Raw genomic sequence first — 221031 nt, 5'->3', positions numbered from 1 at the left:
AAGCTACAGAAGTTAGAAGGGTTTGCAGGAATGTCTATCACCCAACTAATGGAGGTAGCAAATAAAGTATACGTGAATAGGGAAACAGAGACAAAGAAAGAGGAAGAGCGCAAGATGCGTAGAAAGGCAGATATGCTAGCAGTAGCGATCGCAGGCGTAGATAGACGGGGCCCAGATAGAGGCGATAGTAAGTGGAATGAGGAACCTCTGAGTAGAAATCAGTGCGCATACTGTAGAGAAGAAGGGCATTGGAGAAATGAGTGTCCGCGAAGAGAACAGTATGAGAGAGACCGACCTAGGACAGGTTATGGAAACTTTAGAGGCAGAGCGAGAGGTAGAGGAGGCCCTGGAGGGAGTAATGGTAATAGAGGGAGCAATGGGAACAGAGGAAGTGTTAGGGAAGATAGGTATTTTCCAGCCGCGCAAAGGTCCCGCGATAGAGAAGGTAGGGACTTTGTAGGATTGGCTGACACGGTCATGGAGGACTATTGATACCGACCGGGCTCCATCCCCCTTGGTCGAGCGGAGCCTATGGTCGATGTATCAATAGGGGGAAAAAGGAGTGCGTTCATGATCGACACTGGTGCTGAACATTCGGTGGTGACTGACCTAGTTGCTCCTCCATCTGGAAGAACTATTACTGTAATAGGAGCAACTGGAAGAAGTGCTGAAAAACCGGTTCTTAAAAGTCGACTCTGTACATTGGGAGGCCACGTAGTAAAACATCAATTCCTTTATATGCCTGAATGTCCAGTCCAATTGCTGGGACGTGATATGCTATCTAAATTACAAGCGCAGATTACGTTCCTACCAAATGGAACAACATCCTTAAAGTTTAATGGACCTTCAGGTATTATGACATTATCCGTACCAAAGGAAGAAGAGTGGCGACTTTATACAGCGTTGACTAGCCAAAACCCTAGGAGTGATGAGTCCTTATTCAACATACCAGGAGTTTGGGCAGAGAACAACCCACCAGGACTGGCCCGCAATATTCCACCTATTAAAATCGAACTAAAACTTGGGGTTTATCCAGTGAGCCTAAGACAATATCACATCCCGCAGAAGGCTAAGAAGAACATCCAATCTTATCTGGATAAGTTCATACGGTATGGTATCCTAAAATTCTGTACTTCCCCCTGGAACACCCCATTGCTGCCTGTTCAAAAGCCCGGTACAGATGAGTATCGACCTGTGCAGGACTTGAGAGCAGTCAATGATGCGGTTGTTAGTATACATCCAGTTGTACCCAATCCATATAACCTGCTTGCTTTAATTCCGGGCGGGGCTACCTATTTTACAGTCTTAGACCTCAAAGATGCCTTCTTTTGCCTCCGAATTGCCGCAGAAAGTCAATGTATCTTCGCTTTCCAATGGGAAAACGCTGTAACGGGCTCAAAACGCCAAATGACCTGGACAAGACTGCCCCAAGGGTTTAAAAATTCACCTACCCTATTTGGTTCAGCTCTAAGTCAAGATCTACTGGATTTCGAGTCCATCCCAGGAGAGTGTGTATTGTTACAGTATGTAGATGACTTGTTGATAGCAGCAGTTACAAAGGAAATATGTCAGCAAGCAACGCACAATCTACTACACATTCTCTGAAGGCAGGATACAAGGTGTCTAGAAGGAAGGCTCAGTTGTGTTTGCCAACTGTCAAATATCTGGGATTCCATATCTCTGAAGGTCAAAGAATTATGGGGCCAGAGAGAAAAGAAGCTGTGTGCCAAATACCGATACCCAAGAATAGAAGACAAGTGCGAGAATTCTTGGGGGCAGCAGGCTTCTGTAGGATATGGATTCCCAGCTACGCGATACTGGCAAAACCTCTGTATGCAGCTATCAAAGGTACAGAGCACGACCCCTTCTTATGGACTCAAGAACAGCAAACGGCATTTGAAGATGTGAAGAAGGCTTTGATGAGTGCCCCAGCATTAGGTCTACCTGATCACACACGACCATTCTACCTGTATGTACATGAGCAAAGAAGAATGGCTGTGGGAGTATTGACACAGTACTTGGGATCATGGCAAAGACCTGTTGCCTATATGTCTAAGCAACTGGATGCAGTGGCCAGCGGACTTCCACCTTGTCTAAGAGCAGTAGCTGCAGCCGCCCTGCTAGTAGCTGAAGCCGATAAACTCACTCTGGGTCAAGAACTTTATGTACGAGTCCCACATGCAGTACAGACGTTGTTGGATTACAAAGGAAATCATTGGTTCAGTAATAGCCGTATGACCAAGTATCAAGCAATGTTGTGTGAAAACCCAAGAGTGCATTTAGAGACTGTAAACACCTTAAATCCAGCTACCCTTTTGCCACAACCTACTGAAAGTCAACATGATTGTTTGGAAGTAATGGATGAAGTATTTTCAAGTAGACCCGATCTTCGTGATTTTCCCATCCAGAACCCCGATGTTCAATATTACACCGACGGCAGTAGTTATGTGAAAGAAGGGATCCGCTATGCAGGATATGCAGTAACAACGATAGACAAGGTGATAGAAGCTCGGCCACTGGCAAAAGGAACATCAGCACAAAAGGCAGAATTGATAGCACTGACACAAGCGTTACAATTGGCTGAAGGTTTAAGAGTGAACATCTACACGGACTCCAAGTATGCGTTTTTAACCACTCATGCCCACGGAGCTTTGTATAAAGAAAGAGGACTATTGAATTCAGAAGGCAAAGAAATCAAGTATGCAGCGGAAATCCTACAACTATTGGAAGCAGTGTGGGAGCCGAAAGAAGTCGGTATCATACATTGTCGAGCGCATCTGAGAGGAGATGGTGATGTAACCAAAGGAAATCGGATGGCAGATAGTGCAGCTAAGCGTGCCGCTGAATCGGGAAGACAGGAGTATGTGGGGCATATAGCTGCTCTTATACCAACTCCACTGTCTCAATGGACTCCAGTTTATACAGCTCAAGAAGAGGAGTGGTTTAAGACTGAACCTGGAAAGTATTTGGAGAACAAATGGTATCAGTTAGAAGATGGAAGAATAGTCATTCCAGCATCACTAGCGGTAGAAATTGTCCAAAACTATCACAACGGGACACATTCTGGGAGAGACAGCACAGAAGAATCTCTCAGAAAACATTTCTACATACCAAGATTGTCCAACTTGACTCAGGCCATTGTACGAAGATGTGTAACGTGTGCTAAAAATAATGCAAGGCAAGGACCAGTAAAGCCACCAGGAGTCCAGTTTATGGGGGGACTCCCCATGTCCGATTTACAAATTGACTATACAGTGATGCCTAAATCGGGTGGACATCGTTACCTGCTGGTAATTGTGTGCACCTATTCAGGCTGGGTAGAAGCATGTCCTACTCGTACAGAGAAAGCAGGAGAAGTTGTGAGATTCCTGCTACGAGAAATAATACCCCGATATGGACTACCCTGCTCTATAGGATCGGACAATGGTCCAGCTTTTGTTAATCAGTGCCTACAACAACTGACTCATATGCTTGGTATAAAGTGGAGGCTTCATACGGCATATAGACCCCAGAGTTCTGGTAAGGTAGAGAGAATGAATAGAACTATTAAGAATCAGTTGGCTAAAATGTGTCAGGAAACCCAACTTAAGTGGAACGTTCTCTTGCCCATAGCTCTATTGCGAATCCGCAGTACACCTACCAGAAGGATGGGCCTCTCTCCTTTTGAAATCATGTATGGGCGACCACCTCCCGTACTTGGTAACTTAAGGGGGGACTTGAGTCAGTTGGGAGAAGGAATTACCCGGCAGCAGGTTGTAGAGTTGGGTAAGACTATGGAGGAGGTACAGAAATGGGTACAAGATAGATTACCTGTGAATATTTATCCCCCAGTTCATAGTTACCACCCAGGAGACCAAGTGTGGATTAAAGAGTGGAATAATGTACCGTTAGGGCCCAAGTGGAGAGGTCCTTATGTTGTTCTTTTGTCTACCCCTACAGCAATAAAAGTAGCCGAAGTGACTCCGTGGATACATCACTCCAGGGTTAAACCAGCAGCAGTCGATTCTTGGCAAGTTACAGCAGATCCAGAGAATCCCTGCAAGATCCGGTTAAAGCGCATGACTCAGTCGGAGTGACGAGGAACTTTGTGGATTACAAAATTTTATTGTTTCAGAGATTTGGTAAGTGAGTGAGAGGGCCATAATAAAGCCTGTCCGCTCACCGACGTATAGTATATAAGCCAGGAAAAGTCTCGAAGGGACTCCTGTGAAGACGAGCAGAACTCCATTCCCTGCAGCCCTTACAGCCTGGAAGCTGAGGTGCCTTCGCACGGACGAAGACTGAGGATGACGACGAAAGATGTGTTTATGATAATGTTTATTTATGTGTATTTTTATATTCAGGAAGGTAGAGGTACCGACACTCCTAGCTGTGAGGTATGCATTAAGACTACAAGAACAGGTAACCATATTTCCCAAACCCTAATTTGGCATTCACAATACGAGTGTAAAGGAGATGTATCAAGATGTAGATACCTAAATATAGAATATAGTGTGTGCCATTTAGGAGTAGGAGAACCTAAGTGCTTCAGTCCGGAGTATCAACCTCGTACAATTTGGTTGACTCTCAGGAATGGAGATCCTCAGGGGACCCTAATTAATAAGACGGTATTAGAATCCGTACATTCTTCGGGTGTTCTGCTATTTGATGCATGTAAGGCGATATCAAGTGGTAGAAAGCCGTGGAATGTATGTGGGGATCTTAGATGGGAGAGGACGTATGGGTCTAACGATAAATATATTTGTCCCAGTAGTAAAAATAAATATGTGAGTCCTAGATGCCCAAATAGAGATTATAACTTTTGCCCATATTGGTCTTGTGTGGGGTGGGCAACTTGGGGACAGACAGTAGACAAGGACATGATTGTGACTAAGTTGCCTACCAGCCCATATTGTAAGTCTATGGAATGCAATCCAGTCCATATACTTATAAATAACCCCGACAAGTTCTTAGATACATATGGTAATTTATTTGGGTTTCAAATATATGGGACGGGTTTAGATCCTGGAACAATATTGTTTATAGGGATAGAGACTGATACGGTATCCTCCCAAACTCATCAAGTATACCATTCCTTTTATGAAGAGATGAGCATAGATAATAAGATCCCCCATAATGCTAAAAACCCGTTTATTGATTTAGCCGAAAGTATTGCCGGTAGTCTTAATGTTACCAACTGCTATGTGTGTGGAGGTACTAACATGGGAGACCAATGGCCTTGGGAAGCAAAGGAGGTAATGTCCGGTTCTGAGGCAGTTGACCAATTAATATCTACACAAGCCGATTATCATATGAGTGTTAGAGGTAAATCTGAGTGGAGATTAAAGACCTCCATCATAGGTTATGTTTGCATAGCAAGGAAAGGAATGATGTATAATACTTCTGTAGGAGAATTAACTTGTCTAGGGCAAAAAGCTTATGATGATGATACAAAGAATACAACTTGGTGGTCGGCTTCAAATGTCTCAGAACCATCTAACCCGTTTGCTAGATACGCCAATTTAAAGGATGTGTGGTTTGATCTATCCATCACATCTAACTGGAGAGCCCCAGCAAATTTGTACTGGATCTGTGGTAAGAAAGCCTATTCGGAGTTGCCACAGGACTGGGAAGGGGCATGTGTGTTGGGTATGCTCAAACCATCCTTCTTCTTGTTACCTATTGAAACAGGTGAGACTTTAGGTGTTAAAGTGTATGATGTGAATCATAGGAAGAAAAGGGGACCCATAGAGATAGGCGCCTGGGAAGATAATGAATGGCCTCCCCAGCGTATTATAGATTACTATGGGCCAGCCACGTGGGCAGAGGATGGTACCTTTGGTTATAGAACCCCTATTTATATGCTCAACCGTATTATAAGATTACAGGCGGTGGTTGAGATCATTACTAACGAGACATCACAAGCGCTCAATCTTCTAGCGAAGCACAATACCAGGATGAGGACAGCAGTATACCAAAATAGATTAGCCTTGGATTACCTTTTGGCAGTAGAGGGAGGTGTATGTGGGAAGTTTAACCTGAGTAATTGCTGTCTTCAAATAGATGACGAAGGGCAAGCAATAGCTGAGCTTACTAGCCATATGGTTAAACTAGCGCATGTGCCTACTCAGGTATGGAAAGGGTATAATCCAAGCAGTTGGTTTGGTAGCTGGTATGAGTGGTTTGGAGGGCTTAAGGCAGTGGTAGGTGGAGTCCTACTGATTTTAATGTTGTGTCTACTCCTGCCGTGTCTTATACCCTTAGTAGTTAGGTCTGTGCAAAGCCTGATAGAAAATATAGCAGAGAGGAAGGCTGCTGCACAGATAATGGCAATTTATAAATATAAGGCTCTAGATCAGGGAGAACCAATGCAGGAAGATGAGTGTTGAAGATTCACATCATAAGATAAGTCTGGTCTGGTTCAAGGTAACTTGCGGTGTATGCAAACTAAGGTTAAGTGATGCCTCAAGTAATTGTGAAATATCAAGAGGCATCAAAGGGGGGAATGTGGTGGAATCTCGGTAAAAATAAATTTAGTAGGCCGAGATTACCACGTGGCATGTGTACGTGCATATGCTGACGTATCGATCAGTTGGTTGCACGAGGCAAGATACGATCAGTAGTGTACGGAGCATGTGCAAGAATACAGGATGTAGTATTCCCCTCCTCCATTGTGCTGGACAAGCCATGCGGTCAAGCAGGAAGTTAATTCTTATTTGTATTGATTGGTCAAGAGAATGTGCGGGTGGAGCTTAATATGGGAGGAGTTATGTGCCTATATAAGGAGCCTGCACTATTGTCCGGGGCTCAGAACTTGCTGTATTTTGGTGACATTAGTCCCTCTGAGTCCCGATCGGTGATCCAATAAAGAATCTCTTCCTTCCTGAAGAAACCTGTGTCCATCTCTCTGTGCTTGGCTTCCGTCAGTTTCTCCGGTATCACCAGGGCTGTGTTTGAATCATGCTGGCTCTGCCCCTGATCTGCCGTTTTGTCAGTCTCAGCCCATGCTATGGGGAAGCACTGTGATTGGAGCAGGCTACCACTTCTGATGATGTCAGCAGACTGCTTGTTTTTTTGAGGCAAACAGCATGCAGATCTACAGCTTATGGCTTGAATACAGTAAGATTTTGATATATTTATGGAGGCATGAGGGGCCCAGGGGGGCTAGATGGTGGTTTTAACACTATAGGGTCCTAAATACATGCTCGTGTTCCTGACCCTATAGTGATCCTTTACATAATATTTCATATATAAATATTTGATATGAAATGAAGATGGGGCGGAGCTAGCGGAGCAACAAGGTGGTCACCATTTACAACCGCTCTGACAAACCAGCGCATAAACCAGCGAAATTTACCGGAGAATCCTCACCACCGATTAAGCAGAGCCACAGGTATCAACCCCGGACACTTGGCGGCACCCGCAGATGCCTTTCTTTCAAACATCGGGCATGAAACGCCGCACCAAAGGATCTGGGGCCTACCGCACACGCGACCAGTATCAGACAAGAGAGCTGTCGTCGTGGCTCGGAGCAACCTCTCAATACACTGAGGACGATTTTTACACCTCAGAAGACATGGGACGGAGATCCCTCAAACAGACCGCAAGTGCCCCCAAACCGCACCGGGACATAGGCAGCCTGCTACAATCTCCCCCTCTGGCGCGGACTCGGGCCGCTGAGGCGGTTTCACCTGAGAGGTCAGAAGCAGGGGATTCTACGCATAGCATGGCCGCGGCAGGCACCAACGCCGCACCCACACAATCCACTATTGAATTGCAACCGGCAACTAAGCAGGACATACAGCAAATGCTGGCCGGACTACAACAGAATCTACAACAGATTTGGCAAGCTGACCTGCAGGGGCTAGCAGCGGAGGTACAAGTGGTGTTGGCCCGTACCCAAACCGCAGAAAAGGAGGTGAAAGAACTGCGCCAAGAACTAAATGCCCTTAAAACCACGGTTACCCAACTGCACACGACGCAGGCCAACACCAGCAGACAAATCTCCATACTTGATGACAGGGGCAGGAGAAAAAACATTAAGATCAGAGGAATTGCAGAAGCGGTGCCGTTGGACGAATTGCCCCATTTCATCAGGCGGTTGGTGGCCTCACTCCTCCCAAACAAACAGGCGAAATATTTTGCGTTCAACGGGGTATACCGCATAGCCAAACCCCAGCAAGCGCCAAAGGCAGCCCCCCGTGACACCATCTTGAAATGCCAAACCTTAACGGATAAAATTGCCCTAATGATGGCCGTCAAAGGACATTCACCATATGACTTCGAAACGCATAAACGTACCTTTTTCCAGGACTTAAGCAGAGACACTCTCCTGTGGCGCAAGAGCCTACAACCCCTTACCACCACCCTGCAATCAGCGGGCATCACGTACAGGTGGGCAACCCCCAGAACACTGTGGGTGACCAAGAACGACCAACACTTCAAGATCTCCACTTTGAAAGAAGGCCCAGCCTTACTGACCACGCTGGGAATACCCACGGATGCCACGGTGCCAGCCACTGCCCACCCGGGGCCCACGCCTTGACACTCGCACGGACTGTACCACTAGCTTAACAATAATGTTGTTACTATTGTTTATGTTGTTTAATTTCATTTGTTTCTGACCAAGTTACGTTACTCGAGACCATAAGGAACCTAGTCCCGATCCAACGCGGTTGGAAATAGTCACATAACGAACGGAAATTTGCATATAGACCACCACACAGGCCTCTCATCCCTCCCCCCCCCCCCCCCTTAATGCCTGAGGTTAAACGGCATGGCATGCTAAGGAGCTCTTGCGTACAATAAACCACTGAGCCTTGCAACCAGAAGGGTCTACAACCCAACCAAAACTCGTACGCTTCAGCTCCGCATCATATATTCATATATAAGCGACACATAGACGCCCAGCCCATTAATCGCTAATATACCTAATATAACTTCAAGTGAGCATGGGGCAAGGCATTACAAGAACCCTCACCCTGTACCAAGATCCCAACATTGCTTAAAAATCCCATTGGGACAAACCTGTGTCACACGCCACGGGTACAGTAAGATGACTCATTGGAACCACAGTCCTATTTTTTAAAAATAATTTTAAAAAATTTTTGTTCAAAATTGAACACGGCTCTACACACATGACAACTAAACTGTGAATGTATCAAAAGCATACGCTGTTGTGGCGTCATTATCTATATCTGTAATATTGCAAAAGCACCAAAAATAAAGATTTACAAAAAAAAAATATTTGATATGAAATTAAAGCCCTATTTGTCCTGAATAAAATGATATATAGTAAGTGTGGGTGGATTTAATTTGAAAGAGGTGAATTATGGTTGAACAGAGATGTAGCACAAATGCCAGGTTTTGTTTTGATTTGATTATTTGATTTGATTTATTAATTGCCTCCGTACTTAAGTTGTTAAAACCCACAGACGTTGTACTGGCTGTTTACATATATTCATTGATGGCTAAACATTGGCAGCTGTTATAGGAACTAGTTTCTCATGTTAGTGAGTTGTTGAAATGGGAATTTAATATGGTTCATGAAATGTTGCTTTAAATTCGATGCTTCATAGGCCACTTATAGTTTAGCCTTGTCATTGCTTATTGAAGATGATAACTTTAACATGTCCCTTGTCACGAGTCTTGTAGCCACCTGTATCTGTCACATCACTGCAATCACTCTTAAGTGAGTCAATAGCAAAATAGTGGTGTTATATTGCCACCTAGTGGCGAGCGCAGGTTTTACTAATCAACAGGGAACAAGTGTCCACCCCCCCCTCATCCCCCTCCTTTTTTTTTTTTGTTTGAATGTGATAAGAATTATAATTTTACGTCTAAAATGTTAGCAAAGAAATTAGGACAAGGGTGGCAGAGCCTGACAGCTGCGCTGAACTGTCGCACATCTTGTGGGCTTTGGGCAAACAGCTCTAAAATAGCCGAAATTGCCAGATTCAAGGTTTACTTTTCATTGCCATTCTACCTCGGTGGCAGGAGAAGATCAAGGCGGTGAACTTACTTTTGCTCCAGACCATGGTCGGCGGCAGTTTTTGGGAGCAGGCAAGCAGCCTATTCACAATGCTCACGAGGGAGTCGCCGATGCCGGCCTCCACGTTTTGCTACGTAATACTTCTGCAGTCTCTCCTATCTCTCCTCCCTCCTCCCCCCCCCTGCCGGTGAGCGATATCCCAGCACCTTCAACTTGTACTGGGGTGAGGGGTCACCAGTGGTGTACCCCCTGAAGCAACCAGCCTGCCGAGACCAGCAACAGTACCCCTATAATGGCAGACACCACGTGCCACATCGATCTTGGAAGCTGACTGGAGCTTTATCGAAGCTGGATAGCCTCTTTTAAACATTTTGGAAAAAAGATATGGAATAGCCTTCCAACTAAAGTGGTAGAGGTTAACACAGTAAAGGAGTTTAAGCATGCGTGGGATAGGCATAAGGCTATCCTAACTATAAGATAAGGCCAGGGACTAATGAAAGTATAGAAAACTGGGCAGACTAGATGGGCCGAATGGTTCTTATCTGCCGTCACATTCTATGTTTCTATATTTTTATTGCGTTATCTTGCTAAGCACTTTGTATAAAATGACTGTATTTGTTAGATTGTTAGCCCACAGGCCGGGTATTCTGTTCCTTTTGTATCAGTACGTGTTCATTATTTGTCTTTATTCCCTGTATTGTACATCGCTGTGGAATATGTTGCCGCTATATCAATACCACATAATAATAATAATATCAATTACCAGTTCCCAATCTGTAGCTCGTGCCTTTAATGGGGAACCGTCACTTTTCTAGAATTTACACAATTGAATAAAACGTTGAAAATCACCTATAACTCTTTTTTAGAATTTTTTATTTAATATTTACAGGGTTATTTACTAAAATGAGAATTCAAATCAAATTCTAAATTTAAGGCCAGAACAGCAAAACTGTAAGTACAGCTGACTTAGAGAATGTTCCGGTCTGGCTATTTTGACCTTGATTTGTCCTTTGATTGTAAACCCTGTTAGCAAATGCCATCATAATTCAGATACAATTAGGTCAAATCACTCAGGTAGCACCCCATGTGCAAACTTTGGTAACAGGACATGTTGTCGCTGGGAGGGAGGGATTGGAAAAGTTCTTAAAGGGACACTCCAGGCACCCAGACCACTTCTGCCCATTGGAGTGGTCTGGGTGCCAACTCCCACTACTCTTAACCCTGCAAGTGTAATTATTGCAGTTTTTTATAAACTGCAATAATTACCTTGCGGGGTTAACTCCTCCTCTAGTGGCTGTCTACTAGACAGCCACTAGAGGGAACTTCCTGCTCTATAGCACAGATTATCTGTGCTAGAGCGTCGCTGGACGTCCTCACGCTGTGTGAGGACCTCCAGTGTCGCTCAAATCCGCATAGGAAAGCATTGAAATTAGTTTTAAATGCTTTCCTATGGGGAGCACTAATGCGCATGCGCGGCATTGACGCGCATGCGCATTAGGTCTCCTCGGCCGGTGGGCGGGATCAGTCTTGCCAACCGGCCGACGGAGTAAGAAGGAGGAGCGGCGCGGAGGAGGAGGCAGCGACGAGGGACATCATCGCTGCCTCAGGTAAGTGACTGAAGGGGTTTTCACCCCTTCAGTAACCGGGGATTGGGGGGTGGGAGGGAGAGGGTACCTTCAGATCGTTTTCCTGGCACTGGAGATTCCCTTTAATGTTTGGTGAAGTTGCCTTTTCATCTCCTCCTCCTGAAGGACTACCCATGACAAAATATATAAAGTTAAAGACACAAGCACCCCATTCATTGCAGAAGCCACGGTCCTTCACCTCTCTCCAAAGCTGTGAGCTCAACATAAAAAACACTAGCAAATCTTCTTTCAAATGCAGCCACGTTTCTAGTCCCTTCTCTCCGAAAGACATCGGTTGTTCTCACCCTCCAGCCAGGGCTGCCATCAGAAATTTTAGGGCCCCTGACACAGCTCAAGATCTGGGCCCCCGGGGCCAGCCCTGAGTCCGCCCACAAGGATGAAGTGTGTGTGTGTATAGTGGATGCGGTATGTGTGTCATGGATGCAGTGTGTATAGTGGATGCAGATTGTACGGTTTGTGTAATGTATGTAATGTTTGTATGCATGCATTAGATGCAGAGTGTGTGTGTAGTGAATGTAGGTGTGTGTATAGTGAATGCAGAGTGTGTGTTTTTGTAGTGGGTGTAGTGTGTATAATGAATGTAGTGTGTTTGTAGTGAGTGCAAAGTGTGTTTAGTGAATGTAGTGTGTGTGTGTGTGTAGTGCCGTGCGTGTTTAGTAAATGTAGTGTGTAGTGAGTGAAACGTGTGTATAGTGAATGTAGTGTGTGTGTGTGTGTAGTGCAAAGTGTGTTTAGTGAATGTGGTGTGTGTGTAGTGCAGAGTGTGTTTAGTGAATGTAGTGTTTGTAGTGAGTGCAGAGAGTGTATAGTTAATGTAGTGTATGTGTAGTGCAGAGTGTGTTTAGTGAATGTAGTGTATGTGTAGTGCAGAGGGTGTTTAGTGAATGTAGTGTATGTGTAGTGCAGAGTGTGTTTAGTGAATGTAGTGTATGTGTAGTGCAGAGTGTGTTTAGTGAATGTAGTGCAGAGTGTGTTTAGTGAGCGTAGTGTGTGTGTGTAGTGCAGAGTGTGTTTAGTGAATGTAGTGTGTGTGTAGTGAATGTAGTGTGTGTGTGTGTAGTGCAGAGTGTGCTTGTAAGGATTCAGTGTGTGTGTAAAATAGGGTGGAGGGGAGTATTATTTTTTTTATTATTTTGTGTATATTTCAATTTTATTCCCCCCTCCCTGGTTCTTACCGTGCCAGGGAGGGGGGGGAGCTCGCATTTCCTGTTGATCCAGTGGCTGGAAAGGAGGACAGAGTGTGCTGCTGGGCCCCCTCTTCATTGTACAGGTAGCAGGGGCCCTCTGTGCACACATATATATAGAGAAAATCGATATATATATATATATATATATATACACACACATTATGAATGTGGGGCTCGGGGCCCCCCCAACCGTTATGGTTGTCATGCCCTGATGGCGGCTCTGCTTCCAGCCAAGGATCACCAAAGTTGATCAATTTGATGGAATCTCTTACCGCCACCCTTCAGGGCCATTTGGCTTAGCCGGGAATAATTTGGTTTCCCTGAACTGAGTTTTTCTAACATTCCTCCTCCATCTGACCTTTGCTCTCTTCATTTTTTTCTTGGCCCCATGGTTGCCTGGCATGGGCTGAGCTATGTGTGAAAATAAGTGAACCTCTGTATTTAATCTTTCAATATTCCTTTCTTTCAGGAATTGTTCTGGATGTTTGGAGGAAGGCGGATATGGTTCCTAAATTAAAAAAGGGTTCAAAATATTTCCCCGATAAACTATAGACTTTTTGATTTGGTTAATCACAATAGATCAGTGTTCAAACTAAAAGAAATTGGTCTAGATGAATATTCTTGTTATTGGGTAAAACATTGGCTTAACCCCTTAAGGACCAAACTTCTGGAATAAAAGGGAATCATGACATGTCAGACACGTCATGTGTCCTTAAGGGGTTAAAGGACCACTATAGGCACCCAGACCACTTCAGCTTAATGAAGTGGTCTGGGTGCCAGGTCCATCTAGGGTTAACCCTGCAGCTGTAAACATAGCAGTTTCAGAGAAACTGCTATGTTTACATATGGGTTAATCCAACCTCTAGTGACTGTCTCATTGACATCCGCTAGAGGCACTTCCGCGCTTCTCACTGTGATTTTCACAGTGAGAAGACGCCAGCGTCCATAGGAAAGGATTGAGAATGCTTTCCTATGGACTGGCTGAATGCGTGCGGCTCTTGCCGCGCATGCGCATTCAGACGATGGCCGCGAAAGGGAGGAGGAGAGTTCCCCGCGCCGAGGGAGCCCAGCGAGGGAAAACAGGTAAGATTTAACCCGTTCCTCACCCTAGAGCCCGGCGGGAGTAGGGCCCTGAGGGTGGGGGGAACCCAAGGACCCTATTGTGCCAGGAAAACGAGTATGTTTTCCTGGTACTATAGTGGTCCTTTAACCCCTTAAGGACCAAACTTCTGGAATAAAAGGGTATCATGACATGTCACACATGTCATGTGTCCTTAAGGGGTTAAAGACAGAGTACAGATAGTTGTCATTAATGGTACATTAAGTGGTAATTGGTGTCCCTCAGGGACCATTTCTATTTCTTCATTTCATTTTATTTTTCACACCTGTCAAGCACATATTTATTAAAAAAGGGATAATTAAATATAATATGAAAATCATGAGAAGTGATAGTGCCCTGTTACTCTTCGGAGTCTACCTCCTGCATAGCTGGGATGACTTGGAACGTCACAGGGAGGACTCCTTCTAGAGGCTGGAGGCTGAGCTGTGTGTGCAGAGAAACGGCTGGTTCCTTGTTGTAAAGGAACACTTTTGCATTAGGAGTACAAACATGAAAGGTGTTCCTAACAGTAGAGTTTTTTTACTTGCTGGTTAGATTCAGGTGCCTCCCCCCAATAATAAAAAAACTGTTTAACTTCCCCGGCGTACCAGTCTCAACGCAGCTGCCACTCCTCCGCTGGCTGAGATTAATACTGTTGAGCTTAGCTAATTAGTTGTTTACCCTGAGGGACGCATTGAGGGGCACATGTGTGCCAATCACTGTGCTGCACCCACCAACCAGCCTCTCTTAGACATACATTAACTTAATGCACGTTATTGGGGAGCAGTCGGTGACAACATGCAGGGCAGACTCACAAACAGCCTACCCATGCACCCCAAAATATACACACAGACACTGCACCCCATTATATACACAAACACTGCACCCCATTATATACATACACACTACACCCCAATATACACACAGACACTACACCCCAATATATACACAGACACTGCACCCCATTATATAGATACACACTACACCCCAAATATATACACAGACACTGCACCCCATTATATACATACACACTACACCCCAATATACACACAGACACTGCACCCCATTATATACATACACACTACCCCCCAATATACACACAGACACTGCACCCCATTATATACATACACACAGTGTTTGCAGATGACACAAAACTTTGTAAAATAATACAATGTGAGCAAGATATTACTTTGCTGCAGAAGGATTTAGATAGACTGGAGGACTGGGCACTCAAATGGCAGATGAAATTTAATGTTGAAAAATGCAAAGTTATGCACTTCGGCGTAAAGAATACACAAGCAACGTATACCCTTAATGGAAGCGAATTAGGGATAACAACACACGAAAAGGACTTGGGAATTGTTATAGACAACAAACTATGCAACAATGTGCAATGTCAATCAGCAGTGGCCAAGGCCAGTAAGGTATTGTCATGCATGAAAAAGGGCATTCATTCTCGGGACGAGAATATCATTTTGCCTCTCTATAAATCACTGGTAAGACCACATATTGAATATGCTGTGCAATTTTGGGCACCTGTTCTAAAGAAGGATATCATGGCACTAGAAAAAGTGCAGAGGCGGGCTACAAAATTAATAAAAGGAATGGAACATATCAGCTATGAAGAAAGGTTAACAAATTTAAACCTATTTAGTTTAGAAAAACGTCGCCTGAGAGGGGATATGATAACATTATACAAATATATTCGGGGCCAATACAAACCATTGTGTGGAAATCTATTCACAAACCGGACTTTACATAGGACACGAGGCCATGCGTTTAGACTGGAAGAAAGAAGATTTCGTCTAAGGCAAAGGAAAGGTTTTTTTACTGTAAGAACAATCAGGATGTGGAATTCTCTGCCTGAAGAAGTGGTTTTATCAGAGTCCATACAGATGTTCAAACAGCTACTAGATGCATACTTGCAAAGGCAGAATATTCAAGGATATAATCTTTCAATGTAGGGTAATAACTGCTTGATTCAAGGATAAATCTGACTGCCATTGTGGGGTCAAGAAGGAATTTTTTGTCCTAGCTTGTTGCAAAATTGTGCTTCAAACTGGGGTTTTTTTTTTTTTGGTTTTTTTTTTTTTTGCCTTTTGGATCAACAGCAAAAAACAGGTGTGAGGAAGGCTGAACTTGATGGACGCAAGTCTCTTTTCAGCTATCTAACTATGTAACTATGTAACTATGTAACTACACCCCAATATATACACAGATACTGCACCCCATTATATACATACACACTATTATTATTATTATTGCCATTTATATAGCGCCAACAGATTCCGTAGCGCTTTACAATATTATGAGAGGGGATTTAACTATAAATAGGACAATTACAAATAAACTTACAGGAACAATAGGTTGAAGAGGACCCTGCTCAATCACTACACCCCAATATATACACAGACACTGCACCCCATTATATACATACACACTACACCCCAAATATATACACAGACACTGCACCCCATTATATACATACACACTACACCCCAATATATACACAGACACTGCACTTCAATATATACACACTGACACTACACCCTATTATATACATACACACTACACCCCATTATATACACAGATACTGCACCCCATTATATACATACACACTACACCCCAATATACACACAGACATTGCACCCTATTATATACATGCACACTAAACTCCAATATATAAACACAGACACTGCTCCCCATTATACACACACGCACACTACACCCCAATATACACACACTTCACACCAATATATACACAGAGACACAGGATTTTTAGCTACACAGGCGAGCATGCATTTTGCCGCCCCCCTGCCCCCCACACCTCCATAAAAAAAAGAATCTTCACCAGTGTGTCTTGTTGTAACCCCCCTTTGAATGTCTTTCCCCTTTTGTGTTCTAGTGTATTTTAATTCCCCTTTAGTGTGTCTTACAACCCCCTTTGTATGTATCTTACTTCCACCCAGCCCCTTTGTGTGTCTCTTCCCTCCAGCCCCTTTCTGTGTTTCCTTCTAACCCTAGCCCTTTCTGTGTCTCTTTCTTACCCAGCCCCTTTCTTTGTCTCCTTCTCCACCACAGTCCCTCTGTGTCGCTCTTTTTCCCCTCAGTCCGTTTTGTGTGTCCCTCCCCTCCAGATCCCTTTGTGTGTCTTTCCTTCCAAGCCACAGGCACACATGCATTGTTTTCAGGCACACAATCAAAGTCATACAAACACAGACATAATCATACAGAAACATACATACACAGAGACATACATTCAGAGACATACAGACATACAGGCAGAGACATGCAGGCATACAGAGACATGCATGCATACAGAGGCATACATACATGCATACAGAGACATACTAACTTATATACATGCATGCAGAGACATACATACATTCATACAGAGACATACATACAGACAGAGACATACATACATTCATAAAGAGATATACATGCATACAGAGACTTAAATACATACATACATACAGAGACATACATACATGCATAGAGACATATATACATACATGCATAAAGATACATACATACATTCATACAGAGATACTGTATACATGCATACAGAGACATACTGTCATACAGACACATACATACAGTGACATACATACATGCATACAGATACATATATACATACATGCATAAAGAGACATACATACATTAATTCATACAGACACATACATACATACATACATACATACAGGCAAACAGAAGCATACATACAGAGACATAAAGGTATACAGAGGCATTCCGTCATACAGACACATACATACATACAGAGACATAGATACATACATTCATACAGAGACATACATACATACAGAGCCATATATACATACATACATACAGAGACATTCACAATTACATATTTACATTTGTATAATCTGGTCCTTAGGGTGCATGTTGTCTGGCTCTATGGAGTCCTGTCCTGCAGTTCAGCCTCATCACAGGGCGCCAGCCGAGCTGTATGGTACACAGGGAGCAGGGATATGATGTCATTCACATGATGTCATTTCCCACCCCACAGTGCGCTTCTCTCCTGCCGGACAGCCTGACATTGCGCCCTCCAGGGCCGGTGCGCCCTAAGGCGGCCGCCTGATGGTAGCGCCGGCCCTGCACAGACACTGCACCCCATTATATACACAGACACTAAACCCCAATATATAAACACACTTCACCCTAATATATCCACACAGACACTGCACCCCTTTAAATACACACACACTACACCCCAATATACACACATACACGGTATCCCCTTATATACATACACGCTACACCCCAATATATACACACACTTCACCCCAATATATACACACAGACACTGCTCCCCATTATATCCTTTCACACTACACCCCAATAAATACACACAGACACTGCTCCCCATTACATACATTCACACTACACCCCAATATACACATACAGACACTACACCCCATTATATACATACACACTACACCCCAATATACATATACTGCACCCCATTATCTATATTCACACTACACCCCAATATATACACAGACACTGCTCCCTATTTTATACATTCCGACTACACCCCAATATACACATACAGACACTTCACCCTATTATATACATACACACTACACCCCAATATATACACAGACACTGCACCCCTTTATATATTAACACTTCACCCCAATATACACATACAGACACTACACCCCATTATATACATACACACTACACCCCAATATATCCACACACACTGCACCCCTTTATATATTAACACTTCACCCCAATATACACATACAGACACTACACCCCATTATATACATACACACTACACCCAATATATAAACACAGACACTGTTCCCTATTATATATATTCACACTACACCCCAATATACACATACAGACACTACACCCCATTATATACATACACACTACACCCCAATATATACACAGACACTGCACCCCTTTATATATTAACACTTCACCCCAATATACACATACAGACACTACACCCCATTATATACATACACACTACACCCCAATATATACACAGACACTGCACCCCTTTATATATTAACACTTCACCCCAATATACACATACAGACACTACACCCCATTATATACATACACACTACACCCAATATATAAACACAGACACTGTTCCCTATTATATATATTCACACTACACCCCAATATACACATACAGACACTACACCCCATTATATATATTCACACTACACCCCAGTATATAAACACAGACACTGCTCCCTATTATATACATACACACTACACCCCATTATATATATTCACACTACACCCCATTATATATATTCACACTACACCCCAATATATAAACACAGTCACTGCATCCCAATATATAAACACAGACTATACCCAGCATTAAGACTTTCAACACTTTGAGCTACAGTAGATCTTGTGTGTGATCGGAGCAGACGTACTAACCTTCGCTCCCCACATGCATTAATGATCCTTGGATACCCATGGCCCCGATGCCGGTTCACCAGTTATTAACTTCACTTGTCAGTGGTTTTAATGTTCTGGCTGGTCAGTATATTTCCTATTGTCGACATTAACCTGTACTTTGATGTCCTCTAGTGGCTGTGATATGGTACTGCCACCATAATCTACACGTGAATTGAGAATAGGCTTTTTTTTTTTGTCAATCTTTGTTTTATTGAAGCATTATGGGAACGTTACAGAAAGGAAGAAAGGGAGATATATATCTGTAAATATGCACATGAATACAGTAAACAACAACATCGATATATTCTCACATGAGTGTCTGCTTCTTTTTATGTTTTAAGTAATATTGCGTTCTCTGGTTAGCTAGGCATTTACAATCATTATATATTAACATGCAAGCTGTTTAATATAGGCTAGGGCTAACTTTTAAGTGAGAGTAAGTAACGCTTACACAATCTGAGCTTTTTGCGTGCAGTATGTTAGAAGGTAGACATACTAAGCAAGATGTGGGTTACGCGCCTCCAAAGTGCTATGTTTAATGATAAAGCTTAACAAATAATTGTGACCTGAAGGTAACTAAAGATTATATAAACTCCGCTTAGCATATGAAGAGAAAAATAAACAATAAGTAAGCAAGCTTGCCAAACCCTAGACTGCACTCTGTTCCGATTTAAAACATACAGTGTCCATGAAGTGCTATCCAAGATGTGCTAAGTTCGTGGGTTTCGAGGCATAAAGAGGGAGTCCAGTCACCGCGTGGTTCATCCGACAGGTTCCAGTCTCGTGGTCTCTCCTATCCGATCCCCTCCGGACGCCTAGTGCGGCCTCCTTGAGCCTCCATCTCCTGCTGTATCCAAGCCGTAGATGTGTACTGGAGCCAGGCATCAGGCTGTTGGTGGTAGGAGTGTGCGTTTTGGAGGGGTCCGTGGTTCTCATGTGGGGTGATTGCTACTGGACCTGTCTGAGAGCGTGGTGGTTTAAAGTGGAGGTGGGTGCTGGGCAGAGAGCAGGCTCTTTGTTGCCGCTTGTGTTGCCTGTTTCGCCGTCGGTGCCGTTTGGGGGAGCCGCTGGCCGTTATTACTCTTCGTTTGAGTTTAGGTTTAAAGGCTGCCGGAGATGCACTTACAGGGGAGGTCTGTTTAGCTAGTGCGGAGTGCAGCTTCCTCTCTGCTATCCGAGCCCAGAAGGCGGCAAAGAGTTCGTCGAGCTTGGTCATAATTCGAGTCGCTGGATCTCCATTGATCCCCACGCTTGTCGACCGGCCCTCGGCATCCGCCATTTTGGAGTCAGAGGTCTGCGGGTGAGCAGTCTTTGGGGCGTACGTTGTCTGCAGCAAGTGAGTTGTTAGTGCCGGGATATCCCTCACCGGCAGGGGGGGGGGAGAGAAAGGCCTCTGCATCATTAGGGTCAGTTTCCAGGGAGTCTCGGGCTGGGTGGTCGGCCGCCTCACCCTCGCCTTTGTCTCTACCCAGACCGCAGGATTGTGCTTCGCAGTAGGCCCCAGCTCTATTTGAGAATAGGCTTTTATCCCATAATCTGTTCTACGATTTATTGGACAATGACAGTTATTCACATAAAGAGAGAATTGTCAGGAATTCAAAGTGAATTTCACATTTAAGGTCAAACTAGCTGAACTAAATGCACAGCTGACAGTAAGAATGTATCCAGTTTAGCTATTGAGGCCTTAAAGGAACACTCTAGAAGTGTGTCCTTTTTTCATTTTACAAAAATAAAAATTAATAAAACAGAATTCACTACAAATTGACATTTTTATATATTAATCTGGATACACCAAAACCTTACAATTGCAAGAAAAAGTATGTGAACCCTTTGGAATGATATGGATTTCTGCACAAATTGGTCATAAAATGTGATCTGATCATCATCTAAGTCACAACAATAGACAATCACAGTCTGCTTAAACTAATAACACACAAAGAATGAAATGTTGCCATGTTTCTATTGAACACACCATGTAAACATTCACAGTGCAGGTGTAAAAAGTATGTGAACCCTTGGATTTAATAACTGGTTGAACCTCCTTTGGCATCAATAACTTCAACCAAACATTTCCTGTAGTTGCAGATCAGACGTGCACAACGGTCAGGAGTAATTCTTGAACATTCCTCTTTACAGAACTGTTTCAGTTCAGCAATATTCTTGGGATGTCTGGTGTGAATCGCTTTCTTGAGGTCATGCCACATCATCTCAATCGGGTTGAGGTCAGGACTCTGACTGGGCCACTTCAGAAGGCGTATTTTCTACTGTTTAAGCCATTCTGTTGTTGATTTACTTCTATGCTTTGGGTCATTGTCCTGTTCCAACACCCATCTTCTGTTGAGCTTCAGCTGGTAGACAGATGGCCTTAAGTTCTCCTGCAAAATGTCTTGATAAACTTGGGAATAAATTTTTCCTTCGATGATAGCAATCTGTCCAGGCCCTGACGCAGCAAAGCAGCCCCAAACCATGATGCCCACACCACCATACTTCACAGTTGGGATGAGGTTTTGATGTTGGTGTGCTGTGTCTCTTTTTCGCCACATATAGTGTTGTGTGTTTCTTCCAAACAACTCAACTTTGGTTTCATCTGTCCACAGAATATTTTGCCAGTACTGCTGTGGAAGATCCAGGTGCTCTTGTGCAAACTGTAAACGTGCAGCAATGTTTTGTTTGGACAGCAGTGGCTTCCTCTGTGGTATCCTCCCATGAAATCCATTCTTGTTTAGTGTTTTACGTATTGTAGATTCGCTAACAGGGATGTAAGCATTTGCCAGTGACTTTTGTAAGTCTTTAGCTGACACTCTAGGATTCTTCTTCACCTCATTGAGCAGTCTGCGCTGTGCTCTTGCAGTCATCTTTACAGGACGGCCACTCCTAGGGAGAGTAGCAGCAGTGCTGAACTTTCTCCATTTATAGACAATTTGTCTTACCGTGGACTGATGAACAGCAAGGCTTTTGGAGATACTTTTATAACCCTTTCCAGCTTTATGCAAGTCAACAATTCTTAATCGTAGGTCTTCTGAGAGCTCTTTTGTGTGAGGCATCATTCACATCAGGCAATGCTTCTTGTGAAAAACAAACCCAGAACTGGTGTGTGTTTTTTATAGGGCAGGGCAGCTGTAACCAACACCTCCAATCTCATCTCAATCTCATCTCACTCCAATTAGCTCTTGGAGATGTCATTAGTCTAGGGGTTCACATACTTTTCCCACCTGCACTGTGAATGTTTACATGGTGTGTTCAATAAAAACATGGCAACATTTCATTCTTTGTGTGTTATTAGTTTAAGCAGACTGTGGTTGTCTATTGTTGTGACTTAGATGATGATCAGATCACATTTTATGACCAATTTGTGCAGAAATCCATATCATTCCAAAGGGTTCACATACTTTTTCTTGCAACTGTATAGCTGCAGTTATAATACACTGTGTGCGGGGAGACAGGGGACCTCCTTGCACCATAATCCTATAGCTGCAGTTGTAATACACAGTGTGTGGGGAGACAGGGGACCTCCTAGCACCATAACCTTATAGCTGCAGTTATAATACACTGTGTGCGGGGAGACAGGGGACCTCCTTGCACCATAACCTTATAGCTGCAGTTACAATACACTGTGTGCGGGGAGACAGGGGACCTCCTAGCACCATAAGCTTATAGCTGCAGCTATAATACACTGTGTGCGGGGAGACAGGGGACCTCCTTACACTATAACCTTATAGCGTCAGTTATAATACACCGTGTGTGGGGAGACAGGGGACCTCCTTTCACCATAACCTTATAGCTACAGTTATAATACACTGTGTGCGAGGAGACCGGGGACCTCCTTACACCATAACCTTATAGCTGCAGTTATAAAATACTGTGTGTGTAGAGACAGGGGACCTCCTTACACCATAACCTTATAGCTGCAGTTATAATACACTGTGTGCAGGGAAACATGGGACCTCCTTACACCATAACCTTATAGCTGCAGTTATATAACACTGTGTGCAGGGAGACAGGGGACCTCCTTACACCATAACCTTATAGCTGCAGTTATATAATACTGTGTGCAGGGAGACAGGGGACCTCCTTACACCATAACCTTATAGCTGCAGTTATAATACACTGTGTGCGGGTAGACAGGGGATCTCCTTACACCATAACCTTATAGCTGCAGTTATAATACACTGTGTTGGGAGACAGGGGATCTCCTTACACCATATCCTTATAGCTGCAGTTATAATACACTGTGTGAGGGGAGACAGGGGACCTCCTTGCACCATAACCTTATAGTTGCAGTTATAATACACAATGTGCGGGGAGACAGGGGACCTCCTTGCACCATAACCTTATAGCTGCAGCTATAATACACTGTGTGCGGGGAGACAGGGGACCTCCTTACACTATAACCTTATAGCGTCAGTTATAATACACCGTGTGTGGGGAGACAGGGGACCTCCTTTCACCATAACCTTATAGCTACAGTTATAATACACTGTGTGCGGGGAGACAGGGGACCTCCTTACACCATAACCTTATAGCTGCAGTTCTAAAATACTGTGTGCGTAGAGACAGGGGACCTCCTTACACCATAACCTTATAGCTGCAGTTAAAATACACTGTGTGCCGAGAGACAGGGAACCTCCTTACACCATAACCTTATAGCTTCAGTTATAATACACTGTGTGCGGAGAGACAGGGGCCTCCTTACACCATAACCTTATAACTGCAGTTATAATACATTCATAGGCGTGCGCAGCCTATTGCATTAGGGTGTGCACCCTAAAGCACAAACACACGCCGCATATATATATATATATATATATATATATATACATACATACACACACATACATATACTGCTGTTTGTGTGTGCTGCTGGTGCGCTGTGTGTGTGTGGGTGTTCGTAGTGTGCTATGTGTGTGAGGGTGCTGTTTGTGTGCTGTGTGTGAGGGTGCTGGTAGTGTGCTGTGTGTGAGGGTGTTTGTGTATGTGTGTTTGGGGCCTGTTAGTGTGCTGTGTGTGTGAGGGTGCTGTTTGTGTGATATGTGTGTGTGAGGGTGCTGTTTGTGTCGTGTATTTGTGAGGGTGCTGTTATTGTGCTGTGTGTGAGTGTGCTGTTTGTGTGAGGGAGCTGTGTGTGTTTGTGAGGGTGCTGTTAGTGTGCTGTGTGTGTGAGGGTGCGGTTTGTGTGCTGTGTATGTGAGGGTGCCGTGTGTGCGCGCTGTTTGTGTTAGGGTGCTGTATGTGTGTAGGTGCTGTGTGTGTGTGTGTGCTGTATGCTTGGAGGGATTGTGAAGGTGGGGGCAGATTAGTAAATAACCCCCTCCCTTCTTACCTTATGTAGGAAGGGGGGATCCTTGCTGTCCAAGGGAGAGTGAACTCTAGCCTGCGGGGCTAGAGTTCACTCTCGCGAGATCTGAGCATTGCCGCGGCAACGCTCAGATCTCGCGAGAGGAACCTGGCGGAGCTTCTGTCTAGAGCTCCCCGGGTCCTCTCCTGCCTCCCTCCATGCTGCTGGTGAGGTAGGTCTTTGATCTCCCCGCCGGCCCATGGAGGCTAAGAGCAGAGCCGGCGCTTAGATAGCGCCAGCTCTGCATGAGCCGACAGGGGAGATCCGGAGATCTCCCCTGCCGGCAGGGGTCAAGTCCTGGGGAATAAAGTGTGGGATCTCTCCCAAGATTCCCACCCCCCCAAAAAAAATATACACTCGTGTGTGTGTGTGTATATATGTATATATATATATATATATATATACACGCGTACACACACTCACACACACATATATTCACAGACACACAACATACATTCACAGACACACACACACACACACACACACACACACACTTACAGGCACACACACACTTACAGGCACACACACACACTTACAGGCACACACACATACACACACACTCACTTACAGACACATACACACACTTACAGGCACACACACATACATTCACAGACACACACTCACTTACAGACACATACACTCCCAGACACACACATACATTCACAGACACACACACTTACAGACACACACACTTACAGACACAGACACACACACACACACATACATTCACAGACACACACTCACTTACAGACACATACACTCACAGACACACATACACACACACTTACAGACACATACACTCACAGACACACACACAAACACTCACAGACACACACACATACATTCACATACACACTTACAGGCACACAGACACACACATACACACTTACAAACACATACACTCACAGACACACACACTTACAGACACTCACACATACATACATTCACAGACACACACACTCACACACATTGACAATTTTTTTTTTACAAAAATTGGCCACCCAGCCTCCCTACCTGGAGAGCTGGCGTGGTCTTGTCCCTGGGGTCCAGTGGGTCGGGCGGCTCTCTCCATACAACAAGCGGCGAGGGAGCCGTGTGCTCTCTGCTCCCTCTCACCGCGCGGGCTGTCTGCTGTAGCTGGGAGCCGGAATATGACGTCATATTCCGGCTCCCATTATCAGCAAACGGCGCGCGGCGAGAGGGAGCAGAGAACACACAGCTCCCTCGCCGCTTGTTGTATGGAGAAGCCGCCCGACAGGGGGGGGGGGGTCCGGGTGTCCATCACCTCTTGCTCCCCCCCGGAGGAAAGCATTTGGGGGCGGCAGAGTACCTGCGGGAACAGCGTTCCTGCAGGACTCACAGGCGTGCCGCGGGGATTAGGGTGTGCCCAGGCACACCCGGCACACCCCGTGCGCACGCCTATGAATACATTGTGTGCAGGGAGACAGGGTACCCCCTTCACCATAAATTATAGCTGCAGTTATAATACTCTGTATGAGGGGAGACAGGGGACCTCCTTACACCATAACCTTATAGCTGCAGTTATAATACACTGTGTGCGGGGAGACAGGGGACCTCCTTACACCATAACCTTATAGCTGCAGTTATAATACACTGTGTGCGGGGAGACAGGGGACCTCCTTACACCATAACCTTATAGCTGCAGTTATAATACACTGTGTGCGGGGAGACAGGGGACCTCCTTACACCATAACCTTATAGCTGCAGTTAAAATACACTGTGTGCGGGGAGACAGGGAGATAACCCGTACAATGAATATCATTTGTTATGAAGTACTCATAATTCTGCGGACTCTGTTGTACATTTAGAAAGCACATGTCCTAGCATGCACCGGGGCAGATTAATAACACTTTGTTTTCTTATCATTTCGGAAGTTCGTATATACTGTTACTTTTTCTGCTTTTCCCTCTAGTTGTTATCACACCATTGCTATCCTGTCTCTCTCTCTCTGTGAATCTCCCCCTCTCTCTCTGTATCTCCCCCTCTCTCTCTGTATCTCCCCCTCTCTCTGTATCTCCCTCTCTCTCTGTATCTCTCTCTCTCTCTGTATCTCTCTCTCTTTGTATCTCCCTCTCTCTCTGTATCTCTCTCTCTCTTTGTATCTCCCTCTCTCTCTGTATCTCCCCCTCTCTCTCTGTATCTCCCTCTCTCTCTGTATCTCCCTCTCTCTGTATCTCTCTCTCTGTATCTCTCTCTCTCTCTGTATCTCTCTCTCTGTATCTCCCTCTCTCTCTCTCTGTATCTCCCTCTATCTCTGTACCTCCCTCTCTCTGTATCTTTCTCTCTCTCTCTGTATCTCCCTCTCTCTCTCTGTATCTCCCCCTCTCTCTGTATCTCTCTCTCTCTCTGTATCTCCCTCTCTCTCTGTATCTCCCTCTCTCTCTGTATCTCCCTCTTTCTCTGTATCTCCCTCTCTCTCTGTGTATCTCCCTCTCTCTCTGTATCTCCCTCCATCTCTCTCTGTCTCTCTCTCTCTGTATTTCTATCTCTCTCTGTATCTCCCCCCTCTCTCTCTCTGTATCTCCATCTCTCTCTCTGTCTTTCCCTCTCTCCCTCTCTGTATCTCCCTCTCTCTCTGTCTCTCCCCCTCTCTCTCTGTATCTCCCTCTCTCTTTCTGTATCTCCCTCTCTCTCTGTCTCTCCCCCTCTCTCTCTGTATCTCCCGCTCCCTCTCTGTATCTCCCTCTCTCTGTCTCTCCCTCTCTCTCTCTCTATCTCCCTCTCTCTCTGTATCTCCATCTCTCTCTCTCTCTCTCTCTCTTTCCCTCTCTCTCTGTATCTCCCTCTCTATCTCCCTCTCTCTCTCTGTATCTCCCTCTGTCTCTCTGTATCTCTCTCTCTGTATCTCCCTCTCTCTCTTTCTCTGTATCTCCATCTCTCTCTGTGTCTCTCCCTCTCTCTCTGTATCTCTCTCTCTCTGTATCTCTCTCTCTCTGTATCTCCCTCTCTCTCTCTCTCTCTGTATCTCTCTCTCTCTATCTGTACCTCTCTCTCTCTGTATCTCCCCCCTCTCTGTATCTCTCCCTCTCTGTATCTCTCTCTCTGTATCTACATCTCTCTCTCTGTCTTTCCCTCTCTCCCTCTCTGTATCTCCCTCTCTCTGTGTCTCTCCCCCTCCCTCTCTATCTCCCTCCCTCTCTATCTCCCTCTCTCTCTGTATCTCCCTCTCTCTCTCTGCATCTCCATCTGTCTCTCTGTATATCTCTCTCTCTCTCTCTCTGTATCTCTCTCCCTCTCTCTGTATCTCTCTCTCTCTGTATCTCTCTCTCTCTCTGTATCTCCCCCTCTCTCTCTCTGTATCTCCCCCTCTCTCTCTGTATCTCCCCCTCTCTCTCTCTGTATCTCCCCCTCTCTCTATCTGTATCTCTCTCTCTCTGTATCTCCCCCCCTCTCTGTATCTCCCCCCATCTGTATCTCTCTCCCTCTCTGTATCTCTCTCTCTGTATCTACATCTCTCTCTCTGTCTTTCCCTCTCTCCCTCTCTGTATCTCCCTCTCTCTCTGTCTCTCCCCTCCCTCTCTATCTCCCTCCCTCTCTATCTCCCTCTCTCTCTGTATCTCCCTCTCTCTCTCTGCATCTCCATCTGTCTCTCTGTATATCTCCCTCTCTCTGTATCTCTCTCTCTGTATCTCTCTCCCTCTCTCTGTATCTCTCTCTCTCTGTATCTCTCTCTCTCTCTCTGTATCTCTCTCTCTGTATCTCTCTCTCTCTCTGTATCTCCCCCTCTCTCTGTATCTCTCTCTCTCTGTATCTCTCTCTCTCTCTCTGTATCTCCCCCTCTCTCTGTATCTCTCTCTCTCTGTATCTCCCCCTCTCTCTACCTGTATCGCCCTCTCCCTCTTTCCCTCTCTGTATCTCTCTCTCTCTGTATCTCCCCCTCTCTGTATCTCTCTCTCTCTCTGTATCTCTTTCTCTCCCTCTCTGTATCTGTATCTCCCTCTCTCTGTATCTCTCTCTCTCTCTGTATCTCCCTCTCCCCCTCTCTGTATCTCTCTGTATCTGTATCTCCCTCTCTCCCTCTCTGTATCTGTATCTCCCTCTCTCTGTATCTCTCTCTCTCTCTCTGTATCTCTCTCTCTCCCTCTCTCTGTATCTCTCTCCCTCTCTGTATCTATCTCTCTCTCTCTCTCTCTCTCTCTCTCTCTCTCTCTCTGTATCTCCCTCTCTCTGTATCTCTCTCCCTCTCTGTATCTCCCTCTCCCCCTCTCTGTATCTCTCTCTCTCTGTATCTCTCTCTCTCCCTCTCTCTGTATCTCTCTCCCTCTCTGTATCTATCTCTCTCTCTCTGTATCTCTCTCTCCCTCTCTCTGTATCTCTCTCCCTCTCTGTATCTATCTCTCTCTCTCTGTATCTCTCTCTCCCTCTCTCTCTCTCTCTCTCCCTCTCTGTATCTCCCTCTCTCTGTATCTCTCTCCCTCTCTGTATCTCCCTCTCTCTCTGTGTATCTCTCTCTATCTCTCTCTCTGTATCTCCCTCTCTTTGACATAGTTTCCCTCTCATGTCCCTCTCCTTTCACATCAATCAGGATTTTCACTAAGGTGCCAATTACGGGCAATTCACATTGAAATCAAAGAAAATAGTTGAATTGGAAAAATTCGCAGAGTCAGCTGTATTATCAGTTCAACTAATTCAACTGTTTCTGGTCTAAAATGAATTCTGAATTCGCTGTGATTTGTTGATACATCACACGTTAGTAAATAACTCTGTTTGTGTTCTGACTCTGGGCGCCCAGCCTACAGAGCCTAACAGACGCCTTTGTCTTGGGGCTGTTATGGTAATCCCTCCCATGATGATTTGTGTTGATGCAGTTTATCAATTGTACTCATATTAACCTTTTCAGCGCCGCATTGCTCAGCCCCACATTGAGTCTGGATAACACAGTATAAAACAGACAAATGCATTGAATGCATGTTAAAAAAAATACTTTAATAAAAAAAATACATTTACAGATATGCTGAGAAAATGCACTAAGGCATGGAACATATTCAACCGGTGTAATATCTTCTGTATCTCCACTCCAACCACACGTGTGTAATAACAGCCATGCAGTATTTGTTTAATGTTTGATGGTAAGTTGGTAACCTTGTAACAGTGTGTATTGCTCGTGGTAACGATTGTGGTGGAATCTCGGTAAAAATAAATTTAGTAGGCCGAGATTACCACGTGGCATGTGTACGTGCATATGCTGACGTATCGATCAGTTGGTTGCACGAGGCAAGATACGATCAGTAGTGTACGGAGCATGTGCAAGAATACAGGATATAGTATTCCCCTCCCCCATTGTGCTGGACAAGCCATGCGGTCAAACAGGAAGTTAATTCTTATTTGTGTTGATTGGTTAAGAGAATGTGCGGGTGGAGCTTAATATGGGAGGAGTTATATGCCTATATAAGGAGCCTGCACTATTGTCCGGGGCTCAGAACTTGTGGTATTTTGGTGACGCTAGTCCCTCTGAGTCCCGATCGGTGATCCAATAAAGAATCTCTTCCTTCCTGAAGAAACCTGTGTCCATCTCTCTGTGCTTGGCTTCCGTCAGTTTCTCCGGTATCATTTGGTGCATTGGCCGGGAAGCTCATCGTTCAACGGTAGCTGAGAGGCAGAGGCGTGAGACGGTCTATCTTTGCCCACGTTCTCTACGGCTGCACCCCTGAACTTCTGCGTGGACCTCCCTTCGTCTCGGCGCCACTGGGCCGTTGTCCAGGAGATCATCGGCCTCTACGTGAGAAGTGCTGGGGTGTCCCCGTCGATGAGTGTGAACTCAGGTTCAGGAACGAGGAGGTAAGACAACTGCTGTTTTAGACGGCAGGACCCACTAGGGGTATACCGATTGTGCGGTAGGCCCAAAGGGGTTTTGAATCTGTGTATCTGCCCCCTCTGTCGGAGGGAAGGAGCGAAGGCGCACCGCTCGATTGAACGCTCTTTAGTCAGACCGTTTGATTCTGTTAGTCAGGCGGGGCTCTGGTGTAAATAGCCCTAGCCGGACACCGGTGTCTTGTCTAGACTAGCGTTCTAGGGTGTACATTTTGTTCGCTAGGTCGGAGAGACCGGGAGACTAAGCGGCGTCTGTGTAAATTCGGTTCGCTAGTTCTCATCCTATCTGGGCTAAGTGGGAAGGCGTGTAAATTTGGAACCCACTAGACTTTTGATAGTGCGACTAAGAGGCGTCTGTGTAAATTCGGTCCTCTAGCTCGCTATATATGTGGTGATTGGGCAGTGTGGCTAACCAAAACGTATGTAGATTGTTTTTAGGTAGTCCATTCAAGGTACTGGCCAATAGTTTAGTTGGGAATTGTAAATGTGTTAACGATTGTTTAGTAAAGTGTATATCTTGTTAGATAGCGCGAGCTCAGCCGTCTAGCGAGAGTGTTAATAGTGTGTTGCTGTATCATAGTGCACGGTACCATAACCCTGTATATTTACTGACACTGTATATAAGTACTAATCATTGTCGTCAATTGCATGTTTTAACACCATAACCACTAATAATTGTATTGTGACCTTAACTTGTGCTTTGACCTATGCTAACCGTACTGTAACCGCTATTTGTAAAAGACGATGTTACTGGGGTGTGTTATAGACGGGTAATTCGTATATAGAGAATTATAGCGTGGGTGATTGTATAGTTACGCCAAAGGGCATAATATTGATTATATAGTGACTGGTGTAACAGCTGTGTGTGTACGGGAATTCCCTGAGTGTTTATTGTTATTGTGTACGTTTCACTTGGTAACTGTACCACGTGGTGCTGTTGCCAGAGGAAACGGGTGTGACTGTTGAATAGTACGCGTGTATAGTATTCGTTGTCGACGACGTTCCATTGTTAAGTATGGGTGCGTCGCAGTCAACGATTCCGGATCCCTTAGGTTGTATGGTGAAGAATTTTAAAAAGGGATTCAAAACTTGTGATTTGGGGGTTAAGATGTCTCCTGTACGTTTGGTTACTTTGTGCACTAGGGAGTGGCCTACTTTGGTTGCGGCATGGCCGCCACGTGGCAGTTTGGATCCAATTCTGGTACAGCGCTTACACGTGGCTGTATCAGGTAGGCCTGAACTTTACGGCCAGTTTCCTTATATTGATTGTTGGAGACAGGCCGTAAATGACTCGCCAAAATGGCTCCAGACATGCCACGAGGAGCAGTGTCGCCTCATGGTAGCTAGGACTTGTTCGTCCACTAGGACTGGTGTTAGGCCCATTTTGGACACGCCCCCTGAGTCCGAGATCCCTTTGCCGCCCCCTTACTTTCCGTTAAGAGGAAGTGACGCAAACGCAGGAAGTCCTGCACCCCTCCCCTCATTATCCTCATCCACTTCCGCTTCCTCCTCCAGTACAGGATCCACCCCCCCTCGTACTAAATCTCCCCTTCCGGAACCAGAACCCACCCCCATTAGAAACGAATATCCTGATTTGGCGCCACTTCAGACTTCCGGTCAAGCTTCATCTAGCTCGACTCGAAGTGTTTTATTTACAACCTTCTCCCAAAACCAACCTTCCACATCCCCATACCCTATCTCTCCCCGACCGGAACCCATGACTGACGCCCCTCTACGTAGCCCCATCCAAACCCGACAGTTGACTGGTGCCCAACAATTGAAGCACTATCAGATGCCTCTTCGCCTAAATCCCGGGTCAGCTTATATCGATGCCGCAGGTCAAATGGCACACGCTGACCCAGTCTTCGTATATGTCCCATTTACCACAACCGATCTTTTAAACTGGAAGACCCATAATTCCTCGTATACTGAGAAACCACAAGCCATGACTGATCTGTTCACCTCAATAATACAGACGCATAATCCGACATGGGCTGATTGCCAGCAGTTATTAATGACTTTATTTAACAATGAGGAAAGGACAAGAATAAATCAAGCAGCCATTAAAGCATTAGAAGATAGAGCCCGTGCTTTGAACCAAGCAAATCCAGCAGCATGGGCCGCAACACATTATCCCAACACTGATCCCGATTGGAACGTAAATGGTGCTGACATGGTTCAACTTAGAGCCTATAGAGACGCTATAATTGCTGGCATGAAAGCAGGAGGAAAGAAAGCCATTAACATGTCGAAGACAGTTGAGGTGATTCAGAAAAGCGATGAAGCGCCCAGTGTCTTTTATGACCGATTATTGGAGGCATACCGCTTGTATACCCCCTTTAATCCGGAAGACGCAGATAATTCCCGAATGGTTAACTCCGCCTTTGTCAGCCAAGCTTATGGAGATATTAAGCGCAAGCTACAAAAGTTAGAAGGGTTTGCAGGTATGTCCATCACCCAACTAATGGAGGTAGCAAATAAGGTTTATATGAACAGGGATACAGAAAGTAAGAAAGAGGAAGAGCGCAAGATGCGTAAAAAGGCTGATATGCTAGCGGTAGCGATCGCAGGCGTAGATAGACGGGGCCCGGATAGAGGCGATAGTAGATGGAATGAGGAACCTCTAAGTAGAAATCAGTGCGCTTACTGTAGGGAAGAAGGGCATTGGAGAAATGAGTGTCCGCGAAGAGAACAGTCTGAGAGAGACAGACCTAGGTCAGGTTACGGAAACGTTAGAGGCAGAGCGAGAGGTAGAGGAGGCCCCGGAGGGAGTAATGGTTATAGAGGGAGTAATGGGAACAGAGGAAGTGTTAGGGAAGACAGGTATATTCCAGCAGCGCAAAGGTCCCGCGATAGAGAAGGTAGGGACTTTGTAGGATTGGCTGACACGGTCATGGAGGACTATTGATACCGACCGGGCTCCATCCCCCTTGGTCGAGCGGAGCCTATGGTCGATGTATCAATAGGGGGAAAAAGGAGTGCGTTCATGATCGACACTGGTGCTGAACATTCAGTGGTGACTAATCTAGTTGCTCCTCCATCTGGAAGGACTATTACTGTGATAGGAGCGACTGGAAGAAGTGCTGAAAAACCGGTTCTTAAAAGTCGACTCTGTACATTGGGAGGCCACGTAGTAAAACACCAATTCCTTTATATGCCTGAATGTCCAGTCCAATTGCTGGGACGTGATATGCTATCAAAATTACAAGCGCAGATTACGTTCCTACCAAATGGAACAACATCCTTAAAGTTTAATGGACCTTCAGGTATTATGACTTTATCCGTACCAAAGGAAGAAGAGTGGCGACTTTATACAGTGTTGACTAGCCAAAACCCTAGGAGTGATGAGACATTATTCAACATACCAGGAGTTTGGGCAGAGAACAACCCACCAGGACTGGCCCGCAATATTCCACCTATAAAAATTGAACTAAAACTTGGGGTTTATCCAGTAAGCCTACGACAATACCACATCCCGCAGAAGGCTAAGAAGAACATTCAATCTTATCTGGATAAGTTCATACGGTATGGTATCCTAAAATTCTGTACTTCCCCCTGGAACACCCCATTGCTGCCTGTTCAAAAGCCCGGTACAGATGAGTATCGACCTGTGCAGGACTTAAGAGCAGTCAATGATGCGGTTGTTAGTATACATCCAGTCGTACCCAATCCATATAACCTGCTTGCTTTAATTCCGGGCGGGGCTACTTACTTCACAGTCTTAGATCTCAAAGATGCCTTCTTTTGCCTCCGAATTGCCGCAGAAAGTCAATGTATTTTCGCTTTCCAATGGGAGAACGCTGTAACGGGCTCAAAACGCCAGATGACTTGGACAAGACTGCCCCAAGGGTTTAAAAATTCACCTACCCTATTTGGTTCAGCTCTAAGTCAAGATCTACTGGATTTCGAGTCCATCCCAGGAGAGTGTGTATTGTTACAATATGTAGATGACTTGTTGATAGCAGCAGTTACAAAAGAAAAATGTCAGCAAGCAACGCACGATCTACTACACATTCTCTGGAAGGCAGGATACAAGGTGTCTAGAAAGAAGGCTCAGTTGTGTTTGCCAACCGTCAAGTATCTGGGATTCCATATCTCTGAAGGTCAAAGAATTATGGGGCCAGAGAGAAAAGAAGCTGTCTGCCAAATACCAATACCCAAGAATAGAAGACAAGTGCGAGAATTCTTGGGGGCAGCAGGCTTCTGTAGGATATGGATTCCCAGCTATGCGATACTGGCAAAACCTCTGTATGCAGCCATCAAAGGTACAGAGCACGACCCCTTCTTATGGACTCAAGAACAGCAAACGGCTTTTGAAGATGTGAAGAAGGCTTTGATGAGTGCCCCAGCATTAGGTCTACCTGATCACACACGACCATTCTACCTGTATGTACATGAGCAAAGAAGAATGGCTGTGGGAGTACTGACACAGTACTTGGGATCATGGCAAAGACCTGTTGCCTACATGTCTAAGCAACTGGATGCAGTGGCCAGCGGACTTCCACCTTGTCTAAGAGCCGTAGCTGCAGCCGCCCTGCTAGTAGCTGAAGCCGATAAACTCACTCTGGGCCAAGAACTTTATGTACGAGTCCCACATGCAGTACAGACGTTGTTGGATTACAAAGGAAATCATTGGTTTAGTAACAGCCGTATGACCAAGTATCAAGCAATGTTGTGTGAAAACCCAAGAGTGCATTTAGAGACTGTAAACACCTTAAATCCAGCTACCCTTTTGCCACAACCTACTGAAAGTCAACATGATTGTTTGGAAGTAATGGATGAAGTATTCTCAAGTAGACCAGATCTTTGTGATTTTCCCATCCAGAACCCCGATGTTCAATATTACACCGACGGCAGTAGTTATGTGAAAGAAGGGATCCGCTATGCAGGATATGCAGTAACAACAATAGACAAGGTGATAGAAGCTCGGCCACTGGCGAAAGGAACATCAGCACAAAAGGCAGAATTGATAGCACTGACACGAGCGTTACAATTGGCTGAAGGTTTAAGAGTAAATATCTATACGGACTCTAAGTATGCGTTTTTAACCACTCATGCCCACGGAGCTTTGTATAAAGAAAGAGGACTACTGAATTCAGAAGGCAAAGAAATCAAGTACGCAGCTGAAATCCTACAACTATTGGAAGCAGTGTGGGAGCCGAAAGAAGTCGGTATTATACATTGTCGAGCGCATCTGAGAGGAGATGGTGATGTAACCAAAGGAAATCGGATGGCAGATAGTGCAGCTAAGCGTGCTGCTGAATCAGGAAGACAGGAGTATGTGGGGCATATAGCTGCTCTAATACCAACCCCACTGTCTCAATGGACTCCAGTTTATACAGCTCAAGAAGAGGAGTGGTTAAAGACTGAACCGGGAAAGTATTTGGAGAACAAGTGGTATCAGCTAGAAGATGGAAGAATAGTCATACCAGCATCACTAGCGGTAGAAATTGTCCAAAATTATCACAACGGGACACATTCTGGGAGAGACAGTACTGAAGAATCTCTCAGGAAACATTTCTACATACCAAGATTGTCCAACTTGACTCAGGCCATTGTACGTAGATGTGTAACGTGTGCTAAAAATAATGCAAGACAAGGACCAGTAAAGCCACCAGGAGTCCAGTTTATGGGGGGACTCCCCATGTCCGATCTACAAATAGACTTTACAGTGATGCCTAAATCGGGTGGACATCGTTACCTGCTGGTAATTGTGTGCACCTATTCAGGCTGGATAGAAGCATGTCCTACTCGTACAGAGAAAGCAGGAGAAGTTGTGAGATTCCTGCTACGAGAAATAATACCCCGATATGGACTACCCTGTTCTATAGGATCGGACAATGGTCCAGCTTTTGTTCACCAGTGCCTACAACAACTGACTCATATGCTTGGTATAAAGTGGAGGCTTCATACCGCATATAGACCCCAGAGTTCTGGTAAGGTAGAGAGAATGAATAGAACTATTAAGAACCAGTTGGCTAAAATGTGTCAGGAAACCCAACTTAAGTGGAACGTTCTCTTACCCATAGCTCTATTGCGAATCCGCAGTACCCCTACCAGAAGGATGGGCCTCTCTCCTTTTGAAATTATGTATGGGCGACCACCTCCCGTACTTGGTAACTTAAGGGGGGATTTGAGTCAGTTGGGAGAAGGAATTACCCGGCAGCAGGTTGTAGAGTTGGGTAAGACTATGGAGGAGGTACAGAAATGGGTACAAGATAGATTACCTGTGAATATTTATCCCCCTGTTCATAGTTATCATCCAGGAGACCAAGTGTGGATTAAAGAGTGGAATAATGTACCGTTAGGGCCCAAGTGGAGAGGTCCTTATGTTGTTCTTTTGTCTACCCCTACAGCGATTAAAGTGGCCGAAGTGACTCCGTGGATACATCACTCCAGGGTTAAACCAGCAGCAGTTGATTCTTGGCAAGTTACAGCAGACCCAGAGAATCCCTGCAAGATCCGGTTGAAACGCACTACTCAGTCGGAGTAACGAGGAATTATTGTGGATTATAAATTTTATTGTTACAGGTGTGAGTGAGAAGGCCATAATAAAGCCTGTCCGCTTACCAACACATAGTGTATAAGCCAGGAAAGTCTCGAAGGGACACCTGTGAAGACGAGCAGAACTCCATTCCCTGCAGCCCTCACATCCTGGAAGCTGAGGCGCCTTCGCACGGACGAAGACTGAGGATGACGGCGAAAGATGTGCTTTTGATTGTGTTTATTTGTGTGTGTTTTTATATTCAGGAAGGTAGAGGTACCGACACTCCTAGCTGTGAGGTATGCATTAAGACTACGAGAACAGGTAACCATATTTCCCAAACCCTAATTTGGCATTCACAATACGAATGTAAAGGAGAGGTATCGAGATGTAGATACCTAAATATAGAATATGGTGTGTGCCATTTAGGAGTAGGAGAACCTAAGTGCTTTAGTCCAGAGTATCAACCTCGTACAATTTGGTTGACTCTCAGGAATGGAGATCCTCAGGGGACCCTAATTAATAAGACGGTGTTAGAATCCGTATATTCTTCGGGTGTTCTGCTATTTGATGCATGTAAGGCGATATCAAGTGGTAGAAAGCCGTGGAATGTATGTGGGGATCTTAGATGGGAGAGGACGTATGGATCTAACGATAAATATATTTGTCCCAGTAGTAAAAATAAATATGTGAGTCCTAGATGCCCAAATAAAGACTATAACTTTTGCCCATATTGGTCTTGTGTGGGGTGGGCGACTTGGGGACAGACAGTAGATAAAGACATGATAGTGACTAAGTTACCGACTAGCCCATATTGTAAGTCTATGGAATGCAACCCAGTCCATATACTTATTAATAACCCCGACAAGTTCCTAGATAAGTATGGAAATTTATTTGGGTTTCAGATATACGGGACGGGTTTAGATCCTGGGACATTATTGTTTATAGGGATAGAGACTGATACGGTATCCTCCCAGACTCATCAAGTATACCATTCCTTTTATGAAGAGATGAGTATAGATAATAAGATCCCCCATAACGCTAAAAACCTGTTCATAGATTTAGCCGAAAGTATTGCCGGTAGTCTTAATGTTACCAACTGCTATGTGTGTGGAGGTACTAACATGGGAGACCAATGGCCTTGGGAAGCAAAGGAGGTAATGTCCGGTTCTGAGGCAGTTGACCAACTAATATCTGCACAAGCCGATTATCATTTGAGTGTTAGAGGTAAATCTGAGTGGAGATTAAAGACCTCCATCATAGGTTATGTTTGCATAGCAAGGAAAGGAATAATGTATAATACTTCTGTATGAGAATTAACTTGTCTAGGGCAAAAAGCTTATGATGATGATACTAAAAATACAACTTGGTGGTCGGCTTCAAATGTCTCAGAACCATCTAACCCGTTTGCTAGATATGCCAGTTTAAAGGATGTGTGGTTTGATCTATCTATCACATCTACCTGGAGAGCCCCAGCAAATTTGTACTGGATCTGTGGTAAGAAAGCCTATTCGGAGCTGCCACAGGACTGGGAAGGGGCATGTGTGTTGGGTATGCTCAAACCATCCTTCTTCTTGTTACCTATTGAAACAGGTGAGACTTTAGGTGTTAAAGTGTATGATGTGAATCATAGGAAGAAAAGGGGACCCCTAGAGATAGGCACCTGGGAAGATAATGAATGGCCTCCCCAGCGTATCATAGATTATTATGGGCCAGCCACGTGGGCAGAAGATGGTACCTTTGGTTATAGAACCCCTATTTATATGCTCAACCGCATTATAAGATTACAGGCGGTGGTTGAGATTATCACTAACGAAACATCACAAGCGCTCAATCTCCTAGTGAAACATAATACCAGGATGAGGATAGCAGTATACCAGAATAGATTAGCCTTGGATTACCTTTTGGCAGTAGAGGGAGGTGTATGTGGGAAGTTTAACCTAAGCAATTGCTGTCTTCAAATAGATGACGAAGGGCAAGCAATAGCTGAGCTTACTAGCCATATGGTTAAACTAGCGCATGTGCCTACTCAGGTATGGAAAGGGTACAATCCAAGTAGTTGGTTTGGTAGCTGGTATGAGTGGTTTGGAGGGCTTAAGGCAGTGGTAGGTGGAGTCCTACTGATTTTACTGTTGTGTCTACTCCTACCGTGTCTTATACCCTTAGTAGTTAGGTCTGTGCAAAGCCTGATAGCAAATATAGCAGAGAGGAAGGCTGCTGCACAGATAATGGCGATATATAAGTATAGGGCTCTAGATCAAGGAGAACCAATGCAGGAAGATGAATGTTGAAGATTCACATCATAAGATAAGTCTGATCTGGTTCAAGGTAACTTGCGGTGTAAGCAAAACTAAGGTTATGTGATGCCTCAAGTAATTGTAAAATATCAAGAGGCATCAAAGGGGGGAATGTGGTGGAATCTCGGTAAAAATAAATTTAGTAGGCCGAGATTACCACGTGGCATGTGTACGTGCATATGGTGACGTATCGATCAGTTGGTTGCACGAGGCAAGATACGATCAGTAGTGTACGGAGCATGTGCAAGAATACAGGATATAGTATTCCCCTCCCCCATTGTGCTGGACAAGCCATGCGGTCAAACAGGAAGTTAATTCTTATTTGTGTTGATTGGTTAAGAGAATGTGCGGGTGGAGCTTAATATGGGAGGAGTTATATGCCTATATAAGGAGCCTGCACTATTGTCCGGGGCTCAGAACTTGTGGTATTTTGGTGACGCTAGTCCCTCTGAGTCCCGATCGGTGATCCAATAAAGAATCTCTTCCTTCCTGAAGAAACCTGTGTCCATCTCTCTGTGCTTGGCTTCCGTCAGTTTCTCCGGTATCACGATGACACTAGGATCCACTAAACATATAGCTGTAGTAAATTGAAAAATGAAAATGTAAACTAACAGGTTAAGTAATGAAAGTGAGGATTGAAAGTGAATTTCCCATTGAAGGTTATAATAGCTGAGCTGTCAGCAATCCATCCAGTTTGGCTACTTTGGCCTTAAATTTGAAATTCACTTTGAATTCGTACGTTAGTGAATAACCCCGTAAAATATCTAAAATATTCAGGCTGTGATTATAGCCATGTTGAAGTTTTCTTTATTTTGTTTTTAAACATTAACCAGTCTGAATTTGTAAACTCCAGATTGTAAGCTCATGGGGTGCCTGGCATAGTATGTTGTGGAAGGTTGAAGTCACCGGTAGAATTAAGAGCAGTTATTGCTGAGCTCATTGTGAGATCACAACCTACAGAAATGTTCCCCAATCCCCATACTCTTACACTGCCTGCTTTGTGCATAGAGATCTGTACCCAGAACACCTGTGAACAGTACCCAAAGCTAAGCATGACACCTAAAGGGTACTCATAAAGGGTATTCGATCCCAAACCAAAAGTTACCAAAATCCATCTTCCAAACCTCACTGGGGGTACCACCTGATGTAACTAGGCTGTACAAAACACCAAACTCAAACCAGGGAGGGTGCTGTACCTTAACTAGAAGGTGTGTACCCCTTTATTCCTTACCAGGGGATCGGTAGCATTCCCAACCATTGTGGGCTAAATGTCTATCACTAAGCTGAGTTTTAGGGCACCCTTTATTGTAAGCAGTAAAAAACCAAAAAACCAAACAAAAAAATACACACACACACACTCTCTCTCTAATATATATTAAATATGTATATATTATATAACAGGTGGAGTACATTATATGTATATTTATAATGTGTATATTATTATATGTTAAGTAGATATACCCTCATTGAAAGCATGCATTTATTATACTTTTTTTTTTCCCCCCATTGGGGGGTATATCTAAAAACAGCTTGCAAAACCTGCAGTTATTAGGCAGGTCCCCATAGACTGATAATTCTTTTTTTTCTTGTTTTTTTTATTTAGCCATAACGTGTTAATCTCAAAACATCTCCCTCCTCAGTTCCCTCTCTCCCCCTAGTGTTTCCCTCCATGTCTCCCTTCATCCTGTGTCTCTCCACCCCAGGGGTCACATTGTATCATTGTCACCAGACTGGTTGCTAGGTAACTATTCAGTTGGGGACTTTCCTCCCCCCTGGTTTCTGTTGGGAGGGAGGGAGTGTGTCTAGGAGACAGGAGGTGTGAGCTCCCCTCCTCCTCCTCCTGTTACTAAGGACGCTAAACTCACTGATCATATAAAGAGCAGACACAGAGAGGATAGCAGAATTCCCAAAACCGACCCCATAACTCATCGGAATCAGGAGAAACCAACTACAACCAAAACATCACCATGGTAAGTACCTACCTGGAGCTCACTGTCAGTCTGTACTGTCCTATGTATTCTCTGTGTACCTGGAGCTCACTGTCAGCCTGTACTGTCCTGTGTATTCTCTGTGTACCTGGATCTCACTGTCAGTCTGTACTGTCCTGTGTATTCTCTGTGTACCTGGAGCTCACTGTCAGTCTGTACTGTCCTGTGTATTCTCTGTGTACCTGGAGCTCACTGTCAGCCTGTATTGTCCTATGTATTCTCTGTGTACCTGGAGCTTACTGTCAGTCTGTACTGTCCTGTGTATTCTCTGTGTACCTGGAGCTCACTGTCAGTCTGTACTGCCCTATGTATTCTCTGTGTACCTGGAGCACACTGTCAGTATGTACTGTCCTATGTATTCCCTGTGTACCTGGAGCTCACTGTCAGTCTGTACTGTCCTGTGTATTCTCTGTGTACCTGGAGCTCACTGTCAGCCTGTACTGCCCTGTGTATTCTCTGTATACCTGGAGCTCATTGTCAGTCTGTACTGCCCTATGTATTCTCTGTGTACCTGGAGCTCACGGTCAGTCTGTACTGCCCTATGTATTCTCTGTGTACCTGGAGCTCACTGTCAGTCTGTACTGCTCTGTGTACCTGGAGCTCACTGTCAGTCTGTACTGCCCTATGTATTCTCTGTGTACCTAGAGCTCACTGTCAGTCTATACTGTCCTATGTATTCTCTGTGTACCTAGAGCTCACTGTCAGTCTGTACTGTCCTATGTATTCTCTGTGTACCTGGAGCTCACTGTCAGTCTGTACTGTCCTGTGTATTCTCTGAGTACCTGGAGCTCACTGTCAGCCTGTACTGTCCTATGTATTCTCTGTGTACCTGGAGCTCACTGTCAGCCTGTACTGTCCTATGTATTCTCTGTGTACCTGGAGCTCACTGTCAGCCTGTACTGCCCTATGTATTCTCTGTGTACCTGGAGCTCACGGTCAGTCTGTACTGCCCTATGTATTCTCTGTGTACCTGGAGCTCACTGTCAGTCTGTACTGTCCTATGTTTTCTCTGTGTACCTGGAGCTCACTGTCAGCCTGTACTGCCCTGTGTATTCTCTGTATACCTGGAGCTCATTGTCAGTTTGTACTGCCCTATGTATTCTCTGTGTACCTAGAGGTAGAGCTCACTGTCAGTCTGTACTGTCCTGTGTATTCTCTGTGTACCTGGAGCTCACTGTCAGTCTGTACTGCCCTGTGTATTCTCTGTGTACCTGGAGCTCACTGTCAGTCTGTAGTGTCCTATGTATTCTCTATATACCTCTAGCTCACTGTCAGTCTGTACTGTCCTCTGTATTCTCTGTGTACCTGGAGCTCACTGTCAGTCTGTACTGCCCTGTGTATTCTCTGTGTACCTGGAGCTCATTGTCAGCCTGTACTGTCCCATGTATTCTCTGTGTACCTGGAGCTCACTGTCAGCCTGTACTGTCCTATGTATTCTCTGTGTACCTAGAGCTCACTGTCAGTCTGTACTGTCCTATGTATTCTCTGTGTACCTAGAGCTCACTGTCAGTCTGTACTGTCCTATGTATTCTCTGTGTACCTGGAGCTCACTGTCAGTCTGTACTGTCCTATGTATTCTCTGTGTACCTAGAGCTCACTGTCAGTCTGTACTGTTCTATGTTTTCTCTGTGTACCTAGAGCTCACTGTCAGTCTGTACTGTTCTATGTATTCTCTGTGTACCTAGAGGTAGAGCTAACTGTCAGTCTGTACTGTCCTGTGTATTCTCTGTGTACCTGGAGCTCACTGTCAGTCTGTACTGCCCTGTGTATTCTCTGTGTACCTGGAGCTCACTGTCAGTCTGTAGTGTCCTATGTATTCTCTATATACCTCTAGCTCACTGTCAGTCTGTACTGTCCTATGTATTCTCTGTGTACCTGGAGCTCACTGTTAGTCTGTACTGTCCTATGTATTCTCTGTGTACCTGGAGCTCACTGTCAGTCTGTACTGTCCTATGTATTCTCTGTGTACCTGGAGCTCACTGTCAGTCTGTACTGTCCTCTGTATTCTCTCGGTACCTGGAGTTTACTGTCAGCCTATACTGTACCATGTCTGTATTCTCTTGGTATATGGAGGTCACAAACAGCCTGCGGCATCTCAGATGTGTTAGTAATTGGATATTTTTACCTATTAGGATGGGAAAAGTGTATCTCATGCATCACAGCATTTTATTTTTAATGAACCTGTGTTTACAAGTTACCTCTATCCACTAGGAAACAGTATGACTAGTTTACTCTTTTACCCACTGGCAATAGGCTTTTAATTTTTTTTTTTTTTGTGACAATCAATTATTTGGTGGGCGCTATGGATGAGCCACCCCTGGATCGGGAGAGTTAAACATTTAGGTGATTGAGATTATGATAATGTGCACAAAATCTGCTTTAATACCTACAATTCCTGGACATTTCATATACCTGTAAAATCAGTCTAATCTAGTGAACGTTAATTCTCTGACATAAAAATGGTTTCTCCTGTGGGGTATTCACTAAACAACAAATTGTGGTAAAAAAAAAAAAAAAAAAATCAGTAACATTTAGACACGGTGAGACAACATTGCGGAGACTATAGCTGCTCTTTTTTCTAAAGTTGTTTTTTATTTTACTTCAATTCACTGTTTAGAGATTAACCCCCTTTATCTTGTCCTGTCTCTGAGGAACATTTAATGGTATTTACTGGCTAACTTTCAAGACACCATCTCCCTAATCTGATATCCAGACTCACTCTCCATTCTTCTTTCTTCAGAGGGAATGTATCTCAGTGCACGTTGGACAGGCTGGAGTGCAGATTGGCAATGCATGCTGGGAGTTGTACTGTCTGGAGCATGGAATCCAGCCGGACGGACAGATGCCCAGTGATAAGACCATTGGTGGAGGAGATGATTCCTTCAACACCTTCTTCAGTGAGACTGGGGCTGGGAAACACGTCCCCCGTGCTGTGTTCGTTGACCTGGAGCCCACCGTCATTGGTGAGTGTGAGAGGGTCCCTGGATAGTGTTTGGTGGGTAATAAACCATCTTTACGGTAATAACAGACCTGGAGATATTCTAGTATCCAAGTGCCATGAGATAGAATCCCCCAAACCAAGAAACTAAGTAACTCATCAAATCCGTCAGTTAGTGCAGCGAACAATCACCACCAAAGAATGGCGACATTTCAATCCACCAGAAACCACTCTCAACGTATGAGTTCAGATTTCACCAGATTCCAACATTTTTGCCGTTCCATTTGAGATGGCCAGATAATCCCTTCAATCTGATACCAACCAATAATCCCCTTACAGTAACAGACCAAACACTATAAACAGGTTTCTTGTATAGGGGTTAGAGAAAGATTCTACATTGCCCCAATCTCCCCGCATTCTGTTATAATAATAATAGTATATAATACAGAATAATAATAGCTGCAGCAATGTACAGAGATATAAGCCTGCACCCAGATCACAGTGGACACAACATATCCCACAAATGTGTTTTTTTCTACTAAAACAAAATCATGCTCACTGCAGTATAGGTTCTAATTATGTTTCAAGTACTTTATGACTCTTACAATTCCATTAGCCAGGGGCGTACCTAGAGCATTTGGCACCCGGGGCGGGTCCTATTTTTGGCACCCCCCTGCCCCCCCCCCCAAATTTAAATATAAAAACAACCAATTTTTTTATGTATTTAGCACTAAGCAGTGTTTGTGTGTTTGAATGTATGCATGTTTTTGTATGGAGTATATGTGAGTGAATGTAGCGGTGTGTTTGTATGTAGTGTTGGCGTTTGAATGCAAGCATGCATTTGTGTGTTGTGTGGTATTTGAATGCAGTGGTATGGTTATATATAATGGTGGGGTGTGTATGTAGTGTTGACATTGAAATTCATGAGTGTATTTGTGTGTAGTGTTGGCGAGATTGTTAGATGTCTGCACATATACACATACACGGACATACACACATGCAGATACATATACACAAAACACAGTCACACACAGATACACATTGACACACATGCAGACATCGTGGCGACTCTAGGAACAATATATATGGGGGGGGCACATAAGATACCACAGTCAAAACAGGAGGGGGAGGGGGAGCAGTAAAACTTCTCACTAGGGGATGGGGTAATATGCTGCCATTGGCTGTCTGATGCCAGCATGCTGTGTTCTGCATGCTGGCATCTGACTACACATTTGCATATTATTCACATTAGCCACCCAGATTTCTTGTTGTGGGCTGGCTGACAACTCTTAATTGCAATCTTTGTTTAGCAGATAACTCCTCTATTTGCTATCCTTTGTGGGATTGCCATATTTAAGGACACCAAATAAGGTGCTATCTGCTAAACAGCACCCTCATTTGGTATCTTTAAATATGGAAATCTCACATACGGGCACCAATTCAGGGAATGATCTACTAAACAGATAAAGGATAAAAAAATGCCCTTTTCTTATTTTCAGTTGTTTAGCAGATAAATCCCTTATTTGTTATCCTTATGTGGGATTGCAATATTTAAGGACAGGAAATAAGGGAGCTATCTACTAAACACATACGCAGAGATACACACAATCACACATAAGCACAGATTTACACAAACACAATCACTGACCCACAATCACATACACACACACAAATATTACATACATACACACATTTAATCATTAAGAGGTCCATCCTGCCTCCCTACCTTGCTCTAGAAGGGCTGGAGTGGATCCTCAGTCCCTGGTGGTCAGTGGTTGCTGCTGGGATCTCTGTGCTCTTTCTGCACAGGTCCATCGCACGCCCTGTAATGATGCCGAGGCCGCGATGACATCATATCCTGGCTGCCGGCTCACTGCAGGGCGAAGACCGTCAGACACAGTCACTCACACACAGTTACAGGCACAGTCAAACACGCAGGCAATCACACAGGCAGACAGTCACACATACACACACAGATTCACAGACAGTCACACCCACAATCACAGGCAGACAGTCACACATACACACAACACAGTCACAGGCAGTCACTCACACACACACACAGTCACAGACAGTCACTCACACACACACACACAGTCACAGACAGTCACTCACACACACACGCACGCACACACACACACAATCACAGGCTGACAGTCACACACAGTCACACAGACAATCACAGTCAGACAGTCACACACACAGTGGCACACACACACACACACAGTCACAGACAGTCACACACACAATCAGAGGCAGACAGTCACACATACACACAACATAATCACAGACAGTCACACACACACAATCAAAGACGGTCACAATTAGGGATCGACCGATATTGATTTTTTAGAGCCGATACCGATACCGATAAGCTGTGAACTTTCATGCCGATAGCCGATAGCCGATATTCTGTACATTTACCATTTTGAAAAAATAAACTCTTTCTAACGGTAAATGCACAAAATATACATGCCACATGTAGTGGATGAAGTGTATTTAGACAGGGGAGCTGTGTGTGTAGTGGATGCAGTGTGTATTTGTGTAGTGTGTATATATAGTGTATGCAGAGTGTATAGTGAATGCAGTGAGTGTTTGTGTAGTGTGTGTATATATATATATATATATATATATATATAGTGAATGCAGAGTGTGTATAGTGAATGCAGAGTGTGTGTTTGTGTAGTGTGTGTATAGTGAATGCAGAGTGTGTGTTTGTGTAGTGTGTGTATAGTGAATGCAGAGTGTGTGTTTGTGTAGTGTGTGTATAGTGAATGCAGAGTGTGTGTTTGTGTAGTGTGTGTATAGTGAATGCAGAGTGTGTGTTTGTGAAGTGTGTATGTATGTAATGCAGTGTGTGTGTATGTATGTAATGCAGTTTGTGTGTGTGTAGTTTGTGTATGTAATGCAGTGTGTGTGTGTAGTTTGTGTATGTAATGCAGTGTGTGTGTTTGTGTAGTGTGTATGTATGTAATGCAGTTTGTGTGTGTTTGTGTAGTGTGTATGTATGTTATGCAGTGTGTGTGTGTTTGTGTAGTGTGTATGTATGTCATGCAGTGAGAGTGTGTGTGTGTGTGTGTGTAGTGATGTAATTTGTGTAAAATGGAGGGGGGATTTTTTATGTTTATTATAATTTTTTTTTATATTTAAATTGTATTGTTTTTGTTTCTTTTAGTCCGCCCCCCCCCCACCTGCTTCTTACCAGGGAGGGGGGGATATAGTATTCCCTGGTGGTCCGGTGGCTTGTTAAGTACTGTGGGGCGGCTGCTCCCTCCCAGCAGCTCCTCCAGCTCCCCAGTGTAAATCTCGCGTCCCTTAGTGCCGCGCGGAGCGTTGCCATGGTAACCCGTGGCAACGCTCTGCAGACGCGGGTCTCGCGAGATTTAGACATGGAGCTGCAGGAGCTGCTGGGAGGGTAAGTCAGCGCTTGCCGCCGGCCCCCCCAGGATCGCCGGGCTTGTAATGAGCCTGGCGGTCCTAGGAGGTATTATCGGCAATATCGGTAGCTATATTGGCCGATACCGATATTTCCGAAAATAACGAATATCGGCCGATTATATCGGTAAAACCGATAATCGGTCGATCCCTAGTCACAATCACAGTTACACACTCACACACAGTCAAAGACAGTCACAATCACAATTACACACTCACACACAGTCAAAGACAGTCACAATCACAGTTACACACAGCACACACAGTCAAAGACAGTCACAATCACAGTTACACACAGCACACACAGTCAAAGACAGTCACAATCACAGTTACACACAGCACACACAGTCAAAGACAGTCACAATCACAGTTACACACTCACACACAGTCAAAGACAGTCACAATCACAATTACACACTCACATACAGTCAAAGACAGTCACAATCACAGTTACACACAGCACACACAGTCAAAGACAGTCACAATCACAGTTACACACAGCACACACAGTCAAAGACAGTCACAATCACAGTTACACACAGCACACACAGTCACAATCACAGTTACACACTCACACACAGTCAGTCACAATCACAGTTACACACAGCACACAGTCAGACAGTCACAATCACAGTTACACACTCACACACAGTCAGTCACAATCACAGTTACACACAGCACACAGTCAGACAGTCACAATCACAGTTACACACTCACACACAGTCAGACAGTCACAATCACAGTTACACACAGCACACACAGTCAAAGACAGTCACAATCACAGTTACACACAGCACACACAGTCAGACAGTCACAATCACAGTTACACACAGCACACACTCTCTCTCTCTCTCACTTACAGTAAGCTTGGGCTGGAGTAGGAGTGGATCCAGTCCCTCCTGTGCTGTAGTTGGGGAAGCAGGGACTCCTTCCTGCTTCCCCTCTCTCTGTGTGCAGCAGTATGAGGCTGCATTTAGCTCCGCCCCCGCATCCGGCTTGGCTCCGCCCCCACGGCCGTTTTAGCTCCGCCCCCAAATCTCCGTGCAGGTTTCCTGCTTCCAGCCCCTGCTTGTGAGCTGTGTCGGCTGCCCAGCGCCCAGCTGCTACGGCACCCGGTGCAGCCACACAGCTCACAGAATAGCAAGCCTGGCCAGCCCTGGTGGCACCCCCCTGCCTGATGGTACCCGGGGCGGACCGCCCCCCCCGCCCCCCCCTTAGTACGCCACTGTAGCTACCAACATATTACAAAGTGAGGTCAACTGCAGCCTGGAAAATGATTTCACATAGTTTGATTGCAACTTATCACCTTAATCCTTACTCTACAGACGAGGTGAGGACAGGAACCTACAGACAGCTTTTCCATCCAGAACAACTGATCACAGGCAAGGAAGACGCAGCAAATAACTACGCCCGTGGTCATTACACTATTGGCAAGGAGATCATCGACCTGGTGCTGGACAGAATCCGCAAGCTGGTAAGTCATGTCCAGTCTTAAAAAAACACAAGTTGCTATGTTTTTTTTCTAAATGTTGGATCAAAAATATATCATAAACTGTATATTTGGCAAAATGTTGTCTTGTGATCTCCAATGCAAAGCTTAATGTAGACTGTCACCAATAACTGTATTAATTCTCGGGTTAAAAACTGCCCATGTTATGTCTAATATCTTTGTGTGTCTCTCTTTAGGCCGATCAATGCACAGGACTCCAGGGCTTCCTTATCTTCCACAGTTTTGGAGGTGGCACCGGTTCTGGCTTCACCTCCTTGCTGATGGAACGTCTCTCTGTTGACTACGGCAAGAAGTCCAAACTGGAATTCTCCATCTACCCAGCTCCTCAGATCTCCACAGCTGTGGTTGAACCATACAACGCCATCCTGACCACCCACACCACACTTGAGCACTCTGACTGTGCTTTCATGGTGGATAATGAGGCCATTTATGATATCTGCCGCAGGAACCTGGATATTGAACGTCCAACCTATACTAACCTGAACCGTCTGATTGGCCAGATTGTGTCATCAATCACAGCCTCCCTTAGATTTGATGGAGCTCTAAATGTGGACCTGACAGAGTTCCAGACCAACCTGGTGCCCTATCCCCGTATCCACTTCCCATTGGCCACTTACGCCCCTGTTATCTCTGCAGAGAAGGCTTATCATGAGCAGCTTTCTGTATCTGAGATAACCAATGCTTGCTTTGAGCCAGCCAACCAGATGGTGAAATGTGACCCCCGTCATGGCAAATACATGGCTTGCTGCTTGCTCTACAGAGGTGATGTGGTGCCCAAGGATGTCAATGCAGCTATTGCCACCATCAAGACCAAGCGTACCATCCAGTTTGTGGACTGGTGCCCAACAGGTTTCAAAGTTGGTATCAACTACCAGCCTCCCACTGTGGTACCCGGTGGAGATCTGGCCAAGGTACAGCGTGCCGTGTGCATGTTGAGTAACACAACAGCCATCGCAGAGGCCTGGGCTCGTCTGGACCACAAGTTTGACCTGATGTATGCCAAGCGTGCCTTTGTGCACTGGTATGTGGGAGAGGGAATGGAGGAAGGAGAATTCTCTGAGGCCCGAGAGGACATGGCTGCTCTGGAGAAGGATTATGAAGAAGTTGGCACTGACAGCGTGGATGGAGGAGAAGAGGGAGAGGAGGGAGAAGAATATTAAACTGATGAACAAAAATGCCAATTACAAAACATCCTAACATTGAGATGTAGTTTTAATAAAAATATATTTTATATTATACTTTCTGTGTTGAACTTATGCTGCACCAGAGACAACAATATTTATACAATTCCCCCCCCCAAAAAATGACCTAATTAGCAGTGATAAGATTACAAAACCCATGAAATCTTAATTACCCTTTCACCGTGCAAATGGTAAATATAACAAATGATTCCTCTTTGTCCACAAAACAATGTGCTTAAGATTTGTGCAATATCAATGAGGCATTTTTGACCAATTATGTTCCCACCTTCTTATATTGTCCACTCATCATTCCATCCCGTGTGTAATGCTGGACACTCCCCTCCTCCTTTTCTCTCTCTCTTTTTTTTCTGCTTCTTTCTTTCTTATTCCCACTTCTTTTTTTATTTTTTTTGAAGTGCAGATAATTACACACTATCTCGTCATGCCCCAACAGCATGCGACAAGGGAAACAAGTTACACAGCTTGTAAGCATCAAGGCATTGGTAAAAAAAACATGCACATTTTTTTTTTTTTTTTTTTTTAACAGTATAACGACAGGATTAGGAACAAGAGTAGTTGTACTTTCCCAGAGCTTTATTATAACGTAGGTTCGTTTTGTATAGGAAAATAAACAAGATCATATCGTGAGCTTCACTAGAACAAGAGGAAAACAGTAGCTTAGGTTCACCGATTGGTATCACACTTTTAGGTAAAATAGGGAGATAGGTCATGCTATAACATTGCCTTTTGTGATTAGGTTGAGCGCACTTGGCTTAGTGCCTGGCTGTACCTGCTTTTGTGAGCAATGTGGTGAGACAAGGAAACATATGGTGATATTGCTCATATTCTGCTTATTTACAGTACCAAAGGGAAATAATAAAACAAGAACACTAATCTATTGTTGTACATTAAGGAGGTGTTTAAGACATTTGTGTGGTGTCATATTTGGAGTGCGTATCTACAAGGGCCTGCGTAGCCACAGGAGCAGGTGCTAGCCCATTTATATCTCCAACATTTATACTTCTATATTTTTGTGTGCAGAAGGTAACAGGCATTTGTATATCGCCACAACAGCGTTTGCAATCATCACATCGGTATATAGGTTCAGACTGTAGTTTGGCAATTGTGAGTACTGCACACCTTTTTTTTTTCTGGATACATTGAGTCACTCTTAATAAACCTGCTTATGAGAAACTAAAATAACAGGGGAACGTTAACATAAAGACATATCTCGTTTTGAACATGTAGTCCTCTGTATTGTAACAGTCGGGTGCTTATGTTGCCTTCCGTGAGCCGGGGGGGCATAGAAGGTAACCCACAGAGGTTTTGAGCCCTGCTTTGCCCGTGCTTCAGCCTACTCCTTGTGTGGTCATCTCCCAGGCTTGTATTGTGCTGGTCAGCTTGCGCAGTCTCCCAGATGTAAGGGAGTGTGGAGCCCCGGAGTCGCATGTATGTATAATGGTCGGTGAGTGTGAGGACCTTCACATTGTAAAGAGCTACGGAATCTGTTGGCGCTATATAAATGGCAATAATAATAATAATTGTGGTCCGAGCTGAGTTCACCTGTCTCGGGTTGGGGTAGCTCCATGGTCGCCTACCCGGTGTGGACGTCACTCTAGGTCGTGCGCCTCGTTGTGTCGCTTGTTTGGTTCGGTCGTATTCCCACTTCTAATCGGTCTAATCCCCATAACTCTCCCTTATAATCAGGTCTCTTCTTCTTTATCATAGTCTTCATCACTTATTCACTCTTGTAAATAAATCCCAAGTTACTTTAACAACCTTTCCACAATGCCCCTCCCCATATTCCTCAACTTTCTAATCATATACAACAATAAGTAGGGTCCTTCTTCATGCGTCGAGACTCTCCATATTAAATTCTCGATAGATACTGAAACATCTTAGACCTCAATCAGAATGGAATATACACTTCCCTTGGGTAATGACTGACCCCATCCTGTATACATATAGTATGTCCATCCCATCAGTCAGACAGTCAGCACTGTTTAACGGTAGCCATCCAGACTACATGGAAAGACTAGATATGACTACATAAGATATGACTACATTAGACAGAGGAACATAAATATAGGGCACTGAAATCAGGACCAGACATGGGTGGAATTTTTCAAGACAAGACAAGTGCTAGTCTGGGTGCAAAATGCCAAATGTTGAGAGAGATTCTGTTGGTTCCATGGTGATTACTCCATATGCAGCACTTTGCCCCAGAATAGCAGCCGTTTTTGTCTTGGCAAATCTAACCCATGATGACATATTGTGTTCTCCTCCTTGTACATCTCAGACCTGTCCTCTGCTGAATAAGGTCTGTCCTCTTCTGAATGAGGCCTATCTTCTGCTGAATGCGGTCTGTCCTCTTCTGAATTAGGCCTATCTTCTGCTGAATGCGGTCTGTACTCTTCTGCATGAGGCCTATCTTCTGCTGAATGAAGTCTGTCCTCTTCTGAATGAGGCCTACCTTAATAAAAAAAAACCACAAATAATATGCAACAGGCAATGAAACGGAAGAATGATCCATCTTTATCTGCAGCTATTTAATAAACAATTACCATAATTCTCTGCCAGCCACAGGCTTATGGGAAATGTAGTCACAAGACAGAAGGGGCCATTGTGAAAAATAACAATCTCACTACAATAATCAGCTGGTTATAGTAGTGAAACATTTTAGGAACAAATCTACCTACCCATATTCTATAAGACGAACTATGCTGTTTACGTTAGAGATTAGCCTTATTCTTTAGGTGACATTTACGCTAGAATTATTGTAGATTTGACAATGGAACCATTGTATTGGGTCTGGGATTTGCTGCCCACTTTGAATTGTTCCTTCTGTGGGTGGTAAATATGAAATATTTTCATAATTTGTTTAATCTAACCTCTGGGACGTTAGCCAAAGTAAAAAGTTAAAGAGGAACACTTGCTTTACATATCTAATAATAAACAGAAAGGATTGACGTTCCATTGTCACTTTTTTGTTGGTGATGTTTTGTTCCGTTTCACTCAACTTAATTACTTTGTGGAGGTCCACAGTGAAATTCACAAACTTTTTTCTAGGTTATATGTGCAGCAATTTTTCAAGGTAACCTTAAATACATACAACCATCAAAGGCATCCTTTCCCTGTGTGTACATACACATTCATGAGTAAAGCACAAAGAATACTGGGATATATACTTTTGCATCAAATGCCAGACAGTGCCAATTCACCTAGTTTATTTTTATCTCACTTGCAGAAAAAGCTTTTATATTGAAAACACAGTGTAGACATTTAAACAAATTCTAGTAACAAACCCCAGGGGAAGCAAGACCCCAAACTTGCCTGATCAAGGATGCTGAGGGAAGCTTCCAGCCAGGGGCAAGTAATCTGACTCGAAGAAGGGAGTGAGGGCTACTCCTGCACCGGAGCCTCCAGGGGAGACAGGTGTTGTGTGCATTTTTTAAAAGCTTGGAAAGACAGGTCAGATCAAACTAATTTTAGCAAATTCGTGAACATTCTAGATTTTACTGACTGTGATACGGAATCTGTATCATATAATTAAGGTTAGATGGAAGGACCTTTCAGTGAATTTGACGAGAACCAAACATGTATTCCTATTGTCTCCTTACTATTTAGATAAGAGGATCCCACAAACGTTAAATCTAAAAATAAAAGGAAAAAAAGCTTTATATTTATCTTTTTTAAAGAGCCGAGACACGTTGCCTTCGCTCACTTCTCCCCCTGTGATGTCATCAGGCAGGTGTTGCAGCATTGGCTTCTGGTCCGCTTTAATGGTTTTCATAGGGAAGCATTGCATTCAGTGTTTCTATATAGAGACAGCATTTGATGATGTTCAATGTCTTCAAGCACTGAGTGAGGAAGTCAAATGTCACATAACCGAGTAAAACTGTCAAGAAGACAGCCACTAATTATAGGTGTGCTTAACCCTCTCTATGATAATTTTATGGATTGCCGGACTAAAACGACAGGGTTACTGCCCCAAGACTACTTCAATGAGACAAAGTGATCTGGGTGCCTCTAGTGTCCCTTTTAGCTGAAAACAGCCATTTGAACTGTTCGTAAAGAACTCACCTGTTGTCACATTGGCAAGTAGTAAATATTTTTTTAGCCTCACGAAATAATATACATTTGCACATACTAGTAAGATATCCTGGGGGCATTTTATTTTTAAATGGGTAGTCTAAATATAAAAAACACTCAACCTACCACTTCCTCCCAAAAATGGACAAATTGCATATCGCATATTAATAATAAGGCGAGCAGAGGTTTGATTGTGGGTGCCGAAGGGACCCCTAGCTTTAGTCAAATTGGATCATATTTGCCTGTAGTACAATGGAATGCTCTTGCTAATTCCCCTTCCTTTAGAATGTTGACCCAGAATTCCATTTAATGCCTGGTTGCCATAGTGTTCTAAAGGTAAATTAAATTTAAAGTATAACGGTCACTTATCTATATTTTAGATATTTAGATATTTTTTTACAAACTAAATGCATTTCTCAAAAGACAGCTGTAGGTTTCCATTTTTTTTTTTTTATAGAATATGCGAGGGTCGTGCACTGCAGCCAGTGCCTACAATGAGATTTTCTTGGTGCTGTGAACACATTTATTTTACTTCGGCTACAATAGTTAGAAAAAGTTGAGGTGAGGGACTATAATTCAGCAGGAGAGGAGCGGGCAGGAAGTGATGTAGCTTCCTCTTCCCCTCACACAGAGCACCACATGGGGAGAACATGGAGGAGATCTGGAATGAAGACAAGGACTGCCGTCAGGACTCACTAAGAAGGTGTGGGGGGGAATCATATACTGCGATAGGTTGCAGGGAAAACTATTGTTGGGACAAGTGTGGATTACTGGCTTTCTGGCTGGGAAAATCTCTGATCTCCCTGGCCACCACATGGCTGTACATTCGGGACCTCTTCCACCCAACCATCCTGCAGTGGTTATAACTCTGGAGACGTTCTCTATTGTAAAGCAGTGATCATAGATTTTCCAACACACATTGGTCGAGACTGAATGTAGGAGCTAGAATGATCTTTATTGCACACAGCACATTTATTTATACAGAGAAGTGTTGCCTCTCCTTGTAAGGGGTCCTCCATACAATACTATGCACAGTACTATTGTCCCTCCCTGACGCCACTCTGTCTGGGGACGTAATTAAGTTAGACCCAGGGAAAACAATAGATTTTCTGCTGTGCACTCAGAGTCCTAGAGGCACAACATACAATATGTCCCCAGAGCCGCCTTTCCCAGGACAGCACCCCCACACATTATATATCCCTGGATGGTTCACCACCGAGAATAGGCCCAAATAGCACCCTAATCAGAGAATCCATGCCTGAGCTACAGTTCGTTAAAGTTTTACCAGGTTTAGGCTATTCTCAGATCCGGTGAGAAGTTCCAAGCTTGCAGTGGTTTAGTCCTGGTTTCACAAAAGGGGTTCCTGGGGCTCTTGGGAGGGGAGCACTCCAATGCATTATCGCCTCCCCTCTATATAGTGCTCTGTTTGGTGGTAGGAGGACAGAGTGATACCTGAATAAAGATTCACCTGATCACAGCACAGTCCCGATCCGGTGAACCGTTCCAGGGCGAATCAGGATATCTCCCGGTCAGGCGTTTAATGGGTAGGACAAGTCCATTCGATCCCCAGAGGTACCCAGTTCCGAATGGGAAGCAAAAAAGTGTCCAGGGCACCTATACCCCTCCCCACAGTGACAATATGGACCCATAATCCGTGGTCAGGAGACTGGCCTCCAAACCTCTACCAGAGTCCGTGAGCTTCCGTCACAAAAAGTTACAGTGTTTTGAAGTAGTCATGGTGATTGGAGTCTGAATGTGCAGCATTTTGCTATGAAACGCGGCACATAAATAGTTTAACTCCTCTACCACTGGAGGTGTACCTCCACCTCCATCAGCATCATTGGGGTGTCATTAACTAGCGCACAACAACAGTTAATTCTGTGCATATTGGACTAGCGACAGGACCCAATGGCAGCATGCCCTCCTCCCCATGCCATAGCCTGCCCTTTCTGGCATCCGTCACACTCCAGAATAACGTCAGCGGAGGAGGTTGGAGCTGCCAGGAAAACTTGGCCACGGGGGAGGAATGGAGGTAAGTTTTATTTTAATTTTATTTTTTTTAATTGGGGGATTGTAACTGTATCAGGACTATTCAATAAACACTGACATTTAGGTAATTATATCTAAATGGCAAAATTATTGGCACAAAAATGTAATACAGACCATTGAATTCTCCAGCTCAGCTCCAGTCACTGCTTGGCTGTTACAGGCCCAGTTTGTATTCATTATTCTCTGTTTAGTGAATAACCCTGTTTGTGTCAGTGGTGATGGTATGTTGATAATAATCTGATACTTTGTAACAAGTCGCACAGTGCCCCCTGCAGGAAAACTACAGACAGAACTTTCATGTTAGCTTCCAGCGTCAGCCAATCAGAAACTCACTTTCGCATTGGGGCGGGGCTTCTGTCAAAGTGTTTTTTTCCATCTCGGATGAAATGGGCGTGGCCAAGATTCTGATTGGCTGAAATATTAACAGACTCGCCTGGCAGTTTCTGGACGTTTCTGATCAGCTGATTCTGACGTCACTTTGAGGCAGATTAATAAACAGAGAGAGGGGAGAGACAGAGACAGTCAGTCAGTCACTGAGAGACAGACACACAGACAGTCAGTCACTGAGAGACAGAGACAGTCACGGAGAGAGTCACTGAGAGAGACAGACAGACAGACAGAGAGAGAGAGAGTCATTCAGTCAGTCACTGAGAGACAGACACGCAGACAGTCACTGAGAGACAGACAGAGACAGTCACTGAGAGACAGACACAGTGATACTGAGAGAGACAGGCTGATACATTGAGAGAGAGACTGTTACACTGGAATACCTGCTGATACACAGACAGACTGCAAGAAATACACAGACAGACCCATTTAGACATCACCGAGAGACAGCAAGTGAGGCTGGTATCCTGAGAGACAGCAAGTGAGACTGTCTCCCTAAAAGACAGCAAGAGAGTCTGGCAGACTGAGAGACAGCAAGAGAGTCTGGCACACTGAGAGACAGCAAGAGAGTCTGGCACACTGAGAGACAGCAAGGGAGGCTGGTATCCTGAGAGACAGCAAGTGGGACTGTCACCCTGAGAGACAGCAAGAAAGTCTGGCACACTGAGAGACAGCAAGATAGACTGGTATCCTGAGAGACAGCAAGAAAGTCTGGGACACTGAGAGACATCAGGGGTGAGTGCACCTAACAAGAATAGGGTCACAGAGAGAAGGGGTCATTGCTAGCTATTGGATGGTAATTGTTATATCAGTTTATTTAACTAGAAGCATCTGCCCAATGAAATCCGATCTTACATTAGAAGCATTGATATCTAGAGCCCCCCTTCATATCTAGAGCCCCCACACTGCATTCAATATATAGGGAGCTGAGTGGAAGGAAGTTTTCTACAGAGAATATTGAGCTGCCTCCATAGTTTCTGCAAACATTGATACATCCAATCAATCCACTGACAGGAGATACACAGTAACAGCCTGGAAGGGTAGAAGGGAGGGGAGATGCCCAGTAACTGCCTGGAAGGGTAGAAGGGAGGGGAGATGCCCAGTAACTGCCTGGAAGGGTAGAAGGGAGGGGAGATGCCCAGTAACTGCCTGGAAGGGTAGAAGGGAGGGGAGATGCCCAGTAACTGCCTGGAAGGGTAGAAGGGAGGGGAGATGCCCAGTAACTGCCTGGAAGGGTAGAAGGGAGGGGAGATGCCCAGTAACTGCCTGGAAGGGTAGAAGGGAGGGGAGATGCCCAGTAACTGCCTGGAAGGGTAGAAGGGAGGGGAGATGCCCAGTAACTGCCTGGAAGGGTAGAAGGGAGGGGAGATGCCCAGTAACTGCCTGGAAGGGTAGAAGGGAGGGGAGATGCCCAGTAACTGCCTGGAAGGGTAGAAGGGAGGGGAGATGCCCAGTAACTGCCTGGAAGGGTAGAAGGGAGGGGAGATGCCCAGTAACTGCCTGGAAGGGTAGAAGGGAGGGGAGATGCCCAGTAACTGCCTGGAAGGGTAGAAGGGAGGGGAGATGCCCAGTAACTGCCTGGAAGGGTAGAAGGGAGGGGAGATGCCCAGTAACTGCCTGGAAGGGTAGAAGGGAGGGGAGATGCCCAGTAACTGCCTGGAAGGGTAGAAGGGAGGGGAGATGCCCAGTAACTGCCTGGAAGGGTAGAAGGGAGGGGAGATGCCCAGTAACTGCCTGGAAGGGTAGAAGGGAGGGGAGATGCCCAGTAACTGCCTGGAAGGGTAGAAGGGAGGGGAGATGCCCAGTAACTGCCTGGAAGGGTAGAAGGGAGGGGAGATGCCCAGTAACTGCCTGGAAGGGTAGAAGGGAGGGGAGATGCCCAGTAACTGCCTGGAAGGGTAGAAGGGAGGGGAGATGCCCAGTAACTGCCTGGAAGGGTAGAAGGGAGGGGAGATGCCCAGTAACTGCCTGGAAGGGTAGAAGGGAGGGGAGATGCCCAGTAACTGCCTGGAAGGGTAGAAGGGAGGGGAGATGCCCAGTAACTGCCTGGAAGGGTAGAAGGGAGGGGAGATGCCCAGTAACTGCCTGGAAGGGTAGAAGGGAGGGGAGATGCCCAGTAACTGCCTGGAAGGGTAGAAGGGAGGGGAGATGCCCAGTAACTGCCTGGAAGGGTAGAAGGGAGGGGAGATGCCCAGTAACTGCCTGGAAGGGTAGAAGGGAGGGGAGATGCCCAGTAACTGCCTGGAAGGGTAGAAGGGAGGGGAGATGCCCAGTAACTGCCTGGAAGGGTAGAAGGGAGGGGAGATGCCCAGTAACTGCCTGGAAGGGTAGAAGGGAGGGGAGATGCCCAGTAACTGCCTGGAAGGGTAGAAGGGAGGGGAGATGCCCAGTAACTGCCTGGAAGGGTAGAAGGGAGGGGAGATGCCCAGTAACTGCCTGGAAGGGTAGAAGGGAGGGAAGATGCCCAGTAACTGCCTGGAAGGGTAGAAGGGAGGGAAGATGCCCAGTAACTGCCTGGAAGGGTTGAAGGGAGGGAAGATGCCCAGTAACTGCCTGGAAGGGTAGAAGGGAGGGAAGATGCCCAGTAACTGCCTGGAAGGGTAGAAGGGAGGGAAGATGCCCAGTAACTGCCTGGAAGGGTAGAAGGGAGGGGAGATGCCCAGTAACTGCCTGGAAGGGTAGAAGGGAGGGGAGATGCCCAGTAACTGCCTGGAAGGGTAGAAGGGAGGGAAGATGCCCAGTAACTGCCTGGAAGGGTAGAAGGGAGGGAAGATGCCCAGTAACTGCCTGGAAGGGTAGAAGGGAGGGAAGATGCCCAGTAACTGCCTGGAAGGGTAGAAGGGAGGGAAGATGCCCAGTAACTGCCTGGAAGGGTAGAAGGGAGGGAAGATGTCCAGTAACTGCCTGGAAGGGTAGAAGGGAGATGCCCAGTAACTGCCTGGAAGGGTAGAATGGGGGAGATCAGTCTTGCCAGGGGGAGAGGGATGGACTCCACACACTGCTATTCTACAAGGAATTAAATGACTGCAGCAGAGAGATAATCTAAATGGGAGATTAGACGGTAGGTCTGGGTATACTGTCAGGGTAGTGTGTGGAAGGCTGATATTCTGTGTGTGTTTGTGGGTGATATTATACAGTGTCTAACATTTAATCCCATATCTCTTTCAGACGCTGGCACATGTAAGAGCTGACACCCTGCTGGATTATGGCCTAGGACGGTCAAGGCTGGCTACATCACTTCAATCTTTCTGGAGTGGATCTGAGCACAGTGCTGTCACTTGTCCCAGAATTAATATTGAAAACCAAATTAGCTAATCTGTTTACAATTATTATTAAACTCCATTAAAAGGGTAGGTAATTTTTATGAATCTTCTTGACAAACAGTTGTTTATCTGAAGTCTATACCTGCGCAGAATCATTTTTCGTGTGTGTGTGTGTGTGTGTGTGTGTATTTACATACTCTGTAGCTCCCAATGGCTTATAGCTTTCAGAGCATTATGGGAGATGTAGTCCATGGCAGAGCTGTGGGGCTCCCTGCTATAACATATCTGTCTGACTGTAATGACCGTGCAATCGCAGCTTTATATTCACCTTACCAGATCTAGTCATTGAGGGGCCAGTTAATTCACATGTCTCATTCTGTTGTATGGCTTTGGGGAATCTAATGAAATTGATTTGAGTGGGTTTATGGCTTTGTTCTCAGTTGTGAAAATTGTCCATTCCAGGAATGACGTGAAGGACTTGGTATTTTTTTAAATTAATGCTTAGAGGGAACGATAACAAAGTGATTTGATTCAAACCAAATTGCAGAAAATAAAAATTCTAAAGGCACGATTGAGGCCTAAATCTGTGAATTGTGCCTTTTTGTTTTTTAATTTGCTACAATTTGGAGTTAGCCACTGATGTTATTCACTTGAACATGAGACTATGCAGCGGAACAGGATATTAATGTCAATAATATATGTACCAGCACTGGATCCTGGTGTCACCAAGCTGGTGTGGTCTAATGACGTCCAAACATCTTTCATCCTGCGTTATTATGAGCTGGGCTGACTGCATAGCAGAGTCAATTATTTGTTCTAAGTTTTGTTTAATAAACACAAACACGATGCATAATGTTAGGAAATTATTCTGAAGAGTGAGACTTGTTTTGGAAGGTCACAATAAGGACTAGCCCCAACTTCCACCTCTGTCCTCGGACGGTGTAACCATTGCATAAATAACACCCTCTGTCAGTCCCATACAGCACAGATATGACGGCAGGAGACAGCTGGGAACTTTACTGTTTAATCAAGGTATTTAACCCCAGTCTTTCTCAGAGATATTGGGTAGATTATCTAAATCTTGATGAATATAATATTTGTACCCTGTCTTCACTTGATGTGTCTGTACTTTTAACATTAAATCAAGAACCATGGGGATTCGACAGGGGACTTGCAAATGTTGGCCACAATGGCTGCTCAGTTTGTCTATTTTGGGTGTGCAATTTGCAGTTCTTGTTCCTATTACTTGTCTGTAATTTCCCTGTTTGATGAAAAATACCCAATAGATTTTTTTTGTATAATTAAATCCTCTGCCATGAACTTGTCTTTGGGGTAGTATTTTACCCCAAACTTTCCTATGTATGCAGCCCTGTAGTATACACCCTCTGTGAATGCTTACTCTAACCTACAATAGATAGACTAGCTGAGGTCATTACTACACTACATGTTTTCCTAATGCTATAATGTCCGACTAGCTAATTCATAAATGTGTCCCCCCACTGTGTGACCAAAAAAATGCAGATTTACTTGCATTTCATCCTGCGTTGAGCTGCTTTCTCTGTGTTCACCCCGCTTTCCTGGCTGAGATCACCAATCTTGCTGCTCTCGGCCAATCCAATGTTTCCACATAGGGAACAATTGGGAGCCATGCCCGGCAAATCATCCCTCCTGTACCAATCAGCATCACCTCATAGAGATGCATTGAATCAATGCATCTCTACGGGGAGCGTTCATTGTCTCCATGCAGAATGTGGAGACACTAAATGTCGGTCCTGCAAAGATTGCACAACCTGGTTCAGCAAGTCTTTTTGGTGGCTCTGAAATGACAGCCACTAGAGTTGGACTTAAGCAGCATAATAAATGCTGCCTTTTCTTTGAAAGGGCAGCATTTACAATTCTTAGCCTGCATGGACAGGCTATATGGCCCACAAACACTGCATTAAGCTGCCTATAGTGTCCCTTTAAATGATGCGTGTTGTTGAACTGTTTAAACTTTGTGCATGCTGTACCAGTGGGTTGAGCCACATGTTGCTGTGCAATGTTACCTGCTCTCTGGCATTGGGCTCTAGGCAAAAATAGAGATGGACATTCTCTGAGAATCTTAGTATTGGGAGACATGTTTCTATTTTATTCGTTATGAAAGCTGATATTTTTTTAGAGGCACCTGTCATAACATAATTATGTATATAGTCTCCAGACAAGCTAGAATAGCATATCACATGTGGTCTAGTTTAGGAATGATACATAGTTATCCAAATGGGGCTTTCTTAACCAGAGCACATACTAGTGTGACTCAGTTTGTAGACATGCTTCCGAAAATATACCGTGCTGGGTGTGGATCCTGGCACAGTAGCAAACAGCATTCTGGGATTAGAATGTCGTGAAAGCGGTGAGTCTTTATATAGCTCAATGTATAGCTTCATATATCGCAGTAAAAGTAGCCCAGTTTTCCTTGTTAAATTTAAATTTTTTTCTTTTCTTTTCTCATCTTTTTTTATTAGCATGTTTCAACTTGCAATAGAAAATGCACAAATTAATTGCCTGTTTCAGTTTTGTTGTTGAGTTTGTAAACATTACATAACAAGACTTCAAGTCACTCCAAAACGGTCCCTAATATTGTCACATGAACCTGTTGATCAAGGTTTCATGCCACTGGCATGGCTAGGGTGCCAACAGTGCACATGGTACCATGCTTACCAACTTGGGGATTACCAAATGTCCAATATCTTGGTGAAAGATTCACAGCTGCTAGACAAGGGACAGGGATGTGAGGCTAAGAACAAATTTACCCCCCTTCAAAAAAAACAATGACTTCTGAAAAGTATATTGTACTGCTCCCGTTCAGGGTACAACAGATCTTTGCTTGTGCTTTCTGTTTGATCTCTTGAAAATGTCATTGTTCTCACGCAAGCTTTTAGAAAACAGGAGATGTCCTCGGATTGCAAAAAAATTTAAAAAGATACATTTGTCTTTTTCCCCCCCACCCCCCCTTCTATATATTGCTGGAATGGTCGAGTAGACGGCTCGGCTGATGCAAAATTTATGCTTTTTTTTTTATCCTCTCGGTTGGTAGTCCATCATGCTGGTTGCAGTTCTACAAGAGATGGGGATGCCTGCCTTTTTGTTCCTACCCCTAATGCATATATTTTCTGTCCATGAACTCCTCAAATAAATGAAAATCAGTTCACTAGGCCATTTTCGTGCTTACCTCTTTAATCTTTCCTTCCAGAGAGTTTGCTGAAAATCAAATCATGGGAGATTATTATGAAATCCTCGGGGTGTCTCGAAACGCCAACCAGGACGACATTAAACGAGCGTACGTTAATATCGTTATGAAGTTATAATGGTAGCTGTACAGTTAGGAATTATGGAGGGCACTATGTGAATTTCTTCTTGTTGTTGGACAGAACTGTTATTAGAAGGCAGGGCAATGTGTTTAAATGTTCCTGTCTGAGTTGCAAACTGAGGTTTGTTCTTTAAACCATTATTTGATGAATGAGTTGCAAAAATAGCACGGATGGACAACTGCCAGTTCACCCAGTTGTTTGGACTAAATTTGATCAAGGCTGAAATGGCATGAGGGGGGAGAACATTATATACATGACCCCCCCCTCCCCTCCTATAATTGAATAAATGGCGCCCTCTGTTTGTAATACAGAGATTGCTGGAAATGGTGTAGGGTAATATGTATCCCTGAAGGAATTTACTGCATAATTAAATACTCCCCACCAAGGAATGTACTGGGGAGTTTGAGAGACGAAGTACTTGGCATTTAACATATAAAGTTATGTTCGCTGCGTCGTGTTCAAAACCTGTCATTCGTTATCCTTGTCACAGGTATCGGAAGCAAGCTTTGAAGTGGCATCCTGATAAAAACCCAGACAATAAGGAGTATGCAGAGCAAAAATTTAAAGATATAGCTGAGGCCTATGAAGTTCTGTCTGATGGTAAGTGGTTGGGATTCCTTCAACCTCCCCTTCCCAAAGGCTGAAAAGACTAATCTCAATCACTCTCTCTGTATCTCCAAATCACCTGTCAACTCTTTCCTTACAATTACAACTAAAGTACCAGATCCAGTACAAAAACCAGGGGGGGGGGACAGGCACCAATACTCTCCCCATACTTGCGCGAGTGGGAGACACGACATACCGTGTATGGCGAGTGGGAGACACGACATACCGTGTATGGCGAGTGGGAGACACGACATACCGTGTATGGCGAGTGGGAGACACGACATACCGTGTATGGCGAGTGGGAGACACGACATACCGTGTATGGCGAGTGGGAGACACGACATACCGTGTATGGCGAGTGGGAGACACGACATACCGTGTATGGCGAGTGGGAGACACGACATACCGTGTATGGCGAGTGGGAGACACGACATACCGTGTATGGCGAGTGGGAGACACGACATACCGTGTATGGCGAGTGGGAGACACGACATACCGTGTATGGCGAGTGGGAGACACGACATACCGTGTATGGCGAGTGGGAGACACGACATACCGTGTATGGCGAGTGGGAGACACGACATACCGTGTATGGCGAGTGGGAGACACGACATACCGTGTATGGCGAGTGGGAGACACGACATACCGTGTATGGCGAGTGGGAGACACGACATACCGTGTATGGCGAGTGGGAGACACGACATACCGTGTATGGCCAGTGGGAGACACGACATACCGTGTATGGCCAGTGGGAGACACGACATACCGTGTATGGCCAGTGGGAGACACGACATACCGTGTATGGCCAGTGGGAGACACGACATACCGTGTATGGCCAGTGGGAGACACGACATACCGTGTATGGCCAGTGGGAGACACGACAGGATATACCGTGTATGGCCAGTGGGAGACACGACAGGATATACCGTGTATGGCCAGTGGGAGACACGACAGGATATACCGTGTATGGCCAGTGGGAGACACGACAGGATATACCGTGTATGGCCAGTGGGAGACACGACAGGATATACCGTGTATGGCCAGTGGGAGACACGACAGGATATACCGTGTATGGCCAGTGGGAGACACGACAGGATATACCGTGTATGGCCAGTGGGAGACACGACAGGATATACCGTGTATGGCCAGTGGGAGACACGACAGGATATACCGTGTATGGCCAGTGGGAGACACGACAGGATATACCGTGTATGGCCAGTGGGAGACACGACAGGATATACCGTGTATGGCCAGTGGGAGACACGACAGGATATACCGTGTATGGCCAGTGGGAGACACGACAGGATATACCGTGTATGGCCAGTGGGAGACACGACAGGATATACCGTGTATGGCCAGTGGGAGACACGACAGGATATACCGTGTATGGCCAGTGGGAGACACGACAGGATATACCGTGTATGGCCAGTGGGAGACACGACAGGATATACCGTGTATGGCCAGTGGGAGACACGACAGGATATACCGTGTATGGCCAGTGGGAGACACGACAGGATATACCGTGTATGGCCAGTGGGAGACACGACAGGATATACCGTGTATGGCCAGTGGGAGACACGACAGGATATACCGTGTATGGCCAGTGGGAGACACGACAGGATATACCGTGTATGGCCAGTGGGAGACACGACAGGATATACCGTGTATGGCCAGTGGGAGACACGACAGGATATACCGTGTATGGCCAGTGGGAGAAGGGATAGGATATACCGTGTATGGCCAGTGGGAGAAGGGATAGGATATACCGTGTATGGCCAGTGGGAGAAGGGATAGGATATACCGTGTATGGCCAGTGGGAGAAGGGATAGGATATACCGTGTATGGCCAGTGGGAGAAGGGATAGGATATACCGTGTATGGCCAGTGGGAGAAGGGATAGGATATACCGTGTATGGCCAGTGGGAGAAGGGATAGGATATACCGTGTATGGCCAGTGGGAGAAGGGATAGGATATACCGTGTATGGCCAGTGGGAGAAGGGATAGGATATACCGTGTATGGCCAGTGGGAGAAGGGATAGGATATACCGTGTATGGCCAGTGGGAGAAGGGATAGGATATACCGTGTATGGCCAGTGGGAGAAGGGATAGGATATACCGTGTATGGCCAGTGGGAGAAGGGATAGGATATACCGTGTATGGCCAGTGGGAAAGTGACTTGACAATGTCATGGCTGTAGTAGTAATCGGTTACATCACCTCCTGTTTAGACCCTCTTACATAGTTATCCTTTCTTTCCGCAGTACACAAACGAGAAGCATATGACCGTTACGGTAAATCTGGAATCTCTGGAGCAGGTGAGTTTATTTCCTGTGTGTTTATATCTCTGACCATATCTCCTGAGCATTGTGTTCCTCCTGTCTGCCTTCCGATTTTTTTTTTTCAGATATTTTCCTGCCTCTCATTAGGTGGCCAGATTTACCCCCTATCCTCTCTCTGTATTAACCTTTCTGAGGTTTATATTCCTCTGTTATCGCAGTATCCATTTTCATTCTCCTTACTTTACACACTTCCTGTAGGATAAGAAACTGATCTTTTTTTTTTCTCCCAATCCTCCATTATCTCTAGGTTCTGCCCAATCCTCTTCTGACCATGCATTTTCTGGATTTGAATTCACATTCCGCAGCCCGGAGGAAGTGTTTCGGGAATTCTTTGGAGGGAGAGATCCCTTCTCTGATTTATTTGGTAAGGTTCTCAATGGCTAATCCAACCAGACAGGACATTAAATATACTCTGTATCACATTGTCCTCCTGGCTACAATGTTTGTTTTCCTATGAGTGTGTATGAAGCCATAGAGGGTCACACTTGTGCCCCAAATATATGTGGTTGTACAAAATGATGTCCATAGAATTGTTAATTTATATAATGTCCTGGGTGGAGACAAGGGTGCTAGTGTTGACTATAATGTGAATAGAAGGGCTAAGCCATTTGTAAATTCTAGTTTCCCTTATCTAACCCTGTAGTTTGGCTATTTGGTGTTTTTCACCTCATTTAGTGATTCCCATCACCTTTGTAATACAATGATATAAGCAATTTGACAAACAGTAATTGTCTCAGTAAGGAATCATAGTACATTGAGATTTGATCAGATATCTTCTTAAAGGGTTACTTCAAACACCATAACTACTGCTCCCTACTGTAGTAGTTATGATGGTAGGAGGATCCTTGCACCATTTCCCATTAAGTATCTAGATAACAATCCTTCCAGCGATAATAATTGCCTAATGGCATCCTCTTTAAACCAAATCACAGAAACTGGAATGAATGCTTTCAAAAGGTTCACGTTTGTACTATGTCTTGTCTTGTCTTTTTTCTGTTTACCGTTATTCTTGTTAATCACCATTTACAATATCTTCCTCCTCTGTTTCTTTCCGTCTGCTAGATGACTTTGGTTTATTCTCCAATCTGCGCAATGATGGCGCTCAGCGTTCCCTTTTCTCGCACTCCTTTCCATCTGACTCAGGTAATCTGATTCACTCTTTCAAGGGGCAAATTCCTTAAGCTGGAATCTGACAATCACTGTCAAACACTGGGGCCAAAGCAAATGAATTGGGGGGGGGGGGGGGATCAGTTTAGATTAGCTGAAAATGTTCTCCAGTTTTGATCTAAGTTTTTGAAGAAACGTAATTGTAATTAAACTGCTATTAATTTCCCCTTGCTCTTCAGTGTCCTCTAACCCTCAGTCTGTCCCATTCACAGCATTCACCTCCTTTTCATCATTCGGAAATCACAGTCTGGGGAGTTCTGGACAATTTTGCTCTGTGTCTACCAGCACAAAGATTGTTAATGGCAAACGGTTAACAACCAAAAGGTAGGAACAATGAAATGTGTGATGGTGAAGGCTTGCATTTATTGAAACTGCATTTGGTATTACTATCTTGTATTTACAAAACTTTTCATTTATTTATTTGTGAAATATACTGACCTTCACGTTGCCAAGGTTGGCAAACCTGATTCTACCTGTACAATGCTTGACATAAATGTGTGAAAGCCATTCTAATGTTTAAATGGTCCTTTTCACAGCAGGTAAATCCAAAAATGTGAAACTTTTCTAGGTAACGACTTCAATGTCTCAAAATACAAGCCTTGCCAACCGTCGGCAAATAACGCTCTCTCTTTCTCTGGTATTTTACCAAATAGAGAAAAGAATTGTAACCACAATGTAAAAACAAAATCTATTGCCAGGAAAGTATAGAAGGTTTTTTTGAATTTTCCTTTGGTCTCCTTTCTAAATATTCTCCTTTTTATGACATGTTTGAGCTCTGTTTTCTCCCTTTTACTCCCTTGTGTTTGCCATGTGCTATTGGGATATATATTTATCTTTAATGCTCACTTTGCTATGTGTTCATGACTGTCTGCTTTTCCTCCAAAGGACGGTGAAGGACGGTGTTGAGCACCTGGAGGTGGAAGAAGACGGACAACTGAAGTCCATCTGGGTAAATGGTAAGAAGCAGTCATTGCCAAGGAACCATAAGAAAAGCAGGATTGAGGGAGAATAGGAGGATCATGCTAGAGAAGACTAGCTCTCGTAACCGTGTGATAAAGAAAACATTTTCCTCCTTAATGGATCTCAATAAAGTGTATAAATACCACACTGTTAATGTAACAAAGCTTGTCTTATACTAAATATCATAGGCTTCAGGCTGGATTTGCTGTTACTTTTTGTTTCCTATCTCTTGGCAAGAAAAGCATATTCAAGATTATTTATAAAGAACGACTGTAGGGCAAAGTTCCAAAGGTGTTACCAATCATCAGGAGGATTCTGTTTCTACGGCGACTACTCCACCTTAGAACACAGCCCCAGACTACAGTCTTCCAGGGAGCCGTAATCTGTGATGTTCCAGGTGTTTGAGTACAAACTAAAAATTTCCCTGCTAGCCTATTGACAGTAATTCAACACAACTGCTCCATCGCACACCTGCCTTCCAATAACATCTATCTGTCCAACAACACCAATATTTCAGGGCTTTATGTCAGAATTGCACCAGTCTTTTTAAGGCACCAGAGAGAAAAGAAGGCAGGGAATTGAGCTACATTTCGGTGAGTGAGGGCTGGAATGGTTTTCCAGAAAGGAGAGAGAGTGATTTTAGGAGTCAGCAATGGTTAAGAACCCTATGGTTTTGTATAGTGATCTCAGCAGAAGAAAAAGCTCATATCGTAATTTTACATTTTTGTTTTCTCTTGATGGCAGATGGTGTGAACATGGTTTTATACGATATGATTACCCTCTGTCCTCTTCTCTTTATTTTCTCTCTTCTCAGGTGTAGAAGACGAGCTGGCTCTGGCACTGGAGATGAGCAAACGGGAGCACAGCCAGATGCCAACTTCTAGCACTGCTCAAAGGAGTTCCCCTCCCAGCGTACAGAGGTCTCAGAGTTCTGCTCCTGCGTATTATGTGATGGATAGTGATGATGAAGATGAAGATCTGCAGCTCGCGATGGCTTACAGCCTTTCAGAAATGGAGGCAGCGGGGCAGCACCAAGCAGGTGTGGAATGTAGAAGTAAAGCAGGTCCAGGAAAGGAAATGGGTGCAGGGGAGAAGCAGGCAGCAGAGCAACACAGACAGCACAATGTTGGCACCCAGAGAGATGAGCAACGGGCGGGACTGCCACAGGAACACCAGCCAACAGGGGTGGGAAGCAGGGGCACAGAGGTGCTGTCTGATGGAGAGACTGGGGACAAGAGTAATGATACCAAGAGTAGATGTTACATCTGTTAATGGTTTAACCTTAATCTATAACTATAGACATGCACACGCCAAAGGCATTACATAGAATTACCTGAGTGCATGCCACCTGCCTACAGTACTCCATAGTGCTTTGTAAATGGAAGATTTTGGGTGTAAATTAGTGAAACCTGTTTGTCCATTAATCTCCGACAGCTCTGTAAATGTGCTGCTTTGGAACCCAGTGTCTCACTAAGAGAATTCCTGGAGACTTAAGGCAGCTTGGGACCTTCAGGCTGAAAAGCTTGAGATGCCCTGGCCATTTCCTGCTCATAAATTTTTTTTTATAATCCAGGTGGCTCAATGCTGCCAAACCAGTCTCTGGTTAGGTAAAGGATGCTGCCATGAACTACATTGCCCACAATGCTTTGCCAGTCACGGCTCTACTTTTTCTGTTATAGTAGCGGCTAAAAAGCCTGTTGGGCACATCTGGTCGATGAACGAATGCCTGTCACCTGCCTGCTCCCTCACACATTGTCCTGCAGCATTGTTCTACGTTTTTCCCTGCTTGCAGGAGGATGGCAAATCCCATGATGCTTTGCCAGGCTTGGGCATTAAAATTAAAATGCCCAAGGCTATTGAATACCTTACAGTATTGTTCTCTGCACCCTCCTTTCCCACCCTCCCCCTTACAATATTGTATTGTCTTATGCTCTGCCTGTGCTTGCTTGAAGAGACACGGCCTCATTAATCATTGTTTTGCTTTTTTAGGTGTGTTCTGAGCATGGATTCACATCCCACCCACCCATATACCTACCATCGCTGAGCTGAGGGACAGTGGGTGGAGCACAAACTCTCTCAGTACCCACTGCATCTTGTCCTTGCAAACATTTGGCATGTGATGGCTTTTTGCATCCCCAAAATTTCTGACTTTCACCCTTCTTGCACTGGAATTTTTTTTCTAGGACTCTAAATAATATGGGAGATATATATATGGGGAGGGAATTAGTTATCGGGATTTCCAATGGGCTGGACCCACCATGCAGGAGTTGGATAGATATGGACGATGTAGCGAGGTGGTTATTAAATGTAAATATATGTTCAGTTTTTGCAGCCTTGGTGTACGTTTACTGAAGGACTGACATATGATCATTTATATCTTCTGCAGTGCGTTGCTAGGCGTGAAAAAGACCGTATTACCCATTGAGTGGGTAGGTGTACATATTAATATGGATTTACTACATTAAACTAAAACACTCCAACACCCTCTCTACTTGCTTTGAATCTATATACTGAATACTTTGTGCTTGAATGTCAAGGTTCTGAACTGGATCCGGAAGCAACAAAACTGATATATTGTCCATCACTTAGTGCACATGAGTAATGTATGTAGAACAATTTTGGTCTTATCGCAAAAGAACAAGTGAAATCTGTATCAATAATACAAATGTGTCTTAAGGGTTACAGAATTGGACCCAAAAGTGAACCATTTTACCACTTTATTTCCCTACGACTCCCTTCTTCCCTGTATCTGCTATAATCAGGGCTGGTGCAAGGATTTTTGCCTCCCTAGGCAAACACAAATTTGCCCCCCCCCTTATTCTCTGCCCACCATGTGACATCACAATGCCTCACCCATATGATCTGCCATATGGGCCAACGCTAGTGCTGCACACAGTGTCTTTTCTTTGAAAAGGCAGTGTGTCTACATTAAAAAGCCTGCAGGGACAGGCTATAGACACCAGAACTACTTCATTAAGCTGTAGTGGTTCTGGTGACTGGTTTCCCTTTAATGTGAGGTAAATTAGAGATCAGTGCCACTAATAATATACTGGATTGCCTACCTACCACCAGATGAGGACATGAGGATGATGGGCTCAGGCTGCAGTCTGGTTCCACTGGTCTGGTGTTAAAACAGGCTCTCTGGAGGCTGTTTGTCACAGTTCTCGCAAAAAGCAACGAACAGGAAGCAGCTTCATTTTTTGGAGCCCCTTACACAGCTCAATGTCTGGGCCCCCAGGGCCTGACCGTTAGTATGCCTAGAATGGCCGCCCATAAATCCACCTACATGGCCCACCCAGAGTTCGCTCACAGGGAGTGAAGTGTATGTGTGTGTAGGGGATGTGTTTGTGTAACTGTAGAGGATGTAATGTGTATGTGTGTGTTTTTATGAAATGTAGTGTATAGGGATACCAATTTTTGTAAGTCATGTAGGGGATGCAGTGTGTATGTGTGTAGTGTGAAAGAGAGGGTTTGTTGGGTAGGATATGGGCTGAGAGAGGAGCAGCTCTTTATTTTTATTATTATATTTATTTTGGTATATTTTTTTCTTTAAGTTTTCTGTCTTACACCCCCTCTTTGTATGTCTTACTCCCCTAGGCCCCTTTGAGTGTCTCATTTCCCCCCCAGGCTCTTCTGTGCGTCTCTCTCCTGAGCCCCTCTGCATGTCTGTCTCCCCTACCAGCCCCTCTGTGCTTCACTTTTACCCCTTCCTCTGCCTCTCTGTTTGTCTTACACCCCTGTGCCTTAATGATCTCTTTCACTCCCCCGTCCCTTAGTGGTCTCATCTCCTCTCCTTCCCCTCTGCCTTAGTGCTCTCCCCTCCTGTCCATTAGTGATCTCCCCTCCTGTCCATTAGTGATCTCCCCTCCCTATCCTTTTAGTGGTCCCCCCTACCCCCTCTTAGTGGCCCTGTCTTTCACCCCCCCCTCCCCTTGAGTTGTCCTGTCTCTCCCCCCCCACCTTTAGTGGTCCTGACTCTCTCTCCCTCCTCCCCTTTAGTGGTCCTGACTGTCTCTCTCAACCCCCCCCCCTCCCCTTTGGTGGTCCTGTCTCTCTCAACCCCCTCCCCTTCAGTGGTCCTGTCTCTCCCCCCTCCTCCCTCTTATTGATGTCCCCCCCCCCTTCTTGGTGGTCATCTCCCTCCCCCCTGCTTTTATTCAGTGTTGGAAAAAGCATTATTTGTGCATTTTCTCATTGTTCTGCTATAAGGATAACTTCCTGAAAGTGGGGTCTGCATTTTACCCTTCCCTGATACACTGAAATACACACCAATAAACCACAGCGAAGGTGAGTGATTTCCAAGAAGTTTTTTTTTTGGTGCTTACAGTATCCCTTTAATAACATTTCATGACAGACCAGGATTCCTTCATCAGTTATGGTTTGCTTTCAGTTTTTTTTTTGATTGTGCAGTTTTAATGCTTTTGCCATATTTTTCTAAAACAGACGGTTGCTTATTACTGCTGAAGCAATGTTGATATGGCCAAGGATCTACCCTCTCCTAAGTGAGTACTTGATTAAAAGAGCATAAAATTCAAGACACAAGACATTTTGTTTGCAGTTGCACAACCCAACACAGATACTTTATTCACATCAAGATACAAAATTAAAGTCTATTATATTTTCTAGAAATGATTCTCTTGGTTTTGGCGATGATAGTGTTTATACAATGCAGTATGAAGAAGGAAAAAAAGAGGCTAAAAAAATAAAATAAGATACTCATACTTTCGGCCCCCTGTGACCCTCTAAAAGAGAATGCAGCATTGTTTAGAAAGGAGATACAGTTGATGTTTTATGGGGGTGGGGGTTAGGAAGGCCATCATAACAGACAGATAATACAATTTGTACACAGGAATAAATATGCAGCTTTATTTCAGTAAGATTTGGAATCAGAATGAAATATGTCCCATGAGTCGACCTCTGTGTTAAGGTTAATGTGTTTTGAGTATTTCCCGTCACTAAGAACAAGAAATAAAGTGAAAGCTGATCTAAGTCACAATACATGGGACCATCATACCTTGTGCAGCGTGGATCGGGCTGGCTCGGAGTAAGAACAGTAGCAGCAAAATGATGTCGGATTCCACAAAGGGGAACTCCATGCAAATAGCCTTATCAAAAAATAGAATTTCTAAAATCCTTAATTTCACAGGAAAAAAATGGCACTTTTTTCAGGGCTGGATAGTATAATGGGCATGGATAGTCCAAGCCGGGTTGCACAGTTGTTGGTGGACTACATCTCCTATGAACCGTAGTTGTATATTTGTCTCTCAGAGGTATATGGGAATTGTCCTCTAACAGCTTACAATCCCTGTAATGCTGCTTCATGTCATAGAGGAGCAGGGAAAAATTGACAATATCACTGCTTAGTTTAGCAACATTTTCATGTGACCACTGAAGTCATGGGAATTGTGGTCCACAACAGCTACTGCGTTGAAGGTTAGCTAAAATGCTCCCTGGGAACCAAGATTTATTTTTAACAGAACAGTTTTTGAGAAACTGCAATAATTACATTGCAGGACTAAGACTGCCGCTAGTGGTTGTCAATCAGACAGCCACTAGAGGCACTTCCTGGTTGCCAACGGACATTTTGGTCGCCTGACACTGGACGTCCTCACACTCTGCATGAGGACATCCACGGTCAATAAAAATGTGCATTGCCTCCCCTCCCCCACATCAGATGACGTCGGAGGAGGTTGAGCGCTGATGTAGCAATGAGGGAAATTGGCACTGAAATATCGTAAATGACTAAAGGTTGTTTATTTTTTAACTCTTTAGCTGCTGGGGGGCAGAGGGCTTTATAGTGTTAAGAATACAACATTGTATTCCTAACACTATAGAATCCCTTTAATGTTGTAGTTATATGTGTTGCACAACAGATTCGTATCCAAAGGATCCCTCATCAAGAGTTGAATCAGCATTCCTACGCATTTCACTGCCTGAGAAGAAACTGATTAATGTAATATTTACTGATTATCTTTCCTAAATTTTAATAATCCACATATTACATATAAAAGGTGCAATTTACTCCTGCATACACAGAAAACGTTCTGTAATTCCAATCAGAGAAAGTGTTATTGTATCAGTGCATGTGAAGCAGACGTTCAGAGACACAGAACCACTTTGCTACTAAAAACATATAGGAGATATTTACTAAGGAGTAAAAAGGTGAAGAGGTGGTATTTTGATGAAAACCTTTTATTTTACGCTGACATGACATGCTACTGAAACTCTCAATATATTTGCCTGTGCATTTCACTATTTAGTACACCTCCCTCTCTAACTAGCGTCCGCCCACTGCGAGCATCCAAGGTATGAGGTAGCACAGATAATGGGATGGGTGCAGGTGGTTCCAGGGGGCAAAAGCTTAGAGCGGTCAAGGCATAAGATTTGGTCATGTATGAATTGTCCCTTGCACAAGGAGCAGAGAGTACACTAAATGGGTTATTTCAGGGCGGGTGAAGCTGCCATCCCTGTACGACAGGCGCAATATCACAACACCAAATGGGACAGCGGGATGGTGGCACCTCCTTCTTATTGTGGTAGAGCTTTAAGAATAGCATTGACCTCTTCTGCCACCGCTGTGAGAGCAAATTCAAACTGGTCCTGTGAGCAGAGAGAGGACAATGTCAGAAACAGATTTAACACTAGATAGTTGTGAGTCAGACAGCAGGAGATGCACGAGCAGTAGGAATGTAGGAAATTATTAATTTACATCTGATTCTAATATGAACACCTGCCAGTAGTCCCGAGATTCACAGTTTAGTCCCAAGTTTTACATACTTCTTTCTCGAGTAGAACTTAGCATGGAATGCTAAACAGATAACATATTTTCTATCCACAATCTGTATGATTAAAAGTGGTAAAAGGTAAAGGTAAAAAATATTTTCTTTTTTTGTTTATTAAAAGTAGGATTATGTAATAAAATTCCTGATTAGCATGTCAGATATTAGGAGTTATAGTTCGGCAGCAGATTGAGAGCTGCCAGTGGCTACAGATCCATTAATTATAACACAGGGCAGATAAATTCACCTGTCATTTAGTAACTAATTCCCTGTATGGAACACCAAGCAGTACCCTGAAAATATTACGGAGGATTTCAATAACAGGGTTAAGTTTTAAAAGTAAAACGCAGTTATTATAGAATAACTCCTGCAAAAAAGATTCCAGCCTTCAGACTACTATTGGGCTAAATGGATCTACCTTCTGCCCGTTTCTAATCAATAGATTTTATAGAAGCTGGTCAGCGAGTAGACCTGATTTAGGTAGACCTGTTCAGAGTAATAGTTATGGTATAAAAATGCAAATACATCACAGTTCTGTACCTTGGTTCGGACCATTCCAGGTCTCTGGTCACGGACGTGTTCTAGGGATGCAGCAATATCGATCTCCTTTACACCTGTAAACATAGCATTCAGTAACCATGGAGACAGCACTATGTACATATCAATCAGGATTCCTGCTGGGCCTAGTCCTAAACTATGAAAAATGAATGAAGATACTGTCGATAATTTCATTCAGTGATAATTCAGGCATTGTGGCCAAGTTCAGTAACTAGTTTCCCCAGACACAATGATGGCATTTGAAAAGTCAGTTTGTTCAGCCAAACTCACTTAAGTGCAAAGGTTTCAATCTTTTTGGGTCTTTATCAAGAAACATTTGCTAATCCTTTCTAACAGTATGGACACATTGGAACCATCGGATTTGCTCTAACTCTCTGGGTGCGTGCTATTTCTCACGGTCACTGGTTAGGACCTGGCCTTGGGACGGGCCAGCCATACATGGGATTAAGCTGACAGTATGACACCTGAACTGATATGCCATCTAGCCAGCCATGCTAATAATGTCTGTCTGTGCTCTCTGCACTCCAACAGCAGTTCCTGTTGTTTACTTGCTGATGTAGCCACAGAGCAAAGAATCTAGTTGTTCATGCAACTTGTGTCACGTAATACGGGTAGGTACCATGTTCTGTTTCTCTGGGCTTTGTACCAGAAAGGTTCTAGTTCTATGTCATGACATAGCTCATTAAATTGAAGGACCATTAGCCAATTCTCTCTGAAATAAGCAAACTGTAACAGGGGCAGGGTTGAATAATTTTTCCATATCAGCTATTTGGATTTTAACTCACTACAATTTGAGTTTAGCGAATAAACCTGATAACATATTGTTCCGTTATAAATGGTTCACTCTAGAAAATGTGAGACGCACTGTTTAGTGAGCTAGTGAAATAATGTATTAAGAACCCCTGGTTACTGTAATACGGTCAATAGTTTTTTTTTATAAGGCAGCAAAATGATTCCCAGGCATTCAAAGTGTGAAAGCCGCAGGCAGATTTCTAGCTTGAAAAAGACCTCTCAGTAGGTTGAAACGTTGCTGTCTTTTTTGTTTCAATAAATCTGTCTGCGGCTTTCACACTTTGAGTGCCTGGGAATCTTTTTGCTGCCTTAACGTGTTGGGATCGCTGGTCCTGTTCCAGAGCACCGGTGGCTGCTGGGATTGAGTGCGGTTCCTATGATCACTTTTGCTATATAGTTTTTTTACAAGTCTAAAGTTGTAATATTACAGTAACCAGAAACACTGTTTCTATACATGTAGAGCCATACGCTCTGCATGTCACGATGGGCTATCCCACACAGAATGATACATGAACTCGCTCCATTCTCACCTTTAGCCATACGGTTGAGTACCATGTCTATGAGAATGTATGTTCCTGTCCTTCCAGCTCCGTCACTAAAACAGAAAATCAATAAGTTCCATAAACCCGTTTACTGGTGAATGAAGACAGGTACATCAGTGTCAATAATACATTGACTCCTTCTCAAAGAACAGAATGGCAGAAATTGTCATTGAGAAAACAGAACTCTGCAAGGGGAGTGACAAAGGACTGTGTAGGTAGTACCTACAGCATCAACAATAACTAGTACATGCCATTATAAAGCTAGGAGTGAGCACTCAGCACTGTGTGAAGCTAGGAGTGAGCACTCAGCACTGTGTGAAGCTAGGAGTGAGCAATCAGCACTGTGTGAAGCTAGGTGTGAGCACTCAGTGCTGTGTGAAGCTAGGTGTGAGCCCACAGCACTGTGTGAGGCAAGGAGTGAGCACTCAGCGCTGTGTGAAGCTAGGAGTGAGCACTCAGCATTGTGTGAAGCTAGGAGTGAGCACTCAGCGCTGTGTGAAGCTAGGAGTGAGCACTCAGCACTGTGTGAAGCTAGGAGTGAGCACTCAGCACAGTGTGAAGCTAGGAGTGAGCACTCAGCACTGTGTGAAACTAGGAGTGCGCACTCAGCGCTGTGTGAAGCTAGGAGTGAGCACTCAGCGCTGTGTGAAGCTAGGAGTGAGCACTCAGCACTGTGTGAAGCTAGGAGTGAGCACTCAGCACAATGTGAAGCTAGGAGTGAGCACTCAGCACTGTGTGAAGCTAGGAGTGAGCACTCAGCACTGTGTGAAGCTAGGAGTGAGCACTCAGCACTGTGTGAAACTAGGAGTGCGCACTCAGCGCTGTGTGAGGCAAGGAGTGAGCACTCAGCACTGTGTGAAGCTAGGAGTGCGCACTCAGCACTGTGTGAGGCAAGGAGTGAGCACTCAGCACTGTGTGAAGCTAGGAGTGAGCATTCAGCACTGTGTGAAGCTAGGAGTGAGCACTCAGCACTGTGTGAAGCTAGGAGTGAGCACTCAGCACTGTGTGAAGCTAGGAGTGAGCACTCAGCACTGTGTGAAGCTAGGAGTGAGCACCCAGCACTGTGTGAAGCTAGGAGTGAGCACTCAGCACTGTGTGAAGCTAGGAGTGAGCACTCAGCACTGTGTGAAGCTAGGAGTGAGCATTCAGCACTGTGTGAAGCTAGGAGTGAGCACTCAGCATTGTGTGAAGCTAGATGTGAGCACTCAGCACTGTGTGAAGCTAGGTGTGAGCACTCAGCACTTTGTGAAGCTAGGAGTGATCACTCAGCACTGTGTGAAGCTAGGAGTGAGCACTCAGCATTATGTGAAGCTAGGAGTGAGCACTCAGCACTGTGTGAAGCTAGGTGTGAGCACTCAGCACTGTGTGAAGCTAGGAGTGAGCACTCAGCACTGTGTGAAGCTAGGAGTGAGCACTCAGCACTGTGTGAAGCTAGGTGTGAGCACTCAGCACTGTGTAACGCTGGGTGTGAGCACTCAGCACAGTGTAACGCTGGGTGTGAGCACTCAGCACTGTGTAACGCTGGGTGTGAGCACTCAGCACTGTGTAACGCTGGGTGTGAGCACTCAGCACTGTGTAACGCTGGGTGTGAGCACTCAGCATTGTGTGAAGCTAGGTGTGAAATTTAAGAACTTGCAATTACTACAAAAAAAAGGAGGGAGTAGAAAGGACTGTGAGTGATGAAACAGAGTATGTGGCAATCAAATTAAGATAATGGTCTAATCTAGATGACAATCATTGTAAAAAGGGCCACTAAGCAAGTCTCACCTCGATAACCAGGAGAACAGCATTTGTTAATGTGTAAGACCATTTCTTACACATTTATACTTTGGAATCTTTATACATAACAGACTCCAGATCAGCTGACATTGGGGGCACCATAACACCTTAACTTACCTGCAGTGCGCAATAATGGGGCATGAACGACCTCGGAAAGACTTGTTCACTTTCCTGTTGAAAGAAAGGTCACGAATCACAAGTGGTGCATTGATGCTCTGCTTATACAGAAATAAAGGGAAGTCTCTATGTAGCAAGTGGTGTCTGCACAATTCTCATCCTTCTGTGTCATATACTCATTAACTTCCCGTATGTCATACATGGATTGATTGCATTAAATGTATGTCTTGATTATCTATTGTACAGCGCTGTGGAGAAGGTTTCTACTATATAAATAATCGTAATTGTTTGTGAATACCATATTGAGTTTACATTTCGTCCAACCATGAAACTGAAAGAGAGTTTTAAACAATGTCTTAATTTGCATGCAAGGTGTGATTTTATCTATTTTACAAAAAGGCTTAATTTAATATAATGGCTGGGATAATACTATTACCCTCAGACAGCAGCTGAATAAACAAGGTAGGAGTTACACCTAACAAGCCAAAAGAACCAGACTGCAAGATGACAGACTGTCATAGACCTTTAAGGGGTTAAAGCAATGTAAGATGACGGTAACATGATCAATACCTGTACTGGTTACTGATAATTTCAGTTTTTTTGCACGACTCAGCTAACTGCTCTCTAAGGCATTAAAACAGACTATGTTCATGTCTAGATTGTAAGATCACAGAAGTCCTCATCATCTCTTTCCTAAATACTTACATTTGTTTGTTAAAATACAATTTGTTTATATTGTGTTTACCAGTTGTACAGTGTCCCAGAGTATGTTGTGCTCTTTTATTAATAATAATAATAATAATAATAAATGAATATAACAATTACATCCAGACCAGGAAATGATTGTCTCATCCGCCCATGATCACTTTTGTGACTATGCAACTGAGAACAAAAATACAAGCTGCAAATCACAAAAATGACAAGGGCAGCCATGAGCTCAGAGTCAGGAGAAGACCTTGGAGACGAGAGAGGAAAAGGTAATTAGAAATAGAGAGATGGGCAGACTTCACACCCAACAACTCCTCTCCCCGCCATGCGATCTTACTGGAAAGAAAGACAGACTCCACACAATTTATACTAAAATCTACATTTAGATTGTATGTGATGCAGTGCTAAAAATGAAAGGCATTGATCTGAGCTGTGTACATGCATTTATACAGATGAAAAGAAGAAAAAACCAAAACAAAACGAAATGCTATTTAGATCTGTGCTGGATCTCTTGTCCTTTGTACAGTCATTTTAAAGAATAATGAACCATTAAACTGTTTGTACTGCCCAATTCCATTGCCACAAAATCCCTCTTTATAGCAGAGTCCCAAAATTGTACTGCATGTTGCAGGTTCGAAAGATTTATATAGTGGTAACAGAACATTTTTAAAGACAAAACTTTGATGGGTTTGGCAACTGTCAAGTCTTTCATGGTTAACAAAATAGTTAACAGTCCCATTTATTATATATATTGCATTGAAAATCAAAACAGCAAACTCAAACCTACGATAGAAAGGATACCACACAAATTGGGGATCTGCAATGAGGGGCTATTAAACTGAGCGTGTGACAATACAATACGCCAAAATAGTGATGATATAAAATGATACGGCGGAATCTCCAGGGAACGTATTCCTGAATCTCAGAAAGAAAAATGGCCCAGCCAAGCAATCTCCAGCAACTAGTTTTCCATGCATTTTACAGGAAGCAATCTCTAATCTCAAAAGCTCACGTTACCTGCGAAAGTCGAGAAGGGGGCGAGTGCTGCTTGGGATGCCCTCTGCTGGCCAGCTCAGGAAGTGAAACTGTGTCAAGGTGCGGGTCTCTTGGGACTGGACATTTTTCAGGTAAAAGCTGCGAACCAGGAAATCTTCACACCATATGTGCTCGGAGACCAGGTTGACCTGCGAATACATGAGATCATAGCATGAGGGCATGGGGGCAATAGATAATAGATCAGAGAGTAACACTGCACTTCAGGGTCTTATTTAGCAAATACCACTTTATTACAAACATTAAGTTGTTTAAATGTTTCTTTGCTAATCTTTAGATTTTTTTTAAAGTTTGCAAAGCAAGCCATCGCAAGAGAGCAGCAACTGATTGAAATACTTGGGGCTACTCCCCGTGCTTGCCACAATTATTTAGAAACAAGTCAGTAATAACTAAAACAGCAGTCACAGTTGTCGGCCATTACTGTCAGTTTTTGATGCTACAAATTTTAATGTTTAACGGCTGCTAATTAACGGCTGTGGAATGTTTTAATATCTCCCTTAGAGATTAATAGGAGATGCTAAATAACACCTGGCTTACAAGCTAGATGGTAGAAATTACCACCTGTCGCTATCTGACTATAAATTATACCTGCCTCATCTAAGTGTAAAGACAAAGACAAGATAATGACTGCAAGTTCCAAAAGCATTCGATGTAGATCTTATATTTACTATATCCAACACTATATTCATTAGGGCACTTTTATATCTGATGCAACAAGGCGATCTGCTGAAAGAACTAAAATATCAAACCTGCCACTAGTCACAAATCCCTCAAAACCATCTACACCCATCTATCTTCAATCAAAAAGCAACTGCACTCACTGTTCATTTAGAACTGCAATGTATATGTCCATTGTATGTGTAACAGTGTATCCCAAAACATGTCTCGTAATTTAACCTCGATTTAATATTTTTGGATAAGCTTTGCAAATGATTTCATATTTTGAAAATATTTCAATATTTTGATATACTGATTTAGTTTAAATGTGCGATAAAGTTGTTGAAATTTTTATATTCTGAAAAAAAATATTTTAAACTTTTAGCCTAAAAAATTAAATCTCTGTATATATGTCTAAAAATGTATTTGTATGTGCTCCCCAAGATCTATTTGAAAGGGAGAGAAACATCAATATATTATTTTTGTTAAAACATTTTATCAATAAATAAACATAAAAACCCTTTATAATAAATAAAATATATATGCACATACATTGCTGGTTTAAAGTCTATTTATGAGTAATAATCATGATGTATGTAGTTTTTTTCAGTAAATGTTCTCATAGGTGACTCACTATAGGCGACGTGTAGGAGTGATCACTTTATAGTATTCTGCTGGAGTTGCTATAGCAATTAATTGGAAAATGTGTTTTTTAATTGGAAAACGTGTTTAAAGCGATGGCGTTAGTGCAGGCGGATGTGAGTAGCATGTCGACGTAAAATGCAAATATAGGCCAATGACGTTGGTAGTTTGTAGCCGCTAAGACCTACCAGCTGTATTTTACCGACGAGCTCACTCACAAGCCTCTGGTTATTGAGTTTTTTAGTGCGTACAAGAGATATTTGTGGTTGGTTATGCTTTATATATTCTTTGACTTGTTATTTCTTGTTGTGAGAGCTAGTGACTTATGTCTTAAATGACATACTGAAGAAAGGGTAGTTGAGGTTGGTACCCTCGATACAAACCTCGTAGATATGGTACAGAGATGACCCTTCATCGGGCCAGTATCGATCGCACTGTTTCACTCCATCTTCCACCAAAGGACTAAGCATGACAATCACCGTGCAGCCATTTTCCCACACCATCTGCAGAATGATACCAGTATACAGTCAATACCTCGTCACCAGGCAACAGTATGTAATAACATCACAAAAAGTATTAATGTGCGATGTGTGAGAACAGACACGAATTGAAGAATTGTTACAATGTAATGAAGGGTAAATAGAAATAGAAATGCGTCACCTGCCAGAAGTCAGCGATGGTATGAGACAGAGGCCCCTGGGTGGCGATGTATGCTGGCATGCGAGGATCATGTTCAATCTATTTCAAAGACATAAAGAGAACAACGTGTCGCTGAATCTAGAGTGTTAAAGTAGCGCACCAGTAGTAAGAGTTAATCAATTTCACAGAAATTGTGATGAGTAAAATATCTGTAATTCTCACAGCATCCACGTACATCTGTGTCTGAACATGCACATCAAGTCTGCAATTTACACAAATATTCCAAGCTAAGAAAATGATACAATTCATATATTTATAGAGATAATGAAATATAGACTTTCACTTTGTACAATAATCTTTTTTATGTGGTCTAATGACATAGTTACACAGGTGGAAAAGAGACTTGTGTCCATCAAGTTCTGTCTTCCTCACATTTGTTTTTTGCTGTTGATCCAAAAGAAGGCAAAAACCCAGTTTGAAGAACTTCCAATTTTGCAACAAACTAGGAAAAAATTCCTTCTTGACCCCAAAATAGCAGTCAGATGTCTCCTTGGATCAAGCAGCTATTACCCCACTAATTAGAAATTATATCCCTTAGTATTATGTTTTTGCAAGTATTTATCCAATTGCTGTTTAAACATCTGTATGGACTCTGATATTTCACCATTTCTGTATTTAATTCAATATGGTGTTAAAATACAATGAACTGCCCCAAGAGTAAATATTTATATGGATAGCAAAGTAGCTTTCTGAGTTTGTAACAAAACTATGGTGTGCTGTGATGTAATCGTGGTCTGCCATCATGAAGTTTAAAAATGAAATGATGCGATTTCGCTTTGGTTTGCGAGTGGAGCCAGGCTTTCACAAAATACATTTTTGGGTGTCTACAGAACCTGCCAAATCCTCTCACTGTGGGATCACTGAGAATACAGCAAGAATACAAAGAAATACACTGTGATCCCTCACTTACAGCCTTTGCACACGCAGAGTGGAAACGCACAGATATTAAATTTGTCTATAATCCTTTGTGCTTTACAATGAGCTGGATTGGGCTCCGGATCACGTTGTTCCTTGTATTTTCTCATTTACACATACCTCCTGACTTCAATTAACGTATCATTTTATTGCTATTACCATGTAAATGCCCCAAGTCAGGACAGCTGTATTGTTTGAGATAATAATGCCTAGTGGGCAATTTCCAAGCAGTGCAAAAGGAAAGGGTAATGAATTGTGAGCTCCTTGAAACACAGGGCTTTGTAACAGATTGCAACTTTTGTGTTAGGACTCTATTTGGATTGCTGACGGCAACATTGATAAACACAAGCAGGGAGAATGGTGGGAAACAGATTAGGTCTCTTTAATGCAGCTGCACCTGGGATCATTGCCCTTTTTTAACATACTGAAAATAAGACTTTATCACAGCTCTTTAATTGTCAGCCAGGGATGTGAGATACAATTTTAATTACAGTATTCCGGGGGAAGGGAGCAGTGACACTGATGTCAGTATGTCTCAGAAGTACTTACAATAGGGCTGGCATTGATATAATCACTGTGGGAAGTGTTATTTTCACTCTTCAGCTTAATACGAGCATGATCATCTGCGGAAAACATAGAAACCCAAGTTACACCTCTATGTTTGTGCCTGCGGCTCACTTACACGTATTTGGTACAGGAAACCAGGTCTATGCAAACAGAACCATCGAAAGAGATAGAAGCATGAAGGACTCTCTGAAGGTTTTCAGCGTTAAATGCTTTGTCACAAGAGTTCACTTTTCGCCAATAGAGGCTTTATCACAAGTGAACACTGTGATAAACTCATCTTGAGCCACCACATTTGGTTGGTGGTCTCCTGGTTTGAGAACCACAGCACAGAAGCACTTTAAAACAATAGAAGAGACCGAATATCCCTAGGCCAGGCTTGTACTGCCAAAACGTATCTAAATAGAGCTATTGTAGAAGTGCTTTTTCACTTATTGTTTTGGCATTGTATGCAGGACATACCACACAGTACTTTCTGCCTCCACATATTTTACAACCTCTGAGAAAGTATCTATCTCAGAAACATAATCAGGCACTACTCCCTCCTCTTGTTCTACGTACCTTTCACTGGGCCGGAACGGAGAGACTCTGGGTGTTTGAGCTGCCTACCCTTTTTTATCTGTATGTGCTAAAAACCTGATTTGTAATTATTTTAACATGTATACGAACTTACAGGGCACAAAATCTGGATTGCGATTCTTTTTCAGGTTGGCTTCGGTCTTAGCGATGGAGCAAGAGTTGGGCTCAGCCTGATATGCGCAGAGAGCCTGCCATTCCTTGGCAAGACGATCACGGTTTCTCATGTGATCTTCCATGTAGGCCTAGTAAAACATAGAATAAAAACTGTTAGAATAATTACAACAAAAATAAAGATTCCTCTATTATATATGGCTAAAGGGGGCGGAAACTACCGAGCCGCTACACTGCTGTTTCTTTGCCCAGTGCAATCAATGACAATGAAAGGAAATGATCAGTACACTTGGTTAGATAACTGGACGCCAGGGTTTCAAAATGTCAAGTATGAGGACATCATATTTTAATAACGTTTGAGCATTAGTAAGCATCAACATTCAATTTTACAAGAATTTCTGTCACTACAGATTTATAGTAATGCAGACTCCCTCACACACTAACATATAATTAAGGTTTTGGGTATTTAATATTTTATTTAGAGGGCATTTAATGCCATAGTGATCAGACATTTGTTGTCACTGTATTCTGGATGTGGGGGTGGGATCTGCACATTTACAATATCAGGGATTCATACATTCCCCAGCAACGAACTTTTTGGATCAATAACTATCTGAAAGCCCACAGCAAGTGCATGGGAGAGGTGTACGAGTCTTTTGGTATCCCAGTCAACATTCTTATCAATTTAATGTCTACCCAAGGCATTTGGGGAGAGCATGGGCCTGCAGAATTCCGTTGTTTCCTGCTTCTCTATCAGTATGACCTGCTTAGCATGAGGGACGATTCACAGCAATAAAACTGACTCTGATTCCTGCACCTCCACTGACACACACATCTAATCTCACAGCCTCTTGCAAACACCTCAATGTCAGACATACCATAGCAGCCTAGCTGCCTGGTGAGCCTCCAAATTACTGTAGTATCCTGAGAAAAATCCCAGTGGGTCAACCTTACCCAGACCTGGAGAGTAATGAGCTTAACGTCCACTAGTCCAAACACAGACCCACACAGGGCTGGGTTAGCAAAGTCCCTGCATAATTCCTGCCTGCTGCCTCAATCATGCAGGACTCTGCAAACAGGTATCCCAACATGTCCAGTGTCTTAAATCAGCAGAGAAAGGGTGCTTGGAGGCTACCACCTACACATAAAGACTAGTTGCCCCCTGCCTCCAGTGTCAGTTATTCCATGCTCCCTCTTTATTATATTTCCATTATTCCCCCACTCCATTAGGTTAAGAAGAAGAAAATCTGAGATGAAGGCTCTCTTCAGGTATAGTCAGGGCCTTCGCAACTTGTGTATGAAAAGGGGAGAACAATCTAGCCTCTCTTCCCATGATTAAGGGTTCCCAAGGATCTCTGTAAATGTATTTTAATTTATTTAAGGAGTTCTTTTCCTGTAGGGTTGGAAACTGCATGACATTGCCTGAGCAGTTCATGTGCTAGCCATCCACATTTGGTGGTCATTTTTCATTTTTAAATAAAAAAAAACCCCATAGAATTCAGGCTGAAAATAATAATAAAAAAAAAAAAAAACAATAAGACACTCATACATCGGCTGTCTTACCAGGATCATGTGGCCAGTTGAGATATCCATGTTTGACTGGACTGGCTCCTCGCACCAGGATGGAGTGCTGCTGTGAGAGCTGGGGCTGGGCTGAGGAACATCGCTGAACTGGGATGAGACGCTACTAACACGAGAGTTCTCTGCTGCGCCGGTAGTCTCAGTGCGACTAAAGAGAGTCTTGCCCGCCATGTGTTGTCTGCACAGATCCTGCACTCAACAATAGACAGAGTGTAAGGGAACTAGTATTCTGCTTTTCAGATATACAAAGACAAATATTATCTATATCTGGAATGTTTTGTAAATGGGATACTTTGTATCTACTCTCCTGCTGACTATTAGTGGTTTGGTCCATGTGATAATAACTTTCCCAGTTCATAAGATGTTCTAGGTGTGAAAATATATAGATTGGCAACAGGGCAAGCTGTTTAAATGTGCTGAGGAACGCCTTATGGAGCCAATATAATTTACATCGAATGTACAGTTGGCATGCAGACATATAATATAGATAACATCCTGTGCACTGATGAAGTTCATGGCATAATAAAATTTACAGTCAGGGGCGGAATGACAGTGTCCTGGGGCCCCGGGCAAAATTAAGACCTGGACCCCCTGCAGATATAGATATACCAGGCAACTCCGCACGGCTGAACTTTTGACACATTATGTCAATTCCTATATAAGGAGCCACACAGAGCTGCCTGATAAGGCTTACAGACAGCTCTCCTAATGTGTTTATCTTTCAGGCACACTGAGAGGCAGCCTAGTGGGTCTTTGGGAAGGCCCCATTAGCTTTCTTTCAGTGTGCCCTGCTGGGGCTGTGTGGCAGAACAAGGGGAGAGGGGCCGAAAAAGAAGATAAGTATTTTGTAGCAGGGGCCCGCGGATTGTCGTGCGGGCCCCTCACTGACTGCAGGCTGGCTGGGGAGATTGTTTAACTCCCTAGACAGCTGTTCCTTTCCTGCACAGCGGGCGGACCCCTAAGGGCCTTGGGCCCTCGGTCCATGACCGATTTGCCCAGGGGCTCACTTCGCCCCTGTTTACAGTCAGTTACAGTTATCCTGCTTTATATTAGAAGCTTTACCTGGTATTCAAATGTGGAGTCGCCGCTACCTTCAGGTCCGAGGCCAGCAAGTCGCTCCTTCTCCCGCTGCTTGGCATGTTGGCGAATACAGAAAATGACGGCTGATGCAATAACAATACCAGCAATGCAAGCCAAGGCGATAAAGATGAGCAAAACGAAGCGCAAATTGTCTCCAAAGTGACTGGTGTGTGGAAACACAGTGCCATTTCCAACCTGTGGGAAGAAGAAAACACTTTAATGTAAAACAGTAAAAAAATAAAATGTAAAAAATGGCTAGAGGGGTTATCTGCCCATCAATGCAACAAACACATAGTTTGCCTATAATGCTAAACAGAGGTTACATGGCCATCAGTGCAAAAGTGCTATTACCTATGCATTAGTGAAACAGGGAGCTTACCTGTCCAACAGTACCTGAGAGCAGTAACTGGACCACTAATACAACCAACTGTTCACCTGCACATCAACAAGAGACCGATTACCTGTTCTGTGCAACAAAAGGAGTTATCTGGCCTCCAGTGCAATGTAAATATTTCCTATGCATTAATGCAACAGAGAGGGTATATATGCATCAGTGTAAGTATCAGCGCCCATCTGTGCAACAGAGATCTCCTGCTCAGCAATACATTCTAAAACCAGGTGTGGGTGTGTAAACACACGGTAAGGTCACAATTATAGGCAGGTAATCTCACAGGGGAAAGAGCAATAATTAGCATCTGTTCCAATTAAACTCAAAAAAAATATTGTGTAATTAATTTAGTTTTGGCATATACCGCATCTTTATCTCAATTACACCCACGAAATGTAATAAACTAACATAAAATTTCTTACTAGCGTCTCATACTCTTAAACACACCCCAACATTAGTTTCTTTATTTGGGCATTTCAATGTTGGGAGGTTCCAACATATCTGAGGAATATGTACTAACTGAATGCAATTGCAAAATAAGGAAAAAAATATTTAGGGAGAAGAGTGCTTGGAAAATGATATGTAAATCTAACCCGGGGCGTTCAACCGCTTTACTTACAAATATATCTTTTAAATTTAAATTGAGAATAGAATATTCACAACTACCGTTTGTCATCAGCCTAAATATTTGTGAACTGTCCATATACAAATATACACACACACACACACACACACACACTACACTGAGCAGAGTATTTATAGGCTTATTTATATTTTTATATTTATAGGTTTGGATATTAAACTGGAACTACAAAATGAGGCATAATGCTAATTTTATAATTAAAAAAAAACCCTATCCTTTATCATAAAAAAACCCTAACCTTTATCATAAAAAAACCCTAACCTTTACATGGATAAAAAATTTATAAAATGCATACCTGCAACAAATATAAAGAATATCTAATTTTTAACAAAATGACATAGGTAAAATTAAAATAAATATATATATTTTAGAAATCTCTGTGAAGTTGGTAAGGTAAAATGAAGGTATATGGTATTCTGTGATTTATATTAATCATAAGATCGTGGTCAGAAAGCCTTTTAAAGGAGCCCTGTGAAAGTCAGCATGTAACACATTCTGACAAAAAGCAAAATAAATGCATTTTATCTGAGGCACCCTCTGTGATTATACGTGGGACTGCAGGATAAAGCTGTCACTGGGAGCTTCAATATTTCACACAGTAGCAGATCAAAGGGCATTTGCCTTCATATCCTTCTAGCAAGCTAGCTTATACAAGTAATACAAAGATTGTTTTTTTATATTTTTACTGCAATCTAAATTTCAGTAATCATTACACGTCTAGCCGTTATGTACTAAGTATCTTGAGAGACTCAATCAGGCATTTCTCCTCGATGGAGAAAATACTATTTTTATAAAAATATAAATTTGACCTTTTTTTCTTTAACTGCAAAAAAACGGCTAGCATAAACAAGGAAAGGAAAAAATCCAATTGAAATTAATAAAGAAACGGAATTCCTACGGTCGTCAAATCTTTAAAAAATATTTACCTAGATATCTTTTTTTTCTTTTTGAGATTTTTAAAGGAAGATGGGAGGAAACATCCCTCATTAATCATATTAAGTACTGTATCAGGGGAGATTTTGAGCATTCATAACGTCTATATATGTGTTGGGTTTCCAACAAGCCAAACAGCAACTCACAATTAAATAATGGGTGTAAAAAAATCTGAATAGATAAATCAATTATCTGTAAAATATGTCAAATAATAGCATGGCCTAAAGCACTGCTTAACTACCCCAGACTTTAAAACACACCAGCCATCCAAATTTTGTCAGCCTCCCCATTGAAAAAAACAGAGATCCCTGAATCCTGCGCTGTTGCTGTGCCAACTCAACAAAAGCAGGTGATACGTCATTCAGAGATCCAAAAAACAGGAGGTATCTTTTCCAGAAATCTCCATCTGTACACAGGACATATCTTGATTATTCATCATATACAGGAGACATCTAGATAACTTATCTTATATACAGAAGATGCGGTGGGCAGATAGTCAACACACATTGAAGAGATAAGTCAATCACACAGCACAACATATACAAGAGATAATTCTGCACAACACACACAAAGGACATATCGCTACCAAACATCTCAATACGTATGGTAGACAATTCCACCATACATATCAGAATAACTCAACCATATGGTTTGACATATTGAGGCGATATCTTGACAACTCATCATAGAAGGTAGATAACCAGACTGCTCACAATATATGTACAAGATGCATCCTTAACTCATATAGAATAAAGATATATCTTGAACAGACACCTCACCTTGTTCACAGATCTCTATCAGATATCAACCCTGGGAAAGTTTATCATATTCAGGATATAAAAATATGACTTCTACAACACAAGATACAATATAGATAAGTCGTTCTAAATATGGGAAATGTGTATTTTGTCACAGACATGAAAATAATCAATTTTTTACAGCCACACATTCTCTGACATTAACATTTAATTCAACAAGTGCCACAAACGCCATGATAGGTGTGCGCTTCACATTGTATTAGCTTTTGTTTTGGGGGATAAAAAAAAAAAAAAAGACTATTTCTTGAAAAATCAACCTTCAAAAAAAACGTAATTTCGATTTGTCAAATGAACTAAAACATAGCTAGTAATTTTTTGGTTTGTTAAATAATTTAGCAATGGGAGACTTTATAACACATATTTTGAAAAAGAAACAAAATAACATTTTTGATCTAGCGATAAACATCATGTACGAAGATAAATGACAATGTTATTCTTCAACCAGATAAGATTTCAGATTAAAGGGCAAGTGCTGATAGGAACCTAAATAGGGCCTGGTGGACAATTAGTCCATGCATGAGGATGAGCCTGGCTGGCCACGCCAAAAAAACGCCAGCATTTTTCATCATATAACAACTAACCATCTCCACAGTCCTCTCTGGTTCTATCATTAGTGCTCTATAGGTTACAAATGTTCTTGAAAAAATTGAATATACGAAATATCTGTTCAATAATGTTTGCATCTGTACCTGATCATATATATATTATGCTTTCCAATAAAACAAACTTACTTTGTCTTCTTCCCTAGCGCTCTCTGTCAAAAGTAGAAGACCATTCAAACATCTCGACACACTGTCCTCAATATGGGCAAAGATTTATATATGATGCACACCAACACTTGGCTTTTCTAACATTCAACTCAAACATGGGCATTAGAGAGGTCTACTCAACAAATTAGGACATCAGGCAAGGACGTATCTTATTGGCACAAGGCTAGTGTACAAACATTGTGACTTGTCCGCTACCTGAGGCCTAAACATTTTGTTAAGATGGAAATCATTTTCACATGCCTAAAATTAACAATTTAAAATGTATTTTAGATTAACCCCAGGTTTTCAGACTTCTAGGAGGTTTCTGCCGCAAAGTGTACGGGGTCATATTTGTCATTGGAAAAAAAATGCAGCAATTCTGGGGTAGCGATATAAAAAGTGGAGATCAGCTCTCTTTGATGATTCCTTAAGTTCCATAAAATTGCTCCAAAATGTATCTGATACATATTAAACCCCTACCTAATTTTCTCCATGTATACTCTAAATATTGCTTTAAAGCCATCAAAAATATGGTGTAACAACTATTTTAATTTTGCCTGTCAATATAATAAAATTCTCCATGATGATCAACTGCTCTCAGATACAGTAACTTCCCAGTGGTTTTGTGGGTAGGTAGGCAATACACCCTATCAATCTACAGTATTGTGGTCTTTAAGGTTTATGACCCATATCCATAGAGTATTGTAAGACATAAAGATTTATTCACTGAACACAATAGTAGTGAACTGAAAACAGAATTGCAGAATTCAAGGTTTTACAAATAAACCCTTAATACTTCTTGGATTATTTTTTTTTACACTTTGTTGCCTAACATACACAATACCTTCTGGTTTTATCGTAAGTACATTCATTCATAGTTACCATTGAAAGTGCTAACAGATCGCCTTGTAAGCCCAAGTATAGTATTTGGCTTTTTTTCACTCTGGAAGTCTTTCATCCTCCATTTTGTCTCCAGTCTCTCGTTCATTGTAGCTTGCCTTTTAATCATGGAGTTGGATTTTATCTGACCAGAGTGCACTCTGCTCCTTTCTGAACATCTTCCTGTGTGAGTGGCAATGTACTGTGTACTTTGTAATTCCATTGTGCTTCTCATTAATTCTGCTATAGAGGGCAGGCCTTCATTAGTATTAAGTGGCACCATACCTTTGTCAAAAAGGCTAGCAATCTAACTGAAAGTTGGAGGTTAAAGCAGGACTTCAAGGTCACATGTGGCCGGAAGAATCACTGTTACCTGTTTTAACTCTTATTCTGCTAGAACACCAATACATATTTAATTATTCCTACAATTAGTTTTCTGCCTAAAACATACTGTATCAACCCTACTAAGATCAGAAAAGGATTAGAAAATAGCTTTTTACAAAGGATTACTGGCGGCCAAATGCCTGAAACGTAGCCCCCCCCCCCCCCCCCTCCCAATTTTTTTAACAAACAGGGTTCTTCTGTTAGAACGAGTATTCTCCTACACCGTAGCATAGGAGGGGAATTAAAAAAAAGACATATTGTTTCCATCCAACTTACCTAATGTGAATTTTGTCTCTGCAGGTCAGCCTGTGCTATCCACTTACATAGCTCTCCGGGGGGAGGAGGGGGGACAGGACAATACTGTGATCGCAGGCTCTCTACCTTATCCCTTTCTCACACACACACAATGATCAGACCAGAGCTTTGTGCCGGACAGGGGACACAGACCCGGGAACAGGAGGGGTGGTGGGGGGTGAGGGGGGGGGGAGGGGGGGGGAGAGAGAGAGGCATAGGAAACACAGGACAGTAGGAAAGAAAAAAATGAACAAGAGCCTTGCTTGTGGGTGAATAGAATAAAATAAAATAAAATTAGCTGGAGCTATACAGGGAGGATGATTACAGAAAAAAGAGGATGCAGTGGGTGTAACAGAGAAGGGAGGAAAGGAGAACCAGGCTATGGAGGGAAGGATGGAGAAAATCACAAAAGACAGGACAGTGAGAATCAGATTGAAAGAGGAATGGAGAGACTAGGGAGCATGAATACCAAGCCCAGACGGAGAGAGAGAAGCAATGATGGAGGACCATGGAGAGATGAGACAGCAAGAGCTGGGAGCGGCAGGCAGGCAGGGTGTGTGTGGGATGGGGTCTCTGATACCCTTATTCTGCCTCCCAAAGCTCCCTATAATATCAGCATCCCCGTCACAATCAAAGCACTTGTCACATCAAAAGAGGTTGCTATGACAACTGCTCCATGTTACTGGGGGGAGGCGGTCCCTCTTCATAAGCGTCCTCCCTCCCCTCACCCAAAGACAGAAGGACACCTCCCATGTTCATCCAGCCCTCAGCCCCCCTTCCTGCAGCTGGACGACACCTCCCCCACACCCTTTCTGAAAACCCATCCCCCACACATTAACCTGTAATCAATAAGATAAGAGAAAAGGACCATAAAACAAAAAAATATGTTAAGATAAAACAGACACACTGGATCCACCACTCCCTGACAGATACACAGTATCCATCCCTCCCTGACAGACACACAGTATCTCTCCCTCCCTGACAGACACACAGTATCCATCCCTCCCTGACAGACACACAGTATCCATCCCTCCCTGACAGATACACAGTATCCATCCCTCCCTGACAGACACACAGTATCTCTCCCTCCCTGACAGACATACAGTATCCATCCCTCCCTGACAGACACACAGTATCTCTCCCTCCCTGACAGACACACAGTATCTCTCCCTCCCTGACAGACACACAGTATCCATCCCTCCCTGACGGACACACAGTATCTCTCCCTCTCTGACAGACACACAGTATCCATCCCTCCCTGACAGACACACAGTATCCATCCCTCCCTGACAGACACACAGTATCCATCCCTCCCTGACAGACACACAGTATCCATCCCTCCCTGACAGACACACAGTATCCATCCCTCCCTGACAGACACACAGTATCCATCCCTCCCTGACAGACACACAGTATCCATCCCTCCCTGACAGACACACAGTATCCATCCCTCTCTGACAGACACACAGTATCCATCCCTCCCTGACAGATACACAGTATCCATCCCTCCCTGACAGACACACAGTATCTCTCCCTCCCTGACAGACACACAGTATCTCTCCCTCCCTGACAGACAGACAGTATCCATCCCTCTCTGACAGACACACAGTATCCATCCCTCCCTGACAGATACACAGTATCCATCCCTCCCTGACAGACACACAGTATCTCTCCCTCCCTGACAGACAGACAGTATCCATCCCTCCCTGACGGACACACATTATCTCTCCCTCCCTGACAGACAGACAGCATTCATCCCTCCCTGACAGACAAACAGCATCCATCCCTCCCTGACAGACACACAGTATCCATCCCTCCCGGACAGACATACAGTATCTTTCCCTTCCTGACAGACACACAGTATCTCTCCCTCCCTGACAGACAGACAGCATCCATCCCTCCCTGACACACACACAGTATCCATCCATCCCTCCCTGACAGACACACAGTATCTCTCTCTCCCTGACAGACACACAGTATCCATCCATCCCTCCCTGACAGACACACATTATCTCTCCCTCCCTGACAGACACACAGTATCTCTCCCTCCCTGTCAGACACACAGTATCTCTCCCTCCCTGTCAGACACACAGTATCCATCCCTCGATGACACACACAGTATCCATCCCTCCTTGACAGACACACAGTATTTCTCGCTCCCTGACAGACACACAGTATCCATCCCTCCCTGACAGACACACAGTAGCCATCCCTCCCTGACAGACACACAGTAGCCATCCCTCCCTGACAGACACACAGTATCTCTCCCTTCGCTGACAGACACACAGTATCTCTCCCTCCCTGACAGACAGACAGCATTCATCCCTCCCTGACAGACAGACAGTATCCATCCCTCCCGGACAGACATACAGTATCTTTCCCTTCCTGACAGACACACAGTATCTCTCCCTCCCTGACAGACAGACAGCATCCATCCCTCCCTGACACACACACAGTATCCATCCATCCCTCCCTGACAGACACACAGTATCTCTCTCTCCCTGACAGACACACAGTATCCATCCATCCCTCCCTGACAGACACACATTATCTCTCCATCCCTCCCTGACAGACACACAGTATCTCTCCCTCCCTGTCAGACACACAGTATCCATCCCTCGATGACACACACAGTATCCATCCCTCCTTGACAGACACACAGTATTTCTCGCTCCCTGACAGACACACAGTATCCATCCCTCCCTGACAGACACACAGTAGCCATCCCTCCCTGACAGACACACAGTATCCATCCCTCCCTGACAGACACACAGTATCTCTCCCTCCCTGACAGACACACAGTATCCATCCCTCGCTGACAGACACAGTATCCATCCCTTGCTGACAGACACAAAGTATCCATCCATCGCTGACAGACACAGTATCCATCCCTTGCTGACAGACACAAAGTATCCATCCATCGCTGACAGACACACAGTATATCTCCATCCCTGACAGACACACAGTATATCTCTCCCGTCCTGACAGACACACAGTATATATCCCACGCTGACAGACACACACACAGTATCCATTCCACCCTGACAGACACACAGTATATCTCCCTCCCTGACAGACACACAGTATACATCCCTCCCTGACAGATACACAGTATACATCCCTCCCTGACAGATACACAGTATCTATCCCAACCTGACAGACACACAGTATCACTCCCTTCGCTGACAGACACACAGTATCCATCCATCCCTCCCTGACAGACAAACAGTATCTCTCCCTTTGCTGACAGACACACAGTATCTCTCCCTCCCTGACAGACACATAGTTGCTCCCTCCCTAACAGACACACAGTATCCATGACTCGCTAACACACACAGTATCCATCCCTCGCTGACACACACAGTATCCATCCCTCGCTGACACACACAGTATCCATCCTTCGCTGACAGACACACAGTATCCATCCATTCCTGACAGACACACAGTATCTCTCCCTCTCTGACAGACACACAGTATCTCTACCTCCCTGACATACACACAGTATCTCTCCCTCCCTGACAGACACAGAGTATCTCTCCCTCCCTGACAGACACACAGTATCCATCCCTCGCTGACAGACACAGTATCCATCCCTCGCTGACAGACACACAGTATATATCCCACGCTGACAGACAGACACACACACACAGTATCCATTCCACCCTGACAGACACACAGTATAGCTCCCTCCCTGACAGACACACAGTATACATCCCTCCCTGACAGATACACAGTATCTATCCCACCCTGACAGACACACAGTATCTCTCCCTTCGCTGACAGACACACAGTATCTCTCCCTCCCTGACAGACACACAGCATCTCTCCCTCCCTGACAGACACACAGCATCTCTCCCTCCCTAACAGACACACAGTATCCATGACTCGCTGACACACACAGTATCCATCTCGCGCTGACAGACACACAGTATCCATCCATTATTATTTATAAAATATTTTATTTATAAAATATTTTACCAGGAAAGATACATTGAGATTTCTCTCGTTTTCAAGTATGTCCTGGGTGACAGACACACAATATCCATCCCTCGCTGACAGACACAGTATCCATCCCTCGCTAACAGACACACAGTATCCATCCCTCGCTGACAGACACACAGTATATATCCCTCCCTGACAGACACACTGTATCCATCCCTCCCTGACAGACACACAGTATCCATCCCTCCCTGTCAGAAACACAGTATCCATCCCACCCTGACAGACAGACAGTATTTATCCCTGACAGACATACAGTATCCATCATTCCCTGACAGACTTACAGTATACCTACTTCCCTGACAGACACACACACACACACACACACACACACAGTATATATCCCTCCCTGACAGACACACAGTATCTATCCCCTCTGGCAGACACACAGAATTCATCTCTCCCTGACAAACAGACATTACCCATCCCACCCTGACAGACACACAGTATCTATCCATCCCTCCCTGATCGACACACAGTATCTATCCATCCCTCCCTGACAGACACACGGTATCTATCTATTTCTCCCTGACAGACATACACACACAGTATTGCACCCTTCCTGACAGACACACAGTATCCTACCCTAACAGACATACAGTATCCATCCCTCCCTGACAGAAACACAGTTTCTTTCCCTCGCTAGCAGACATAAAGTGTATACTAGCATTGCATCGTCTCTATTATGAAATGTTAATTGTAACAGACATTTACTGAATCCTCAGAAGAAAACTGTTTAAAGGGAACGGTCACTTCTCTAGAATTTCACCACTGAGTAAAACATTGAAATGTGTTTATAATTTGTGGCAAAGCCAAAGCAAACATTGCAAACGAGAGAGGAGAAATGGAAACATTGGGAGTTATGTTTAAAATTGTTGCATTTGCTTTAATGTTTTGTGCACATGCACCAATTTCCATTATAAAATTGTTATTCTATCTTTATACATGCGTGAGTTTCTTTTACATGTTATATAATTCATCAAAATATTGTCTTTCCACCACATTTTATCCCCCCTTCGCATTTGTTGCAGGTTCTCCCTGACTATTCTCCTATTGATTACATTCACAAAATAAGACAAATGAGTGATATATCCAGGAAATAACATGCTTATTGCATTCTTAATTTGAAGTATTTATTATATTATTCCTAAAACACAAAGGAAGCTCCTTACTTGTTTCAGGAAAATAACCACTCCAACAGTTGTGAAAAAAAATGTCTAAAAAAGGTTCATATTCATATACATGTCTATACATCAATAAGGCCACTAATTATATTTGATTAAAATGACAAAATAGAAGTGAAGGACATAACTGTCAGGAAAGGGACAAAAAGAAAAAATGTCGCACAGATGGAGGAAAAGATTGGCACAAATTGAAAATGAGACAAACGTTTGGCGTTAAGACTGTTGGACCACATTTTATACATTACTCCAATTGCTTCATTTCTCCCCTTCCCTGTCTGCTCTCTCTATGCTCACAGCCAGGAGCAAAGGACAGAGTTTATAACAATGATTGACAGGGAGCTAAGATGGAGGCACATAGGTGCAAGATAAGAAGTGTGGATTTCTACAATTTATTTTCATTTTCACCTCACAATACTTAAATATAAGGATAAGCAAACATAATATATAAAAAATATTCGTAAGTGACAGTTTCCCTTTAACATATTGCAGGGCCGCCCAAAACATTGTACTGCCTGGGTCCAAGGATGAAATGCTGCCCCCCCGCACCAAAAGCACGTCAACTTCCAATATGTTATGAAGTGTGTGTATTGTATGCAGTGTGTCTTGTGAATGCATTGTGTGTGGTGGACGCAGTGTATGTGTGGCATTAATGATGTCTGTCTTTGTGCCGTGAATGAAGTGTGTATTGCATGCAGTGTGTGTTGACATTGTCTGTGTGTGTGGAAGTGGATGCAGTGTGTATAGTGCATGCAGTGTTTGTGTGGTGGATGGAGTGTCTTTGTAGCGGATGTAGTGTCTGTGTAGTATCAATATTTTGTGTGGCCACCATTATTTTCCAGCACTGCCTTAACCCTCATGGGCATGGAGTTCACCAGAGCTTTACAGGTTGCCAATGGAGTCCTCTTCCACTCCTTCATGACGACATCATGGAGCTGGTGGATGTTAGAGACCTTGCGCTCCCCCACCTTCCATTTGAGGATGCCCCACAGATGCTCAATAGGGTTTAGGTCTGGAGACATGCTTGGCCAGTCCATCACCTTTACCTTCAGCTTCTTTAGCAAGGCAGTGGTCGTCTTGGAGGTGTGTTTGTCATCATTATCATGTTGGAAAACTGCCCTGCGGCCCAGTTTCCGAAGGGAGGGGATCATGCTCTGCTTCAGTATGTCACAGTACATGTTGGCATTCATGGTTTCCTCAAAGAACTGTAGGTCTCCAGTGCCGGCAGCACTCATGCAGGCCCAGACCATGACACTCCCACCACAATGCTTGACTGTAGGCAAGACACACTTGTCTTTGTACTCCTCACCTGGTTTCCCCCACACACGCTTGACACCATCTGAACCAAATACAGTTATCTTGGTCTCACCAGACCACAGGACATGGTTCCAGTGATCCATGTCCTTAGTCAGCTTATCTCCAGCAAACTGTTTGCGGGCTTTTTTGTGCATCATCTTTAGAACAGGCTTCCATCTGGGATGACAGCCATGCAGACCAATTTGATGCAGTGCGCGGCGTATGGTCTGAGCACTGACAGCCTGACCCCCCACCCCTTTAATCTCTGCAGCAATGCTGGCAGCACTCATACGTCTATTTCCCAAAGACAACCTCTGGATATGACGCTGAGCACTTGCACTCAACTTCTTTGGTCGACCATGGCGAGGCTTATACTTAGTGGAACCTGTCCTGTGAAACCCCTGTATGGTCTTGCCCACCGTGCTGTAGCTCAGTTTCAGGGTCTTGGCAATCTTCTTATAGCCTAGGCCATCTTTATGTAGAGCAACAATTCTTGTATTTCAGATCCTCAAAGAGTTCTTTGCCATGAGGTGCCATGTTGAACTTCCAGTGACCAGTATGAGAGAGTGTGAGAGTGATAACACCATATTTAACACACCTGCTCCCCATTCACACCTGAGACCTTGTAACACGAACGAGTCACATGACACCGGGGAGGGAAAATGGAACTTTGACTCCCATCCACCTGAGCCACCATTGGACCCCAGGGAAAGTCACCCTCCTGCACATAAAAGGTAGGAAACAGGAGGGTGACTAAAATATTTTGTGTGTTTGTTTGTGTGTATGTGTCTTTGTATGTATGTCTTGTGTGTGTGTGTGTGTGTCTTTGTATGTATGTCTTGTGTGTCTGTATGTATGTGTCTGTATGTGTGTGTGTGTATCTGTCTGTATGTATGTATGTATGTGTTGTGTGTGTATGTGTCTTTGTATGTATGTGTATTTGTATGTATGTGTGTCTTGTGTCTGTCTGTCTGTGTGTCTGTCTGTTTGTATGTATGTGTCTTGTGTTTGTGTATGTGTGCATGTCTGATTGTGTGTGTGTGCCTGTCTGTTTGTATGTATGTGGCTTTGTATGTGTGTATGTGTGTCCTGTGTATGTGTCTGTATGTATGTGTGCCTGTCTGTTATAGTGGGCTATAGTAAGTAATAGTAAGTGGGCTACCTAGCTCAGCCTTCCTACTGGGCATTGCTATAAGTAAGGTTAAAAAATAGAAAAAGGGGAAAAAAAGGTGGGGAGGGGAATTGAGGAGGGAGAGGAGGGGAGCTGACGCACAGATGAGAAATCATATTATGCGCAAACAGAGAAGTCGTCTGAATATCACCGAAAGAGGAGACCTTTGTTTGTTCCTTACGAAAATCGAACCAGATATCAAATATTTAGTCTCGCAGCATCAACCTCAAGGATCTCATTAATCACTAGTAATGGTAATTTCAATTTACTTTATTGTTTTCTCATTAAACTTTATAAAGTTAAAAACATTATAAACATGCATAAAGTAGAAATAAAAAGATAAATGTACGTACATTTATTTATTTTTTTTAAAACACCCTCCTTTCTGAAAAATATTCTGCACTTGCGCGAAAACTGGTGGGCGGTAAGGACATTTTTCCATCAAGAAAGATGCATTAGTGGGCGGTAGGTAGAAAAAGGTTGACTACCACTGGTTTAGACATTAATGGCTGTGTGTTGAGTTATTTTGAGGGGACATTACATTTACAGGCTGTCCACTTACTCCTTTACATTGTAGCAGAGTGTAATTTCTTCAGTGTTGTCACATGAAAATATATAATAAAATATTTACAAAAATGTGAGGGGTGTACTCACTTTTGTGAGATACTGTATATGGCCAGTGTGCTCGCATTTTCACTTTTATGCTCATGGTCTACATGATCACGTCTTATGATTATGTACTCACATTTTGCACTTTATATGGTCTATTTGTCCATATTTTGTACTCTAGGCACATGGTTGCAGCTTGATTCTGCGCGTATGATGGATGTGACTAGTTGAATTGTGAGCTAATTCTCTCCTGATAAAGGCATGTTGTTGAGATTAAGTACTTTATTTGCACCAGTTTGTGTTAATCGTACGGTAGCTTGGTACACTTTACTTGCACGAGGTATGGTGGTTTCTATGGGATTTTTATTTGGACTGGGGGCTACAGGTTATATTGTTGAATTTGTATAAGAATGGTGGCACTATATGTATTCTTAGGTGGTCAAAAAAGAAGAAGGGATTGTATTTCTTAGGTACTAGATATACTACGGCGTTAGGTAAGGACTGCTAGACTTTACACAATAGAGTACAATTTTCTAAATACGGTATATAATATATATATATATATATATACACGGTACATACATATATATTTATATAGTGTAATCACTACTGTATTTCTGATCAAAGACCAACTGTGTTTCACTGTACAGTAATACTAAAGTGGAATCTGGTAAAATACGAAACGGTGACAGTTGAAGAATTTTACTACATATTAAGAATCAAACCCTTCGGGAAGAATAGCCTACCCTTGGTCCTGTACTAATTAAATAATTCAAATACAGCAATATGAAGAACACAATCTAAAGCAAATGCAACAGGATAAAAGATCAGAGGAGAGAAGGATGGGAAACAGAATACACCTTCGGACGGACATTGAAAACAAAGCCACTGATTCCCATACAGAGTAGCTATTGGTCAGTAAAATTACGGCCACATGGGATATAAAAGAGTTTCTGTACTAGTAGGACACAAGCCATTAGATGGCATGTGTTAGTACACAAGACACCAGCAGGTGGCGGTACTGTTTTCAGTCATGACAAACAAGACATTTACAATTTGGAAACAATTAGTAACACAGATTGCAATCAAATATCCAGTCTTTAGTGTAATAAGACACTTATAACTACATAATAGCACACCACGATTGGTATTTCCAACTGTAAACAGCTTTTGCCTGATTGTCTTCTACCACCATCTCGAACCAGTGATATCTGTTTGATTCGTTGGGTCAGTTCGTAGTGGACAGGGCGAGGACTGTTTCCTTTGCTGGGTGTCTCGGTCAATGTAAAGCCAATTTTTAACCTCAGCCTTGAGGGTTTACAGTAGTTTAATTAAGGATTTTAGGCCTAAGACCCCAGCCTATAGAAGTACAAGAACAGGGTGTTCTTGACTGGATCAAGACACTAAACTGGGAATTATCAGGAATTTTAAGTTTTAGGCCATAATAGCCAAATTTGACAAATTCTCAAACTCTGGCTCAGCTGTATTGCTTTATAATTTGAAATTTTCCGATAAAGCCTGATGGATTCCTAGAATTCCCTATGTTCCTGGGGATGTATATAATGTTCATTGTTAATAAGTGGGCCATGGACACTCCAATCCAGTAACAATACTTTACTTATAAGGAGAAGATAGGGCAGACGGCACTGATGTGAAAATAAGAACAAATCGAGTGAGAAAGAAGAAGATTGGCATGATGGGAGAAGAGGCACCTGACAGAAGGTGGTTGATTTTGTGGTAGAAAGGGATGGGTGTGGAAGTTAGAAAAAGAGGGTATAAAGAAAATACTGAAATAGAATGTTTAGAGATTTAGAAGGGGAAATTAAATTGTGTCTTGTATGAATGGTAAAGACAGTTTGCATCAGGAAGGGAAGGTGTGCTAAAATGAAAAGAGGGTGGAACGTACGCAAATAGAACAGGGGAACTTTTATAAGAAAGGGTATTATGGTATGAGAGAAAGAAAAAAAAAGCTATTACGCAGCAAGAAAAGAAGGAAAACAAACGTTGGGAACGTTCACAGAGTGAGCAGTGAAACAGAGAACGGATAACGTTAACTGTGATGTAACTGGTATAAAAACGTTTGGTTCTATTACTTGATTTCTGAAGAAAATGTGACACTGGTTCAAAAATGCTCACCATCAATTTCCTAGTTAAACAAATGAACCACTTCACTACCTAAAATTGAGTATATATATATATATATATATATATATATATATATATATACACACACACATATATATATATATATATATATATATATATATATATATATGTTTTATTTTCATGTATTTTGCAGAATTTAGTTCATGGAGCCTCACTTACTCTCTTCTCTCTTTCATACTCTAGTTATGATTACCAGCCTGCAGAGGGACACATTTCACTGTCAGATGCTACAAGTTACCCATATAACTTTGCTAAAGATATTATACATTTGCTAAAAATATAATTTCACCCCCTGCTTTCAAACAGTAAATGATATTTTAATGGGTCATATCATTCCTACAATCAGGAAGAGGGGAGGAGTGAAGGAGTGGTATACTCTACCATTTCACTATTAGCATTACCTTAGCATTCCAGAGATTTATAAAGATTGCTATAGCGGTTTTAAATAACTAAAAACCAGTAAATACTAAAGAGTATGTTCAGTTAATATAAAATAGGATGTATATTAACTAGGCAGCCACTCCTATTAAATAAGCAGATATGTATAAAACACAAAAACATGAAAAGGTGGGCACTAATAATTTATAATAAGGATTAAAATTATACGTTTCAAGGGACATTATAGACATACAGATCACTTAAAGGACCACTCTAGTGCCAGGAAAGCATACTCGTTTTCCTGGCACTAGAGTGCCCTGAGGGTGCCCCCACCCTCAGGGACCCCCTCCCGCCCGGCTCTGGAAAGGGGAAAAGTGTTAAAACGTACCTTTTTCCAGCGCTGGGCGGGGAGCTCTCCTCCTCCTCTCCGCCTCCGTTCCTCCCCGTCGGCTGAATGTGCACGCGCGGCAAGAGCTGCGCGCGCATTCAGCCGGTTGCATAGGAAAGCATTCATAATGCTTTCCTATGGACGCTGGCGTGCTCTCACTGTGATTTTCACAGTGAGAATCACGCAAGCGCCTCTAGCGGCTGTCAGTGAGACAGCCACTAGAGGAAAAAGGGGAAGGCTTAACTAATTGATAAACATAGCAGTTTCTCTGAAACTGCTATGTTTATAAAAAAATTAGTTAACCCTAGCTGGACCTGGCACCCATACCACTTCATTAAGCTGAAGTGGTCTGGGTGCCTAGAGTGGTCCTTTAAGCTTATTGAAGTGATCTGGGTGCAGTGTCTCAGGTCCCTTAACCCTGCAAATGTAATTATTGCAGTTTTTAATAAACTGCAATAATTACTGTTGAGGGTTACCTTCACCTCTAGTGGCTGTTTATAGACAGCCACTAGAGTGACATCCAGTGTCACCCAAGGGGGGCACTATAGGGAGCTATAGTCCCAAGAAAACAATTGTTTTTCTGGCACTGTAGTTTGCCTTTAAATTGTAGGGCTCACGACTATCCTAACAGTCCTAATTTTGGGGTCCTATTTTGCTCACCATCAATTTCCTAGTTAAATAAATGAACCACTTCACTACCTAAAATTGAGTATATATATATATATCTATATGTATGTTTTATTTTCATGTATTTTGCAGAATTTAGTTCATGGAGCCTCACTTACTCTCTTCTCTCTTTCATACTCTAGTTATGATTACCAGCCTGCAGAGGGACACATTTCACTGTCAGATGCTACAAGTTACCCATATAACTTTGCTAAAGATATACATTTGCTAAAAATATAATTTCACCCCCTGCTTTCAAACAGTACATGATATTTTAATGGGTCATATCATTCCTACAATCAGGAAGAGGGGAGGAGTGAAGGAGTGGTATACTCTACCATTTCACTATTAGCATTACCTTAGCATTCCAGAGATTTATAAAGATTGCTATAGCGGTTTTAAATAACTAAAAACCAGTAATACTAAAGAGTATGTTCAGTTAATATAAAATAGGATGTATATTAACTAGGCAGCCACTCCTATTAAATAAGCAGATATGTATAAAACACAAAAACATGAAAAGGTGGGCACTAATAATTTATATTAAGGATTCAAATTATACGTTTCAAGGGACATTATAGACATACAGATCACTTAAGCTTATTGAAGTGATCTGGGTGCAGTGTCTCAGGTCCCTTAACCCTGCAAATGTAATTATTGCAGTTTTTAATAAACTGCAATAATTACTGTTGAGGGTTACCTTCACCTCTAGTGGCTGTTTATAGACAGTCACTAGAGTGACATCCAGTGTCACCCAAGGGGGGCACTATAGGGAGCTATAGTCCCAAGAAAACAATTGTTTTTCTGGCACTATAGTTTGCCTTTAAATTGTAGGGCTCACAACTATCCTAACAGTCCTAATTTTGGGGTCCTATTTTGCTGATCCAATTTAATCTCCTGTTGTCTCACATCTGGGGACACTAGAGGACTGTCCCCAGGCAGCACAGTGCTCTCTGCACAATACTGTAGTGGGGCCAGTTGTCAGCCTTGTGTGCTTGACACCAGGCTCACATGCCTCTTCAATAGGCGAGTATGCCCATTTCCTGAGCATACCTACCCATTATGGGTGTCACCAGTGACATAAGTTGTGTCACAGGCGAGGCCCACTTAAAGGTCTGTCCAATGCATGAGATACCTTTATTTTAGAATTATATAATTCAACTGTATTTACTGTATATGGGCTTTATGCTCAAATGCAGACATTCTTTATACATTCTGTTACCATTTTTAGTAAGCTATACTGCTATTAATGCCTCCACGGTCCTTATAAATACCTTGCTGATTTTTATTTATCGATTACTGTCCCACTACTGCAGGTGCAATAAACAGCACTTTTGTGTTTATACTAACATTTCAGTCCCTATGTGAAATATTACATGATAAAGGACATGTATACTGTATAAAGCTTTTCACTTCCCAAATAGCTTGATAAAGGCAGATCAAATAATAAAAAATAAACTGACAGCAATAAACACACACAATTATTGTGGTATGATAGGCTTATAAGCTAGCTATGTATCACTTGCTTCAAATAAATGTAATACTAATAATATTTTTTTAATCAAAAATTGCTCCATAGCTAGAGGGTTAAGGTATGTTTAATAATAATAATTGAAACCATACAAAGATACTTAAAACAACTATATTTAGCTATAAATCCTACTTAAAGGACCACTATAGGCACCCAGACCACTTCAGCTAAATTAAGTGGTCTGGGTCCAGGTCCAACTAGGGTTAACCCTGCAGCTGTAAACATAGCAGTTTCAGAGAAACTGCTATGTTTAAATTTTTTTTTTTTTGTAAATCTTTCTTTTATTGAAACAATGTGATTTGCAATACAGCATTTCAACAAGAATAAAAGGAATTGGTGCATATGATACAATAGGAAACGTATTCGGTAGCTAAATTCCTGGTGTTCTGTCTCATTTCTGTAATATATTAAACATGCTAATCAAGCTAGGAACAATTTGCTATGCTATATAACAATGTGTATTTAGGTAGAGTGGCTACAACATGCTAGACACAGATACAAGTTAGTGTGGGTGTATGAGCTAGTAGTAGTATGCGTGTGGTGTTTACAGACTGCTGATCCAAAATGTGTTATATTCACGTATTAGAGCCACTGAGAATAATCCTCAGACTTTTCGTGAGGCTATGTGGGCTATTGACATCGGGCTGAAAAGTGCTAAACATTTGTGGCTGTGTGTAGGCAGGCTAGCTAAACATAAAGTCATGCAGGCAGTAGAAACAGGATACCACTGGTTACAGGCCCAGGCGCATCAAATTGCGAGACCTGTTGGGTCAAAAATTATAGGCAACGGACCGAACAAAGCTGAGCTAGAATGTCCTCAGAAAAAAAATAAATAAAAATAAAAATAAAAATGTCTCTTATCTGGCAAGTCCCTTCGCTCGGTGTCTTCAGTGAGGTACCAGAAGCTCTGGGTGAGGTTTCAGGCGCCCAGTCATCCGATCCCCAGCAGTGGCAGGGGCGATACATGTGTATGGGAGTCCCATTGATTATCTGCCGTGGTGTGCCGTTTCATGGCTTTCTTCCTGTTCCGGATCTGCAGATGGGTAAGTGTCGTTGTTCGATCGTCCCCGGTGTTCATGCTGGTCAGGTCTGTCCCCTGCTGTGGTTGCATGGGGGGTTGTAGGGGACCGCGGTCATGACGGGCGTCATTCCGCTTGCTTGGCTGTTGCAGAGAGACTGAGCCTCGGGGTGTTTTCAGCTTGGGAGAGTGAGCAGTTTGACGGATTGTTAGCTGCAGATAGTGGTCATCAGGTACAACCGGAGAGCAACGGGTGCGGGGGACTATCCTCCAGCCCCAGGATGTTGTGGTAGCCGACACCTTCTGGCCACGGACTCGGTACCTGAGTGCGGCCCGGTCCCGGCCCCTTAAGGGGCAGGTAGAGAATCGCGGTGACATCCGCCGCCTGCGGCGTGCGTTCTTCTCCCTGTGTGGTCGATGTCTCGAGGCCAGGCCTCTGTTGGCTATCAGCCCGGGCGGGCGGTCACTGGTGCGATGAGGCGTTATGCGGAGTGTGTTGCCCGGAGGGGAATCACCCGCTTCCCGCTCTGCACACCGGCTGGGTTGGTCGGCAGTGGCACGGGTCTGCAGTTTGTCCCAAAATGCCTGGAATAAAGCGTCCAGTCTGGCTTCAAGAGTGTCTGGGGACAGCTCACATGCCTGTGTGGGAGTGTGCCGTGACTGTGGTATGGCCTCCGCCATTTTGTGAGGTTAGAGTGCCTCGTGTCGCTCGCTGTGTTCAGACAGATGGGGTGATGATTAATGCCACAGTCTGTTCCCCCAGTGGGGACCGGGATAACCCCCACCGGTCCAGAGGGGGGAAGGGGGGGGGTAGCAGCCCTGTAGAGACGCTTGGTGTGTCTGGCGTCGGGTTGAGCGGCCGTCTCTCCCCGGCTCCAACTTTAGTAGGCCGCACTCGGCGTTTCGTTTTCCCGGCCCCGGCGGGTTTCAGAGGGGTGTCCTTCGGTTCCGTGGTGCATTCCCAGCATGGGCAGCACAACCCGGTGAGTCTGCGGTCCGTGTAGCCGTTGATTTTGACCCAAATTCGGCCCGTCAGGCGGGAGCTCGTGTTGCCCACGTCTGTATTGCTTAGCGGTCAGGCTCCGCCCCCTGCTATGTTTAAATTAGGGTTAATCCAGCTTCTAGTGGCTCTCTCATTGACAGCCGCTAGAGGCACTTCCGCGCTTCTCACTGTGATTTTCACAGTGAGAAGACGCTGCCGTCCATCGGAAAGCATTGAGAAATGCTTTCCTATAGACTGATTGAATGCGCGCGCGGCTCTTGCCGCTTTCGGCGCATGATGTTGGAAGAGGGAGGAGAGTCCCCAGCGCTGAGGGAGCCCAGCGCTGGAGAAAGGTAAAAGTTTAACCACCTAACCCCTCTTGAGCCCGGCGGGAGGGGGGCCATGAGGGTGGGGGGCACCCAAATACCCTATAGAGCCAGGAAAACAAGTTTATTTTCCTGGCACTATAGTGGTCCTTTAAAGGGACACTATAGTCACCAGAACAACTACAGCTTATTGTATTTGTTCTGGTGAGTATTATCATTCCCTTCAGGCTTTTTGCAGTAAGCACTGTCTTTTCAGAGAAAAGGCAGTGTTTACATTACAGCCTAGTGATAACTCCACTGGCCACTCCTCAGATGGCTACTAGAGGTGTTTCCTGGTGCAGTGCTGTACACTGTGCAGCACTGCCATTCAGTGTCTCCATCCTCTGCATGGAGACCCTAAACTTTCCTCATAGAGATGCATTGATTCAATGCATCTCTATGATGAGATGCTGATTTTCCAGAGCTGTGTTTGACTTGTGCTGGCTCTTCCCCCAGATCTGCCTCCTTGACAGTCTCAGCCAATCCTATGGGGAAGCATTGTGATTGGTTCAGACCACCAATTACAATATTGTCAACAGAGCAGGCAGATCAGGGGCAGATGCAGCAGCTGCAGACATAAAAACAAGTAAGATTTCACTATATTTAGGGAGGCAAGGGGGGGAGGCTAGATGGTGGTTTTAACACTATATGGTCAGGAAAACATGTTTGTGTTTCTAACCCTAAAGCGTTCCTTTACTGCTATAGATCACCCAATCACAGCACAGAAATGTTTATTTTTAAATTAATATCATATTTCACTTACACTTACCTTAAGAAGAGTTATTTTTGCCACACTGACAGTCTGCACAAACTAGCAATAACCATCCTTGAATTGGGTTGAGAGACTGTTCAATCAACGAGTACTAAGAACAGTTCTGCACCTCTAGGTTTTTTACATACTAGACTTAAAGGTGCAATGTTAAAATAACAATAAATAAAGCAGTATAAAGTGACTGTAAAACCATATTTAGCCGGGACACAGATACCCAACAATTAGTAATTTGTTATACCACAAATCCCATGATACCTTGCACCTATTTACTAACCCTAAAGTTTGCTAACTTCACATGGAGACCTGTTTTTACAACATGTGATGGAAATTAATTTTAATAGTCCCATTCATTGGTTTCTTTAGAGTTTGGTTAATTAGAAACATAGAAACATAGAAACATAGACTGTGACGGCAGATAAGAACCATTCGGCCCATCTAGTCTGCCCAATTTTCTAAATACTTTCATTAGTCCCTGGCATTATCTTATAGTTAGGATAGCCTTATGCCTATCCCACGCATGCTTAAACTCCTTTACTGTGTTAACCTCTACCACTTCAGCTGGAAGGCTATTCCATGCATCCACTACCCTCTCAGTAAAGTAATACTTCCTGATATTATTTTTAAACCTTTGTCCCTCTAATTTAAGACTATGTCCTCTTGTTGTGGTAGTTTTTCTTCTTTTAAATATAGTCTCCTCCTTTACTGTGTTGATTCCCTTTATGTATTTAAATGTTTCTATCATATCCCCCCTGTCTCGTCTTTCCTCCATGCTATACATGTTAAGATCCTTTAACCTTTCCTGGTAAGTTTTATCCTGCAATCCATGAACCAGTTTAGTAGCCCTTCTTTGCAGGTGGGCAGTTCTAAGTTTTAAAGGAGAATGTATTTCAATCCTATTCTGTATAATAAATCTCACCTTTCCAACTCCTGTCTGAACAATCTTCATGCCCGTCTCGGATTCCAAATCTGACTGCAAGGCTTCTGAAAGCAAAAAGAGAGACATTTAGAGAAGAATGGTTTAAGCACTATGCTCTCAGAAAAGTTAAAATACTTCCTTGAGAATGTTTATCCATTCAGTAATTTCTCCTGTGGGATTTTTGGTAGTCTGTCAAAATTTCACCTCTGGGGACCATAAAAATAACATCTCTGATATGTGCCATTTGTGAGTGTAGTCTCTTCTATGGGATCCTGGTGTCTTTTTCACATAAAAAGAGTATATTTGACATGCATTGTGGGTAACGGAAGCATGTGGTCTCTGAAGTCATACATGGATGGAAACTGACAAACATTATTCTAGAACACATTGAATGTATCAAAATGGACAATAGACTGTGTTTTCATATAAAGGCATGGAGATCTAGCAATCCTTCTGAGTAATCTATTTATCCAGGTAATAACAAGGTCTCATAGAGTAAGTTCTAGGTCAGTGAGTCACTAAAAACAAGTGGTTAACTAAATGTTCGACTACTGAAAAAGCAGCCTCATCTAGATGACCTCTTATTGGTGTATGTTTGGCCAGTGATAGGCACCATACAACAGTCCCAGATGATCCAGCCACCAGAAACCCTGTCTCTGCAAAAAGAGACTCAGGATCTACACACTGGGTAAGGTTCATCAAACATTGACCTAAGGTCCTAATCCAGGTATAGGCAACCTTTGGAACTTTCTAAATGTTGTGGACTACATCTCCCATAATGCTCTTACAGCCATAGGGGAGTCGTTGTCCACAACATCTGGAGTGCCGAAGGTTGCCTACTCCTGCCCTACATTCATAGATCCTGCATATTACTGACCAAGGTACTGGGCACGCAATCGAAAGATTCCACACATTCAGGATTATTTACTAAACTGGGAATCGTTGAGAATTGATAAGGGAATTTACCATTTTTAAACCAAAACTGCTGGATGTTTCCAATTTAGCTATTTTGACCAAAAATTTGAAATTCATGGGTGAATCCACCACAAATCCATCGTGACAAATCCCGACCTACAGGCACAAGGTTCTACGTCTGTGGCTATTAATTTAACTATCACTTGTCCAAAATCCCTGTTTTAATTTAAAAAAAAAAGACCAGTAGTGACCCAGGTCTTGGACACATAGCATGTTCATACAGATGGACAGCGTATGAAAAGTGCCACCCAGTATAGTTCTTTGCCATTCCTCCTTGTTTACTGCGGAGATTTCCTTGCTGCATCCTATGAAATGTATATACAGCAGGACAGCTCTTTTCATACACTGCCAATCAAAACAGAGGATTTGGTAACTCCATATATAAGCTATCTGGCAAATATACTGCTAGGCTCCTGTCATAATGATAATTTTATTTATGTCTAATTCCGGTGTGTAAGGGTCTCTTTTTGCAAAGCCCTAATGTTAAGTAATTAGCTACGTACCTGCGCGGTTTGTGACATCCGACAGCGATAGATTTTGGTGGTTCTGTTTAATTTGGAAGGTGAGGGCAGGTCCAACAACACTACGCAGAGGGGGGAAAAACAAGACTGACTTACAATTTTATATCAACGGAATAGAAAACAAACAGCAAACAAACGGCAAAAGTGATCTCATCTCCATTTAGTCAGGGACATTAATATAATTCAGAATTGCAGGGCATATGTAAAAGCATTATTTTTCCAGCATATTCTAAACTTCAACTGAGATGTTTGAAGAAATTGTTTTGACCATCAATATGTAAATGTAAAAAACCTTAGGGGCTTATTCACGAAATATTCGCTAAACATCAAATTGCAGTCAAATTAGCTAATTTGGATAAAAAAAAAATCAAATTTTGTCTAAAATATGATAGTTCCAATTTAGCAAATTTGGCATTTGGTAACTAAACACCTTGGTGTTTGCTCACTGAGTTTACTGCAATAAGTAGCCACCTTAATTGTATAGCAGACACCACAAGAGTTATTGCTTCAAATAACATTCATTGCAAACAGGTGTATAAACTGGGACCGGACTGGATTGCAACATTTAGGCAAAAATAGCAATAGTTGGGGGATTTTAAACCGTGGATATCTGAAGACATTTTCAATACACTTGTTCACCTTTCAGTATGGCCATGACATTAAAAAACATGGAAGCATGCAAAATATCATCAGTGGGTACTAAGATTTAACCCCTTAAGGACCAAACTTCTGGAATAAAAGGGAATCATGACATGTCAGACATGTCATGTGTCCTTAAGGGGTTAAAGAACTGGACTCATATTTTTTCCAAAGCCTCATTTAACATCTAAGGAGGAATAACCATGGTTATATGACATATACACTCCCCCCGCAGCTTCCACATTTACAAAAGGAAGAAATCAGGCCTCGTTCAGCACAACACAAGCTCTCTGTATGATTAGAAAGGGGAATTCTATGCATATGATGTGTAACATTGGATGCTGTGCGATATCTTTATTTCTTAAATCTGAAATGATCCGTGGGTGGTAAGTCAGGACTCAATAAGCGTTGAAGTAACATTTCAGATCAAACATTTCATTAATACAAAGAAAAGAAATTACCAGAATTTTCTTTTTCCAGAAGTGACTGTTAAACTTTTAATTTAACATAATTTAGTGCCCCTGTTCTAACACATCAGCCATTTTTTCTGTACATTCTAATTTCTATATTTTTCCTATAAATTAAAGCCAGCACAAATATGAAATGGTCATTAAACTTGCAGTCTGTAATATTGTATTTTCTCATCATCATGTAAATTCTAAATATCATTTTTTTCCTTCATATTCTAAGCTTTCCATAGAAAACATTTGACTTAATACAGTGGCCCCACACATTATACCCTGCACAAAACATAGGATCTGGATTCTGACCATTCTACTAATTTGAAACATGCGCGACCACCTATGCAAGGTGCCATTTTATAACATGGCCTAACTATGATAGCCTGTGTTCCTCTTTAAACTTGCAAGGCCTTTTCCGTGGGAAAGATACACAGAGTGATGTTAAATTACAGACACTTCATTATAATCAAACGTTTATATGATTATTTTGACCAAAAAACTTTGAGTGCAATGTACTATTCTAACCTAAATGTTGACATGAATCCATAAAGGGTTAACATATCCATGTTGAGAATGGGTTTCCGCAGGGTGACTGATTTTTGGTAAACTGGCAACTGACTAAAATATCTGCGTTCGAAAAGAAATCACTGTACAGAGTATTATTGGCAATATTTTTCCAGTCTCCCTCAGAATATACATAATAATAAGATAAGCAAGTGGGTGATGAAGGTAATATGTACGAACATCTAAGCAATACGATAAGATGGATTTTATTAGTGTTTTTGAAATTTGCGTATGGCTTGACAGGTAACCTAAGAGGTTAATTTTAAAGAGAAGTGGTTTAGAAGTTGAAAATAATAGGAGTTCAGGCTTGCAAGTTTTACTTTAATAGTGACAGATCTGTCAGGCAGGTTATACAAAATAAAACACTTTAACCCCTTAACCCCTTAAGGACACATGACGTGTCTGACATGTCATGATTCCCTTTTATTCCAGAAGTTTGGTCCTTAAGGGGTTAAGGGGTTTAAGGACCAAACTTCTGGAATAAAAGGGAATCATGACATGTCACACATGTCATGTGTCCTTAAGGGGTTAAACAGCGGTAATGACTTGTAGGGGGGTCCTAACTTATTTCATACCTACCCACATGGTCTTTGTTGAAAAAGCAATATCACAATGTTGTCATGGAAACTGCCTTTGGTTTAGCACAATCTATTTGATTATTGTAGCCTAGCTTTTAGCATAATCTGTGGGAATTGGTTAGCAATTACTGAAGTATTGCAAATTTAGGCCATTGAAATCAAATTCTCCAAAATCAGCTATTTTGGGGCTTCGCTATTTGTGTGAAATTCCTTAGTTAATGCTCCACACTTTTTGGTTTAATCAATGAACCTTACTTTGATTGGAAAGATTGATAGGATACTTCCCAAAGATCATTCATCCCAGCCAATATCCCAAATACCATGTCACCGTGCATGCGCAAATAGCTGCTCCCAGCCTAACTGGCAGTGCCCATACAGAAACTGGCAGAGTTACAAGGGTTTGGGACAAGACTGTCTATGAATTTTACCCTGTCATTCTTGTGATTTAGTAAATACATGTTTGAGCATGTGTTATTTAAAGTGACATTGCCAACTGAAACGTGTTTTCAATGTAAATGCTGAATATATCAATTTATACTTTGTTAACAAACTACAATATTTTTTTATATATACTCTACATACTCTAACCTTCGAGGGTACAGGAATTGCTTTGAGAGGTTTTGGGCTATAATTAGACTTCTAGTCTATGATATCTTCCGTGCTATAATCCTGTAAATACACCATTTAATTTGACTCATAATTTTTAAGTGACACTGTAACTGCTTAATCTAATTATAGTGTCTGAAGTCCCCAGGAACCATCCTTCCATCTAGTGTTAAACGGTTTTAATGTTTTAATGCTAAACAAGAGTCCCCAACAACCCACTGATTCTCCGCTGCTTAGGCTGAGGAAGCATTAGTCCGAGCAGCAGTAGGCAGCTGTGATAGGCTAAAAGTGGTCAGCTGACACTCTCAGCCAATCACAGTGTCCATTGCTGGTATGAATTGGTATGGCTAAAAGGAAGTGTGTAATCTCTGCCTTAGCCATATCTCCAGTGGGAGGACGGGCTTTGGGAAGCCAGGGACTCTTGTCTAGTGTTAAACTGCTAGAAAATAGTTTAACACTGAATGGAGGGATGATGCTAGGAGACTCCAGATACTATAACCAATTCAATGAGATGAAGTAGTTATCATGCCTGTAATGTCCCTTTAAGTGTCCTCTAACTCTATAAACATTAGCAGTGGCATAAAAAAATCCTCCACCACGATAAGTTCTGTAAAGGTGCCATGTAATGAAAAATGTAGTATGATTTCATCTGCCTTGAGGTCACTTTCTTTCTGAATGTCCCTTCTATTAACCATGTAGACCAGACAAGACACGGGGACTTCCCTGATGCAATGGGAATTTGATTAAATGTATCACAATCTCTTTATGTAAGCTATACCTCAAACACAGACCACTAGTACGCAGTTCTACATCTGGTCTAATCTAAGGTTTGGAACGCATGCTTAGTATTTAAGCACTGCTGTAAATATCGAGATAGAATTCTAGATGCTTGGATCTGGTCCAATACAGTTCCAGATCTTAGATGTCTGCGTATAGTTTGCAATATCTGGATGTTTGTAGAAGAAGATATTTGTATCCAGTTCCAGATATTTTAAAATCATCTTCTATATAGATCCTGATCTAGATCTCTGGATACAATACTAGATATCGATACTATACCTTGGGTATTGGTAATCCATCATAGATATCTGGATACATTTCTATATTTGGATTGAATTCTAGGTAGTTTGGTATGAATATATTTGTATGTAGTCCTAGATATGTGGAAATAGCCAGTTCTAGACATTTTAATCTAGTTCTAGGTATAAAATCATCCTAGATTTCTATATAGAGTTAAGGATATTGGAACACCTTTATAAGTAATTTGGAAAACAAATATTTCTTGCAATTCTTAAGTAACATGGCACATTGAAGAACAGCTGGAAATGTTAACATTTAGTTATTTAGAATAAAATGCTTGCTACGTGGTTTTTTTTTTGTGTGTAGAGATTTTATCTGTTATTTTGGCCACTAGTTTGTGATGTGATTCTATGTTGGATTTCCAGATATATCTACCTTGGGACGCTTGTGATCCTCACCTGATGTTGATGAAGTTGGTAGTGGACAGATGGACACGGTGTGCCAGGGTTTTCAGCAGACGAAACCCATTATTCGGGCTCAGGGGCCTAAAGAAAAAGGTAGAGGTGTGGAGGTCAACCCAGGGTACTGGCCCTTCTCATTATACTAGTTAGTGGCTCTTACACTTTCCTGTGTGTTGGCTGATGACTGACTTTGGCACCCCAGATGGTTGTGAACTACATTTCCCATGATGCTCAGTACACCTGAGCACTGGATCATCATAACAAATAGAGTTTGCAAAGGTCAAAATTGTCTAGATTCATAATCACTGCAATAAATGCTGTTATAGTCTGGAAGAATTTCTAAGTCTCTTGAATATATAAAGAGGGAGTTCTTTATTGTTCTTTAAATATTAAACTTAAATACATTTAGCACAATATACTAAGATTTAGCACGTTTAGCTTATACATAGAGGAAAATTGGAGCTTACAATTATAGAATATGGAGCTTGTCATTGTTGAATACATGGAACTCATTATGTAATGGAAAATTCTCATTAGAAGATAAATGGAACTTCACATAATATACATGAAGCTCCTCATTATAAAACCTCTGGAGTTCCTCATTATAATATATCAGGAGTTCTTCAATATAATATACTTGGAGATCCTCATTATAATGTATCTGGATATCCTCATTATAATATACACAGAGATCTCGATTATAATATACCTGGAGATTGATCCTCATTATAATATACATGGGGACCCTTATTATAATATACCTGAAATCATTATTCTGAAATACATAGATATTCTCATTATTATAGACCTGGGATCCTCATTATAATATACATGGAGATTGTCAGTATAAAATACTTGGAGATCCTCATTACAATGTATCTGGGGATCCTCAATATAATATACATGGGGATCCTTATTATAATATACACAGAGCTCTTGACTATAATATACCTGGAGATGCTCACTACAAGATATCTGGAGATTCTTATTATAAAATATAATATAACTGTGAATCCTTATTATACTATACCTGTAGATTATAATAATATACCTGGGAATACACTTATAATATACCTGTAGATCCTTATTTGTCAGGATAGCTACTCTCTTACCCGGGCCCCTTGGCTTTCTCTGTAATGCTGCTCGCTCGCCTGCCGCGGATTTTTATGGGCGATCAAATTCCGCTCTGAATGGCGAATTTGCAGGACCGAATTTGGGTCCAAATGCCAAATTCGCCAGATTGAATATGTCTCATAATTATGGCATTCCACAACAGAAAAACGCAAAAACGGTTTTCTATCACCCACAGATCATACGAAGTTAAGTACTGCCTATATATAGTTAACTCTCCCACTCCATGTTGCCCTGTTGTGGTTCCAATAGCCCAAGACTGCATTCCTTGTGTCCTTTTTCTGGTATCTGATATTTTCTGTTTATAAGTTTCTCTTGATCTCTGTGCTCCTTTGACCTTGACTAGTTTATCCATATCTCTTCTGTCCTAGACTTCGGCATCCTCTCTGACACTGTCTACCGTTATTCCACCCACTGTAAGGACCTGTACGCAGAAAGTCTATTTGTTGTTACTTGGGTCTGTACATTTAGGTTCCTCCACGTTCCAGATATTATTACAATATACCCGTTGATCATTATTATAATATACCTTGAGATCTTCGGTCAATTTATAGAAATTGATCCACATTATAATATATCTGACATCCATCAATCTAAGTTATTTTATGGCGTTGTCTGTATTTTGTGTAGCGGAATGAAAAAGAGTGGACATTACAGTCAGAGTTGGGTGTGATACAAATTACTAATGGATTTAGACATCCCTTCTAGAAAGATGTAATGTCCCTCAAGACCCAAATGGATGGTGCAATAAAGCTTTCCATAGATCTGCTTTATACGAAAAATTAGGGGATTCCTTGCGTGTACCATTCAAGGTTCATGATGCTGAGGGCATAATGCTGAGTAATGAGAGGCTGTTTGAGTAAGAACAATGACTGCTTACTAATAGCCTTCATCACTCGTGGTTCACCCAGGAGTCTAGGTGTACTTCTCAGACAGGTCTCCACTACATACTGAGAACAGGGGCTCAATTTCTTCCTGTGTGTAAACACAATTAAACAACAAACCAAATGCAGCTGAGCAAAGGTCAGCTCTAAAGCAGATTGGTTTCTTAAAACCTGATCATAGTCGAACAGCAACTAAATTACTGCTACATTTCAGACAGCATTTGGCTTATTTATGTGTCTGGTACATTGGCAAACTCAAAGAATTGCAGCTACTGCGGATCTTGTTCATACTGTCTAGGAAGTAAATAAAGGCGTTATTGTCCCTTCAAAGATGATCAGTCCCTTAGGAAAACCTTACTGAACCTTACTGAATAGAGAACAGTCTATATATTCTTTTAACACTGGGGGTGTTCAACCTTAGACTTTATTTCCAAGAATATGCTACCTATAAAAAGGACTACATTATCCAGAATTCTCAATCCTCTACAGACCGACTCAACAGCAGGGGGTTAAGTTTAAACACCCATATTTAATCATGATTAAAGCAACACTACATAAAAAATAACAATTTAGAAGATATACTCTCAAAGAAAATATGCATGTAGTTTGTTTTGCTTGTTATCTTTGGAGGTACTGTATATACTCGAGTATAAGCCGACCCGAATATAAGCCGAGGCCCCCAATTTTACCCCAAAAAACTGGGAAAACGTATTGACTCGAGTATAAGACTGGGGTGGGAAATGTAGCAGCTACTGGTAAATTTCTAAATAAAATTAGATCCTAAAAAAATTATATTAATTGAATATTTATTTACAGTGTGTGTGTATGAATGCAGTGTGTGTGTGTGTATGAGTGCAGTGTGTATGAATGCAGTGTGTGTGTGTGTGATGCAGAGCCTTGGTGGGGGGTGGGCATTTTTATTATTTTAATATTAAAAGTTTTTTTGTTATATTAATTTTTTATTGTTATTTTTTATTTTATTTTAATATTATTATTTTATTTTTTTTCGTCCCCCCTCCCTGCTTGATACATGGCAGGGAGGGGGGCTCTCACTCCCTGGTGGTCCAGTGGCATTGGCAGTTCAGTGGAGGGGGGCTGGCAGGAAGCACTTACCTCTCCTGCAGCTCCTGTCAGCTTCCTCCTTCTCCGCGCCGGTCCGTTCAGCACCTCTGTCAGCTCACACTGTAAGTCTTGCGAGAGCCGCACTATGACCCCGCGGCTCTCGCGAGACTTACACTGGGAGCTGACAGAGGTGCTGAACGGACCGGTGCGGAGGAGGAGGGAGCTGCAGGAGAGGTAAGTGCTTCCTACACAGCCCCCAGTCTGTATTATGGCAATATAAATTGCCATAATACAGACAGTGACTCGAGTATAAGTCGAGTTGGGGTTTTTCAGAACAAAAAATGTGCTGAAAAACTCGGCTTATACTCGAGTATATACGGTATTTTAAATCTTGGCTTGTAATAGCTGCAGATCTAGTATCCGCAGCTACTGCAAACCCTCTACTTCTTCCCCAAGACAAACTTTCTGAGGATGCCCAATCACAGACTGAATTACAGATCATTCATTTGTCGTTACAACAAAGGTGCTTTGGGCAACTTCCTGCCTCTGCAGGGCTGAACTACCAGAAAGTAAGAGGACCAGTCTTCTGATTGACAACTATTGACATTGTAAATTTTTCTAGCTTTAGTGAATAGATAATCTTAATTTTAATAATGATAGGAGATGAATATTTGCTTTACTTTCATTACCGTAGCTTCATAGCCGCAAACCATATAAACATTAACCAATCAGAAACAATGAAAAACAGGGTAAAGCAGATGCGAAGCCTTCTATCATGTTGTAAAATTGTTATTTCTGTGAAATGAAAGAGGACACACTTTTCATATTTAAAGCACTTCAACAAGCTTTATGTGTTTGGAGTGTTCAATTAAAATAGAAATATGGGCTCTGCATGCAACTAATTTAAAGGGGCACTATAGGGTCAGAAACAAAAACATTTATGTAGTGTTAAAATCACCATCAAGCCCTCCTGGCCCCCTCTTGCCTCCGTAAATATAGTAAAACCTTACTTGTATTCAAGTCTGAAGCTGGTGCCTCTGCCTGTGAACTTCCTCTGTCTGCTGACATCAGCAGAAGTAGTGGTCTGAGCCAATCACAATGCTTTCACATAGGATTGGCTGATACTGTCAAGGAGGCAGAGCCACTACAAGCCAAACACAGCCCTGGCCAATCAGCATCTCTTCATAGAGATGAATTGAATCAATGCATCTCTATGAGGAAAGTTCAGTGTCTGCATGCAGAGGGTAGAGACACTGAATGGCAGTACTGCAAACTCTGCAGCACTGCCCAATGAAGCACCTCTAGCAGCCCTCTGAGGAGTGGCCAGTGGAGTTATCACTAGGCTGTAATGTAAACACTGCATTATCTCTGAAAAGACAGTGTTTACAGCAAAAAGCCTGAAGGGAATGATGCTACTCACCAGAACAAATGCAATAAGCTGTAGTTAAGAAGACTGTAATGGTTATTCAATAAAGTGAGAACTGCTGGGAATTCAACTGGAGCACAGCTGACTTGGCGCATTTTCCCAGTTAAGCTATTTTGGAGTTAAATGTGAAATTCCCTATGAGGGTTATTTTTTTAAAGTGAGAATTGTCAGGAACTAAAAGTTTTTGAATTTCAAATTTAAGGCCAAAATAGCTGAATTGGATAAATTCACCAAACCAGCTATATTTCTAGTTCGGCTGTTGTCGTCTAAAATTAGAATTTCACTTTCAATTCACTGTTAATTCCCAGCAATTTGCACGTCAGTGGAAAGTAATCACGTATCTGCTCATGTTATTTTATATCAGCAGTTGCCAACCCAGTCCACGAGTACACCGTACCAATCCAGGATTTAGGGATTAACCTGTTGTGTTGTGTTTTTTTCTTTCTTTCTAAAAACACCTTAGACACAACCTTAGACACAACAGAGGAGGCCAAGCTTGTCACACTAAAAAACACCCCGCCCCCCCCCCAAAAAAAAAAAAATATATACAAAACAATCACTATTTAGTAGATATACCCCAATGAAAACATGCATGCGTGGAGTTATGCGTTTTTCATTCGGGGTATATTTAAAACTGCTGGTAAAAACTACAGATCTTTTTTTCTGCCACCTTTGCAATTCCTCCTCTGACTTTCAGTTTTTGCCAAGGTAATGACCAATCAGAGACTTCTCATTGAGAAACCTCGGATTCTTAGCCATGAGCGCATGCACGCAGAGGGGGAAAGTGGGGAGAGCCATGGGAGGACCAAGAGCCACAGATACTATGAGCCCCCTGGGCATGCCCTCGCAGGCTCTCAGGTCTTGGGGGAAGTAGTGGCAGGTAATCTCTTAACTGACATTCGGTCGAGTTTTGGATTCTCACAGAAATGGACACTTTTAAAACTTACAATTGGAATACTGGAGTGCTATATGTATGTGGAGTGGGCTTTTAATTTAAGATATAGATTTTTTTTTTTTTTACTGCTTCTCCTCCCCCTCTCCCCCCTATTTGTCTTTTCTCTTGGCCATTCTTCTGTGAACAAAATCCACATTTCGTGATGGTCTCCTCGCCATCAATCCCCTTTCCCCACCCCCCCTATAAATCAGCCCCTTTTTGGCCCCATAAGTGGAATTTCGAATCTTGAATCAAACTGAACATGCTCGCCCATTGTATGAATTGTTTGGTTCATGATTTGGGTAAATTTTGGCTCAGAGTTCGGGAATTTGTACGATTACCAGATCAGCCCACATTCAGACATATAGTAGTTTTTAATAAAACTAATCTCTAGCACACACACACGAAGTCCAACACACATACTGCAAGATTATTCTGAATAAAAGGTACAATGAACATTAAAATTTTAGCAGTCTAGAGAATAGGTTTTTTCCTAGCTCGGATACTGAAACCTGGCCTTGAGGACTATCAGAATAACCTATGTTTAACCTGTTAAGGACCGAGGCCAGACCATAGTTAGGTCTATTCTGATGAAGAAAAAACTGTTGTTGCTCCAAAAAGAGTTAAAGATGCACAGACTCAAGTATGGCACTGAATGTCCTTGGTCAGGTTGGCAAATTAATATAATATTGAAGAATCGGGTTCAAAAATGTGTACAGACACCTTTCTTCCTGAATCATGCACCTCATCTATTACACTACACTAATAAAGGGGCAGAGGAACAGCTTATTCAGACTGTGAGCTGACAGAACTGGGAGGGGAAATGTTTTCTCTAGGACGTTAATGGTGGTATACAAGCTCACTAAATTAACCAGTGAGTTGACAAGTTAAAAAATCTAGGGATAAATATATAATTTTTCACTCCTATTTAGGCCGAAATTAAGCAATTTCTTTGATTGTGAATAAAACTGTTTTGTCTTTTTTTTTTTTTTTTAAATCATATGAGTATTTGTTTTGCCTCAAAATAGTTCCAGTGGACAAGTCAATTGTCCTCTTAACCTCCACTGCATTTACATCTATTTCTGGCTCTAGACATTGTTAACAACTACAGTTTAATATTTAAGGTGCTCACTTATGGTCAGTGGCGATGTATCCAACCTCTTCTTGAACCTGGCTGGAGCTTTGTCCAGGAACATCGCTGGACTCTTCGTATGCATGGTAATTTTTCTTCTCCATAGTCTTCTGTTCTCTTGTTTCGTTGATCGCCTCCAGGAGATTCTTATACTGCTCAGCCTTCTTCTGGACATCAATTTCTGGGTGAAGACTGACAATGGGAACTGTCGTGCTCACCACATTTCTGGTGTCCAAGTTCTGTTGTTCAGTGCCCAGAGCTATGGTGTCATTGGCTGCATCTGGACTTCTAGGAGCCAGCTCAGGGACAGGAAACTGAGACTCAGACTCAGCCATGTGTTGCATGTCTCCTTCAGCCACCTGGGAAACAAATATCATAACTACCTTACATTTAGAGTGACATGTGGAACCAAAGTGGGGAAAATGATTTACTTGTTACTTGTAAAATTAACTATGCCACTGAGATTACATTACAATTAAACTGTACTCTGGGCACCATAACAACCTCATGAGAATTAAGTTAATATGGTGTGAGGAGGTCCTGGATGCCAGCTTACCTTCAGGGGTTAAACCATTAACATATCAGTGGCATCCGGTCCAAGGTTTCCTGATTAAACTGGAGCAGATGTGCAGGGGCAGAGCTGGTGAGTACCAAATTGAAGACTGTGGGGTTTAACCATTCTTTAACAGTTTAACCGCTGAAGGCAAGTTGTTATACTGCCTGGAGCAGTCCTTTAAAAATTAGGCACTGTTTTCTGTGCTTATCCAGCGTAAGTAATGTACACCTCTTTTTAAAATGGCTAGAGCTTCCCCTTACTGCACTGATCTTATGGCATATGGCACTCTTTGGGGTTAATGTACTAAACTCCAAATTGTTGTGAACTGATTGCCGAATTGCCAAATCAAGGCTACAATAACCAAACTGTGACTATAACTGAGCTGAAAATTATTTTTAAATTATCACCTTTTTAGTTTGATTTTCACTAAAATGCCATATCTAATGAACAGACCTCACAATGTTTACAAAGTATATATTATTTAGGAAACCATATTTTAGAATCTAGGCCATCGTGTCACCTTACATATTTTTCTAGTATACAAATATAATAACATTCTTTATAAAATGCTTTTTTATTTTGGGAGATATTGTTGGAAGACAGAAATAATTAAAGCATTGCAGATCACGCATGAGTAAAATACATTCCAACATATTTTCTAATTAAAATAATGGAGAGTTGAGTTTCTGTCCATGAGCGTGGAAATAGAGGGAGAGAGGAAAGAGAGACTAGAGAGAGGGAGGGTGCGAGGAAATTCGTCTCTAGTGCATACATCATTTGTCTTACTCAAAGTGTTGGTATATTTTGTGGGGGGAAAAAACATACAACATTTAAACAAGCAAAAAAAATATTTTTTAAGATATATATATATATATATATATATATATATATAAAAGTATTATGACCCTAATTTGGAAACACATAGGTAGGCATACATATTTAAGCATGCTATAATATACATTCTATGTGGTTTAGAAAAAGAAAATGCAACTATATATTTTTTTATTTTTATTTTTTTAAAGTAACTCAAAGGCCTAGCTCTTGTCAATAATATTCATAAATTTATTGAAAAAAGTGAACTGAATTTTGATTGCAAGCAAAGGACAAGCAAATATCTCAATGTACATTAGACTGACCAGGACTGGGGATCAAAACACCTTTTAATAGAAAAAACAAACTTCAGTGGTACTTTGGCATATTAGTTTTAAGGTCTCATATATTAAGCAAGAATTGAACAAGGATTGAACCTAGGGGTTTAGGCCCATTCTAAGTGTGTACAGAAATATTTGCATTGTGCATCTGATTATTAACTCATATAAGTAAACCTCAAGCAGCCTTGAGTGCCGCAAACTTCCTAATTCGGGGGTAGGCAACCTTCGGCACTCCAGGTGTTGTGGACTACATCTCACCCACCGCATGCTGTTACAGCCACAATTCTGGCAAAGCATCAGGGCATATGCAGTCCACAACATCTGGAGTGCCCAAGGCTGCCTACCCCTGCATCTAGTTACTAAGCTCAGACACACTACATTAATCCTAGCTGATATACCAGGGATCTAGACCAGCAGTTTAATAATGGAGTGAATTCCCAACGCATTTCACTTGCATTCGGCTGTTCAACAAATCCAGCAATGTACTCTACTTTGAACCTCAGAAGCCTGACGTAAGTTGTAAAGAGTAGTGAAAACTGGCATTTGGTCATTATTAACTTGTCAACTTGTGATGTAATTCCAGTAAAATACAAGTTTAGCAGGCTAAGATTGCCACAAGGCATATGTATGTATATGTGTTTGTAGTATCAGTTAGTTAATTACACGTAGCTAAGATACTGTTATCACTGTACTGACCAGGTGCAGGAATGTAAGAACTGGAATTACGCGTCCCTCTCCTTTGTATCAGATGAGCCACGTGGTTAGACCGGATGGATGAGTTTAGACTCTATTTATTAAATAGGTTAAGGGTATGTGTGGGTGTAGTTAATTGTGGGAGGAGCTACAGTGCTATATAAGGAATGTACTCTATGTATTCAGTACTCAGACTTTGCTGTATTTTGGTGACGCTAGTCCCTCTGAGTCCCGATCGGTGATCCAATAAAGAATCTCTTCCTTCCTGAAGAAACCTGTGTCCATCTCTCTGTGCTTGGCTTCCGTCAGTTTCTCCGGTATCATTTGGTGCATTGGCCGGGAAGCTCATCGTTCAACGGTAGCTGAGAGGCAGAGGCGTGAGACGGTCTATCTTTGCCCACGTTCTCTACGGCTGCACCCCTGAACTTCTGCGTGGACCTCCCTTCGTCTCGGCGCCACTGGTCTGTTGTCCAGGAGATCATCGGCCTCTACGTGAGAAGTGCTGGGGTGTCCCCGTCGATGAGTGTGAACTCAGGTTCAGGAACGAGGAGGTAAGACAACTGCTGTTTTAGACGGCAGGACCCACTAGGGGTATACCGATTGTGCGGTAGGCCCAAAGGGGTTTTGAATCTGTGTATCTGCCCCCTCTGTCGGAGGGAAGGAGCGAAGGCGCACCGCTCGATCGAACGCTCTTTAGTCAGACCGTTTGATTTGGTTAGTCAGGCGGGGTCCTGGTGTAAATAGCCCTAGCCGGACACCGGTGTCTTGTCTAGACTAGCGTTCTAGGGTGTATATTACGTTCGCTAGGTCGGAGGGACCGGGAGACTAAGCGGCGCCTGTGTAAATTCGGTTCGCTAGTTCTCATCCTATCTGGGCTAAGTGGGAAGGCGTGTAAATTTGGAACCCACTAGACTTTTGATAGTGCGACTAAGAGGCGCCTGTGTAAATTCGGTTCTCTAGCTCGCTATATATGTGGTGATTGGGCAGTGTGGCTAACCAAAACGGGTGTATATAGTTTTAGGTAGTCCATTCAAGGTACTGGCCAATAGTTTAGTTGGGAATTGTAAATGTGTTAACGATTGTTTTAGTAAAGTGTATATCTTGTTAGATAGCGCGAGCTCAGCCGTCTAGCGAGAGTGTTAATAGTGTGTTGCTGTATTATAGTGCACGGTACCATAACCCTGTATATTTACTGACATTATATAATAAGTACTAATCATTGTCGTCCATTGCATGTTTAACACCATAACCACTAATAATTGTATTGTGACCTTAACTTGTGCTTTGACCTATGCTAACCGTACTGTAACCGCTATTTGTAAAAGACGATGTTACTGGGGTGTGTTATAGACGGGTAATTCGTATATAGAGAATTATAGCGTGGGTGACTGTATAGTTACGCCAAAGGGCATAATATTGATTATATAGTGACTGGTGTAACAGCTGTGTGTGTACGGGAATTCCCTGAGTGTTTATTGTTATTGTGTACGTTTCACTTGGTAACCGTACCACGTGGTGCTGTTGCCAGAGGAAACGGGTGTGACTGTTGAATAGTACGCGTGTATAGTATTCGTTGTCGACGACGTTCCATTGTTAAGTATGGGTGCGTCGCAGTCAACGATTCCGGATCCCTTAGGATGTATAGTTAAGAATTTTAAAAAGGGATTCAAAGTTTGTGATTTTGGGGTAAAGATGTCTCCTGTACGTTTGGTCACTTTGTGTACTAGGGAGTGGCCTACTTTGGTTGCGGCATGGCCGCCACGTGGCAGTTTGGATCCAACTCTGGTACAGCGCTTACACGTGGCTGTATCGGGTAGGCCTGAACTTTACGGCCAGTTTCCTTATATTGACTGTTGGAGACAGGCCGTAAATGACTCGCCAAAATGGCTCCAGACATGCCACGAGGAGCAGTGTCGCCTCATGGTAGCTAGGACTTGCTCGTCCACTAGGACTGGTGTTAGGCCCATTTTGGACACGCCCCCTGAGTCCGAGATCCCTTTGCCGCCCCCTTACTTTCCGTTAAGAAGAAGTGACGCAAACGCAGGAAGTCCTGCACCCCTCCCCTCATTACCCTCATCCACTTCCGCTTCCTCCTCCAGTACAGGATCCACCCCCCCTCGTACTAAATCTCCCCTTCCGGAACCAGAATCCACCCCCATTAGAAACGAATATCCTGATTTGGCGCCACTTCAGACTTCCGGTCAAGCTTCATCTAGCTCGGCTCGAAGTGTTTTATTTACGACCTTTTCCCAAAACCGACCTCCCACATCCCCATACCCTATCTCTCCCCGACCGGAACCCATGACTGACGCCTCTCTACGTAGCCCCATCCAAACCCGACAGTTGACTGGTGCCCAACAATTAAAGCACTATCAGATGCCTCTTCGTCTGAATCCCGGGTCAGCTTATATCGATGCCGCAGGTCAAATGGCACACGCTGACCCAGTCTTCGTATATGTCCCATTTACCACAACCGATCTTTTAAACTGGAAGACCCATAATTCCTCGTATACTGAGAAACCACAAGCTATGACTGATCTGTTCACCTCAATAGTACAGACGCATAATCCGACATGGGCTGATTGCCAGCAGTTACTAATGACTTTATTTAACAATGAGGAAAGGACAAGAATAAATCAAGCAGCCATTAAAGCATTAGAGGATAGAGCCCGTGCTTTGAACCAAGCCAATCCAGCAGCATGGGCCGCGACACACTATCCCAACACCGATCCCGATTGGAACGTAAATGGTGCTGATATGGTTCAACTCAGAGCCTATAGAGACGCTATAATTGCTGGCATGAAAGCCGGAGGAAAGAAAGCCATTAACATGTCGAAGACAGTTGAGGTGATCCAGAAAAGCGATGAAGCGCCCAGTGTCTTTTATGACCGATTATTGGAGGCATACCGCTTGTATACCCCCTTTAATCCGGAAGACGCAGACAATTCCCGAATGGTTAACTCCGCCTTTGTCAGCCAAGCATACGGAGATATTAAGCGCAAGCTACAAAAGTTAGAAGGGTTTGCAGGTATGTCCATCACCCAACTAATGGAGGTAGCAAATAAGGTCTATATGAACAGGGATACAGAAAGTAAGAAAGAGGAAGAGCGCAAGATGCGTAAAAAGGCTGATATGCTAGCGGTAGCGATCGCAGGCGTAGATAAACGGGGCCCAGATAGAGGCAATAATAGATGGAGTAGGGAGCCTTTGAGTAGGGATCAATGCGCGTATTGCAAGGAAGAAGGGCATTGGAGGAACGAATGTCCGCAAAGAGAGCAGTACGAGAGAGACCAACCCAGGGCAGGCTACGGAAACTTTAGAGGTAGAGCGAGAGGTAGAGGAGGCCCCGGAGGGAGTAATGGTTATAGAGGGAGTAATGGGAACAGAGGAAGTGTTAGGGAAGACAGGTATATTCCAGCAGCGCAAAGGTCCCGCGATAGAGAAGGTAGGGACTTTGTAGGATTGGCTGACACTGTCATGGAGGACTATTGATACCGACCGGGCTCCATCCCCCTTGGTCGAGCGGAGCCTATGGTCGATGTATCAATAGGGGGGAAAAGGAGTGCGTTCATGATCGACACTGGTGCTGAACATTCAGTGGTGACTAATCTAGTTGCTCCTCCATCTGGAAGGACTATTACTGTGATAGGAGCAACTGGAAGAAGTGCTGAAAAACCGGTTCTTAAAAGTCGACTCTGTACATTGGGAGGCCACGTAGTAAAACACCAATTCCTTTATATGCCTGAATGTCCAGTCCAATTGCTGGGACGTGATATGCTATCAAAATTACAAGCGCAGATTACGTTCCTACCAAATGGAACAACATCCTTAAAGTTTAATGGACCTTCAGGTATTATGACTTTATCCGTACCAAAGGAAGAAGAGTGGCGACTTTATACAGTGTTGACTAGCCAAAACCCTAGGAGTGATGAGACATTGTTTAACATACCAGGAGTTTGGGCAGAGAACAACCCACCAGGACTGGCCCGCAATATTCCACCAATAAAAATTGAACTGAAACATGGGGTTTATCCAGTGAGCCTAAGACAATATCACATTCCGCAGAAGGCTAAGAAGAACATCCAATCCTATCTGGATAAGTTCATACGGTATGGTATCCTAAAATTCTGTACTTCCCCCTGGAACACCCCATTGCTGCCTGTTCAAAAGCCCGGTACAGATGAGTATCGACCTGTACAGGACTTAAGAGCAGTCAATGATGCGGTTGTTAGCATACATCCAGTTGTACCCAATCCATATAACCTGCTTGCTTTAATTCCGGGCGGGGCTACTTACTTCACAGTCTTAGATCTCAAAGATGCCTTCTTTTGCCTCCGAATTGCCGCAGAAAGCCAATGTATTTTCGCTTTCCAATGGGAGAACGCTGTAACGGGCTCAAAACGCCAAATGACTTGGACAAGACTTCCCCAAGGGTTTAAAAATTCACCTACCCTATTTGGTTCAGCTCTAAGTCAAGATCTACTGGATTTCGAGTCTATCCCAGGAGAATGTGTATTGTTACAATATGTAGATGACTTGTTGATAGCAGCAGTTACAAAAGAAAAATGTCAGCAAGCAACGCACGATCTACTACATATTCTCTGGAAGGCAGGATACAAGGTGTCCAGGAAGAAGGCTCAGTTGTGTTTGCCAACTGTCAAGTATCTGGGATTCCATATCTCTGAAGGTCAAAGGATTATGGGGCCAGAGAGAAAAGAAGCTGTCTGCCAAATACCAATACCCAAGAATAGAAGACAAGTGCGAGAATTCTTGGGGGCAGCAGGCTTCTGTAGGATATGGATTCCCAGCTATGCGATACTGGCAAAACCTCTGTACGCAGCCATCAAAGGTACAGAGCACGACCCCTTCTTATGGACCCAAGAACAGCAAACGGCATTTGAAGATGTGAAGAAGGCTTTGATGAGTGCCCCAGCATTAGGTCTACCTGATCACACACGACCATTCTACTTATATGTACACGAGCAAAGAAGAATGGCTGTGGGAGTATTGACACAGTACTTGGGATCATGGCAAAGACCTGTTGCCTACATGTCTAAGCAACTGGATGCAGTGGCCAGCGGACTTCCACCTTGTCTAAGAGCCGTAGCTGCAGCCGCCCTGCTAGTAGCTGAAGCCGATAAACTCACTCTGGGTCAAGAACTTTATGTACGAGTCCCACATGCAGTACAGACGTTGTTGGATTACAAAGGAAATCATTGGTTTAGTAACAGCCGTATGACCAAGTATCAAGCAATGTTGTGTGAAAACCCAAGAGTGCATTTAGAGACTGTAAACACCTTAAATCCAGCTACCCTTTTGCCGCAACCTACTGAAAGTCAACATGATTGTTTGGAAGTAATGGATGAAGTATTTTCAAGTAGACCAGATCTTCGTGATTTTCCCATCCAGAACCCCGATGTTCAATATTACACCGACGGCAGTAGTTATGTGAAAGAAGGGATCCGCTATGCAGGATATGCAGTGACAACAATAGACAAGGTGATAGAAGCTCGGCCACTGGCGAAAGGAACATCAGCACAAAAGGCAGAATTAATAGCACTAACACGAGCGTTACAATTGGCTGAAGGTTTAAGAGTAAATATCTATACGGACTCTAAGTATGCGTTTTTAACCACTCATGCCCACGGAGCTTTGTATAAAGAAAGAGGACTACTGAATTCAGAAGGCAAAGAAATCAAGTACGCAGCTGAAATCCTACAACTATTGGAAGCAGTGTGGGAGCCGAAAGAAGTCGGTATCATACATTGTCGAGCGCATCTGAGAGGAGATGGTGATGTAACCAAGGGAAATCGGATGGCAGATAGTGCAGCTAAGCGTGCTGCTGAATCAGGAAGACAGGAGTATGTGGGGCATATAGCTGCTCTTATACCAACTCCACTGTCCCAATGGACTCCAGTTTATACAGCTCAAGAAGAGGAGTGGTTAAAGACTGAACCGGGAAAGTATTTGGAGAACAAGTGGTATCAGCTAGAAGATGGAAGAATAGTCATACCAGCATCACTAGCGGTAGAAATTGTCCAAAATTATCACAACGGGACACATTCTGGGAGAGACAGTACTGAAGAATCTCTCAGGAAACATTTCTACATACCAAGATTGTCCAACTTGACTCAGGCCATTGTACGCAGATGTGTAACGTGTGCTAAGAATAATGCAAGACAAGGACCAGTAAAGCCACCAGGAGTCCAGTTTATGGGGGGACTCCCCATGTCCGATCTACAAATAGACTTTACAGTAATGCCTAAATCGGGTGGACATCGTTACCTGTTGGTAATTGTGTGCACCTATTCAGGCTGGGTAGAAGCATGTCCTACTCGTACAGAGAAAGCAGGAGAAGTTGTAAGATTCCTGCTACGAGAAATAATACCCCGATATGGACTACCCTGTTCTATAGGATCGGACAATGGTCCAGCTTTTGTTCATCAGTGCCTACAACAACTGACTCATATGCTTGGTATAAAGTGGAGGCTTCATACTGCATATAGACCCCAGAGTTCTGGTAAGGTAGAGAGAATGAATAGAACTATAAAGAACCAGTTGGCTAAAATGTGTCAGGAAACCCAACTTAAGTGGAACGTTCTCTTACCCATAGCTTTATTGCGAATCCGCAGTACCCCTACCAGAAGGATGGGCCTCTCTCCTTTTGAAATCATGTATGGGCGACCACCTCCCGTACTTGGTAACTTAAGGGGGGACTTGAGTCAGTTGGGAGAAGGAATTACCCGGCAGCAGGTTGTAGAGTTGGGTAAGACTATGGAGGAGGTACAGAAATGGGTACAAGATAGATTACCTGTGAATATTTATCCCCCTGTTCATAGTTATCATCCAGGAGACCAAGTGTGGATTAAAGAGTGGAATAATGTACCGTTAGGGCCCAAGTGGAGAGGTCCTTATGTTGTTCTTTTGTCTACCCCTACAGCGATAAAAGTAGCCGAAGTAACTCCGTGGATACATCACTCCAGGGTTAAACCAGCAGCAGTCGATTCTTGGCAAATTACAGCAGATCCAGAGAATCCCTGCAAGATCCGGTTGAAACGCACTACTCAGTCGGAGTAACGAGGAATTATTGTGGATTACAAATTTTATTGTTACAGGTGTGAGTGAGAAGGCCATAATAAAGCCTGTCCGCTTACCAACACATAGTGTATAAGCCAGGAAAGTCTCGAAGGGACACCTGTGAAGACGAGCAGAACTCCATTCCCTGCAGCCCTCACATCCTGGAAGCTGAGGTTCCATCGCACGGACGAAGACTGAGGATGACGGCGAAAGATGTGCTTTTGATTGTGTTTATTTATATGTGTTTTTATATTCAGGAAGGTAGAGGTACCGACACTCCTAGCTGTGAGGTATGCATTAAGACTACGAGAACAGGTAACCATATTTCCCAAACCCTAATTTGGCATTCACAATACGAATGTAAAGGAGAGGTATCAAGATGTAGATACCTAAATATAGACTATAGTGTGTGCCATTTAGGAGTAGGAGAACCTAAGTGCTTCAGTCCAGAGTATCAACCTCGTACAATTTGGTTGACTCTCAGGAATGGAGATCCTCAGGGGACCCTAATTAATAAGACGGTGTTAGAATCCGTACATTCTTCGGGTGTTCTGCTATTTGATGCATGTAAGGCGATATCAAGTGGTAGAAAACCGTGGAATGTATGTGGGGATCTTAGATGGGAGAGGACGTATGGGTCTAATGATAAATATATTTGTCCCAGTAGTAAAAATAAATATGTGAGTCCTAGATGCCCAAATAAAGACTATAACTTTTGTCCATATTGGTCTTGTGTGGGGTGGGCGACTTGGGGACAGACAGTAGATAAAGACATGATAGTGACTAAGTTGCCGACTAGCCCTTATTGTAAGTCTATGGAATGCAACCCAGTCCATATACTTATTAATAACCCCGACAAGTTCCTAGATAAGTATGGAAATTTATTTGGGTTTCAGATATACGGGACGGGTTTAGATCCTGGGACATTATTGTTTATAGGAATAGAGACTGATACGGTATCCTCCCAGACTCATCAAGTATACCATTCCTTTTATGAAGAGATGAGTATAGATAATAAGATCCCCCATAACGCTAAAAACCTGTTCATTGACCTAGCTGAAAGTATTGCCGGTAGTCTTAATGTTACCAACTGCTATGTGTGTGGAGGTACTAACATGGGAGACCAATGGCCTTGGGAAGCAAAGGAGGTAATGTCCGGTTCTGAGGCAGTTGACCAACTAATATCTACACAAGCCGATTATCATTTGAGTGTTAGAGGTAAATCTGAGTGGAGATTAAAGACCTCCATCATAGGTTATGTTTGCATAGCAAGGAAAGGAATAATGTATAATACTTCTGTAGGAGAATTAACTTGTCTAGGGCAAAAAGCTTATGATGATGATACTAAAAATACAACTTGGTGGTCGGCTTCAAATGTCTCAGAACCATCTAACCCGTTTGCTAGATATGCCAGTTTAAAGGATGTGTGGTTTGATTTATCCATCACATCTACCTGGAGAGCCCCAGCAAATTTGTACTGGATCTGTGGTAAGAAAGCCTATTCGGAGTTGCCACAGGACTGGGAAGGGGCATGTGTGTTGGGTATGCTCAAACCATCCTTCTTCTTGTTACCGATTGAAACAGGTGAGACTTTAGGTGTTAAAGTGTATGATGTGAATCATAGGAAGAAAAGGGGACCCTTAGAGATAGGCACCTGGGAAGATAATGAATGGCCTCCCCAGCGTATCATAGATTATTATGGGCCAGCCACGTGGGCAGAAGATGGTACCTTTGGTTATAGAACCCCAATTTATATGCTCAACCGTATTATAAGATTACAGGCGGTGGTTGAGATTATTACTAATGAGACCTCACAAGCACTCAATCTTCTAGCGAAGCATAATACCAGGATGAGGACAGCAGTGTACCAAAATAGATTAGCCTTGGATTACCTTTTGGCAGTAGAGGGAGGTGTATGTGGGAAGTTTAACCTGAGCAATTGCTGTCTTCAAATAGATGACGAAGGGCAAGCAATAGCTGAGCTTACTAGCCATATGGTTAAACTAGTGCATGTGCCTACTCAGGTATGGAAAGGGTACAATCCAAGTAGTTGGTTTGGTAGCTGGTATGAGTGGTTTGGAGGGCTTAAGGCAGTGGTAGGTGGAGTCCTACTGATTTTACTGTTGTGTCTACTCCTACCGTGTCTTATACCCTTAGTAGTTAGGTCTGTGCAAAGCCTGATAGGAAGTATAGCAGAGAGGAAGGCTGCTGCACAGATAATGGCGATATATAAGTATAAGGCTCTAGATCAAGGAGAACCAATGCAGGAAGATGAGTGTTAAAAGATTCACATCATAAGATAAGTCTGGTCTGGTTCATGGTAACCTGAGGTATATGCAAACCAAGGTTAAGTGATGCCTCAAGTAATTGTGAAATATCAGAGGCATCAAAGGGGGGAATGTGATGTAATTCCAGTAAAATACAAGTTTAGCAGGCTAAGATTGCCACAAGGCATATGTATGTATATGTGTTTGTAGTATCAGTTAGTTAATTACACGTAGCTAAGATACTGTTATCACTGTACTGACCAGGTGCAGGAATGTAAGAACTGGAATTACGCGTCCCTCTCCTTTGTATCAGATGAGCCACGTGGTTAGACCGGATGGATGAGTTTAGACTCTATTTATTAAATAGGTTAAGGGTATGTGTGGGTGTAGTTAATTGTGGGAGGAGCTACAGTGCTATATAAGGAATGTACTCTATGTATTCAGTACTCAGACTTTGCTGTATTTTGGTGACGCTAGTCCCTCTGAGTCCCGATCGGTGATCCAATAAAGAATCTCTTCCTTCCTGAAGAAACCTGTGTCCATCTCTCTGTGCTTGGCTTCCGTCAGTTTCTCCGGTATCAAACTATGGATTCACTCCATCTTGGATGTAATATATAACACTCAGCACTGAACAGAACTTGTTCAATTTACTGCAATCTATAAAATAAAGCTATGTGAGGAATGCATTGTTTCCTTGTTTTTCTAGGAGATATTTCTTTTTTTTCAAGATTGCTTTCATATTGACACATTAACTCTAGGAGCATTCAGATGTTCCAGTTTACAACACTCCTTGGGCTTATTCACTAAACATCTAATTGTAGCAAATTGAAATCTGAATTACAGAATGACTGAAAAGCCATTAAATCCTTTATTCTCTAGTACCGTGCATCTTTCTCGACTGCAATGTTCTCTGTGCTTTGTGGAACACATCATCCCACTATAAACACAGGCAAGACGCACAGATCCCTGTTACAAGACGCTGGGCCAATTCGACAAGTCAAGATTGTATATTTACAAGTGAAACTGAGGGCAGAAAGACCGAACATGCCCAAAATCCTGGGATACGATTCATTTAATGACTGACAGGCTATCTATCACTGGACTATAAAATATGTAAGTATCGGCGTATAACACGCACTTTTTCTCCCTGAAAATAGGGAGAAAATCATGGGTGCGTGTTATACACCGATATCCCACATTTACTTACCTGTCTTGAAGCGTGGGCCGGCTTCACAGCGCGCACCGCGGTACTGGAACTTAAATTTCAGGTTCCGGTTTCCGGCGGGACTGAAAGGAAGTGTGCACACTATTGTGTGCACACTTCCTTTCAGTCCCGCCGGAAACCGGAACCTGAAATTTAAGTTCCAGTACCGCGGTGCGCGCTGTGAAGCCGGCCCACGCTTCAAGACAGGTAAGTAAATATGGGACAGAGGGAAAGAGCACTATGGGACACTATGGGAGGGGGGACACACACTATGGGGGGTGGAGAATACTATGGGAGGGGGGGAAGAATACTATGGAAGGGGGGGAACACTATGGGATGAGGGGGGGAACGCTATGGGATGAGGGGGGGAACACTATGGGAGGGGGGGAGAATACTATGGGAGGGGGGGGAGAATACTATGGGAGGGGGGGAGAATACTATGGAAGGGGGGGACACTATGGGAGGGGGGAGAATACTATGGGAGGGGGGGAGAATACTATGGGGGGGAGAATACTATGGGAAGGGGGGGGACACTATGGGAGGGGGGGAGAATACTATGGGAGGGGGGGAAGAATACTATGGAAGGGGGGGACACTATGGGAGGGGGGGAGAATACTATGGGAGGGGGGGAGAATACTATGGGAGGGGGGCAGAATACTATGGGAGGGGGGGAGAATACTATGGGAAGGGGGGGAACACTATGGGATGAGGGGGGGGAATACTATGGGAGGGGTGGAAATTTCCTTCTGAAAATGAGGTGCGTGTTATACGGTAATTGATATATATGTATGTAATTCATGTCTGTAAAACACGCATTCTGCACATGTTAGCAGATTGTAAAATATATTGTACTCACTCGTTTCAGGGGGATTCTTTCTGGATTTCTTCCTCCTGTAACGCATAAAAGGTTTGGTCTCATTAAACACGTTAATGTTTCTTGGACTGTATGATGCACCACCGGATGCCAGGAAAGTAAGATTCATGCTGAGTTTCATTCATTTAACAGGGAATTGTGGGCAGTTGATAAACAAATTGCACAGTCTGGTCCAAAATAATCAAATAATTAAATTGGAAAGATTCTGCAATTCATTTATTTTTTTTCAGCGGATTTTTTTTTTTTTACTTAAATTGGAAAAGTTTCTGTAAATGTCTGGTATTTATAGTTTACATCACAGAAGAAAACATTGCAAATCGCTTATAACTTTAATCGCGTTAATCCTTTTTTTTTTTTTTTGCGAGACACTGTATTCCTTAAAATTTATATTAAAGATTTAGCAAATTAAATCATAGTCCAGATCAGACAAGTAAAACCAGTGCAAACATTATACAATATTAACAAGAGAAGAAATTGAAACATTGGAAAAGCAAAAAATTGGGTGCAAGGGAATACGAGAATGGACAACAGCTCCTGTAGCCTGCCCTTCGGTGGGTCTCCGTTCAGATCTCAGGCTGGTTTTAGCTCATCTTGTGCCATTACAAAGAGAACCCAGCAATCTGCATATCAGACTGATATTCAAAAGGACGGTACAGATCCGAAATGCAGGCTGTCTCTCTGCACGAGAGATACAAAATCCCACGGCAATCATTTTGGTCTTTTTAGGCATCGTCAGTGAGGTATTGCCGATACCCGTGAGGCACCGTGAGCAAAGGGGGTCACGACTGGATTACTCTTCAAAACTTAGGGTGTGCAAGCTGGTCCAGATCCAAAATGCAGGCTGGTTATTTTTGCTTGAGAGATACAACAAATAGATACCATACAAATAGAAACATTGTTTCATGTATCATCTTCTCTGTATGCCGACTGCATGCCGACTGCCAGGTGCAAAGTAAAGCGTTTCTAACAATGATTGACGGGAGATGAAGTCAATCAATTAAATGAAGTGATATGTAAACATAATATTATTATCATGGGAGGTGACAGTTCTCTTTCAAACTTTGCAGTTTTCGTCTCAATTCCCACAATCCCTGGTTCAGTGAGAACAAAACCCCAACATTACAAAATTAAATCATTGTTTATTAAACAGGAAGTGTGCTGAATTAAAAAAAACTATTTGCAAAATTCAAATTAAATATTCAAGCTGTGACTATAGCTGTGCTGCACAATATTTCCAAATAATTTTGTTCTAAATATTGCAAATCAGATTTTAACTGACTACAAAGCACTGTTTAGTGAATAACCCCCTTAAACTTGAATTTATTTGCCAGCCCCCGCCTGCAGGCTGGGTTAAATTAAAGATCAGAGTAATTAGTTTTGCTTTGGCTGAATACACGGCATTCTAATTAATTTGGCTGAATACACAACAATCTAATTAAAAATTGAGTTACAATGTCAATGACTAATGTAAAATTCAATGTGCACGCCTTCTTAGTGAAAGTACATGTTACATTATGTATAGATGCCTGTTGTCGGGTTCTGTGCATGGTTTATACAGTCTCACCCTGGTTCTGCTGCGAATCCAACTGAATAAGCTGAAGAAGAGTTGATAGTTGTTCCAGCTGCGTTTCGCTTAACTGTCTCACATCAAAACCATTTTTCTCTAAACTCCCCACGTCACCTGGACCTTGTATGTCTGTCTGAGCATCTGCTATACTTGGCATTCCAAGTGAACCTGTATGTAAAAACAAGAACAAGCCTATCTTTATCTGTAGATACTTTCCATGATGAAAAGTGAGAAGGTGAACTGTCTATGGTAGTGGATGAAGAGTTATATTGGGGAGGTTACTGTGCATGCGTTTCATCAGGTGTAACCTTAAAAAAACATTCCAAGAACCATAACCACTGCAGCACACTATAGTGATTATGGTGACAGGAGTGCCCTAGTATTTACCCTCCCCCGCTCATTGTAAGAGTTCAAACTGTTTTAGAACTGTCTGACATCATACCTGGGGTCTACAGGTCATTACTTCCGTTCTCTACTACAAACAGCGGAGAATCGGAAGCTGAGTCTGAGTTAAGCACTGCAGTGCAGGATTTAGCGCTGGAGAACTAAGGGAAGCTCCTGCTTAGGATCTCCTGGCTTTCCATTGTTAGGAGTGGAGGTGGGATGTGGCACTCAGCAGTAGAAGTCTACTGTTACTACTTATAATGGGGGTGCAAAGGCACACCTGGTACCATAGCTCAGCTCTAGTGGTTATGCTGCTTGGAGTTCACCTTTAAGGAGATATTAAGACTCCCACATACGTTTAAATTTAATATGTAGATTAAGTTACAGTTAGATATACTGCTGTATGGGATGGCAAGACAGGTTTCTGGTAGTTGTTATTCAAATGTTCAAAGCTGACAATTGCACTGCAACTCCCAGAAACCTTTGCTGTATTTGAAAAGCACCTCTTTTGGGACCAAATGCTTCCCATCCCTCTTCTAAGGAAAGCATTGTTAATGAAATTCAGTAAGCACAGATCTCTGACAGTCATATGGTTCCGCTACTATCTGAAGGAAAAATCAGACATGATCACAGAAATATAACATGATACTAATAATCAATGAAATGATGAGGTTAAATGAGTTATGTAACCTCTCAACGCCCGGAGTGCCTCAGCTCGACCATCTCCTTGTAGCTCCTTATCAAAATCTGTTATCTGGGGAATCCCATCCATTCCTTCAGAGCTGTCCAGAACATCCTCTGGAATTTCACTTCCCACGCTTTTACGAGGGAGTTTCCTCCGCAGTTCAGGCCAAGAATGGTGTCTTTCGCTGGACAAATGAACAGTCAGTGGTCCTTCTTGCCCTCCTTGGTACCTTCCGTAAACGAGTCTTCTTGAGCCCTCTGGTCTAGTGTAAGTGGCACTGAAGGCACGTGATGGACTCCTAAGTCGACTTGTGTCCTGGTAACCAAACTGCAAGAAAAGAGTTCTGGAATCAGCTGGAATCCTCATCAAGAAGAAGGTATATTCATCTACTACCACTTACATCCAACACCTTGCTCTAAATAAAAGGCAACTAAATGTTTATTTAGCGTCTGAAAAAGGCTCACAGCACTAAAGTTGCAAAGTAAGTAATGGATCGCTAAAATAAATGATCTCTGTAACACCTGGTGTAGCTAAGAGTCTGCAAATTGTAAAAATGTAAAAAAGCATTGTAATAGATAAATGCAGACTAGATATAATGAACTCAGGGCGATTTTACAATTTGTGTACTCAGTATCTGTACAATTCTAAATAAAATGTTGCTGTTGATTCAGATAATGCGTAATATATTTATGACCTTCGAGAGGAAATGCTGCACATCTCATTTTAGTAAAACGCCTATTTCATTTTATTATGTGATTACAGATATAAAGTGTTCATAAAGTAAAGTACACAAACTGTTAACAGAATGCCTAGAAAAATGTTTATTTAAGGAATATATTTACATTTAGTATAATAGTTATTTCAAAACATCCAACATAGCAGAATTAACCATAAGGCCACTTTAGGTGACCGCCTTGGGGCCCTGATTTTAGACAGAGGCCTGGAAACCATGAATTTGCTCAGCCTTATTAGTCATTCCTATGTCAAGAATGAAGAAGGTCCCAAACTGGCAATCTGTGTAGGATCCCGAGAGATCATAATCTTTCTCTGGTAGCAAACACTTTCCACAAGCAGTGCTTGCTCTAGTTGTGTGCTACGTATCTCCGTAGTCAAATAATCACTATATTGTTTACTATATTGTTTACTTTGAACACTAGAAAACCGTTTTTGGGGTCCCGTGCAGTGCATTGCTCTCATTACTGGAATCTACAGCAGATAGAATGCTACTGAAGTGCAGTTTAATTAATGGTGGATCTTACCTGGGACTTGGGAGTCTGAGAGTTCAGCATGAAATATGTCAGATATCGCTCCACCAAGGGAGAAATATTTTGCTTCATGTTGAGAGGCAATCGCTGCTGTTTCTGTAGTGTAGATTCCAATGGTTGTGATGGCAACCGAGGTCTGAAATACTGCAGTTTATCGACGGAATCACCCCATCTCTGCGTTGAAGGTTGGCCAGCTCCTGTAAGACGCTGAACTGTCCTTCCAGGTGTGTGAGACAGAGAGGTCCTATGGCAAAGTCAAAATTAGACAAATTGGAACATTATAAATAAACACTATGGTTAATTTGGGTATTTCTATTCTGTACAGTGTAGTATTGATATAAGGAAACATGTTTTGGTTAAGTTTAATTATTTTAGTGCCGTACTACTCTTCACCATTCACTATAATCACATGACGCGTTTCAATTTTTTTGTTAATAGAAAATTATAGCTTGATCTTTTTTTATTTTACATTTTTCAAATACTGGCAATCAGAGGGCTCAATAAAGAATACAATTCTATTAAAAGGTTCTAATTAAACTTATACAGGATTATTTAATAAGGTATGACTTTTCAGGAATATAAAATGAATTCCAAGTTAATTGCACATTATAGGTAATGGTAACAAAATTAGAAATATAGGGATTTAAATTTATACACAAAATTATTTTAGAAACCGTTGGGCTTTGCTAGCTAATAATAGCTAGCCATAGAGCTGCTGAAGGCTGGCTGGAACCGAGTTCAGAACAGGAGCTGATGCAAGGCTAGCAATCACTGTTCTAGACTCTCGTTCATCCAGATGGAGAAACTAGCATGTTATACACGCATGTGTGCATTCAAAGCGAATTCAAATTTAAGGCCAAAAAAATCAAACTGGAAAATAAAAATCTACGGCAGCTATGCTTCCAGTTCAGCTACGTAGATGTGAAATTAATTTTAAATTCTACCTTTAGTAAATAACCCTAATTAACCTATTGCATTAGAACACACTCTGTTCCAACTGGGTATTATTCACAGTGATTCAAGCTCACCTTCTTTATGGCATTTTATAGGCTGACATTTTGGGTATATACCTGTGTTTGGAGCAGGAGCACACTGACATCATGGGCAATGTAGATTAAATTCCCAGAAAATTCCCAAACCATTAATAGGTATCACATGCCCCTGACAAATGCAATTAGCTTAGAACCTTAATGATACCAGGTCAGAGAAAACGCACAGTGTCCCAAAAGAGGAGTATAGTACAGTTACATCTATGTAGAGGGCATAGCTTACACTAAAAGGCCGTTTATGGAAAATCTGGGACTTTAAGATGACATAAGATTCACATCGATGCTGTGTCCCATGCCCAATAACCAAACCTCACTTCTTTGTGTCATACAATATATATTTTTTATGCTCAGCGACTAATCTCCATCTCTGCATGTATTACCCCAAATCACTGAAAACATAGCATTTGGTTGTTGTTATGTGTGTTAGCTGTGGTTTGCTATAAAACATTTTATGCAGGTTTCACCATCTCATGTTCGGTGTCATTATAGTAAATGCATACCTCTAGCAGAATGCTAATAGTCCTTTATTCTTTGACTCAAATGTGTCGACTATATATAGCTATTGCTGAACAGCTCAATAAAATCTAGAATTAGTTTGTGAAACAGCATAGTACTGATCGGTAGACAGGAAGTGGATGATCTTATGCCATGTCTTCTCAGTTCTATTGCTTGGCAAAAAAAAAATATGTACCTCTCCTCATCCAGAACATCGAGGGGCTCCAGGGTCCTGTGCTGTGGGATCCTCCCGATTTCATGAGCCATGACTCTCTGTGTCATATCATCCCTCCACGACAGCCCTGTAGCCACAGAGAGAGAAAGGTACATTTAGATTTTCAGTAAATGTCTTTGTTTTTTTTCCCTTGGGCAAACCATGCTTTAATCCCTTCTTCTGTCCTGAGTTTGAATTTACTAGTCATGTCCGCCCAGACCACATTCCAGGGGAAGCCTGAAGAAAGATCTCCATAAAGATTTCACAGAAACTCTGGGACACCTCATCCCTGACAAAATTAAAAAAAATGTGTTTTTTATTTTTGTATTAATTAACTTAAAATGTGGAGTTTTTATTATGTCCCCTAACTGTCTACACTACACCACTGCTGGACTTATCTCAGAGAAAGCGCTCTATACGTACAACAATGGTTTATAGGAATTGGAGTTCAAATGTCAGCATTTCACTGAATACAGCTAACAGCTGAACTACAACTTCCAGAAACTCAAGTTACAGCCTCACGCACTCTAATATTTTTGGATCTAATTGGGAGACACTGCAGGTTGTGAGGGAGGGGCAGAAAGGTTGGGCTTAAGGAGAAAAAAATAATTATTATTATAAAATAAAAAAAGTAAAAAAAATAATTTTAACAAACCCAGCATGACTAACTGTAACCTAGTTTACATATTGCACCTAACGTGTGGGTACTTGGAGTGTCCCTTCTAACCTACAGGGTTAGTTGTTCCGTGGTTTGACACTGGGGACCCTCTCTTAAAGCTGCACTTCTATATTTTGTATTTCAGCTTCCATTTCCTTATTCTCCTCATATCATAATGATAATAGTCACGCTTGCTTCTTGCCTTCATATATCGTTATTATCCATACCTCCTTGTGCAACATTGCCGGATCTCAATATCCAGGTACCTCCATTCTGTGCTCCTCTGTCCATGACGTCTTTGGTTTGCCTTATGTGTTTTCACAGATGGATTATTGGTATATTAGCTTGGCAATGGATTCTTGTTTAAGCTCCACCCACTGCCAAAGATCCCACTTGCCATAACAAAACTTAGTTCTTATTTTATCTTATGTACAAATAGAAAGCTAAGGTAAAAAATGAAGGTAAATAAAGAGACAAAAAAATAACAACTGCCAAGTGACAGTGCCACTTTAAGTATTAATTGGAGAATGTCTAAATTAGTTTAGATAACAATAGAAATTGTGTTAAATGAGGAAGCACATCATTAACGGAAGAACATGTCACCGACAGAGATCTATGAACCTTGAGCACTGACAAGGACTCATGATTTATTGATTGTCTGAATATCTCTACAAAAGAACGAACATAAAGTAGATATTTGCTGAAATTGGAAGAGATTGAATGAATCTGTGTCTTCACGCTCCACTGAGATCATTTTAGCTGCATTTCAACAGATTTCAGAATTGAAAAATGTACTTGCTGAAGTGTGGTGAAGAAATAAGTTGAGTTACATGGAGGAAGCATTAGGATTTACTGGTTTTGCTATGGTCTGCCTGTCAAAATAAAATATTTCAAATTCGGTAATCTACTGAATCTACTTACTCTATAGAACAGTCAATTAAACTCACTGACTCCGGGGTATGAGTATTTTTTGACTTGCAGTTAATGTGCCCCCGGGTAAGAAATTATTTGTGCTTGGCTCAAGAATGGAAGCAGAACAGGGTGGCATGCGACGCCGAATCGATTCAGATAGCTGTAAGGTTATTATTGGTCTCTTAACATACCTTTTGCTGTAAGTTGGCGCAGAACACCCTGCAACTGCTGGAGGGTTCCTGGTGTCACCTGGAATTGACCAACGTCCCTTTCTGATCGCTCCCGGCACTGACCAAACAAACCATCTGTAAGACAAAATGTGCAAGAATTAATAAAAAGTTAAACTCACTGATTCATCGGCCTCAGGTAGTGTTTTAACTTAGTGTGGATTAGCAGGGTTCTGGGGAGATTATCAGGGTCTCAACATCAATGGGCAGATTCTCGGGTTCTCAGGGTGAATGGGTAGATTCCCAGTTTCTCAGAGTTAACGGGCAGATTCTCATTTTTTTGGAATGAATGGGCAGATTATTGAGTTAACAGGGTGAATGAGCAGATTCTCAGTTATCACCGGTTGAATGGGCAGTTTCTCCTGTTCTCAGGGTGAATGGGAAGACTCTTAGGGGTGAACTGGAAGATTCTAATTTCTAATGAAAGGGCAGATATTTATGGTTTATGGGTGAATGTAAAGACCCTCAGGGTTGCAGGTAAATTGTACTCTTGGGGGTATTTCTGCTGTGACCAGTTAGTATGTCAGACAGCACCTTGTGGCTCCATTGACACTAAATCAATGTAGAAAATAGCTTGTGCCCTGCGGCTGAGCATCACATTATATTGTGTGTACACACTCAATGGCATGTCATACCGTTAAGTCTTTAGATCGTGTGATCTGGAGTACCTTGGGTCACATCCTAAAGTCCCAAGACTGTGCTAAAATCATCACAGTGTTTAATTTTGGAATATTGACTAGTGGGGATTTAAAATATTTGCAGAGCAGCTTACCCTGCAAACAGGTCTCACTCTTGGAACACAGCCTCAGGTCGAATAGACAACCTACAGGAAAAACAGCAAAATAACAGGTAAACACAAACCGAGATGGGAACCCAGGCCTTCATATATTATGGGATCTGTCACATGGGAGCAAAAAGTGTATTAAATGGGAAAGAAGGAAACAAATGAAAATTATTATTCAAAATACAGGAGCCTCAAAAGGGAGAGAAGCAATTGTCTGAGCGTGAGACATGAATCATTCAAGTTCTCTGTCACTCACAGACTCCTATTCCTGCTCTGCCACAAAGACTCATTATCCAGCGGTGACATCAGCCGCCTTCACAGTGCGCACAGCGATACCATCCCTGAGTGTTTGCTCCAACCTCCATTAACTATTCCATCTCCACATGTTCCTTCCATAGAATACAGGAGTTCAAAAATGTCTTGCTACAAGATTAAACATCCGTAACATGAAAATGTCTATTTGGGGTGTTCGGCTATGTACCCCCGACACCCACAACGATTTCTTGACTCTGCTAAAATTCCAATAAAATGTTTGGGAGAAAAAAAACTCCATATTTGTTTGTAGATAACATAATGATGATTAAGCCTTAATCATTAAATAAGGTTTATGTCATTCCTGGATCACAAGATACTTTATCTGCCACCGAATTACAACTCTCACCACTCTCAGCCAGTTATAAACAAGGTATATGTCTATGGCGTAGGTGTCTGCAATCCAGAAGTAAGATGGTCTCATAACCAGCATTACAGTTTTAAAACAAGGTGGCTTATACACGGAGCTTTAACTTGTGTCTGTGATCTGCCCTTCAGTCCGTCCATCCATCTTATTTCGAGTGCTTTACAAATTAAACAAATCATCATATGGCTACCGGCAGGTGAATATATAATTACACGGACAGTTCATTCATTAGACACTCAATTATAGAAAATCAAAAACCAAAATGGAAACCCAATAAAATGCATTCTAAAATAAGCTGTGGTTTAGTTAATTTTTCTGAATCAGCTCTTTTGCCTATTTCAGTTGATAGAACCCCTGGGGACTTTGATCTCTTGCATGGTGTTCAGCATGGGATGAACGAAGGTTCTAGTTAAGTCAACGCACCTAGAACATACCCACGCTATCACAAGTAGAGCTTCAATACACAATGGGAAGCGCAAGATACTGCCAAACATTAATATGTGGTGATGGGTAATCGTGGCTATGAAAATTTAGCAAATTGCATTTCCCATGATGCCCTCTCAGGCCTGCTGAGTACCATGGGAAATGCATTTCACAAAGATGTTTCTGCATTTGTTTACATTTTCACACATTTGCAGTTTACAAACAGCAGCCTTCAGGCTTGCTGAGCATTGTGGGAAATGTAGTCCATAAGCATTTGCAGTAGCAAGGATGGTCTCCATAATGCTAATGGCTATTTGTTATCAGCTAGGAAAGATATGTAACATTGATTCAAAAAATGTAAGGTACAGATGTTAAAATAAGAAATAAATATTCTACTCTACAAATAATTCCACTCCATGATTGTGAGAAACGATGGGTTTATTTTTATTTTTAATTCTGTACTTTTAGATATCAGAATACTATATTACACTGAAAACGTAAAACGTGAATAGCACATCTTCTCTAATACGCTAGATTGAGCAGACATGAAGCCCTGCAACATGTGGATCTGATACATGGGTTTTATATAAAAATCTTTGCTGCCGTTAAAATACCCCGGAGATTTTGCAGAGCTCCAATTACAGAGCATCTTCATACAACAGAGCATTTTCTTCTCAAGATTGACGTAGACGAGACGCCCTCAGTGACGCAGGTTTGGGCTTTCTAAATCAATGTTCATGTTGTGTTTGAAGGCAGAACGTCAAGTTATATGAAGCAGATTAAAAGATCACACAGAGAAGATAGACACAACATAATATCTATGGTATTATTTTAAAGCCTTATGTATAATGATCACATTACTCATACAGCAAATATAAAAATACAGAAAAACAAAAAGGGGTATTTTCCAAATCTGAATTATATTTCTACCCGGTTTTAGAATATCAAGGTTTATAGCTGTTATTTATATTAAAAGGATATGCAAATATTATCAAAAAGGAGACTGGAACTAAGGGGTTTTTGTAAATACATTTCTGTTCTTATTTATAAACAAACATAATTACAGGACACTGATTACATTGCGAACCAGAAGGTGAGCAGGCCAATTTACTAAACTCCAAATTCCTAACAGAAATCCCATAATTCTGATCAAATAGCTGAACTGGAGGAAAATAATTCACTTTGGGTATTTACAAAAGGCACTTCAGATGCAAATTTGGATTTTGTCCTAGATTTAACAAATATCAATTGGGAAAAAGAGCAGAAAAAAAGAATATATAAAAAAAAAATCAACCCACACATTTTCCATACCTAAAAATAAAATATTAATCTATCTATCTATCTATCTATCTATCGATCTGTCTGTCTGTCTGTCTATATATATCTGTCACATGGGAGCAAAAAGAGTATTAAATGAGGAAGAAGGAAAAAATTTAAAAAATTATTATTCAAAATATAGGAGCGAATGTCTGAGCGTGAGATATATATATATATATATATATAAATAAAATATATATCGTTTTGAAAAATTTCAAGATTGTTCAGTAAACGGGGAATTGTCAAGAATTCACCAGGGAACGCAAATTGTATAAAAATAGAAAGCAAAATAGTAAACCAAGAGCTGTCAAAAATGGAGGGTTTTATGCAAAATAAGCCATCTTCAAAACATAACTAAGATGCTGTGATTTTTGGTCTAAATTGTACCATTCTCTAGTGGATACCCAAATATTCCCACTCTAGTGAATGCCCCTGAGCTATGTTTCCAGTTCTGATATCTTAGCCCAGAATCTGAAATGGCCAGGTTAAATTCCTGATAATTCTAGAGTTAATTATAACCTGCATACTACACATCGAGCTGAATATAAATAATAATACTGAATGTAATGCAATGTATAGGAACTGCTATCTTTATCACTAAAATCCATGTGGATTGCTCTCTGAATTTTCTATTTCAGGAACAGATTAAAGGACATCTAAAGTCACCCAGACCGATTTCTGCTATCCTAATTCATCTGGATCAGAGTGCTGCACTCCTCATATAGGAGCTTTGGATTGGCCATCGGCTCAAGAGCCGGATGACGTTGTGAGGGAGGAGACATGAGCGGACGCACCGAGTGAGTCTCGTCATTGAAGAATAGGTAAAAAAAAATATATATATATAGCTTTTAGGGGAAAGGTGGGAGGACCTAACTAATTCCTGTAAGGAGAAATCCCATTTTCACATTTCCTTTATTGCACAGTGTGTTTAATTGAGAATGTCTTATCTTCCTTATCTTTGAATTTTTTTATTTTGCAGTGCATAAAATCGATACAAGCAGGCTTGGGGTGTCCCAAAGGCAGTCCTCAAGCTTACCTCGCTTAACATGCGGGACAGATGAATGGCATGCACAATTTTATATTATAAGCAGGCTTAACGATATACATTTATAATGACATACTTGTAGTACAGTGACATGGAAGCTTTGCATAATAGTATTTCAAAAGCAGGCTTAAACGTCCATTGTGTCACAGAGAGAAGAGATTAGATTGCAGGAGTAGATAAACATGCGTGTGTGTAAGCTTGAGTAGGTATGTGTGTGACATGGATATCTGCCATAAGTGATAGATGTTAAATGCGCTTCTGTGGTATTGTGTGGGAGAGGGACATAGCATAGACACAGCCACAAACATAAATGTGTTAGAAACCCTGGTATGCATAGCCAGTGTCCGTGAGCGTCTGGGCAGCGTTCATTAGTGAGCGTGGGGGGAGCCGTCCGCTTGCTGGATAATCACCCCATTCCTTCAGGTGGGAACCGTGTCTGCGGCATTGGAGGTTCACGGTGGTAGGCAGTCAGCCAGGAGTTAACCGGTTGCGCCCTCCAGCTCCGGGCCTGTAGCATGGCTGGCATCTTGTGTCCACGGATTCGGGTACCTCTGGGGGCCAGATCCTTCCCTGTCGGGACAGGCCTGGAGGCCTGTATGTTGGTGTTGCGCCGACTTCGGCGGGCTGGTCTCCGCCTGTGTGGGTGATGCGCCAGGATTGGTCCCCTGGTGGCCTGCGGCCCAGATGGGCTAGCGTGGTGAGGTGTAGGCTGCTTTATCAAGGTTTTGCCCAAGGGTAGCCCAGGCCCACTCCGGTCGACACCGCCACGTTGATCCCCTTCACTCCAGTTCTCCTGCTTCTGTTGCTGCTCTGCCGCGTGTCGGGCCTTAATTCGTGCCCAGAAGGTTTTGAACAGGTCGTTCAGGCGGGTGGTGAGTGAGTCGCTTGGTTTGGGGTTGTGTTTCGGCGGCCTTTCTCCTCCACATGATTGTGCGTCCGCCATTTTAGCGTGGCGGGCTGCCTGCATACCTGGTGCGTGGTTAGTGCTGTTGTCGGCCTTTAAGGGCCACAGAGGTGTGCTGATCGAGAGTGTGTGGACCGGGATAACCCCCACCGGTCCTGGGGGGGGGGGAAGCAGCCGTGTGCTGCGGGCGTTGCATGTATTTGCGAGCTGGGAGAGCGGCCGCCTCTCCCTTGCCCTGCTTGGCATAGGCCCCAGGCCTCGGCTTGGTCATTCCGGCGGATATGCTGGGCGTCTAAGTGTATTCCCCGGGCCGCCAGTTGCTGCGGAGCAGATTAAGGTGAGTTGGGGTTCAAGATTGGGCAGGTTGCCCCCGATTTCAGCCGGTATTCAGACCAGGGCCCAGGAGCTCGTAGCATGTGCGACTGTTCAGCTCCACAGTCGGGCCACGCCCCCTTATCTTCCTTATCTGATAAAGGATTGAGATGAAGTGGTCTGGATGCAGTGGTCCTGTCTTTTTAACCATTCAATATAAAAGATTGTGGTTTTGTAGAAACAGTAATTTTTACATTGAAGAGTTAAATGCACATCTAGAGGCTGTCTTCCTGAGAAACACTGGAGGCATCTGGCTCCAGAATCGAGCCAGACTCAGCTCTTCAATCAGTTGCTACTCCTAGCAGCATTTTATTGGAAGAGCTGCCTTTGGCCGCCCATGTTTATCTCGTCCTTAATGCTTCTCTGTGAGAAGTATAGGATTGAACAAGATCAGCCAACAGGCATGCTCACAAAGATGGAGGTGGAGTGGGCGGCTGTACGAAGTGTCTTGGAGCGAGAAATGAAGTAAGTAATCTTTATTAAACATTAAAGAGAGATTATAGGACTATAGGTTTCCTTTAATTGCCTGCTAGAGCCTGCAGGGGCTCCTTGTAGGTGATTAAAGCTCAATAAAGAGCAGGAGATAAGAAACTTGTAAAATAAACACACAGCAGTGTTAAAATTTCTCTACATGTTGTCTGTGTGAGTCACAGCCAGGGGAGATTTGGCTAGGGTTGTATAAATAGAAACAAAAGTGATTTAACCCCTAAATAACAGAGAATTGAGCAGTGAGACTGCAGGGGCATGATCTATACACCAATACTGCTTTATTAAGCTGAAGTTGTTTTGGTACTTCCCTTTTAGGAATGATGGTTAATTTTCAGGTAGATGTAGATACATCCATTGTGTTTGGGAAGGGGTGGGGGAGGGGGGTTATTTCAGAGATACATAGAGACATGTGTGCATCTATTTACACCACTAGAGGCAAGTATTAAAATATGTCATTTTACAATATTTTATATGAAAATTTTTCCCTTGGGCACTCTTTGAAGAAGGTGGATTTGATACTAAAGAGACGGAGCACTGCAGAAATGGTTCTTTAGTAAGGCAAAAAAACCTTCTGTTATTGAAGAGATGCACTTTAAATAAGTAATGTCACAGTTAAAAAAACAAATAAACAAACAAAAACCACACAAAGACATAATTATTTCAAATCTCATCATAGACTGATAGTTGTTTAGCACTTTGACACATGAGTATTAGAGAGCCCCAAGAAAAAACTAACAAAGAGGTCAAATTGTCAATGCATGAACTGCAGGTGCAAATAGCACAATTCTTTAATACGTCCGCTGGATTAATCTCAAAAATTCTGACGACATAGGACACACATACAAACTGCATCAGCAAAGAGAGGCATTGATCGCAAGTCACAGCTCAGTGCCAGGGAATGACAGACACGTAACTGGATGTGTCTTGAATGCCACTATATACAGCCTCGGGAATTTATACAAGTGAATCAGTTCCTCTATGACCTGATGTCAATAAAAACAGAAACTCTACGTCATAATCGTGGCAAAGCAAGCTGAGCTGAAACCTATGGTAGGAATGCCACTTTGTATTCAGTGGGGTAAGGAGCACAAAACCTGCACCTCTATGTATTTAAATAATATAATATGGTCTGGAGAAAAATCTTACCCTCATCTTACTCTGTATAGTTATATAACGACCAAGGAACAGGGAGCCATTTAAAAAATACTGAATCCTCCTGGTGTGTCCATAAACCCTCCGAAACAAAACTAAGAGTGTATTCATGAGCCACAACATGGAGGCAGGAGCCTTTTAGGGTCTCTGCAATCTCCAGATACAATATGTTTGTGTATTTACTAAACAGACAGTCCCATCCATCTCTTTCCTGGCATATCAATAACAAGAGAGTGGCTGGATTAATGGCAGCAGCTGCAACATCGGTTGCCTTGGAGAGTACTAGTAGATGTCTCCAGAACCCCTTCGGGGTGTTAATTTCCCATAATGCAATGTTCCACCATTATCCTCTGTATCTCGCGCTCTCAATCTCTCTATGTCTCCATATATATATATATATACAGTGAGTTGTAGATGTTTTCATAACTTGGCTATTTTTACAAGCTGGCTGTCAGCTAAAAACAACCCAGAGATTAAAGGAGAGATCCCTGAAGCTAACTGAGGATTCAATAAGCACTAGACCATCCACCAGGGCATAATGAGAGTATCACCCACATACAGTACAGCACAAGATTCGAGTACTGTAAAGGCCAGATCCATGCTTAATGTTGGATGAGTCACAGGAAGAGGGGGTGGGAAGCACAGCAAAGGTAACGTCAGAGACTGATTCATCGCACCGTTCGGCAATTCATATACAAGAAGGGCAACCAAAGTCCCCAGAGAGTGGGGGACGATCTTTGCTGCTCTGCCAAATGACTTTAGGTGAAAAAAGAATGAATGAAAGGTGGTCAGGGAGACAATGGAATAGCGTGCGTGTTTCTAATATGCCTGACATTTGAAGGGACGAAGGACAGAGCACCATTCACCAAGCCCAGCTGATACCCCCTACTGCTGACAAGTGAAGATGGATGGGCTCACTTGCAATTTGTATGTGCATCTTCCACTCTGGAGAAGTGAAAGGGTTAAAGGGACACTATAGTCACCCAGACCACTTCAGCTTAATGAAGTGGTCTGGGTGCCAGGTCCCCCAGGTTTTAACCCTTCAGATGTAAACATAGCGGTTTCAGAGAAACTGCTATGTTTACATAGCAGGGTTAATCCAGCCTTCAGTGGCAGTCTTCCTGACAGCTGCTAGAGGTGCTTCTACGACTCTGGATGCGAAAACGTGCAGAACGTTCATAGCAAAGCATTGAGAAATGCTTTCCTATGGACTGCTTGAATGCGCGCGCGGGAGCCAACGTTGGAGTGGGAGGAGACGTCACCAGCGCCGATGAAGCCCGGCGCTGGATTAAAGTAAGTAACTGAAGGGGTTTTAACCCCTTCAGGGCCAAGTGAGGGGGGCCTTTAATCCCGTATAACTTTTTTTTTTTTTTATCTCGTCTGGTAATGAATGGAAAATCTATTTATTCTCATAGTATATACTCTACGATGCTCGTATGTATCTAATCAAAGACAATAAACGATGTATCTTTATAACATGGAGGGACCCACATCCTTAATTATACTGTATCCATATATATGTATATCGCATGTAGGACAGATACATCTCCAGACTTCCAGGAAAAACCTGAGCTCTGGTGGAAACCATTGGGGTTTAATTAATTGTTTTTTTTTAACTAAATGTATTTTGTCCTATATTTTGTCACAGACTATCACTTAGTGAAAACACGCCTGTAGCGGAAGTCTGTCTGTATGAACTTATACAGTGCCTTCAGTACCATTCCATTGATATTATGATGCAAATTGTCAAGGAACCATTGTTTCCATAACTAAACCTAACCTGGACAGTGCTCAGTGTGATAGCTAATATTGGGGCTAACTACATGAAAAATCATCAGAGTATGCCTCCAACAGATCATCTTAATTTGTGTTATTGGAAAACCTTAGAATATCTGGGGATTTAGGCCTTCACGCATAGCATGTCTAGTCAGATTTACCAGATAAAGGTTTATCCTCTTCAATAATAATAATACAAGCTAATAAAGGGGAAACCAAGCGGGGTCTGCTCACTTAATAGTGTGTTCTGCGGCTGCCCTACTTTGAGTACACATCAAGACTGGTGGCAGCCTGAATATCGGCCTACATTTAAAGTTACCCAACTGCCAAGGCTGTATTTGCCATACTTGAAATGTGAAAGCCAGAGTTTGGCCTAGGTTGGGGAATTCGTTCGGGAAGGCCTGCCAAATACTCTGGTACTATTTGCAGCAGTATGGGAGACTGGCATAGGTTCTTGGTCCATACAGTTGAGTGGTAACTCTCATACATGTGGACTGTGAAATGTGGAAATGAGGAGGTAAATATTGAGGGAATGAACATGTCAACATTTTGATTGAGTCGAGTCTTTTTTGGCATAAATCTCAACTGACTTGGTTTTTCTAAATTACTACGTTAGAGTTTATACAATAAAGAAAAAAATAATTATAAATGAACAACCAACTTATAAAATCCACTCCCACTAAAGGTGTGGAAAACGGAGATCGAAGACTTATAGATAGAAAAGCCATCCTATAAATGTCATATGGGTTGTAGGCCTCACAGGGTGAAAGTGAAAGGAGTTGCAGAAAAATATATACTAGAACGAGACATAATGTTAAAACCGTATAATGCAGGTGATTAATTAGAATTCCAGCTACTACCACAAATGATCAAAGCATTCTAGTCTGGGCCTGTTTTTAATATGGAGGGACATGACTAGCTTGGAATTTAATACGAGGAGCTGATATGAAACAGAAAGTGATTTTTATTTTCATCCCATTATCATTTTTTCCTTTTAAACATACTCTGCAGATCTATACAGTGGGTATAAATATATTACATCAATCAGATTTTGTTAAACTAACAGGTGTCAGCGATCCCAGTGAAATCATAGAAGGCAGAGAGATCTCCTATCTAGTGTCCGTTTAAGGTATTAGAAGGAGCAAGGAATATATATATATATATATATATATATATATATATATATATATATATATATGGATTTTAATACTCCAACATGTTACTCGAGTGCTGCTGCTGAAATGACCACAAATTATACAATGGGGGATCAATACACTCTACTTAAAAAATATAAAGTCTGTTGATAAATAAATACAACTATATAATATAAAAATATAGTCAAAATAATATTATTAATATTAATAAAATGCATACTGTGGCGGACCACCTGGCACCCCCACTGGGTACCTCCACCAATCGCGCTTCCTATTATCACTGAGTACTATAAGCACCGCACCAGACACCAAAGCCGCTGGCTGGGGTCTCGCTGTCCCTTCCCACCCTGGACCAACCACTAGATCCAGATCCCAGGGGAAAGACCTCTCCTCCAAGAGAGTATAGCAGGTATAGTAATCAAAAGAACAGTATAGCAATCCCCCCACACACGAGCCAAGGCTTAATGCTGGGAAGTAGTCTGTTTAATGGCAGCACAGTTACAGAATTTATACAAGTCACAAACTCCTTCCCTGTGCCTGAGAGATAATTGAGTCAGGAACTGTACAAACTCAATTATCTTCAGGTACAGAAAACCATTCAATGTACAAAAAACCCCAAAGTACCCCTAAAACACATAAAAATCCCACAAAAGTCACATCGCCCCGATAACCCCAATCTGGGTGACCAACATATAAAAAAAATCACCCAGATCGGTTCAGGTTTTTCATGGAAGTCATAATTTAACCAACCGCAAAAATGGTCCTATGCCAAAAACAGTTACAGGGAAAAAAGTGGTAGCGGTCGGTCAAGTTCAGTAGTTGAAATACGAACAAACTACCGGACGTAGTCAGAAGTCATACCGTGGAGCTTGGACGTCCAGTGGTATTCGGGAGTTTCAGTGTCCGATTTCAGTTCCATGAACTCGACGACCAAACACCGCTGCCTGCGTTCGTGGGAACAAGATGGCCGCCGCCTCGTGGTCGTTCATACGAACTGTGGCCACCCAGATGAACAATTAGAACACTGCGGTTAGAATCGTTAAGAGGTGATGATAGGGCTTAACAAGCACCCTGGTAGTCCATAGTTTGTGCGTCTGTTCGGTTTCGAGCAGCATGAGAAAATGGCACAAACAAACTATTTTCCTATGGCTTTTACAAAGCCCATAGTCCTGGCTCCTCCAAGAGTCTGTGGCGAGGTTACTTTCACCACACCCATCAACCTGGGATCACAGATGTTCCTCTGCATCATTTATACTTTTTGATCAATCATTCAGTGCCCTATTGACACATACATGGCACAGGTGCTAATAGTCCAAAGCTAGCCGGGACAGTTCCGCATTTCGGGCTACTGTCCCTGCTAATATAGGTCCCTGGCAGTTGTCCTATATTAACTGGGCACAGCGCACTTCACCTGTACTCCAGGAATGGCCTGCTTGAGGGGACAGCCTGTCAATCAGCCAGGCCACCATCTTTGCGGTGGCCAGTGTCCTGTGCTTTGGGGTGGCAGCCTGCTCTCTTCCCTGCCAACCTCTGTTCTGGAAGGTGGGCAGAGAATATTGGTATATATTATATATTCAGATTACTACTTGGTTATATATACTGGATGTTTATCCAAGTGTCAGGGTTTGGATTTATTCGCTGCCTCTTTAAATAACAGTTCAGGTTGGAATTCAATGCAGACTTCACTCCTGTCTTTGTATCACAAAGTGGATTCATTTTATTAAGGCAAATATCAGACTAGGACCTTCCAAAAGTAGAGAACACTGATGGAGCTGACAGACAAGGCATTTTAATAGAAATATTTGTAAATAATTTAGAACATTTTAGTAAATGTTTATTTTTACACAAATAATTATACGCATTACAGTTTCCCAGTAACGAACAAGTTCACCTGTCAGTAGTGATTTGGGATAGTGCAAAAGTAACTATTTTGGTTCTGTTCAGTCTGAATTGAAATGATCAATTTATCAGACTGAGAGCCTTGGAAATAAGTAAAACAGAAATTACATGACGTGAATAAAAATGTGCAAAGAACTATTGTATTTGTATTTTCTTTATTTTTTTTTAATCCCACTCTCCTTTTTACAGAAATTTCCCCCCAAAACACAGTAAAAGGATAACATAATAACTGGCCAGACTGTGTAGGTTTGTTACCCCTTTAGCCATTACCATTATAGTCTTAATAAAATCATTACTGTCTTCTGTGCAGAAATGAAGAGGTTTATTATGATCTCTTCTGTGTGTATTTTCAGAAACCGAAGCGGCTCATTTGCTGAGTAATTTTAGCAGTTACTCTCTCAGTTATTGTGCTGGTGTTATTGGAACAGTTTAAATATGTAGGATGCTGCCATGAAATAATGAATTTTGGCCTGGGTAGAATTAACCGTTCAGATTGCAATTGAAATATGCACTCATTGCTAGAAGATGTTTCTTTCAGCATACAGTATTATAAAGACTGCCATACAACTCAGCTGTTCTAACTACAGCATTAGAGTCACAGGTTGGAATCCTGGTGTGGTGGATGATCTCTGCACTGTTAAAGGACCACTATAGGCACCCAGACCACTTCAGCTTAATGAAGTGGTCTGGGTGCTAGGTCCAGCTAGGATTAACCTTTTCTTCTATAAACATAGCAGTTTCAGAGAAACTGCTATGTTTATAATAGGGTTAATACAGCCTCTAGTGGCTGTCTCATTGAGAGTCCCCCGCCCAACGCTGGAAAAAGAGGTAAATTTAACCCCTTCCACTTCCTAGAGCCCGGCGGGAGGGGGGCCCTGAGCGTGGGGTCACCATTAGGGCACTATAGTGCCAGGAAAACGAGTATGTTTTCCTGGCACTATAGTGGTCCTTTAAGTTTGGTCATAATAGCATTTGGACCCCGAGATGTACATGAGCACTAATGACAAGACCTATCTACTAAGCTACAACCTTATCTACACACTGTGCTGGTCAAACATCTTGCATATATAGTGATATCAATATATTTCCTGACAAACTTCCTGTTTATGGATATTTACAAGCAACCTGATATCTTGGGAATGTAGTTTAGCTACGTGACATCAAAATGTAATCATTTGTGTGTGTGTGGACATTATGTTCACATATAGTAAATACAGTTGTCTGGCTAGTAACTGCACATAATGTCTCCTGTGTGCCAAAAGCCCATCATCCTGTTCCGCAGCCCTCTGCTTTTCAACAATAAAGATTTTTGATAGTCCCTCTGTCTGAGGCAGAACCACTGATTAAAGCACTAACTAACCAAATTAGTTTATCTGCTGCGTGGAGACCAGTGCTGATGAAGAGGGGATGATTAGTGGATGTTCATCAAAAAGACTGTGTTTTGCAATATGAAAGCTAATTTATATATACGCTGGTGAAAAGGGCGTTAATGGTCTTTTATAAGCACCCCGCCAACTTTGTCCCTCTTGTGTTCTTTTATTTCACTTACTCAACATAAGCTTGTTGGAGCAGGGATCCCTAAAGTCACTAAATAAATGCAAATAATATTAATTTTAACATGATGTCCACAAGGTGATATTCTTTGACCAGTAATGTGACACGTTAACATTTTTTCCTAAACATGTAGATTATTATCCTGTCTAAGTTCAGAAACGTTATGTCATAATTTCAAATATACCAGAACAAAGCATTTCCTAATGGAACAGGATGTATCAACTTCACATCTCTAACAACACAACAAACAAAAAACAAAATAGGAATCTTTGAGCAAACAATATCTACCTTCACAATGTAACATCTACAGATCTGCTCCTGAGCAAAGGCCAATTCAGTGAGGCACTTCTACAAACACACAAAGTGTTTTGTTTCACTAAAGTGTCAATAGTCAGAAATTCAAAGTGAATTTCACATTTTAGGCCAGACTAGCCTTGCAACGTTTTCAAGTTGGTCCACAATTTTAAATTATTTTCGAATTTAATCTGAATATCTAACATTTAGTTAACATAGGCCTCAATTTGATATATTTTTATAGGCTTTTCAAATGATTTAATATTTTTGGATAAACTTTATAATGACTTTTTTACTAAACAAGAAAACAATCAAGAATATATATCAATATTTAAAAAAACATATCAGACTATAAATATATTGAAAATGTTTTTCAAATATTAAATAATTTCAATAGTTTAACCAAAATTAGTAAACATAGACAGTTTTGTGAATGGGGTTGATAAGAAGACATCATCTTAAAATACATTTAAATCTCTTTGATTCTAGAAACACAGTTCAGTATTGTTCAGTAATGTACACATTCAGAGTTGATGCCCCTTTAGACATACACAAAATATTAATGCTCTTCTATAAAACAAAATCAAAAAAAAACCACACAAAATAGTTATTTTATAGAGAGAAACACTTTTTAAATACAGAAAAAGACATTGAATTTTTTTCTGGAACGAATCGCTTCTAGCGATACAACACCACTACAACAAACGCACATACAGTTTACGTTCCTATAGAAACACAAATAAATGCACACTAGTCTATTGATACCCATAAGGAATATTGAGTTTGTATTGCCTAGAATCTAAAGCACTTCCAAAAATATTTAAGCCAACGTATAACACGTAACATTCTGGAAAAACAAACATCAGAAATGACAAATTTTATATTTTTCCAGATTTATTTCCTATTAAAGTGGCCATTTGTGCCATTTTATTATTATCGAGCCATACAGTATTTTAACGCATAGAGTAATTCCAAGAACTGCTCACTGACCTTAAATAGGGAATTGCTCTCATTAGGAAAAAGATAAGCTGTATACAATGATTCTGAAGCTTTGATACTCGTTGCTGGTTGGTTCTCAGACTGTGTATCCTCACAACTTGTTAGTAAATCACAATACATTCTGTTCTAACCCTCAGATTTCAGATATGGTAAGATGATGCTATAAGGGTTTATAAATACTGGTACTTTCCATACTGAACTATCCAATATCTTTATTTGCACATCTGTGCATGTTGATTCCCTTTAACCCTTTGAGACATAATATCTAATGGCAGGAAAACACACCAGGTGGGCCAGGACACGTATTATTTTGCCCAGAACCATATATTAATAAGGTGTACTGGCAGCATAAACGTGCAGATAGTGAAATCTTAATATAAATGTTCAAATACAGCAGATCCCTGTCTGTTGTGATAAATCTATGATTGCATTTTATCAATAGTAGCCCAACAGACAGGGGATTAACACAGAGGTAAGAGTTAGGTTGCTTATACAAACAATGTATAAATATTGTTGGAAACATTAAAAAAATATATTTTGCAAACAAACAAGCAAACTAACTGATAAATAAAAAAAAAATACATAAAGGGTTTCACAGCTGGGAAGCATTTTAATTTGTAAGAGATAGGCCAAGAGATAGACTAACTTTGATCTTCCAATATCAAAAATTGCAATATTTGTGTTTATCAAGTGTTGTACAATAGATAAATGTAGGACATTATCATTAAACAAATAAATATTTAATCGTGTCATAAAATAAATCAGACATAATTTTAACCCAGCACAAAAAACAAACAAAAATAAGAAATAGTATCCTTGTTTCCAGCCTTAACATATATAGTACTCAGAAAGACATCTTCAATCTGCTGTTCCCCGGACTATTACCATAACCTTTACCTATATTGTCAGCATCTCACTATCTCCAAATGCACTGCGCTCTTACTGTGGCACCACCATCTTTTAAGTAAGGAATAATTGACTCCAGGCCGTTGAATTATTAGAAAAAAATAATGCACACCCGAGGTGGTAATGCGGTCACGTTGCGAAGCGGCCGTTACACCTCGGGTGTGCATTATTTTTTCCAATAATTCAACGGCCTGGAGTCAATTATTCCGCTTATACTACAGTTACCACACCTCGAAACATTGTTCAGATGATGTATTTCAAGACGCTTATCAAGTTTTTGTCATTAAAACGCTCTTGTATGTAGGACTAATTTCTTACGCAACTGTAATGCGGTCAAGACCTGTCTGGAACTACTTTAGCCACGCGTCTCCCTGAGAATAATGCACACCTTAGAAAGTTCATCAACCAGTCAGATGGAAGCATTCAACGTCCCTGTAGTATAATCAGATTTACTGTGAACGTCACACTCTGTGATCTTTGACCTGTGTGAAACCTTCCCAAATCACAATTAGTATACAAGAGCGTGTTCTGGAATATGGAAAGCAAAATCCTTCAACGTCACAGCAAACATTCAAACTAAGCTACTCAATCCACAAAACAAAGGTGATGTTTTTGAGGTCATAAAAATAAAAAAGCCAAGGTTTTCACCCAGAGATTACTATATAAAAATGCACATTGGTTTGAGAATTGCTAGACTAGGGATGGTAGAAGATACTTCCAAAACGTAGACCCCCTGCTGATGTAGAGTTACAAGCCCATGATACTTTATCACTTCTAGTTATAAATGTCCCCTGTATTAGAGCAGTTTTAGTTATCTGACCAGCAACAGTGTGAGTCAAGGAGGTTAAGGGGTCAATGAGTGTCCTGTTTTTATGCCCAACTGCCCAAACCTTAGGAGATCCGGCAAGTAGAGTAATGGTAATCTCTTTAAGCAGGTTTCTCAATTTCGTTTTTCCCCCTAAGAGAATCTTTAGCTATTTTTTTAAGAGGTCCTGCAGCTATTTCATGAGAAGTCCTATAGCTATATTCTGAGCGATCTTATGGTTATCTCTTGATGGGTCATATGTTTATCTCCAGAGAGAGCCTATATTTATTTCATATCTCCTGAGTGTTCCTACAGCTATCTCCTGAGAGGCCATACAGTTGTCTTCTTAGACATCCTACAGTTGTCTTCTTAGACATCCTACAGCTGTCTCCTGAGAGGTCCTACAGTTGTCTTCTTAGACGTCCTACAGTTGTCTTCTTAGAGGTTCTATTTTATTTTGTTTTTTTTATCTCCTGAGAGGTCCTACGGCTATTATCTGAGAGATCCTACAGCTATCTCTTGAGATGTCCTACAGCTGTCTCCTGAGAGGCCCTACAGCTGTCTCCTGAGAGGTCCTACAGCTATTTCCTGAGAGGTCATACAGCTATCTCCTGAGAGGACCTACAGCTATCTGATAGTCATCTTTATCTCCTAAGAGGTCAGAAGTCAGTTAATGCTGTTAATACATCTCTAAAAATAAAGATAAATAAACCCCCCCCCCTCTGATCTCTATAAATAAAGCCTCCCCCGCCCCCCCAAGTCTGATCTCTATAAATACCCCCCTCTGATCTCTATAAATAAAAATAAATAAAGCCCCCCTACCCCCAGTCTGATCTCTATAAAGCCCCCCAGTCTGATCTCTATAACTGAGGAAGACTGACCTTTGGAGCTCTATGTGAAGCTCTGACCACTCACCGTGAGTGCGGGCCCCCAGGCTGTCCAGGGGGCCACAGGAGAGCAGCATGAGGCAGAGGAGAAGCCCAGCACAGAGCTTCATCCTGGCAGGAGGGGGGCAGGCCTCACATGGGGAGCATCACCCGGGGCTCAGGGGGCTCTTCTCTCCGGGGACAGCCAGGCGGGCAGGGGGCTCCTCTCTCCGGGGACAGCCAGGCGGGCAGGGGGCTCCTCTCTCCAGGGGCGGGCAGGGGGCTCCTCTCTCCGGGGACAGCTAGGCGGGCAGGGGGCTCCTCTCCGGGGGCTCCTCTCTCCAGGGGCGGGCAGGGGGCTCCTCTCCGGGGGCTCCTCTCTCCGGGGACAGCCGGTGGCTCCCAGGATCCGATCAGCACCGCGGACAGCGGCTCCAGACAGCAAACAGCGACCAGCAGCGACTGCGCCCTCTAGCCACGCCCCCTCTCATCACACAGCGGCGAAACCGCTCAGTAGTCCACGCCCACAATCTATAGAATCCATGAATGGGCCTCGCAGACGGACACGCCCCCTTAACTGTTTCCTCTCCGTCTCCTTTCACCACTGCCAGCGTGTTAACCCTTAGCTTGCCGAGACAGAGCACAGTGTGCTGAGCAGACCGGCACTGAAACAGTTACACAACAGCTTACATGGAGACAGACAGACAGATATATATAGATATATGTTTTATTTTAACACCATTCTTAACATTTAATAGATTTCCAAGGAATAAGATCCCACAGGACCCCAGGTAAGTTACTGCCCCCCCCCCCATTAATTCTACATATAGAGCCCCAGGTAATTTACTCCCCCCCCCGCCTCCAGGTAAGTTACTGCCCCCCCCCCCCTTCATTCTACACACTGAGGCCCAGGTAAGTTACTGCCCTCCCCCATTCATTCTACACACAGAGCCCCAGGTAATTTACTTCCCCCTCCCCCCCCCAGGGCCCCAGGTAAGTTACTGCCCCCCCATTCATTCTACACACTGAGGCCCAGGTAAGTTACTGCCCTCCCCCCATTCATTCTACACACAGTGCCCCAGGTAAGCTACTGCCCCCCCATTAATTCTACACACAGAGCCCCAGGTAAGTTACTGCCCCACATGCAATCTACACACAGAGCCCCAGGTGTGTTGTAATGGGGTGAAGCATGTATGTATGTATGTATGTGTGTATGTGTGTGGGGGTGAAGGTATGTAGGGAAGTGTGTATGTAGGTGAAGAGATGATGTTCTACACACAGAGCCCCAGGTAAGTTACTGACCCCACCCCTTTCATTCTGCACACAGTGCCCCAGGTAAGTTACTGCCCCCCCATTCATTCTACACAGTGCCCCAGGTAAGTTACTCCCCCCCCCCATTCATTCTACACACAGAGCCCCGGGTAAGTTACTGCCCCCCTCCATTCATTCTACACACAGAGCCCCAGGTAAGTTACTGCCCACTCCCCCCCATTCATTCTATGCACAGAGCCCCAGGGAAGTTACTGCCCCTCCCCCCATTCATTATACACACAGGGTCCCAGGTAAGTTACTGCCCCCCCATTCATTCTAAACACAGGGCCCCAGGTAAGTTACTGCCCCACATGCAATCTACACACAGAGCCCCAAGTGTGTTGTAATGGGGTGAAGCATGTATGTATGTATGTATGTGTGTATGTAGGTTACTGCTCCCCCCCATTTATTCTACACAGAGCCCCAAGGTAAGTTACTGCCCCCTTCATTCTACACACAGGGCCCCAGGTAAGTTACTGCCCCCCCTTCATTCTACACACAGGGCCCCAGGTAAGTTACTGGACACCACTCATTCATTCTACACACAGGGCCCCAGGCACGTTACTGCCCCCTATTCATTCTACACACAGAGCCCCAGGTAAGTTACTGCCCCCCATTAGTTCTACACACAGAGCCCCAAGGTAAGTTACTGCCCCCTTCATTCTACACACAGGGCCCCAGGTAAGTTACTGCCCCCCCTTCATTCTACACACAGGGCCCCAGGTAAGTTACTGGACACCACTCATTCATTCTACACACAGGGCCCCAGGCAAGTTACTGCCCCCTATTCATTCTACACACAGAGCCCCAGGTAAGTTACTGCCCCCCATTAATTCTACACACAGAGCCCCAGGTAAGTTACTGCTCCCCCCTCACATTTATTCTACACACAGGACCCCAGGTAAGTGACTGCCCCCCCACATTTATTCTACACACAGGACCCCAGGTAAGTTACTGCCCCCCCCCATTCATTCTACACACAGAGCCCCAGGTGAGTTGCTGTCCCCCATTCATTCTACACACAGTACCCCAGGTAAGTTACTGCCCCCCCACCCCATTCATTATACACACAGTGCCCCAGGTAAGTTACTGCCCCCCATTCATTCTACACACAGAGCCCCAGGTAAGTTACACCCCCCCCCAATCATTCTACACAAAGAGCCCCAGGTAAGTTACTACTCCCCCCATTCATTCTACACACAGAGCCCCAGGTAAGTTACTCCCCCCATTCATTCTACACACAGAGCCCCAGGTAAGTTACTCCCCCCCATTCATTCTACACACAGAGCCCCAGGTAAGTTACTGCCCCCCATTCATTCTACACAAAGAGCCCCAGGTAAGTTACTCCCCCCCCATTCATTCTACACACAGAGCCCCGGGTAAGTTACTGCCCCCCTCCATTCATTCTACATACAGAGCCCCAGGTAAGTTACTGCCCACTCCCCCCCATTCATTCTATGCACAGAGCCCCAGGGAAGTTACTGCCCCTCCCCCCATTCATTATACACACAGGGTCCCAGGTAAGTTACTGCCCCCCCCATTCATTCTAAACACAGGGCCCCAGGTAAGTTACTGCCCCACATGCAATCTACACACAGAGCCCCAAGTGTGTTGTAATGGGGTGAAGCATGTATGTATGTATGTATGTGTGTATGTAGGTTACTGCTCCCCCCCATTTATTCTACACAGAGCCCCAAGGTAAGTTACTGCCCCCTTCATTCTACACACAGGGCCCCAGGTAAGTTACTGCCCCCCCTTCATTCTACACACAGGGCCCCAGGTAAGTTACTGGACACCACTCATTCATTCTACACACAGGGCCCCAGGCACGTTACTGCCCCCTATTCATTCTACACACAGAGCCCCAGGTAAGTTACTGCCCCCCATTAGTTCTACACACAGAGCCCCAAGGTAAGTTACTGCCCCCTTCATTCTACACACAGGGCCCCAGGTAAGTTACTGCCCCCCCTTCATTCTACACACAGGGCCCCAGGTAAGTTACTGGACACCACTCATTCATTCTACACACAGGGCCCCAGGCAAGTTACTGCCCCCTATTCATTCTACACACAGAGCCCCAGGTAAGTTACTGCCCCCCATTAATTCTACACACAGAGCCCCAGGTAAGTTACTGCTCCCCCCTCACATTTATTCTACACACAGGACCCCAGGTAAGTGACTGCCCCCCCACATTTATTCTACACACAGGACCCCAGGTAAGTTACTGCCCCCCCCATTCATTCTACACACAGAGCCCCAGGTGAGTTGCTGTCCCCCATTCATTCTACACACAGTACCCCAGGTAAGTTACTGCCCCCCCACCCCATTCATTATACACACAGTGCCCCAGGTAAGTTACTGCCCCCCATTCATTCTACACACAGAGCCCCAGGTAAGTTACACCCCCCCCAATCATTCTACACAAAGAGCCCCAGGTAAGTTACTACTCCCCCCATTCATTCTACACACAGAGCCCCAGGTAAGTTACTCCCCCCATTCATTCTACACACAGAGCCCCAGGTAAGTTACTCCCCCCCATTCATTCTACACACAGAGCCCCAGGTAAGTTACTGCCCCCCATTCATTCTACACACAGGGCCCCAGGTAAGTTACTGCCCCACATGCAATCTACACACAGAGCCCCAAGTGTGTTGTAATGGGGTGAAGCATGTATGTATGTATGTATGTGTGTATGTAGGTTACTGCTCCCCCCCATTTATTCTACACAGAGCCCCAAGGTAAGTTACTGCCCCCTTCATTCTACACACAGGGCCCCAGGTAAGTTACTGCCCCCCCTTCATTCTACACACAGGGCCCCAGGTAAGTTACTGGACACCACTCATTCATTCTACACACAGGGCCCCAGGCACGTTACTGCCCCCTATTCATTCTACACACAGAGCCCCAGGTAAGTTACTGCCCCCCATTAGTTCTACACACAGAGCCCCAAGGTAAGTTACTGCCCCCTTCATTCTACACACAGGGCCCCAGGTAAGTTACTGCCCCCCCTTCATTCTACACACAGGGCCCCAGGTAAGTTACTGGACACCACTCATTCATTCTACACACAGGGCCCCAGGCAAGTTACTGCCCCCTATTCATTCTACACACAGAGCCCCAGGTAAGTTACTGCCCCCCATTAATTCTACACACAGAGCCCCAGGTAAGTTACTGCTCCCCCCTCACATTTATTCTACACACAGGACCCCAGGTAAGTGACTGCCCCCCCACATTTATTCTACACACAGGACCCCAGGTAAGTTACTGCCCCCCCCATTCATTCTACACACAGAGCCCCAGGTGAGTTGCTGTCCCCCATTCATTCTACACACAGTACCCCAGGTAAGTTACTGCCCCCCCACCCCATTCATTATACACACAGTGCCCCAGGTAAGTTACTGCCCCCCATTCATTCTACACACAGAGCCCCAGGTAAGTTACACCCCCCCCAATAATTCTACACAAAGAGCCCCAGGTAAGTTACTACTCCCCCCATTCATTCTACACACAGAGCCCCAGGTAAGTTACTCCCCCCATTCATTCTACACACAGAGCCCCAGGTAAGTTACTCCCCCCCATTCATTCTACACACAGAGCCCCAGGTAAGTTACTGCCCCCCATTCATTCTACACACAGGGCCCCAGGTAAGTTACTGCCCCACATGCAATCTACACACAGAGCCCCAAGTGTGTTGTAATGGGGTGAAGCATGTATGTATGTATGTATGTATGTGTGTATGTAGGTTACTGCTCCCCCCCATTTATTCTACACAGAGCCCCAAGGTAAGTTACTGCCCCCTTCATTCTACACACAGGGCCCCAGGTAAGTTACTGCCCCCCCTTCATTCTACACACAGGGCCCCAGGTAAGTTACTGGACACCACTCATTCATTCTACACACAGGGCCCCAGGCACGTTACTGCCCCCTATTCATTCTACACACAGAGCCCCAGGTAAGTTACTGCCCCCCATTAGTTCTACACACAGAGCCCCAAGGTAAGTTACTGCCCCCTTCATTCTACACACAGGGCCCCAGGTAAGTTACTGCCCCCCTTCATTCTACACACAGGGCCCCAGGTAAGTTACTGGACACCACTCATTCATTCTACACACAGGGCCCCAGGCAAGTTACTGCCCCCTATTCATTCTACACACAGAGCCCCAGGTAAGTTACTGCCCCCCATTAATTCTACACACAGAGCCCCAGGTAAGTTACTGCTCCCCCCTCACATTTATTCTACACACAGGACCCCAGGTAAGTGACTGCCCCCCCACATTTATTCTACACACAGGACCCCAGGTAAGTTACTGCCCCCCCCCCATTCATTCTACACACAGAGCCCCAGGTGAGTTGCTGTCCCCCATTCATTCTACACACAGTACCCCAGGTAAGTTACTGCCCCCCCACCCCATTCATTATACACACAGTGCCCCAGGTAAGTTACTGCCCCCCATTCATTCTACACACAGAGCCCCAGGTAAGTTACACCCCCCCCAATCATTCTACACAAAGAGCCCCAGGTAAGTTACTACTCCCCCCATTCATTCTACACACAGAGCCCCAGGTAAGTTACTCCCCCCATTCATTCTACACACAGAGCCCCAGGTAAGTTACTCCCCCCCATTCATTCTACACACAGAGCCCCAGGTAAGTTACTGCCCCCCATTCATTCTACACAAAGAGCCCCAGGTAAGTTACTACTCCCCCCATTCATTCTACACACAGAGCCCCAGGTAAGTTACTCCCCCCCCCCATTCATTCTACACACAGAGTGGTAGCCAATGGGGTATCAGGGTCAGCAAGATGTTTCAAACAAACTCCGACAAAAAGAATCCTTCCAAGGCAATTTATTCACTCATAAAATCAGGAGGTGTACAAAATAAATAAAAACAGATATAAAAATAAAACAGGTCACCGGTCCTACGCGTTTCGTCCTTATGCAAAAGGACTTCCTCAGGGACCTTTTCAGTAAAAACAGCAGTAACATGTACAATGGCTGACAATGGCATCCTAAAAAACGCTAACACATGAAATCTTATATAGGGCTAGTCCCTCCAAGTCATTGGTGGAATAGTGGGTGTCTTCTTTCTTCTAAATTTCATTCGTTGCCCGGTATTTTTCTTCAGGTGTAGGCTTTTACCGAAGATTTCAGCTCCCTCTCTATAACTGTAGAAAAAACGACTGATCAAAGAAAAAGTAATTATGTTCCAGTATAAACTGGATACCAAAAAGAACAAAGGTTAAAAAATCCACCAGGACGCCCAATAATCAGTGGCATTGAATCAATTACAGCAAATCTATCCGCCTTTCTGGATTTTCACCTACAAAAACATGCGCAAAAGGCATGGTCATATACCAAGGACACAAAATCTTTTTTACAAGAGGTTGAAAATCTGGAGTGGCGGGAAGATTACAGCTGGGCCACACTGGATGTGACCTCGCTGTACACGGTCATCAGTCACGATTTGGGGTTGGAGGCAGTTGCCCATTATTTGGATAGGGATGAAGATATTTCTCCAGGGCTTAAAACCTTTGTTCTTTTTGGTATCCAGTTTATACTGGAACATAATTACTTTTTCTTTGATCAGTCGTTTTTTCTACAGTTGGTGGGGACCGCCATGGGTACCAGGTTCGCCCCCAGTTATGCCAACATATACATGCGCAGGTGGGAGGACCTCTGCGTGAGGTTGGGGCATGACTGGGTGGAGAACCTGGTCCTATGGCGGCGGTATATAGACGATGTCATCATTATCTGGAAGGGGTCAGATCTGGAGTTCATGACCTTTGTGAATTATTTGAACTCTAATGAATATAATTTAAAACTCTCTCCAATATGGAACCGTAGGGAAATCAATTTCTTGGACCTAACCTTGTTTTGTGAAGGAAATGAGATCAAGACAAAATGTTTTTTTAAACCAACCGATGGAAACAGCTATGTTCATAAACATAGCTGTCACCACCAACCTTGGTTGAAGGGGATCACAAAGGGACAACTTACCAGGGTTAGGAGGAATTGTTCCCACATTAAAGATTTCCATACACAGGCCAAACATGTGGCTGATAAACTTGTCCAAAAAGGTTACAATAAAAAGAGGATTGATAGAGAAATCTACATGATGTCTAAGAAAGACAGAAATGATTTCTTAATGGATAACCCGATTGGCAGACAGAAAGAAAATTTCAGACAATCTTTTTTTACCCAGTATAACATTGATCATCCTAAAATTAGGAGGAGCTTGTGTAAATATTGGCCGATACTGTTGGAGGACCCTATTTTGGGAGAACATCTGCCCAAGAAACCAAAAATTATATATAGGAAAAAACAAAATCTGAAAAATCTACTGGCACCAAGTTATGCCCTAAAAAATGTTTCTAAAAACAAAAAGAGTGATAAAGGTTTCAAGGGATGTAAAAATTGCAAAGCTTGCTCACAGGTTAATACAGATAAAGTTATGTCATATACCAGTTCCACCACTGGGAAGGAGTTTCAAATTAAGTCGGGGATTGGCTGCCGCTCGGACTTTGTGGTTTATTTGCTTCAGTGTCCGTGTGGCAGTCAGTATGTTGGACGCACAAAGAGGTGTTTAAAAGTGAGGCTCCTTGAACACATTAATAACATCAAGAGAAAACTTGAAACCCACTCTGTTCCTCTCCATTGTAACAGTTGCCCACAATTCTTTCTAAAGGGTTTACGTTGCATGGGGATGGAACAAATTCAACCACACTGGAGAGGGGGGAATAGGGAAAAGCGTTTGGCCCAAAGAGAGTCATATTGGATCCATAGATTGGGTACCCTTACACCAATGGGACTAAATGTAGATATGGACATCATTTGTTTTTTGGATTAATTGAGTTAAAGAGAGAGATATACACATTCTCTTCTTTCATGGATAAGTCACTTCTGAGATTTGAGTACACTAGTCTTGTGACTAGGCAAGAGAAATAGACTATGTTGAACACAATATGCACGTGCAATTATGAATATGTCACTTTAAAAATTAAAATTAAAATTATAGTTATATATTCACATTAATTATTGGTTTAAGGTATCATAATAAATTCACAAAACTATTTGGGATAATTACTAATGGTATGTGATATAACAATTTGTGATATATAACTTTAGAATTATACTTGTATGCACACTTGGATAGGAAGTTGTTGCATTCAACTTTAATTTTGTTTTCCATTTATGTTATAAGATATAGAGGATATACTAATAAGTTTACCAGTATTATGGGTATTTTGTACGTAATATCTAACAGCCCTTTCGTTTAGATTCCCAAGCACCATCAATATGCACAAGTAATAAACGGACTTATTCCTTTTTATGGTGGAACGCACGGCCATGTTATTTTTTCGAGTGTGGAACGCATACGGGTCACGTGACCAGAACGTAACGCGTGACGTATGCGGAAATGATAGAAAATTATACGAGAGGGAGCTGAAATCTTCGGTAAAAGCCTACACCTGAAGAAAAATACCGGGCAACGAATGAAATTTAGAAGAAAGAAGACACCCACTATTCCACCAATGACTTGGAGGGACTAGCCCTATATAAGATTTCATGTGTTAGCGTTTTTTAGGATGCCATTGTCAGCCATTGTACATGTTACTGCTGTTTTTACTGAAAAGGTCCCTGAGGAAGTCCTTTTGCATAAGGACGAAACGCGTAGGACCGGTGACCTGTTTTATTTTTATATCTGTTTTTATTTATTTTGTACACCTCCTGATTTTATGAGTGAATAAATTGCCTTGGAAGGATTCTTTTTGTCGGAGTTTGTTTGAAACATCTTGCTGACCCTGATACCCCATTGGCTACCACTCGAGGAGGGATATTGATTGACACCCCCCATCTACATCGTGGGGAGGCACCTTCAAAACGCTAAACCATTTGGAATTTGTGAGTGCATATATATCAGTACACTACCTTTGAATATCAAACAATATTTGCACTATGTTTTATCCTCTATTCTAGGTACACCAGCAGAATCCCTAAAATATCCTATCATTTATACTATTCTACTAAACGGTTATCAACTGGGAAATAACCTTGGGAGCTGTGTACCCAGAAGTTAAGTTTTTTTCAATCACTTTGTTTCACGGGTGATTTTGTTTGAAATTCTACACACAGAGCCCCAGGTAAGTTACTGCCCCCCATTCATTCTACACACAGAGCCCCAGGTAAGTTACTGCCCCCCCCCCCACATTTATTCTACACAAAGGACCCCAGGTAAGTTACTGCCCCCGCCCCATTTATTCTACACACAGAGCCCCAGGTAAGTTACTGCCCCCCCCCATTCATTCTACACACAGTACCCCAGGTAAGGTACTGCCCCCCTCCCCCCATTCAGTCTACACACAGTGCCGCAGGTAAGTTTCTGACCCCTCCATTCATTCTACACACAGAGCCCTAGGTAAGTTACTGCCCCCCATTCATTCTACACACAGTGCCCCAGGTAAGTTAGTGCCCCCCCATTCATTCTACACACAGAGCCCCAGGTAAGTTACTGCCCCCACCCATTAATTCTACACAGAGAGAGCCTCAGGTAAGTTACTGTCCTCCCATTTATTCTACACACAGGGCCCCAGGTAAGTTACTGCCCCCCATTAATCCTACACACAGGGCCCCAGGCAAGTTACTGCCCCCCTATTCATTCTATACACAAGGCCCTAGGTACGTTACTGCCCCCCCCCATTATTTCTACACACAGGGCCCTAGGTAAGTTACTGCCCCCCCCATTATTTCTACACACAGGGCCCCAGGTAAGTTACTGCCCCCCCCCATTATTTCTACACACATGGCCCCAGGTAAGTTACTGTCCCCCACATGCAATCTACACACAGAGCATCAGGTAAGTTACTGTCCTCCTATTCATTCTACTCACAGGGCCCCAGGTAAGTTACTGCCCCCCATTATTTCTACACACAGGACCCCAGGTAAGTTACTGTCCCCCTCATTCATTCTACACACACAGCCCCAGGTAAGTTACTGCCCCACATGCAATCTACACACAGAGCCCCAGGTGTGTTGTAATGGGGTGAAGCATGTATGTATGTATGTATGTGTGCATGTGTGTGGGGGTGAAGGTATGTAGGGAAGTGTGTATGTGGGTGAAGAGATGATGTGTGTGTGAGCGGTGCACTGTGTGTGTATGCAAAGGTGTACTCTGTGTTGGTAGGAGTGTACTGTATGTGGAGGGTTCACTGTATGTGAGGGTGTACTGTGCTCAGGGGGGTGTAGAGAGTAGGATAGGGAAGAGCTTTACAATTTTTCCTTTAATAATTGTTTAAAAAAAAAAAAAAAAAGAAAGAATATTCCCCTTTCCCTCACCTTGCAGGAAGGTGGTGGCACAATCAGATCCGTGGTGGTTGAGAAGGCTGCCGATACATCGGGTACAGGGGAGGTCACAAGATGAGAGGTCTGTCTCTTGGAGCTCAAGCACTTACACAGACTGACCCATACAAACCCACAGACTGCCCACCCACACAGACTGACCCATACACACACACAGACTGCTCCCCACACACACACACACACACACACACAGACTGCCTCCCCCACACACACAGACTGACCCATACACACACACAGACTGCTCCCCCCCCCACACACACAGACTGCCTCCCCCCCACACACACAGACTGCCCCCCAACACAGACTGACCCATACAAACCCACAGACTGCACACCCACACAGACTGACCCATACACACACACACAGACTGCCTCCCCCCCACACACACAGACTGCCCCCCAACACAGACTGACCCATACAAACCCACAGACTGCACACCCACACAGACTGACCCATACACACACACAGACTGCTCCCCCCCCACACACACACATACTGCCTCCGCCACACACACAGACTGACCCATACACACACAGACTGCCCCCAACACAGACTCCCCCCCCCCCACACGCACACAGACTGACCCATACATACACACACACACAGACTGCTCCCCCCCCACACACACACAGACTGCCTCCCCCCCACACACACAGACTGCCCCCTAACACAGACTGCACACCCACACAGACTGACCCATACACACACACAGACTGCTCCCCCCCACACACACACAGACTGCCTCCCCCCCCACACACACAGACTGCCCCATACAAACCCACAGACTGCACACCCACACAGACTGACCCATACACACACACAGACTGCTCCCCCCCCCCACACACACACAGACTGCCTCCGCCACACACACAGACTGACCCATACACACACAGACTGCTCCCCCCCACACACAGACTGCCCCCCAACACAGACTCCCCCCCCCACACGCACACAGACTGACCCATACATACACACACACACAGACTGACCCCCAACACAGACTGACCCATACACACACACAGACTGCTCCCCACACACACACACAGATTGCCTCCCCCACACACACAGACTGACCCATACACACACACACACACAGACTGCTCCGCCCCCCCACACACACAGACTGCCTCCCCCCCCACACACACACAGACTGCCCCCCAACACAGACTGACCCATACAAACCCACAGACTGCACACCCACACAGACTGACCCATACACACACACACAGACTCCCCCCCACACGCACACAGACTGACCCATACATACTCAGACTGACCCATACACACACACACACACACACAGACTGCTACCCCCCACACACAGACTGACCCATACACACACACAGAATGACCCTCCCTCCCACTCTAACTCCCACTTACCAGCAGTTGCCTGGATACCTCTATGCAGAGCTGAGCTTCCTCTCCCTGTCTCTCCCCTGCGCTGCTCTCTATGACCCAGGAGGAAGTCCTCCCAGCACAGTACCACCTCTGGCCGCGTGGGAAAAGGGCAGTGACAGTGCTGCTGCTGCTGCTGCTTGTAAAGGGAGACTCAGAGCACCTGGCTTCGATTTCAATAGGGGGGGCACTGCATAATGTAGGGAGGGCCATGGCCACCCCTAGCGCTGCCCCTGCTGTAATATGGGAGATCTCTGGTCACCAAACCCAGAGCGTGGCCGAGTGGAAAGGGTCTTAAAGGGTTACTCCAAGCACCATAACCACTTCATTAATATACGGTTATGGTCATGGTGTCTAGAGCCTTTGTGTAGTGAAATGCTGCAAATCTAGAGATTAACCGAGTGACAAAATGTGACATTTTTATAATATTTTAACATATATAAAATATACATTACAATAGATTTTTTCTTTTCATATATGTTAATCCCCCATTTCACTGTGAGGGATAAATGCATTTACACATTTCTTTTTTTGAGTGTTGCACTTACATTTGTTTTAGATGTGGGCAAATCACATACACATCGAGTCACAGGTTTCTTTGTATACAGAGCCTTAGCTGCCAGAGATGTAACCTCTGACAGTGTCGTTAGCCAGCTTAAAGGAACACTATAGTCACCTAAATTACTTTAGCTAAATAAAGCAGTTTTAGTGTATAGATCATTCCCCTGCAATTTCACAGCTCAATTCACTGTCATTTAGGAGTTAAATCACTTTGTTTCTGTTTATGCAGCCCTAGCCACACCTCCCCTGGCTATGATTGACAGAGCCTGCATGAAAAAAAAAAAACTGGTTTCACTTTCAAACAGATGTAATTTACCTTAAATAATTGTATCTCAATCTCTAAATTGAACTGTAATCACATACAGGAGGCTCTTGCAGGGTCTAGCAAGCTATTAACATAGCAGGGGATAAGAAAATCTTAATTAAACAGAACTTGCAATAAAGAAAGCCTAAATAGGGCTCTCTTTACAGGAAGTGTTTATGGAAGGCTGTGCAAGTCACATGCAGGGAGGTGTGACTAGGGTTCATAAACAAAGGGATTTAACTCCTAAATGGCAGCGGATTGAGCGGTGAGGCTGCAGGGGCATGTTCTATACACCAAAACTGCTTCATTAAGCTAAAGTTGTTCAGGTGACTATAGTGTCCCTTTAATACAAAGTTCTGGGTTGGATAAAATCAATTGTGTCAAACACCAGCACACATGGTAAACCCCCCTCCCCCACTATTACTAATAAATATATACCCAATCAAAACAAGCATGCATTTAATTATGCATTTTTTTTATTGGGGATAGATCTAAAAACAGCTTTCAAAAGCTTTAGGTCTCGCCTGCAGCCACTGCAAGCAGGGCCAGACTGGCCCACCGGGATACCAGGAATTTTCCCGGTGGGCCGCGGCACCTGGGGGCTGCTCTGAGCAAGTATGTGCCACCGGGTGGCCGGTCCGGTGGCACACAATCTGAGGTGGCTGGCCGCATTCCGCGCTGGAGCTGCCGGACCGGGTATATCCTCCACTGGTATATGACATGTATATTAATGTGTGTATTAGTTATTTATATATATATACATACATATATATAAAATTATGTCTATTATATTTACACATATATTAATGTACATTTATATATGCATAATACACAGAGAAATTTCATTAATGTGGACCATATGTAATGAGCAGATATTGGCCCAGTCTTGTTGCTAGGTAGGTGCACACTCCAGCACAATAACATATTTAAAGTGAAGCGCGCACCCACAGGACTTCAAAGTAAACAAGAAAACGTACATTTTTTACAGTTGTGCCCAACATACATTCACCATTTCAGTTCCATTACCAAGCTTTCCTTAATATGTCATGGTAGTTGGACTGAAACATTGATTACATGCATAAATCAGCATTTTTGTTTATTTTGAAGCATATGAGTGCTTTTTTTTTACGTTGGGAGTAATAATTTTTAATTTTAAGTTCTCTTTTCTAACTCTGTATCTGCACACTATGCTGGCGCGACGCATTATGGGGCTGGTAAATTTTTTTTTCCAGGGCTGCTTTTAATGCCCAGTCCGGCCCTGACTGCAAGCCCTTCCCTTTTTCCCAAACCCAAACTTTCTGTGGCTGTCCAATCACTGACGTCCATGTGCAGCTCAATGGGAGTCTTTGCAATTGCTGCCTTTTGAATTTAGCTCCACTGAGCAATAATCTTTTTTTTTTTTTATAATTTATAAAAGTGCACATTTTCTATTGAATTCTGCATTTTGTAAATAAAAAAAAATAAAGAAAACAGACAAATTCTTCACAAATAAAACATTTCAGTAAGTGGTTTAGGTGTTTGGATTGTCCCTTTAAAACCATTTTATGGTTTAAGAAAGAAGAGAAAAACAAAACGTTTTGTGAAGGAGCTGGTCCACGTAACTTTTAAAACAAGGCTGTGATGGGTCCAGGGAGGGATGGAGGCTGAGGTGTGGGCAGGGACCCTTAGTCATTCAGCTTATCCCAGTTGCGGCTGAGCTTCAAGTTAAATTGACCAGCATCCCATGACCCGTTGCTGTGCCAGTTCAGACCAGGTGTGTCCAAGCTTAATCTTCCACTACTACATTTCCTATAATTTTTTTAGTGGATTAAAAAGTGGGCATTTGTTTAAACAAACCTTTACAAAGTATAATGGGCTAGACTAAAATCTCACCTCTCATCATGTCTCTGGCTTTTCTCCCTAGCCTAGATTGTAAGCTCACAAGCCATCTTGCCAGAACTTCATGTGAAAGTTTTATAAATGATAGATTTTAAACAGGTAAGATGCTCTCTTAAAACAATCACAGAGATATGTCTTAATTTGTTCTGTCTATATCCCCTGAATTGTTCCATTGCAGTGGGATAATGATCCTTCTCGAGGTAACCAGGCCGATTCACAGCTGTTGTAGAACTACAAATCTCATCATACTCTGCCTATATCAAGGCTACCATCAGGGTTTAAAGTTCTTTAAAAAGGTTGTGAGGTCTATAATTTATCGACTAATTCTAAAGCATCCGTTGCCTAATTATCTAGTACTAAGCACTTGATCAAATTAAGATACATTCTAAACAATGCTCTGAAAGGAAGGATGTTGCACAATTAATTTTGTTATAGATTCCAAAAATTGAATAACAGGTTAATGAGCTAATTTTTCAACTAAACTATAGGTCTGTAAGTTAGGGCCATAGATAGAATGTAGGTCTCCCTTTCCAAAGGATAAGACTCAATGCTCTATAGATCTTGAAGAGATACAAAATATAGATTTAATATTTAAACATTTTATATCCATCATCATAAATACCCCCCCCCTCCCTCAAAAAAAAACTCACACATGAACTCCAGCATAGCATAATTATTTATTTTAATTCCGAATGTAATAATTAGCACCCGAGGGCTGAGCACTGTGGCTGTACACACATATCCATGTTTAGATAAAAGCTGGATATGAGAAGGTCTGGCTTATTCCAGTGACTGAGAACCATTCTAAATGGGAAACTAGAGAGACCTGAATCGGGAGCAGATATGACATCTTTTCCTCAGGGTTGAAATCTGAGACTTGGTGACAGTTTCCCCATGCTAACAAGCTGAAATGGTGCAGAAGTTAATAACGGCAGCCTGAGGTTGCCAGAAAACATACAGGCCACATTATTTAACCCGTGTGCTGCTAGCTAGTCTGACAAACTCACTTGCAAGTCTTTACTATTACTACATTTAGCATTAACCATTCAATTGCCAGACTCCTGAGCGGCACTAACTCAAATGTCCTCATTAGACTTGGGGAAAAAATAAAATAAAAAAAATAATTATCCAAATCCTATTCTTTCTAATGCACACCCGGACAAATTGATTGTCTGGGACTTACCTGTGAAGTTTTATACATTAAATATGACTGCACAGCTAAATACCAGACGATCGATTGGTTCGGGTGAGCATTAATAGAAATTTCATTCAGACGAAGTATCCAAAAAAATTTTTGTATAAGTCTAGCACATATTATAGAGGGACATCCCTTCACGGTGCAATAAATCCCAGTACTCTGCTTTGTTATTTTTTTCGTCTTCAAGGAGCTTTTTTGTGGGGTTTTTTTTTTTTGGTATAAAGGTTTCACAGTTGTCAATACCAATACAACACAGCAATGTGAGGGTGTATGACTATCACAGAACTTCACAGCAATAAAACTCCCAACAATGTCTTGTATATAGGATTCTCAATAAAACTCATTTTAATATTCAGTGTGTAAAAGTGCATCACCGAGGTTCACAGCAATAAAAAACGTACAGTGATATATGGTAAACACGAGTATCACAGAGCTCCACATAAAAAAATAAAAAATAAAAGTGTAGAAGTATATGACAGAGCTCTACTGCAATAACCCAGTAACGTGCTGTAAGTATCACAGAGCTCCACACCAGCATGACTCACAGTGTGTTTGTGTACATGTACCACAGCAATAAAACTCACAATGACGTGTATGGTGCCTACTGATTATGTAACACAAAGGGAGCAAGCCTTCTAAAAATGTATCACACTGGTATTTATACATCTGTCTAAATAAACTCGTTTTGAACATTTGCAAAATAATTACCTATCCTATTAAAATATTTGTAGGTTTCAAAATTAATGAGGATACTCAGTGTTCTTGGGGACCTGGCACTCAAATGGTTAAATATTGTTCAAATACATTTTTTGTTCTAACAAAATATGCATTGGGAACATAAGGAAACTAACAGGAAAAGAACAAATCCCTGATATATATTATTTTTCATTCTATGGTAACATTAACAGAGGCTTGTACATTAGATAAACCGCCCCGATATGGCAGCAGTTAGGGGACAGTACAAAATAAGTGAAAAAGGAAAGCAAAATTATATAGTTTAAAATCTGCGTATCCCATGTTGGCCATTTTTACGCACTATTACAGAAAACCACGGAACTACAAAAAATGGGTTTTATTTTGCAGATACGACATGTCTTAATCCACCAACGCAACACTGATTACGTGGGTAACAGGGATCAGAGTGTTTGCTTATAAGGGCTTAGTCCACCAGCAAACTGCTATTCACGGAAGGGTACTGTTCAAAGAATGCCTGGAAAAAAAAAAAAAAAAAAAAAAAAAAAAAAGATATTAGACCAACAAAACAAGACAGGATGTTTATTTACCAACACTGAATCACAATGAACCCCCAACACAGCTATAGTCACAACTTGAATATTTTACTCATTACAGTTTAGTAAACAAGGCCCTAAATTGTAAGACCATGGGATTTACTCTCTAAACAGCAAATTTTACTGCATTGGCGTCTGTAAACCTGGCTAGTTTGATCTTAGTTTAAGAGGTTTGTCATTTCAAACTGTCAAATAGAGTTTAATGCCCAATACAATAATCAGAATATCACAGAGAAATACATAAAATTATTATAAAATTACAGAAATATGTGTGTGCGCGTGTGTGGGGTGACCTTAGGGGTCTGTGTGAACAAGCAGCTGTGTTTATATTGTAAACAGTCCTATAAAAGAAGACCTGGGAGCTGGAGGGATGAGAATCAGAGATTCTTACCAATTATCAATATAAATATTTAAATAAAAGTTTGCATTTATTACACAGTTAACAACCAATGCAGAATAGGCTGAAGGTTGTGGTGGTCGTGATTAATTACAAATCTCAAAAAGATAATATTGGATGCAGTAACATTAAACAATATAAACACTCTCTCTCTTGCAAATGAAATGTAACGAGAATAGTCATGTGCAAGATGCAGGGAGAATGAAGGACCAGAAAAGGTTATGCCCAGGAGATCAGACAGAATACGATCAGTCTTGATTACTGGTGAAGGTGGGCTCATGTAGCCATGGAAACCATTATATCATCCTATAGGCTAATATGTCCTATTCCTCATTAGCAGTGTCCTGGTTTTGTCATAGCAACCACTTGACTAACCTGATGCCTGCTGTTGCTACAGCAACCAGGCAGTGACTTCAAGGCCAATGTGGGTTGCTATAGAAACAGCCAATAAGCTATAAGTACACATACAATTATTACCAAACACATAATACCCAATAGAGAGGGAAAAAAAAACAACAAAAAACTATGGAAAATCGCATGAATACACATTTACATAAATGCACACAAACAGGCAGGGAATTCTAGTAAAGGCAAAAAAATTAAATAAAAATGATCTGCTCAAAGCAGACGTCAGTTCCTCTAAAAAAATCACAAGTAGGCAGATCTGAAGATTGAAGGTTAATGTAGATAAGGTTGGTGACATCAAGACTCGGCTGTATAAAACGCCCAACTAAGAATGACTCAGGATGGATTTGGGGCGGATTACAGTATTTGCACCGGTATCTAAGTCAGAATACAATACAGGTGTAGTTTGCACAAGAGATCAGTGTTCTGAAAAGAATATCAAAAGAGAATAGATATTATTCTAAAATGGTTCTAAAAAGAACCAAGCTGCATTTAAAAAAATATTTAGAAAATAAGCAAACCGTGAAAATGAAGATGAATGTCATTGGAACTTTCTCAAATATAAAATATAGACATACACGTACATACATACATACAGGTTAACGAAGGCTCTTTTTATCTGTGGATTCCCTTGGAGAGTACATTAGTAGCAGTTAATGAGGACTGTGCCTTTATATGTATGTTTAATTGATAATTGTCACCTTGATGATAAAATGTCCCCTGTGCGTAAATTAATCAACATTCTCATTTCATGGCAATCAATTGTATTCAAGTTGGTGAATAAGCATCATAAAACGTGCTTTACAACGTCCTAAAACACGGAGGGCTATATGGATGCAGAAAAGAAGACAGTAGGGGATTTGTTCACCAAGCACTGAATTGTAATGAATTTTTTGAAAAAAAAAAAAGCGCCATTATCACAAATTTTTGCTGTATTGGCAGATTTGGACATTTTCTCAAACTCTGCTATAGTCACAGTTTGGGTCCAGCTGGACAGTGAGCTACCTGGGAATGCATACATACAGGGAGTGCGTTTAGGCCAATATAGATTTAAACCATGTATTGTGCTAGCAAAATCTTCAGCAAGTAATAATAGCTCGCAAGAGAGGGGTGCAGACAGGAGTCACTTGCTGATTTGTAAATGCACTGCAGAGCTTAACTGACCGTGCCACCCCTCCCATCTCAACATTGTAATACTTGCAGCACTGGGAATCAGGAAGACCGTTACAAGATTTGTTGTACAGTGCCGTGGCATTTGTTGGCGCATTATAAATAAAAACAATAACAAGGCTGTGCCACATTGACTGCCTAGGGAATGCCCTATTTTGTTGTATTACGCTTTCATTACAACAACCCTGTTCATCCACTTCACCTCTCTCCTTCCACTTTTACAAGCTTAAAAGCACCACTAAATTTATCAAGGCCACTTTATATGCAATGTGTTCCTATGTGGATTTCACCTGCACCTGAAGTGCAGCGTCAGACATCCAAAAGTTGCCTAGCAAGCAGGAAGTGCCTCTAGTGGCTGTCAGATTGACAGACAGAGGCTGTCTTAGTCCTGCAATGTAATTATTGCAGTTTCTCGAAAACTGCAATGATTTACATTGCAGGACAAATGGGGACAGGGACACTGTGCCCAGACCATTTTAATGAGCTGAAGTGGTCTGGGTGCCTATAGTGTCTCTTTAACCCCTTAAGGACACGACATGTGTGACATGTCATGATTCCCTTTTATTCCAGAGGTTTGGTCCTTAAGGGGTTAAACAAACCTCCAGTGGATGTTACACTTACAGCCAATAGATGCATTTCTAAAACGCAGTCACATGACGTTCAGCCCTCATAGGTAAACATTGATTCAATATTTTTGTAAAGTTTGCTTGGCGCACATGTGGCCCCAAAGAAAGCAAGTAGAAAGCTTTATTTTGTTATTTTTATGGCACACAATGGGAGGGGATCTCTAAAGTGTTGGGAATGCAGACCTTGTTTTACTATTTTTCCCACAAGCGCAGATTTCAATTTTTTTTTCATTTTTATAAATTAACCTTATTACATCACCCTGTCTGTCAGACAGCAAGTTCCTGGTTTGGTTAGGTCAGTGAAACTAAACTCAAGAAGCAGCAATTGCCCAGAGCACCTGCTTCTCATTGAGCTGCATTGGGAAGTATGTGATTAGACAGCCACAGAAAGTTTGGGTTTTGGAAAAAGGGAAAGGCTTGCAGTGGCTGCAGACAAGAGAACTGACGCTTTGACAAGGTGCTCATAGATATACACCCTTGTTCCCTGTCAATAGAGGGGGGGAGGGGAGCAAGGAAAGCGGCAATATATGAATGTTTTCAATATGGGTTCATCTACTGAATTGTAAAATAAAAATTAAAAGGAACACTATAGGGTCAGGAACACAAACATATATTCCCTATAGTGTTAAATCCACCATCCAGCCCCTGCTGGCCTACCTAAATATAGTAAAATCTTACTTGTATTCACGTCTGCAACTGCTGCCTCTGCCCCTGATCTGCCTGCTGACATCAGAAGTGGTGGTCTGAGCCAATCACAATGCTTTCCATTGGATTCACTGAGAGTGTCAATGAGTCAGATCAGGGGCAGAGCTAGCACAAGGTAAAACACAGCCCTAACCAACCAGTATCTCCTCATAGATATCCATTGAAACAATGCATCTCTATGAGGAATGTTCAGTGGCTCCATGCAGAGCAGTGGCTCCAATGTCAATTCACATTACCCAGGTTATATAGCTTTATTAAATGGCTGTTTCAGAGAAACAGACAGGTTCCCCATTGGTAGAAGCACCCATGTCACACTCAGGGCTAGTTTTCTCCAAGCCAGTGAGAGTAAGGAGTATGGTCTGTCTTTACTGTCAGAACAAATTCAGAGTTTTTTTTTTTTTAATTATGTCATAGGTTTTGAACTGTTAAATGGGATATTCCATCATTCAAAAAGAGCCTCCAGCTTTGAGAAATGAAAGATCAGTATTCCCTTTACTATTCATTTATGGGAAATAACAGACTCCAGAGTGTGAAGTTTAGATCTGCCTACTGGGGCCACGGCAGATGTTTGACTTCGAGGTGTCTATAATTCCACCAACCGTTGTTTGGCATTGTGTATGGAGCTCTTAGCATCCTGTAATACAGGACTATGAGGGAACAGTAATTTGCTGGTTATAGTGCACCTGATCCTGTAGAATTGAATTGTATTCCTTGGCCAGTAAACGATTACACACTGCAATCACTGTAATGATTGGACCCAATGATTGATGAGAAAGCCATCTTTATCATTGAGGATCCCTCATTAATTACAATGGCTGTCAGACAAGGTAGGATGTAGGGAATAAGGTCTTTCTTCTTTTCATTCCCAAGGGGTCAGAGCTGTGATCTTCTTACACCAAGTCATGCACCAGATACAAGATATCTTAGAATTGTAACTTTAAATAGCAGTTCTGTGATATCCAAAGAACAATTCGTGAGGATATTGGGCCACAAAATGTAGTGCCCCAGTTGGATTTGAATCTGCTCTGTCCACTCAGTATGTTGGCAACTATGTTGGTCCGCAGGCTGGATAATATGTTGTCCGATGTGGTGTATTACAAACTGAACATCAAGCTTTGCAAGTTGAATGTGATGGACTGGAGACTTATTTAACCTAGGTTACAACATTACTATTCAATTCCAAGGATTACCCGATCCCAACTGGACCAAGTTTCAGTTTTCAAGTTAAATCACCTTCGTTACCCACTCTGCTCACAGTTGTTTTCAGTAACTCTTTGCTTCAGGTGTGTTGAGCTAAGAATTATTTATCACTGAGACTTTTCTTCTGTTGGCACAGTTCACCACCCCCCAAGGCATAAGTGGGAAAAAATAAAAAATAAAATAAAAATAAACCAGCAACAAGGGGTTGAGTCCAAAAGGCATTTGGTGACCTTGTCCTAAACCCTCACCCAACTCCTCCCCTTAATAACATGTACATAATGGTGAATGTATCAATATCCTTAAATATGGCAATCCCACATAATCTCAAAATAGGGAGTTATCCATTAAACTGTTAACGAAAAGCGGCCTTCTTCATTTTGAAATTTCAGCAGCTTAGTACATAACTCGGCAACATAGCATTAACAAACGAGGGAGCTAATTTGAATAAACCACATGGTAGTTTATTCACTTGGCACTGAAACGGAAGTGTATTGAATGGAAATCCAAAAATGAAAATAGCTAATCTGTAGAAATTCTCCAATTCAGCCACCGGCACAGTTCGACTATTCTAACCTGACATTTGCAATTTGGATTTTTAGTAAATAACTGTTGGAGAAGTAGTAAATATGGAAGTGGAGTAGGTCACAAATGAGATAATCCGTTATGGTAATCCGTGACTCCTAGAGGAGAAGCAGTCGAAGATATTCGGGGCTACGAGGCCTCACCTTTGTGCTGGAGGCCCCTGCAACTCCCTCTTTCTTAGCAGCTCTCCTATGTGTAACTCTAGTTCTAATTCCACATTAACAATTTCTGCCTTCAGCCATATTCCTATACTGTGACCAGACAGTGACACCTATGTGCTGATTCAATTCAGTGTTTATTCTAGAATTGTGCTTTCTTGGTATTTAACACCCATCCCATTATTTTGTGTTCCTTTGGATAATCAACTATCACCGGGTTATTTGTCAGACTTCTAGTGGACACATGCTGCTAACTGGCATGGGCAGACCGTTTACCAAGACTCACCTTGGCAGCAGCACAAGTTAAACCCTCGTTTACGTGGTTTTTCCTTAAATTTTGTGCACCTACTATGTGTATGTGCATCCTTGTGATTTTAGAGAAAGAACTCCATTTAAACTCCAAAAAGTCAATTTGCCCAGCCATCAAACCCAATAACGCTCTTTTATTGGTATTCTACCTTCATAATTCTGCATAAAGTGTGAATTTATTTCCTGATTCAGGAGTACCACCCATATATCCATGCCTTTAGAACACAGGAGCACACAAGATGTTTAGGATGGACTGGTGCCGATTTGCAGTGGTTAATATAGAAAGCAGATGGGGTCTGAGAAAGCAGATCTCCCGATAAGATTGTTTTAATTTCCCTCTACCATGTTTTTTTTTCCCTCTGAATATTACATTACCTGAAACAGGGAGGTAGTCTGCAGGACCCCCGAGGTGCAGCACATCTCCCTGATGGAATGCATAGCCAGCTGTGGACAGCCCAAATCCAGCACCCGCAGGCCCAGGTTACTCGACAGAATGGGCCCAATGGTTGTACCACATGGCACATCATTCCTCACCATGAATTCCTGTAAAAACAGCGCAATTATAAGAACCCATTTCTGCAGTTATATTCAGCCTATGGAATGACCACGAGAACCGTCACGCCATAAAATTCGGAGATTTCCTCTTATCATTTGGTGTTCTATCTGGCTGTACATTTATTTATGTGCATTCTGGCACATTACTATTACATCCTGCATTTTTATTGCTACAAAAGTAACGGAGTGTATTATTTTATTTAGATACAAATTAGTTCAGTATATTGTTTGTATATCATGATTTGTACCAGTTTTTTTTTTATATAGTTCTCAAAAAAAAACCTCTTTAGGTCGGTATTTTTGCAAATGAAAAATCAGTCTAATTAAGAAGAGATAATTTGAATGACATATGCCTAAAGTGATGGACAGATTTTTAGTATACCCTATGGATGTATATATGGAACAAACACGAATCAAAACGCGGCAGCTATGGGAGCATACAACCTGCAGGGGAACTCCAACACGTCCGGCAATCTCACGCAGGACAGCCTCTGTCACAGCGGTTGAGGCGTAGCGCTGGTTGCTGTTCACTTTAATGACAGGACCCTAAAAATAAAATATTTAGATCGGTTTAGAGAAATAATATAATTTTTCTTAACACAAGGCATCAGCAGGTTCTTTACAAGTGTTGCAGACAAGATTACACACAGAAACAATACATGATACAAACACAGACATCTTAACAAACAAATACTGGTAAACGTCGACACACCATACAACCCATGTAAAGGAAACAGTCTAGATGTGCAAATATACATTCACAGGATTACTTAAAGGACAATTGTCATATCGCAACTATTTTATATATTAGCGATTTCCTCATTTATTTGAAAGGAGATGTGTGTGGAGACTAGCAGGAATGTGGGTTTGCCACCTGAGACAGAGATCCTTGCAGAGTTCAGAGTCATTCTATATCTCAGAGCGCAGGCCCATCTGACAAAACCTCCACGTTCCAGGCAGGTAGTGACTACTCTGCCTTTCCAGCTTCTCTCAGGCAGGTTCTGGCCGCTCTACCTGTCCTGCATCTCACAGGCATGTACCAACCCTTCTGCCTGTCCTGCTTCCAACTAATGCCTTTACAAAGGCACTTGTGGCTCTCTGGCCTAGCTCCTTCCCAACATGTCCCCGGGACCAGTGCAGCCAGCTCCTGGAATCCCCAATCAAAGTCAGCAGTGGACATAGATCCCAATGGAACTAGCACACAACACTTTATTTAAAAAAAAAACACACAAAAAAAAAAAAAAAAACACACAAAAAAAAAAAAAAAAAAAGGACAAGCCTTTGGTGAATGCTCCTGAAACACTGGTAAACAAGCAACCATAGTTCATATGTACAGTTATACAATACAAGTAACACTTTCAAACACAACAAAAAAAATAAAATATCAAAAATATATACATTTAACTTCTCATTTGGTTACTCTAATTTGCCTACCAATAGTCTGCAAATTAAAACATTTCCTTTCGATCAACAGAGGGTGCTGCGGAGTTATCAAACTAGCCATGCATAGTTTGTAAAATTAATTTCTACTGTCACATATACATATTTATTATTTTCTTTTCAAAATGAAGCACATATATATAAAATCTAAAAATGAGAGAAAAACAACAACTCATCCCTGCTTTCACTATATGACAGGATCCTTCAGCCATATACATACACCTTGCGTTAGTTAGTGGGGTGTCACTGTGCAGGGAGTGAAGCAGGGAAGACCATAGAGACGAACTGTTATCAAACACTGTCTCACCCAAGGTGTATGTATATGGCTGATGGATCTGGTCATATACTAAAGGTAGGGATACGTATTTCTAATTTCTTTTTTTTTTACATATACTTCATTAAAAAAAATTAGGAAAAAATCTATTCCCTTTCAAAACTTGATGAAATTATTATTTTATAAAGAGTTTGTAAGTGACGGTTGTCTTTTGAAGAAAAAGTTAGTGTTAGAAATACAAAGATGTATTCCAAACACTAAAAGGTTCCAATTACCCCTGACCCACCCTCGCCACCCCACCCCACCCTCGCCACCCCACCCCACCCCACAACAAGTAAAAAAGATTAAATAACCCACCCGCCCCCATTTTCTTGGTGCTGGATTGGGCTCCAACTCCGCTGTCAGCTAATGGCTGCAAGTACAACACACCCATTAGGCCTTCCTCAGAGGTAAGCATTGACTCAATGCTTTACTATAGGGTATTCAAAGACACTGGACGTCCTCATGCAAAGCGTGAGGAAATACAGCATCATTTCACAGAGTCAAACTCTGAAAGTCCAGAAAGTGGCTCTAGTGGCTGTCTGGTAAATCGCCACTAGAGGCAGTCTTAACCCTCTCGTGGCTGCAATTTTTGCTGCTGCGGGGCTAAGGGGACAGTAAACCTAGACCACGTCAATGAGGTTAAGTATTATGGGTGCTTCTAGTGTCCTTTTAAGTAAATTTGAAATTAGACCAAAACAGCTAATTTGGAAACATTTCCCAAGTGAGCTGGGTTCAGTTCAGCCTAAAAATAAATTTGACAGTTCAGTTTGAATTGTCCTTGAGATTAAAGGATTTGCAAGACAGACAGAAGGAGAGAAAGAGATAAATTAAAAATTAAAAAAGCAAAATAACAATAAAACTTCAGACATTCACAAGACACATTACAAAGAACCTCACCTTGTGGAAGAGGGGTCGGTGGTTTTCTTCATGTTTATCCCTGCAGAACAGACACTTTACTGGATAAAGGTAAACCGGTTCTCTCATTGACAGTATTCTACATCCCTGTTAGTGCATTTACAACCTTCCATAATAATACCGCCAATAGTGGCTGCACATCTCTTACCAAACACTGCTGGCTCTTTACATTACTATAAGCAATGCAGGTGATTCTAACTGTTGCTACATGCTGACAGAGAATTATTGGAGTCTTAAAGCAATAACTGGTGGGCTAGAGATGAGGCAAGCCTCACTTTAATAGATCCAGGCTAGGACTTTACTGAATACAAGCTTTCAATGACCCGGACACTAAAACCTGGTTATAAATTTATACGGATCTAGAACCAAATACATCAAGCATTTCTATTTCCCTATTGTATTCTACGTCTAAATAAAAGGGATATTATGGGAGGTCTAAAGATTGCACGGGCTGGATACAGAAAGTTGCAGCTGTAATAAAAATGCTGCTTAATTATGCAAATTATTAACATGCTGAAAATAAAACAAGCCTGAAGCATTGTTGATTTAATAAAATAAAGCTCACAATTAATAGAAACCCCAGTGCTTGCTGGTACATTTCCCCAGACACGCTAATCTAATACAAAGTGTAACTAAGTACGAGTTTAGTTCTGTAGATCCCATTCTCTTGACTACTCTGTATAAAGAATGGCTTCATAGAAGCAAACATAATCTGTCCTGTGTGCTGTATGAATCTAAAGCAAGTTTTTTTTTTATATTTTTACACCTGCTCTGCCGCATTTAGGCCATCCAAACTTACTTACATGTAGTTGGGGTGCACAGCATGTGCCATGTCCGAACTGATCATGAATGACTTGGGAACAGATTCCTCGAAAGCCGTGAGGTTTTGTGGTGTTGAAGAAATACGGCGCAAGATCAGCTCAGTCAGAAGAGACTGTGCCCCGTGGGAACTCTCTGACCCCACCTAAGGAGGAAAATATTAAGCATGTATTATAGCTTATCATTTAAGAGACATCTGTAATATTCACATATGTAATAAAGATAAAAAGACCCAAAGAAGTCTGTAAAATGTCACTTCGATTTGCATTCAGGTTTTTAGTTTTTTTTAACCCTTGGAATGCATCCTTAACTTGTTATGCTCACGTATAGCATATCCTCTAAAATACTGCTACAGCTTTAACAATCTCTTCCTAAATCCAGAGGTATCATTGTGCCCTCACACCCTCTAGTACTGGTTTGATTTATCTGCCACTCAATCAGCAGTTTATATTGTATTTTAACACAATGCACAGTCAGTCACGCGACCAAAAGATTATCGTAGGTTCACCCCTCACCCCCCTTTGCTGCTGTTCTGCCTGACAGAGAGAGAGAGGGCAAATATGGAATTACAGGAGGATTAGTTAAATGAGGGGGGTCTGCACAGGGGGCTATGTGTAACACAGGATCTGTTTAACAGTCTAAAACTCTTAATTCCACTTTGCACTGTCCATCCCTTAATGGGTTTAAATACAGAACAAGATTATTAAATGATCAGTGAATTGTAAGTTAACAACTTCATATTTATTTTTATTTTTTTTTAACAATTTTCAGATACTTGATACAGAAAGTTTGCGTGCTCTGGTTTATGGACGATCTCTACACAGGTGGAATATTCGATATTTAGATGCACGGATCTGATATACAGCTCTGCCCGGAGCATGCATGCATGGTTATAGTGATAATGAATGGAGATTTATTTTAACGATTTGTAAATAGATAAAAGGACATACACGGACGTACTTCTAGACCACTGGGATTAACCTGGGAATTGGAGATACATTTTAAGCCCCCCCCCAAAAATGAGGTGTGAAAACAATTTAAAATATCCAGCCATTTTTCTACCTTGGTTATTTGAACAACAATTCACCCCACTCCTTAGTTTTCTAAAACACCCATTTTAGTGCAATCCCATGTATCGTGCTAGAGTGTTTTATAACTATTTTTATATTTGTGATATGCCAAGTTTGCTTATATTTTACAATTATATAATAAATGCATAATGATATTAAAAATAAATATTTGTTGACCATTTAGTAAATTTAACTCATCAATACATCTGATGAGAACCAGTTACCCTTCCACCTAGATTTGTCATCACACCTGTTTCATTGTATCTCTGTCCAGCACTGCACCTGCTCAGTAAATGTGGGTAATTCATCTTTTTTTTTCACTGTGTACATGACTGTCACAGTGTCATCCCCAATGGCAGTTGTCCTCCCCCAGCTTTTGTGTCCTTACCTCCTCGTTGTCATACAAGGTGATCATTCTGACATTGGTGTCATTGGCGAGAGAAGTCGGTGCGTCACAGGAAGCAAGCAGCGCCTGAAGGACAGAGTGTGGTGATTTGTGATGGTGACAGACTGGGAGAAAATGTAATGTAGACAACAGAAAAAGCTTGAGGAGTTGGTAAAAACCAGAAGTGACTGTAAGAGAAGGGATAGTCTTTATCCCATCAAACAAATGGAGAAAGGAGTAGTAGTAATAATAAAAAACATAAAAATAAAAAAAAACCACTGTACCACATACACTATACTGTATTTACTCAAATCTAATACGCACCTTTATTGGCAAAATAAAGTCTCCAAAATTTTAAGTGTGCATTGGATCCACGTAAATATGGTATTTGCATATACAACAAGTTGATCACAGTAAAAAGGGAAGATACGCCCATTTAAACAATACTACAATTTTCTGGCTTAGATCAGGAAGTGGCTCGGGAAATCAGGAAATCACTTTTCAATGGCCGTGGTCGATTCCTCTAGTATCAGCATAGCATGGGTTTCTGGGAATTGTTCAGCTGTCCCTTTTATAATGTAGAGTGCTAAACTACAACACCCAGAAATTAATGCAGGGCATTGATGCAATTAACCTACTCCCCCCCCTACAGTTTGAATCCCAGTGTAGAGGGATACGATAAGTTACTAGATTTTATATAGCAGCCCGATCCTCCTTCTCCTACAGAGCACCGCATTTGTGGAACGACCTCCCGCACAAATTAAAATCTTCCCTAAGCTTAAAGTCCTTTAAGAGATCCCTCTCTACATACCTCAAAACAGAATGCACCTGTCATGGTTGATTATATATTTCCTACCTGTTCTATGTTAAATGTTGTATATATTGTATTTTATTGTACACTAACTGTAACAATGCAATGATTTGTGGACCCAGGACATACTTGAAAACGAGAGAAATCTCAATGTATCTTTCCTGGTAAAATATTTTATAAATAAATAATATAAAAGTACCCTGTATCCAGTTATTAAACGCTGCTCAGCAAGTCCAATTTAACCACTTGATTCTCTGAGCTAAACTTGTTCACAGTTGGAATGGAGAATTCACTGAAACAGGGAATTGTTGGAAACTGATCAGAAAACGTTACACTGTAGCCCAAAAAAGCCTTGCTACAAAGAAATCCTGACTTGGGAGATCTCTCAACTCGGCTATTTTGTCCTGAGATTTACAATTCCTTGATAATTTCACGTCAGTGGAGGCTCTTTCATAGGGACACTTGGGGCAGTGCCCAACCAGTGTTTAAGTAGGGACAAACGTTATTTGCAGTAGTTTAGAAAGACTAAGATTCTTTTTCTGGAGAGGAGGGTGGGAAGTCAAATAGTTTTTTTTTTTAAATGTGGGTCTTTATAGGTTTCAGTTCCACAGGCTCCCTCCCCCCAATTAGTTGGCATTTGGGGAAGTTTACTTGGCTGCATTTACTTGGCATCAAGGTATATCAAAATAATGGGGCTGGTTTAAAATCTGCCCTGTTTCACATACCTAGTGTCCTATAAGAAGGAATTCCCATTGAGCCCTACCGGTTGTATGGCTATCGCTGTAGTCTGTACCCAGCTCTGCGCATGGTTTAGGAATATTTAGGCATCGCTCTGTATTATAGCTCTATTTTTCTCAGTTCTGTTTGTGGCATGTTATCTCTGTATTGCACTCAACTCTATGTATTTTATAGATATCTTTATGTTTTACTCAGCTCTCTGTATCAGGTTCATATCTCTGTATTGTAGGAGTATCTCTGTATTAGGTTCATCTCTCTGTATTGTATGAGTATCTCTGTATTAGGTTCATCTCTCTGTATTGTATGAGTCTCTCTGTATTATGTTCATCTCTCTGTATTGTATGAGTATCTCCGTATTACGTTCATCTCTCTGTATTGTATGAGTATCTCTGTATTAGGTTCATCTCTCTGTATTGTATGAGTCTCTCTGTATTATGTTCATCTCTCTGTATTGTATGAGTATCTCCGTATTACGTTCATCTCTCTGTATTGTATGAGTATCTCTGTATTAGGTTCATCTCTCTGTATTGTAGGAGTCTCTCTGTATTACGTTCATCTCTCTGTATTGTATGAGTATCTCCGTATTACGTTCATCTCTCTGTATTGTATGAGTCTCTCTGTATTACGTTCATCTCTCTGTATTTTATGAGTCTCTCTGTATTACGTTCATCTCTCTGTATTTTATGAGTCTCTCTGTATTGTATGAGTATCTCTGTATTACATTCATCTCTCTGTATTGTATGAGTATCTCTGTATTACGTTCATCTCTCTGTATTCTATGAGTATCTCTGTATTACGTTCATCTCTCTGTATTCTATGAGTATATCTGTACTGTATAGGGTGGCGTACAATTGTGGGGGACGAGTCTGACACCCCACCATCTTAAAACTTCACCAGCCGCCACGGTTTCCCAGGATTCCTGGTTTTAGTCTATAGCTTAGAGATGTTTTTATGCTTGGATATGCAGAGAATTGTTTGGCAGCAGAGTATAACTCTATTGCTAACCTGCAGAGCACAGTAACAGCTGTGCAGGTTATCCAGACGGGGTCCAAAGATAAATTCCTCATAAGCACCTCCCAAAGTCTGCAGACAGAAAACAGTTTATATTCAAGGTTTAATTGTACACGTCAGCAAGTCACGGCATCACTTTACAATATGGACATGCAACGGTCTCTATACAGCATACACGTCAGCATGCAACGGTCTCTATACAGCATACACGTCACCATGCTACGGTCTCTATACAGCATACACGTCACCATGCTACGGTCTCTATACAGCATACACGTCACCATGCTACGGTCTCTATACAGCATACACGTCAACATGCTACGGTCTCTATACAGCATACACGTCAGCATACAACAGTCTGTATACAGCATTCAACAGTCTCTATACAGTATGTATGTCAGCATGCTACGGTCTCTATACAGTATGTATGTCAGCATGCTACGGTCTCTATACAGTATGTATGTCAGCATGCTACGGTCTCTATACAGTATGTATGTCAGTATGTAACGGTCTCTATACAGTATGTATGTCAGCATGTAACGGTCTCTATACAGTATGTATGTCAGTATGTAATGGTCTCTATACAGTATGTATGTCAGTATGTAATGGTCTCTATACAGTATGTAATGGTCTCTATACAGTATGTATGTCAGCATGTAATGGTCTCTATACAGTATGTATGTCAGTATGTAATGGTCTCTATACAGTATGTAATGGTCTCTATACAGTATGTATGTCAGTATGTAATGGTCTCTATACAGTATGTAATGGTCTCTATACAGTATGTATGTCAGCATGTAACGGTCTCTATACAGTATGTATGTCAGCATGTAACAGTCTCTATACAGTATGTATGTCAGTATGTAATGGTCTCTATACAGTATGTATGTCAGTATGTAATGGTCTCTATACAGTATGTATGTCAGTATGTAATGGTCTCTATACAGTATGTATGTCAGCATGTAACAGTCTCTATACAGTATGTATGTCACTCAGCATGTAATGGTCTCTATACAGTATGTATGTCAGTATGTAATGGTCTCTATACAGTATGTATGTCAGTATGTAATGGTCTCTATACAGAATGTATGTCAGTATGTAATGGTCTCTATACAGTATGTATGTCAGCATGTAACAGTCTCTATACAGTATGTATGTCACTCAGTATGTAATGGTCTCTATACAGTATGTATGTCACTCAGTATGTAATGGTCTCTATACAGTATGTATGTCACTCAGTATGTAATGGTCTCTATACAGTATGTATGTCAGTATGTAATGGTCTCTATACAGTATGTATGTCACTCAGTATGTAATGGTCTCTATACAGTATGTATGTCACTCAGTATGTAATGGTCTCTATACAGTATGTATGTGGGTGTCTTACCGCAGGTTGGGTGTCTGTCAGACACAGATCCATCTCTATGATTTGTTCAGATTTCACACCCAGTTTTTCACAGAGCAAGGTAATCAGGAGTGGGTTGTGTTTTTCCACCTGCATTACATACAGACATTGTTTAATAGCAGAATGATACACCCTACGAATACAATTCATGGGCCTGTAGGCGTTGCAAGAGGGATCTTGGGGAAAGAATAAATCCCTGGATGTTTTAGCCCCAGATCTCTACAGTTTGTAGAAGGGTCTGAAGGATATTAGCCGTTTGTTTGTTTGATTATATATTTCACATCAAGCAGCCGCTTTTCACAGCAGCCATTTTTATTTATTTTTTATTTATTTTTTTATAAACGTCAGGCTCACACCAAGGGTGAGAAATCCACAATTTTTTACAGCACGTCACTTGTATAAATTAAAGGGTAACATGTGGAAAGGGCCACCCTGTAGTATGTAGATGTCATATGCTGCAGGTTATAAATATGGTGATAAAGCAATCAGGAATCCAGCAGCATATGATTTATACATACTACAGGGCTGTGTCTTAATGTGCTGACAGTCACTGTGATTATATTGTGTGTGTCCAGGAAAACATGGTGGATATGGCAACCTTACTCCCTCTGCACATTTACTTTCCATACAAGTTATGGGTCTCACCACAGACTGACTGCCCGCTGAAGAATGACAAGAGGAGCCCGAATCCAGAGATTCTTTCTCCAAACCTTCCTGTGCTGCAGAAGCCAGAATAGGAAGCCTGCAATGAGGGACACAAAGAGTGACACAAAGCAAACACAGGCACAAAAAAATAAATACAAAAATGTAAAACACACCCTAGCTATCTTCAGGTGGAAAGGAATATTTCTTAACAGGACTTGTATATTTACTCTATTATTTGTAAAAACTCACAGATGCTGTTCCGAGTTAGGACCAAAGCTTTCATTTACATTCCTTTGAAGGTGAATTGCAAGATGAGGAATTCGCAAAATTGGACGCTCCACATAAACCAGACGATGCTGAAGACGATGACCATCCTGAAACCAAAACATCAGTATGTAGAATTATTCAAGACACTCTAAAGATAGAACATTTCAATTAGAGTCACCAGGCCTTTATGAAGCTGTACTAAAGATTGTGGCAGAAAACCAAACACACGGTCCATTATATGAGGGGGTTCACCAAGCTTCCACTGAATTGAGTCCCCTTTAATGCATTCATTAAAATAGCAGTTAAGATGAACATATAAGCCTGGGTTAACACATTTGAGACAATATATGGTAACCCTTATCTTGTAATGACTAGTTCGTCTTGCAAAAAAAAAAAAAAGACAAAAATAGACACCGTTTCAGGTGTTACTTTTTTCTCTAAAGCAGCATAATTTTTAGATAATCACCTTGACAATCACTCTCCCAGCCACAGTCAGATCCCGATCAAACCAGGTGCTCCATATTCCACCTCCATAGCACTCAACTCCCACCTGCACATACCCAGCTTGGCCGCGGCGGGATCTGCGTTTTACCTGCAGAAACACAGAATAGGAGATTGAAAATAGACCGGTAGAAAAGAGTTGCAAACAAAACATTTACTACAGACAAATAGATATAGATGTGCACGCACACACACACGTACATAAAAAATTAAATTAAGATTATATATATATATTTTACTCACCCTCAAGCAAGGGCTATCAGTATGGGCTCCGATCATGGTAAATCCATTGCCTTGCTGATAATGACCACCCACGGCAAATGCCACCAAGGTGGAGTAATTCCGAGTCACAAAGTACTAGAGAAGGAAGAAGAAGCTGGCTAGTAATCCGTATGTTGAACACATTAACAGGCTGGATAGAACAGCAAGTACAGAGATATTGTTTTTAAAAACTACAGGACTGCACTTTTCACATGCAGTCCATCAGAAGGTACAAATATGGCGGATCTGACTGCTACGGCTGCATTCCATCTATTCCCACAAGCCAACTTGAAAAGCAGGCACACTGGACATCATCTACCACAGCCCCAAAATGTTCAATTCAATCTTTTCTAACACAGTATTTACGTACAATTCATCAACTCATTGTTTTTCACAATTTCTCTTCTTCAACATTTTGATCGTTTAAATGTGACAGACTTTTGCGTGTTGACTTAAAAAAAATAGATTTTCTCTTTTATTTATTTATTTATTTATTTTTTAAAGTAAATAAACAAAATAAATAAAAATAGATTTTTATCATGTGAGTTCCTGTATCACAATAAACGTATTGCATACAAGGCAAGTGTGAATTACCTTCCTACGATTATACAGTTACAAAGAACAGAATATTATTTCTCTAATAAAAAGGTCAGTCTGCTCTGGCTGTTAACGTTTTACCTTGTTGTTGGGTTTAATATCCCAGTGTTCCACCTCTTTCAGTTCCTGGAACCCTGCCTGTAAAAGTCGCGTCTTGCACTCATCAACCACTGTTTGAGAAGGAGAGGAACGTCATGCACATATAAGGCTCGTTTTGGCAAAGATTCTCTTTACATTTTACTATTTCATAGCATTAAGTTGATAATTCAAGTTCTACAATTTTTTTTTCTTATTTATTACATTGAAACCTGCTGGCTTGCAGCTTTAACACAGAATTTAACCACAGTGACTACAAAGATGGAAACATTTGGGAAACTTTTACCAGCAGGTAAAGGGACACTGTAGTCACTCAGACCACCTATTTCAATGAAGTGGTCCTGTACATTTAACCCCGGAATGTTAAACGTAGCAGGATTAAATCCACATGTAGTGGCCGTCTTACTGGCAGCTACTTAAGTCGATTCTGTCACGTGATGCGGATACCCATAGGAAAGCAATACAATGCTCTCCTACTCACTATTACGCTATGCATGAGGACTTCCAGCGTCACCCAAATCCACATAGGAAAGCATTGTGTAATGCTTCATTGCCATGCATGCATATTAGGTTTCCCCCGCCGGCTGACGAGGAGAGTTTATAACCCTTTCTGCACCGCGGGGGGGCCTCGAGAGAAGGGGAAACTATAGTGCCGGTATTAAGAGTTTGCCTTTCATTATTGCTGCACATTGGTGGATTTAAATAGAACTAGGGACAGGGACACTATAGCATTAGAAATAAAAGTTTGCATTCCTAACACTTTAGTGTTCCTTTAATTGTACCCCTCCCCAAATATAGAGTTTGCACATATTAACAGTTATCAACACTTCATAGTTTAATCCTAACACAGGTTCATTTATTCACTAAACACAGGGCCGGCTCATCCATAAGGCAGCACAGGCGGCCGCCTTGGGGCGCACCGGCTCCGGGGGCGCAAGATTTCAGTGACCGGTAGGAGGGAAGCTCTCCCTCCTGCCAGGCCACCATCTCGACCCCCGGCGCGGCAGTGCTGTGATTAGACGCGGCGAGGGAGCTCTAATCTCACCGCTCTGCTCCCTCGCACGCTGTCTGCTGATGCCGCGGGAGCCGGAATATGACGTCACATATCAGTGTGTCTGTCAATGAGTGTCAATCAGTGTGTGTGTGTGTGTCAATGAATGAGTGTGTCAGATCAGTGAGTTTGTGTGTTTGTCATTGAGTGCATTGAGTGTGTGTAACTGTCAGAAGAACACTAAGGGACAGGGAAGGGAGGGGACCAATAATGGACGGGGAGAGGGGCTGGTTAAGAGGCACTTAGGTGAAGATGTTATTTGGGGGGGGGGGGGCGGAAAAATACATCTTCGCCTATGTACCCAAAAATCTTTGCACCGCCCCTGACTAAACAGCAAGATGCAGTAAATAAAAAAAAAACAACTAAAATTGTTAAGCTGAGAAATTAGCATTTTTGCCTAAATGATTCAGTTTGGTTTGCAGTTCTCCACAATTAACCAGGGCTATTTTTTTCACTTGCCAAAGGCTAATGTAAGTTCTGATATAGGATATGATATCTTGGAATGATGAAGATAAGGCTATTCGAAGTGAACAAGCCCACCTTACCGTGATATGGCGAGACACCCCGGTTTAAGAATTTGATGAATTCCCTCGCAGCGGTGTGGGCAGCATCTCGGGTACCTTTCATTGCACCAGCCTGCAAGACACCAACCCAGGAATAGTGTGAGATAAAACACCTCTTACACACATAGAATCAGTGACACAGGGAGAATGGTACGAAGAGCAAACACTGATAACGGGGAACGAGGTCCCAGTAATACATTGTTATTGGAGTGTGAAAAAAATTACATGTAATATTACAATGACATGGAAAATTACTGCCACTCCCACATGGTGACAAGGACTAAAATTACACTTACTAGGCATATTATCAGAAACATCATGATAAGCAAACATTGGAAATCACCATTTTGGTTTCTTAAGCAGAAACTGAAAATATAAAATAGCCTATAATAAAATAATGGTATGGATGGTACCAGAGAGATGCACAGCGAGCAGTGTGCCAGAGACATGGCAGTACGCACAGCTAGCAGTGTGCCAGAGACATGGCAGTACGCACAGCGAGCAGTGTGCCAGAGACATGGCAGTACGCACAGCGAGCAGTGTGCCAGAGAGATGTCAGTACACACAGCGAGCAGTGTGCCAGAGACATGGCAGTACGCACAGCGAGCAGTGTGCCAGAGAGATGTCAGTACGCACAGCGAGCAGTGTGCCAGAGACATGGCAGTACGCACAGCGAGCAGTGTGCCAGAGACATGGCAGTACGCACAGCGAGCAGTGTGCCAGAGACATGTCAGTACGCACAGCGAGCAGTGTGCCAGAGAGATGTCAGTACACACAGCGAGCAGTGTGCCAGAGAGATGTCAGTACACACAGCGAGCAGTGTGCCAGAGACATGTCAGTATACACAGCTAGCAGGGTGCCAGAGACATGTCAGTACACACAGCTAGCAGGGTGCCAGAGACATGTCAGTACACACAGCTAGCAGTGTGCCAGAGAGATGTCAGTACACACAGCTAGCAGTGTGCCAGAGAGATGTCAGTACGCACAGCGAGCAGTGTGCCAGAGAGATGTCAGTACACACAGCTAGCAGTGTGCCAGAGACATGTCAGTACACACAGCTAGCAGTGTGCCAGAGACATGTCAGTACACACAGCGAGCAGTGTGCCAGAGAGATGTCAGTACACACAGCGAGCAGTGTGCCAGAGAGATGTCAGTACACACAGCGAGCAGTGTGCCAGAGAGATGTCAGTACACACAGCGAGCAGTGTGCCAGAGAGATGTCAGTACACACAGCGAGCAGTGTGCCAGAGAGATGTCAGTACACACAGCGAGCAGTGTGCCAGAGAGATGTCAGTACACACAGCGAGCAGTGTGCCAGAGAGATGTCAGTACACACAGCGAGCAGTGTGCCAGAGAGATGTCAGTACACACAGCGAGCAGTGTGCCAGAGAGATGTCAGTACACACAGCTAGCAGTGTGCCAGAGACATGTCAGTACACACAGCGAGCAGTGTGCCAGAGAGATGTCAGTACACACAGCTAGCAGTGTGCCAGAGAGATGTCAGTACACACAGCGAGCAGTGTGCCAGAGAGATGTCAGTACACACAGCGAGCAGTGTGCCAGAGAGATGTCAGTACACACAGCGAGCAGTGTGCCAGAGAGATGTCAGTACACACAGCGAGCAGTGTGCCAGAGAGATGTCAGTACACACAGCGAGCAGTGTGCCAGAGAGATGTCAGTACACACAGCGAGCAGTGTGCCAGAGAGATGTCAGTACACACAGCGAGCAGTGTGCCAGAGAGATGTCAGTACACACAGCGAGCAGTGTGCCAGAGAGATGTCAGTACACACAGCGAGCAGTGTGCCAGAGAGATGTCAGTACACACAGCGAGCAGTGTGCCAGAGAGATGTCAGTACGCACAGCTAGCAGTGTGCCAGGGACAGGTCAGTACGCACAGCTAGCAGTGTGCCAGAGAGATGTCAGTACACACAGCTAGCAGTGTGCCAGAGACATGTCAGTACACACAGCTAGCAGTGTGCCAGAGAGATGTCAGAACACACAGCTAGCAGTGTGCCAGAGAGATGTCAGTACACACAGCTAGCAGTGTGCCAGAGAGATGTCAGTACACACAGCTAGCAGTGTGCCAGAGAGATGTCAGTACACACAGCTAGCAGTGTGCCAGAGAGATGTCAGTACACACAGCTAGCAGTGTGCCAGAGAGATGTCAGTACACACAGCTAGCAGTGTGCCAGAGAGATGTCAGTACACACAGCTAGCAGTGTGCCAGAGAGATGTCAGTACACACAGCTAGCAGTGTGCCAGAGAGATGTCAGTACACACAGCTAGCAGTGTGCCAGAGAGATGTCAGTACACACAGCTAGCAGTGTGCCAGAGAGATGTCAGTACACACAGCGAGCAGTGTGCCAGAGAGATGTCAGTACACACAGCGAGCAGTGTGCCAGAGAGATGTCAGTACACACAGCTAGCAGTGTGCCAGAGAGATGTCAGTACGCACAGCGAGCAGTGTGCCAGAGAGATGTCAGTACGCACAGCGAGCAGTGTGCCAGAGAGATGTCAGTACGCACAGCGAGCAGTGTGCCAGAGAGATGTCAGTACACACAGCGAGCAGTGTGCCAGAGAGATGTCAGTACACACAGCGAGCAGTGTGCCAGAGAGATGTCAGTACACACAGCGAGCAGTGTGCCAGAGAGATGCCAGTATACAAAGCTAACAGTGTTCTAAGCAGAGGGCAGTATACACGGAAGCAGAGTGCACATGAGATGACAGTATACAAAGTCAGAGTATTCAGACTGCGAGCCCCAGAGCGGTCATCTCCCTGGACCAGTGGCAAGTGACTGATACAGTGTTGCAACCCAGTGACTAGTGAACGTATCACAGGTCAGTGGCTAGTGACTTGCACTGTATCGCAGGTCAGTGGCTAGTGACATGCACTGTATCACAGCAGGTCAGTGGCTAGTGACATGCACTGTATCACAGCAGGTCAGTGGCTAGTGACATGCACTGTATCACAGCAGGTCAGTGGCTAGTGACATGCACTGTATCACAGCAGGTCAGTGGCTAGTGACATGCACTGTATCACAGCAGGTCAGTGGCTAGTGACATGCACTGTATCACAGCAGGTCAGTGGCTAGTGACATGCACTGTATCACAGCAGGTCAGTGGCTAGTGACATGCACTGTATCACAGCAGGTCAGTGGCTAGTGACATGCACTGTATCACAGCAGGTCAGTGGCTAGTGACATGCACTGTATCACAGCAGGTCAGTGGCTAGTGACTTGCACTGTATCGCAGGTCAGTGGCTAGTGACTTGCACTGTATCGCAGGTCAGTGGCTAGTGACTTGCACTGTATCGCAGGTCAGTGGCTAGTGACTTGCACTGTATCGCAGGTCAGTGGCTAGTGACTTGCACTGTATCGCAGGTCAGTGGCTAGTGACTTGCACTGTATCGCAGGTCAGTGGCTAGTGACTTGCACTGTATCGCAGGTCAGTGGCTAGTGACTTGCACTGTATCGCAGGTCAGTGGCTAGTGACTTGCACTGTATCGCAGGTCAGTGGCTAGTGACTTGCACTGTATCGCAGGTCAGTGGCTAGTGACTTGCACTGTATCGCAGGTCAGTGGCTAGTGACTTGCACTGTATCGCAGGTCAGTGGCTAGTGACTTGCACTGTATCGCAGGTCAGTGGCTAGTGACTTGCACTGTATCGCAGGTCAGTGGCTAGTGACTTGCACTGTATCGCAGGTCAGTGGCTAGTGACTTGCACTGTATCGCAGGTCAGTGGCTAGTGACTTGCACTGTATCGCAGGTCAGTGGCTAGTGACTTGCACTGTATCGCAGGTCAGTGGCTAGTGACTTGCACTGTATCGCAGGTCAGTGGCTAGTGACTTGCACTGTATCGCAGGTCAGTGGCTATTTATATACACTGTATCACAGGTCAGTGGCTAGTGACATACACTGTATCACAGGTCAGTGGCTAGTGACATACACTGTATCACAGGTCAGTGGCTAGTGACATACACTGTATCACAGGTTAGTGGCTATTTATATACACTGTATCAGAGGTTAGTGGCTAGTGACATACACTGTATCACAGGTCAGTGGCTAGTGACTTGCACTGTATCACAGCAGGTCAGTGGCTAGTGACATGCACTGTATCACAGCAGGTCAGTGGCTAGTGACATGCACTGTATCACAGCAGGTCAGTGGCTAGTGACATGCACTGTATCACAGCAGGTCAGTGGCTAGTGACATGCACTGTATCACAGCAGGTCAGTGGCTAGTGACATGCACTGTATCACAGCAGGTCAGTGGCTAGTGACATGCACTGTATCACAGCAGGTCAGTGGCTAGTGACATGCACTGTATCACAGCAGGTCAGTGGCTAGTGACATGCACTGTATCGCAGGTCAGTGGCTAGTGACATGCACTGTATCGCAGGTCAGTGGCTAGTGACATGCACTGTATCGCAGGTCAGTGGCTAGTGACATGCACTGTATCGCAGGTCAGTGGCTAGTGACTTGCACTGTATCGCAGGTCAGTGGCTAGTGACTTGCACTGTATCGCAGGTCAGTGGCTAGTGACTTGCACTGTATCGCAGGTCAGTGGCTAGTGACTTGCACTGTATCGCAGGTCAGTGGCTAGTGACTTGCACTGTATCGCAGGTCAGTGGCTAGTGACTTGCACTGTATCGCAGGTCAGTGGCTAGTGACTTGCACTGTATCGCAGGTCAGTGGCTAGTGACTTGCACTGTATCGCAGGTCAGTGGCTAGTGACTTGCACTGTATCGCAGGTCAGTGGCTAGTGACTTGCACTGTATCGCAGGTCAGTGGCTAGTGACTTGCACTGTATCGCAGGTCAGTGGCTAGTGACTTGCACTGTATCGCAGGTCAGTGGCTAGTGACTTGCACTGTATCGCAGGTCAGTGGCTAGTGACTTGCACTGTATCGCAGGTCAGTGGCTAGTGACTTGCACTGTATCGCAGGTCAGTGGCTAGTGACTTGCACTGTATCGCAGGTCAGTGGCTAGTGACTTGCACTGTATCGCAGGTCAGTGGCTAGTGACTTGCACTGTATCGCAGGTCAGTGGCTAGTGACTTGCACTGTATCGCAGGTCAGTGGCTAGTGACTTGCACTGTATCACAGGTCAGTGGCTAGTGACTTGCACTGTATCACAGGTCAGTGGCTATTTATATACACTGTATCACAGGTTAGTGGCTAGTGACATACACTGTATCACAGGTCAGTGGCTAGTGACATACACTGTATCACAGGTCAGTGGCTAGTGACATACACTGTATCACAGGTTAGTGGCTATTTATATACACTGTATCAGAGGTTAGTGGCTAGTGACATACACTGTATCGCAGGTCAGTGGCTAGTGACTTGCACTGTATCGCAGGTCAGTGGCTAGTGACTTGCACTGTATCGCAGGTCAGTGGCTAGTGACTTGCACTGTATCACAGGTCAGTGGCTAGTGACTTGCACTGTATCACAGGTCAGTGGCTAGTGACTTGCACTGTATCACAGGTCAGTGGCTAGTGACTTGCACTGTATCACAGGTCAGTGGCTAGTGACTTGCACTGTATCACAGGTCAGTGGCTAGTGACTTGCACTGTATCACAGGTCAGTGGCTAGTGACTTGCACTGTATCACAGGTCAGTGGCTAGTGACTTGCACTGTATCACAGGTCAGTGGCTAGTGACTTGCACTGTATCACAGGTCAGTGGCAAGTGACTTGCACTGTATCACAGGTCAGTGGCTAGTGACTTGCACTGTATCACAGGTCAGTGGCTAGTGACTTGCACTGTATCACAGGTCAGTGGCTAGTGACTTGCACTGTATCACAGGTCAGTGGCTAGTGACTTGCACTGTATCACAGGTCAGTGGCTAGTGACTTGCACTGTATCACAGGTCAGTGGCTAGTGACTTGCACTGTATCACAGGTCAGTGGCTAGTGACTTGCACTGTATCACAGGTCAGTGGCTAGTGACTTGCACTGTATCACAGGTCAGTGGTTAGTGACTTGCACTGTATCACAGGTCAGTGGCTAGTGACTTGCACTGTATCACAGGTCAGTGGCTAGTGACTTGCACTGTATCACAGGTCAGTGGCTAGTGACTTGCACTGTATCACAGGTCAGTGGCTAGTGACTTGCACTGTATCACAGGTCAGTGGCTAGTGACTTGCACTGTATCACAGGTCAGTGGCTAGTGACTTGCACTGTATCACAGGTCAGTGGCTAGTGACTTGCACTGTATCACAGGTCAGTGGCTAGTGACTTGCACTGTATCACAGGTCAGTGGCTAGTGACTTGCACTGTATCACAGGTCAGTGGCTAGTGACTTGCACTGTATCACAGGTCAGTGGCTAGTGACTTGCACTGTATCACAGGTCAGTGGCTAGTGACTTGCACTGTATCACAGGTCAGTGGCTAGTGACTTGCACTGTATCACAGGTCAGTGGCTAGTGACTTGTACTGTATCACAGGTCAGTGGCTAGTGACTTGCACTGTATCACAGGTCAGTGGCTAGTGACTTGCACTGTATCACAGGTCAGTGGCTAGTGACTTGCACTGTATCACAGGTCAGTGGCTAGTGACTTGCACTGTATCACAGGTCAGTGGCTAGTGACTTGCACTGTATCACAGGTCAGTGGCTAGTGACTTGCACTGTATCACAGGTCAGTGGCTAGTGACTTGCACTGTATCACAGGTCAGTGGCTAGTGACTTGCACTGTATCACAGGTCAGTGGCTAGTGACTTGCACTGTATCACAGGTCAGTGGCTAGTGACTTGTACTGTATCACAGGTCAGTGGCTAGTGACTTGCACTGTATCACAGGTCAGTGGCTAGTGACTTGCACTGTATCACAGGTCAGTGGCTAGTGACTTGCACTGTATCACAGGTCAGTGGCTAGTGACTTGCACTGTATCACAGGTCAGTGGCTAGTGACTTGCACTGTATCACAGGTCAGTGGCTAGTGACTTGCACTGTATCACAGGTCAGTGGCTAGTGACTTGCACTGTATCACAGGTCAGTGGCTAGTGACTTGCACTGTATCACAGGTCAGTGGCTAGTGACTTGCACTGTATCACAGGTCAGTGGCTAGTGACTTGCACTGTATCACAGGTCAGTGGCTAGTGACTTGCACTGTATCACAGGTCAGTGGCTAGTGACTTGCACTGTATCACAGGTCAGTGGCTAGTGACTTGCACTGTATCACAGGTCAGTGGCTAGTGACTTGCACTGTATCACAGGTCAGTGGCTAGTGACTTGTACTGTATCACAGGTCAGTGGCTAGTGACTTGCACTGTATCACAGGTCAGTGGCTAGTGACTTGTACTGTATGACAGTGACTAGTGTGTGAAGCTGCCAGCACTCACCTGCATTGTGACAGCTCGGGTTCTACAAACAGTGAACTGCTTCACACTTCCTACCGGTATACAGAGGAATAAACTATCTGCCAACCAAGAGCAATGCACAGCCTTTTAGAAGGTGATTCATTGTGTGCTGGGGGCCTCTGGAGGATGGGAGGTGAAAATACACAACAGAAATGAAATCAAAATTGGAAGAAAAAAAAAATGATGTATGAATAATTTGGGTTTCCTTGATCACTTCTTACAGCACAGAATATAGTACACGTCCGCACACAGGCACAAAACAGTAAAAGAGAATAAAAAGTAATAGATTCTTAGAATTAAGTAAAAATTTTTAATTTGAAGCATTTTATGGGACATGTTCCTAAATATGGAACAGTTAGCCACCATACCAGATCTACTATTTTGGTTCATTTGGTTTACAAAGAGCCGTGATATGACAGAGTCACCAAACACACTCCGAGCTGACTGGTGCCACTCCTACAATGATTGCACAGTGTCCCACCCATGAGCAGCCGCACTTCCAAGCCCATAGAATACATTGCATAACTAAACCCTTACTATGGACGGCTACGTTTGCCAGAAAGCTCAGCATAGAACAGCCAGCCACACATTAATTCTCACTGCCATGCACTAAAAACTCACAACTATGTCACTAGCCCAGTGTGCCCACCAAGTATATCAATAATCCAATATTGCCCAATATACCCAGCAAGTGCTAAGAACCATGTCCCACAATGCAAATTGTTGCTAAATATTGAATTTAAAGGGATACTATAGTCACCAAAGCATATTTAGCTTAATGAAGCAGTTTTGGTGTATAGATCATGTCCCTGCAGCCTCACTGCTCAATTCTCTGCCATTTAGGAGTTAAATCACTTTGTTTATGAACCCTAATCACACCTCCCTGCATGTGACTTCCACAGTCTTCCTAAACTCTTCCTGTAAAGAGTCATCTAAAGCTTATCCTTCCTTTATTGCAAGTTCTGTTTAATTAAGATTTTCTTATCCCCTGCTATGTTAATAGCTTGCTAGACCCTGCAAGAGCCTCCTGTATGTGAGCAAAGTTCAATTTAGAGATTGAGATACAATTATTTAAGGTAAATTACATCTGATTGAAAGTAAAAAACTATTTTTTTTTCATGCAGGCTCTGTCAATCATAGCCAGGGGAGGTGTGGCTAGGGCTGCATAAACAGAAACAAAGTGATTTAACTCCTAAATGACAGTGAATTGAGCAGTGAAACCTGAGAGGCATGATCTATACACTAAAACTGCTTCATTAAACTAAAGTTTTTCAAGTGACTCTAGTGTTCCTTTAAGGCTAAAATAGCTATAACAAAAACAGAAGTGACCTGGAGAGTTTCTCTAACTCGGCTAGTTTTGAAATGCACTTGGAATATACTTTGAATTCCCGGCGATTATCATTTTAGTAAAAAGCATGACAATGTATTCATTAAATTGTAATTTGTTAGAAATTCAATCCACAGACAAACTAGAGAAATTGGATAAACCGGTAATCTTAATAGTTTGGTTATATTCGTCTAAAATGTGAAACCCACTTGGACCTCCCTCCCTGAATTCTCAACAGTTTACACTGGGGGGTTTATTCACTAAACAGTAAATTGCACTTTATTGAAATCCTAACTCCAAACTTTAGTCGATCTGAAAAAGTTCTCGGACTTAGTTAGAGTCACAAGTGTTTTAGCCTGAATTTCGTAATTCAATGTTCAATACTCTAATAGCTAGTTTTGCAAATAACAGATTCCATGTAATGTAGCCTTTGTGAGAATTATTTTGTAATGCAGGGATAAAAGTAAGTGTCTCTTTTTAATTTGCATCTTAGTTTACGTTTGTTCTATGGGGGCAGGCATCATGAAGCACTCTTTGATTGGAAACATCACTTATCTGAGCAAAGACGGTGCACAGTTTGAATGTCGGAACTATGTTACTTTTTGAGCTGCCCAATTGCACACGGCACCAGGATTTGTGACGGCACACTTACTACGTCTTACCTTCATGGATCTTTCATTTTATGATTGAAATTAAAAAGGTCTGTTTTCAATCAACTTTATTTTGATAACTTACATAACAGTTAAATCCGAAGATTGCAGACACCAAAATAAATAGCATATAATAATCAGGGATAGGCAACCTTCAGCACTCCATATCTTGTGGACTAGATCCCCCATAATGCTTTTACATCCATAAAGCTGACAAAGCATCATAGGAGGTGTAGTCCAAAACATCTGGAGTGCCAACGGTTGCCTACGCCTGTAATAGCTGATCATAGCACAACACACTTTGTAAGATAATAATGCATTCCTACACAAAGAGTCCTACACAACGATTAGTACAAACACAGAAATGGTGACAGTAACAGACTGGAAACATTGGAGCAAAGTAGAAATGATTACAGATTATAGAATATTATTTTGCCCATGGGGCGCTTGATGTGTCTGTTGATTATACACCCAGTCTAACTATGGTCATTGCCACCTCAACCAGTAAAACACAACAGCAGTGTGATACATTTGGACCCAGTGTTTCACTCAAACCATTAGAATGCTCAAGCATCACATTGTTCTATTAATGTATTGCAGCACGGGTTACCTACGATTCCAGTCAAATGAATATTTATTAATAATATTCAGGAATATCATTTTTAATTAGTGGGGTAATAGCTTCTTGATCCAAGGAGATATCTGACTTCCATTCTGGGGTCAAGAAGGATTTTTTTTTTTACCAAAACTCGTTTTAATTCTTATAATACCCTTTATATATGCCTTTATGCTAAATAATACATTTACCTTTTTCGGCGGATATCGACCTTGGAATAACTACTCGTTTTCCGATTCTCCTGCCCCCAGCTGACAGCTCTGTAAGTTACATAACGCTTTGCTTCTGCCATAGCAATTCCCCTCTCTCATGTCCTTAGTCGCCCTAGCCCTGACCTACTTTATCCAATGGCAGCTTATCGCAGTCTCTTTGTCTCAGAACCTCCACCTACGCTGGCATTCACGTTCCAAGATGCCCCTGGCACACCTTTTGGGAATGCCCATTCGTGTTTTATCATATCAACCAGGTAAAAAAATACAAACCTAATATTGATTTGCACTTTAACGGACCTTGCATGTGCAGAACGCACCAAAGAGGATAACGGAAAAGAAAACATAATCTGCCACACTATATCATGAGCTTATAGCTAAGAATACATGGCTTAAGAATATGAGCTGCTTCTCCGACATTGCTAAAACTAGATATAATTCTGAATATTTTTATTGATTAATGTTGCATGACAATATATTGTGCCGTTTGAGTTTTTTGTTTCTCCTCTATAATGAAAAATTAAGGACCTGACTCTCTTTACAATTATTGTGATCGAGGAGAGTGGATATTGTAAAATAACTTTAGTTTTCATTTCCAGCCCAAACATTTTTGGACTGCAGTCTATAATGCCTCGGTATAGTTAGGCATTTACCTACCTGTGTACCTACCTGTCTAGGATGGATTTTGTCAGTGGAATATCTGCACACGGAGTGGAATTATCCGGACAACGTAACATTCTTCGTATTGATATTACTTACCTGCATGTCTGGGTAGATGCCCTCTTCCCATCCTCTCTTCCCCAAACGAAGCATTTTCAGGTTACCCCCAGCTGCCATCTCCGCTTGATCTTGCCTGTCTTGCAGCCCGGTGCAATGTGTGTGTGCAGAAGGATGTGCGTGCCAGAATGTGTGTGTGTGCATGCATGCATGTGTAAATGTGTGCTCTACACAGGGGCGGGGGACAGTACATGAAGAGGGGGGGATAGCAAGGATTAGTGAGGTGCGGCCAGGAACAAATCAGAACACGCTGAGGCAAGCAGTACAGGGCAAACTGTTAACCTAATCATATAATGAATATATACAGGGAGGCACCCAAATGCAGGCATGTATAGAAAACAGTCAAATGTCACAGCTCAGCAGGCATCATGAATGGACTTTATTCCGTATAGCACACAGGAATCTCTGGATACACTTAACCCATATACCGGAGCACACAGACACAGAAAGTTTCACTCTCTCTGACAAAACATTGTATCACGTTATGACTCTATCAGAGCCTCTAGTTTTCCAGATGTAAGAATATCACATTAATAAAGAGGCTCTTTAAGGACCACACAACTTTAGTGCCTTGGCCTGATAGTCACACTGTGTTTTTCTCCACATTCAACTCACTTTAGTTTTGATTTTTTTAAAAAGAGGTCCTGCAGCTTTCTGTAACATAGCTCGGCCCCCTTAGCCATGTCTCCTCTTTTCACAAAGCAACTTCCTTATTATAAGTACACAGTGTGGGTTCTCATCTAAGCCAATCATTGTCCTCTTGACACTAAGGTCACCCAAGCTACTTCATCTCAATGCACTGGCGTGGGTGCAGTGGTACTTCAGTTTAAAATCTGTAATGTAAAACATTGCAGTTGCTTACAAATTGCAATGTACGCTGCAGGCTTACGTCCACCATCATGGAGGAGGCCATGCATGCGGTCTCTGCCCCAAATGCACAGAGTAAGCGGCTTTTAATTCACAACCTGCCTGCAGACAGTCAGAGACACTACAAACAGGTAGTGATATCCTTACAATATGTATCACTGGATGTTATCTCCTCCTAATGCAGGTTGTTTAGTAGTTCAGATCATTCTGTACGTACAGTGACTGAGCTGTGTGCATACATTTTTATAAGGAAGTCTTTCGGGAGTGAGGGGTGTGGCTGAAGAGACAGGTGCAAAATATGGTGCAAAATTACTTTTTTATGCAAAAACTATAAAGATTTGAGCATGCAAAAAAATACATCATATTAATGAGGCCAACACCCGTCAAATGCATTAAAGTTGTATTGGTGCCTGGAGTGTCCCTTTAACCAAAGGTAAGTAGCGTTAACATAATCTACAAGAAATTAATAGGAAATAGTAAATGCTAAGTAACACCCGGTTTTCAGATACACAGTAACAATGACCACCTGTTGCAGTTTGACTAAAAAATACACCTGTCTCAGATAGGTGTAAAGAGGACAGGGCTAGTTAACACGTGCAAACTCTCTAAACATTCTATATAAAACAAACATAATGTATTCTATAGTAAAGTATATTTAAGCGCTAAAGTCTATCTATAAACAAAACAATCCCAACATATGTAACGTCCAATCCCATGTGACAATATTAAAGAGGACCAAATTCCGAGAGGATATAAATAGATGGCATTTGTATAAGAGGCTGGCTTTGTTTAATGGAACTCACTGACTAGAGAGATGGAACAACTGTTACACATTTACGTCAGCACTTCCAGAGGCTCACGAAAACAGATGTCCAATGCTTAGTATTAAAATGCAAAGCAGGTCAATTCCCTCAAAAGGCATCACCTAGTCTCTACATTAGGATATCAACATTGATTCAGAACAGAAAAAAAAATGGAAAAGGACATAATTGGACGCTGAATTGTTTGAAGCTAATTTCAGGCCCAGAGGAGGCGGGCTGAAAGCTAGCCGGATAGGAGGCATGTGTGGGTGTGGTGGGTGTGGGTGTAAAATGGGTGTGGCATTTAGGTTAAGGGTTTGGGTGGGGTTGTATAAATAACGGACATTTTGTCCCCTTCACCTCAGCCATCTTAAAATAACGGCAAGGTGACAATCTCTTTCCTATTATTGTGTTGCTTTGCTTACCCCACGGCCAGAAGCATGGATATTGATGGAATCCTTGCTGCTCTTCGGGCTGAGGCCCTCCAGGACGGTGGCCGGCACCTGCAGGCCCAGCTGGTAAGGCTGCAGGGTGCCTCCCTGGTAGCTGCTCCCTCGGTCGGCAGCCAGGGTACTCCGCGCCGCCGGGCGCGTCCTCCTACCCGTTATAGCCCCTCGCGGGAGGGTCGGGTGAGGGGTAGGAGCAGGAGCCCCGTTGCCGGCCCGCGCGCCAGGTCCCCCGCGGCCGCGGGCGGCAACGTGTCTGTGCAGCCTGTCGCCTCCTCCCCGAGGCGGTCTAGAGCTACCCGTGCGGCTGCCGCTTCTCGGGGAGGTGATGGCCATCCCGCGCCGGTTCCTGCTCCTGTGATCTCGCGGGCCTCCAGGAGGTCGTCCGCGAGATCACTCTCCAGCTCAACAATGGCGACAACCCGAGCACCTGACAGGCGCTCGGCTCATGGTGGATCCCAGGCGGAGCGCGAGCAAGTGAGGTCGGCGGCCGGCTCTTCTTCAGGAGTGGTGAGTAGGCCGCGAGGCGGCAGGGCAACCAGTAGGGGGTTGGGGGGTTCGGGGGGTCGGGGTATGGAGCCAGGTCCGGCTACTCGTGGGCACAGCCCCCCCCCTTATCATCCTCCCCGCTCTGTCTCCCCTGGCCCGGCCACTACCACACTCCCATCAGCCTCATCCATTCAACAGGCACTTCCATCAGCTTCATCCGGCCAGCATGCACTCCCATTATCCTCATCCGGCCAGCATGCACTCCCATCATCCTCATCCGGCCAGCATGCACTCCCATCATCCTCAGCCGGACAGCATGCACTCCCATCAACCTCATCCGTTCATCTTGCATTCTCATCATCCTCAGCCGCCCATCAAGCTCTTCCAACACTATCTCCTGCCCATCCTACCCCCCATGGCCCCCTCCCTATGGGTGTGATGCCCTCTGCATCTGCCCCGCCATTACCCATGGTCCATTCTGCCCCCTCTGGGGCTCCTTCTGCCATGCCAGTTTTACACACAGTCTTTGCCACTTCTGCGGGTCCCCAGTTACCTGGGTTGGGTGGGCAGGGTTCTTTTTCACCTGTCCTGTCTTCACAGGTCACCCCTGGTCGGCTGACAAGTCGGTCCCCCGATGCTGTGACTGGTGCAGTGCTTCCTGCGGTCGCAGTTCCCTTGGGGCCGTTGCAGCCTGGTGGGCATGTTGAAGTCCCGCTACTACCTGCCAATTCAGCTCCTGCAGGTGAGTACTCTGGTATAACGGGGTCGGGTTTGGGGGGCGCTGGCGCAGGGGAGGTGCAAGAATTGGGTTCTGTACTCCAGGCGATGAAGCAGGTTTTGCTAACCCTTGAGCGGGGTTATCGCCCCGGGGCTTCCCCCCCGGTGTCGTTAGATAACCAACTTCGGGCGGGTTGGGCAGGTTCCGCAGGGTCTGATCCTTCTGCAGTCGCGGCGCCAATGCCCGCTAATATAACACAGGCCCCCATCCCCTCAACCTCGGCGTTACTGCCGGTGACGCCGGAATCTGCAGTGGGCACGGCCGGGGACGCCGCTGCTCTCTCGGGTTTGGGGGTTGCTCCGGCTGCGCACGGTGCGGCGTACATGTGCTGGTCAGGCCCTCTGGGCCTCCATCTCACGCCGGAATTGCGCGCCAAAATAGACAAGGGGGAATTTGTTGAAATTTTTTCTCTCCTCCCTATGGAAGATCTTCCCCGGGTTGACGCTGACGCTAAAGAGTCCGAAAAGGACAAAGAAAAGTTTCGGTACCGGAAGATTCCGAAAACTTTCGGAAACTGGATCCGAGCCTTTTCGATCTTAGCCAGCGTGATAGGTGAGAAGACTCCCGCCAAATGTTCTTCCCTATTCTGCTACCAGGACGTCATATGGACCGCTTGTCGGGTGTACGGCGGTTTAGGTTGGTGGCGGTATGATGAGCAGTTCCGCCAACGTTTAGCGGTTCGGCCTTCCATGGGCTGGGATCAAATGGACATTGGCTTGTGGTTAGCTATCATGACCCGCCCAGCCTCACATCAAGGGGGCCTGTCGTCCTTTCTCGGGGGGGCCGGCGCGGGTTCTTCAACCGCAGCGTCGGCCGGGCAACGAAAAACAGGCTGTTGTTGGCAATATAACGATGGCCAATGCAAATTCGGGTCTAGTTGCCGCTTCAAGCATGAGTGTTCGGGGTGCGGTGGGTCTCACCCCGCTTCAAAATGCTTCAAACGAGCCAAAACTGGCGACAAAGGGGACTCCGTGGGCGCTAAGGGCGAAGACGCCGGTGGACGTCGACGCGATGCGCCCATGGCTAAATCTTTATAGGAATAAGAAGGCGGCTGCCTTATTGCTAGAGGGATTTGGGCAGGGGTTTTGGATCCCTCACCGGCCTCGGCAGGTCTCCGGTTTTTGCAGAAACCTGAGATCTGTTTCTGAATATCCAGGGGTGGTCAGGGAAAAACTGGCGAAGGAAGTGGCGCTGGGCCGAATGGCGGGCCCATTTCGGGATTCGCCACTCCCCGATCTAAGGGTGTCACCGTTGGGCGTGGTGCCCAAACGGGAATCGGGAAAGTTCCGGCTGATTCATCACCTGTCGCACCCTCATGGGTGCTCGGTAAACGATGACATTGCAGCTGAATTATGCCGCGTTTCCTATGCGTCCTTTGATGCTGCTGTGGGCATAGTCAGGGCCGCTGGCCCCGGGGCACTTATGGCAAAAACTGATATCGAGTCTGCCTTTCGCCTCCTACCAGTTCACCCAGAGTGTCATCATCTCTTGGGATGTGCATTTGAAGGTCATTATTATGTGGATATGTGTCTCCCCATGGGTTGTGCTATATCCTGTTTTTATTTTGAATGCTTCAGCTCTTTTCTAGAATGGGTAGTGAGAATGGAGTCCGGTTACGATTCCCTGCTTCACTACTTAGATGACTTTCTGTGTGTGGGCCCCGCGCATTCCCCGATATGCTCCCAGATCTTACAAGCTGTGTCGGATGTGGCCTGTATGTTCGGCGTGCCGCTGGCACCTGACAAGACAATTGGCCCTTCCACGTGCTTGAGCTTCCTCGGGATCGAGATTGATTCGGTCATCGGGGAATGTCGGCTTCCGTTGGACAAGTTGGCTGATCTACGTGGGGTGGTCCAGGAGGCGAGCTCCTTGCGGAAGATCACGCTGCAACGACTTCAGTCCTTGTTGGGCAAATTAAACTTTGCCTGCCGGATTATGCCCATGGGTAGAGTATTTAACCGACGCCTGGCGGCTGCCACGTCAGGGATACTGAAGCCGTTCCACTTCGTCCGCCTGACCAAACCGCTCAGGGAGGATTTAGCGGTTTGGGCGGTTTTTCTGGAAGAGTACAATGGTAGGTCTTACTGGCAGCAGCCCGAGGTAGCAAACTCAGTGCTGCACCTGTTTACGGATGCCGCGGGTTCGTCGGGTTTTGGGGCTATCATGGGAAAACAATGGTGCGCAGAACCTTGGCCAAGATCGTGGTTCGACTCGGGCCTGACCAGGAACATGGCGTTCTTGGAGCTTTTTCCCATTGTGGTGGCTCTCCATCTTTGGGGACCGGAGATCAAGAACAGGCGTGTCGTGTTCCACTGTGACAATTTGGGCGTTGTCCAGGCCATTAATCGGTTGACAGCCTCCTCTCCTCCGGTGGTCAGGCTCCTGCGGAGCTTGGTACTGCGTTGCCTGTCTTTGAACGTTACATGTCGCGCTGTGCATATTCCCGGTGTAGAGAATACCACGGCTGACGCCCTTTCTCGTTTCCAATGGCAGGTGTTTCGTCAGATCGCGCCCGAAGCAGATACGATGGGCCTTCCCTGTCCCAGAGAGCTATGGTCCCTTGGCCTGAGCGAATAAGGGAATGGATTCGGTCTTCAGTGTCGGATGCTACTTGGGCCCGGTACGGTAAGGCATGGGGTGACTGGGTCGCTCTAGAGCAGGACCAAGGTGGGTTTTCTTCATCTGCGGAGAGGGTTCAGGGGGTTTTACGGTTGCTCTGGTTTTGGGAGGCTAGTGGTTGTTCCCCAGCCACGGTATCAGGGAAGCTATCAGGTCTGAGCTTCTGGTTCAACCTGACTCGCGTGCCGGATGTGACCAAAGATTTCATGGTCCGGCTCGCTATGCGTGGCTGGCGTAGAGGTCCGCAGCCTCGGGATTCCAGGAGACCGGTTTCTGGCGCACTGCTACTTGGTATTGCGTCGGTCTTATCCAGGGTCTGTTTGTCCGATTTCGAAGCGCGGTTGTTTCGGGTGGCTTTCTCTTTCGCCTTCTTTGGTGCTCTGCGGATTGGGGAACTTGTGAGCCCTAGCAAGCGGATTCCAGGCGGCTTGTTGTTCCATGATGTGTCGGTCGTGGATGATACGGTGCGTTTTCTGGTGCGAAAGTCGAAAACTGACATTTTTGGTAGGGGGGCATGGGTGTCCCTTCGCGCCATTCCCGGCTCGGCTGTCTGTCCCGTCGCAGCTTTTCAATCTTACCTTCTGTGTCGCCCGGATGTTGTAGGCCCATTGTTAATCCATGGGGATGGGTCTTTTCTTTCCCGCTTCCAATTTCTCCGGGTTTTCCGTCTGGCACTCGAACATCTGGGTATTTCGAGCACAGACTTTGGGGGTCACTCTTTTCGGATTGGGGCCGCTACGGAAGCCTCTCGTTTAGGTTTCTCGGACCAGGCCATTCAAAGGATCGGTAGATGGGAATCGGGGAGGTTTCGGTCCTATGTTCGGCCCACTCGGCTGATCGGTATTCCCCTTGTGTTTTCTCCACAGGGCCCGGCCGACGGATCTGGATAATCGGTCATTCCTACATCTACTGGGCCCACCTGCGGGCTGGGGTTCGCCCGGGTGGGACAAGGCTCGGAATACCTCGGGAGCTGGCGGAGGTCCGGTGGTTCGGGTTCCGGGGCATGAAATGGGGTCAGCTGTTGCCTGAGGTCGTGCAGTTATCCACGTTATTAGGAATCCCGGATATCTTGGTGGTGCATCTGGGAGGGAACGATTTAGGTTCGCTGCCCGCGTGGGGCTTAGGGGAGCTGATCAGGCGAGACTTGGCGCGCTTGCGGGTACTTTTTCCAAAAATTTGCTTAATATGGTCAGGAATAGTTTCCAGGAACTATTGGAGGTGCGCACGCGATCAGGGTGCTATGGAGCGCTGTCGCATAAAGATTAATAAACGGGTTTCCAAGTTTGTGCTAGGTATCGGGGGCTTGGCAGTTCGACACCGTACTTTTGAGCGGGAGGCGGCTATCTTTTTCCGCCCGGATGGGGTCCATCTCACTGATGTCGGTTTGGACTTGTTTAACCTAGAGCTGCAGGATGCGTTGGAACAGGCCATGGCGTTGCTTGGGGGTCGCGCCCGCTGATTTAGGCGTAAATGCAGCGGGGCTAGTGGCGGGTATGGTCCTTGCCGAACCAATTGGGAAGAGGAGTACAAGAAAAAGAAGGATGCTGGGTCGGGTCCCCTCCCCTAACCTCGGGAAAGGTTTGGGTATTTGCGCGTGCCCTCTGTGCCAGGAATGGTGGCCAGGGGTTGGCATGTGGTATTGGAAGGCCAAGGTGAAGGCCAGGTATCATGGACGAGGGGGGAGGGCTGATGCCTCGGTAGGGCGTGTACCCTAGAGGGTTGGTGGTACGGTTGGCAAGGACTAGTTCAAGTTAAATAATGTTTATACCTTGTTTTATTTATGGTTGGTTTTATAAATATGTTTGATAAATTATAAACGAAATATAAATAAAAGCTGTGGCCTTTTTATACCACACATATATGTTTCCTGGTTTTGATTGGGTTAAGGGTTGAATGGGGGTGATGTATTGTGTCGCACCACACGTAACCGCTACCTACACACAAGGCCCAGAGGAGGCGGGCTGAAAGCTAGCCGGATAGGAGGCATGTGTGGGTGTGGTGGGTGTGGGTGTAAAATGGGTGTGGCATTTAGGTTAAGGGTTTGGGTGGGGTTGTATAAATAACGGACATTTTGTCCCCTTCACCTCAGCCATCTTAAAATAACGGCAAGGTGACAATCTCCCTCCCTCCCTCCCCTTTTTTGCTGTTTTGTTTCCTTCCTCTGTAGGTGTTCAATATCTTGTCACAGCTGGCGGGTATGGTCCTTGCCGAACCAATTGGGAAGAGGAGTACAAGAAAAAGAAGGATGCTGGGTCGGGTCCCCTCCCCTAACCTCGGGAAAGGTTTGGGTATTTGCGCGTGCCCTCTGTGCCAGGAATGGTGGCCAGGGGTTGGCATGTGGTATTGGAAGGCCAAGGTGAAGGCCAGGTATCATGGACGAGGGGGGAGGGCTGATGCCTCGGTAGGGCGTGTACCCTAGAGGGTTGGTGGTACGGTTGGCAAGGACTAGTTCAAGTTAAATAATGTTTATACCTTGTTTTATTTATGGTTGGTTTTATAAATATGTTTGATAAATTATAAACGAAATATAAATAAAAGCTGTGGCCTTTTTATACCACACATATATGTTTCCTGGTTTTGATTGGGTTAAGGGTTGAATGGGGGTGATGTATTGTGTCGCACCACACGTAACCGCTACCTACACACATGCATATCACATAAAAATAGGGTCTATCTACTAAACTGTGAATTGTGGAAAATTGAGAACGGAGTTACAAAATTTACACCAAAAAACCCGATTTTGAAGAATTTCCCAACTCAATCATGGTCACAGATATTAGTGTTTAATGCACTTTATCCTTACATACATCTATACAGTTTAGTTAATTTATTGCATTTTATTTTTACATTTGTTCACACTAGGAGGTATGAAGCTGGATGGGAAGGGGGCGCAGATGTGTAGGTGTCATGCCAATTCTGAGTATTGTGACACTGGTGACATGATGTGGGATGAGTGTACGCTTTGCACTGTGGAAATAGATAGATTGAATGCAGATAGACATGTGCACTAATGAAATTTTAGTTTTGTACAAATTATTTCGTACTAAATAATATATAATAATAAATAATTTGTTTTTCGGAAGAAATTCGGTAAAAAATCATTTGTTTTCGTCCAAAGGATGTAAATAGCTATGCGCATGCACAAGGAGGGAGCCAGGAGGGAGCCGGCAGCGCTACCAGATCCCTCCTTGTAATAAATATTACCCATTCCAGCCACCGCCTGCATTAACCTATAGAGGTCACTATGCCGCATGCCGTGAGTCCACCATCTCGGCCCTCGGTGCGGCGTGCGGCTGTGCTGTAATCAGACGCGGCGAGGGAGCTCTAACCTCTCTGCTCTGCTCCCTCGCACGCTGTCTGCTGATACCGCGGGAGCCGGAATATGACATCATCACGGTATCAGCAGACAGCGTGCGAGGGAGCAGAGCAGAGAGGTTAGAGCTCCCTCGCCGCGTCTGATTACAGCACAGCCGCACGCCGCCCAGCAGCCCCACTGGACCCCAGGGAAGGATTCATCATCCACACCAGCTCTCCAGGTAGGGAGGCTGGGTGGAAAATATTTATTTGTAAAATAATTAGTGAGTGTATGTGTGTGAGTGTATGTGTCTGTGTGTGAGTGTATGTGTCTGTGTGTGTGTCTGTGTGTCTGTGTGTGTGTATGTGTGTGTGTGTGTATGTGTCTGTGTGTGTATGTGTGTGTGTGTGTGTGTGTGTGTATGTGTCTGTGTGTGTGTGTGTGTGTGTGTATGTGTCTGTGTGTGTGTGAGTGTATGTGTCTGTGTGTGAGTGTATGTGTCTGTGTGTGTGTGAGTGACGGCGTGTGTGTCTGTGAGTGACGGCGTGTGCGTCTGTGAGTGACGGCGTGTGCGTCTGTGAGTGACGGCGTGTGCGTCTGTGAGTGACAGCGTGTGCCTCTGCGAGTGACAGCGTGTGTGTCTGCGAGTGACAGCATGTGCGTCTGCGAGTGACAGCGTGTGTGTGTGAGTGAGTGCGTCTGTGTGTGTGCATGTGAGTGTATGAGTGTGTCTGTCAGTGTATGATGAGTGTGTTTGTCAGTGTATGATGAGTGTGTTTGTCAATGTATGAGTGTGTGTCTGTCAAATCAGTGAGAGTATGTTTGTCATTGAGTCTGTGTGTGACTATCAGTGTGTCTGTCAATGAGTCTGTGTCTGTCAGTGACGTCTGTGTGTTTGTCATTGAGTGTGTGACTGTCAGTGTGTACAGAGTGTAGCGGAGCGCGGTACAGGAGCTTCTGTTTCCTGTACCTGGCCAGACTGACAGGAGGTGCTCACAGAGAGAGCACTCCCTGTCAGTTCGGCCGGGTACAGAAAACTGAAGCTCCTGTACCGCGCTCCGCTCCGCTACACTCTGTACACACTGACACACCAGGAAGGGGAGTGTGACCACTAAAGGGGTGTGGGGTGCAACAAGGGACAGGGAGGGAATGGGAGAGAAACACCAAGAGACAGGGAAAAGAGGGGGGAGGGGAGAAGAACACTAAGGGACAGGGAAGGGACCATTAATGGTCGGGGAGGGGAGAGGGGCTGGTTAAGAGGCACATAGGTGAAGATGTTTTTTTTTTTGGGGGGGGGGGGGGTGGAAAAATGCATCTTCGCCTATGTACCTAAAAATCCAAGCACCGGCCCTGCTAATGTCCCCCTCTCTGGTCCCCTTTTTTCACTAAACACCAAAGGGTACTGAATCTAAAATCAATTTGCAATATTCAGGCAAAATGTTGGCAATGTCAGAAGTTTTTTGCCTCAATAATTCAGATTCATTATTAGATTTTAATGTAAGCACATGCGCAGGCCCTTACATTACAGCGCACCAAGTGATTACTGGCCAGAGTTAAAAGGTCATTGATAGTTGATGTTTTTTCCATAGCAAATTATTACTAATGTGTGTATTCTGATTTGTTTGTAGATGAGATGTATATTATTTTAAAATAACAGACTTAGATCAGCTGCCATTATGCTGTGTGGAATCCTGCAATTTTGTGGGGAATCCTGCAATTTTGTCCTTAGAGAAATGGGGTAAATGGATGAACGCCCTAAGAACTCCTATGACTTAAAGGATTTGTAATCATCAGAAGTGCTCAGACGCCTGCTTAACAACTTAAAATCATGTTCTCAATTAAAATCATGTTCTCAATTAAAATCCCGTTGGCATTTTGACAAGTGGCCAAACAGACTTGTTACGGAGTTATCATTATGTATGTAATAACTCTTCATTCTGGAAAGCCGTTTGTTTGAAATACCATCTGTTCCCCCTTCTCTACATCCAATTGTCACTGGGCCTGTTCATTCACTTCATTAATCTATATGGTGCTTGGATTTTTGTTGACTAATGCCTCGTTTCCACTGAGCGGATCGGTTCGGGTCGGTACAGTTTGGAAGGTTTAGAATGGACCGGCCCATTCTGGTGAGTGTTTCCACTGCAAGTCAGACCTTCAGGGCCATGCGGGGTTTAGAAAAAATGCTCTTCCTGTCCACCAATCAATGGATTGTATAGTTCGCCCTAACCGAACCGTTCCATTTCCTATGGCCCTACATCTGAAGCAGGACCCTGAATGGATCGGTACGGTCACTGTTTAGTGAACTGACCCTAGTATCTAATGTTATCTAATGTTAGACGCCCTGATTATACAGGACTTTCCCACCAATTTCACTGATACAAGATGGCGTAAATATAAACTGCTACAAAGGATTCACTATCAGAATATTAGATTTTGAATGTATAACTGACATTATAGTGATGTTATAATTATTATGACACATTGAAATGACAGCTTTCTTTTACTTTTATGAGAATTTTTGAAGTTGAATTCCACAGATAATTGAAAACAGAAATCTCTTAGTTATAAGCCCAATCCTATCCACTATTATTAAACTGAAACTAACTCTAAGGCCCTCCCCAACCCTAACCTAATCTAAGAATGTCATTTAAATTGAATTATAACTAACACAACTGTAATCAAGCTGCTAACTCTTCACCATTGATCTGCCTATCGCTGTTCACTTTCAGGTTTATTTAACAAAGTGTGAGTTACAAGTTAATTTCAAAATTTAGGCCAAAACAGTTGGAATAATTCTACAAATCAGCACTTCTCATGTTTCTGGCGCAACCTGTATAAAATATAAATTTATCACAACCTAAAACTGTCATAAAACCCGAGGTATAGTTACCTTGCCAAAAGTTGGTACGCAACCAAGGAACCAAGAAAGAAAAAACAATGACAGAAAAATATATAGTGTAGTATTTTAATGACATCAAGTTGAAAATATCTGAATATAAACACACAAGTAAAAAACACAAACAGATTGTGCAGAATAAGAAGATGCCCCAAGGGCTTCAAACCTCACGATCTCTCCTCAAGGTGGCTCCACTCCTAGTATATGTAGCCTCTAAGACCAGAAAGGGCTGGGGGTGTAGTTTGTGGTATACAATGAGGGAAGAGGCTG

At 43.2% G+C, this 221031-nt stretch overlaps 4 protein-coding genes across 10 annotated transcripts; 2 read left to right on the top strand and 2 right to left on the bottom strand.

Moving 5' to 3' along the window:
- The first annotated feature begins 41184 nt into the window (after window positions 1-41184).
- LOC134571182 (tubulin alpha-1A chain-like) lies at window positions 41185-50419 on the top strand. Its single transcript, XM_063429325.1, has 4 exons — window positions 41185-41280; window positions 44039-44261; window positions 48997-49145; window positions 49358-50419. Exons 1-4 carry the CDS (start codon window positions 41278-41280, stop codon window positions 50339-50341), a joined length of 1359 nt encoding a protein of 452 aa, XP_063285395.1. The 5' UTR covers window positions 41185-41277; the 3' UTR covers window positions 50342-50419.
- A 7193-nt stretch (window positions 50420-57612) lies between these two features.
- DNAJB2 (DnaJ heat shock protein family (Hsp40) member B2) lies at window positions 57613-71051 on the top strand. Of its 3 annotated transcripts, none has more exons than XM_063429323.1 (11): window positions 57613-57686; window positions 60059-60240; window positions 63383-63469; window positions 63991-64100; window positions 66367-66420; window positions 66692-66808; window positions 67507-67587; window positions 67824-67935; window positions 68497-68567; window positions 69386-69610; window positions 70958-71051. In XM_063429323.1, exons 3-11 carry the CDS (start codon window positions 63405-63407, stop codon window positions 70966-70968), a joined length of 846 nt encoding a protein of 281 aa, XP_063285393.1. In that variant the 5' UTR covers window positions 57613-57686; window positions 60059-60240; window positions 63383-63404; the 3' UTR covers window positions 70969-71051. The 3 variants fall into 3 exon arrangements, with proteins under 3 accessions (XP_063285393.1, XP_063285392.1, XP_063285391.1); XM_063429322.1 differs by having other exon boundaries at window positions 70561-71051; XM_063429321.1 differs by lacking the exon at window positions 70958-71051 and having other exon boundaries at window positions 69386-70108.
- Window positions 71052-73117: 2066 nt separating this feature from the next.
- PTPRN (protein tyrosine phosphatase receptor type N) lies at window positions 73118-161599 on the bottom strand. Of its 3 annotated transcripts, XM_063429318.1 has the most exons (23): window positions 161393-161597; window positions 144698-144748; window positions 143890-144003; window positions 142111-142216; window positions 140365-140614; window positions 139111-139432; window positions 138034-138204; window positions 136452-136486; window positions 122648-123006; window positions 116076-116162; window positions 111732-111811; window positions 110254-110318; window positions 87710-87922; window positions 86630-86836; window positions 85050-85197; window positions 84362-84435; window positions 82859-82936; window positions 82582-82701; window positions 80864-81030; window positions 79139-79192; window positions 77231-77295; window positions 75891-75964; window positions 73118-75171 (listed from the first exon to the last, which is right to left on the bottom strand). In XM_063429318.1, the coding sequence occupies exons 1-23, from the start codon at window positions 161472-161474 to the stop codon at window positions 75100-75102; spliced, it is 2994 nt and encodes a 997-aa protein (XP_063285388.1). In that variant the 5' UTR covers window positions 161475-161597; the 3' UTR covers window positions 73118-75099. The 3 variants fall into 3 exon arrangements, with proteins under 3 accessions (XP_063285388.1, XP_063285390.1, XP_063285389.1); XM_063429320.1 differs by lacking the exon at window positions 116076-116162 and having other exon boundaries at window positions 161393-161596; XM_063429319.1 differs by lacking the exons at window positions 73118-75171; window positions 75891-75964 and adding an exon at window positions 76122-76459 and having other exon boundaries at window positions 77210-77295; window positions 161393-161599.
- A 16806-nt stretch (window positions 161600-178405) lies between these two features.
- DNPEP (aspartyl aminopeptidase) lies at window positions 178406-208736 on the bottom strand. Of its 3 annotated transcripts, none has more exons than XM_063429312.1 (15): window positions 208554-208736; window positions 197618-197708; window positions 196007-196095; window positions 195311-195424; window positions 195033-195158; window positions 194549-194673; window positions 194300-194396; window positions 193637-193744; window positions 192244-192321; window positions 189693-189776; window positions 188219-188379; window positions 187398-187437; window positions 185189-185290; window positions 184565-184732; window positions 178406-178558 (listed from the first exon to the last, which is right to left on the bottom strand). In XM_063429312.1, the coding sequence occupies exons 1-15, from the start codon at window positions 208713-208715 to the stop codon at window positions 178508-178510; spliced, it is 1596 nt and encodes a 531-aa protein (XP_063285382.1). In that variant the 5' UTR covers window positions 208716-208736; the 3' UTR covers window positions 178406-178507. The 3 variants fall into 3 exon arrangements, with proteins under 3 accessions (XP_063285382.1, XP_063285384.1, XP_063285383.1); XM_063429314.1 differs by lacking the exon at window positions 208554-208736 and adding an exon at window positions 207777-207837; XM_063429313.1 differs by lacking the exon at window positions 208554-208736 and adding an exon at window positions 204975-205050.
- Window positions 208737-221031: the final 12295 nt, after the last annotated feature.

Source organism: Pelobates fuscus, chromosome 8, assembly GCF_036172605.1.
Source record: "Pelobates fuscus isolate aPelFus1 chromosome 8, aPelFus1.pri, whole genome shotgun sequence".
Lineage (NCBI taxonomy): Eukaryota > Metazoa > Chordata > Amphibia > Anura > Pelobatidae > Pelobates > Pelobates fuscus.
Note: the sequence above shows the minus strand (reverse complement) of the source record. Positions and strands in the feature narration are given on the sequence as shown.

Coding starts and splice junctions, on each gene's coding strand:
- DNAJB2 (XM_063429321.1), top strand. CDS start 63,405: ATGGGAGATTATTATGAAATCCTCGGGGTGTCTCGAAACGCCAACCAG. Junction 67,588..67,823: donor CTCCTTTCCATCTGACTCAG/GTAATCTGATTC, acceptor TCCCATTCACAG/CATTCACCTCCTTTTCATCA. Junction 67,936..68,496: donor AAACGGTTAACAACCAAAAG/GTAGGAACAATG, acceptor TTTCCTCCAAAG/GACGGTGAAGGACGGTGTTG.
- LOC134571182 (XM_063429325.1), top strand. Junction 44,262..48,996: donor CCTGGAGCCCACCGTCATTG/GTGAGTGTGAGA, acceptor CTTACTCTACAG/ACGAGGTGAGGACAGGAACC. Junction 49,146..49,357: donor TGGACAGAATCCGCAAGCTG/GTAAGTCATGTC, acceptor GTCTCTCTTTAG/GCCGATCAATGCACAGGACT.
- PTPRN (XM_063429318.1), bottom strand. CDS start 161,474: ATGAAGCTCTGTGCTGGGCTTCTCCTCTGCCTCATGCTGCTCTCCTGT. Junction 75,965..77,230: donor ACTCAACCGTATGGCTAAAG/GTGAGAATGGAG, acceptor CTATGTTTACAG/GTGTAAAGGAGATCGATATT. Junction 75,172..75,890: donor CTGGAATGGTCCGAACCAAG/GTACAGAACTGT, acceptor CTCTGCTCACAG/GACCAGTTTGAATTTGCTCT.
- DNPEP (XM_063429312.1), bottom strand. CDS start 208,715: ATGCACACACACACATTCTGGCACGCACATCCTTCTGCACACACACAT. Junction 193,745..194,299: donor CAGCGGGCAGTCAGTCTGTG/GTGAGACCCATA, acceptor TATGTAATGCAG/GTGGAAAAACACAACCCACT. Junction 192,322..193,636: donor TGACAGACACCCAACCTGCG/GTAAGACACCCA, acceptor TTCTGTCTGCAG/ACTTTGGGAGGTGCTTATGA.